The sequence below is a fragment of the Salmo trutta genome, chromosome 5 (genome assembly GCF_901001165.1).
Source record: "Salmo trutta chromosome 5, fSalTru1.1, whole genome shotgun sequence".
NCBI lineage: Eukaryota > Metazoa > Chordata > Actinopteri > Salmoniformes > Salmonidae > Salmo > Salmo trutta.
Window position 1 is genome coordinate 55,916,170 of NC_042961.1, and position 288,358 is coordinate 56,204,527.

The 288,358-nt window shown below is 43.3% G+C and overlaps 11 protein-coding genes, 2 long non-coding RNA genes, 3 other non-coding genes and 2 pseudogenes across 36 annotated transcripts in view; 12 read left to right on the forward strand and 6 right to left on the reverse strand.

The window, feature by feature from the left end:
• LOC115194613 (putative ferric-chelate reductase 1) overlaps positions 1 to 192 on the forward strand; it is a 2,503-nt gene extending 2,311 nt beyond the window's left edge. Inside the window, exon 5 of one of the 2 annotated variants that reach the window (XM_029754461.1) lies at positions 1 to 192. This exon is cut by the window's left edge and continues 79 nt beyond it. Coding sequence is in view for 1 of the 2 variants with exons in the window: in XM_029754462.1 (XP_029610322.1) it covers positions 66 to 113 (48 nt within the window). In the remaining variant the exon portion in view is untranslated. The other variant, XM_029754462.1, reaches the window with a different exon arrangement.
• Positions 193 to 16,154: 15,962 nt separating this feature from the next.
• Positions 16,155 to 48,381, reverse strand: LOC115194589 (dynactin subunit 1). 11 transcript variants are annotated; one of them, XM_029754418.1, is made up of 34 exons: positions 48,230 to 48,348; positions 45,322 to 45,371; positions 44,975 to 45,229; positions 44,756 to 44,834; positions 43,653 to 43,684; positions 43,489 to 43,506; positions 42,454 to 42,477; positions 41,891 to 41,962; positions 40,940 to 41,095; positions 40,093 to 40,116; positions 39,539 to 39,619; positions 39,230 to 39,346; positions 38,672 to 38,876; positions 37,863 to 37,941; positions 37,342 to 37,501; positions 35,176 to 35,280; positions 34,390 to 34,581; positions 33,630 to 33,746; positions 33,285 to 33,437; positions 33,004 to 33,170; positions 32,588 to 32,756; positions 32,286 to 32,354; positions 31,840 to 31,961; positions 28,856 to 28,946; positions 28,291 to 28,452; positions 24,168 to 24,299; positions 22,702 to 22,827; positions 22,409 to 22,551; positions 21,934 to 22,100; positions 21,605 to 21,735; positions 21,166 to 21,370; positions 17,762 to 17,835; positions 17,551 to 17,640; positions 16,155 to 17,400 (listed from the first exon to the last, which is right to left on the reverse strand). In XM_029754418.1, exons 3-34 carry the CDS (start codon positions 45,200 to 45,202, stop codon positions 17,263 to 17,265), a joined length of 3,828 nt encoding a protein of 1,275 aa, XP_029610278.1. In that variant the 5' UTR covers positions 45,203 to 45,229; positions 45,322 to 45,371; positions 48,230 to 48,348; the 3' UTR covers positions 16,155 to 17,262. The 11 variants fall into 11 exon arrangements, with proteins under 11 accessions (XP_029610278.1, XP_029610277.1, XP_029610272.1 ...); XM_029754417.1 differs by lacking the exon at positions 45,322 to 45,371 and having other exon boundaries at positions 48,230 to 48,381; XM_029754412.1 differs by lacking the exon at positions 48,230 to 48,348 and having other exon boundaries at positions 41,891 to 41,944; positions 45,322 to 45,393.
• LOC115194619 (uncharacterized) lies at positions 36,221 to 37,307 on the reverse strand. Its single transcript, XR_003878417.1, has 2 exons — positions 36,904 to 37,307; positions 36,221 to 36,333 (listed from the first exon to the last, which is right to left on the reverse strand). It is a non-coding gene; the product is annotated as an uncharacterized LOC115194619 (long non-coding RNA).
• Positions 46,508 to 86,788, forward strand: LOC115194590 (tudor domain-containing protein 7B). 4 transcript variants are annotated; one of them, XM_029754423.1, is made up of 19 exons: positions 46,510 to 46,959; positions 58,446 to 58,658; positions 59,365 to 59,509; positions 66,226 to 66,451; positions 69,458 to 69,537; positions 70,046 to 70,296; positions 71,207 to 71,835; positions 72,075 to 72,291; positions 72,497 to 72,608; positions 72,777 to 72,979; positions 73,156 to 73,290; positions 73,958 to 74,041; positions 75,323 to 75,457; positions 75,610 to 75,723; positions 77,909 to 78,045; positions 78,211 to 78,437; positions 83,065 to 83,248; positions 83,492 to 83,652; positions 85,979 to 86,788. In XM_029754423.1, the coding sequence occupies exons 1-19, from the start codon at positions 46,885 to 46,887 to the stop codon at positions 86,197 to 86,199; spliced, it is 3,549 nt and encodes a 1,182-aa protein (XP_029610283.1). In that variant the 5' UTR covers positions 46,510 to 46,884; the 3' UTR covers positions 86,200 to 86,788. The 4 variants fall into 4 exon arrangements, with proteins under 4 accessions (XP_029610285.1, XP_029610286.1, XP_029610283.1 ...); XM_029754424.1 differs by lacking the exon at positions 46,510 to 46,959 and adding an exon at positions 51,810 to 52,050; XM_029754425.1 differs by lacking the exons at positions 83,065 to 83,248; positions 83,492 to 83,652; positions 85,979 to 86,788 and adding an exon at positions 82,885 to 83,049 and having other exon boundaries at positions 46,508 to 46,959.
• On the forward strand, positions 48,933 to 49,380 carry LOC115194617 (uncharacterized). Its single transcript, XR_003878415.1, has 2 exons — positions 48,933 to 49,098; positions 49,237 to 49,380. It is a non-coding gene; the product is annotated as an uncharacterized LOC115194617 (long non-coding RNA).
• A 5,325-nt stretch (positions 86,789 to 92,113) lies between the features above and the next one.
• Positions 92,114 to 101,673, reverse strand: LOC115194606 (calcium-binding protein 2). 3 transcript variants are annotated; one of them, XM_029754447.1, is made up of 9 exons: positions 101,590 to 101,673; positions 99,818 to 100,313; positions 98,322 to 98,420; positions 97,465 to 97,594; positions 96,425 to 96,455; positions 95,922 to 96,065; positions 94,530 to 94,639; positions 94,039 to 94,186; positions 92,116 to 92,339 (listed from the first exon to the last, which is right to left on the reverse strand). In XM_029754447.1, exons 2-9 carry the CDS (start codon positions 100,018 to 100,020, stop codon positions 92,311 to 92,313), a joined length of 894 nt encoding a protein of 297 aa, XP_029610307.1. In that variant the 5' UTR covers positions 100,021 to 100,313; positions 101,590 to 101,673; the 3' UTR covers positions 92,116 to 92,310. The 3 variants fall into 3 exon arrangements, with proteins under 3 accessions (XP_029610309.1, XP_029610307.1, XP_029610308.1); XM_029754449.1 differs by lacking the exon at positions 101,590 to 101,673 and having other exon boundaries at positions 92,114 to 92,339; positions 99,818 to 100,237; XM_029754448.1 differs by lacking the exons at positions 99,818 to 100,313; positions 101,590 to 101,673 and adding an exon at positions 98,625 to 98,698 and having other exon boundaries at positions 92,117 to 92,339.
• Positions 101,674 to 101,870: 197 nt separating this feature from the next.
• Positions 101,871 to 121,493, forward strand: LOC115194588 (SH3 domain and tetratricopeptide repeat-containing protein 1). Of its 2 annotated transcripts, none has more exons than XM_029754409.1 (20): positions 101,871 to 101,950; positions 103,669 to 103,719; positions 105,083 to 105,213; positions 105,843 to 105,948; positions 113,317 to 113,460; positions 113,721 to 113,919; positions 114,047 to 114,123; positions 114,293 to 114,488; positions 115,064 to 115,194; positions 115,357 to 115,398; positions 115,549 to 116,934; positions 117,137 to 117,306; positions 117,660 to 117,728; positions 117,944 to 118,067; positions 118,597 to 118,777; positions 118,882 to 119,032; positions 119,120 to 119,242; positions 119,330 to 119,480; positions 119,813 to 120,009; positions 120,341 to 121,493. In XM_029754409.1, the coding sequence occupies exons 3-20, from the start codon at positions 105,091 to 105,093 to the stop codon at positions 120,617 to 120,619; spliced, it is 3,849 nt and encodes a 1,282-aa protein (XP_029610269.1). In that variant the 5' UTR covers positions 101,871 to 101,950; positions 103,669 to 103,719; positions 105,083 to 105,090; the 3' UTR covers positions 120,620 to 121,493. The 2 variants fall into 2 exon arrangements, with proteins under 2 accessions (XP_029610269.1, XP_029610268.1); XM_029754408.1 differs by lacking the exon at positions 101,871 to 101,950 and adding an exon at positions 101,976 to 102,146.
• Positions 121,494 to 125,112: 3,619 nt separating this feature from the next.
• On the forward strand, positions 125,113 to 135,036 carry LOC115194596 (serine protease HTRA3). Of its 2 annotated transcripts, none has more exons than XM_029754435.1 (9): positions 125,113 to 125,943; positions 129,471 to 129,570; positions 130,162 to 130,384; positions 131,906 to 132,100; positions 132,289 to 132,321; positions 132,623 to 132,737; positions 133,199 to 133,256; positions 133,399 to 133,494; positions 133,688 to 135,036. In XM_029754435.1, the coding sequence occupies exons 1-9, from the start codon at positions 125,523 to 125,525 to the stop codon at positions 133,854 to 133,856; spliced, it is 1,410 nt and encodes a 469-aa protein (XP_029610295.1). In that variant the 5' UTR covers positions 125,113 to 125,522; the 3' UTR covers positions 133,857 to 135,036. The 2 variants fall into 2 exon arrangements, with proteins under 2 accessions (XP_029610295.1, XP_029610296.1); XM_029754436.1 differs by having other exon boundaries at positions 125,798 to 125,943; positions 129,466 to 129,570.
• A 38,713-nt stretch (positions 135,037 to 173,749) lies between these two features.
• On the reverse strand, positions 173,750 to 177,282 carry LOC115194986 (peroxisomal acyl-coenzyme A oxidase 3-like; annotated as a pseudogene).
• Positions 177,283 to 177,998: 716 nt separating this feature from the next.
• On the forward strand, positions 177,999 to 202,997 carry senp3b (SUMO specific peptidase 3b). 2 transcript variants are annotated; one of them, XR_003878406.1, is made up of 12 exons: positions 177,999 to 178,320; positions 179,173 to 179,961; positions 180,377 to 180,517; positions 182,250 to 182,361; positions 185,979 to 186,126; positions 195,215 to 195,262; positions 198,984 to 199,061; positions 200,866 to 201,003; positions 201,254 to 201,337; positions 201,436 to 201,486; positions 202,134 to 202,297; positions 202,776 to 202,997. XR_003878406.1 is itself a non-coding variant. In XM_029754429.1 (11 exons), the coding sequence occupies exons 2-11, from the start codon at positions 179,211 to 179,213 to the stop codon at positions 202,242 to 202,244; spliced, it is 1,662 nt and encodes a 553-aa protein (XP_029610289.1). In that variant the 5' UTR covers positions 178,000 to 178,320; positions 179,173 to 179,210; the 3' UTR covers positions 202,245 to 202,997. The 2 variants fall into 2 exon arrangements, 1 of the variants encoding a protein (XP_029610289.1); XM_029754429.1 differs by having other exon boundaries at positions 178,000 to 178,320; positions 202,134 to 202,997.
• Positions 200,305 to 200,439, forward strand: LOC115195065 (uncharacterized; annotated as a pseudogene).
• A 5,502-nt stretch (positions 202,998 to 208,499) lies between the features above and the next one.
• On the forward strand, positions 208,500 to 219,166 carry LOC115194598 (eukaryotic initiation factor 4A-I). Its single transcript, XM_029754440.1, has 11 exons — positions 208,500 to 208,559; positions 209,904 to 209,955; positions 210,292 to 210,424; positions 211,029 to 211,168; positions 211,847 to 212,015; positions 212,587 to 212,696; positions 213,637 to 213,780; positions 214,641 to 214,778; positions 215,864 to 215,953; positions 216,238 to 216,317; positions 217,261 to 219,166. Exons 1-11 carry the CDS (start codon positions 208,537 to 208,539, stop codon positions 217,403 to 217,405), a joined length of 1,224 nt encoding a protein of 407 aa, XP_029610300.1. The 5' UTR covers positions 208,500 to 208,536; the 3' UTR covers positions 217,406 to 219,166.
• On the forward strand, positions 212,254 to 212,397 carry LOC115195064 (small nucleolar RNA SNORD10). Its single transcript, XR_003878602.1, has one exon. It is a non-coding gene; the product is annotated as a small nucleolar RNA SNORD10 (small nucleolar RNA).
• On the forward strand, positions 214,214 to 214,341 carry LOC115195067 (small nucleolar RNA SNORD10). The gene has a single exon (XR_003878604.1). It is a non-coding gene; the product is annotated as a small nucleolar RNA SNORD10 (small nucleolar RNA).
• Positions 216,857 to 216,999, forward strand: LOC115195066 (small nucleolar RNA SNORD10). Its single transcript, XR_003878603.1, has one exon. It is a non-coding gene; the product is annotated as a small nucleolar RNA SNORD10 (small nucleolar RNA).
• Positions 219,167 to 246,096: 26,930 nt separating the features above from the next.
• Positions 246,097 to 251,764, forward strand: LOC115194604 (transcription factor Sox-19b). Its single transcript, XM_029754446.1, has 2 exons — positions 246,097 to 247,132; positions 249,306 to 251,764. The coding sequence occupies exons 1-2, from the start codon at positions 246,474 to 246,476 to the stop codon at positions 249,550 to 249,552; spliced, it is 906 nt and encodes a 301-aa protein (XP_029610306.1). The 5' UTR covers positions 246,097 to 246,473; the 3' UTR covers positions 249,553 to 251,764.
• A 17,693-nt stretch (positions 251,765 to 269,457) lies between these two features.
• On the reverse strand, positions 269,458 to 276,858 carry LOC115194609 (mannose-P-dolichol utilization defect 1 protein-like). The gene is made up of 7 exons (XM_029754454.1): positions 276,631 to 276,858; positions 276,117 to 276,182; positions 275,040 to 275,172; positions 274,816 to 274,901; positions 274,536 to 274,654; positions 271,245 to 271,355; positions 269,458 to 270,718 (listed from the first exon to the last, which is right to left on the reverse strand). The coding sequence occupies exons 1-7, from the start codon at positions 276,758 to 276,760 to the stop codon at positions 270,596 to 270,598; spliced, it is 768 nt and encodes a 255-aa protein (XP_029610314.1). The 5' UTR covers positions 276,761 to 276,858; the 3' UTR covers positions 269,458 to 270,595.
• Positions 276,859 to 276,944: 86 nt separating this feature from the next.
• On the reverse strand, positions 276,945 to 285,835 carry LOC115194597 (E3 ubiquitin-protein ligase TRIM7). 2 transcript variants are annotated; one of them, XM_029754437.1, is made up of 12 exons: positions 285,710 to 285,834; positions 284,870 to 284,914; positions 284,540 to 284,611; positions 284,252 to 284,323; positions 281,211 to 281,294; positions 280,611 to 280,715; positions 279,933 to 280,088; positions 279,604 to 279,732; positions 278,736 to 278,787; positions 278,511 to 278,564; positions 277,875 to 278,020; positions 276,945 to 277,570 (listed from the first exon to the last, which is right to left on the reverse strand). In XM_029754437.1, exons 2-12 carry the CDS (start codon positions 284,906 to 284,908, stop codon positions 277,160 to 277,162), a joined length of 1,320 nt encoding a protein of 439 aa, XP_029610297.1. In that variant the 5' UTR covers positions 284,909 to 284,914; positions 285,710 to 285,834; the 3' UTR covers positions 276,945 to 277,159. The 2 variants fall into 2 exon arrangements, with proteins under 2 accessions (XP_029610297.1, XP_029610298.1); XM_029754438.1 differs by lacking the exon at positions 278,511 to 278,564 and having other exon boundaries at positions 285,710 to 285,835.
• Positions 285,836 to 288,358: the final 2,523 nt, after the last annotated feature.

Genomic DNA, 288,358 nt, shown 5'->3' on the forward strand with positions numbered 1-288,358 from the left:
CAACCATATGTGTAGGATACTTGTGCAGTCTAATATTGGTACTATTATCTGTCTTCCTCTTCAAGGACACCATTTATGCAGACTTCCAGTGTATTTTGGATTGCAGTGCCTAGCATGACAATAAACCGACTGTCCTCAGTTGGCAACACTACAAGTGCTCCAACTACAGCTCCTACCACCACAGATTCTAATACAACAACCACAACTACAGCTTCTACTCCAATAACCACAGGTCCTGCTATGACACCCACTACAGCTTCTACTCCAACAACCACAGCTTCAAATACAACAACCACATCTACAGCTTCTACTCCAACAACCACAGCTTCAAATACAACAACCACAACTACAGCTTCTACTCCAACAACCACAGCTTCAAATACAACAACCACAGCTTCTACTACGACAACCACAACTACAGCTTCTACTCCAACAACCACAGCTTCTACTACGACAACCACAACTACAGCTTCTACTCCAACAACCACAGCTTCAAATACAACAACCACAGCTTCTACTACGACAACCACAACTACAGCTTCTACTCCAACAACTACAGCTTCTACTCCAACAACTACAGCTTCTACTACAACAACAACAACTACAGCTTCTACTCCAACAACCACAGCTTCAAATACAACAACCACAGCTTCTACTACGACAACCACAACTACAGCTTCTACTCCAACAACTACAGCTTCTACTACAACAACAACTACAGCTTCTACTCCAACAACTACAGCTTCTACTCCAACAACCACAGCTTCTACTACGACAACCACAACTACAGCTTCTACTCCAACAACCACAGCTTCAAATACAACAACCACAACTACAGCTTCTACTCCAACAACTACAGCTTCTACTCCGACAACCACAGCTTCTACTCCAACAACCACAGCTTCTACTACGACAACCACAGCTACAGCTTCTACTCCAACAACTACAGCTTCAAATACAACAACCACAACTACAGCTTCTACTCCAACAACCACAGCTTCTACTACGACAACCACAACTACAGCTTCTACTCCAACAACCACAGCTTCAAATACAACAACCACAACTACAGCTTCTACTCCAACAACTACAGCTTCTACTACGACAACCACAGCTTCTACTCCAACAACTACAACTTCTACTACAACAACCACAACTACAGCTTCTACTCCAACAACCACAGCTTCTACTACGACAACCACAACTACAGCTTCTACTCCAACAACCACAGCTTCAAATACAACAACCACAACTACAGCTTCTACTCCAACAACTACAGCTTCTACTACGACAACCACAGCTTCTACTCCAACAACTACAACTTCTACTACAACAACCACAACTACAGCTTCTACTCCAACAACCACAGCTTCCACTACGACAACCACAACCACAGCTTCTACTCCAACAACCACAGCTTCTACTACGACAACCACAACTACAGCTTCTACTACAACAACCAAAGCCTCTAATCTGACATCAACTACACAACTAATCACTCAACAGATGAGCACTACACCTCAAAAATAAAAAATGTACTAAATTATGTAACCCCTGTGTTTATTCCAGCTTCGTGAGGAACCGATCAGACGAGGGCTGCCAGGGGACTTTACAGTGCGATTGAGAATCATTCAGAGCTATTTGACAGGGTGAAGAGGAGGAGGACACTGGAGAGCAAACAGACAGAACAGAATGCAAACCTGATCACAAAGATATCTTACACAAATAATTTACAATAGATTATCTTCCAGATTACACTCTTACCCCATGACCTGCTGTAACTATGAAGAATTAAATATCGATCTACTTTTAGTTGTTGGAAAATGCAATAACCATAATAAATGTTCTGTAATAACTTTGAAATGAAGCCATATAGGTTTATGACTATATTTTACCTAGAATTGTGTGTTTATTATAGATAGGAATTATATTTTGACAAATCATGGAAAATGATGTTGCATCTTTTGAAAAGAAAAGGTTTTGTTCTTCTGAATGTCTGTGTGTCAGACCTTTCTGGCGTGGTTAGGGTTAAAAGATGGGGAGGCAGACAATATCATACATACAGCACTGTAGAAAGGGGAGGGCTGAACTTTACCTCAGCATTTGATTGACACACAGAGGATCCTGAGTAACTCTACTCTGCCACCTGAGAGGTCAACATCCTTTCAGCCAAGGTAAGTGACATCACATAGGGATGCAGGAGATATAATTTCTGCTATGCAGTTATGTGTTATCATCTTTAATCTAAAACATTGGGTTGTCTGTCACTGGACGCTGGTTTCCCGAAGTTCAGAGTATGATTCATGATGACTCTTTAGACTTTGACTGATTATTTCACACGCATAAGACACTATGGCTGTATTCACTAGGAAGCAAACAGAAGAAAACAGGGATGGACTAAGGTGAACTTGTCCAATAAGAAACGTTAGTTTTCTTGCAAAAAGTTTTGCTAGTATGTGCACTAATGACTAGAACTTTAAAGGTCATGGTTTTTCGTAAAAGTAGCCACATGCATGTGAGCTATGAATGAGTTCGAGTTAACTCTTTGATTTTCTTTCTCTGCTTTATTTAGGATAAGAAGTTTTAGATTTTTTTTCTCCATAGTGTTTAATGTAGGAGTAGAAGACATTTTTGATATTTGTCCATATTGTTTTATATAGAATTATAAGACGCTTTACATATTTGTCCATAGTGTTTTATTAAGCAATAAGGTCTGAGGTGGTGTGGGAAATGGCCAATATTCCATAGCCAAGGGCTGTTCTTAGGCACCCTGCAACACGCAGTGCCTGGATACAGCCCTTAGCCGTGGTATACTGGATATATACCACAAACCCTGAGGTGCTTTATTGCTATTATAAACTGGTTACCAACGTAATTAGAGCAGTAAAAATAAAGCTTTTGTCATACCCGTGGTATACGGTGGCATTCAGGGCTCGAACCACACAGTTTATAAATAGGATTAGAAGACATTTCAGATATTTGTCCATAATGTTTTATGTGGGATTAGAATACATTTTAGATATTTGTCCGTATTGTTTTTTATAGGATTATAAGACCTTTTTCTATATTTGTCCATAGCGTTTTATAACAGATTAGAAGACATTTTACATATTTGTCCGTAGTGTTTTATTAAGCAATAAGGCCCGAGGGGGTATGGTATATGGCCAATATACCACGGCTAAGGGCTGTTCTTAGGCACCCTGCAATATTAGTCATATACCACAAACCCCCGAGTTGCCTTATTGCTATTATAAACTGGTTACCAATGTAATTAGAGCAGTAAAATAAAGGTTTTGTCATACCCGTGGTATACGGTGGCATTCAGGGCTCGAACCACCTAGTTTATAAAGAATTAGAAGACGTTTTATATATTTATCCAATTACATTGGAAATGAAAAGACTGAACATATTTAATCTAGTGTCAAATCTGGAGGTGTGCCCTAGGACGTCTGCATGGGGAAGAAGCTCAAGGCCCTGAAGTCCTGCCTGGTGTGTCTGACATCTTCCTGTCAGATTCACCTGGAGCCTCATCAGAGAGTGGTGAATCTGAAGAGACACAAGCTGATCGACCCTGTGAAGAACTTGGAGGACAGGATGTGTAAGAAGCACAAGAGACTCCTGGAGCTGTTCTGTTGGAGCGACCAGGCGTGTGTGTGCTATGGATGGACACAGTGTCAGGGTTGGCTCAAGGAAGCAGGAGATGCAGAGTCAAGCGCAGGAGACAGGTGCGTGCCTAACCTAGACCTAACCAACAGAAAGTGAAACAGAGGATCGGTGGCAGCTAGTAGGCCGGCGACGACGACCGCCGACCGCCGAGCGCCGCCCCGGGGAGGAGGGGCGCCACCTTCCGTCACTGTTGTGACAGTACCCCCCCGAAGCGCGGCTCCCGCTGACGCGCCGGCCTCAAGGACGCCCCGGAGGGCGAGGCACAGGGCGATCCGGATGGAGGCTGTGGAACTCCCGGATTAGCGCTGGGCCAATATGTCCTCCACCGATATCCAGCACCTCTCCTCTGGGCCGTACCCCTCCCAGTCCACGAGGTACTGCAGGCCCCTCACCCAGCGCCTGGAGTCCAAGATGGACCAGACTGTGTACGCCGGGGCCCCCCCGATGTCCAGGGGACCTCCTGAACCTCATTGTCCTGCAGCGGACCAGCTACCACCGGCCTGAGGAGAGACACATGAAACAAGGGGTAAATACGATAATAAGAAGGAAGTTGTAACCTGTAACACACCTCGTTTATTCTCCTCAGGACTTTAAATGGCCCCACAAACCGTGGACCCAGTTTCCGGCAGGGCAGGCGGAGGGGCAGGTTCCGGGTCGAGAGCCAGACTCTCTCCCCTGGGGTAAACACGGGGGCCTCACTGTGGCGACGGTCAGCGCTCTCTTTTTGTCGTCCCCTGGCCCGTTCCAGGGATTCCTGGATGGCGTTCCAGGTCTCCCTAGAGCGCTGGACCCATTCCTCTACCGCAGGGGCCTCTGTCTGGCTCTGATGCCATGGCCCCAGGACCGGCTGATAACCCAACACACATTGAAAAGGCAACAGGTTGGTAGAGAAGTGGCGAAGAGAGTTCTGAGCCATCTCGGCCCATGGCACAAACCTCGCCCACTCCCCTGGCCGGTCCCGGCAGTAGGACCACAGAAACCTGCCCACATCCTGATTTATCCTCTCTACCTGCCCACCTGAGGTCAAACTGACCGAAACCCCCAGTCGCTCCATAAACGCCCGGTGAGGAAATCCACCACCAGGTGGGACCATGGTCGTTGTGGAACCGGGAGGGGTTGTAATTTCCCTCTAGGCAGGTGCCTGGGAGCCTTACTCTGGGCGCACACCGAACAGGAGGAGACATAGCGCCTCACGTCCCTCACCAAGGTGGGCCACCAGTATTTCCCACTAAGACCACACACCGTCCGATCAATCCCTGGGTGACCTGAGAAGGACAGCGTGTGCGCCCAACAGATCAACCGATCGCGGACACCGAGCGGGACGTACTTACAACCCACGGGACACTGAGGAGTAGTAGGTTCCGCCCGTAACGCCCGCTCGATATCCGCATCCACCTCCCAGACCACCGGTGCCATCAGGCAGCAGGCTGGAAGTATGGGAGTGGGATCGGTGGACCGATCCTCGGTGTCATGGAGACTCTGTGAAGACACTGTGAAGAAACAGATACACTGTTACCTACCATTCTGACACTGTGAAGAAACAGATACACTGTTACCTACCATTCTGACACTGTGAAGAAACAGATACACTCCTAGCTACCATACTGACACTGTGAATAAACAGGTACACTGTTACCTACCATTCTGACACTGTGAAGAAACAGATACACTCCTAGCTGCCATACTGACACTGTGAATAAACAGGTACACTGTTACCTACCATACTGACACTGTGAAAAAACAGGTACACTGCTACGTACCATGCTGACACTGTGAAGAAACAGATACACTGCTAGCAAGCATACCGACACTGTGAAGAAACAGATACACTGCTAGCTACCATACTGACACTGTGAAGAAACAGGTACACTGTTACCTACCATGCTGACACTGTCAAGAAACAGGTACACTGCTACGTACCATGCTGACACTGGGAAGAAACAGGTACACTGCTACCTACCATTCTGACACTGTGAAGAAACAGGTACACTGCTACCTACCATGCTGACACTGTCAAGAAACAGGTACACTGCTAGCTACCATATTGACACTGTGCTGTGATTGATGATCTGTGGCAATTGAATTCAACATAATGTCCAGGCCTGAAATGTCAGTGTAGCAGCGGTAATATGCTCTTCTAGCTGTGTCAGGTGGAGATTATAAGACTACATGGCCATTAAGGCCAGATCGTTCTTCAAGATGTTCAAACGTTCATAGATGACCAGCAGGGTCAAATAATGTTGAGTAGAGAAGCAAGTGTCTAACATTCATTAATCCAGCGTTCTTCTCTCCCTCCCACCCCTCCTCTACAACCACAAAATAGACATGTGCTCTTCAGGCCTGTTAGTGTAAAAGCAGACGACTACGTCCCAATATCTACAGCAGCATACCACATAGAATTCATGCTCAATAAATAGCTTAATTCTAATGCTGATTCATGTCAAATTCAAAGTGGCATTATTATAGCCTGGTCCCAGATCTGTTTGTGGTATACATTGTTTCATTCTAATGCTGATTCATGCTAAATTCTAAGTGATATTGTTATAGCCTGGTCTCAGATGTGTTTGTGCTTTTTCCTACTCCATTGTTAAGCTAAGCATTTGTAACATGTTTGGTTGGCTTGACAATTCCATAAGGAGTTGGCAAGAGAGCAGAAACAATGGCAACCAGGTTAGTCTTTTTATGAAACCATCTCAATCTCCTAACAGTATGCTAACAAAGCCATGGGTACCTACTTGGCACAGATGTCAATTCAACGTCTATTCTACATTGTTTCAATGTAATTATGTTGAAATGATGTGGAAACAACGTTGATTCAACCAGTGTGTGCCCAATGGGTAAGGATGTTTTGCTGTGTGGCCTGTATGATCTTACCTTACCCGAATCCTAACTACTGCTTCCTCCATTATTTCTCTGTCTTCTTTCCTCTTGGATACAGCAGGTCCAGTGTGATAGACATCGAGCAGGTGAGAGTGATAGAGTTGGAGCTGCCCAGTCCCTGAGGGGGAAGGAGAAGGTCAAGGAGAGGGTGAAGGAGGGGAAGAAGAGGGGGAAGGAGAGGTGGAAGGAGAGGGGGAAGAAGAGGGAGAAGGAGATGCAGAAGGAGAGGGGGAAGGAGAGGAGGAAGGAGAGGAGGAAGTTGAGGGGGAAGGAGAGGGGGAAGTAAAGGGTGAAGGAGAGGAGGAGGAGAAGAGGAAGGAGATGAGGAAGGAGAAGAGGAGAAGGGGGAAGGAGACGGGGAAGGAGAGGAGGAAGGAGAAAGGGAAGGAGAAGAGGAGAAAGGAGAGGAAAAAGGAGAGGAGGACAGAGAGGGGGAACGAGAGGGGGAGGAAAGGGGGAAGGAGGGGAGGAAGGAGAGGAGGAAGAGAGGAGGAAGGAGAGGGGGAAGGAGAGGAGGAAAGCCGAAGTACACCATCCCAAAAGTGAAGCACGGGGGTGGCAGCATCATGTTGTGGGGTGTGCTTTGCTGCAGGAGGGACTGGTGCACTTCACAAAATAGATGGCATCATGAGGCAGGAAAATTATGTGGATATATTGAAGCAACATCTCAAGACATCAGTCAGGAAGTTAAAGCTTGGTCGCAAATGGGTCTTCCAAATGGAGAATGACCCCAAGCATACTTCCAAAGTTGTGGCAAAATGTCTTAAGGACAACAAAGTCAAGGTATTGGAGTGGCCATCACAAAGCCCTGACCTCAATCCTATAGAACATTTGTGGGCAGAACTGAAAAAGTGTGTGCGAGCAAGGAGGCCTACAAACCTGACTCAGTTACACCAGCTCTGTCAGGAGGAATGGGCCAAAATTCACCCAACTTATTGTGGGAAGCTTGTGGAAGGCTACCCAAAACAATTGACCCAAATTAAACAATTTAACGGCAATGCTACCAAATACTAATTGAGTGTATGTAAACTTCTGACCCACTGGGAATGTGATGAAAGAAATAAAAGCTGAAATAAATCATTCTCTCTACTATTATTCTGACACTTCACATTCTTAAAATGAAGTGGTGATCCTAACTGAACTAAGACAGGGAATTTTTACTAGGATTAATTAAATGTCAGGAGTTATGAAAAACTGAGTTTAAATGTATTTGGCTAAGGTGTATGTAAACTTCCGACTTCAACTGTTTATACTGTACATAAATACATTTATTTAGTAATTTTTCATTTTTACTTCAGTTTATTTAGTTTAAAAAAAATCTTAAAACAGCATTTTTGGTTAAGGGCTTGTAAGTAAGCTTTTCACAACCTGTTGTATTCGGCGCATGTGACAAATAACATTTGATTTGATTTGAGAAGGTGGTCTGAGCGAGGGAGCTGGAAAAACAGAGGGAGAGAAAGAGGAGAACTGGAGGATGGATATTCAACAACTTGAGGAGATGCTGCGAGTGCAGAGTGAGGAGAGAGGGAGGCTGGAGGAGGAGAGAGGGAGGCTGGAGGAGAAGAGAGGGAGCCTGGAGGAGGAGAGAGGAAGGCTGGAGGAGGGGAGAGGGAGGCTGGAGGAGGAGAGAGGGAGGCTGGAGGAGTAGAGATGGAGGCTGGAGGAGGAGAGAGGAAGGTTGGAGGAGAGAGGGAGGCTGGAGGAGGAGAGAGGGAGCCTGGAGGAGGTGACAGAAAGGTTATGACAGGACAAAGAGCAGATAGAGCAGGGATGGGCAACTGGTGGTCCGCAAGAATGTCATGACAAAATGTGTAGAATTGCAGGAAATTAACTCTAAAACTCTAAGCAAATGTTTCTCTCTTCTGTCAAAAGAGGGGCCGATACAATGATTTGCTCACAAGGTGGGGGGAAGGCCCCAAAACAAAACTTTGCTTACGACCACCAAAAGGTTAAGGCCGGCTCTTACTGCATTTGTGGGTGTGGATGTGGGTGGGCAGACCACTCATGATGAGTTCAGATTTTTTGTGGCTCCCACCCCCATTAAAGTTGCCCATCCCTGGGATTGAGGAACAACAGGAGAGAGAGGGGTAAGAATCTAACCTCTTGAGTATCTAAATATGTCGTATCATATTCATGATCAAATTTCCCCATTACAAATGCAATAAAAACTTCTTATTGTCAGTCTGTCGTATTCTATTCACTTTGGCAGAATCTGTTGAGTCGATAAGAGGTAAGCATGATTGCATGGAGCAGGAAGAGTTACAGTACAGACAGGAAGTGACATCACTGCAAGAGGGACTCAGTCACAAAGGTCAGAGGTCATGACTGTCACAAACATTAATATGAACAATAAATACAAATAATAATAAATTATAATAATTATTACATTAATTAGAATCACATTGTTCTCAGTTTCTGATGTCTTTCTGCCCTTCTTTTGCTCACTTTCTCAGGAGCTTGACATGAGTGTTGAGGACCTCTGTGAAGCCATCACACAAAGGTTGGTTCCTTCTCAGATCATTTAAATAACAACATTATAACAACAGAAGAGTTCCTGTTAACATGATTCACTTTCTCTCTTGTTATGCATCTCGTAATCCCTCTCGTAGGCCTTCAGGCTACAGCAGGAGGGCCGTGAGGGCCTGCTCTTCCTCGGGGTTGACAGGAAGCTGGAGAAGTCTTCCAGAGAGCTGAGGGACCTCAAGGCATCCCAGGCAGAGACTGTGTTAGAACTACAGAAGACTAGAGACATACTGTTACTGCAGCACCGCATAAATAATTACCTGCAGGTAGGCCTAAACACACACACACACACAGAGACACAGGCGTGCACGCACGCATCACAGGAGGTTGGTGGCACCTTAATTGGGGAGGACAGGCTTGTGGTAATGACTGGAGCGGAAAGAGAGGAATGGTATCCAATACATCACACGCATGGGTTCCATGGGTTCCATGTCTTTGATGCAATTCCATTAGCTCCTTTCCAGACATTATTATGAGCTGTCCTCCCCTCAGCAGTCCCCAAAAGTTTGGACACATCTACTCTTCTATATTTTTACAATTTTCTAAATTGTAGAATAATAGTGAAGACATCAAAACGATGGAATAACACAAATGGAATCATGTAGTAACCAGTGTTAAACAAATCAATAATCTGAAATATTACATATATTTTGAAAGTAGCCACCCTTTGCCTTGATGACCGCTTTGAACACTCTTGGCATTCTGGCAACCAGCTTCACATAGAATGCTTTTCCAACAGTCTTGAAGGAGTTCACACATATGCTGAGCACTTGTTAGTTGCTTTTCCTTCACTCTGCAGTCCAATTCATCCCAAATAGACCCTCTCTTGGCCAAATTCACAATCACATAGCAAATCCCAATCTCATGCGGTGAATGGTTTGCGAAAGGAAATCATCCGACTCAAACATTAGCCACATGTTGGTGCCTTTGTAACAGGGTTGGTTATGTTTCCACTTGCCTCTAAAGAAAGGTGTATTTAATGTTCAAGCATTCTTATTGGTTGGTTCAACTCTGATGACAATAAGGCGTGTTGTGATTGGCCCTGCTTGCAGATGGGGGAGATCGCTCTTCCCAGTATGAAAATGTGATGCAAGGGGTTTTGCCATCAATATCGTTAAGCCTTGCACAACTAACGTGCTGTTTCCTATTTAACAACAGCAACAGAAATAAATGATGCTCAACTGGGACCACTGGCTGATGTGATTTATTTGGACAATTTACATCTGATACACTGGTTTAACGATTGGTTTAACGATTTACATCTGTTACACTGGTGCCGTGACTCGTCTTCTTGTCTTCGCCGGACGTCACGTGGAGGGATCCGAGACCCGGCTTCAAGAAGTACTGTGGTTGCTGATGCACGCCAGAGCCCTAGGTTTCGCTTTCTGCACAAGTGGAATTCTCAGGGAGCTCCTGGTAGCATGAGTGAGTGGGGGAAATATAATATACTGTTTATTACTTGTATGTGGTGATGCTATGATTATTTAATGATGTAATTGTGCTGTTACGCTACTAACTTTCCGAAGCCAATTAACGTGAGGGCGACGCCATTTACTACCACACGGTGGCGACAACTATTTATGAAGGCGTTTCTTGTTACTTTTCTGTGTTGATTCTTGGTCTTGTGAGACAACTACTACTGAACTTTTATTTTGAGTGCATTATGTTCAAGCTGATTTTATAGACGTGTTCATATTGATTGTGATATTTTTTTGGGACTTAATATTTACATTTAAAAATATATATATATATTTTTGGGAGAGGTAGGGGAGTTCTAATGTTTAACCCTTCACCGCCAGTAGGTAGGGGGGTAGCTATTTCTCCAGTTACTTCCACACCTCTGGACAGGCCAACTGCACAGGCAAGTGTACGCTTTCCACATGATTTAGAGGTTCCTCAACTCAGTGCATTCGAGCCAGTTTCACCTAGTCCTAGGAAGGAGGATGTGTCTATGGATTTCCTGGCGGACATTGTTAAGCAGATAGGTTACTCCATAGGTGAAAATATTGCCTCTTGTTTGGAATCAAAGGCTATGGGAGATGGGGTGGGACAGAAGGTTGATTATGTTGGTGGTACCAAGGCTGGGGCCAGCTCTAGTCTAAATGTAGTGGTGAAAAATGATGTCAGGGAATCAGTGTGTTTCAGGGGGGATGGTTCAGAGGAATGCACAGTGCATGAGTGGGAGGAGACCATGTTAGTGTACATGCAGAAGAAGGGCTATGGTGGGCAGGAGAGGTCAGATGAAGTTTTGGTTAAGCTGTCAGGGTGGGCACGTGACGTGGTAAGAGTTAGCCTACTCAGTAACCCAGTTGACTTAAGCCAGGGCCCGAGACCGGTTATTGACATTCTGAAGCATTACTTTAGCAACACAATCAACTCCGACATGCCCCTAGCTGATGTTTATTCTACGTTGCCAATGGAAGGGGAGACTCCATTTGATTACTGGATAAGACTGAACAGGGCCATAGAGGTGGCAGAGGACTGTTTGAAGAGGCAGAACAAGGAGCTAAACAATCCATCACGTGTTTTGACTGTCATGTTCATCAAGCACTGTCCGAACCCAGAGCTGTCATTGATATTCATGTACAAACCATTGCATGAGTGAATGGCTGCAGAGGTCCATGGCAGGCTGGAGGAGTACCAGAGGAAGGGCAAGGCCCCACGTCCCTTGCGGCTGGCCCCACTGGTCACCACACTGACGTAGGAAGTAAGTAGGCCAGTGTCGGCTGTTGCAAACTGCCCAGACCCCTTGCAGCAGCCCACAAATGGCTCATCCAAGGCATTGGATCGTGTGATTGCCATGCTTGAACGGGTCTTGGAGCAGAGGCTACAGCAACCTGTAGGCAGCTATGATAACCGTTTCCAGAGGAGGCCCAGGAGAAGGGAGAACCCGTCTTTGCAATGCAAAGTGTGGGGATGCGAATCACAGCACAATGGATCATTGTTATTCACACCACCTCTGCTTCCTCTGTTATGTAGCTGGGCACACACGTCAAGAATGTCCTCACACTTCATCGGTAACTCCTGTAGCTCCATCAAAGAGCAACACAACACAGCGGCAGGAAAACTAGCTGGCCCGCACGGGGTGGGGGGAAGTGCTGGGCCTTGTGAGGTGCCCCAGTCAGATAGTGGTGTAGATTTAGAGTCAATATATTCAAGTGTTTGTGATGAAGTCAAGTCGAACGAAAAAGTCATTATGCAAAATACACAGAGAGTGCTCCACAACGATGAACTCTTCTATACTAGTGTGTTACTGGCGGATGTTATAGAGGTGAGTGCAGCAGGTGTGCTCAAGAGTGGCTCCCTCAGTCCGACTGAAGTGGTGTTGGTTGACTGCGGGGGGTTGAGGACCAAGCCTGTAGGTGTGTGTGAATTGAATCTGTCTGTGTATGGCAGCAGCCTCTCTGTCCCTGTTCTAGTAGTGGATGGCCAACGTGATGAGCTCATTCTAGGCAGCAACATGATAAAACACCTCATCGGGAAGCTGAAGACGACCGGTGAATTCTGGGAGAAGATGTCATCATCTGAACACAATGGAGATGACAAACTGTTCCGTCTGCTGGCAAATGTAGAGAGATGGAAAGGGACCGAAGTGCCAGAAGGAGTGGGCACAGTAAGGCTGAAAGCGGGCGGTCACATTGGAGCCTATGCAGGGAACATTTAGTCTGGGGCCGGCTGTGTATGCCTCAAAATGTATCCGCGGGCAGTGATGTCGTTATTGAGCCTACGAGGGCACGCTCAAGACCGAAAAACTAGTGCTAGTGGGGAGAACAGTAGCGACATTGTGGAGTGATGGCTGGGTCCCTGTCAAAGTGATCAATCCCTCACCAAAGCCAGTAACAGTGAGACGCAATGCCAAGATAGCGGACATTTTTCCTTGCATGGCATTAGAGAACTTTGACACGGACTATATAGATGGGCCCACTGTCGAACCGGTCCCCCTGGTGCAGCAGGTACACAAAATGGATGACAATCCAGACTTTGACAATGGTAGTGGAGATGGCTTGACCGTTGACAGTGCCGTCAAACCACACATAGTGACAAGTGAGGTGTTGCACGAGTTAGGGCTAGGTGACATTGACATTGAGTCCACTCAGTTGTCGCAACAGTGTAAGGCCAGGGTAGTTCGGCTTATAGCCCGCTACGAGTCTATCTTCTCCCGGCACAAACTAGATTGCGGGAAGGCTACTGGATATGTCCATCGCATCAGACTCAGTGACACTAAGCCTTTTAGGCTACCTTACCGTAGGCTCTCCCCTAACCATTATGACAAGCTCAGGCAGGCCTTGGATGAGATGGAAGAGCGAGAGATAATCAGGAAATCCAGCAGTGAGTATGCCTCGAGGCTCTGCGGATTCTGAAGACCTGGGAGAAGCTCACTCTGAAAATGGGTGTACTATATCGCGTTACCAAAAGTTTGCTGTCAAAGAAGAAGACGTACCAGTATGTAGTACCCACCTCAATGAGGGCGACAGTTTTGAAGGGTGTCCACGATGAAGCCGGTCATCAGGGGCAACAGCGGACGTTGTACTTTACGAGACAGAGGTTCTTCTGGCATGGTCTGGAGTCTGATATGAGAGAGTATGTCAAGACCTGCAAGAGGTGTGTGTTCAGGACGGTCCAAAGCCAGAGGCCAGAGCTCCATTGGAGAACATCATCACGACTGAGCTCCTCGAGTTGGTGTGTGTGGACTTCTGGTCTGTTGAAGACTCCAACAACAAGTCCGTGGATGTTCTGGTCATCACTGATCATTTTACTAAGATGGCCCATGCCTTCTTGTGTCCGAACCAATCAGCTAAAGCAGTGGCCCTTCAGCTGTGGAACAACATCTTCTGTGTGTATGGTTTTCCAACTTTAAAAGTAAATTGATTGCTGAGTTGTTGAGTGCTGCAGGAGTCCAGAGGTTGCACACAACTTCCTACCATCTGATGGGGAACGGGGGAGTCAAAAGGTTCAATAGAACGCTGGGAAACATGATCAGGGCTTTACCTACGAGAGCGAAGCACAGGTGGCCCCAGAAGCTGAAGTCATTGACCTTCGCCTACAACTGTACAGTCCATGAAACCACGGGCTACGCCCCTTTCCAGTTGATGTTTGGGAGAACCCCACGTCTGTCTGTCAACATGATGTTTGGTACTGTGCTGCAAGACTCAGAGGTTGTAGACTATGACAAGTACATCAAGTCCCTGACGAGAGACCTGAGGGAGGCCATGGAGACGGTACAGGTGTCGGCAACCAAACAGCTGAAGAGGCATGCGGGCCTCTACAACAGGAAGATCAGAGGAGCTCCAGTGGAGGTCGGTGATCGGGTGCTGCTGGCGAATAAGGGTGAACGTGGAAAGCGGAAGCTGGCTGATCGTTGGGAGAACAACCTCTATATTGTTACGGAGAAGACATCCACATCTTCAAGATACAGAACATGTCGACTGGCCAGGAGAAAACGGTCCACCGTAATCTGATAATGCCTGTAAACTTCTTGCCTCTCCCTGACACTGCCTTGGAGACACCTAATACGGGAGACCGTGAGTATCCGAGTGAGGAGATGGAGGACTCATCCATGAATGATATACCAGAAATGGACATTAGTGAGAGGACTAGTGTGTGGGTATCAGAACAGACCTCGGAGGAAACAGTCAGAGCCCTCTGAAAAAGAGACCCCAAATGTGCTGGAAGATGGGCCACTGGCGAGGGACCCTCAGAACTCACCACATTCTGAGGGTGCCACTAGTGGCACAAGCATGTCAGAGCTAACCTTTGGAGAAGAAATGTCCGAACCCTCTGAGGAAGAAATGCATTTTTAAGATGCCGCTGGTGGAACAAGCTCCAGCAAGTCATAGAACCCTTGACCTTGACTACCCACTGACTGTGGACAGTGACCCACCAATGGTGGTTGTAGTTGAACAGGTTAAACATAATGATAACTCTGTTAGGCCTGTCAAGTCAGGGGCTCATAGAGACTATGCAGACACAGAGGGTTTTTCATACAGAATTCATTAGAATACCTGTGTGGGTGTAGGATTAGAATCCAAGTCTGTAGCCCTTTTTTGTCTTTCTTTTTTTACTTTCAAGAGACCCCACGGAGGTAATAGGTCAGAGGTCAAGTAGACCAAGGTTTTTCTGTCTGAGGTTCTTATTGTCACTGAGTGTACTGAACATGTAACAGGCATGTTTTCCTATGGGGTCTTTGAATTCCCCTAATTCTCTTTAGAGAATAGTCTTTGCACTGGAATATTTGGTGTCATATGTATTGCAAGGTAATGCATACCTCATTTTGTTTCTTTATAGTATGCAAGTGTAATTCAGCAGGGGAGAATGTAACAGGGTTGGTTACGTTTCCACTTGCCTCTAAAGAAAGGTGTATTTAATGTTCAAGCATTCTTATTGGTTGGTTCAACTCTGATGACAATAAGGCGTGTTGTGATTGGCCCCGCTTGCAGATAGGGGGAGATCGCAAACGTCAGGTCTTCCCAGTATGAAAATGTGATGCAAGGGATTTTGCCATCGACAGACATCAATATCGTTAAGCCTTGCACAACTAACGTGCTGTTTCCTATTTAACAACAGCAACAGAAATAAATTATGCTCAACTGGGACCACTGGCTGATGTGATTTATTTGGACAAAACACAACGCAAGGAGAATACGATTTACGTCTGTTACACCTTTTCAACCTAAAAATTCTCCGTATTTGATCGAACTATAGAGAATCCATTTTTCTAACGTTAGAATCTAATGCAAGTTGAAAATACTTCGATGTTGATAGGTTTTTCTAAATGCAGGTGGAATCGAATTCCCTCTCTTGCTCGCTAGCTAGCCTAGCTAAACTAACGTTACCGGCTTGCAATACAGGTGCACATTGATTTTGCAATTAATTAGCATGCGAATGACTAGTCATATTTTCTATAAAATCAAAGACTAGGATTGTTGTGGCAGAGTAAGATTAATCGCATCCAAAATTGCGTAGCTATCTATCCCAACCACTCTGGAAAATCAATTTGTCAGCATTTTAAAACATTTTTGCTCTTTTACTCTTGAAAACGTAATACATGAATATATTGTGAATATCATTTAATCTGACAAAATGGATGACTTTAAGATCTTTATTGTTCTGTTTTGGACACATTAGTCGTTAGGTAGTATATAGTTGTTTGCATCCATGGACAGGTTCCAGTCCGCTGTATGGTCTTAACATTTGCATTGGTAAATGTTCTGCAATCTCACTGAACACCCGGTCTGACAGAAACTTGTAGTTAAAGTATCACGGCTTCAGAGACCATCTGCATATAACCTTAACCACTAGCCAAAAACCTTTAAATGATATCTTTACTTCCACCCAGATATAGTTGCATGCATTCTTCATCAGTTACCATGAATAGTGACTAATGTGAAAGGTCTTGACAGAGGTACATATGATGGATAGACCTTCATAGTGTAATGACTAACTGAAAATGAGAGAGACAACACAGTGAAACAATTCAAATACTCTGAGTAACAAGTTCCCTTACGGCTAGCTCTCTTAAATCTAGAAAGGTCCTAGTAGTGGACTGACACAAAAAACATTAAATTAGCTTCCTATCTTAATGAAATGACATGCAAATAGATATAAACATAAGTTAACAGTGAGAAAAGTTAAGTGTGTGAACTGGCTATGGGACTTCATTCCACCCTCTTCTTATTGACTATATAGGGAATAGGGTGTAATTTCAGACACAGCCTAGGTTTGAAATAGCCTGTCATGACTGAATAACAATAGTCAATTGAACAAAATCCCCAAACAGGGTAATCACACATTAAGATGCTGCTGACTGCTGGTATACGCAGGTTGGCGAATAATAAATCACCACAGTAGAACAAAAGGAGATGAAAAAAAATAATTTAGGACTTGAAGAAGTGCAATAGAAAATCAGTAGTACAGTATTATTAGGTACTCGATGAGAACACTTGTGTGTCTCTTTGGCATAGAAAAAAATATAGAAATAGACATCCTAGAAGGGGCATAAAGCCTCTGATGGCAATTTAAATGCTATTTCTAGGTGGTGTAGTGTGACAAAGCGTATCCTGAGAGATTCTGTGGAACAACAGGAAATGGACTGGAACTTTAGGTGAGAGACAAAAAAATAATAATTTGTGTCTGCTGGGCTCCGATTGGTGAAGCCTGCTGTCACTTGTGGACGCAGGCCAATGGGGTGTCGTCTTAGGCTATGAGGAGGCGGTGCACTTGCTGCAGGTGTTGTTGTGATAGGACAAGACGGTGCACCTGCTCCTGGCCCTTGGCACACGGGATGGCCACGCGGCCTACAAACACCGTGCCTCCCTGCTTCTCCTCCTTCGCCTGAGAAGACAGGAGGACGAGTAAAGAGGATGTCAAAGAACAACAAATACAGGTTGATGCATCCACCAGATATCTGTTGCATTGAGATATATTCCTAGTATTTGTTTGAGTGCCAACTAAGACAGTCTGTGATGTCCATGTGCGTATTACCTTGACGAAAGAGGAAATGGGAAAGGTGGCAAAGTCAGAGGAGACCTTTGCCCCAGGCTGCTGAGAAACCACATGCTCTGCCACTTCACCCTGAGAGAGAGACTTGATGTTATGTCCATTTCCATGAAAAACTGAGATTAGTGGACAAAATCTGAGGTGAAGATAAATACTATGACTATTACTAGGGGTTGATAATATAAATTCAAGCCACCTTCAGTTTGTCCAGGGCGTCACTCAGGCTCTGCAGCCGAGCTGTCTGGTCCAAGAGCTGAGCACTAGCACTCACTGTAGAAGAGAAAGACATTAGTTCTTTATCTATGTACCAACTCAAATAGACACATAGTGCCTTTAAGTAAGTATTCACACCCATTGACTCCTTCCACATTTAGTTTTTACAGCCTGAATTTAAAATGGATTACATTTGAGTTGTTGTGTCACTGGCCTATGCACAATACCCCATTAATGTCAAAGTGGAATTAATTATTATTTACACTTTGGATGGTGTATCAATACACCCAGTCACTACAAAGATACAGGCGTCCTTCCTAACTCAGTTGCCAGAGAGGAAGGAAACAGCTAAGGGATTTCACCATGAGGCCAATGGTGACTTTAAAACAGTTACATAGTTTAATGGTTGTGATAGAAGAAAACTGAGGATGGATCAACAACATTGTAGTTACTCCACAATACTAACCTAAATGACAGAGTGAAAAGGAAGCATGTACAGAATAAAAATATTCCAAAACATGCATCCTGTTTGCAATAAAGCACTAAAGTAATACTGCAAAGTAATTCACTTCATGTCCTGAATAATCGCTGCCAAAGGAGATTTAAATGTATTGACTCAGGGCGGCTAAACTTATCTGATTGAGAGTTTATTATTTTTCATAAATGTTTAACAAAATGATAGGATTCTTCTTCCAGTTTGACCAAGTATTCTCTGTAGATCGTTGATAAGAAATGACAATGAAATGCATTTTAATCCCACTTTGTAACAACCAAATGTGAAAAAAGTTGAGGGATGTGAATACTTTACCTAAACACACATAATATAAACTATGCTACACACTCACAAAACCCTTCACACACACACACACACACACACACACACACACACACACACACACACCAGGGCACGGTTTCCCAATAGCGACAGAATTTAGGCTTACGAGTGTTTTAACGATGCATCTTTCCTACAACGGCCAAAGATGTAACATGTTTCCCAGAACACCACGGCAGAGAGAACGTTCGCTAAGCGCATCATTGAGGCATAGTGTCGATACTGATAGGATCGAAAGAAATGCAGTACTGCTGTCAGATCAGCCATCTCCATTCAAATCTTACCTTAACATTAGAATTATTTCACAATACTGACGACGGATCAGCTCCTAGAAAGAAATGATCACCTACGGCTGCAAATATTGAGGCAGCTGATTCTAATGCTTAACCTCTAGGGGCTAGGGGGCAGTATTTTCACAGCCGGATAAAAAACGTACCCAATTTAAAACAGGTTACTACTCTGGCCCAGAAAATAGAATATGCATATTAGTAGATTTGGATAGAAAACACTCTGAAGTTTCTAAAACTGTTTAAATGGTGTCTCTAAGTATAACAGAACTCATATGGCAGGCAAAAACCTGAGAAAAAATACAAGCAGGAAATTAAAATCTTGTGGCTGTACTATTTTCGAGTCATTGCCAATAAAACACACAGTGACAAAGGATTCATTTTGCACTTCCTATGGCTTCCACTAGATGTCAACAGTCTTTATAAAGTTGTTTGAAGCGTCTATGATGAACAGAGACCGGATGAGAAGGAAGGGAAGTTGATGTCAATGGGATGTCGTCACTTCATTATTGCGCGTTCATGTGAGATGAGACCTTGTATTCCAAACGTTTTTCAAGACACAGGAAAGGTCCGGTTCAAATATTACTGATGTTTCACGTTAAAAATGGCCCTAAAGATTGATGCTAAACAATGTTTGACATGTTTGAACGAACGCAAATAGATTTTTTGGGGACTTTTCGTCGTGACTTTTCCCTCCCGCGCCCTACATTTTGAGTAGCCTACTGAACGCGCTAACAACACGGAACAACATGGAGTTATTTGGACATAAATTATGAACTTCATCGAAAAAAAACAACATTTGTTGTGGACCTGGGATTCCTGGAAGTGCCTTCTGATGAAGATTATTAAAGGTAAGGGACTATTTCTAATTATTGATATTTTTGTGAGCAGAGTACTCAGATTATTGCAAAGTGTGCTTTCCAAGTAAATTTATTTTGAAATCTGTCAATGCGGTTGCATTCAGGAGGTGTTAATCTATAATTCTTTGAATAACAGTTTAATACTTTAACCACGTTTTATAATGAGTATTTTTTGTAAATTCACTGGCAGTTTTGGGGGAGACATTTTCTCAACGACACGCGCCGATGTAAAATGCTGTTTTTGGATATAAATATGAACTTGATAGAACACAAAATGCATGTATTGTCTAACATAATGTCCTAGGAGTGTCATCTGATGAAGATTGTCAAAGGTTAGTGCATAATTTTTGTTGGTTTTCTGCTTTTGGTGACACCTGTCCTTGAATTGAAAATGGCTGTGTGTACTTTTTTGGCTATGTACTCTCCTAACATAATCTAACTTTATGCTTTCGCCGTAAAGCCTCTTTGAAATCGGACAATGTGGTTCAATTAAGGAGATGTTTATCTTTCAAATGGTGTAAAATAGTTGATTGTTTGAGAAATTGAAATTATTCGATTTTTGCTGTTTTTAAATTTCGCGCCATCCTAGCAATCCCGTCAGTGTGATTCTATCCCCAATGACCTAAATCAAGATTTGCACATTGTTAAACATCATGGAATATATTGAGGCAAAAAGTACAGACAACCTTTTTATTTTACTTGTTTGTAACAATTGCAAAGACATTGTCAACTTTGTACTTGTAGTCAACTTGGTTCTGAAGTTATCAGCGGTCACAGAGAGATGGATAATCCTCATGATTCTGTGTTCAGCAGAGATCTTCTGCCTCACAAGGGCAAAAAAGGCATCTAACGACATACTGAGCTGTTCTGCGAGTGGTCTGAGGCAGTCGTTAAATAACAAGCTTTTTCAAGTGCAACTTTAGTAACAATGGTTTTGAGAAACAGCTCTGAGATTTAACGATGCTCCTACGGAGGTTCTAACCATGAACATAGCCTTAAGATGCTTTTGGGAAACTGGGCCCTGGTGTAGTCCGGTCACACACAAACACACATCCCTCCCAGTCACCTGGTGTCTTCCTGTCACACAAACACACATCCCTCCCAGTCACCTGGTGTCTTCCTGTCACACAAACACACATCCCTCCCAGTCACCTGGTGTCTTCCTGTCACACAAACACACATCCCTCCCAGTCACCTGGTGTCTTCCTGTCACACAAACACACATCCCTCCCAGTCACCTGGTGTCTTCCTGTCACACAAACACACATCCCTCCCAGTCACCTGGTGTCTTCCTGTCACACAAACACACATCCCTCTCAGTCACCTGGTGTCTTCCTGTCACACAAACACACATCCCTTCCAGTCACCTAGTGTCTTCCTGTCACACAAACACACATCCCTCCGTCACCTGGTGTCTTCCCGGTGATGTCGACCACTTTAACTGTGGCGGTCATCTTGAGCAGGGTCCCCAGGAGCTGCTCCGTCTTCCTGTAGAGAGCCCCTTGGAGAGGCCCCTCAGCAGGGGGAGAGGAGGAAGAGGTGGCCTCTCTCAGGTGTAACTTGGGGACGTGGAGGGGAGGGAGAGAGGCTAACTGGGCTCTCATCTTCTCTGCCTGTAGGAGAGACAAGATACACAGAGAGTTATCAATAGAGACAGGTACACAGTCGGTTAACTACAGCAAGAAATATACAAATATCAACTACTAATGATAATGTATCCCATGACAACTGGACTATTTAACGAACCACATACAACACAGACGGACAGTGATCTGGAATCAAGAAAGAATTGATCCATATTTTCATTAGGACTGAATAGAGAGACGATGAGACTTAAAGTAACAGACCTTGAGTCTGTTGTTCTCGTTCTTCAGGTGTTTGATACCCAGTCTCTGAGCCTCCACCTGCTGACGGAGGAGAGGGGAGTCCACCACCTGCATGGTCCCAGACAGACCCCCTGCTCCTGGGGCAAGAGCGGCTGGAGAGAGGGATGGGGAGGGGGAATAGAGGGGGAAAGAAGGAATTGAGAAAGAAAATGAAACCTTGTGAGATAAAAAAGGTAAAAGAACAACAAAACACTATAAAAATATTAGGAATATGTATAGTATGAATGACGTGCGAGGTATAAGAGGTGGCGTGTACTAAGGTGAGGGATCAGACGACTCAGGAGCCTCACCTCCGGCGGATCCCGTGACGATGGAGGCGATGCCCGATGCAGGCGGGGCCCTGAGGCCCTCAATGGTGCTCTTTGATTGGCTGGAGAGACGCTGCTTCAGCTCCGCCTTCTCTGCCTCCAGCTGGTCGATGTCTGCCTGCAGGGCGTCCATGGTCTCCTCAAACTCCCTGTGTGTGTGTGTGTGTGTGTGGGGAGGGGGGGTTAAACAAAAACAACCCTTAGTCTCACTGGAGATCTGAGGGTTTGACAGGTCTAACAATATGGTGATCGCACCACCCAGCCCTCTGATAGGCTAGAGGAAATCTCACACCTGTCCAATCCTCTTCCGTCTACTCTTTACAGACAGTCCAGAACGCTATAGACTCTGTATTGAATACCTAAGAGACAGTGTTGGACATATGCACATCTTTACTGCACATTCTATAACAATAACGTCCTACTTTCCAAACAGTTCAACAACCCCTTCCCGTCTTACTTCTCTTTCTTCTTGAGCAGGGCCAAGGTCTCATCCAGTTTGGTCTGGATCTTCTCCACACGTTCGTCTGCGTCTTTAGTCGACGTGTCCAGCTTCTTCTCCAGGAGACTGAGTCGGACGTGGGCCTCACTCATTTCCTCTCCCTGGGTAGAGAGGAGGGAGGGAGACAGGAGGGAGGTGAGTTGAGTGCATGTGGAGAAAAATGTGTGAATGTGTATAAGAATAAGAGGGATGATAATGACTATGGTGTGGTATATGTGTGTAAGAACAAAGAGAGAGAGACATGTCCCTACCTTGATCTTAAGTGACTTCTTGAGCTCCTTGATGACAGTGTCTCTGTCTTCCAGTTTGACTCCCAGGCCCTCTGCATCAGTGATCTCTGCCCTGAGGGCTGCTGCACGAGCCTCTACTGGGGGAGCCTGGAGGAGGGAGGGAGGGTGGAGAGAGGTATGGAGGAGAGAGGTATGGAGGAGAGAAGTATGGAGGAGAGAAGTATGGAGGAGAGAGGTGGAGGGAGGGATAGAGGTGGAGGGAGGGATGGAGGTGGAGGAGAGAGGTAGAGGGAGTGTGATGGGAGAAACAGGTAAGAGGGGAGAGTGAGAGAATGTCAATGTCATGAAATATACCGTAATTTCCAGACTATAAGCCGCTACTTTTTTCCCAGGCTTTGAACCTCGCGGCTTAAACAATAACGCGACTAATATATGGATTTTTCCCGCTTTCAATTTTATTTTCTACAAAAAAACACATTCTGTGACGTGCTCAGTTTTTTGGCGGCATGAAGCTTTCATTAGACCAATGAAATTGCCGAATGGGTTAAGGTCAAACAACTATTTTTGTTTACTGTTTAGATTAAATCGAGCGCTCTCAAACTTCCCATCATTCTGATTACGGTAGTCATTTTGTCATCCTGATTCCTGGGGGTACAACAAAGTATTTGCAGCCACTCGACATCAGTGTAAATCGTGCATTTAAGGTGGCGCTCCGTGTTCAGCGGGAGGCTTGGATGACAAGTGGGGAGAAATCCTTCACTAAAACGGGCCGCATGCGAAGAGCAACTTATGGTCAAGTCTGCCAGTGGGTCCAGACAGCGTGGAGCATTGTCAAAATCCACTATCATCAACGGGTTTCGAAACGCTGGACTGCTGCGTGTTGAAGAGGGCTCAGCGGGGGATTTGCCTCCGGATGAAAGTGACGAGAGCGACAATGAAAACGATCCAATATCGGATGAAGCAATTCTGAGGCTATTCAACTCCGACACCGAAGGAGATGGTTTCAGTGCACAGGAGGAGGAAGATGGTGGCCAATGACTTTCTTGGTAGGCTACTGTTTACTGCTAATTTTGTATTTTTTGTTACAAGCCGTGTTTCGTTAAAGCCTATTTATTTTTGTTACAAGCCGTGTTTCGTTAAAGCCTGTGTAAAGTTCATTTGTTTCAATGTACCGGTAGGCACCTGCGGCTTATAGACATGTGCGGCTTATTTATGTTCAAAATAATATATTTTTTTTAATTCAGTGGGTGCGGCTTATATTCAGGTGCGCTTAATAGTCAGGAAATTACGGTACTAGGGTTTATTTCATGACATGTTCCAGATGTAATAGATAGTTTTGAACGGCTGGTAAAGGAGGAATTCCGTCTCCAGCCATAGCCCCCCCAGTCTCATACCCCCCAGGGAGAAGGTCCTTTTGTAGTATCTAACTCCAAACTGATACGATGCCTCATCTAATAGAGCTGCTATATGGAGATCTCTATCTGTACCTTTCCCTGTGGTCTCTCAGCATCATACTCTCCCTCCTGCATGGCAGTGGCCATCTTGTTCATGGTGGAGATGACAGCGCTGCAGGACTGACGCAGACACTCATGGGGGTTTAGACCTTGGGACCCATACACCTGGAGAAGGAGGGTTACCAGAGAGATGGAGTGAAGAGAGAGAAAGAGGGAGAAAGAATATTAACAGAGAGGACCAACTCTTCATCAATATACCTAACATATAAGGACATTTGTCATTAATACACTATAGATACAAAAGTATGTGGACACCCCTTCAAATGAGTGGATTTCGCTATTTCAGCCACACCCCTTGCTGACAGGTGTATAAAATCGAGCGCACCGCCATGCAATCTCCATAGACAAACAAACTTTGGCAGTAGAACGGCCTTACTGAAGAGCTCAATGACTTTCAGTGTGGTACTATCATAGGATGCCACATTTCAAACAAGTCAGTTCATCAACCTGCTAGAGCTGACCTTGTCAACTCTAGGTGCTGTTATTGTGAAGTGGGAACATCTAGGAGCAACAATGACTCAGCTGTGATGTGGTAGGCCACACAAGCTCACAGAACAGGACCACCGAGTGCTGAAGCAAGTAGCACATAACAATTGTCTGTCTTTGGTTGCAACACTCACTATCGAGTTCCAATCTGCCTCTGGAAGCAACTTCAGCACAATAACTGTTTGTCGGGAGCTTCATGAAATGGGTTTCCATGGCCGAGCAGCCACACAAAGCCTAAGATTTCTTGGCATTGCACATGGTGTTGGCTGGAGTGGTGTAAAGCTCACAGCCATTGGACTCTGGAGCAGTGGAAACGCGTTCTCTGGAGTGATGAATCACGCTTCACCATCTGGCAGTCCAACGGACAAACCTAAGTTTGGCGGATGCCAGGAGAACGCTACCTGCCCCAATGCATAGTGCCAATTAGGCTTGAATGTCGGGAACCCGGTTACTGAGATTTACCGGCCAAAACTACTCCCTTTTCCTGGGATAAATAACTGGGAGAAACGAGTAAATTATAATAAATAATTTATATGAACAGCATGATGTGAAATGGAACTGTTAAAACCTCTACACTACAGGATCGGTGTCCCCCCCACAGGACGATTGAGCTAACGGGCGCTAATGTGATTAGCGTGACATTGTAAGTAACAAGAACATTTCCCAGTACATAGACATGTCTTATATGGGCAGAAAGCTTTAATTCTTGTTAATCTAACTGCACTGTCCAATTTACAGCAGATATTACAGTGAAAAAAATACCATGCTATTGTTTGAGGAGAGTGCACAGTTATAAACTGGAAGATGTATCAATAAACCAATTAGGCACATTTGGGCAGACTTGATACAACATTTTGAACATTAATGCAATGGTTTATTGGATCAGTGTAAAACTTTGCACATACACTGCTGCCATCTAGTGGCCAAAATTGCACCTAAACTGCAATAATACATTCTGGCCTTTCTCTTGAATTTAAAAGATGCATTTTTTTTCGTGTTTTCTTCTTTGTATTATCTTTTACCAGATCTAATGTGTTATATTCTCCTACATTACTCTCAAATTTCCACAAACTTCAGTGTTTCCTTTCAAATGGTATCAAGAATATGCATATCCTTGCTTCAGGGCCTGAGCTACAGGCAGTTCGATTTGGGTATGTCATTTTAGGCGAAAAGAAAAGAAAGAGTCAGATCCTTACCTACGACCTCTGCATGACGAATCAACGCTCAGGGTGGGGACAGACCATCTCAGTACGGCGCGCAGTACACAATGCATGCAGACCTACAGTATCATCTCATCATGTAACTTACTTTCTTGTGACAGGTAGGCCTACATTTGCTGCAGCATAGCCTATGCTACAATAACAAAGACCGAATAGCGTCTATCTCCATCTGGCTTTTGGGGGTCACCTTGTTTTTTCAAATTACAGCACTCAAATATCTTTTCTTTAAAATCAGTGCACACGCGAGCACTCTCTCGCAGTCTCTCTCTCTCTCTCTCTCGCTCCATCAACTCCATTTAAATTACATCCAAAATAGAGAATCCTGTTCTAGATTGACATATAGCCCTATATATAGATGCCCTAGTCTACCTCTTTCAGGTAATAAATTCAAGGCAGCATTAGCCTTATATTTAGCTAATTAATCTTGGGTTATGCATAATAAGCTTCTTTTAAAAAACTAATTGTGCAGGCTACTTTTATGTCCGTTTTAGATTATGGTGATATTATCTATATGCATGCATCGGCAAACACATTAAAACCACTGGATGCTATTTACCATTGTGCACTCAGGTTTATCACGGGTGATAGTTACAAAACTCATCACTGTATCCTTTATCAACATGTGGGTTGGGCCTCTCTATCTGTGAGGCGAGAGCAACATGCTCTCTTGTTTATTTATAAAGTGCTTCTTTTAAAACTACCTCCATATATATCATCATTAATTTCCACTAGATATACAAATTTTAAAACCAGATCACAGATGTGGATTACATTAGAGACTCCTGCGGTCTCCACAGAGTTGGGTAGGACTGCCTTTAGTTCCTTTGCGCCTTATTTATGGAACAAACTGCAGATCCAACTTAAGTTAGACACTTTGGTGTCCCTTGCCCATTTTAAAAATGTTATGGAGGATCAATATGATGTTATCTGTGATTGTTTCTGTTGAATTGTGTCTTTGTTTTGTATGTTTGAAATGTTCTTGTCTGTATGCCTAAAACTGTATATGTCAACATGTTTACACAGGGCACAGCCGTAAAAGAGATCCAGGTCTCAGTCTGTTTTCCCTGTTAAAATAAAGATTAAAAAAATAAATAATAAAAAAAACTTATAGCCTCGATTTCTTGCGCAATACACACGCACCTGTGCTAAAAAACCCTCCTTAGCTCTTGGAGTCCCATGCGGGAAAAGCTAGACTAGAACAGCTTGTTGGATATAATTTATTTAGCATTTCTTATACCAATAAGCCTATTTTGTTAGTAGATCTCAAGCCTATTGAATAAGGTGAAATTACACTGCTTTTATTGATATAAAACATTTGTTACATTGGATATTATTATTTATCTTTTGTAGCTCTTTTTTGCTAAATGTTAATTACAACAGCCAATAGAAAAATCAGTGTGTGTTTAGTTTGAAAGAAGAACGAACACGTGATGGCAGTAGGCTAGAGCAGTTATTTACTCAGACCCAGAACCATTCAAATCTTCGTGAAGAAAAGTGAAAGCCTTCTGCATCTAATTTTAGTCCTATATTATTCAAGGACGTCATTAGAATGATGAAGGACAACAAAACATATTTCATTTAACTGTTGAAAGCGAGGAAGGAATGAAGCAACAAGAGAGAGAAAGAGGAGGTAGGCTTATAACATTGAGGGGAAATATTATGGTATATACATACACACACGTCAGCCTACGAATTACATTTACATTTACATTTAAGTCATTTAGCAGACGCTCTTATCCAGAGCGACTTACAAATTATCGAATAGGCACAATTATATTTCAAAATTAAAATCAAATTCACTAGCCTGTACTTGTAACTTTGTAGGCCGCATGCGTGGGACCAGAATCGCATGTTCTCTTCTGATTTATCATAGTTTGAATGAAGTCCATAATTCCAGTCCATATAATACATTACAGTAATACAGTCCACCGTCAAAAAGATTAGCTTCCTGGAGCTAGTTTCATTTATTTACTCAAGAGAGCATATAGCTAGGTATATCTATGGGCTTTTCTGTTTTTCTGTCGCGTGTAATGTGCAGTGGCCTATACCCCCCCAACCCCTCTTTTTACGCTGCTGCTACTCTCTGTTTATCATATATGCATGGTCACTTTAACTATACATTCATGTACGCCCCGCAACAAATGTTCCAATATCTAGTGGAAAGCCTTCCCAGAAGAGTGGAGGCTGTTATAGCAGCAAAGGGGGGGACCAACTCTATATTAACGCCCGTGATTTTGGAATGAGATGTTAGATGAGCAGGTGTCCACATACTTTTGGTCATGTAGTGTACATGTAGCCTATGGTTACTGTATTGTGTGACAGACAGGTCGTCCACATTGATCAAGAAGAATTAGCTCCGGGAGCTAACAAGTGTGTGCCGTATATAGTACCTGTTCAACAGCCTTGAAGGCCACGTCATCCAGTTTTAGAGCGTTGAGACCCTCCTGCTCCCCGAGAGGGGCGACCATCTGCGCCCCCGCCGCAGCCACCTCCTGTAGCACGGCAACCACCCGCGTCAGCTGACGCCTGCAGTCCGTCAGCGTCTCCGACACCTGCCATTGGTCCACAGAGCTGTCAGTCACACATTCTCAGAGTATTTCCACCTCCACAAAGATGACAGTTGCATTACTGTAGTTTATGAGATAAGTGTAAACACTAGGCTCTGCGCTCCAAATCCCAGCCAATAGTCAAGGCCAGCTGGTGTTGTTAGCATAGGGCTAAGTGTGCCAGGTTACTTGATGGTCACAGCTAACATGTAGCGCTCTATCACATGCAACTACGTCAATGACTTGAAATTGGCTAATGTTCGCATGTATGGACCCACTGGGTTTGTGTTAGGCACAAGACCTACAAAATGTTGTTCATGCTGGGGCTCCAAAGATACTGTGAAACACTTAACAAGGCCAAGACTCTCCAACCTAAACATAAGGCCTAAGCATAGCGCTAGTCACATACCGGAGCTCCAAAAGACAGAGCAGCTGGCACCCCTGGTACATCGGTCCCTGGCATCCTGCGTCTGATCTTCTTACAGAACTGTTTGATGTCACTGCAGAAGGTAAATAACAGAGTTGGAAAATATATACACACACACAGTACCAGTCAACAGTTTGGACACACCTACTCATTGAAGGATTTTTCTTTATTTGTACTATTTTCTACATGGTAGAATGATAGTGAAGACATCAACATTTTTTATTTTATTTATTTCACCTTTATTTAACCAGGTAGGCAAGTTGAGAACAAGTTCTCATTTACAATTGCGACCTGGCGAATGATTAAAATGATTAAACACATATGGAATCATTTAGCAACCAAAAAAAAGTGTTACAAAAAAATCTCTCTATATTTTATATTTGAGATTCTTCAAAGTAGTCACCCTGATGACAGCTAGCCCTACTCTCCACAAATTTCTAGTTAACAAACTATAGTTTTGGCAAGTCGGTAAGAAACATCTACTTTGTGCATGACAAGTCATTTTTCCAACAATTGTTTACAGACAGATTATTTGACTTATAACTCACTGTATCACAATACCAGTGGTCAGAAATTTACATACACTAAGTTGACTGTACCTTTAAACAGATTGGAACATTTCAGAAAATGATGCCATGGCTTTAGAAGCTTCTGATAGGCTAATTGACATCATTTGAGTCAACTGGAGGTGTACCTGTGGATGTATTTCAAGGCCTACCTTCAAACTCAGTGCCTCTTTGCTTGACATAATGAGAAAAATCTAAAGAAATAAGCCAAGACATCAGAAAAACAATTGTAGACCTCCACAAGTCTGGTTCATCCTTGGGAGCAATTTCCAAACACCTTGAAGGTATCACATTCATCTGCACAAACAATAGTATGCAAGTATAAACACCATGGGACCACGCAGCCGTCATACCGCTCAGGAAGGAGACGCGTTCTGTCTCCTAGAGATGAATGTACTTTGGTGAGAAAAGTGCAGATCAATCCCAGAACAGTAGCAAAGGACCTTGTGAAGATGCTGGAGGAAATGGGTACAAAAGTGTCTATATCCATAGTAAAACGAGTCCTATATCAACATAACCTGAAAGGCCGCTCAGCAAGGAAGAAGCCACTACTCCAAAACCGCCATAAAAAAGCCAGACTACGGTTTGCAACTGCACATGGGGACAAAGATTGTACTTTGGAGAAATGTCCACTGGTCTGATGAAACAAAAATAGAACTGTTTGGCCATAACAACCATCGTTATGTTTGTAGGAAAAAGGGGTAGGCTTGCAAGCCGAAGAACACCATCCCAACCGTGAAGCACGGGGTGGCAGCATCATGTTGTGGGGGTGCTTTGCTGCATGAGGAACTGGTGCACTTCACAAAATAGATGGCATCATGAGGGAGGAAAATGATATGGATATATTGAAGCAACATCTCAAGACATCAGTCAGGAAGTTAAAGCTTGGTCGCAATTGGGTCTTCCAAATGGACAACAACCCCAAGCATACTTCCAAAGTTGTGGCAAAATGTCTTAAGGACAACAAAGGCAATGTATTGGAGTGGCCATCACAAAGCCCTGACCTCAATCCTATAGAAAATGTGTGGGCAGAACTGAAAAAGTGTGTGCGAGCAAGGAGGCCTACAAACCTGACTCAGTTACATCAACTCTGTCAGGAGGAATGGGCCAACACTCACCCAACTTATTGTGGGAAGCTTGTGGAAGTCTACCCGAAATGTTTGACCCAAGTTAAACAATTTAAAGGCAATGCTACCAAATAATAATTGAGTGTATGTAAACGTCTGACCCACTGGGAATGTGATGAAAGTAATAAAAGCTGAAATAAATCATTCTCTCTACTATTATTCTAAATAAATCATTCTCTCTACTAGACATTTCACATTCTTTAAATAAAGTGTTTATCCTAACTGACCTAAAACAGGGATTTTTTTTACTCAGATTAAATGTCAGAAATTGTGAGAAACTGAGTTTAAATGTATTTGTCTAAGGTATGTAAACTTCCAACTTCAACTGTATATGCCACCCCATCTGGTTTGTGCTTAGTGGGGCTATCATTTGTTTCCAGGTGAAGTTGGTTGAGAGAATGGCAAGAGTGTGCAAAGCTGTCATCAAGGCAAAGGGTGGCTACTTTGAAGAATCTCAAATATACAAATCAAAATATATTTTAACACCTTTTTTGGTTACTACATGATTCCATATGTGTTCTTTCATAGTTTGTCTTCACTATTATTCTACAATGTAGAAAATAGTAAAATTAAAGAAAACCCTGGAATGAGTATGCGTGTCTAAACTGGTGACTAGTACTGTATATTTTTGTATCATTTATTTCCTTGAGTTCCTTTGACCTTTGAAAATATTTACATGGCCTTGGTTGTTAAATAAACACACAGTGAAAATATTTACATGGCCTTGGTTGTTAAATAAACACACAGTGAAAATATTTACATGGCCTTGGTTGTTAAATAAACACACAGTGAAAATATTTACATGGCCTTGGTTGTTAAATAAACACACAGTGAAAATATTTACATGGCCTTGGTTGTTAAATAAACACACAGTGAAAATATTTACATGGCCTTGGTTGTTAAATAAACACAGTGAAAATATTTACATGGCCTTGGTTGTTAAATAAACACACAGTGAAAATATTTACATAGCCTTGGTTGTTAAATAAACGCACAGTAATTTATTCGACATACAGTAATGATTTTCAAATACAATGTTAATTGTTTTGTATGTTACTTTTTACAAACACATACGTCGCAAAGGTCTTAAAAGTCTGATTTATAGAATAGAAGAATACACATACAGCCATGTGACCTGTGGAGCGGTTGCCTCTTAAACATAAGCAGTAACACAAGCATGGTAAACTTCCTAGGTTGGAAGAAACAGCTATATCAGGGTATTCAACCAGTACCGTACATGGAAATAATAATATTAAATATAGTTATATCAGACCTGCACGTGGTGTCCAGGTCCTTCAGAAGGATGTTCAGAGCCAGCCCCTCCTGTCCCGGCTGCAGGAAAGCCCTGAGACGCACCACCTCAGCACTGATACAGTCCAACGCACTCTGGATGAACTACACACGGACAAATACAAAGAGACACAGAGAGAGAGAGAGAGAGCGAGAACGAGAGAGCGACAAACAGAGAACGAGAGCGACAGAGAGACAGTCAGTAGTGTAGGAAGGCCCTCAGCCCCCATACAATCCAACACCCTCTGAATGACCTAGAGGTCAGAGATCAAAAGGTCAAATTGAGTTTAGTTAGACAATGTTTGTTACTGAACTGAGAAAAGACTAGGGGCCTGTTAGAAATCTTGATTACCTCAAGGAAGGGAGATAAGGAAAAGACCTTAACAGGGCCTAGAGAGGTTTACTTTCTTCAGTAAAAAAGAGTTTTACCTTGATGTGATCAGCCAGCTGCACGGTGCAGTCTTCAGTCTGCTCAGCTAGGTGGATGCTGTACAGTTGCTGCAACATAAAACAGATTGGTACGTCAATCAAGGCCTCACACAATCTGGAGTTTTACTTATTCTTAACAAAATTGATGAGGCTTGTGTTTCATGTGTTTCATCAGTGTTGAGTTGACAGAGTCGGCACTGTCGAGAGTATAGCGTGTGGTCAAGTGTTTTCGTCTCTCCGTCAGGTGTGCCATCGAGTGCATATGAAGAGTGTGTGTGTGTGACCCCGTGCGTGGTACTAACCTGGTAGTACTTGATGGCCTTGGTGAGAGGCTCCACGTGTACGGTCTCATCCAGCTGGTCTTTGTGCAGCAGGTCAATGAAGAAGTCTAGGGAACGCTCATGGACACTCATCTCTGAGTAGAGAGTCCCCATCTGCGTATACACCTGCACACTGCAGCAGTTCAGAGCTCTAGGGGGAGAGCATATTTGATGGATGAAGTAAATGACACTACTCTGACAACAGCCACAGGCGAGCGAAAGCAGACTGTTGAATGAGCTGGTACTATCTTTTGAAAGTAACATAGGGTATGTCAGATATACAGTACACTTCCTCTTCCTAATTAAGGCAAAGTTATTCAGAATCTATAAGATAACTCCTTCATGGTTTTCCTTACTATTTAGTAGTGGCAGAGAGAGACGGACACACTTGGCCTTACTGTTGGTATTTGTGCAGCGTGGCCTGTAGCAGGGTGAGAGAGTAGACCAGTCCTGAGGCGAAGCTGAGCTGTTCTCCAGGTGGTCCTCTCATCTTCACCCCAGTCCTCTCCACGGGGTTACCGTTCAGATCAAACTTCTCCTGGGCCTGCTTACTGATCAACTCAGCCTAGAGGGAGGGGGGGGGGACATACATTTGGCATCTTGAAAACAGACAAATAAACAAGCAGACACACTCCTTGTTAAATGTTGAACCTGTTACTGTTCCATTCTCTCCCTGTACCTTGCAGATGAGTCTTGGTATGAGCAGCAGCACCAGGATACAGTCGTGGTCTCCTCCGTGACGCAGGAAAGAGTCGGGCATGAAGGATGTGAGGAGAGACACCTGTCTGTTGGCCTGGCCCACCTCCATCTTCCTCAGCTCCATCTCTATGGCCTGGAGACACACACACACATAATTTATCTGCAATAACAGCACACCTGTACATTTAACACTAAAATGCAATGCATGTTTCTCTGGGAACAAAAAGTACATCCGCAGACTGGTATGATGCGCCCAAAGTGTTGAATGGGACAGTTGGACCCCAAGCTGGGTCTTCACCAGAACCTGCTGCTCTGTGTTCCTTACCTTGGCGTAGGCCTTGGTCTCAGCGAACTTGATCTTGAAGTCAAACAGCTCAGCTGGTGGCTGCTGGACCTGCTCTGCGTTGGCATTCTGAGCACTGGTCAGTTCCTTGTTGGCATCCTAGACACACACACACACACACACACACACTTTAGATACAAACAACCAAAAGTAACCACTGTCACCTAACACCTTCCCCATTTTGCTTAAAAGGAATGTGTTCAGGAAGTTATTAAAACCCCAAAGTGTGACAAACAAGTTCACCTTTTCATTGTTTTAACTACTAAACATGCTTGTTAGTGTTTTTCAGTGTCATTTTTTGATTGCATGTTCTTTGACACTCCTCTGAAGTTGTGATTTCCAACCATACCTGCAGGCTGGCTGTGAGCTGGCGGTACCCAACTGCAGGCTGGCAGTGAGCTGGCGGTACCTACCTGCAGGCTGGCGGTACCTACCTGCAGGCTGGCGGTACCTACCTGCAGGCTGGCAGTGAGCTGGCGGTACCTACCTGCAGGCTAGCGGTACCTACCTGCAGGCTGGCGGTACATACCTGCAGGCTGGCAGTGAGCTGGCGGTACCTACCTGTAGGCTGGCAGTGAGCTGGCGGTACCTACCTGCAGGCTGGCAGTGAGCTGGCGGTACATACCTGCAGGCTGGCAGTGAGCTGGCGGTACATACCTGCAGGCTGGCAGTGAGCTGGCGGTACATACCTGCAGGCTGGCAGTGAGCTGGGGGTACATACCTGCAGGCTGGCGGTACATACCTGCAGGCTGGCAGTGAGCTGGCGGTACTTGTTGATGGTCTGCTGGTAGTCCGCTACAGTCTCCTGAGCAGCCTCCACTCTCTTCTGGGCCTCTCGCACCCTGGCCCCGTTCAGGTCCAACTGCTCCCTCAGCTCCATCTCTGTCTCTCGGCTGTTCTCCTGAAGCTCGTCATTCATCTCGTTGATCGCTTCCTGGAGGGGAGAAGTCAGGGTTGACGGGTTAAGGGTCAGAGCAGCTATAGTTGTGTAGTGACGAGTGGACAGGGGTTTAGATATAAAGTCATGCATAGACAGGGTTCAAACACAAAGGGTGTCTCTCCGTCTCTAAAACAGTCTCCTTGCCAATGCCGTGGACCCACATGAAGGGCAAACTGTTGACACAGAGTTGGTTATTCAAAACATACTAACAGAGTTGACTCAACAAATCGCTGACTACTCAAAGCATACAAAGTAACGGAGTTGACACGGATATCAAAGTTTACATTAAGGTAACAGGGTTGACATTAAGGTAACAGCGTTGACATTAAGGTAACAGCATTGACATTAAGGTAACAGCATTGACATTAAGGTAACAGCATTGACATTAAGGTAACAGCGTTGACATTAAGGTAACAGCGTTGACATTAAGGTAACAGCGTTGACATTAAGGTAACAGCATTGACATTAAGGTAACAGCATTGACATTAAGGTAACAGCATTGACATTAAGGTAACAGCATTGACATTAAGGTAACAGCATTGACATTAAGGTAACAGCATTGACAGGGGTATTGTTGATTGAACTCACCAGGTCAGTGACCGTCTCTCTCAGCTCTCTGACTTTCTCCTCTAGGTCCAGATTCCTCTCAGTTAGAGTCTCTACCATCTCCTCTGCCCCAAGAGCAGCATCCACCTAGGACACATAACACAGTTTAACCCTAACACCGAGGGCACCATCCACCTAGGACACATAACACAGTTTAACCCTAACACCGAGGGCACCATCCACCTAGGACACATAACACAGTTTAACCCTAACAGCATCCACCTATGACACATAACACAGTTTAACCTTAACACCATCCACCTAGGACATGCAGTACCAGTCAAAAGTTTGGACACACCTACTCATTCAAGGGTTTTTCTTTATTTTCCACATTGTAGAATAATAGTGAAGACATCAAAACTATGAAATAACACATATGGAATAATGTAGAAAACAAAAAAAAAGTGTTAAATCAAAATATATTTTAGATTCAAAGTAGCCACCCTTTGCCTTGATGACAGCTTTGAACACTCTTGGCATTCGCTCAACCAGCTTCATGAGGAATGCTTTTGCAACAGTTTTGAAGGAGTTCCCACATATGCTGAGCACTTGTTGGCTGCCTTTCCTGGCCTCTGCGGTCCAACTCATCCCAAACCATCTCAATTGGGTTGAGGTCAGGTGATTGTGGAGGCCAGGTCATCTGATGCAGCACTCCATCACTATCCTTCTTGGTCAGCTAAACAGTTGCTCTTAGCAAAAATGTGTTTGGAGCTACCTTTCTAGCTAATAGGCTATGTTAACAGTTTACACTTCCTTGTCCAATTAGATCCCGTGTGGCTCAGTTGGTAGAGCATGGCGCTTGCAACGCCAGGCATGTGGGTTCGATTCCCACGGGGAAACAATATAAAAATGTATGCACTCCCTACTGTAAGTCCCTCTGGATATGAGCGTCCGCTAAATGACTAAAATGTAAATAATAATGTGGGCAGGTCAAAATAATGAAAAACGATCTACCAAAACTATTCATTTAAAAATGTTGATTACTTCTCCTTGCCCTTATCATTCACCTGATAAGACATGAAATGTATTTTTTTTTGCTAAAGTATGATGAGGGTTCCTGGGTCGCCGGTATGCCTCGGTGGGGTTCCCTGAGCAAAAAAAAAGTTGAAGACCCCTGCTCTATATGAGCAACTGGCTAACCTGTTCACTGAGCTCATCCATGGTGGGCTGACTGACTGGCTAACCTGTTCACTGAGCTCATCCATGGTGGGCTGACTGACTGGCTAACCTGTTCACTGAGCTCATCCATGGTGGGCTGACTGACTGGCAAACCTGTTCACTGAGCTCATCCATGGTGGGCTGACTGACTGGCAAACATGTTCACTGAGCTCATCCATGGTGGGCTGACTGACTGGCAAACCTGTTCACTGAGCTCATCCATGGTGGGCTGACTGACTGGCAAACCTGTTCACTGAGCTCATCCATGGTGGGCTGACTGACTGGCAAACCTGTTCACTGAGCTCATCCATGGTGGGCTGACTGGCAAGTTAACCTGTTCACTGAGCTCATCCATGGTGGGCTGACTGACTGGCAAACCTGTTCAGAGCTCATCCATGGTGGGCTGACTGACTAGTTAACCTGTTCACTGAGCTCATCCATGGTGGGCTGACTGACTGGCTAACCTGTTCACTGAGCTCATCCATGGTGGGCTGACTGACTAGTTAACCTGTTCACTGAGCTCATCCATGGTGGGCTGACTGACTGGCTAACCTGTTCACTGAGCTCATCCATGGTGGGCTGACTGACTGGCTGAACGACCAACTGACATGTTCTTTGAGGTCACTGACTGACTCACGAACCGACTGTCTGGCTGGCTGACCTGTTCTTTGAGCTCGTTGATGGTGGCCTGGCTGACTGGTTGTCTAACTGACTGGCTGATGGACGGACTGGCTGACTGACACTATGGTTGACTGACATGTTCACTGACTGGCTGAATGACTGACTGACCTGATCTTTGAGCTTGTTGATGATGACCTTGCTGACTGACTGACCTGTTCTTTGAGCTCAATGATGGTGGCCTGTCAGACTGGCTGGCCTGTTCTTTGAGCTTGTTGATGGTAACCTAGCACCCCCCCCTGCTAACTGACTAACTGACAAACTGGTTGACTGACCTCCTTCAGCTCATCGATGGTGGCCTGGCTGACTGACCTGCTCCTTCAACTCATCGATGGTGGCCTCAGCCTGCTTCATCTCCTCCTGTAGTTTCTCCTTCTGGGTCCTCAGAGTCTCCAGCTCTCCATTCTTCTTCTCCATCTGCTTCTGCAGCTTCACGTGCTCCTGCTTCTCAGACGACGACAGGTCACGCATCCTGAGGGAGGGGAACAAATAGTTCTGTTAGAGATCAAACTAAAGGGAAACGTTTAAGGCTGGTTTCCAGACCCAGATCAAGTGCAGTCTTGCACTAGAAACCACTTCTAATGGAGATTCTCCACTGAGCAGGCTTTTTAGTCCAGGACTAGGCTTAATTTGTATCCAGGAAACTGCCCCAAGAAGTGACAGACAAATCATTTTGAGCAAATCCTGAAGGGAAAAGAAACCCCAGTGTACCCATACGGGGCACTAGATCTCAATGAAACATCATGTAACGGATGAGACAGTTTGTTCAAAATGTTTACTTTTCAAGAAATAAAACCATAACCCATTTTATTTTTAGTTTGAAGTACACGCACCTGACCAGAGCATCTTTCAACCTGCTGTTCTGCTCCTCCAGCTGCTTGACGTGGTAACTAGAGGCAGCTCCGTCGGAACCTGGAGAAGCAATAGAGTTAGGTTAGGTTTCAACTTTGCCAAGCAATACTGGATAAGTCCTTGTCAAATATATGATTGCTATATTTTATATATATATATATATATATATATAAAGACAGTGGGATCCGAAATTATTGACACCCTTGATAAAAATGAACAATAATGACTGTATAAAATAAATAATTTAAATACTGCGCTATAGTGTATGTAAAAAGTTATTGTTGAACAATATATATTTTTCTCAATAAAAAGGTAGGGACCAAAATTATTGACACCCCTAAAGATTATAAATAAAGTAGTCAAAAGTGTAGTATTTGGTCCCATATTCCTAGCACGGAATGACTACATCAAGCTTGTGACTCTACAAACTCGTTGGATGCATTTACATGTCGTTATGGTTGCATTTCAATTTATTTTGAGTCCAATAGAAATGAATGGTAAATAATGTATTGTGTCATTGGAGTCAGTTTTATCATAAGAATGTTTCTGAACACTGCTACATTAATGTGGATGCTACCATTACAGATAATCCTGAATGAATCGTGAAAAATTATGAGTGAGAAAGTTAGAGGGTTAAAGATCATACCCCCAAGACATGCTAACCTCTCACCATTACAATAACAGGGGAGGTTAGCATGTTTTGGGGGTATGATCTTTGACCCTCTGTATGGGATGAGATACCATAAAAAGAGCAGCCTTCTATAGCAACTCACTACTAGTGACCTCTAACCTTTTTCCTCAACCTCGTGTTTAATGATCTCCAGGTCCATGGTGAGTTCCTCCACCTTCTCCTTCAGCGACTCCACCTCCACCTGCAGGCTTTCTGACCGCTCCTCGGCCATCTCCTTGTCCAGGGTGGCCATCTCGATGGCGTCCGCCGTGTCTGACATCTCCTCCATATAGCGGTCCTTGGCCTCCAATGCCTCCCGGGCGTCCTGAGAGAGGAACATTAGTGTAAATCTCACATTTGTGTGAACAGAGTCAGACGAAATACGCAAAAAATCCAGAATGACAAGAGTGGACGTCATTAGCAATGTCAATCTAACCAAAGCTAAAACTAGGTACCCGACAACAGACTTCCATACCTGGTACAACATTACATAAGCGATTACCTTTTAATTATCCTAGGTTAATGACTACCGGTTTGTTACTTGAAGTCTTGCCAAGTACTCTGATTTAATAAGAGAAGTGGACAGAAACCCCAAAAGAAGCGTGAAGGTTCTGTACTCATTTCAAAAAGGTGACTACCATAGAGGTTAATCATTCATGTTTCTGGTGTGTACTGTACCTTCTTGGCCTCTTTGAGTTGTTTCTGCAGGTCAGTCTGCTGCTCCTGCATCTTGGTCTTCCACTCCTGGAGCTGCTCCAGCTGAATCTTGTGTTTCTCCAGCTCCTTCAGCTTGACCTGAATAATCATTGTAAATATGAATAAATAATAATACAAGTTATGACATATTTATTACGAGTGAGAAAGTTATCAAAAATGATCAATTTTAGATGTCTTTATATTTGTATAGCACAACTCATACAGAGACAGCCAGTCAATGTGCTGAATATAATAACAAGATAATAAATAGATGATTAAAGAGACAAAGACCTTGTCCTCCGCCCGCTTCATCTTTAGGGTCTCCAGCTTCTCCTCTAGGTCCTTCACCTGGCCACGCAGAGACTCCTCCTCCTGGGAAGACAGAGAGGTTAAGGTGAGAAGGTGAACACATCAGGGAAGACAGAGAGAGAAAGGGGGGAAGAACGAATAGGAAGGGATGGGGGGGGGGGGGGGGGGGGGCATTGAGAGAGGGGATAGTGGACATCTCAAAGCAACCAGAGACGTTAGAACCCACATTCCAAAAAAAACCTCAAAGCTCCAATACATGCTCCCACCACCAAGAACCTTGTCTGGAGTGAACTCCTTTACTCAGTAATATTAAACCAAAGAAACTCTGCCCTCTGTTGGCATGCAGGGGAAGTGCAGTGGTAGTGAGGCTGAGGAGTAACACCCTATGATCTCTGGATACGTCCCAAATGGCACCCTATTCCCTATTAAGCAGTGCACTATATAGGGAATAGGATGCCATTTGGGGCAATTTCAGTTTGTTAGTCAAACAACATGCCCAGACCAGATAAGCATGCGTTCAGATACTGTTACCCTACCTGCTTTGATGCAGGAGGCTCAGCCTGTTTACAACGACAACATGGATGGAACACAACAGTCAACAGACAACAAATGAGGAAACACAATGGATGGAGGTGATATCATGGTGGAGCTGGGCGATGCGGACAAAAAGACACAATCACGATAAACTGACTGAATCAATACAACAAATAAAATGATAGGTTTAGAATAATGTGCACCAGCTTCTGTTGTTACCCTTCAAACTACTACTGCTAATTTCAATGTTGTAGCCATCAACGGCCGACGGTCCATAAAGATGGAGGAATTCAGATTTGACATCATTGTTTTTAGCACCACCCACAGAGTTCTTAAACTACGGCGCGCGACATGGCTCAATGTGCCAGTAAATATATACATTTATTTTATTGCTGGCGTCTTAAAGCTTTGGGATCATGTACACGGTGCCAATGACCATACAAATAAATAGTAACGGAGAGCGATGAACAACACTGCAAACTTAGCAAAACAAGGAATGTGTGGTAAGTACATGGGGGCCGCCATCTTCATGCACTGTCGCCATTATCCCAACAATCACCCCATATTAGCAAACTTCACTTTTCTGTAGAATAGGCTAATTATTGTAATGAACGATGTCATCAAAACATCCTCAATAAGTGGTCTGTTTCGATAATTTTTTCGGTTTATCGTCTCAGATCTATATAAATGACATATCAGGCTGCAGGCTTTTGTTCCAGCCCAGTAGTAAACACATCCAACAACGTATCAATGTTATGATAATGGAGTGTTTTCTTTCTGTGCTAGACCAAAAAGCTCCCCAGAACCTAAGGTAATGATCTGATTGGCCACGGGGGGTTGTGGACTGACCTTGCTAGGGGTGGCGGGGGGTGGAGCTCCGGACGTGGCGGGGGTGCCGCTGGGCAGGGGGACGACAGGAGCCCCCAGCGCACCCTTGGAAGACAGGCTGCCCTCGCTGACATCCTCCCTGGACCGAGAGCTGGACAGCCCGATGGCCCGGGGAGCCTGGAGAGGTGGGAGGTAGAGAGAGGTGGGGGAGAGGGTGGCGGTAGAGAGAGGGTGGAGGTAGAGAGAGGTGGGGGGTGGAGGTAGAGAGAGGTGGGGGAGGTGGGAGAGGGTGGAGGCGGTAGAGAGGTGGGGGAGGGGGCAGAGGGTGGAGGTAAAGAGAGGTGGGGGAGGGGGGGAGGGTGGAGGTAGAGAGAGGCGGGGGAGGGGGGAGAGGGTGGAGGTAGAGAGAGGCGAAGAAAAGATAGAAAGAGAAAGGGGAGCGAGAGAGGAGAACAGGAAGAGGGAGAAATACAAGTTAAAACCATGTAAAAGAGAACTACATCTGTGAGACCGTACCATTACCTGTTAATCCCAATGACCATAAAAACCAGACTGCTCCCGGAACTGAACACAGAAACTTTCCACCCAGAGCCCAGGTGAACTCCGGTAAACCCGTATTTAAGTGAAACCTTCAGTGGTGAGCAAATACCACACCCAGTGCCATATAAGTCACCCTTTACTGTGCTGATCTGGCCTACTCTAAAAAGTAGCAACAGTGCACAAGGAACTGGCCAGGTGAACTGAACTGTCTGGAAAAGGGTGAACTCTGGTTTTAGAGGCACTACTACAGTAGTAAGTTACTGCTTCACATTTTGTGGGGACTTTGGTTTAAAATTACTAAAACTAACTACGCTGTCGTTTTTCCAGTTATTGCAGTGAATTTGACCTTTGACCAATAACCAGAGTTCACCCCTCCAGGACCAGAGTTGATCTCTCCCAGGGGAGTCAGGTGGTATGAGGCCTGGAACGTACCATGAGGAGGGAGGGGAGGGAGCTGGAGGAGGAGAGACGACCTGGAGTATTCCACTGTTGTATGAGAGTAGACTGTTAGGGGTTGAAGAGCTGTCTACTGCTGTTCTCTCTTCCTGAGGGAATCTTCTAGAACAACTTTATACACTCTGCTGTGTTAGGGGTTGAAAAGCCATCTACTGCTGTTCTCTCTTCCTGAGGGAATCTTCTAGAACAACTTTATACACTCTACTACTCTCACATTCTATAGTTAGGCCTAAACAGATACACACACCATGTACTGACGTGTGACATACTGACTGTTGACTTCTATCTCAGTCTATGACGTTAAACTGAAGCAGGAGATCTCCCACTCTAAAACATCATTCCTTTTCCAGACTGGGGTGAGCTACTTTCCTACATCTTCCATATTCATGAGCTTATCAACATTCCATTGCTCTAATCTACCTCAGGACGTACTGCTGTGACATCACAAGGACGACACGATCTACAGTAGGAATGGACAGGTGGGCTCTTCTTTAACGCAACCCTGTTACCACACCGTCTGCTGTTCATAACAAGCTCACCTTGGTGCTACGGCGGGTGACGGACTGGAGGAGGAGGAGGAAGAGGAGGAAGAGGAGGAGGGTATAGTAGCGGCGGAGGATAGAGAACACACACACACACAGGCCCAGCAGAGACGGCGAAGGGCAGTAGTTAGCAGGGCAGAGAGGCAGAAACACACAGGGTTAATATTAGTCAAAACACACTGATATATCCCTCTCCGGCTGGACTGCTGTCTGTTACTGAATTCCCGGTAATCACTTAAAGGAAAACTCCACCCAAAAACTCTTAGTATTTGCTTCATTACTTCATTGTTGACATACAGAAATACAGCCGGTTTGACGCATTGTGCATCATATGATGCAACTTACCGGCTGTATTTCTGTATTTTGAAAGTTACATATCTTGAAAACGTAATTGCTGTCCTGCAAAACATTTTTGAACTATATCAACTAATCAAACAAACACCAAAAGAGAGTTTTTGGGTGGAATTTTTCTTTAAGTCTTTATGCAAGTATGAAGTTTGTGCTGATAACCACAACTTTTAAAAACTGAGGTGACGTACTGTAGTTAATATATAAGTGGGTGAAGTTGATGTTAAAAAGAATATAACATGACTTAAAATAAGTCAACAACAACAAAAAAAACCAGGTGAAGTCGAGGCAAAAACAAGACGCATCACAATGCAGGCAAGAATACACTTGAGTCTGAAAAAAATATATACACATTTAGGAGCATGATGTTCCATGTTCTGGCTATTAGGTTCATTTTATATTTATTTATTTATATATATATATAAATAAAATGAACCTAACAGCCAGAACATGGAACATCATGCTCCTAAATGTGTCATGGAACCAAAGTGAAAATGCAACAAAAATGTACGGTGACATGAAACACCCATGTGATCCATTAGCAGTACACAGTCCAAAAGACGAACTACAGAAAAGCTATGACAGGCCAAAAATATTACCCTGAAGAGCCTAATTCAAAAGAAAACGTGACAAGCAAACAACCACCGTGGCAAAGTAGGTGAGCATAGTTTTAAATATCTATACCTTCTTGGAAATGGGCGTCTGTAATGGTATTTGGGGGAAAAGGAGAGAGGGATAGAGAGAAGTAGATAAGAGGGAAGAGGTCAGGTAGGTCACTTGGAGCGAGAGAAAAGGAGAGGAGAGGGATGGAAATCGCTCGGAAACAAAGGTCTGTATTTTTACTGTACCTGTTTGACTGATTTTGGAATCTCAGGCATGTCTGAAGATAAAAACAGAAAGAACAGATATGTTATTATAAACACACACATAAACCATTTATAAAATACTTCGAAACCCTTTAGAATTACTTTAAGTGGACCGTAATATAAAGTGTTACAGTAGCTAGGTTTCCATCCGATTGGCAACAGATTATCATGCAAATATTCTATATCTGCTTATCAACAATACGCGCATTTCCCAACCAAAGACGAGTTTCCATCAAATGGACTTGTTGGGGATTAAAAGGCTGTGGGTGATGACATAGTGCACATAACATTTACTTCTGCGCTTTAATTCCCGTGTAGTGAATAAAAAAGTTAAATGGTTTTCCATCGCATTTTCAACTCTACTGATGGTTCTCTCATTCAAAACAAAAAAAGGCATTATATAGTGAGTGTGCCCAGTCTAGTATTGACACGTGCTCCTTAGCCAATGATGAGATTATTATGGATATGGAATGGAAAGATGCATCACAAGGTCACCACCTTGCCCTTTCACCACCCTGTGAAGTTCATCACTTATTTCATCTGTAGTCTAATGAACTGCATGGTTTCCCAGCGAGTCGTAGTGGGAGGACCACACAACATGTCATCGCGTGACTCCAAGTTCACTTCCATATGATGGTTATTATATCAATATTTGTGCATCTTAAGCGTTTCTGCAGACAATTCTCTCAATGATTTTTACCGACACAAAAAGATCCCACCTTGTCTAGCGTATTTAGTTTTGTGGACATTTGGAAAGTGAACTGACACATTTTCTGTTTCCATCAGGCCTGTCATGACATTTTTTATCCAACATGTACTTTACTCGCATAAAAAGGTTGGATGGAAACCTGGTTAGTGTTGTCTTTATGATTGCAGCCTAAAGATCAGTGCCATGTTATCCAGGGTTGGGGAGAATTTCAATTCAGGAAGTAAACAGAAATTTCTAAAAATTCTCCTCATAGAGAAGCATTGAGGACAATTAGAATTTCAGTTTACTTACTGAATTGACTGAATTGAAATGAAATTAACCCCAATGCTATCTGAGGCCATGTAAATGAAGGCTACAGCTTTGTTATTCTGCTCACCTTTCTGCTTGGACAGGAACTTGGCAGTGGACGACTCTGGGATGTCTGGAGAGGTGACACCATCTTCCACTAGCTGGATCTGATAAGGAGAGAGGGAGACAAGTTCAATACACCAGTCTATTACTCTTCCACAATGTGTGTGTCACAGTTAGAGAGAGTGTATGTGTGTGTGTCACAGTTAGAGAGAGTGTCTATGGTATGGCGTATTAGCTTAGTTACCTGGGACTGGCGCACAAAGATGCCGCAGTTCTCGTCACATTGGAAGTATCTCTTCCCCTGGACCGTGCCATCATTCTTGCCCTTGGGCTCGTCCAGGATCACACCCACCCACTTGCCTGTGGCAAAGAGTGTGGCGCCCACATACGCCACCGTGCCACGCTGGCCCTTACCGATCACCTCCACCACCGAGCCCACCTTGGCAGGCTTGCCTCCCCCATCCGCACTCATCTTGCTCAGGAGGGGGCTGCCGGAGATCTGGGGTGTGGGGGTGGAGAGAGAGAACATAGTTTAGGACAGAGGACCTTGTGACTGCTGTTGACACTGCCGGTGTTAGTCTACAGCCTCACCTCGGTTTGATTTTGTTGTGATCTTTGCACTTCTCTGTGTGCCTGGAAATCTTTCATTTATCCACAGACAAGAAACAATGACAACTGAGTTCTTGGTGAGATCTAAGATAAAACATTTGAACATCGGATATTCCACAACAACAAAGTGAAGCATGCAAACATGTTTTTATTGATGACAACATTCCATGCCATCAACTCGGCCATCAGACTCGCCACCAATGCTCCTTATAGGACACATCACTGACCTCTATACTCCTCTGTAAACTGGTCATCTCTGTAAACTGGTCGCAAGACCACTGGTTGATGGTTATTTATAAAACCCTCTTAGGCCTCACTCCCCCTATCTGAGATATCTACTGTAGCCCTCCTCCTCCACATACAACACCCATTCTGCCAGTCACATTTTGTTAAAGGTTCCCAAAGCACACACATCCCTGGGTCGCTCCTCTTTTCAGTTAGCAACTGGAACGAGCTGCAACAAACACTCAAACTGGACAGTTTTGTCTCCATCTCTTCATTCAAAGACTTACTCATGGACACTCTTATTGACAGTTGTGGCTGCTTTGCGTGATGCATTGTTGTCTCTACCTTCTTGCCCTTGGTGCTGTTGTCTGTGCCCAATAATGTTTGTATCATGTTTTGTGCTGCTACCATGTTGTGTTGCTACCATGTTGTTGTCATATGGTGTTGCTGCCATGCTGTGTTGTCATGTGTTGCTGCCATGCTGTGTTGTTGCCATGCTGTGTTGTTGTCTTAGGTCTCTCTTTATGTACTGTTGTGCGTTTTGTCATATATTTGTATTTTTAATCCCAGCCCCAGTCCCCGCGGGAGGCATTTTGCCTTTTGGTAGGCCGACATTGTAAATAAGAATTTGTTCTTAACTGACTTGCCTAGTTAAATAACTAGGACTAATTGGCCATTAAGGCAATTAGGACTAGTTCACAGACTGACAGAAAAAAGCTGAGAGGGAAAAGGGCTGATATAGGCCTATTCCACAACAAGTACTAGAAACAAACAACATATTGATGATATATCAATTAGGTCTAGTTCCCTCTTCTGGATGTCAACTAGCTGACTCTTCACTGGCTAGGCCATATAGACACACAGCCAGCTGACTCATGCTAGCTAGGCCACAGACAGCCTGAGGACAGAGCAGTCACACACCCAGTCATATGGTTACAGCAGACTGTAACCATTACTGCCGGTAGACACACAGACAGTACCGCTCACAGTCTACCCACACTGAGGAAATCTTTGAGAAATGGTCAAAAATGGGCCATGGAGGAACATGGCAAACATTATATGTGGGTCTTCAGGGAGGCAATGCCATGTGAGAGGAGACCAGATTAGCTGTAGCTAGCCTAATAGATATAGTCCGAAAGGCAGACAACTGGGAGGAGTAGCCGGGATCATGGCAGGAATGGTGTTAGTCAGAAACTAGAAACAAAAGAAGTAGAAACTGAGCTCTTATGTCATAACACCGGAACATCCAGGAAATGCCATTGGAATAGTCTACCCTTCCTTCCTAACCGTGACTTCTTCAGCTGAAGCGGTGAACAGATCATGGAGCCACAACATGTTATTTCATCATCATCACCGAAATCATCATCTTCAGCACCGTGCTGCATGGCCTGCATTGTGAGTATACACATATTTATCTTAATTTCTTTGCCAGCAGAATCAACAAGAAAACTGCTCTTGATACAGTTCTGTTTTCCAATGTGGCACCACTAAAAATGGTTGACGCAAGTATAAAATCAAAAGTAGCCTATAGACAATCACTAGCCTTGGGTAAAATAACTGACTGTTGCTGTTTGTCCGTTCAATCAAATCAACTCATATGTAGGAACTCGTTTAGTCTTAGACAGAATATCAGATAGGACTCACCAAGCTACCCCGGCCCATTGCCAGGACGGCCACGGAATGCCGCCTGCGCATTCCAGCCATATTGACTTGTTGCCTTATTTATCCGCAAAATAACAACAGTATCAAACAGTGTAAGCTTTTCCATCTATCCTCCTAGCTTCTCTCACTATCCTTCTGAGAGGAAGTGTTTGTGACAGAGACAAGAGAGGAGTGAGGAGAGGAGGGTCTCTGGCAGGGGAAGCTATTAGTGATGCTTCACCTTCAGCAACCATCACAACTCTAAGTGAGCTTGCGTACTTCTCCCGAATCCCAGCAAGTACGCAATAACATTGTAGTCTCCAGCTGTAGCAGCTAGATTATGGGAAAACAGAAAATAATCTTGCCATAACAATACCTGACAAGACACTAGTAGGGCCTGATATGGACTTGTACTGAAAGAAGAACATCACTCAGTGAGAAAGGGTGTGTTTCTGATTATGCTCATATCAGCACTTGACTGTCACCAATAGAAATGATCATCCTCCTTTTCAGGACTATCTACTTCAGAGGTTGTCAGTGTCATCTTGCCCTGTAAGATCAGGTGAAAGTGTCATCCAGCACAAACATTATGACAGTTGGCAAGCTAAAATAGCTAGCTAGCCAACCAGGTTAGGTGGTTAACGTTTGCCAACTAACTTAGTTAGCTAACGCTAGTTGGTTACTAAACTAGCTAACTGTGGTGTGTTCCGCGTCAGTCAAAAAATCTGATTGTAATGTTAGCTAACGTTAGGTAGCTCGAGCAAACAAATTAGCTAGCTAACTACTCTGAAAAATTTATATTCATACAGTTTTCCCATAGAAAGAAGCAGTGACGGTGGCGAGTTAACGTTAACTAAAATACTTTGCTAGCTAACGTTAAATCAACAATACATTTCATTGTAGCTAGTAACGCTAGCTAGCGAACGTTAGATTTCTAGCTAACGTTATACTAGATGCGAAGTGTTAGCCTAACAGTCAATAATCTTGAGAAGCTAGATAACGTTAGCAAACTTCTTCCACCTACCTGCAAATTGACAAAGTTAGGTTTGGTATGATGTTCCAAAATAACTTGTTGGTTAAACAGAAGAAAAATATACAAGTAAAGGTCAGTTAGCAAAATGCCCTATAATAAGCTATTATAAGAACCGTCCACCCACACCAACTTCCGGTGCTTTTTTTCTCATTATAAATCGTCCACTTCCGATTCTTCTGACAAAAGTGAAATTTGTATTAATTGGAATTACGTTACAGAAGTTCCAATAACAATGGCCAATACATAATACATTTCAAACATCAGTACACGATATCACATAAACAAACGAATATATTCCAAGCGCCCACACCTGTTGGATTGATGGATAACTATGTGTACTGACAATCCAAGGTGGTGAGTAGAACTACACAGGTCAGCTATAGAATATAAAGTAACTCAACTTCTAAATAAATGTTGTTAAACTTCCTTTTCGCGTTTTATATACAAATGTGAGGCATGTCTAGAAGTAAAAATAAGTGTCTGAAATCGCTAGCAACGTGAACAAACATCAAAAACATTTGCAATCAGTGTTTGGCGCGAGATATGGTGAGTGACGGTTGTTACTAGTTATAGACAGCCACAAAGTCTAAATTTGGTATATCGTATAAATTAATGGAAAAAAATATTTGCGTTTTAGTCTTAATTTAAGGTTAGCAGTGTGGTTATGGTTAGGTTTAAAATAACATTTTAAGAAGATACCTTATATAAATCGGTGGGGTTTCTTATTTTGTGGCTGTGGTAACTAGTGACGACCTAGAGTGACGCGCTCAACTAGCAATGCGCAAAACGTTTATATAGAAACAAAACTGATTCAAATATTTGTACTGTTTTTCCACTCACATAAGCTCAGTAGACAAAAGGTTCCGAAATGGTTATTCAACTGTTCCCATAGGAGAAGCATTTTTGGTTCCTGGCAGAACCCTTTTGTGTTCCATGAACAACCATCTGTAGAAAGGCCTCTATATGGAACCCAAAAGGGTTCAACCTGGAACCAAAAGGTTTTTCAAATGGTTCTCCCATGGGTACATTATTTGAGATTTTGGTTTACAGGTATCAAAAATCGAATACACATTTTTTTGGCACATTCTTGTAAACAACAGGTGTAGACTAAAAGCTTACGGCCCTTCCCAACAATGCAGAAAGAAAAGATAGAGAAATAACAACACAAGGAGTAAATACACAACGAGTAACTATAATTTCGCTATATCCACAGGGTAAGTACCGAGTCGATGTGCAGGGGTAGGAGGTAATTCAGCAACAGGATAGATATTAAACATTAGTAGCAGAGTATGTGATGAGTCAAAAGAGTTAGTGCAAAAAGGGTCAATGCAGATAGCTATTTGGGTAACTAATTAACTATCTGGACTAACTATTAAATAGTTACCCAAATAGCAGTCTTATGGCTTGGGGGTAAAAGCTGTTCAGGGTCCTGTTGGTTCCAGACTTGGTGCATCAGTACTGATTGCTGTGCAGTAACAGAGAGAACAGTCTATGACTTGGGTGGTATAGAGGTCCTGGATGGCAGGGAGCTCGGCCCCAGTTATCTACTGGGCCGTACGCACTACCCTCTGTAGCGCCTGGTCAGAAGCCGAGCAGTTGCCAGTTGCCAAGATGCTCTCAATGGTGCAGCTGTAGAACCTTTTGAGGATCTGATGGCCAATGACTAATCTTTTCAGCCTCCTGAGGGGGAAGAGGCGTTCTCAGTCGTGGGTGAAGAGGGAGTACAGGAGGGGAATACGCACGCATCTCTGAGGGCCCCTGTATTGAGGGTCAGCGTGGTGAATGTGTTGTTTCAGGTGGTGGCTGCCCGTCAGGAAGTCCAGGACCCAGGTGCAGAGGGAGGTGTTCCCAGGTCCTGAACTTAGTGATGAGCTTGGAGGGCACTATGGTGTTGAACACTGAGCTATAGTCAATTAACAGCATTCTCACATAGGTGTTCCTTTTGTCCAGGTGGGAAAGGGCAGTGTTGAGTGTAATAGAGATTGCATCATCTGTGGATCTGTTTGGAGCGGTATGCGAATTGGAGTGGGTCTAGGGTTTCTGGGATAATGGTGTTGATATAAGCCATGACCAGCCTTTCAAAGCATTTCATGGTTACATATGTGAGTGCTATGGGGTGATAGTAATTTAGACAGGTTAACTTGGCGTCCTGTTCAGGGGGTTTACTTGTACATCAAGCTGTCTCACGCTACAGAAAAAGGAGATGGGCTCCTGCTCCTATGAGACGTTCCGGCTCGCACACGTTAAGGCTTGTGCAAGGCTGCTTACTTACCTTCACTTTCTTGGGCACAGGGACTATGTTGGTCTGCTTGAAACATGTAGGTATTACAGACTGGGTCAGGGAGAGGTTGAAAATGTCAGCGAAGACACTTGCCAGCTGGTTAGCGCATGCTCTGAGTACACGTCCTGGTAATCTGTCTGGCTCTGTGGCCTTGTGAATGTTAACTTGTTTTAAAGGTCTTTCTCATATCGGCTACGGAGAGCGAGATCACACAGTCGTCCAGAACAGCTGGCGCTCTCATGCATGGTTCAGTGTTGCTTGCCTCGACGCATAGTTGTGGTAGTCAACATAGATTACTCAGATGGAAAAGATATTCAGAGCCTTTTTATTCAATGGTTTGGTAGGCTATCTTAGATGGTTGGCTGTTAAAAGGCTCTCTATGATGAAAAGAGAACTATGAATGTTAGAGCTTGCCTGCACAAATAAAAATACCCCTTATGGAACAGCGGGGACTGTGAAGAGATACACAGGAACAGACACACGCATACGCACACACACGCAAGCACACGCACTCCACACACACGAACGTTGTAACATTGTTGTATGGTGGTATTATACATTTTGTATTGTAGTGGTGTAATAATGTTATATGATGTATTGTTTTTATCTTTTATTTTATGTGTGACGTAAGTGCCTTAATGTGTTTGGACCCCAGGAAGAGTAGCTGTTGCCTTGGCCTAACCCTAGTACTTGGCAGCTAATGGGGATCCCTAATAAATACATCAAATTAAAATACAAAAATAAATACTTTGTAAAGGGCTGACAAAATACTTTTTATAGGTGGCTTATGTTTAGAGCTTCAACCTCAGGATAAGACTAAAATCATAAAATAAAAATGTGTACTTATCCCATCCCAAAACCTACATAGCATGATGGTTTTAACATGCCTTTCAGTCCAACAATTATATAACCATCTGGCTGTGGAGACTGTAGTCAGGAAGGAGGGAAGGCAGCAGCCCAGATCTATGTGAGAAATGTGAGGGAGAAAAAAAGAGACTGTCTGGGTGTCTGTAGCTCAGCTGTAGTGCAAATTCACTTTATGCAACAGTGTAACCAACCTTCCATCTGAAGTACCATCTGAAGCATTCCACCGCATAAACAAAACGTTGAGCTCTCAGCTCTCTGAGAACTAGCGAGAGACAGACTGAGAAAAGCGGCTTACTTTGTGGCACACAGTGGCAGTGAATATTGTTTTGCCTACTGTTTTTTCTCACTCTAAGACGATAGCATACCCGATGACGAAAACCAAATAGACCTATAAACAGAATAAGTGTAATTTATAATAAATCATTGTAGTTTGGACAACAGTTTCCTGTGTGCGCCTGCGCTTTGATGGAATTAGCGTGGGGCTGTGCGGAGATGGCCAATCACATCACAGACGAGGTTGGCTACCGTAACCCACCAACCGGGCCTGCTGGGAGGCGCTTGGCTAGAGCGCAGCTTTGGGTGAGCTGGGACAGACCGACAATCAGAGAGTGTGACGAGCAGTAAGTTAACCGTGTCACCGTCGTCGCTGTTCCTTCCCAGCAAGGTAAGAGTTATATTGACTGGCATTACTTGAATGAATTATCTTATTACTGAGATTAAATAGTTGATGTGATACTATTTGGTGAATGCTTAAAATCCCTCTGAGTTACATGAAGTGGCAAGAGTACGGAGCTCGATAGAGCGACATAACGTCGCTTGACAGGACACTTGTATGGGATCAATATCAAATGTATTGTGAACACACAGCATGCATTTTGTATTCGTGTATCATGATCTGTACAAATAAGTACCAATCCACAAATGTAAATCACTTTCCACAAACAAACACCTTTTGATTTGTGTTAGTAAATCGATATATTGTATTCGAATGTTTTTATAACTGCAGATATGCATGTCATTTCCAAGGGCCATAAGTAAAATGACTGCCATAAATATTTGCACATAGGAGAGAGATGCGCAAACATGACAGATATGGCCAACCTGCAACTCCATGTTTGGAAACGCTTAGGTCACCTGACCATGGAAAAAATATTCTCACGCGTAGAAAGCGATTTGAATTCGTAGAAAAAGTTTTGTACCCGTAAAAAGCGATTTCTATAAATCGCTGACAGCTTCTCGTTCAGCCGTGTTGATCCCTGCAGAAATTATAATATGGTAACCATGATATGTGTAACCATAGTATGTCCAACATAAATAATCGAAACACTAGCCCACTCTATATTTGCAACACTATTGCGGCGTACACCCGTTCATCGCCCAAATAGTTCATTTAGCTGGCCAGTGTGATAGCGCCACTAAATGTGAAGGATATGTCATACATTGTAAGTGATAATATTATAATCCATCCGCTGTCTCATGTTGCACAGACGATGAGAAATAAGTGTTCCTGAGGCATCTAACCGTTTCCCCAGGAGAGGCATGCAAAAGTTAGGTTATGGGATCAGACAATCAACACAGCTGCCAACACTCCCCAGTCCCAGCTGTGGCATTCTATTACCCTTATGTGAGAACTTTTTTCAACGACCTCAAATCGCTTTCTACGCGAAATAACTTTTGGCCTTTTTCTTGTCGTCAAATCCCTGCCAAAAATCAGGTGACCTAGGCGCTTCCAAACATGGAGTTGTAGGTTTGCCATATCTGTCACGTTTGCGCATATCTCTCCAATGTGCAAACCTTTATGGCAGTCATTTTACTTAAGGCCCTTGGATATGACCTGCATATCTGCAATTATGAAAACATTCAAATGCAATATGTCGATTTACAAATACAAATCAAAAGGTGTTTGTTTGTGGATAGTGAATTGCATTTGTGGATAGTGATTTACATTTGTGGGTTGGTACTTATTTGTACCGATCATGATACACGAATACAAAATGGATGCTGTGTGTGTTCGCAATACATTTAGCATGATATTGATCCCATACACTTGGGGCTTGTTGGTGACAGTTGCAAATGCACGTTTACATTTTATTTTATAGCCTAATTGAACAAAATAGTTTAGTTGCCTTTTTCGGCTTTAACTGCCGCGCAAAGACTACAACTTTATCCAATGCTCCGTTGGATTTATTGCAGAAAAAACAGCATACATACAAGAGGTATACAAACAGACAATGATAACATATGCTAGGGGTTACAACAAATGACAGATTATACAAATACCTTAAAATACACACGTATTGATTTCTTATTAGAATAATGTACTGCTCAAATGTCTTAAATGTACTGCTCAAAATCCTCATAGAAAACATGGAAGAGTGTTTTTTTTATTAGTCAATTTACATTCATGAATATTACATTTTTCTATTAGCACAATTAGATTTGAGGTGAAATTGTTTTTCTTCATCATTATTATAGTTAAGGAAACCGAGCAGCACATTCTCCCATAGAAAAACAAAAGTCATCAAGAATAATACCATTTATAAAACTATGAATATCTTGCCATCATTTCTTTACAAGTAGACAATGCCAAAATAAATGCAAAACTGTTTCTGGATCCTCAACACAACTACAGTTAATGTATTTTTTCATTTTATTCAGGTAATTATTCACAGGGTAATACTTATGGATCATTCTGAAAGAGACCTCTTTGATCTTGTTAACAAGCAGGTATTTGTGTGGTAATAACCAGACTTTTTCCAAATAGATATTATTGACAAATGTATTCCAGTAAATTGTGACATTTAAAAATATATATTTTACCTTTTATTTAACTAGGCAAGTCAGTTAAGAACAAATTCTTATTTTCAATGACGGCCTAGGAACAGTGGGTTAACTGCCTTGTTCAGGGGCAGAACGACAGATTTGTACCTTGTCAGCTCGGGGATTCGAACTTGCAACCTTTCGGTTACTAGCCCAACACTCTAACCACCAGACTAACCTCTAGGCTACCCAGCCCCCCCATAATGAATCCCTTTGAAATAAAGCATGTATAGATGTGTTGTTCTGAGGGAGCAAGGAGAAACATATATTTTTCCTATTGGAGAGTCAACTGGATTAAGCGAGGGTAGGTCAAGAAGGTGAGGTCTGGTTACACCTCTGGAACGAGAGTTCCAGATGGAATAGCATCAAAGACTATGGCGAACTCTCTAGGTGTAACGGGGATATTGTAACGAGGTAAAAAAAAAATCCTCATATTGAGTAACAATCCTTCTGCATTAAAAAGTTGACTCACCAGCAGGATATGATTATTAAACCAGTTCTTAAAAACTAAAGACTTGTTTCTATACAAAATATCCGTATAGTTCCAAATGAAATACCTATGCGGGGAAAATTATGTTTATATAATTAACGACCACGCTAAGAATACTTGTCTATGAAAAGCAGATCATTTTGTAGGAATCTTATCAATATTATAGTTACAAAGAAACGTAAATTTAAGCCACTAAAACAGGAGAAGATGTAAGGAGGGATGCAATTCCAAATTGAAGTAGGATTCTGAAATGTTTAGCCCAATTTATCATAAAAGTATTTTTCAAAGTAGGAAAATCAAAAGAAATTGAGACCACAATATTCATATGTGTTCATAACGACAGATTTCCTAGTATAATGTGTGCGGTTTTTCCAGATGAAGTTGAAAAGCATCTGGTCAACTGCTTTACCTATTTTGTTGTCAAGATGTAGAGACTGGGCTGCATAAGTAAGTCTGGAGATATCTTCAGCTTTAGAAAGCAATACCCGACCTTTCAAGGATAAATCCCTCTGCAACCAATGGTTCAACTTCTTTTAGTTTTTTTCAATAATAGGTATGAAATTGAATGACTATCTTATCTTTCCTGTTGACCCTTACATATGGTAATCCCAAGGTATGTTACCTTTTCCTTGACTGGAATATTGCATATAGAGGGTATCACACAGTCTTTAACAGCATACAATTTACACTTATTAACGTGTGGGCAAAGACCAGATGCTTTGGGAAAAATATGTATTACATCGACTGCTCTAGGAATCTGGTCAGCATCTTTCAAAAAGATGGTGGTGTCATCTACAAGCTGACTTATGATAATATCTCTGTCAGCAATAGAGATCCCTTTTATATTGCTGGATTTAACAGAACATTTAAGAAGTTGGGTTGCAAGCAGGAAGAGGTAAGGCGAAATTGGGCAACCTTGCCTAATTCCTCTTTTCAAATCAAATCTAGGAGAAGTGCCATGCTTTCATTTAATGGAACTGTTCCCATTTATTATAAAGAGTTTCAATAGTACTACAAAATAATTCCCCAAAACCAAATTTCTCAAGGGAGAGAAATAGAAACTCATGTTCCACTGTATTGAAGGATTCATAAAAGTCTAAGAAGACAATCAAACTATCTTGGAAGATTAGATCAGAATAGTCAATAAGGTTTAACAGCAGTTGGATATTATTAGATATATGTCTATTCCTCATGAAGCCAGATTGAGTCTCTTCTATTATTGAGTCCAAAACTGCCTTCATTCTTTTATAGATGCTATAGATGCTAATATGTTGTAGTCGTTATTGAGAGGACAGATTGGACGGCAATTATCGAGGAGAAGCAAGTCTTTCTTGGACTTAGGTATTAATGTAATCAGACCTTGAGTCAAACTGGGAGGGAGAGCATTATTTGCAATGCTTTCAGAAAATACCTCCAACAGAAATGTGGCTAACTGTTGAGAAAAAGTTTTGTAAAACTCAGCAGATATACCACCAGTCCCAGGAGACTTATTATTTTTAAGGTGTTCAATAGAATAAATGATCTCTTCAACTATAATAGGGTCATCATAGTGTTTCCTCTCGGCCTCCCAAATTGATTTCACATCCCTTAGAGAGTAAAACAAAAAACGGAGTTGAGGACACCACAATACTTATAACTATGTAAAATCCTGTAGAAGTTGCAACTTAAGATCGAGATTAATTTGGGATCCTCTGTGATGAGAACATTAATATGTATTTGTTGAATTGTATTATTTTTAGAGTGGTGTTCTTCTAACCTGAGAAAATAAGATCCATTTCGTTCACCCTCCTCTCGCCACTTCTTCCTAGATCTGACAAAGGCTCCCTCTGCTTTCAGTTTATACATATCATCCAGCTTGTGTTGTAGCTCAAACAGAACAGATTAGTCCTCCTCTGAGAGACTTTCAACAGGCTTTTGAACAAGAGAGGTGATCTTTGTAATTACACTTTCTTCTTCAACTCTCCTTGTCTTGGCAAGAATACTCCCATATTTTCCAACCTCACAATTAAAAGCTCCCAGTTGTTACTGTATGAATTGTCATTTATAGCTTTGTTCCAGAAGTGTGTAATTAAATAGTTTATCTCCATCTTTACAAACTCATGTTTTAGTATAGAGCTCCTAAGCTTCCTGTAGGATGATCTCTCAAGGCCATTATCAGAGAGAATTTGTTTAATGTCAATTTAAATAGCTCTACCAATGCTCTGTTGACATATTACGTCACCACTTGTTCTCTATTGTCCGTGGAGAGGAATTCCTGTGGAGAGAGAGTTCACTGACCTAATATAAACAATTTATCATGTTGACATATTTGGTATTCATCTTACTTTTATTTAGTTTTTAGACTAATTTAGACCACTTTTTTGGGCCTATTTATTTAGTAGGCTTACAGTTTTTTATAAGAAGTTGAGAGAGTGTTAGGCCTATGTGTAAAAAAAATATATATATATTTTTTTTTTACTGGAGACAGTTGAGGGCATGCCTTTGGGGCAAATTCGAGAACTGTCTGTAGTTGATATGAAGTAGAATAAATTTATAATTTGCCTAGTTTTTATTTATTTTACCCTTATTTAACTAGGCAAGTCAGTTAAGAACAAATTCTTATTTTCAATGGCGGCCTAGGAACAGTGGGTTAACTGCCTTGTTCAGGGGCAGAACGACAGATGTTTATCTTGTCAGCTCGGGGATTCGATCTTGCAACCTTGCGGTTAAAAGTCCAACGCTCTAACCACTAGGCTACCTGACTTGCCTAGTTAAATAAAGGTTCAATTTAAAATGAAAATAAAAATTAAATACAAAAATAAACAACTCTATTAGAGTGAAATGTAATTTGCTCATCATGAGACACAGTCATCATGTTGACTGCAGTAAATAGTCTGAAAGCCCCCCAATTAAACTCCCTTCAATATTTACAATCTTTACAATCATAAAACTAAAATCACTGTATTTTCAAAGATAATTTTTAAGATAATTGTGACATCAACACCATTTTAACATTTGTCAGTGTCGTTGATTCAACCTTTCTGGTGAGATTAATATTGAGGTAGATCTTCACTGAACTAAACTGGGGGGCCCTAGTCTGGGTGCCAGTCTGTTTCTGCTACCTTCCCAAATCCATGTCATTCATAGTTTCATAAGGAGTTGGCAAGAAATAGAATGGCACCCAGGCTAGGAGGGCCCCTTACACCAGATCCTGCCCCTGACAATCTGTTCTTAGATCAGTGATAGGAAGCCTGTCTGACAAGGTACCCCTGTTCAAAATATATCTGATCATGTCCTCAAGGGGCTGTGCCTTGTACCAATACCTTTTTAATACAACACATCTGTATTGTGCCCAAAGACAGGGGAATTAGTTTCCATTAATTACAGAACAAGCACAGTAACATACTTTTTTCTTTGGCCTATAACTTGCTACCATGCTATTACCATGTTGGTCCCACTTTCGGTGCTATAATGTAAAGTGCTACGACAGTGCCAGTTCTTTGCCCTCTTGGCCAGGTGTCCCGGATTTACGTTTACTATGTTACGTCTAGTCTATGAGACCAGGCGTTTTGGCCAGGGTTCCCTTGGAAAAATAGGTATTTTGACCTCACCTTTATCAGGACAACCTGGTCAAATAAAATAATAATAGTTATGTAAGTCACCCTTTATTTGAATAGGTCAATAGATCAAACTATGATATAAAACAGCTGTCTTTATCCTAATGAAACTGTTATCAAGAATTTCTACTTTCTGGTTTTATGTCCATATAGATGACAGATGTGGAGCTGATGAAGAGGATGTTACGGGCGGTGCTGGCGGCCAATAAGAGCGGGCCCGGGGTGTCTTTGTCTCGCCTCCAGTCTGAATACAAGGCTCTGACTGGTGAACAGATCCCTCATAAACAGATGGGTCATGCCAGTCTGGACGCCCTGCTGCACAGCATGCCCAGCGTGGTTTGCATGGAGCGCAACCGCGCTGGGGAGGTGAGGAGAGAGTGTACACACACACACACACACACATACAAACTCATGGATGGATGGATGGACGGACGGACCGGGAGACAAACAGCATGAGGAGAAAACACACAGACGGACGGACAGATGCACACACACACACACACCAACACGCACACATACAAACACATGCACACACACACACACCAACACACACAAACACTCACACGTACACACACACAGTCTTGTACAGCTAACCTTGTGGGGACTCAGAATTCAGTCCCATTCAAAATCCTATTTTCCCTAAACTTAACCCTAAACCCAACGCTAACCCCTACTCTTACCCTAACCTAACCCTAGCATCTAACCCTAAAACTAACCCTAGCTTCTGACCCTAACTCTAAATGTAATTCTAACACTAATTCTAACCTTATCTCTGAACCCCCTAGAAATAGCATTTGACCTCATCAGGACTAACAAAATGTCCTCAGTTGGTAAAATTTTTGTTTGTTTACTATTCTTGTGGGGACTTCTTGTTCGCTTTTGGGGACTTCACAATTCGCTTACTGCACACATACACTCCAGTGGCTGGCTAAAGATAATGAAAGTATCAAAAGATGTCTCTATGAGACGCCAAAGTAATTAAAGCAATGATGCTGAGCGATTAGCATCCTGCTGGTGTGAGATAATGAGTGTGCCCTGTGGTGTGCCTGTGTCTCCTCTCGATCCTCTCCAGATGGTGTGTTTCGCTTCAGTCTCCGGCGAGACGGCCCACGTTGCCAAACTGGTGGCTCGACAGCGTACCTCCAAGAAGACTGGACAACCCCAAATGGTCAACTGTCAGATGAGGGTCAAACCGGCCGCCCCTCTCATCCTAAATGGTAGGGTGTGTGTGTGTGTTTGTGTTTGTCTGTGTGGGGGAGGTCTTTGTCTGACTGCGTAATCCACATTATTTTTCAATATCGAGTGGCTTCGGAGCCGACTTTTCTTGACCCCCCTGTAGCCTACAACGCTGTAGGCTACCTCGACGCAACGCTGTAGGCTACCTCGACGCAACGCTGTAGGCTACCTCGACGCACCGCTGTAGGCACCGCTGTAGGCAACGCTGTAGGCTACCTCGCCGCAACGCTGTAGGCTACCTCGCCGCAACGCTGTAGGCTACCTCGCCGCAACGCTGTAGGCTACCTCGCCGCAACGCTGTAGGCTACCTCGATGCAACGCTGTAAAACTCAAGAAGCTCTAAATGCATATCCCCATGAAACTGACTGATGTTAAATGTTTGGTATGCAGATGCTACATGGACATATCATTCACTATTGACTGGAAGAAATGTGAAGGGAAGGAGACCACAAAAATGTGTGTGTAAAGAAACATGCAGAACATGATTCAGGATGCGGTGGGAGGGGCCGGTTACCTACGGGGATCCGTAGCCTCAGCCTTTTCCATAGCCACCAAACCTACAGTATAGAAAGGCATATTGGGTCTTATCTGAGCAGGGCAGCCTTGTGTGACTGTCTCTGTATATACCTGCTATTGTATTAGCAGAGATCCAAACCTTTTGAAACTGAGATTTCACCTCATACTGATTCCATTGAATGTCCCCTTTTGGAATGAAACTGGTGAACATGCAATTAACTTTTATCAAATTACACGGTCACTTGAGCTTGATTGTAGAATAAGTCTGAACTCGATTACCTACACACGTTTGGAATGGGACCGCACAGGGCACACGCTGGTTGAATCAATGTTTCCACATGGAACCAACGTGGATTAAACGTTGAATTGACGTCTGTGCCCAGTGGGACAGCGATGTAGGACAATGTACAGTGAGGGGAAAAAGTATTTGATCCCCTGCTGATTTTGTACGTTTGCCCACTGACAAAGAAATGATCAGTCTATAATTTTAATGGTAGGTTTATTTGAACAGTGAGAGACAGAATAACAACAAAAAAATCCAGAAAAACACGTCAAAAATGTTCTAAATTGATTTGCATTTTAATGAGGGAAATAAGTATTTGACCCCTCTGCAAAACATGACTTAGTACTTGGTGGCAAAATCCTTGTTGGCAATCACAGAGGTCAGATGTTTCTTGTAGTTGGCCACCAGGTTTGCACACATCTCAGGAGGGATTTTGTCCCCCTCCTCTTTGCAGATCTTCTCCAAGTCATTACGGTTTCGAGGCTGACGTTTGGCAACTCGAACCTTCAGCTCCCTCCACAGATTTTCTATGGGATTAAGGTCTGGAGACTGGCTAGGCCACTCCAGGACCAACCTCTTGACGGTCGCCTAGGATGGGGGGCGCTACAGCGATTTTTGAAAAAAATTTGTGCCCATTTTAAATGGCCTCCTACTCAAACTCAGAAGTTAGGATATGCATATAATTAATACTTGTGGAAAGAAAGCACCCTAAAGTTTCTAAAATTGTTTGAATGGTGTCTGAGTATAACATAACTCATATGGGAGTCAAAACCCCGAGACAGATCGTAACAGGATGTGGAATTCTGATTTGCGGACTCAACTTCATCACTTTGCATATAAATCACACCGTGAGCTATGGTTCATTGAGCCCTTCCTATTGATTTCACTAGATGTCCCCAGTCTTTACAAAGTGGTTTGAGCCTTCTACTGTGAAAACTGACAGAATGAGAGTCTGTGGAACGTGGTCACATGAGGAGGGCCATCACCATTATGACGCCGGCGCCCCTGGCTACCCTCCCCATTAGAAACGTTTTGAAAGACAATGCAATCGTCCCCCTTGAATGTTATTGGAGCTCTGGTTGAAAAAGGCCCTAAAGATTTATGTTATACAACGTTTGACATGTTTGAACGAACTTAAATTTTAAAAAAAAAGCATTTTGTTGAGAGAGAAGTCCCGCGGCCGACGGTACTTTTGGAGCAGCCTTCAGAACGCGCTAACAACAACAAGCTATTGGGACATAAAGGATTAACTTTTTCGAACGGAAATACATTTGTTGTGGACCTGGGATTCCTGGAAGTGCCTTCTGATGAAGATAATCAAAGGTAAGGGATTATTGACAATAGTATACAAGACTAGATTTGATATGCGATTGTTCCAAGATGGCGCTGACCTGTATTGCATCCCCTTTTATCGCAAAGTGTGATTACCCAGTAAAGTTATTTTTAAATCTGGCATTGCAGGTGCTTTCAAGAGATGCTAATCTATAAATCTTAGAATGACAATATTACATTTTAAAAATGTTTTCGAATAGTAATTTAGTAAATTGTAGCGCTGTTTCACCGGACGCATTTGAGGGAAAATAGTTCGTCAACGTCACGCGCCGATGTAAAATGCTGTTTTTATATATAAATATGAAATTTATCGAACAAAAGAATGCATGTATTGTGTAACATGATGTCCTAGGAGTGTCATCTGATGAAGATTGTCAAAGGTTAGTGCTGCATTTAGCTGTTTTTTGGTCGGGAAAATGGCTATGTGGCTACTTTTACGATATACTCCTCTAACATAATCTAATGTTTTGCTTTTGCTGTAAAGCATTTTTGAAATCGGACAACGTGGTTCGATTCAGGAGAGGTGTATCTATCTATAAAATAGTCCTATATTTGAAAAAAAAAATATATAAAATGTTGTTATGCAAATAGCGATAGGATTTTTCGCTGGATGGGATGGAGCCCGTCCAGAGTTAATGTGCTTCTTCTTGAGCCACTCCTTTGTTGCCTTGGCCGTATGTTTTGGGTCATTGTCATGCTGGAATACCCATCCCCGACCCATTTTCAATGCCCTGGCTGAGGGAAGGAGGTTCTCACCCAAGATTTGACGGTCCATTGTCCCTTTAATGCGGTGAAGTTGTCCTGTCCCCTTAGCAGAAAAACACCCCCAAAGCATAATGTTTCCACCTCCATGTTTGACAGTGGGGATGGTGTTCTTGGGGTCATGGGCAGCATTCCTCCTCCTCCAAACACGGCGAGTTGAGTTGATGAGTTGAGTCTCATCTGACCACAACACTTTCACCCAGTTGTCCTCTGAATCATCCAGATGGCAAACTTCAGATGGGCATGTATATGTGCTTTCTTGATCAGGGGGACCTTGCGGGCACAGCAGGATTTCAGTCCTTCACGGCGTAGTGTGTTACCAATTGTTTTCTTGGTGACTATGGTCCCAGCTGCCTTGAGATCATTGACAAGATCCTCCCGTGTAGTTCTGGGCTAATTCCTCACCGTTCTCATGATCATTGCGACTCCACGAGGTGAGATCTTGCATGGAGCCCCAGGCCGAGGGAGATTGACAGTTCTTTTGTGTTTCTTCCATTTGCGAATAATCGCACCAACTGTTGTCACCTTCTCACAAAGCTGCTTGGCGATGGTCTTGTAGCCCAATCCAGCCTTATGTAGGTCTACAATCTTGTCCCTGACATCCTTGGAGAGCTCTTTGGTCTTGGCTATGGTGGAGAGTTTGGAATCTGATTGATTGATTGCTTCTGTGGACAGGTGTCTTTTATACAGGTAACGAGCTGAGATTAGGAGCACTCCCTTTAAGAGTGTGCTCCTAATCTCAGCTCGTTACCTGTACAAAAGACACCTGGGAGCCAAAAATCTTTCTGATTGAGAGGGGGTCAAATACTTACTTCCCTCATTAAAATGCAAATGAATTTATAACATTTTTGACATGCGTTTTTCTGGATTCTTTTGTTATTCTGTCTCTCACTGTTCAAATAAACCTACTATTAAAATTATAGACTGATCATTTCTTTGACAGTGGACAAACGTACAAAATCAGCAGGGGATCAAATACTTTGATGAAGCAAAGAGAGGGGGAGGGAGGGAGAGAGAGATGAAGTAGAGTGAGGGGGAGAGATGATGCAGAGAGGGGGGGATGAAGTAGGGAGGGAAGGAGGGAGAGAGAGAGAGCGCAAAGAAACTAATCGCAGCTGTAGAGTGGTGTGAACAGAGCATTTGGAAGCACTGAGGTAAGGTGCTGATTCACATGCCAATGCAGCAGCCTCTGTCTCTTCCTGCCTCCTCTCTGTCGGTCTGTCTCTCTCTTTATTTCTCTCTTCCTCTCCATGTCTCTATCTTCCTCCCTCTCTCCCTTCACATCTCCTGAATGGAGGCTGATTACAGCTAGAAATATTGTTCCTTTCTGAAATCCAAAACCAGGAAACTCTGGGATGCTACTTCTGCTGCATCTGTCTCTGTCTCGCCACCTCCGGTGTCGCCTCGCCTAACCTCAGATGGAGCATCACTAGACACTGTGTCACTGAGTTGCATTGTGAGACAGACTGCCGCATTCGGCAATTAGCTGTAGCTAAAGTATCTGTACAAGCAGTGGAATAAGGAGGCTACCTGGCTGCGGTGGAAGACTTGGTGAGTATTAGGTTCTGCAGAGGTGTGGAAGGGAGGATGAGAGGAGGAGGAGACCGTCAGGCTTAGTGGTGCGGTGTGGAGTAGAGTGTGATGTCATGACAGCTGGGATGGGCTGACATGAATGATGTAACATATCAGACAGGTCAGAGTTGCGTTGTGAGGCAGACTGCCACATTGGTGAATATTAGGTTCTGCAGAGGTGTGGAAGGGAGGATGAGGGAAGCAGGGAGGAGGAGACCGTCAGGCTTAGAGGTGTGGTGTGAGGTAGACTGATGTGAATTAGTGTGTGTAGAGCGGTGTGGATTGGTGTGGCGTGGTGTAGTGTATTGTGAGGTGCTGTGGAGCGGTATGGAGTGGTGTGGAGTAGATTGGTGTGGAGCGGAGTGGTGTAGTGTGGAGCGGAGTAGTGTGGTGTCGAGTGGTGTGGATTGATGTGGGGTAATGTGGGGTGGTGTGGAGTGGAGTGGATTAGTGTATTGTGAGGTGGTGTGGAATAGAATGGTGTGGAGTAGTGTTGTGGAGTAGAATAGTGTAGTGTGTTGTGGAGTAGAATAGTGTGGTGTGGAGTAGAATTGTGTGGAATAGTGGGGTGTGGAGAAGAATAGTGTGGAGTAGTGTGTGGTGTGGAATGGTGTTGTAGTATGGAGTGAGTTGGTGTGGTGTGTGACGTCATGACAGCTGGGATTGGCTGACATGGGTAATGTAACATGTCAGACAGAATCTGGCGTGGGTTGATGATGTAATGTAAAGCGTATGATGTAATGTTAGTCTTGCACTGAATTGGACAGGGTGGTGTCATGTCGGAACTAGGTTAATGAACCGGATACAGGTATAGAGCGTTATGGGTACTGTGGTACGTCATGCTACAGGTACACTGTATATACAAAAGTATGTGGACACCCCTTCAAATGAGTGAATTTGGCTATTTCAGCCACACCCGTTGCTGACAGGTGTATAAAATCGAGCACACAGCCATGCAATCTGGAAATGTGTAGGAGCAACAAGGGCTCAGCCATGAAGTGGTAGGCCGCACAAGCTCACAGAATGGGACCGCCAAGTGCTGAAGCAAGTGCGCATTCAAATCGTCTGTCCTCAGTTGTAACACTCAATACTGAGTTCCAATCTGCCTCTGGAAGCAACGTCAGCACAATAACTTTTCGTCTGGAGCTTCATGAAATGGGTTTCCATGGCCGAGCAGCCACACACAAGCCTAAGTTCACCATGTGCAATTTCAAGTGTCGGCTGGAGTGGTGTAAAGCTCGCCGCCATTGGACTCTGGAGTAGTGGAATCACACTTCACCATCTGGCAGTCCAGCAGACAAATCTAGGTTTGACGGATGCCAGGAGAACGCTATCTGCCCGAATGCATAGTGCCAACTGTAAAGTTTGGCGAAGGAGGAATAATGGCCTGGGGCTGTTTTTCAAGGGTCGGGCTAGGCCCCTTAGTTTCAGTGTAGGGCAATCTTAACGCTACAGCATACAATGGCATTCAAGACGATTCTGTGCTTCCAACTTTGTGGCAAAATTTTGGGGAAGGCCCTTTCCTGTTTCAGCATGACAATGCCCCATGCACAAAGCGAGGTCCATACAGAAACGGTTTGTCAAGATCGGTGTGCAAGAACTTGACTGGCCTGCACAGAGCCCTGACCTCATACCAACTCCATATTAATGCCCATGATTTTGGAATTAGATTTTTGACAAGTAGGTGTCCACATACTTTTGGTCATGTAGTGTACGATGTTAAGTGCTGCAGAGAAATTGTAGAATATCTGACCTCCAATCGAGGCTTCGGAAAAAAGAGTATGATAATTTGACGATCGAGCATATTAAAAAGCTATGTTGTCATCCATTTGATCCCACTGGTGATAATGACTTGTCGGCCCGGCTTTTCGGGATGATCGATGTCATTACAGGAATGTACTGAAAGGTATGATGTCATCTCAAAACGGAGCAGCACAGCAAAGCATAACGATGACGTAATCTACAGTGACAGTTATAGTGACTGTTTTTTCTAATTGACTAAAGCACAGGAAGCCGTACGTCAGCGTCTTGTCTGTGTTATTTTCTCCCCTTGCCAACTGACCTTTTGTAGATGATGGAGGTGAAGGGCGTGCGTTCCTGAGTGTGACATGGCATGACGTGGAGTGCTTTGCCTATTTGTGTGTGTTAGTTCTGTACATGTTTCTATGTGTGTGTGTATACAGCTGTGTATTTCTTATCATCCTGCCACTACCATCTTTGTCTCCTCCCCAGCCAAGCCCAGAACCTCTCTGAGACAGCCTGACCACAGGGGTCGCGGTGTGGGGCGAGGAGGAGGATGGGGCGGCCGAGGATTGGGAGGCCAGCATGGAAACTTCAGACAGGAGAGGGACATGAGGGACACCCAATCAGAGGGAAGGAGCAATCAGAGCTCCAACCAGAACAAACCAATCAATCAGAACACCCCTGCGACCAGGAAGTCCTATGTGCCCTCTGAGAGGTGAGTGGTGATTAGTGTAAACATAAACTAGACTGGCTAGACTGCACTAATCATTCCCTTATGACTGAAAGGAGTTAAATGGAAAAGAAATGAAGGAAGAACTTGTCAAAAAGAGAGACAGACTGACGTTTTCTCACTCTGCTGACCTAGTACTGTGAATAGCTATCCTCTGTTGGGGCTGTTTGAAATTCTGTCCTTGTAGAACGACTCTCTAGAAATTCAATAGTTAGAGTTTCTTACTCTGTTAAAGGTGGAATCTGCAATAGGGGGAAATAGTGCCACTGGCCGCTCCACCACGATTGTTTCTGTTGCGGAGCTGAGGAGCGTTGTGCAGATTAGTGAAAAACATTGGAGTACATATTGTGCTCATCTACCGTGCGTGCGATGATGTCAGAGGGGGGAAAAACGGTTTGTTTTCAGTATCTTCTTTGTTGTTGTAATAACGCAAATGGATGTGGCTGTTTCACCATTAAGGATTCCAGCTTTAAGGAAATATCACTTTGAGTGCAAGCATTGCCATCGCTGTGAGTGGGGGGATTCTGTTCCATGCACTCTAAAACAAACTAGGAATCAAAATCATGAACTACTAGGAATCAGAATCAGGAACTACTAGGAATCAGAATCAGGAACTACTAGGAATCAGAATCAGGAACTACTAGGAATCAGAATCAGGAACTACTAGGAATCAGAATCAGGAACTACTAGGAATCAGAATCAGGAACTACTAGGAATCAGAATCAGGAACTACTAGGAATCAGAATCAGGAACTACTAGGAATCAGAATCAGGAACTACTAGGAATCAGAATCAGGAACTACTAGGAATCAGAATCAGGAACTACTAGGAATCAGAATCAGGAACTACTAGGAATCAGGAACTACTAGGAATCAGAATCAAGAACTACGAATCAGGAAATTAAAGGATGAAAATAATGAAGACAAGGATTCTTTCTCTCAGTCAGTCAGTCACTCTCCACTGTGTTTCTTTCTCTTTCTTTCCTCTGTCCTCTTCGGTCTGTCCTCTTCGGTCTCTTCCTTAGTGAATGACTTGAATGAGAATAGCATCGTGAATCAATGGCGCTGGAACACACTGGTTGGATTGGTGGTGCCAGCCATCCCTCTCCTCTCTTCCTCCCGCCCTCTCCCTTTCCTCCCTCAGTGCTTATTCAGGAGTAGCACCAGAGCTGCAACAGCCTCTCTCTTTCTCTCCCTCTCTCTCCCCCTATCCTGTTTTTTCCAGCACAATCTGGGCCCTGGCAGCTAGCTAATGAAAACAACTGACCTCAACCGATTCACTCTTCTGTTTTGTGTATCAGTGACACTCTCATCAGACAATGGACCACAGCAGAGACCTGGGTGGCATGACTGAAACCATAGGGACAAGGCAGACTAATCCCTGTCCTATTCTGCTACAGATTAGCAGCCCAATGAATCAGCATGTCTGTAGTCTGTAGTAGGACGGTCACTTTCATCTGACGCCTCCAATCAAATGCAAAGAGACACGCAGGCAGGCAGCACGGACGCACGCACGCACGCACACGCACACACACGCGCGCGCACACACACACAGATATACACGGACACACACACAGATATACACACACACAGATACACACATGCCCACACACACACACACATTTGATTGTATGTGAGGTCACTCACATTACAGCCACGGTTGGAGAGCAACTGATTACATGTAATCTGATTATATATTTTAAAAAACTACCTGTAATCAGTTATATTACCAGCTAAAATATTGTAATTAGATTACAGATATATTTTTTTCAACTAGGATGTTTGCGAAAAAAAATACATTGACATCTTTCTGTTTTCTCAATGACATTCAATTCAGCATGGAAAAAAGGTGCAAGTTTAAATTTGTTCCACCTGAGCAAGTCTGACCACAAGTCAGAGACCACTATGATGTCAGAGACCACTATGATGTCAGAGACCACTATGATGTCAGAGACCACTATGATGTCAGAGACCACTATGATGTCAGAGACCACTATGATGTCAGAGACCACTATGATGTCAGAGACCACTACGATGACACACCGAATGCGTTTTATGAATCCTTTTTTTATTCTTCTAATGCCTCTTAAGGGGAAAGTAATTCAACATTAACTGAAAGTAATTAGATTACTGAATTTGGTTATACAAAAGTAATGTTACTTAATTAGGGGTGTTTCGAAATGCAAACAGCGAAGGTCGTGCACGATCACTGAAGCTAATAACAATTGGTGTTTATCAATGGTTATCTACTACCGGTGTAGTATGATGCTCGTAGAATTGTTTGATAAATCACACTTTTATTATGCGTACGAACATTCTAAGTTCCGTTCGTAAGTAGTATTTTAGAATCATTTCTATGCAATAATGATAAATGAGGTCCCGGGCCCACAATGATCTATGTCTGGGGATTTCAGGCAATGATTGGCCTGTTTCGGGTGCTGTTCTGCCCAGCGACACAGTTGTATAAGCGTGATCTATTCAGAATGTTATGCTCCTATTGTCTAAGGTAATTCTGGGATGGAGAAGCTCCCTTCAGAGAGAATTATGGGTAGTAGGGTGTAATCAGTGTAGTAGAAGGGGAGAAGGCTCACTCAGCCATTGAATTGAATGGGGATGATTGTTCGAGGAATTATTCAATTTCTATAAGGATATCTCAGGCCTCTACACTCTAGCACAGGCCTAATGTTTATGGAGTGTGAACAGGGTACAGCAGAGTACAGCAGTCTCGTCTAACACTGACTGGGTTGACTGACAGTGCTGGCTTCTGACAGTGCTGGCTTCTTCCACCTGAGTTTCTTGGTTGAGAAATGGGGACACAAACTGCCATTATGTATCCAACCAGGAAACGAAACAAAAAGGAAATGAATGCAAGTCCTTTTGTTATTCCTCCATGGCCCGCCATTGGTTCAGAAGTGTCTGTTTAGACTGTCATTTGAAGGATACAGTAGAAAGGGTTCTAAGTCAACACTCGCTCTCTCTTCTTGTGTGTTTAGGTCAGACAAAAGGATGACCCTGCCGTCACTGTTCCAGAAGGAAGTGCACACTCATTTCTCCAGGAACACCCAGAGCAACCGTACGTGGGACACTGACACACACACACACACACACACACACACACACACACACACACACACACACACACACACACACACACACACACACACACACACACACACACAAATGCCCAGCAGAGCAACAGTATCACATTACAGGCTAGAGATTAGCATTAGGCTGCTAACTCATGACTTTGAATACAGCACGTCTCAAAGCAAAAATCACATTACAGGCTAGAGATTAGCGTTAGGCTGCTAACTCATGACTTTCTTCTCGGTAATAAGAGACAGGTCTAGGAAAGCAGACCGATTTTAGTGTTACCCCGAGGCACCAAAAGTCTCTTGCAATGTAACACAGAGTTTTTCTCTGGGCCCTAGACTATAGCTGCCTGGTCAGGACAGACTCCTGCACTTATATATTCCATATGATCCCAAAAACTGTGCAATAACAAGTCTAGACCTGTATTATTTCATACAAATCATGCCTAACCAATTTCACCTAAAATGTCCTCCTCTTTCCTCCTCCAGCTCCCACAAACTTCAAGGAAAATGCTGTCTCGGGGAAGCCCAAGCCACATCACTACCCCAAGGACTACAACCCCTCACCCGGTGGGAACTACAACCCCCAGAAGGTGCAAGGGCGTATCAGAGAGATGCTGAACAAGTACAGTAATGGTTTCTGGGTGTCCAAGCTGCCTCAGCTCTACAAAGACCTGTACAAACAGGACCTGCCTAGTGAAGCAATCAAAGACTTGGAGCACTGGACACACATCTGCACCGTGCGTACCGTACTTCTATTGTATTTATACTGCTGTACAGTATTAAATTACACTGTTGAAATATCACTATCTTGGTAAGACCTGGAGCACTGGACACACATCTGCACAGAATGTACAGATGTAGGAACTTCATTTGACCACCCTATTGCATTAGAACTTTCCTGCAATGTAGGACATTAAAACTTGTAGTGTATTTGAGGTTTAAAAAGGCTTCTGAAGTTTGTAATTTCCACTTTGAAATTTCAGACTTGATATATCTTTACGAAAAAATGTACCAACCCCTACAAAAATGTCCATTAATTATAATCCACATAATAATTAACCTTTCCTGTTGCTGCAGGATTATTTTGATGTAGCAAACTAGCTCAAATTATATATGAAATACTTTATTTCAGTTTATTTTTAAAAGCTGTATGAATAATGTGTAGCTTATAAACAGAACATGGTTTGAGTGTAATACTGATATTGTACATAGCGTTTTATTTTCTAGCCAAACATTTTCTATGTTTACATGGAGTTCAGTAATACCGTCATAAGCATCCCTCATCTGGTTCGCAAGAGCAAAAATATTTGCACCCTATACTCGTTGTAACAGTTGATACTCTCGAAGTCAAATAGCCTGTAAGTCCCCACAACTGCATAGCGTATGGTGTGAAGTATTTTAATATTATGTGATTTATAATGGCAGTATTATCCTTTTGTGTGTTTTAGATCTGGGCATATATGTATCTCATGTCTCGTGCTGATTTAGGATCTGTTTTGACTATTACATCACAATGAATAAGGTTACATGAACAGGAAAGACCTGATCCTAGATCAGTACTCCTATTCTGAGATGCTTGATACATACTGTATGGCCATTGGTTGTTCTAGACTCTGTTTATCTGAAGAATATGTCCTCCTGTTCCAGGTAGAGAAACCATGCAGCAGCAACCCCAATGAGTTACTCCTCTACCCGGCTAAGAAACCAACACAAACACAGAACCCATCCCCTGTCCCTACCAGAGTCCAATGCCCCACCTCCACCGCCTTAACCCCATCCATGGACATCAAGCCCCAGTCAAAGCCCCTTACCACCCCCTCTACCACTACCATGAGCCCCCGCCCACTCACCACCCCCTCCTCCTCCCCTAGTCCTCCGGCCTCCCCCTCCACCCTCTCGCCCGACCTCAGACAAAAACTGGGAGAGCTTCTAGTCAAATACAGCAATGGTCTATGGGCCCACGCCTTACCCAAACTCTACTTGGACACGTACAAAACCAAACTCCCCAAACACATCCTGGAGAATCTCTCGCTGCTCTCCGACTTCTGCACCATCGAATACCCCATGCTGGACAACCCCAAACGGGCCATTCTGTACAAGAGGACCAGGGAGGAGGAGAACCGCAACAGGAGGGAGTCAGTGGAGGAGCGCAGGGCCAGAGAGGAGGCGGGGAGGAGGCTCAGTACCCAGACTGTACCTCCTCTTCTCATCCCCCGAGAGGAGTACCCCTCTGTGTTGGTGGGGGAGGCTGCTAATACCAACGGGGTCATACTCCGGTAAGAACCAGTGGGATGGGCATGGGAGTCCTTTGGTTGTGGTGCAGTAAGAATATGCCCTCAGTGCTGTTTAACTAAGCCTTACCTGGATGAATAGAAAGAAATGAAAGATTCCTCTCTCGCTCTCTTCTTACCCCCCTCAAATTATATTTGTCACATGCGCCAAATACAACAGGTGTAGACCTTCCCGTGAAATGCTTCCTTACCCTCCCCTCTCTCCCTGTGTATCTTCCATCCAGGTACATAGGAGAGGGTTACTCCCAGGCCCAGGAGGCTCTGGAGGACAAGATGAGAGAATTCTACTGTTGCCAGGACAACAACACTCATACTGGTGACAAGAAAAGTGGTACACCCCTGGCCTCCCTAACCTCGGGTCAGCTGGCTGCCGTCAGGACGGAGGAGGATGAGGAGATACTACGAGCACAAGTCACAGAGGTCATGGACGACAAGGTCAAGGTGAGTTCAAAGGTCAATTGGTTGAAACTTCGAAATGAATAAACATACAATGATTTCTATATCGTAGGGTATATGTTATATTATGGATCTATGGTGCCATGTTAATGGTTTAAGGATAGGAGGAGAGTTTAGGGTTTGACATTGTAGAAAATAAATCACTTCTCTCCACTTATTATTTTTCACTGTGTTTTTTGCGACTCTGTAGGTTTACTATGTGGATCACGGGTTTTCGGAAGTCATCAGCAAGGCCAAAGTGTTTGAGCTGCATGAGAAGTTTTTCAACCTGCCTTTCCAGGCCACCAAGTGTCAATTGGCTGGTGAGTTTTGATCAAAATCTTAGACAGTGAATTACATATATTTATTTAAATCACCAAGTTACAGAAGGCTTGTTGATTTTATACAATATGTTGCAGTCAGATGTTTGGATTCAGTTTCTTCTTCTTAATGAAGTGTCTGTCTGTTCGTCCGTCTGTTTATCTATCTAGGTCTGGAGCCTTTCTGCCAGGAGCCTGCTGTCCTGAAGAAGTTTGAGTCCATGGCCAGTGGCAAGATCCTGTTGGCTGAGATCCTAGAGAGAGGGCAGACCCCATTGGTGGTCCTGTACGACACGTCGCAGGATGATGATGTCAACGTCAACGCTGCATGTATCAAAGCCCTGCAGGACAAGACTCTGGCCAGCCCCCTACAGGTGGGTTACTGTCATAGGAGGGGAGAGTGCCTGTACCACTGCCAGTGGGTCGAAGACGTTCTTGAGCATCTTTCATCAGTACTGTATTAATCCCTGTTTTTCAGTCCATATTATTTGAATCTGAGTGGAATGGGATCATGTCTAACCCAGCCATGGTTCTCTCTCTCCCCCTGTAGGTGAACAGTGCCTATATGAACGTGGCTGTGAGAAGTGTGTGTTCAGACGGGACCATCTACTGCCAGCTCCCGTCTCGAGGTCTGGCCAAACTCACTGAGATCCTGGAGAAGGCTGAGGCATACTTCCACTCACAGGTACCCGTGTGTCTGTGTGTGTGACTGACTGTGTGTCTGTCTGTGTGTGTGTGTGTGTGACTGACTGTGTGTCTGTGTGCGTGCGCAAGCGCTTGTGTGTGAGAGCTTCTGTCTGTTGTCCTCTGAGGAGGCTGCTGAGCCAGACACAGTTGAGATTAAGGAACATAATCTGGGGTTAAGACACAGGCTACTTAGTTCATCTCATCACATGACACTGGAACTGACTCATTGACCCAGTGGCAACATAGTACCTACCGTAGTCCCCAGTTATCATTCACCAAGACGGTGTTCAGGTTTGTTCAGATGCACAAAATACAGACTCATATATACATACATGCATGCATGCATACATGCATACATGCATACATGCATACATGCATGCATGCATGCATACACCAGGCTACATAATACTGCATATACAGTGTATTCAGAGGGTATTCAGACCCCTTGACTTTTTTCCACATGTTGTTACGTTACAGCCTTATTCTAAAATTGGTTAAAAAAAAATAAAAAATCCACATACAATATATTAACCTTGACCTGAGATGTTCTGCTTCAACAGTCTGAGTCAACGTAGATCTCATGTTTGTTTTTTCGCCTGTGTCTGTCTCACGTTGATGACATAATCCTGTCCTATACTGATAACATAATCTCTTGTGTGTGGCAGGTGACGTCAGAGTTCCTGGTGTCCAGACCGTTCTGTGGGAAAGGCTGTCTGGCGCGCTACAAAGGCAAATGGTCTCGCGTGGAGGTGAGATGGATACTGTTGCCTATACAGTCAATAGTTTGTGGCAGTGATAGATACTGCATGTCTCAGCTACAGTTCTGCCTAAAGGCCATACCATCTAGCTTCAGTTTGACCCACAATGAAGATTGTGGAGCAGAAGGTGATTTACCTGGATGGAAGTTAACTACCGTAATTTCCGGACTATTAAGCACACCTGAATATAAACCGCACCCACTGAATAAAAAAATATATATATTATTTTGAACATAAATAAGCCGCACATGTCTATAAGCCGCAGGTGCCTACCGGTACATTGAAACAAATTAACTTCACACAGGCTTTAACGAAACACGGCTTGTAACAAAAATAAATAGGCTTTAACGAAACACGGCTTGTAACAAAAAAATAATAATTAGCAGTAAGCTTTAGTTGTCTTTTTGCACTGAGTCAATTCCTCACGCTGCTGTTTCCAACGTCTTATCATCGACTCATTAAGACCAAGCTCCCGTGCAGCAGCTCTATTTCCTTTTCCAACAGCCAGATCAATCGCCTTCAACTTGAAAGCTGCATCATATGCATTTCTCCGTGTCTTTGCCATGATGAGGGTGACAAAATGACTACTGTAATCAGAATGATGGGAAGTTTGAGAGCGCTCGATTTAATCTAAACAGTAAACAAAAAAGTTGTTTGACCTTAACCCGTTCGGCAATTTCATTGGTCTAATGAAAACTTCATGCCGCCAAAAAACTGAGCAAGTCACAGAATGTGTTTTTTTGGAGAAAAAAAAATTGAAAGCGGGAAAAATCCATATATTAACCGCGTCATTGTTTAAGCCGCGAGGTTCAAAGCGTGGGAAAAAAGTTGCGGCTTATAGTCCGGAAATTACGGTAGCTCAATTCTACATCAAATATTGTACAAAATGTATACAGATGGAGGATCTTAATTTGACCAGTATTGTCACGGCAAAATAATCCTGGAGTGACAGGATTTGAACGTTTAGTCCATAATGTTGCTTGGTCTGTGGTTAGGTTATTAGCTGGCCAAAATTAAGCTACATGAAAAGTGCAATACTTTTAATATAACTGTGTATTAGTGTGGGTTTTCAGTGAATTTATGTAAATCATCAAGCTCCTGCGGTGCAGAAGAATTCTCAGCAACATAAGAGTGATCAAATTAAGATCCCACATCTGTAGCACACAATGCTAGCACATCCTAGACAACCAGGTCATATGTTACGTTCTCACACTTTCTCCACGCTCTCCCTGTATTCTTTCACCCTCCCTCATTCCCCTTTTTCTCCTATAGATCACTAATCTCCATGGTAGTCGTGTGTTGGACATCCTCTTCATAGACCTGGGGGTGCAGGCCTCAGTGGAGGTGATTGAGCTGAGGGAAGTCCCACCTCCTTTCCTACGGGACCTGATTGCCATCCCACCACAGGTCAGAACATGGATGTTGTGTGTGTGGGGGGGGGGGGGTCTGTGTATAGGTAATGTAGTCTGACCTGCTAGGCGGTGAAGTGTTGAGGTGAGATGGATTACCCAGACTGCAGCCTGGGTAATTTAGTCTGATGTGCAGTAGTCTCTCTCTAGGTGGTGAAGTGTTGTCTGGCTGACGTGACTGTGAGTGGTGTGGGCTCCTGGACTCCAGACGCTGTTCAGTGGGTCCGAGACGCCGTGCTCAACTCCACAGACTGCAGCGTGAAGGTAATGTATTACACCTCTTTATCCTCAGTGTGATTGACTAGGCTTTGACTGTCTGATTGGCTAGGCTTTGACTGTCTGATTGGCTAGGCTTTGCATAGAACACATCTTTTTTTGTGAGTGTGTGACAACTTCCAATATCCATTCTGAGAATGTATCAACACACACACGTAGTGTATACTCACACTGAGATACACAGGAGTATGTGTATGCATTTGTATGTGACCATCGTAAACTTAAAGCAGAATTCTTCTTAACACTGAGATTTTATATTACTGTTTTATAACTTTACTGTTTTACAGTGCATTCGCACAGTATTCAGACCTTTTGACTTTTTCCACATTTTGTTACATTGCAGCCTTATTCTAAAGTTGATGAAATAGTTGTTTTTCCTCATCAATCTACTCACAATACCCCATAATGACAAAGCAAAAACAAGTTTAGACATTTTTGCACATTGATGAAACATAAAAAAAATGAAATCATATTTACATAAGCATTCAGACCCTTTACTTAGTACATTGTTGAAGAACCTTTGGCAGTGTCTTAGCCTCGAGTCTTCTTGGGTATGACGCTACAAGATTGGCACACCTGTATTTGGGGAGTTTCTTCCATTCTTCTTTGCAGATCCTCTCAAGCTCTACCAGGTTGGATGGGGAGCATTGCTGCACAGCTATTTTCAGGTCTCTCCAGAGATGTTCGATCGGGTTCAAGTCCGGGCTCTGGCTGGGCCACTCAAGGACATTCGGAGACTTCTCTCAAACCCACTTCTGTGTTGTCTTGGCTGTGTGCTTAGGGTCGTTGTCCTGTTGGAAGGTGAACCTTCGCCCTAGTCTGAGGTCCTGAGCACTCTGAAGCAGGTTTTGATCAAGGATCTCTCTGTGCCAAGATTCCTCCAGATGTGACTCTTGGCATTCAGGCTAAAGTATTCAATCTTGGTTTCATCAGACCAGAGAATCTTGTTTCTCATGGTCAGAGTCCTTTAGGTGCCTTTTGGCAAACTCCAAGCGGGCTGTCATGTGCCTTTTTACTGAGCAGTGGCTTCCAACTGGCCACTACCATAAAGGCCTGATTGGTGAAGTGCTGCAGAGATGGTTGTCCTTCTGGAAGGTTCTCCCATCACCACAGAGGAACTCTATAGCTCTGTCAGAGTGACCATTGGGTTCTCAGTTTTGGCCGGGCGGCCAGCTCTAGGAAGAGTCTTGGTGGTTACAAACTTCTTCCATTTTAATGATAAGGAGGCCACTGTGTTCTTGGGGACCTTCAATGCTGCAGACATTTTTGGCACCCTTCCCCAGATCTGTGCCTCGACACAATCCTGTCTCGGAGCTCTACAGACAATTCCTTCAACCTCATGGCTTGGTTTTTGTTTGCTCTGACATTCACTGTCAACTGTGGGACCTTATATAGACAGGTGTGTGCCTTTCCAAATATTGTCCAATTAATTTAATTTACCACAGGTGGACTCCAATCAAGTTGTTGAAACATCTCAAGGATAATCAATGGAAACAGGATGCACCTGATCTCAATTTCAAGTCTCATAGCAAAGGGTCTGAATTCTTATTTAAATAAGGTATTTCTGTTTTTTGTCATTGTGCAGTATTGTGTGTAGATTGCTGAATAAAAAATATATATATTTAATCCATTTTAGAATAAGGCTGTAACGTAACAAAATTTGGGAAGAAATCAAGGGGTCTGAATATTTTACGAAGGCTCTGTATATTACTGTTTTATATCTTTAGTGTTTTATATCTTTACATCTTTAGTGTTTTATATCTTTGTTTTTTGTCATTATATCCTCTTAGTATGAATATACAGTTTTTATATCTTTCGAGATTGAAAGTAGTGTTAGCTTTAAGCTCTTTGTGTATGAGAAGTGTCATTATTTAGTGGTAGACTGTAGGAATGTGTTCCCAATAGGTGTTGTCTGATAAGAAGTACAGAAGAGCATAGATAAATCCTGGATGATGGAAAAGTACTGAAGTACATCTTAGTGGAACGGAGGGGGTGATGGCTCAGGGTAGAAATGGATACTGCACTGTATTGAATGTGTGTATTCAGCTGGTACGTCTTTGCTGAGTAAACATTGGAAACGTCACTCTGAGATTGGGCTGTTTTGTATGATAAATATGTTTATTGTGTATTGAAATATTGGGCTTCTTATCCACTCCCCGACCTCTCTCCACAGATCGCCAAGCTGGATGAGACCAAGCTCAGTGTAGCCCATGTCTACCTGTTCCCCGACAAGAACTTCCAGGACCCCGCGAGGAGTCTCAACCGCCAAATGGCTGCCTCGGATCTCTTCAAACACAGAGGGGACCACTGGTAGGGCTGGGAGTCCATTTCAACAAGTCAGTTCCTGAATCCTACACAGTGTGGAATCCCCTACCGTTGTGCGAGCTCCGCTTTCTTTTGGGGTTGGGGTTAGGAAAAATACACTTTTGAGTGCCTCTTTGACAATAGTATATATGTCATCTTCTCTTATCACAGCCCTTCCAAGACCTCCACCTGTACCTCCACTGCCACCCTCACCTCTACCCCCAAGACCTCCACAACCACCCCCACACCGAGCTCCAACGGGACCAAGCCCCAGCTGAGACGTGCCCGCTCGGATCCAAGGCTGACGGGGGGTACAAGCACCCCTCCGGGGACTCCCCCACCTCCCTCATCCCCCACAACTATCAAGCTACCCCTGCTGCTGGAACTACCACCTGCAGGTCAGTACCATACAGTGCACTCGGAAAGTATTCAGACCCCTTGACTTTTTCCACATTTTGTTACGTTACAACCTTACTTTAAAAGATTTTTTTTTTTTTATCATCAAATTACACACAATACCCCATAATGATAAAGCGAAAACAGTTTTTTGGAAGAAAAAAAAGAAAAAAAGAAGATTCCTTGTTTACATAGCAAAGGGTCTGAATACCTATGAGTATTGAAACTGAGCTCTGTGGCCTCCATCATTCTTAAATGGAAGAAGTTTGGAACCACCAAGACTCTTCCAAGAGGTGGCCTCATGGCCAAACTGAGCAGTCGGGGGAGAAGGGCCTTGGTCAGGAACCCGATGATCACTCTGATAGAGCTCCAGAGTTCCTCTGTGGATATGGTAGAATCTTCCAGAAGGACAACCATCTCTGCAGCACTCCACCAATCAGGCCTTTATAGTAGAGTGGCCAGACGAAGCCACTCTTCAGTAAAAGGCAGCCCGCTTGGAGTTTGCCAAAAGGCACCTAAAGACTCTCAGGCCATGAGAAACAAGATTCTCTGGTCTGATGAAACCAAGATTGAAGTATTTTTGGCCTGAATGCCAAGGCTCACGTCTGGAGGAAACCTGGCACCATCCCTACGGTGAAGCATGGTGGTGGCAACATCATGCTGTGGGGATGTTTTTCAGCGGCAGGGACTGTAAGACTAGTCAGGATCGAGGAAAAGATGAATGGAGCAAAGTACAGCGAGATCCTTGACAAAAACCTGCTCTAGAGTGCTCACCTTCCATCAGGGTTCACCTTCCAACAGGACAACGACCCTAAACACACAGCCAAGACAACACAGGAGTAGCTTCAAGACAAGTCTCGGAATGTCCTTGAGTGGCCCAGCCAGAGCCCGGACTTGAACCCGATCGAACATCTCTAGAGAGACCTTAAAATAGCTGTGCAACGACGTTCCCCATCTAACCTGACAGAGCTTGAGAGGATCTGCAGAGAAGAATGGGAGAAAAAACCAAAATACAGGTGTGCCAAGCTTGTAGCATCATACCCAAGAAGACTCGAGGCTGTAATTGTTTCCAAAGGTGCTTCAACAAAGTACTGAGTAAATCAAGTCAAATTAAATTTGTCACATGGCCGAATACAACAGGTGTAGACCTTACCGTGAAATGCTTACTACAAGCCCTTAACCAACAATGCAGTTCAAGAAATAGAGTTAAGAAAATATTTACCAAATAAACTAAAGTATAAAATAAAAAGTAACACAATAAAATGACATAACAATGACGAGGTTATTTTCAGGTGGTACCGGTACAGAGTAAATGTGCGGGGGTACAGGTTCGTCAAGGTGACTATGCATAGATAATAAACAGCGAGTAGCAGCAGTGTAAAAACGGGGGGGGGTCAATGTAAATAGTCTGGGTGGCCATTTTATTAATTGTTCAGCAGTCTTATGGCTTGGGGGTAGAAGCTGTTAAGGAGCCTTTTGGATCTAGACTTGGTGTTCTGGTACCACTTGCCGTGCGGTTGCAGAGAGAACAGTCTATGACTTGGGTGACTGGAGTCTTTGACAATTTTTTGGGGCTTTCCTTTGACACCGCCTAGTATATAGGTCCTGGATGGCAGGACGCTTGGCCCCAGTGATGTACTGGGCCGTACGCATTACCCTCTGTGGCTCCTTACGGTTGGATGCTGAGCAGTTTCCATACCAGGCGGTGATGCAACTGGTCAGGATGCTCTTGATGGTGCAGTTGTAGAACTTTTTGAGGATCTGAGGACCCATGCCAAATCTTTTCAGTCTCCTAAGGGGGAATAGGCATTGTCGTGCCCTTTTTACGACTGTCTTGGTGTGTTTGGACCATGATAGTTTGTTGCTGATGTGGACACCAAGGAACTTGAAGCTCTCAACCTGCTCCACTACAGCCTCGTAGATGAGAATGGGGTCCTGTTTGGCTCGCCTTTTCCCGTAGTCCACTATCAGCTCCTTTGTCTTGCTCACATTGAGGGAGAGTTTGTTGACCTGGCACCACACTGCCATGTCTCTGACCTCCTCCCTATAGGCTGTCTCATTGTTGTCGGTGATCAGGCCTAACACTGTTGTGTTGTCAGCAAACTTAATGATTGTGTTGGAGTCGTACTTGACCATACAGTCATGAGTGAACAGGGAGTACAGGAGAGGACTGTGCATGCACCCCTGAGGGGCCCCGGTGTTAAATATCAGTGTGGCAGATGTGTTGTTGCCTATCCTTAACACCTGGGGGTAGCCCATCAGGAAGTCCAGGATCCAGTTGCAGAGGGAGGTGTTTAGTCCCAGGGTCCCAGAGTGATGAGCTTTGTGGGCACTATGGTGTTGAACGATTGCATCACCTGTGGATCTGTTGGGGCGGTATGCAAATTGGAGTGGGTCTAGGGTTTCCGGGATGATGGTGTTGATGTGAGCCATGACCAGCCTTTCAAAGCACTTCATAGCTACTGACGTGAGTGCTACAGGTGTTGGTGATTTAGGCAGGTTACTTTCGGATTCTGGGGCACAGGGACTATGGTGGTCTGCTTGAAATATGTGGGTATTACAGACTTGGTCAGGGAGAGGTAGAAAATGTCAGTGAAGACACTTGCCAGATGGTCCGCGCATGCTCTGAGTACATGCCCTGGTAATCCGTCTGGCTATGCCTGTTTGATGGTTCGTCTGAGGGAATTGCGGGACTTCTTATAAGCATCCGGATTAGTGTCACGCTCCTTGAAAGTGGCAGGATCTAGCCTTTATCTCGGTGCTGATGTTGCCTGTAATCCATTGCTTCTGGTTGGGATATGTACGTACTGTCACTGTAGGGACGAAATTGTCAATGCACTTATTGATGAAGCCGGTGACTGAGGTGGTGTACTCCTCAATGCCATTGGATGAATCACGGGAACATATTCCAGTCTGTGCTAGCAAAACTGTCCTGTAGCGTAGCATCCGCGTCATCTTACCACTTCCGTATTGAGTGAGTCACTGGTACTTCCTGCTTTAGTTTTTGCTTGTAAGCAGGAATCAGCAGGATAGAATTCTGGTCAGATTTGCCAAATGGATGGTGAGGGAGAGCTTTGTAAGTGTCTCTGCGTGTGGAGTAAAGGGGGTCTAGAATTTTTTTTTCCTCTGGTTGCACATGTGACATGCTGGTAGAAATGACGTAAAATAGATTTAAGTTTGTCTGCATTGAAGTCCCCGGCCGCTAGGAGCGCCACTTCTGGGTGAGCATTTTCTTGTTTGCTTATGGCCTGATAGAGTTGGTTGAGTGCGGTCTTAGTGCCAGCATCGGTCTGTGGTGGTAAATAGACGGCTACGAATAATATCGATAGTGTGTTCTACAGCTTATCATGAGGTACTCTACCTCAGCCGAGCAATACCTCGAGACATCTTTAATATTATACATTGTGCACCAGCAGTTATTGTCAAATAGACACACACCCCGCCCCTCGTCTTACCAGACGTAGCTGCTCTGTCCTGCCGATGCACGGAAAACCCAGCCAGCTCTATATTATCCGTGTCGTCGTTCAGCCACGACTCGGTGACACACAAAATATTACAGTTTTTAATGTCCCGTTGGTCGGATAGTCTCGACCGTAGATCTTTGAGTTTGTTTTCCAGTGATTGCATGTTGGCCAATAGAATCGATGGTAATGGTGATTTACTCACTCGCCTACAAATCCTAACAAGGCGTCCCGACCTTCTCCCTCTGTATCTCCGCCTTTTCTTCACGCGGCCTGTTTTCCGGAAAGCAGTATATCCATCCCATCGGATTCATTAAAGAAAAAATCTTTGTCCAGTTCGAGGTGAGTTATCACTGTTCTGATATCCAGAAGCTATTTTCGGTCATAAGAGACGGTAGCAGCAACTTAATGTACAATATAATCAAATCAAATGTTATTTGTCACATACACATGGTTAGCAGATGTTAATGCGAGTGTAGTGAAATGCTTGTGCTTCTAGTTCCGACCACGCAGTAATATTTAACAAGTAATCTAACCTAACAATAAGTTACAAACAATGCGAGGGGGGAAAAAAGAAAATAGCGCAGTTGGTTAGGAGCCCATAAAACGGCAGCCACCCCTCCGGTGCCATTATTATTATTATTATTATTATTATTATTATTATTACTACATAGTTCACAATGTAGGGAATATTTTAGAACAGACACCATGTCAGCACCTTTGAGAATTCCCTACTGTCCATATATACAGTGAGTTCCCAAATTATTGGCACCCTTGATAAAGATGGGCAGCAAAAAAAAAAGGTTTCCAATAATTTGGGATCTGACTGTATCTACAAATGCATTGTTTTATACAATATTTTAACATTTGATCAGTTACCTGACCAAGTTTTCCTGACCAAGATGGCCAATATTGAATCATGTTGCTTGGATGCCAAAGTCAATTCTAGTGTTCTATATGTAATTATATGGTCCAAACTCTGCTGCAGGTCATAACATGGATATCTATGTGTTCTATATGTAATTATATGGTCCAAACTCTGCTGCAGGTCATAACATGGATATCTATGTGTTCTATATGTAATTATATGGTCCAAACTCTGCTGCAGGTCATAACATGGATATCTATGTGTTCTATATGTAATTATATGGTCCAAACTCTGCTGCAGGTCATAACATGGATATCTATGTGTCGGTGGCGTGTCATCCGGGCCACTTCGTAGTGCAACCTTGGAGAGATATGTACAAGCTGGTGGTTCTGATGGAAGAGATGATCCTGTACTATAATAAAACAGAGGAGAAGCCTCTCAAAGGGGAGAAGAACCAGATATATGCTGCCAAAGTAGAGAACAAGTAAGTATGTTGGTAGTTGATGGGAGTGGGTGGCATTTGGGGGGTTAATGTGTCTTGGGAGTGTGTTGGGGCACTGTAGCCCAGGAGTGTGTATGAGGGATTTGGGTAGGTCTTCTAGTAAGATAGTCTGACTGCATTCATTAACAGTGTACTAAATTGGGCACCCAGGCTAAGGATGAACTTGAATTAACAAACCTCTTGATTGAATTAACTTGATTAATTGACCTCTCTGTGCCCTCCCAGTTGGCACCGTGTGCTGGTGAAGGGGGTGTTGACCAATGGTCTGGTGTCGGTCTATGAACTGGACTATGGTAAACATGAGCTGGTCAGCGGCACACAGCTCCGCCCCCTCATACAGGAGTTCCGACAGCTACCATTCCAGGGCATCACCGCACAACTCGCAGGTAACTAAGGAGAGTTGCCCCAGGTAACCATATAGCGTAGACTTCAGAATGCACCCAGACTGCAAAAGAATCAGCAACAAGTGGTTCTTCTGATCTGCACATTTTGGAAAAAGAGTTATGTCTCTTATATGGCTGTGTTGTTGTGAACAAGTACCTCTGGAAGCATCTCTACATGTGTCACATGATCCTTGAGCTTGTTAACCTGTTATGGTATAGGGGGCAGTATTTTCACGGCTGGATAAAAAAATGTACCCGATTTAATCTGGTTACTAATCCTACCCAGTAACTAGAATATGCATATACTTATTATATATGGATAGAAAACACCCTAAAGTTTCTAAAACTGTTTGAATGGTGTCTGTGAGTATAACAGAACTCATTTGGCAGGCAAAACCCTGAGACAGATTCTGACAGGAAGTGGATACCTGATGTGTTGAATTGACTTTAAGCCTATGCCATTGAAAAACAAAGGGGCTGAGGAATGTTTTGGCACTTCCTATTGCTTCCACTAGATGTCACCAGCCTTTACAAAGTGTTTTGAGTCTTATACTGTGAGATCTGACCGAACAAGAGCCTTGGAACGGTGATGGCCCATTAGACACCTGGCGTGCGAGTTGATGTTGGGTACTCTCGTTCCAATACGTTTTAAAAGAGAACCCAATCGTCCGCCTTGAATTTTATTCATGTTCTGGTTAAAAAAGGCACTAATGATTTATGCGATACAACGTTTGACATGTTTGAACGAACGTAAATATATTTTTTACGTTCGTGAAGTGAAGTGAAGTCCGGCTGGCTTAGATCATGTGCTAACAACACGGAGCTTTTTGGACATAAATGATGAGCTTTTTTGAACAAAACTACATTCGTTATGGACCTGGGATTCCTGGAAGTGACATCTGATGAAGACAATCAAAAGGTAATGGATTATTTACATAGTATTTTCGATTTTAGATCTCTCCAACATGGCGGTTAGTCTGTATCGCAAAGCGTATTTTTCTGGGCGCAGTGCTCAGATTATTGCAAAGTGTGATTTCCCAGTAAGGTTATTTTTAAATCTGGCAAGTCGATTGCGTTCAAGAGATGTAAATCTATAATTCTTTGAATGACAATATAATATTTTACCAATGTTTTCTAATATTAATTAATTATTTTGTTGCGATGACTTGACTGCCGGTTATTGGAGGGAAACGATTTCCTGAACATCAACGCCATAGTAAAACGCTGTTTTTGGATATAAATATGAACTTGATAGAACTAAAAATGCATGCATTGTCTAACATAATGTCCTAGGAGTGTCATCTGATGGAGATTGTAAAAGGTTAGTGCATAATTTTAGCTGATTTTATGGTTTTGGTGACGCCTGTCTTTGAATTGACAATACATTACACACAGCTATTGTCAATGTACTCTCCTAACATAACCTAACTTTATGCTTTCTTCGTAAAACCTTTTTGAAATCGGACAACGTGGTTAGATTAAGGAGATGTTTATCTTTCAAAGGGTGTAAGATAGTTGTATGTTTGAGAAATTTGAATTTTGACATTTATTTGGTTTCAAATTTGCCGCTCTTGAAATGCACCTGCTGTTGATAGGGTGCGCCACGGGTGGCACGCTAGCGTCCCACATAGCCCCAAGAAGTTAATGTCTAGATAAGTCCATTAATTATGAACATACGGAATGTTTGAGTAGGGAGTCCTCTGGTGGCCAGGATAGCAACTGAACTGAGAAATTACTTCAGTGTTTGTCATGAGTTTAGAGCAGGAGTGTCACACAAACGGGCTAGATCCGGCCCAAGAGGGGGAACTGTTTTGTTGTTATTGTGGACAGAGGAACTATTTTAAATTGATTGAAACCACATTTAAACTGTGTAGAAAGGATAATGGACTTACATTTAATCGTTTTTATACCTCCCTAATTATCACCGAAATGAAACCTAGACTGTCAGGGAGCATAGAAAATTCCCAAAATGATTGATAGAGGACTATCTTTTTTGCTAATTTTGACCACGAGGAAATTTTCCGGACCTTGTTGAAGATCGAATTCTGCCCCTGGGACAAAATTAGTTTGACACCCCTGGTTTAAAAGATATGTGATATAAATGTTTTATTTAACCTTTTTTTTTCTCCATTTCATGAAATATATTTTTTTACTTGCCTATTTCTCATACATAATTCCGAGGATAGCTTTTTTTCATATGAAGCTTGTTGATTGGCTAACATTTCTTCTCCACCAATAGGAGTGAAGCTGAGGCAGTGGTTGGAGGAGGCTTCCATTGTGTTCTGTTTTTGTTGTTGTTGACTAACATTACTTTCCCCTCCACCAATAGGAGTGAAACCGAGGCAGTGGTCGGAGGAGGCTTCCATCTTGTTCCGGAACCATGTGGAGAAGAAGCCGCTGGTGGCCCAGCTGGAGGCCGTACAGGAAGCGCATCACCCCTGGGAAAGGAAGTTGACCGTCTTCCTGGTTGACACCTCGCAGGAGGAGAGGGACATCTGGGTTCACGACATCATGGCCGAGTTCGCTGACGAACTCACCAAAGAAGTGTAGTTAGATCAACCCTGTGCACAACAGTGCATCTATAGTGCTGGTTATGGCAGGAACAACTAGGTAGGTCTATTCAAAACAAATGTAAAAAGAAAATGTATAAACATTTGTTTTGGATACCTAAGTGTAGTTGGATGCTGGACATTTCTACGGATGTTGCTATGAGAAACCAGAACGCTTGTTGCCGTTACAATGGGAGACAGTTGGAAGGAGAGGAGACTTGTGACTTGGACTTGTTGTGCTTGAGAGTGAGGTGACACAGTGACAGTGAAGCACACTCACTCACAGTATGGGATGGCGTTCTGATCAAAAGCTCAATAATTTCACCATCGTGCTGACTTCCCTAAAAGCTTTGCCACACAGAGGAGTTGTCATAATGTGTTGAATGTCTAGTCGTGATATGGGATGGGTTTCCTGACGCCTTCGATCATATGGTACTTTTGTTTTCTTGACTCAAGCCCCTCCGTAGAACAGCAAAGTCCTACATTTGACAAATGTCGCTCCTTGACTGGATTGTGGAGAGATAATGTAGCTACGAAGGCTTTGGGAAACACATTAGTGTTCACATATTGCATCGCCATTCCTATAGTTAGAAACAAATTATGGAAATCAATATGTATGTGATACATAAGCTGCATTATCAATCAATGCACAAAAAGTATTTACAGTGCATTCGAAAAGTATTCAGACCCCTTGACCTTTTCCACATTTTGTTACGTTACAGCCTTATTCTAAAATGTATTAAATATATATTATTCTCATCAATTTTCACACAATACCCGATAATTACAAAGTGAAAACAGCTTTTTATAAATGTTTGCTAATTTATTAAAATTAAAAAACCAAAATGCCTTATTTCAATAGTATTCAGACCCTTTGCTATGAAACGTGAAATTGAGCTCAGGTGCATCCTGTTTCCATTTATCATCCTTAACATGTTTCTACAACTTGATTGGAGTCCTGTGGTCAACTAAATAGTTTGGACATGTTTGGAAAGGCACACACCTGTCTATATAACGTCTCACAGTTGACAGTGCTTGTCAGAGCAAAAACCAAGCCAAAGGGTTGAAGGTATTGTCCGTAGAGCTCCGAGACATTGTGTCGAGGCACAGATCTGGGGAAGGGTACTGAAACATTTCTGCAGCATTGAAGGTCCCCAAGAACACAGTGCCCTCCATCATTCTTAAATGGAAGAAGCTTGGAACCACCAAGAGCAATCTGGAAGAAGGGCCTTGGTCAGGGAGGTGATCAAGAACCCGATGATCACGCCGACAGCTACAGAGTTCCTCTGTGGAGATGGAACCTTCCAGAAGGACAGCCATCTCTGCAGCACTCAACCAATCAGGCCTTTATGGTAGAGTGGCCAGACAGAAGGCACTCCTCAGTAAAAGGCACATGACAGCCCTCTTGGAGTTTGCCAAAAGGCACCTAAAGGACTCTCTCACTATGAGAAACAAGATTCTCTAGTCTGCTGAAACCAATATTGAACTCTTTGGCCTGAATGGCAAGCATCACGTCTGGAGGAAACCTGGCACCATCCCTACGGTGAAGCATGGTGGTGGCAGCATCATGCTGTGGGGATGTTTTTCAGCAGCAGGGACTGAGAAACTAGTCAGGCTCACTAGCGGTTCTGGGGGGGGGACAGGGGGGACCAGTGTCCCTGTGGCAACAATTTTGGACCCCCTTGTGGCGTATGAAATAATTTTTACATAACTAATTTTTGCTATCGTTCTTTTTTTACATCCGTTATTAGACAGTGGCGATGATGATGATTATGAACATGGTATTTTGCCTGCTAATGCCTGCAATGCAGTGAAAAAAACAATATGACAACAATAACGTCTAATGTAACTGGCCCCTCTAACAGTACAACTGGCCCCAGCTTGGCCCCCCCAGTTGAAATGGTCTAGAACCGCCAGTGGTCAGGCTTGACGGAAAGATGAACAGAGCAAAGAACAGAGATATCCTTGATGAAAACCTGCTCCAGAGCGCTCAGGACCTCAGACTGGGGCGACGGTTCACCTTCCAATAGGACAATGACCCTAAGCACACAACCAAGACAATGCAGGAGTGGCTTTGGGACAAGTCTCTGAATGTCCTTGAGTGGCCCAGCCAGAGCCCGGACTTGAACCCGATCGAACATCTTTGGAGAGACCTGAAAATAGCTGTGCAGCGATGCTCCCCATCCAACCTGACAGAGCTTGAGAGGAATGGGAAAAACTCCCCATACAGGTGTGCCAAGCTTGTACCGCAAGAAGACTTGAGGCTGTAATCACTGCCGACGGTGCTTCAACAAAGTACTGAGTAAAGGGTCTGAATACTTATGTAAATGTAAAAATATGATGTAAATATTTCAGTTTTTAATTTTTTATAGATGTGCAAACATTTCTAATCCTGTTTTTGCTTTACACACTATAATATAATGACAGACTGATAAGGGGAAAAAAACAAAGGCTGTAACGTAACAAAATGTGGAAAAAGTCAAGGTGTCCGATTTTACTTTCCGAATAAACTCAACTTATCAAAGACTATTGTTAATTAAGACAGTTACAGTATGAAGGCCTTTACCCAGACCTGTACACTTCAGTCTGATGTCATGAAGGTTTACAAAACGTAGGTAAAGGGATAGTTCAGCAATTCTTTTGGTCCATAGTCTGCTTTGAAGGTAAAATAGCTGAACTGTCTCTTTAGAAATATATTGCCTCTAGTCAGTTGATGATGCAAAGAAGCCATTGTTATTTCTATTTCCCGCTCATGTGACTTAGATCGGTTGGGGAAAAAAATAAAAGTGTGTTTTCATTTATTTATTTTTCAAATGTTGAATGTGTGTCGGACAACAAGACTTTCTGCAGATATCCTTAGGGGCCAGGTGTTTTTTCTGGCCATGTGAACTGTGAGAAAAACTCCAGTTTGTTACAGTATTAGGCTAGTACTGCATTATAGGGCCCAAAGCCTTCCATGATCAGGAAAAACTTCTGACTCTAGATACGCTGCACGATATGTTGGAAATTTTGCTGAATTGTTGAATGAGTGTTGGTTTGGCTGGAGTTTAGCTGAGAACAGAATATCTACTTGGTGTTAAGGGGTAATTCAGCAATTTTTACGTATTTAGATTATTTTTTTTTTTCCTAACTTTGAAATCAGCCTACAGACCAGTAATGACTAATCCACACTTTGGTTTTGTTAAAATAGACTACTTTCATGGGGAGGAAACAAAAATATGTAAAATCGCTAAACTATCCCTTTAAAACCTCTTGCGTATATCCTACCACTGGGGGCGCCACAGCGCATTTTGGAAAAAATTCGTTCCCATTTTCAACGGCCTACTAATCAAACTCAGAAGCTAGGACATGCATATACTTATTGTATATGGATAGAAAACACCCTAAAGTTTCTGAAACTGTTTGAATGGTGTCTGTGAGTATAACAGAACTCGTATGGCAGTCAAAACCCCGAGACCGATTGAACCAGGAAGTGGGATTCTGAATTGTGGACTCGACTTCACAGCCTTCCCTGTAATTCACAACGTGAAAAAATGATAATTGATGTCCCCAGTCTTTACAAAGTGTTTTGAAGCTTCTGCTGTCGAAACTCAGTGCAGGAGACGATGTGGCAATTGGTCACAGTAGGAGGGCCATCAGCATTGTGACGTCGGCGGCCGTGTCTGCCCCCACCTTTGGAAACGTTTTGAAACACAATAAAATCGTCCCACTCGAATCTGATTGGCTCTCTTGTTGAAACAGGCCCTGAAGATTAATGTTATACAACGTTTGACATGTTTGAACGAACCTAACGAAGGGAAAATAGTCATTTTTCGTTAGCCAAGTGCCGCGCACGGATCAACATTTGGTTACAGCCTTAGGACGCGCTAACAACAGCAAGCTAATGGAACATAAAGGATGGACTTTTTCGACCGAAAATACATTTGTCGTGGACCTGGGATTCCTGGAAGTGCTTTCTGATGAAGACAACTAAAGGTGAGGGATTATTGGCAATATTATACAAGATCAGATGTGATGTGCGATTGTTCCAAGATGGCGACGAGCTAGGCTTTCTAGCTCATTTTCTGAGTATCGCATCCCCTTTTATCTCAAAGTGTGATTACCCTGTAAAGTTAATTTAAAATCTGTTATGACGGGTGTTTTCAAGAGATATTCATCTATAAATCTTAGATTGACAATATAAAAAAAAAAATCGTTTTCCAATAGTAATTTATAAAATTGTAGCACTGTTTCCCGGGACGCATTTTATGAAAAAATAGTTAGTCAACGTCAGGTGCCGATGTAAAATGCTGTTTTTATATAGAAATATGACCTTTATTGAACAAAAGATTGCATGCTGTGTGTAACATGATGTCCTAGGTGTGTCATCTGATGAAGTTTGTAAAAGGTTAGTGCTGCATTTAGCTGTTTTTTGGTTATATGTGATGCATGTGCCTGGTTGGAAAATTCATATGATGCTACTTTTACCATGTACTCCTCTAACATAATCTAATATTGTGCTTTTCCTGTAAAACCTTTTTGAAATCGGACAACGAGGGTCGATTCAAGAGAGGTGTATCTATAAAACGATATGAGACAGTCCTATATTTGAAAAAAAAAATATTGAATTTCGTTATGCTAATGTCGCTAGGAGTTTTTCGCTGGAAAATGATCACGCTAACGGGATGAGAGTCTCAAGAGGTTATTGGTTTTCATTTCGTTGTGTTGACATTTAGACTTGAGGTTGACTGCATACAGTATGTAAATCGTTTTAGAAATAAAGTTAAAGGGTCAACTTTGCCAAGTTGTTTGCAGAAGTAAAGTTAATACTGAGACAGAAAGCAAACGTAACTCTTTTTTTTGTCTGTAGTTGTCACTCACTCATAATGGAATTCAGATTCTTTATTAAAATGGCAATATGGTAACTTATCTACATGTCATATCACATCAGTGTCAATAAATTGATGAATAACCCAAATACATTAAAGTTCATACTCTTTCCCAATGTGCACACCTTCATGTCTTTTCTCAGTGACCGGGTATAGAGGAGAGAACAGGAGAGGTTGGGAGGAACTGAGAGGATGGGGAGCAGGAGTGGTGAGAAGAGGATTTGGAGAAGAAAGGAGGAGTACATCTCATCCTAAGATCTGATGATATACACGTTACATAATTAGGCATGGATATGATCTTGTAGCATACATACTGACACAAACTCGTGTAGCTTATTATTTTAAAAGGCCAATCGATCATTAGAAAAGCCTTTTGCAATTATGTTAGCACAGTTAAACTGTTGTTCTCATTAAAGAAGCAATAAAAACTGGCCTTCTTTAAACTAGTTGAGTATCTGGAGCATCAGCACTTGTGGGTTTGAATACAGGCTCAAAATGGCCAGAAACAAACTAGACACTAATGTACTTGTCCTCTTGCTCAGTTGTGCACCGGGGCCTCCCACTCCTCTTTCTATTCTGGTTAGAGACAGTTTGCGCTGTTCTGTGAAGGGACTAGTACACAGCGTTGTACAAGATCTTCAGTTTCTTGGAAATTTCTTGCATGGAATGGCGTTCATATCTCAGAACAAGAATAGACTGACGAGTTTCAAAAGAAAGTTATTTTTCTAGCCATTCTGAGCCTGTAATTATACCCACAAATGCTGACGCTCCAGATACTCAACTAGTCTAAAGAAGGCCAGTTGTATTGCTTCTTTAATCAGCCCAACTGTTTTCAGCTGTGCTAACATAATTACAAAAGGGTTTTCTAATGATCAATTAGCTTTTTAAAATTTTAAACTTGGATTAGCTAACACAATGTGCCATTGGAACACAGGAGTGATGGTTGCTGATAGTGGGCCTTTGTACACCTATGTAGATATTCCATTAAAAATCAGCCGTTTCCAGCTACAATAGTCATTTACAACATCAACAATGTCTACACTCTATTTCTGATCAATTTCATGTTATTTTAATGGGCAAAAAAAATTGCTTTTCTTTCAAAAACAAGGACATTTCTAAGTGACCCCAAACTTTTAAACGGTAGTACATTTGTAGTAGTACACACAGATGTACACACAATGTTATCTCGTCTTAGTCTAACAAGATTCATTAAAACGATAGCGTCCTCTCAGGTCTTCCAGCGCTTATCGAATGGACAGAATCATGACGAACTCTGGGAGGCAAGAGAGGGAAATTAGAAAGGCCACAACATGTTTGGCCACCACTGCGTTAGAGAATTTTGTGTGTGTGTACCAGTCAAAGGTTTGGACACACCTACTCATTCCAGGGGTTTTCTTTCTTTTTACTATTTTATACATTGTAGAATAATAGTGAAGACATCAAAACTAGGAAATAACACATATGGAATCATGTAGTTACCAAAAAAAGTATTAAACAAATCAACATATATTTGAGATTCTTAAAAGTAGCCACCCTGCGCCTTGACGACAGCTTTGCACACTCTGGGCATTCTCTCAACCAGCTTCATGGGGTAGTCACCTGGAATGCACTTCAATTAACAGGTGTGCCTTCTTAAAAGTTAATTTGTGGAATTTCTTTCCTTCGTCATGTGTTTGAGCCAATCAGTTGTATTGTGACAAGGTAGGGGGGTATACAGAAGATAGCCCTATTTGGTAAAAGTCCATATTAGGGCAAGAACAGCTCAAATAAGCAAAGAGAAATGACAGTCCATCATTACTTTAAGACATGAAGGTCAGTCAATCCGGACAACTTCAAGAATTTTGAAAGTTTCTTCCAAGTGCAGTCGTAAAAAACCATCAAGCGCTATGATAAAACTGGCTCTCATGAGGAACGCCACAGAGAAGGAAGACCCAGACTTACCTCTGCTGCAGAGGATAAGTTCATTAGAGTTACTAGCCCCAGAAATTGCAGCCCAAATAAATGCTTCACAGAGTTCAAGTAACAGACACATTTTAACAACAACTGTTCAGAGGAGACTGTGTGAATCAGGCCTTCATAGTCAAATTGCTGCAAAGAAACCACTACTAAAGGACACAAATAAGAAGAAGACTTCTTCTTATTTGAAGAGCAATAGACATTAGACAGGTGGAAATCTGGTCTGATGAGTCCAAATTTGAGATTTTTGGTTCCAACCGTCGTGTCTTTGTGAGACGCAGAGTAGGTGAACGGATATTCTCCGCATGTGTGGTTCCCACCATGAAGCAAGGTGGAGGAGGTCTGATGGTGTGAGGGTGCTTTGCTGGTGACACTGTGATTTATTTAGATTTCAAGGCACACTTAACCAACATGGCTACCGCAGCATTCTGCAGCGATACACCATCCCATTCGGTTTGCGTTTGTGGGACTATCATTTGTTTTACAACAGGACAATGACGCAACAAACCACGCTATGTAAGGGCTATTTGACCAAGAAGGAGAGTGATGGAGTGCTGCATCAGATGACCTGGCCTCCACAATCACTCGGCCTCAACCCAAATGAGATGGTTTGGGATGAGTTGGACCGCAGAGTGAAGGAAAAGCAGCCAACAAGTGCTCAGCAGACTGTTGGAAAAGCATTCCAGGTGAAGCTGGTTGAGAGAATGCCAAGAGTGTGAAAAGCTGTCATCAAGGCAAAGGGTGGCTACTTTGAAGAATCTAAAATATAAAATATATTTGGATTTATTTAATACTTTTTTGGTTACTACATGATTCCATATTTGTTATTTCATAGTTTTGATGTCTTCACTATTATTCTACAATGTAGAAAATAGTAAAAATAAAGAAAAACCCTTGAATGAATAAGTGTATCCAAACTTTTGACTGGAACTGTAAGTGATCGTACTTTTGTGTGTGTATCCTGAATGTTTTTGAGTATTTCCTCCACGTGTGTGTGTGCACAATTATCTCCTCACCGTCAAAGTCGACGCTTCCATCTCCGTTGATGTCAATCTCCTTGAGGATATCTTCCAGCTCTCCTTTCTTCAGTTTCTCCCCCAGAAAACACTTCACCGCTTCCTTCATCTCATCCTGACTGATTTTCCCATCACAGTCTTGGTCAAACTGAGAAGAGAGGGGAGAGGTGAGGAGGGGAGAGGAGAGGGGTGAGACGAGGAGGGGAGAGGAGAGGGGTGAGACGAGGTGAGACGAGGTGAGGAGGGGTGAGGAGAGGTGAGGAGGAATGAGGAGAGTGAGGGGAGAGGTGAGGAGAGGATGTTGAGGACGAGAGGATGGGGGTGATTAAGTAAACAGGTGAGTTAATATTGGTTGAGGGCTGAATCTGAATTTGAGGAAGAGTAGGTCAGCTCAATCATGCAAGGATGTAAATGCTAGAAGATGAAAGTTTGAGTTATAATGCCTGTGTTTTTATTTGTAGTTTCCTTTGGTTCCAATCTCAGTCTCTTACCTGAGAGAAGGCTGATCTGAGCTCCTTCAGCCCCAGCATGTCAACAGTCTCCCCCATTATCCTGGGACCCATTAGCTCACAGAAGTCATCAAAGTCCATCAGACCGCCCACTGCAGAGAAACATACCAATCAACAATCAGGACACAGATAGGGACTGGACCAACACACCAATCAACAGTCAGGACAGGAGGGTTTAGTGGGGTCAATAACCTCAGTCAATGAGATAGAGAAACAGTTTCTGTCAGTTGTAATGTCACTACATTGACATGAGTCTGTATCTGTTCTCCTCTCCCTCTTTCTCCCTCTTCAGCAGTCATATTATCACACAATCCTCATCTTGATCTCCAGCAGAACTATAACAGGTTAGAACAGGGTATAAAAGGGCTATAACAGGCTATAACAGGTCTGTAACAGGTCTATAACAGGTCTGTAACAGGTCTATAACAGGTTATAACAGGTCTGTAACAGGTTAGAACAAGTCTAACAGGTCTATAACGGTCTAACGGGTCTGTAACAGATAGCAGGTCTATAACAGGTTATGACATGTCTGTAACATGTTATAACAGGTCTATAACAGGTCTGTAACAGGTTATAGCATGTCTGTAACAGGTCTATAACAGGTCTATAACTGGTCTGTAACAGGTTATAACAGGTCTGTAACAGGTTATAACAGGCTGTAACAGGTCTATAACAGGTCTGTAACAGGTTACAACAGATCTGTAACAGGTCTGTAACAGGTCTGTAACAGGTCTGTAACAGGTTAAAACAGGTCTGTAATAGGTCTGTAACGGGTATGTAACAGGTCTGTAACAGGTCTAACAGGTTAAAACAGGTCTGTAACAGGTCTGTAATGGGTCTATAACAGGTCTTTAACAGGTCTGTAACAGGTTACAACAGATCTGTAACAGGTCTGTAACAGATCTGTAACAGGTTATAACAGGTCTATAACAGGTCTGTAACAGGTTATAGCAGGTCTGTAACAGGTTAAAACAGGTCTGTAACAGGTCTGTAACGGGTAGGTAACAGGTCTAACAGGTTAAAACAGGTCTGTAAAAGGTCTATAACAGGTCTGTAACAGGTCTGTAATGGGTCTATAACAGGTCTGTAACAGCTCTGTAACAGGTTACAACAGATCTGTAACAGGTCTGTAACAGATCTGTAACAGGTCTGTAACAGGTTATAACAGGTCTATAACAGGTTATAACAGGTCTATAACAGGTCTGTAACAGGTTATAGCAGGTCTGTAACAGGTTATAACAGGTTTGTAACAGGCTATAGCAGGGCTGTAACAGGTTATAGCAGGTCTGTAACAGATTTGTAACAGGTTATAACAGGTCTGTAACAGGTTATAACAGGTCAATAACAGCTATATAATAGGTATAAGACACTCACTCCTCATCTTAATCTGTTGTACTATTTCCAGAAGCTCCATCTCAGTGGGCATGTAGCCCATGGTCCTCATGCACTCTGCCACGTCCTTGTAGTTCAGGTAGCCGTCGCAGTCGTAGTCAAACTCCTTGAAGGCAAAGTCCAGCTCTGCCCCAAACGTCAAATGTTAGAGGTAAGAAGGTGATGATGACACCATGGAAGTCGATTACTTGAAAGAACATTCCCATTTAAGTCAACATTCTGTGATGGCTGGGCTGACGGCCATATTGAGTCTACCCCTGACAGTAGTACTGTCAAAGTTCCGTGGTCTGAGGAGCGTTTTGTCCATTCTAGTCATGCTATTTCTATGGATGACTCAAAGCTACCCCCCTTTTACAAATATAATGTCTGGCTGAATCCTAACTTGAGTAATACGAGCTCAATGTAATGAGTGGTGCTACTGGTCAACCGACTTGAAATAAAGCATTCTACTGTATATGCAACATCACTGTGCTAAGAAGACTCACCATCCAACTCAGCTTGAGCCAACTCTCTCTCCTAAAGGGGGAGAGGTGTTTTAGTGAGGGAGAGACAACACTGTCTGACAATACTTAAACCCGGCTTACATTTTGTGTAATATTATAGCGCATGACTTGCAGAAGATCCCCATGTACTATAATGCGGATAGGGGCAACCTTGAAGACGTTGGGACAAAAACAGATGCTTATGGCTGGAAGTTCAGGACAGGAAATTTCAGATTTAGACTGTTGTGTAAGAGGAGGTCATTCTGGTACTGTAGTGAGGTAAATTAGTGAGGGATTGGGGACAGGTACAGTTAAGGATGTTTCCTTCTCATGGTGGATTAAATCATTAAGAGTTCCATCCTGTTTCTCTGGGAAAACATTCAACCTCGTTCACACGTGTGTGACGTGTTGTGTTGATACGCACAGCCTACATGCTCACACTGCATGCTCGATACCATCTAGTTTAAGTTCTGATTTGAATTATTCTTTCCTTAATCGATGTCCCGGGTTAAGTTTCACAATGTCAAGAAACATTTCAAAGTAAGACAACAGCAATTGTTCATAAAACAGCAAACATGCACACATCAATTGGTCTAAACATTATTTTAACAACCGTATAACTTTCCCCTTTTGTTCGATGCTCTTCCAGCATCTTCTAGCCTTAATCCTAATGAATGGTGAGAGGATAACTACTCTGTGTGTGTAACTTAAAGGATCATTACTACCCCCTCCCCACACACACACACACACACACACACACACACACACACACACACACACACACACACACACACACACACACACACAGTCGTACACGCAGGCAGGCACGGATGTAGCATGCTGGCAGATAAGCAGGCACGCACTCACACACATCGGCATGCAAAGATCAGAAGCTCAGCTAAAATAGCAGCTTCCCTGACTTTTCACTCCCCACCAAACACCAGACTGCTGTTAGCCCAGCATGTCGCTCACTAATAGGTCAGGATTATGGGTTAGGGGTCAAAGGGTAAAGTAGCTGTTATGGTGTGTGTGTGTGTGTATACCGCTCCAAACACGCTGCAGAGCAGGGTGGTGTGTATCTTCTCCATGTCCTGTCTCTTCTGCTCTTTCTTAGACACCTTCTTGGGAGCCGACTCCGAACCCGAGGACTTCTGGGAGGATTTACCACCTTTGCTAGGAGTTAAGAGACAACAGGGGTTCATATTAGAGACATTGACAAGCGCTATCTTACCGACTCAGTGGCCTTGTGGTTAGAGTGTCCGACCCTGAGATTGGAAGGTTGGGAGTAACACTAAAAGACTGTAAAAATGGGAGCCAATGCATCTCTGCTTGGCACTCAGCATTAAGCAGCTAGATTGGGGGTAATGCTCTGCAATAGACTAGAGTCATGTCCACTCCAGGTGGTGTACTTGTTCATCAAGCTGCCTCACATTACAGAAACAGGAGATGGCCGTTCTATGCGCCATTCTTGCTCACACATGCCGACGCTGGTGCAAGGACACTTACTTCCCATCTTGCCACCTAGACTTAACATAATCCCCATTGGGTGAATGTATAGAAATAAGGTCATCACTCAATGGCCCCGCGTACACATTCAAGTTTTACAACTGACGTAAAACGCATTTGGCACAACAGTTGTGATAAAAACAGAGATATTTTCTGCAACAACAAAACCCCAAAAAACGATCCAAGTATCGTGGTGAAGCCACCACTTGATATTGTTGTTTAATTTGGGGCATCACCAAAAACATCAGGTGTATCACAACCGCTGTGTCAACCTCAGGTAACATATCAGTGTGTACGGGGCCAATGTCTCTCAATAACTTTATTGTTGCACAACATTGCCACTGTCTTTCCCTGCTGTGAATTCTCCTGTCTCAGATGTAGACATTGATCTTACCTGTCTGTAGAGGCTGCAGACGTTGCCGAGGTTACAGAGGCTGCAGACGTTGCCGAGGTTACAGAGGCTGCAGACGTGGTGGATGGGGTCTTAGACATCCTGGAGAACAATGTGGAAAGTTACTCAGTTGTCACACACTCACAAAAAAACATGATTTCTATGCAAATCCCAGCCAATCACACTGAGGAAAAAGAGGTGTCACCTACTTTAAGGATACACAGTAAAGGCATAGGTCATCAACCAATCTCACCTTCTATTTTGTGCAAAGAATACAAACAGATAATTGATCTGCGTTGTCCTTACCTTTAGCTGGCCGGTACAAAACCAAAAACTAACGAAAAAATGAGGAGATAGAGAGCTGCAGTCTTTCTCCTTCAGTAATGTGAATGACAGGATTGGGTCCTCTTGCTCTCCTCTCCTTCATCCCTCCCTCCCTCCCTCCGTCCATCCGTCAGAGAGTATTACCATGTGATTACCTGGCTAAATGTGTCTAGGTCAGATAACCAAACAACACGCGTGACAGAGTGTGATTGACTGTGGCTCTGTCATACACACACGCACGCATCGTCAGTCACAACGTGTGTGTGTGTGTGTGTGTGTGTGTGTGTGTGTGTGTATTTCAATTCATCAAATGCAGAGCAAATGAATTTATGAATAAAAACGTAAGATAGGATTCACATGAATAGGCTGTGTGGTAACCTTTTATTTGACAGTCCTCTTTCAGTTGGTATTTACTTAGTGTAGATGCAAGGTTGGGGTCAATTCTTTTTTAATTCAGTCAATACAGGAAATAAACTGAAATTCCGACATCAATTCCAATTTACCTCCTATGAGAAAAAAAATTGGAAACAGAATTGGAATTTTAGTTTGCTTCCTGAATTGACTGAATTGAAATGGAATTGACCCCAACCCTGCATAGACAATATTTATGCTTAAGTATTTACCAAGTCAAAAGCGAACTGCAAAACACACCAGAACCAAAAAAGGGCAGCTGACACAGGGCACACTGGTAGCCCTGAGCCCTCAGAGCCCTGGTAGCCCTTAGAGCCCTGGTAACCCTCAGAGCCCTGGTAGCCCTGAGAGACCTGGTAGCCCTGAGAGCCCTGGTAGCCCTCAGAGCCCTGGTAGCCCTTAGAGCCCTGGTAACCCTCAGAGCCCTGGTAGCCCTGAGAGACCTGGTAGCCCTGAGAGCCCTGGTAGCCCTCAGAGCCCTGGTAGCCCTGAGCCCTTAGAGCTCTGGTAGCCCTTAGAGCACTGGTAACCCTCAGAGCCCTGGTAGCCCTCAGAGCCCTCAGAGCCCTGGTAGCCCTCAGAGCCCTGGTAGCCCTCAGAGCCCTGGTAGCCCTGGTAGCCCTCAGAACCCTGGTAGCCCTGGTAGCCCTCAGGGCCCTGGTAGCCCTCATTGGAGACCTTCAATACAATACAACTTTATTGTCCATATGTTATAGTAAAGAACAGAAATTTGTCATGTGCTTATTTTCACAAAACACACAGACCTGGCAGACGAAGTGGGCCTGGAGGTGGTCAGTGTACCCGCCTCGCCTCGATCCCAGTTTGGCCTCAAGGTCGTCAGGGACAGGATTGAGACGACGGGCCCTATCAGCCTCCTGGTCCCACTGGTCATTGTGGACTGGGCTGAGGATGGTGATGGCTCCTCAGATACCAATGGAGGAGGAGGAGACAGATTCAGTCTGATCATGTCACTGTAGAGGCGGTTGCAGCCTGTGCTGTACGTCCAGCTGACCAGGAGGTGGGCTTGGTGGGCAGCAAGGCTGGGGAGGGGCAGCCAACACAAGCCACACTGGTAAGCCTGGGAGCCCTGGTCGTCTGGTGCCTCAGTGAGGTCCTGCAGGATGGACACGTGATGAGGAAGAGCATGGAGGTGGTCGGGACTCTGGAGGTGCCGCCCAGGTTCGCCTCAGGGTCGTTGGGTACGGAGTAGAGGCATTGGGCCCCGTCGGACTCCTGGTCATGCTCCTGGATACTAAATACCTGTGGAGGGAAGACAGGCAGAAGTAAATGTGTGTCCCAAATGGCACCCTATTCTCTACATAGTGCTCTACTTTAGATTAGAGAAATGGCACCCTATTCCCTATATAGTGCACTACTTTTGATCAGGGTCCATAGAGAATTGGGACCTATGCAAAATTAGGCTTGTAAATTAGAGAAAAAGTAACATTTAAACAAATAAACCTTTATAAAAAAAATCGTTATGGCAATAAATTCCCCAAAATAATTATAATGGAAACGTTTGGATGTCATTGTAACTCAGACACGTCTTCTTATTAAAATAAATGTTTCAGTTCTGAAATGATTGCATTGTCTTTGGGTGATAAATGCATTCCAGTGTAATATTTGGTTCTGTTTCCAGGGAAATAACGTGAAATTCGGACACTTAATAGAATGCCATTATCAAGGAACCCTAACGTCATAATTGATGTGTATCATGTATTCGATTTTGACAGTCGCTTATTTCCCGGGAAAAGAGAACCTAATGTTCGACTTTTTCACCAAATAAACGTGCTTACGAATGTCATTTTAAAAACGTATGTTTACGTGCTTTTTATTTATAGTGTGTGACTAAATAAATATTATTTAATAGCCATTATTCTGTGCTTTTATGTTTGCTTATTGTCTAATCTGGGTTCAAACACATTTTAGGTGTTTCATAGTGCGAAAAGGGTTTGGAACCAGGTTTATTAGTTTATTCTAACAGATTCGAATGGAAATAGTGAGTCATTCTTTCCATTCAGTTGGACATGATAGACAGGGCTCTGGTCTCCGAGACTAAGTGTTAACTCCAGGCCAGGCTGATAGAGAGGAGGAAAGGGAAGCGCTGACTCTCTTCCTAGGATGTGACTGAGGTTAGCTTGGGCAAAGGACACTTATTTTAGTGTACGCAGCAGCTGACTGTGGAAATGGTCAAATGATGCAATAGACGACATTAATCAACAGGCCTATGCAATTGTGCGTGCACGTACGTACACGTAGGTTACGTGCGTGCTTGCGCGTAGCATTTTCAATTTCTCAATAGGAAACAGCAAGGAATTATGAATGCCACGATGAGGTCAAAGAAGTGGAAACGTTTTATTTTCGACACTTAGCACTCAAACTTCTGGAAAAATGTATCTGAGGATTGAGAAAACAGCTCAACTCTCCCACATTCAATGGCCTATATTTACAACAGCGAACTCCTTCTGTTGACAGAACAGCGCGGTGGATTTAAGAAAATAAAGAAACTTTATTTGTTCAGTCAGCGATTATTAACCTGTTCCCTGCAGTCAGCTGCACTTTCTTCGCACCGATGGCACACTGGAGTGGCTCGTGTGCCAAACTTCACAGGACAGGACAATTCTGATGGAGTTGGGAAATCCTCTGTAAGCAAAACAACGGATGACAATCACCGATTTTTCACCAAAGATCTGACTTTGGAATAAGTAACGCTTCTATGGACCATTAAGTGATAACACCATATTGATATTCTTCTACGACAAGGCATCTCCAAGTTAGCGGTTTTAACGTCTCACGCCCTCTTCGACAGTGATAGTAAACGTTTGTGACGTCCTCCATGGATAGTGTGCGCACGGCGCGAGGAGGGTGCAGATGCGCATGATATCCAGCTTCGCACGGTGAGTTTAAAGTAGGGTTACAACATGAAAAAGTAGGAAATACTTCGATTTATGATGTCAACCGCGGAACAAGAGGTGGAACCGGTGGCGGTGGTTAACAGTATGGACACTAGCACTCGCCGTTACCGGAGAGAGCTCTCAGCAGAAGACCACAACCATGATCCAGTAAAAAAGGGGACCAGAAGTAGAAAAATGGGTGAGTCACTGACCCATAAATGACATTAAAATGACACACAGATCTACAACCCGCCTCTGCAGTAGTAGCGTACAGTGATATTGTTTTTAGGACTACCAGTCAAGTTTTAGAACACCTCTTTCAAGGGGTTTTCTTTATTTTTACCATTTTCTACATTGTAGAATAATAGTGAAGACATCAAAACTATGAAATAACACATATGGAATCATGTAGTAATCAAAAAAGTGTTAAACAAATCAAAATATATTTTATATTTGAGATTCTTCAGATAGCCACCCTTTGCCTTGATGACAGCTTTGCACGCTCTTGGCATTCTCTCAACCAGCTTCATGAGGTAGTCACCTGGAATGCATTTCAATTAACAGGTGTGCCTTCTTAAGTTCATTTGTGGAATTTCTTTCCTTATTAATGTGTTTGACCAATCAGTTGTGATGTGACAAGGTGGGGGGGTATACAGAAGATGGTCTTTTACTAAAAGGGCTAAGTCCATATTATGTCAAGAACAGCTCAAATAAACAAAGAGAAATGACAGTCCATCATTACTTTAAGACATGAAGGTCAGTCAATACGGAACATTTCTAGAACTTTGAATGTTTCTTCAAGTGCGGTCACAAAAACCATCAAGCACTATGATGAAACTGTCTCTCGTGAGGACCGCCACAGGAAAGGAAGACCCAGAGTTACCTCTGCTGCAGAGGAAAAGTTCATTAGAGTTACCAGCCTCGGAAATTGCAGCCCAAATAAATGCTTCACAGAGTTCAAGTAACAGACACATTTCAACATCCACTGTTCAGAAGAGACTGTGTGAATCAGGCCTTCATAGTTGAATTGCTGCAAAGAAACCACTACTAAACGACACCAATAAAAAGAAGAGACTTGTTTGGGCCAAGAAACACGAGCAATGGACATTAGACCGGTGGAAATGTGTCCTTTGGTCTGGAGTCCAAATTTGAGATTTTTGGTTGCAACCGCCGTGTCTTTGTGAGACGCGGTGTGGGTGAACGGATTATCTCTGCATGTGTATTTCCCACCGTAAAGCATGGAGGAGGAGGTGTTATTGTGTAGGGGTGCTTTGCTGGTGACACTGTCTGTGCTAGTCATACAAGCTCAGTTTAAATGAGGGTTATTTGACAACTTGATCATTGTTTCAGTTTTATCTATGGTAGTCTGTTTTGTGACCCTGCCCCCTTTCTCTCAATTCTTCCTTCTTGTTTAGTTGGGGATACTGTTATGAAATCAGAACTTGACAGATTCCTCCTTTTTCTCTCTGTGTGTGTGTGTGTGTGTGTGTGTGTGTGTGTGAGAGAGAGAGAAAGCGATAGCACACACAGGAAACATGGATAGAGGACTAGGGATCATATGTTTTCCTGCTCTTGTCATAATAAACACATAAAAGACATGTCAACCGCTGGCCAAAAGGCCCATAAAGAACTTTTGGGCATTGTTTACCTACTTCTTACAATCGATCAAAGTAGCATACATACTGTGTTCAGTATTAAAGGAACATGTCTGTATATTGCAGAGCGCTCCAGCTCCAGAGGAGCAGGCACATCCGAAGACGGCTTCCCAGCAGGTGACTAACTAATAACTGTGTCTCTACTCTACAGGGCTGATCTAGACTCTTATTCATTATGATCAACAAGGCTTAACTGATCCTAGATCATACCCTGAGACACTATTAAAACAGACCCAGAAATATGACACCTTTCAGTGAAAGGGGATTTCCATTTTCAATCGTCCAATGCATGTACTATATCAGACACTTCATTCTCATTGTGGAAACTCAGAATTTAACAGAATGGAATTTCATGAAGGTTCCAACCACAGTATTTCCAAAAGAAGGGGAGAGAGTTTGGGGTTTGGCTGTGGTAGTTGGAGTAAAGTTATGGTTTATGGTTTTAACTCTCTCTCTTGCCATTATGAGCTCTAAGATGCAACTGTGGGTTTTGAATGACTCATTCTGGTATGAACCATCATGCTATTTCATACAGCCTCGTGCTTCCAGTATCAACATAGGGGTCGAGAGTAGCCTGAGTGCCAGCCTGTTTGTGCTATCATGCCAACTCCCTATCACTCAATGTCATTGGTTTTACAATGACAACAATGGAGACAGATCTGGGACCAGGCTAGGTTGAGAGCAACACACTGAGCGCTGCTGTAGTGGTTTGACCCACGCTATGACTGCAGACTCAAAGTCAACCATTAAAAAGGCGAGGTGACATTGTGTCATATTACAATCATATAAGTTACGAGTTTCATGTTTGTTCAGTAGGAAACAGTTTTTATATTTTGTATATTCCTACTATGGTTTTTAGTGTACCCATAAACAACTTACTGCAGTTATAGTGTGTTCTGCACTCTTTCTTCTCTTGTCTCACAAAAGCAGTAGCCTGTAAGCTATTAAACTAGATTTCACTAGCCTGGTCCCAGATCAATTTGTGCTGTCTTGCTAACTCCTATGGTTATTGTTACATTTGGTGTGACAGTGACCATAGGAGATGGCAAGACGGCACAAACAGATCTGGGACCAGGCTGGAAATTCACTTCTCATTATAGAAAAATCATGTATTTGACAGTGAATTTGAACTATGATTCTTGTACCTTGTACCTGAGAGAGCCTGAGAAAGCCACTTTGAAGTCATTGATTAATCTCTGTGGGTCATTCACTGTCAATCACAGTGTCACCAGACCAGTCCCTTACTGAAAAACAACATGAATTTCATGTGGACACACATTAAGTGTTCCAAAAATACACATTTTCATGTGATCACGTGATCGTATGTGAAGTTAATATGAACTACATATGTGAAAACGTGATCAAGTGTTCCAAAAACACATGGTTTCACATTCAATTTCACATGTGAAATCGTGTGATTTCGTACTCAGCTTGTCATAGACTGTAATGCTGATTTTAATGTGTCCTTGCGTGTTTGCAGCGCTGCCCATGCTGTTGGCCATGGTGGAGGGGCCGGACAAGCTTCCTGCAGACGAGGGGTCACAGGAAGTGCTGCGGGGGAAACTCCGCCTCCTGGAGGCCGACAGCATAGAGGTCAACGCTCTCTTCATGGTATAACACTCTATTAACCTTTATGTATCCAGGTTAGTCTTGTCGCAGGTTGGCATGTATTGTCAGGAATCTTGACCTGGAGGCATCGCTGCAGAGTGGTCAGTAGCTAGCACAGCCACAAAGTCATAAAATCTGATATTAACCCTAACCTTAAATTAAGACCAAAAATATCATTTTTGTTTTCATGAACTACGATATAGACAATTTTGACTTTGCCGTTGGCCCATTTAGTGGAAATCACTCAGTTCTGCCTCCAGGGAAAGATTCAGGACAATAAACGTTAACCTATGTAATTTTCATGTAATCTTTATGTACAGCTGTAATCTATATGTACTCCTGTAATCTATATATGCTGCTAAAATGCATTTGCTATGATACTGTGCTCAGCACAGTCACACCCCATTTTGTCAATGCTGTGTCACAGCTTTTGTGGAATTATCGCAAGTGTGTAAAGTTGTAGTGAATAGAAGGAATGCATTATGTATGGTCATATCACAAATGGTTGTCTTATTAGGTTGTATTTGTTCTTATTGAGTTAGTACCTTATTAACAGATTACATTGCTTTATACAGTAGTTTGTGAGAAATCATGTACATTTAGAACTCTTCTCTGTTCTCCTGTACTTTTAGGAACTATCAGCTCGGCTTGTTTCCATCAACTGTGAAGAAAATGCCATATTTGTCACATTCAAAACATTTGAAGAGATATGGAGGTTCACCACGTATTACACAATGGGTAATGTCGTCTAGTATAAGAAGTTCTAGATATACTATGGGGTTTTTATTTACATGAATGACACGCAAGTTCTGAATCCTAACTTAACATACATGGTTATAGAATATATAGGAAAGATAGAAATGCATATGGAGGTGTTGCCATGTACAGTGCATTTAGAAAGTGTTCAGACCCCTTGACTTTTTCCACATTTTGTTACATTACAGCCTTATTCTAAAATTGATAAAATTGTTTTTTTCCTCATCAATCTACACACAATACCCCACAATGACAAAGCAAAAACAGGTTTTTAGAAAGTTTTGCAAATGTATTAAAAAAAAGAACTGAAATATTACATTTACTTAAGTATTCAGACCCTTTGCTATGAGACTCAATTGAGCTCATGTGCATCCTGTTTGCATTGATCATCCTTGAGATGTTTCTACAACTTGATTGGAGTCCACCTGTGGTAAATTCAAGTGATTGGGCATGATTTGGAAAGGCACACACCTGTCTATATAAGGTCCCACAGTTGACAGTGCATGTCAGAGCAAAAACCAAGCCATGAGCTCCAAGACAGGATTGTGTCATTATCTGGGGAAGAGTACAAAAAAGTTCTGCAGCATTGAAGGTCCCCAAGAACACAGTGGCCTCATCATTCTTAAATAGAAGAAGTTTGGAACCACCAAGATTCTTCCTAGAGCTGGCCGCCCAGCCAAACTGAGCAATCGTGGAGAAGGGCCTTGGTCAGGGAGGTGACCAAGAACCCTATGGTCACTCTGACAGAGCCCCATAGCTCCTCTTTGGAGATGGGAGAACTTTCCAGAAGGACAACCATCCCCGCAGCACTCCACAAATCAGGCCTTTATGGTAAAGTGGCCAGACGGAAGCCACTCCTCAGTAAAATGCACATGACAACCCGCTTGGAAAAGGCACCTAAAGACACTCAGACCATGAGAAACAAGATTATTTGGTCTGATGAAACCAAGATTGAACACTTTGGCCTGAATGCCAAGCGTCACGTCTGGAGGAAACCTGGCACCCTCCCTACGGTGAAGCATTGTGGTGGCAGCATCATGCTGTGGGGATGTTTTTTCAGCGGCAGGGACTGGGAGACTAGTCAGGATCGAGGGAAAGATGAACGGAGCAAAGTACAGAAAGATCCTTGATGAAAACCTGCTCCAGAGCGCTCAGGACCTCCGACTGGGGTGAAGGTTCACCTTCCAACAGGACAACGACCCTAAGCACACAGCCAAGACACCACAGGAGTGGCTTTGGGACAAGTCTCTGAATGTCCTTGAGTGGCCAAGCCAGAGCCCGGACTTGAACCAAATCGAACATCTCTGGAGAGACCTGAAAATAGCTGTGCAGCGATGCTCCCCATCCAACCTGATAGAGCTTGAGAGGATCTGCAAAGAAGAATGGAAGAAACTCCCCAAAAACAGGTGTGCTAAGCTTGTAGCATCATACCCAAGAAGACTCGAGGCTGTAATCGCTGTCAAAGTTGCTTTAACAAAGTACTGAGTAAAGGGTCTGAATACTTTTGTAAATGTAATATTTCAACAACAAAAAATGTATACATTTGCAAAAATGTCTAAACCTGGTTTTGCTTTGTCATCAGGTATTGTGTGTAGATTGATGAGGGGGGGGGAACTATTAAATCAATTGCAAAATAAGGCTGTAATGTAACAAAATTAGTAAAAAGTCAAGGGGTCTGAATACTTTCCGAAGGCACTGTATATCCAGTGTCATATTCCTGTAAGGCTGAGAGAGGATCTCATGTCAGGTGATGTTGAAGTAATATGGCTACAGGTTCATCTGCCTCACCTAAAGCCTATCCTTGTAGGAAGTTGCTATAGACCACCAAGTGTTAAAAGTCAGTATTTGGACTATGTGTGAAATGTTGGATAATTTATGTGATATCAACAGAAAGGTATATTTTCTGGGTGACCTAAATATTGACTGGTTGTCATCAAGCTGCCCACTCAAAAATAAGCTCCAAAATGTAACCAGTGCCTGCAATCTGGTTCAAGTCATTAGTCAACCTACCAGGGTATTTACTAACAGAACAGGAACTTAATCATGCATGTGTATTGATCACATCTTTACTAATGTTGCATAAATCTGCTCTAAAGCAGTATCCACACCCATCAGATGTAGTGATCATAATATACTGCTCAAAAAAATAAAGGGAACACTTAAACAACACATCCTAGATCTGAATGAAATAAATAATCTTATTAAATACTTTTTTCTTTACATAGTTGAATGTGCTGACAACAAAATCACACAAAAATAATCAATGGAAATCCAATTTATCAACCCATGGAGGTCTGGATTTGGAGTCACACTCAAAAATAAAGTGGAAAACCACACTACAGGCTGATCCAACTTTGATGTAATGTCCTTAAAACAAGTCAAAATGAGGCTCAGTAGTGTGTGTGGCCTCCACGTGCCTGTATGACCTCCCTACAACGCCTGGGCATGCTCCTGATGAGGTGGCGGATGGTCTCCTGAGGGATCTCCTCCCAGAGCTGGACTAAAGCATCCGCCAACTCCTGGACAGTCTGTGGTGCAACGTGGCGTTGGTGGATGGAGCGAGACATGATGTCCCAGATGTGCTCAATTGGATTCAGGTCTGGGGAATGGGCGGGCCAGTCCATAGCATCAATGCCTTCCTCTTGCAGGAACTGCTGACACACTCCAGCCACATGAGGTCTAGCATTGTCTTGCATTAGGAGGAACCCAGGGCCAACCGCACCAGCATATGGTCTCACAAGGGGTCTGAGGATCTCATCTCGGTACCTAATGGCAGTCAGGCTACCTCTGGCGAGCACATGGAGGGCTGTGCGGCCCCCCAAAGAAATGCCACCCCACACCATGACTGACCCACCGCCAAACCGGTCATGCTGGAGGATGTTGCAGGCAGAAGAACGTTCTCCACGGCGTCTCTAGACTGTCACGTCTGTCACGTGCTCAGTGTGAACCTGCTTTCATCTGTGAAGAGCACAGGGCGCCAGTGGCAAATTTGCCAATCTTTGTGTTCTCTGGCAAATGCCAAACGTCCTGCACGGTGTTGGGCTGTAAGCACAACCCCCACCTGTGGATGTCGGGCCCTCATACCACCCTCATGGAGTCTGTTTCTGACCGTTTGAGCAGACGCATGCACATTTGTGGCCTGCTGGAATCACAGAAGTGTGATTGACTTGGAGTTACATTGTGTTGTTTAAGTGTTCCCTTTTGTTTTTTTGAGCAGTGTATAATAGCCATATCTAGAATAATTATTTGTTGGTCAGATGTGTGTAATGAGGAACATCTGGATGCAGCACTTGAAGCATTTATGAAACTGCTTCTTCCGGTTACTGATAGGCATGCGCCCATCAACAAACTGACTGTTAGATCTGTCAAATCCCCATGGATAGATTATGAATTGAGAAACTGTATGGCAGAGAGGGATGAGGCAAAGGTAATAGCAAATCAATTTGACAACACAGCAGACTGGCAAACATACAGTATATTGACAAGTCACGTAACTAAACTAAACAAAAAGAAGAAGAAACTATACTATGGAAGAAAGATGAATGATAATTAAAAGCCTTGGAGTACATTAAATACAATTATAGGCAAGAACGTAAACTCGGCTCCATCTTTCATTGAGGCAGATGGCTTGTTCATAACAAAACCCTTTGATATTGCCAACCACTTTAATAACTTTGTTTTTGACAAGATTAGCAAACTTAGGTATGACATGCAAACAATAAATGCTGTGTTTTCATATTCATGCTTAATGGACCAAATAATGAAAGACAAGCACTGTAGTTTCGAGTTCCACAAAGCGGTTGTGGAAGAGGTGAAAATTTTTTTGCTCTATAGATCAGGACAAATCACCTGGTACCGACAACCTGGATGGTCAATTGTTGCGGTTCGTAGCGGAATACATTGTGACTCCTGTTTGCCACATCTTCCATTTAAGCCTAGAAGATGCTGTATGCCCTCAGACATGGAGGGGTCAGGTCAATTCTACCCAAATATAGCAGAGCACCCTTTAATGGCCTCCCGAGTGGCGCAGCGGTCTAAGGCACTGCATCTCAGTGCAAGAGGCGTCACTATAGTCACTGGTTCGAATCCAGGCTATATCACATCCGGATGTAATTGGGAGTCCCATAGGGCGGCGCACAATTGGCCCAGCATCGTCCGGCTTTGGCCGGGGTAGGCCGTCTTTGTAAATAAGAATTAGTTCTTAACTGACTAGTTAAATGAATAAAATAATATGTTTAAATGGTTCAAATCAGTGAACAATCAGCCTGTAACAAGTGCTTAGCAAACTTCTGGGAAAAAGTTGTTTGATCAAGTTATTTTACAGAAAACAAAGGGCACTCAACATGCTTGGCACTGACACATGACTGATGATTGGCTGAAAGAAATTGATAGTAAGAAGATTGTGAGAGTTGTTTTGTTAGACTTCAGTGGATTTGCATCCTCTGCCTTTATTATGGATTGAGTTACCTATCTAATAGAACACAGAACTCATGCAAATTCAGTGTGGCGTACCGCAGGGCAGCCGGCTAGGGCCATTATTGTTTTCTGTTTTTGCAAATGACCTTCCACTGACCTTGAATAAAGCCTGTGTGTCTACGTACGCTGACGACTCAACAGTATACATGTTGCCTGCAACAGTAAAATAAATAACTGAGACACTTAACATAGAGCTCCAGTCAGTTATAGAATGGGTAACTAGCAATAGGCTGGTGCAAAATATCTCTAACTAAAAGCATAGTTTTTGGGACAAATCACTCGCTCAACACTAAACCTCATCTGGATCTATTATTGAATAATGTGGCTATTGAGCAACTTGGGGAAACTAAACTGCTGGGTCTAACCCTAGATAGCAAGCTATGATGGTCAAAAGATATGGACTTAATGGTTGCTAAAATGGGAAGAGGTCTGTCCATGATAGGGCGTTGCTCTGCCTTCTTGACATCTCAGTCGACCAGACAGGTCCTACAGGCCCTAGTTTTGTCGCACCTGGACTACTGCTCAGCTGTGTGGTCATGTGTGGCAAAGAACGAGTGTCAGTAACATGCATGTCAGTCTCTCCTGGCTCAAAGTTGACTGCATCACTATTGGTCTTTGTGTGAGGGATTGAAGGTACCGAACTGTCTGTTCAAGCAGTTGGCATACAGTTCGGACTCTCATCGGTACAACAGAAAACAAGCAACCAGAAGTATCTTCACAGTCCCCAGATCCAGAACAGAGGCTGGGAAACGCACAGTATTAAATAGAGGCTTGACTACATGGAACTCTCTGCCACCCCAGGTAACTCAAACTAGCAATAAAAACAGATAAAAAAACAGATAAAAGAACACCTTACTGCACAAAGGGGACTGTGAAGAGACAGACATTTTTATATAGTGTATTGTAATTTGCACTGTACTGTGCATTAGACCTAGATATTGTGTGCATGTACTGATATGTAGGTGTCGTGACTTGACTTTTAACATTAATCTGAAGACTGTTGTATATCTAATCAACTAACTATGTTGTTACCCGATCAAATGAATCATGTAACAATTAACTCATTAGGATCTGGGGAACCACGAGAGCAGTTATTTAAAGAGTTACCATCTCCCGAATTAAACTCTAAAGGTCTTTACCTATCACATCTATAAACAGTCAACTTATTAATCATAACCTTGTATCATATGATCATTCTGAACAGTCGTAACCTCTTTGCATCTGCAAAAACCCGAGCCTAACTCGGTAAGATTCAGTACTACACAAATTGGTTTAATTATTTATTTACTAGCTAACTAAATGGTAACACAGGATAAACATACACACTTAATACATTAAAAACAGGTCCCTGGTGGACTGACAACAATAGGGCTACTTGTTACAAAAGACATAGAGAGAGAGGGGGGGACCGAGACACTTAATGTTGGTACATTTAGAAACTACTCTCACTTGATTTCTTACTCCAAGCGGGTGGCGGCACAGGAACCGACACCCGCTTGGAGTAAGAAATCATGTATGTATTTACATGAACATGCCTTGGTTCGCCATGTATCTCTCTGAACTGGGTCGGCAGTTTTCGCGACGCGCTTGTAAGGCTCTGATTGTCCAAAATGGGTTTCTCTGTTGCTTTCCACTGCAGTCATCCGGTATCCGGTGACTTGTCGTGTAGTCCTGAACAGAACTATAGAGTTTATTCTACTTCCATTCACTCTGGAAGATGCTTCTTTGAAACCGCGTCGATAGTTCCCAGTGAGATGGTATGGGCAGAGTAATAGAATGGTCCCACTTAAATGAGCTTTTCTAGAAACTTTACTTCGGACAGCTAATCAGCCGTACCAGTGATTTTCCGGGAGGTGACTTTATTGTCTCTACCTTGTGTTGAGATTCAGAGTTCAAACCACTTTTAAACCTAAGCTGCAGATCTACATCTCTCTGGTCTAATATGTTAATTCTTAACCCGTCATTTTATACAGTTTGTTGAAAAGGGACAGTTCTGTCAGGCTGACACACTCTCTGGCCTCAATCAAGGGGACGGTGACTACTTACTGTGCACAGTTATAGAAACAATTTCCTCTTAGTTTCTAAAATCACATCCCTCTCTTAACAAAAACAATCAGCATTTTTCATATAGCATGCACAACGCAGAGGATGGAAACTTTGTACATGTCATATTTATAATTTCCAAGTTACAGTATTTCCGTTATAATATTTTTAATGACATCACAAAATAACAACCAAACAAACATTAGTGTTCTTTTAGGTCGCCTCTGACAATTCCCCACCTTCTATATTAGAAATATTGTTCTAGTAGTTGCTTTTGAACGTGTTACACTTTTGGCACAAAAAGTCTTCTTAAAACAAAGTACATTCCTTGAGGGAATTTAGAGAGGGATGTCTGAATGTTTTGTCCTTGATTTACAACAGGGTGAGAGGTGTTAACCCCCGCCAGTCTCCCTCCTCCCCCCTCTACGGGTGAGAGGGGGTCTGGTTGAAGTTATTTATTGCAAAGCTGATCTGACCTATTTGGATCCTCACAGGACAGTCATGACATAGGCTATGTGTCACGTTTTAAATATATGTATTTCAGTCCTTGACTAATAATGTTCTGTATTATGTCATGTTTCATGTGGACCCCAGGAAGAGTAGTTAATGCTTTTGCAGCAGCTAATGGGGATCCTAATAAATAGCAAACAAAGTAGAGGTCTTCACGGGTTCGGGTGGACCCGATATACCCGAGACCCGACCCGGGTCTGAAATAACAAAGTAACTGATTTTATATCTCCGAGTGAAATCAATACATAAACTACTTCTAGACCAGGACTTCTGACTGACCTCTGACATATTGACATCAGACCTTTGACCTCTGTTCCCCAGGCTTTCTGGGTCAGTGCATGGAGAACCTGCTGTTGGACCAGGACTTCTGGTTGAGTTCTCTGGACCAGGAGTACTTTGCCATAGAGATCTCTATCCAAGAGGAGACTCTCAACCTCATGTACAAAGGCATCCTCATGCAAGAGGGTAACTCGCCCAGTGACTCACAGATTAAAATATCTGACTTCGACAGCGTTTGGTAGCCATATTCACTGTTTGATGTATTCAGAATATACAGAAGCACTTAATTTGATAAGTCAGCATATACAGATCAAATGAACATTGAGTATCCATGTTATGCTGTTATGAGATGTTATACATGTTCTACTCTTAGTTACAATGCTACAAATGATTAGTTATTTAGTTATACCCACAAATAAAGTATGACAAATCTCCCCCTCTGTCAGGTTCCTTGTTCGCCAGCTGCAGCTCCACCCAGATGTTCGACAGCTCCACCTCTGGTAGAGACCTCTACCTGGAGCAGGGGGACATTGCCCTGTTTGAGCCCCCGTTCCTGGGCTCGGGGTGGACTGTACTCTCCCTGGGGGATGGAGCCCGGGGGACCAAACCCAAACCAGCCCTGGAGCCCGTCATCCCCTTCCACCAGTCAGTACTTTGCCTAGTGTATACTTAGCTATTTCATTCTTAGTCAATACAGAAGAAGAAGCATACTGCTAATTTTCTAAGTTTCACCTTTTTATTCACATATTTCGTTCCTGTTTCCGCCCTATAGATGGTTCCTTAAATCATGTGCGGAGAACATCTTAGTTGGCAGTGGCAAGCCAGCATGTGATTTCCCCTGCCAGTTTGGTAAGAAGAACCTTGTTTGAATTCCACTTGACAATCCTAATTCTAAGGGCTTCACTGTTCCTTTTTCTCATAGAATTAGAGTTATGTGGAGGAATTCTAGAGTCTAAACTGACTTTAAAATTTTAATGAATCTCTCCTGTCCACCTCTCTCTCTCTCTCCCCATCCTAGCCACTGGCTCCTGCGTGGCCACTGTTGAGTATGACGCCGGTGGGCCAGACGAGCTGAGCCTGGAGCAGGGTGATCGCATCATCATTGTGGGCCTGTTGGTGTCGTGCTTCGAGTGGTTCACTGGCAGACTGGAGAGGACAGGACAAGTGGGATTGGTGATGACAACACTGGTCAGACCGGCCGATAGCCTTTGTGAGTAAGTGTGTCCTTCTGCTGAGTTATATATTGATTAACTGCGTCTGGTTAACTGCATCAGATTAACTGCGTCATCATGTATACAGTAGTGATATATTCATAGAATGAAATAGAACACTTACATGGTGATTGGTATGCCAGCAACGATGCAGCTCGATGGTATCAGCTACTCAAGCGTAGTTTTCCACACTCAACAGTTTCCTGTGTGTATCAAGAATGGTCCACCACCCAAAGGACATCCAGCCAACTTGACACAACTGTGGGAAGCATTGGAGTCAACATGGGCCAGCATCACTGTGGAGTGCTTTCGACACCTTGTGGAATCCATTCCCCGACGAATTGAGGCTGTTCTGAGAGGAAGGGAGGGGGGCACAACTCAATAATAGTACACTTGGTTTATCTCTATGGGTGTATTACAGTAAATGTACAAAGGCACACTGTGGAGAATGCTTTCAGAGCCATGTTGAATTATATGTTCAAACCCACATAGTAGCTCCTCACGTTCCTTTTAGAAAGTGTTATCATTTTACCTTGTCTGAAATTAGTAGACATTTTGATTAATTAACTCCATTCTAGGGCGTCTGACATTTTCCTAGAGAAAGAAGAGAGGATGTTTTTCAACCTGAAAGAAGATCAGATTAAAGAGGAGACAATCGCCTTGCTGAAAAAAATCAACCAGAATGATGTTGGACACGTCTACAAACTTGGTGAGACAGAAATTGAGAAATGCTCAGAGGCATTTTCTTGGTGATGAACAGCTGCCAGCAAGTACAGCTTGTTTTTATTTTTGCATTGCTCTCTTAGACTTGCTTACTGTGTAAAGACGGTCTGTTTTGATATTGATTCATTAATTATTCCTTTCATTCCAGATCTGATTGCTCAACCGGATTCTCCAAATGAACCAACTCAAAGTAGGGGTATTTATTGTTTGCTTTGTACTTATGGACTATTGGGTTTGAGTATTTTATCTCAACTTGGAAAACCATTCAAATAATTCCCTTTTTCTGATTTTTCCCACATGTCAACAAAATCATAAATAATGATCTTCATCTGTCTTACAGATGGTTCCCAAGGCAACATGGACGCTCACCAACAAGCAGAACTGAGGAGGAAGATTGAAGAGATTCTGCTAAAAGGGAAGATGAAATCGAAGGTGCCTCATGCAACTGTGACGACAAACGGAACTCTTGAGGACCACAGTGAGACCTCTAAGACTACATTACCCAGCGGGCCTCACTTCACCATCCAACCAGTTGAGGAAGGCACCACCACCAACCAGGAGAAATTCCTTCCTCTTCTATCCTTCCTGAGTGGCAGCAACTACAAGCCAGAATTTGGCGCCCTCTATGGCCAAACTCCGGAACGGCTCCTCGCCACTTTCACTGGCCACTCGGACGACGTTGACAAATTGGTGGCGTATCTAGGTGTTGCCAGGGAAACTGCCAGGAAGAAGCGTCTCCATTGGTCCCAGAGCCGCCTCTGTTTCCTTTTGGGGAAACTCTGTGCAGGACGATCAAAATTTTCCCAGGCTCGAGTCTACTTCGAGGAGGCCCTTAGCGTCCCTCGAGACGGCTTCACGGACATGCTAATGCTAGCTAGCATCTACACTAACCTAGCGGTGATCTATCTCATGCAGAAAAATACAGAAAAATACTTGGCTCTGTCGGAGCGGATCGCTGCTCTGCTAATGGGCATCCCTTACTGCGTCTCGACAGTGGAGAAAGACTCAGAAGTTCTGAAGTTTATCCTGAAGAAGGCGGTGCTTAGTCACAACAAGATGGCAGAAGCCAGAGCATGCTTCCTCTTGGCCAAGCTCCACTGGAGGCGAGGTGAGGCAGCGGACACCGTTCCCTTCTTGGAGAGGCTTCTGGTTCTCTTGGCGGAGCCCCCTGGGGTCCGGAGCGTCGCGCCCAGCCATGGCTACCTCAGCCTGGGGAGGCTGTACAGCCAGCTCTCCCTCCCCCACCTCTGTGTCAGCTCGGCCAGGAGAGCCACGATGCATCCATCTGCTAGACTAGCTGATTGTCTGAATGGAATGGGGCTGGTTCTGGAGAACACAGCCAGACTCTATGGGATCCGGAAGCAGGACGTCGCCATTCCGGCTCAAGTGGCTCCATATCTCAGCCGGTCGCTCTCCTTCACTGGGCGATTAGATGGAGTCGGTGGCACTGGTGACCACACTCTAAGCCAGGCTCTAACACTCTGCCTATCCCAGCTGTTTCAGGAACATGGGATGCTAGGTCACGCCGTACGCTCCATGCACACTCTCATAGACCATCATCGTGCGCCGTCATCATCATCGGGCACCACTAGCATTCCTGAACGAAACATCGCCCTTGTGTGGCTAGCATGGCTCCACATCTGTAACAGCCAACCAGAGGTATCTCTAGACATCCTCGACTCAATGCTGGCCTCCATGCCAGAACATTGCACTACCCCACAGGAAGGTACACTTAAGTTGTTATTTTGCACATACTATACTGTTGAACTTACCTCTTCATATGTATATTTTTTTTGTAGATATCTTGTAATGCTTGTTTGTGTTGTTATAAAAAATATGTGATTATTTGTATAGTTTATTTACTACCGCTTTAAGTATGACAAACTAATTTCCCCTTAGTGATTAATGAAGTACAATCTGATCTCAAGGACTGGTCCACAACATGAGGGGTGTAGCCTTGCGAAGCACAGGGGACCTGAGGAGGGCAGCAGAGAGCTACCAGACGGCCATTGATGTGTGTGAGGAGTTTGAGGACAGGGCTAACTGGGCAGTAGCAGAAGCTAACCTGGGGTTATTGTGTCTGAAGGCTGGGGCTAAGGTATATGATCAGAAATATATTGTTATTTTATTGTGTTACTATTTCCTTTTTTATTTAGCAATTTTTTTTAACGTTTTAACTCTGCATTGTTTGGAATGGGCTCGTAAGTAAGCATTTCATGGTTTAGTCTACACCTGTTGTATTTGGCGCATGTGACAAATAACATTTGATTTGATATATGAATTATGATTAGAAAATTCCCAGGTTTTCCAGAAATCCTGTTTGGAAAGAATCTGTGAATATTCCAACAGGGATTTCCCGTAAAACCAGTTAATTTTGGGGAAAGTTAGTGAAATGTTGCTACTTTAATTAGGATTCCAGATAGATTAGCAGTCATTTCTCTTCATCCTCAGAGGTTAGCGGAGCAGCATCTAACAGAAGCTGTTGAGATGTTGTCAGCGCTGGAGGGACAAGAACATGAGGTTAACTTTATTCATTTATTTATTTTAATTTACACATCCCTATTAGGAGGACAACTGTTATTATTATGTATTTTTATGTAAAAAATGTATGTAATATTTGTTATCGTTACAATTTACTGTAGGTGTCATTATAAATGCTTTCATAAAGCCTTTATAACAGCTATATAATACACATTATAACATTTGTCATTAGTCGTTATCTTTTGTTATTCAAGGTGAACTTTACCACAGTGCTGTTGGAGCTGGGACAGTACTATGTGAACCAGAGACACCTGGACAGAGGAAAGATCTACTATGAATGGGCTCTACTCATGGCTATCAAGTCAAACCACTCAGACAGTACGTTCATTTGTTTTTTTTGTTGAAACCATCATGTCTTAGTGTCACCACAATGCTACAGAACACATGGCTCACATACAGGTTCAAACACTATTCTCGCCACTGCCCATCAGCTGAATCAACGTTCGGAGGTATGGGGACCCTCTGAGAACGTTGGTATTGGATCCAAGGGAAGGAAATACTCTCAAGCCTGTGGTTAGTTTTTGTTGGAGAAACCGAGATGCAGAATCTTTCATACGTGTATATTTCCCTGCTAAAATGACATGGAAAGAATATGCACAGGATGGAATGTCGGTTATACATTCTACAGTTCTATAATGTATTTATTTAAGATTAGATTTTTTAAATACCCAGTTACTACATACTGAACATATGGAATGAATTTCATTTGCGGTATACCCGATTCATCACTTCTGCCCCAAATATGTTTATCAAGTAGCTCCTCTGGCTAATGTCAAGGCTTTAGCTCAGTAGGCTAACAATAAGATGCTGTTAATCCGACTCTCCATGGTGTATTCCCCTCTCCCAGGTCAGTTGAGCGTGACGCGACGCTTGTGCCACCTTTACAGAGCAGTGTGTCCGGATGAGGCCCAGTGCATCATCTACAACGAACATCAGCTGGCCCTGCTGGTGACCCGGGGAGACAGGAGACAGGAGGGGGAAGTGTTGGAGACCATCAGCCAGCTATACCTTAGTCTGGGGACAGAGAGGTCTGTCAGTCTGTCAGTCTGTCTGTCTGTCTGTCTGTCTGTCTGTCTGTCTGTCGTTGGTAGCAAAGGATAGCATTTCTCATGCTTTCCATCTCTGTGTCCAGGGCTAGGCGGTCTGCTCTGGACTACACCAAGCGTAGCCTGGGTATCTTCATAGACCTGGGCCGTAGAGAGAAGGAGGCTTACGCCTGGTTACAGGCTGGGAAGATATACCACCTGCTGGGCCAGACTGAACTGGTGGACCTTTATTTACAGGTCAGAACCTATTCTATTCTATAGCACAGTGCAGACAGCATTCACTCAGAGTTACATTGACACGTTACCTCTTGTATTTCCTCCCAGGTGGCCCAAGATGTGGGTGTGAGTACGGGAGACACACACTTCATCCTACAGCTGCTGGAGGCTGCAGGGGACATCTTCTTCAACAGCTCAACGGAGAGAGAGAAGGCTGTCTGCTTCTATGGGGTAGGACACAGACGCACATACTGCTTCTATGGGGTAGGACAGAGGTTGTGTATGTGTGTGACCCACGTGTGTGTGTGTGTGTGTTAGGACCGTGCCCTGCCCATCGCGGTGAGAACCAGCAGTACAGAGGTCAGACTGAGACTGTCTAACAAGCTGGTGGAGCTGCTGCTGCAGATGAAGCTGTATGGAGAGGCTGTTGAGTACGCCCAGACCGCCCTGGACATCAGTGTTAAACTGGGTAGGACACACAACAGAGCCTGGGTGTTCTAGCTATGGCCACTAGAGGTCAGACCTCGCTTAGCACAGACCGTCCTTACTTGTATTTTCCAATAGAAATATGTATTTATGTATAGCAGATGCTCTTATCCAGAGTGAATTACAGTCAGTGCATTCCAGGAAGGTTTGGCAGGAAAAAAACAACCACATCACAGTTATTATTACAACAACAACAACAACAAAAAGCCGCCATCAGCAGAATCCGTGCCAGGAAGTAAAAACAAGTGCACCCTGACTATAGCTCTTTCTGTGAAGAAACACTAACTAATGAAACCATGGTTGTACTTCATATAGGAAACCGTCTGAACGAGCGCGTGGCGTTCCACCGCCTGGCTACTCTGTACCACTGTCTGGGTCAATTTGAGCTGGCTGAACACTACTACCTGAAGGCCCTTTCCCTCTGCCCCACGCCCCTGGAGTTTGATGAGGAAACCCTGTACTATGTCAGGGTGTATCGGACGCTGGGGGACATTATATTCTATGACCTGAAGGTAATCAAATCAATCAGTCAATCAATCAATCAATGGAATTCATGACTGGGCAGTTTGTTGTATTTTCAGGTTTTAAATACATATCTATAAGAAATTGAAATTTGATCCCAAAAGTTAAACTTTGAATTGCACTCCTTTGGAGAAATTCCGTGTCAAGAAGGAGTTGATGCCAACCCTCAAACATACAGGAAACATATGCATGAATTTCCATTTCATTATGGCTATATAACGCTTGATTTACATGGACCAAACCAAAACGCCTTCAACGATTCCTCCACTGACCCGAACCAACCTTACCTCTAACCCCTAACTTATCACCTTTGACCCTTAGGACCCGTACGACGCCGCAGGGTACTACCACCTAGGACTTGCTGCAGCCATGGACATCGGCAACAAGAAGTCCCAGCTCCAGCTCTGCACCCGATTGGCTACCATCTACCACAACTTCCTGGTCGATCGGGAGCTGTCCCTCTTCTTCTACCAGAAAGCACGAGCGTTCGCCTCCGACCTCAATGTACGACGCATCAACCTCTCGCCAGACCAGATCTTCAGCAGTATGTCACAGTACAAGACGAACAGGGTGAACATCCAGGAACCAAGAAATAAGTAACCGCCAAACGGCCATCTTGGTTTGAAGTTAGTGAGAAGAGGGGAGAGGTTATAGCCTGGACCCAGATCTGTTTGTGCTCTTACCAACTCCATGCTCATTGTCAAGCAAAACATAACAATGAGTGACAAGGAGTTGCTATGATAGCACAAACAGACTGGCACTCAGGCTAGAGAGGTTTTGGGTGTTGGAGGACATTGTGCCAAGTGGGCGTTGTAGGCCTTCGTTCGGTTTAAATATGTAATTCTGACATTTTGAACTGCTGTGATGTGTTAATGTGATTTTGCCAATCAGTGTTCTGTGCCTTACTGAACAATATCACAGAATAGAATCATACAGCAATGACTGAATATCTATAATTGTCTTCAGTTGATGACCTGAAATGAGTTAAGTCATGGTGAAAGTAATGAATCATGAAAGATATCTCTAATAAAAAGTCAGAGAACATAATGGAGAAGGTCCAGCTGTTGCAGGTTATTGTGGAGTCTGGAGTGAATTGCTCTGTGAGAGTGAAGACCACTTGGACTGCGCGCCTGGGCCCATATCCACAAAGCGTCTCACCGTAGGAGTGCTGATCTAGGATCTGTCCATACAGTCGTATTTATTCTGATCCAAAAGGCAAAACTGATCCTAAGTCAGCACTCTGATGAGCCGTCAATGCCTTTTTTGTATTATTAGCTAGTTTTCCATCCAATCGGTGACAGATTTTCGTACGAATATTCAACAATCCGCATAAAGAAAATATGCGCATTTTCCCATCAGTGGTGTTTCCACCCAACGAACGTGTTGTAGATAAAAAATCAATGCGTGATGACGTAGTGCACACAAAATGTACTTTTTTGTTTTCATGTAACGAATAAAAATCTAAAGAGTCAAATGTGTTTCCATGGCATGTTTCTTTTGTTTACTCTACTGATAGTTTTGTCACAGAAACTGTTGAGTTGAATAGAAAATGTGCCTCATCTGGGCACGTGCACTCTAGCCTACAGGTGGCAGATGCTGTGCAGGTAGGCTGTGCAGGTAGGCTGTGCAGGTAGGCTGTGCTGGTCGTCTACATCATGAGATTGTTATGGATAAGAGCGAGAATATTTTTATTTGTCAAACGGCAGTCAAGCGCCGATCATCAAGTCACCAGAATAAGACCCTTGATATTTATTGGAAAGGAGCATCAAGCTCATCACCATCCACTTTCCCCACTCTGTAAGTTCATAACTTATTTCATCTGTAGCCTAATAAACTGCACGGTTTCCTGAGTCATAGTGGGAGGACCACACAACATATCATCTCGTGACTCCAAGTTTACTTCAATATGATGGTTATAATATACATTATTATATTGTATGTTGTGTGTAGTAAGCTGTTAGTAGCCCATGTGCCTCACCCTAATAATTTGGTCTATTTCCCCCTCTTAATTTCACATACTGTTCTGACTTGGTGGTGACCATCAGATTCTTGGTCACCTCCCTGACCAAGGCCCTTCTCCCTCGATTGCTCAGTTTAGCCGGGCGGCCAGCTCTAGGAAGTCTTGGTGGTTCCAAATTTCTTCTGAGTCAATCTGAGTTCCTCTGTGGAGATGGGAGAACTTTCCAGAAGGACAACCATCTCTGCAGTACTCCACCAATCAGGCCTTTATGGTACAGTGGCCAGACGGAAGGCACTCCTCAGTAAATGGCACATGACAGCCCGCTTGGAGTTTGCCAAAAGGCACCTAAAGTCTCTCAAACCATGAGAAACAAGATTCTCTAGTCTGATGAAACCAAGATTGAACTATTTGGCCTGAATGGCAAGTGTCATGTCTGGAGGAAACCTGGCACCATCCCTACAGTGAAGCATGGTGGTGGCAGAATCATGCTGTGGGGATGTTTTTCAGCAGCGGGGACTGGAAGACTAGTCAGGCTTGAGAGAAAGATGAACAGAATGAAGTACAGAGAGATGAAAACCTGCTCCAGTGAGCTCAGGAACTCAGACTGGGGTGAAGGTTCACCTTCCAACAGGACAACAACCCTAAGCACACAGCCAAGACAACGCAGGAGTGGCTTCGGGACAAGTCTCTGAATGTTTTTGAGTGGCCCAGCCAGAGCTCGGACTTGAACCCGATCAAACATCTCTGGAGATACCTGAAAATAGCTATGCAGCAACGCTCCCCATCCAACTTGACAGAGCTTGAGAGGATCTGCAGAGAAGAATGGGAGAAACTCTCCAAGTACAGGTGTGTCAAGCTTGTAGTGTCATACCCAAAAAGACTCAAGGCTGTAATTGCTGCCAATAGTGCTTCAACAAAGTACTGAGTAAAGGGTCTGAATACTTAAATTCTAAACTTGGTTTTGCTTTGTCATTATGGGGTGTTGTGATGTCATTATGGGGTGTTGTGATGTCATTATGGGGTGTTGTGATGTCATTATGGGGTGTTGTCATTATGGGGTGTTGTGATGTCATTATGGGGTATTGTGATGTCATTATGGGGTGTTGTGATGTCATTATGGGGTATTGTGATGTCATTATGGGGTGTTGTGATGTCATTATGGGGTATTGTGATGTCATTATGGGGTGTTGTGATGTCATTATGGGGTATTGTGATGTCATTATGGGGTGTTGTGATGTCATTATGGGGTGTTGTGATGTCATTATGGGGTGTTGTGATGTCATTATGGGGTGTTGTGTGTAGATTGATGAGGAAAAACCACAATTGAATCCATTTTAGAATAAGGCTGTAATGTAACAAAATGAGGAAAAAGTAAAGGGGTCTGAATACTTTCCGAATGCTCCGTTTATGTGCATTAATAAAGTAGTCAAATCTGTAGTATTTGATCCCATATTCCTAGCAACCAATGATTATATCAAGCCTGTGACTTTAACTTGTTTGATGCATTTGCTGTTTGTTTTGGTTGTGTTTCAGATTATTTTTTGCCCAATAGAAATGAATGGTAAATAATGTATTGTGTCAATTTGGAGTCACTTTTATTGTAAATAAGAATATCATATGTTTTATTTAAAAGGCATAAATATCATACACCCCCCTCCTCCCCCCAATACAATAAAAGTGACTCCAAAATGACACAATACATTATTTACCATTCATTTTTATCATCTGAAACACAACCAAAACAAACAGCAAATGCATCCAACAAGTTTGTAGAGTCACAAACCTGATGTAATCCAATGTGCTGGAGTACAGAGCCAAAACAACAACAAAAAGTGTCACTGTCCCAATACTTTTGCAGCTCACTGTATGCACCAAACACTTTCCAAATGAATAACATGCTACGCTGGAGTTCTGTACATAAAGCATGCCTGGAAAGCATTGACTATTGACAAAGTTACGGAGAAAGAGCAATGCTGAGTCTTACTGTTCTGTAGTAAGTGGTAATATCACAACTTCAGCAACAATTCCATATTTTAATCCCAAGAATAACACATATAAAGTACTGCTTCCTCCATTAACGGTCAGCTCAGTTGGTGACTGGGACAAGGGGTCCAGTGTTTCCGAAAAGTACCAGGAGTGACTGACGTTGAGCTTTCAAATAAACATACCCGCGGCTGGTGAAATACATCTGTCCCAAATGGAACGCTATTCCCTACAGGCCCTGGTCAAACCTAGTGCACTATATAGGGAATAGTGTGCCATTTCCTCTCTTCGCCACCTAAACAAACATGTATTAGGCTCTAGCCTGATGCCCATTCCTCTTGGATAGAGAGTGTGTGCGAAAAACAGCCACCATTATGCTGCTACCGGCTGGTCATCTTAAATTGTCCTTAAAAGGGGTGCTTATAAAAACATGTATTTACGTCCCAAATGCCAACCTATTAGTGCACCCGATTCCGTTTATAGTGCACTAGTGCATTGTGTAGGGAATAGGGTGCCATTTAGGACGCGCAGTGCACTTGCTCACGTCCAGACGAATGGATGACTTAATATTTTGAAAAGGAAAAACCAAATTGCCACGCGACAGCTCAGTTACTGAGTGCATCCACACCCATGTTTACTGACAGAGACCCAATTATTTACGTCAATATTTTGACACGTTTATTGTCATGAATCTTGACCTGGAGGCAGAACTGAGCGGGTTCCGCTAGATGGGCCAGCTGCAAAGTAAAAATTGGCTATAGTGTAAAAAAAGAAAATGTATGAAAACAAAAATGTGCTTTTTGGTTTTATCCGAGTTTCTGATTTAGTGTCTGTGCCAGCTAGCGACCACTCTGCAGAGCTGCCTTCAGAACAACATTCATAATATTGCCCAGTGAGCATTGTGATTAATTATGCTTTGGCCTACAGTGGCAAGGTACAGACAAAGTTCATTTTCAAGTTATTCATCACAAGGTATGATGACTACTTTCATGCTCGATATGATGAAAACTCAATGGTTATGAGGTGTGTGTCAATGGGGTCAGTTACTCTCCGCCTCATGGGGGCGCGTTTAAAAAAAAAAATCAAAGACCTCTTTTGCTCAGCTATGCGCTTCGGAGGGGCAGAGCCAGACCAGATGCGAACGAATGATATGGGATCTTCCAAACACCTGAGAAAAGAAAAGCCACTGCACTGCTGCACTGACACTCATTTCAATGGAGACTCGGCGTCACCAGGATCATTACAAATAACTTACAGCTGTAAACAGGGCATCGATTACTCGCACAATTACGCGCATCTTTGGGATAAAGTTACCCATTTAATCTGAATCAGGACATGCATATGAGTGGAGAACTTTTCAGTCGTAAGAAGACACCAATGTCTGTCCTGCAAGCGTAAATTTGTCTCAACAGTCCCGTGAAAGTGATGCATAAAGACGTTGCGCGTCGTTCAATCTTCCCAAATGACCAGTAACCGTTTTGTGACGAACATGACCTTAATGTAAATACTTTACATTATTTTTATTTTATTGGTTTAATTTTCTCCACCAGATCGCCAACAATGCAGGTCCTTCTGTTTGCCACCGTTCTCTTCTGCCTCGAGGACTTCGTCCGTACTGAGCCCAAACCAAAGTGCACGGAGCGCTGCGACGTGAGCACTTGCCCCAGCCCCAGCTGCCCGATGGGGTACGTTCCAGACCGATGCAACTGCTGCCTGGTATGCGCACAGGGCGAAGGCGACCCATGCGGGCGCAAAGACGACCTACCCTGCGGTGATGGACTCGACTGCAAGCACCCGGCCGGCAAGCGTCTCGCCAAGGGGTTCTGCCAGTGCAAATTGGGGCATAAAGTCTGCGGCAGTGATGGCAATACCTATGGAAACGTGTGTCAGCTTAAGGCGCAGAGTAGGAAGGCTCTGCAACAGGGGCTGCCAGCCATCAACTCGGTCCAGAAGGGACCATGCAAAATCAACCAAAACAAAGGTAAGTCATTTGTGTCTAAAAATAAACAAAATCAACAACAACATACAAAACATACAATTCAATATTAGCAGAAACTCGCTGTTTATTATCTATACATGGTCACTTTACCCCTAACTACATGTACAAATTACCTCGACTAACCTGTACCCCCCGCACATTGACTCGGTACCGGTACCCCCTGTATATAGCCTGTATATAGCCTGTTACTTAATGTTTTACCGTTTAATTTATTTAGTAAATATTTTCTTAACTCTATTTCTTGAACTACAATGTTGGTTAAGGGCTTGTAAATAAGCAATTCACGGTAAAAGTCTATCACTGTTGTATTCCTGCGCATGCGACAAATCAGATTTGATTTGCACTCACAGTTACTTTGATGCACTTTATGCAGTGTGGATGATGGATTGGTATGGGTGATGTTTGCATAGTGCAGTTACAGGGTTCATCCCAAATTACATCCTCTTCCATATAGTGCACCTTTTTTTTTACATACTCAATGCTGAGATTTGGTTAGGGCTCTGCTCAAAAGTAGTGCACCATATAGGTTTACTGTAAGTAGGCTAGTGGAAGAGCCCCTCCTTTGTCAGAACGGGCAGCCAGCAGACTGTCTGGGTGACTGGATCGTTAAAGTTAACCCCTAAAGTCAACCCCTACAAGTCCTTTATGTCCCTCATTGCAAAAGGACAAATGTTTCCCCTAGACACTGATCTGAGGCCAGTTTTGTGGTTTTCCTTCCTAATGGTTTAGGTTAGGATTGGGGGGGAGAGAACTGATCTGTGCCTAGGGGAATATCCATCATTACACCCAGACAGACTTCCTATAGATTAGTCTCACATGATTAAAACTAATGACCAGCCACTGAATGAATGACTTCACTTGTCAGAGTTTAATGTTTGTTTTCCTGTCTAGCTTTTATTTGCATTTCCTGTGTCCATTTATAGGCATTTTCCTGCCCAGGGGTGGCAGTTACCTTGGTTCCCATTCCATTCTGAATGGATTTCTTTTTATAAAAAAGAATGTAGCACATTACAAATAATTTCTGAGAGACATTCTAGAATCAAAACATGACCTCATACCATCTCCGACCTAAACAGTTCCTTGTGGATGGTGTGTAACACGCTTTACATGCAGGCTACATCAACAAAGTTGTACTGTGTAATATAGACAACAGAGCCCATGCAAACTGAGGGGGCTCCATTGTAATATGGTAGAGATATCCTGCATGTCTTTTACACAGAATGAATCAAACCGTATTGAATTTGGCCATCAATTCCCTTTTCAAAACAACTAAGTGTATGACGTCTCTGGTTGACCTGACCCGAATAATACAGTACGTTCTCACTAATGAGGGAAACAGTTGGGTTGTGTACCTTCAGAGACATTACAGGAAGCAGGAAGTCCCATGCAGACACAAAGTTATGGCATATCCGATTTGTCTCGACTTTGATCAGAGGTCATTATTCTGTGTCAGGGGCTTAAAAGCATGTGACTGACTGCCATTGAATTGTTCTAATCTCCATACATGGGTTCAACGACTATTTGAAATAATTTCAACTATGTAAGCTGGGCTTGATTGATCTTGCCTGGCGCAATGGAACCAATAGAATATTCCCAAAACTGCAAACCTTGCCCATCGGGCACTCCAGGGAGAGCAGAGGAAACGTTTAAGATATTGGAAAGATGTCAAATAGTATTTGAACCCATAATTATATGGAGTTTAATAAGAGGGATACGGATGACTGATGATGAGATTTGTATTCTAATCTGCTCATTGGTCCATGAGCCAATTAGAATCAAGGCTTTGTAGAGACCTCACACAGACAGATTATTATGGATGGTGGCGTTTTTTCTTAATCTCCTGACAAATTGGCCAATTACTCAAGGTTTCCCTAACTAAACTGATCATTCCCTGTTGAGTTAGGAATAGAATGTTATCACTGTTTACATTTTAGTTTCTATTCTCAGATCTCCATTGCCTCTCATTTCTCAGTCTACAGCATATCCCACTCAGTCTAATATTATATCAGCATGTGAACCCATTCAATTTACACCGTGTGTGTGTTTGCCCTCAAGTCATCCTTGAGTTATTTCAGATGGACCAGCTACCACAGCGGCCTAAAGCTAAATGATCTCCCCATTATCATTAGGATGGGCTGGCCTTCAGTCTAAGTACATGTTTAGTATCTTCAAACTGTTCTTCATTCCAAACCCACATTTTCCAGACTTCTCAAACCCTTACCTTGGCATTGCATCTACAGTATGCACACATGCATGCGTGCACATAAACACTGAAATTACAATATATTCTTCTATCCCACAGAAAAGCATGAGGTACAGTATCATTATTGGCCACCACACAGGATAATAGCAGCCTGGTCCCAGATTTGTTTTACTGTCTTGCCAACTCATATGGTTATTGACAAGACGGCACAAACAAATCTGGGAAACCAGGCTAGACTAATAGCAGAGTTGGTTTTTCCACAGTTACTGCCAAGATTGTGCCATCCACTGGTTTGGTTTTTCTAATGCTTGGTTAGCCAACCGTAGAGGACCAATTTGTAGCCTAGTGCTGAAATATTTTCTTCTAAGATTCCACTCTGCTTGGATGTTTAATTCTAGACTCCCTTAGCCAACGGTTTACCAGTGATTACGAGAATGACCATAGCCAAAAATTGGATTTGCAAATGGTTAGAATGAGAATAGTTCTAAAATCTAGAGTCAGATGTTTTTCCCTGACCATGTGACCTGACTAGGAACTCTGGTCCCTGGTTAGTGATAGTGTTTTTCATGATGACGATCCCCCAGTCAGGAAAAACTCCTGGCCCTAGTATAACTGCATGATATGAATAAGAGTAACTGGAAAATCTGGGAGTTGATATTGAGGTCACTATTATGCCACAGGCTAGTTTCAGGACAGAGTGTATGTTTGCTGACTGTTTGTACTCTAAACTCAGCTGTGTAGCCTGATTGTGTATACATGTACAAGCCAAGGCGGTCACACACCGACACACACACAGGAAACCGCAGTCAGCTGAGGAGAACAAAAACGCCAGCCGGTGGCGCGGCTGCCATGTACTGGAAATAACTCGCTGTAATTAACGTTTGTTAACTGCTGCACGCACCCCACACACGCCACCAAGGCTCTTTCGTGGCCCTGAAAGAGTGCAGCCCGGCAAAACCTCCCAGCTGTTTTTAGACCAAAGTACTGAGGTTTCATTTAGGACTGGGTGGAGGGAAGAATAAAGTAGTGTAGGGCATCACAAAGGAAGTTTTAGAGGAACCTGCACTTGTTGACCTCATATGTTTTGATACTGTTGATGTTGTTGTCCAGGGCGTTTTCCTGATCACATGACCTAACTAGGGACCACTTTGGGCCCTTACTGTTACCACTTTGAAGCCTACTGTTTTTTGCACGTTAGGTTGCAGCTAACAGATAACAGCTAGAAAATATGACGTTTGAGTGGTGATGGTGTGGAGGAGTGACTGGATTCTATTATTAACATGAGTAATTCTTCCCGCTAGTATAGGTACTTCACACCCCACCAGTCCCAGGTATAAGTTTAACTTCATAGCTGACGTGGTGGAGAAGATCGCTCCGGCTGTGGTCCACATCGAACTCTTCCTCAGGTACGCCGAGTGTGTTTGTGTGGGCAGACATGTGTGTTTGTACTGCATTATACAACGGGTGTGTCTAATCCTGCATGCTGATTGGTTAAAAGCGCATTCCAGCCGGTGTCTATTCCACAAGTTACCACCGGCTAAATCTGACGTTAAAATGGCTATTTACTCTGTTCCATCTGACTGGGCAATCCACTGTCTCATCAGCCCAGCCAGGCTATTTATAAACTTGGATCTCCACTATAAAAAGCATCTAGACATTCTTACATTTCTTTTTAGAATAACATTTAGTTTTCAACAGTGGAGATTTCTAAAAAGTCTGTCCAACATTTGCAACGTTGTTTCAATATTCAAATTGGATTTCCAACTACAGTGGGTGTTGTGTCAGTATGTGTCTTACTCATGTTGAAGAGGGCGCATGATGGTTGAACCAAAATGATCACGTACAACGTAGTAACTTAGGAGTAACCTCATCACAACAGTGTAGATCATATGTCATCTCTCATCATAGGCTATAGCACTTCACATGACACAGTAAACTCTCGTCTTGTCATTAGAAAGTCTATATTTCTAGCTCTATGTGTACCTCTTGACCCCCAGACACCCTCTGTTCGGCCGGAACGTCCCCCTGTCTAGCGGCTCAGGCTTTGTGATGTCAGAAACGGGCCTGATAGTGACCAATGCCCACGTCGTTTCCAGCACCACGCCTATGTCAGGTCATCAGCAGCTCAAGGTCCAGATGCACAGTGGTGACATCTACGAGGCGACCATCAAGGACATTGACAAGAAGTCCGACATCGCCACCATAAAAGTCAACTCACTGGTGAGAGAAGTGGAATATATATTAGTTATACCACTGTATTGTTGAATGCTCGATTTATATAAAAATCTTACCCCATGGAGGTCCGGACTACTGCTGGTTGTCTGTTCTACCTGATAATTCTTTGTGAACAATATGTTTGTGGTAAGACTCCAATATTTGTGGTTAGAGGAAGACTAACAATGTATCCTAAAGACTTTTGGACTTTTTACAATGGACCAGTCCAAATACTATGGTGGTTATATATTCAGGTTCATGTTTTTCAGGATAAAAAAATCTATTGGAGCTAAGCACAGGCAAAGTCCTAAAGAAAACCTGGTTCAGTCTGCTTTCCACCAGACACTGGGAGATGAATTCACCTTTTAGCAGGACAATAACCTAAAACACAAGGCCAAATCTACACTGGAGTTGCTTAATGTAGATGATAGTGGTGGCTGCATGATGTGCTTGAAAATATGCAGAGTGGTTCTCAGTAATATGTTTGGGGCAAATCCAATACAACACTTTGTATTCAGGACAAAAAGTGAATTGCTTTGCCACATGTTTTACAGTATTACTTTAGTGACTTGTTGCAAACAGGATGCATGTTTTGGAATATTTCTATTCTGTTCAGGCTTCCTTCTTTTCACTCTGTCATTTAGGTTAGAATAGTGGAGTAACTACAATGTTGTTGATCCATCCTCAGTTTTCTCCTGTCACCATTGGCTTCATGGTGAAATCCCTGAGCAGTTTCCTTCCTCTCCGGCAAGAGATCGGGTGTATTGATGCACCATCCAAAGTGTAGTTAATAACTTCACCATGCTCAACGGGTTATTCAATGTCCGCTTTTTTATTTTTAACTATCTACCAATAGGTGCCCTTCTTTGCGAGACATTGGAAAACCTCCCTGGTCTTTGTGGTTGAATCTGTATTTGAAAATTCACTGCTCGACTGAGGGACCTTACAGATAATTATATGTGTGAGGTACAGAGATGAGGTAGTCATTCAACAATTGTGTAAGTCCATGCAACTTATTATGGGATTTGTTAAGCAAATTCTTACTCCTGAACTTACTTAGGCTTGCCATAAAAATTAACAATTAATTTGTACAAATCTCTAAAAATATAATTCCACTTTGACATCATGGGGTATTGTGTGTAGGCGGGTGACACAATCTCAATTTAATCCATTTTAAATTCAGTCTGTAATACAGCAAAATGTGGAAAAGGTCAAGGGGTGTGGTGTGAATACTTCCTGAAGGCACTGTATCATATCTTTTTTACATATGCTGATGTTGGGGTGGTGCTGGACATGATGAATATGAAGTTGAAAAATGTTGAAGTTTCCCTTTAAAGAATTCCTACACAAGTCCCTCTCTCTTTCGCTCTGCTACACCATCCGTCTCGTGAGCATATGTTTTTACTTAACTCTTCTCTCCGTCTCTCTCCTCCTTTCCTTTTCCATCTTCCCCCTTTCTGTCTCCTCCTCTCCCTCCCTCCCACCCTATCTCTCTATCGCCCCATCCTCTCTCTTTACTCCCTTTAGAAAAAGCTCTCGGTGCTGTTGCTCGGCCACTCGGCCGACCTTCGACCCGGTGAGTTTGTGGTTGCGATCGGCAGCCCCTTTGCGCTCCAGAACACGGTTACCACGGGGATCGTGAGCACGGCCCAGAGGGACGGCAAAGAGCTGGGCATCAGAGACTCTGACATGGGCTATGTACAGACGGACGCCATCATTAACGTGAGACATTCAATTAAACTTGATCTAAACTTTATTTAAAGGGCAAGTATATATAGCACACTCCACTTATAACCAACTCATAGGCTGTCTAGCTGTCTGTGACATTTTAAAGAGGACATCCATGATCATACACACAGAGACACATCCCATTGGTTGTTTGAATAATCATTGTTTCCATCTCTTCTCAGTATGGAAATTCAGGTGGACCTCTCGTTAACTTGGTAAGCGTTACATCAGCATACATAACATTAGTCACAATCTTCCCTGTGATAATCTTGAGAATAAGCCGTTGCCATAGAAGAATAATACGCTAGTAACAAAACGTTCACTGATCTTGTGAGTCACGTTGCCAGGATTCCAATGCCCATTCTGATATTCTATGTAATTAAATGAAGCCAGCCCAGTGCTGACCCCTAATAACCCTGTATAGGATGCCACCACGATGGTGAGGTGGTCAGTAACCGTAGCAATCCAGTTTCTATTCATAACACAATGTTACATTATCTGTCTGACTGCCACCAGGATGGAGAGGTGATCGGCATCAACACTCTCAAGGTGGCTGCTGGGATTTCCTTCGCCATCCCCTCTGATAGGATCACACGCTTCCTCAACGAATCAATGGACAAGCAGAGCAAAGGTAGGCCCACCCCTCCCCTTCCTTAACAAATCATTGGACAAGTAGAGCAAGGCCCGTCACCACACATACAAAGGTTGGACCCAGGTGCAGAGAAGAGACAATACGAGGAATCAGTGGTTAAGGATAAACATAATACTTCACTGAGAAACGGTAGCCGCAGGATCACAGTACACTTGAATAAAACAACAAACACTACCTCTCAAACTCACTCAGGACACAACCACACACAGTAAACAATTCAAGTTTCTGCAAAGGACAACAGAAAACACACCTCTTTTAACAGGGACATCATAATGAATAAATTGGACCCACCTGAGTGTCGTTAATGTCTCTAGGACGGTCTCTGCCGCCCTCTGTCGACAGGTAGAACCATGACAGCGTGATCACATTTTAACAGAAAAAGGAAGAAGAATAGAACAGATGAGTATAAATAACTTTTTTCATTTTTTTTTTTTTTACAGAAGTGAGATCACTGAAGAAACGGTTTATTGGAATAAGGATGCTTACCATCACCTCAGCGTAAGTCTTTGTAACACGTAATCATAATACTAAAATGTGTGTTAAACTATATATTACATCTCTATAGCTTACAATAAATACAAACATTTTTACTTTTTCCAAAACTAACTTTACTGTGTGTCTGCCTGTCTGTCCTGTCTAGCCTGGTTGAGGAGCTGAAGCAGCAGAACCCAGACTTCCCAGAGGTCACTAGTGGGATCTACGTTCATGAAGTGGTTCCTCACTCTCCTGCACAGAAGTAGGTGGTCTACACTGCTATAACATGACCATTGATTGGCTTAAAAGATTTAGTTACATTTTATAATAACGTTCATGAATAAGCCACGATAAATGAGCATCGTTATTTATATTTAAAAACAAAATGCTTTGCAATACCCACAGACCATTTCAAAATATATATATATATTTTGAAATCCCTTTTCTCCACACAGAGGTGGAATCAGAGACGGCGACATCATCGTGAAGCTGAACGGCCGTCCGCTGCTGACCACTGCTGACCTACAGGGGGCGCTCACAGAGGAGACGACTCTGCTGCTGGAGGTCAGGAGGGGCAACGACGACCTGCTCTTCAACATCCAGCCTGATGTCATTATGCAGTAGTCATGACGACAATGACCACGAGTGTATTCAAGATGAAAAATAAAATAAAAAATCGGAACGTTCTGTAACGTTAGTGTCACTCATGAACAAGCCCCTTGCTGTTCAACGCCGAGCCCGACGACGTCATCGCGCAGTAACCACGGCAACCGTGGTGTGGAATCCGGGAGACTGATTGATTAAAAGTATATGGACCACCAAACAAACACTCTGGTTGAGAGACCTAGACACTGATAGTTGCCCCTAAACATTGATCTAGGGTCAGTTGTTTGTTTCTCCCCCTAATGGTTCATGATAGGATTTGGGAGGGTAAAATAGGATCCTAGATCTATGCCTAAAGGGTGACTTTTTAACCATTCATATCTAAGGAGAAGACGATCAACAAACAGAAAAACTGTGTTTGTTTGTTGGAACCTTGATGGGGAAACGATAGACTGACTGAACCTTGTTTGGGAAATCTCCACAGAACTCTGGAGTCCAAATGCATTTAGGACTGAAAGTCCCAGTGAAATGAAACACTTGATTTTTATTGTTATATATGTGTTTTGTATCATCTAAATGTCCTTGTCAAAGCATACGAGCTGTTTTTTGAGAGTCACTTACTCCGAATGCAAGCGATCATTGGTAAGACAAGTTTTAGCATAATAGATTTTTAAATTGTTACATTGCTTTTATGGCCTTTTAAATCTCTTAGAATAGAAATAATTTCTGTATATACAAGTAGCTGTGTCCAATGCTGTCGGTTTGGAACTATTCCATAAGCAACTGTGAATGTTATTTGGTCAGTTATAGGTTGAAAGAAAGATCACATTTTGGTCAGAAATGGTCAGTTGAAAGAAATACATGATTTTTCAGCCTCCAAAATGTAAGCAGATGTCTGATTGAATCTGTTGCTGTATTCCTGCGGTCTTCTACTATAACCGACATGTTGGTAACACTTTACAGTAATGTCCCCTTTATAAAGGTGTTATGAGTTGTTCATAAGTAGTTTACAATACCAACTTGTGCTTATTGTATGAGTAAATAAACTTACTTTACAGGCAGTGAGTTATATATTAATCATCATAACTTAAGATTGAATGTTTACATATCCGGATTTCTTACCAACAGGCTATGTGAATGGGAGCGATTGTTTTTTTCCAAATAAATGTTTTATAAAAATAAATGAACATCTTTAATGGAATCTAGGTCATAGGACGTTCTTGCATTGACCCAGTGAGGAGTGTGTGTCCGTGTGTGTGTGTGTGTGATTCCCTTGACAACGTTCTGCTGCACTTGGAGATGGCTGATGAGGAAGCCAGGAATGTTTACTGCTGCAGGCCTTGTTTAGTACAAGCGGGGTATTGTGGATGCCTGCTACACACACACACACACACACACACACACTCAAATGTCTTGAGTCAATAAGTATTCAACCCCTTTTGTTACGACAACCTAGCAATGATCACCAACCAATTTGACAGGGCTTGAAGAATTTTTTTAAGAATAATGGGCAAATGTTGCAGTCCAGGTGTGGGAAACTCTTAGAGGTTTACCCAGAAACACTCACTGTTGTAATCGCTGCCAAATATGCTTCTACAAAGTATTTAAGAAGCACCTTTGTGAAAACTTATGTAATTTAGATATTTCTGTATCTCGTTTTCAATCAATTTGAAAACATTTCTAAAAAAATTATTTTTCACTTATCTCATTATGGGGTATTGTGTATAGATGGCTCAGATTCTTTTTTAAACGTAATCCATTTTGAATTCAGGCTGTAACACATTTTTATTTTGAATAAGTCAAGGGGTATGAATACTTTCTGAAGGCACTGTATGTATGTTAAGTTAGGGGTCACTGAAGAAATTCTTACAGTTTTACTTGTCTTGCCACAGGTCATACATGTATGTCTAATGTCCTAAAGGAGGACGTCTGGAAAGGAAACTGTACAGGAGAGAGACGATAAGGAGAGTCTGGAAGAGTTTTAGATGTGATTTACTGCCATGGAAGAGTTAACCCATATTCTGGTCCGCCAGAGAATCTGTGAATTGTTGGTTAATATCCTTGATGCAGCATATTCTGGTCCGCCAGAGAATCTGTGAATTGTTGGTTAATATCCTTGATGCAGCTACTACTGCTAAGTGAGCTTAGTATAGAAACTTGGCATATTGCTATGAGAGAAAGAACATTTAAACAAGTTTCAATTGCAACTTATATCTAAGTTGGGTGCTCGTGATGGACATATTCTATTAGGTGCTCGTGATGGATATATCCTATTAGGTGCTCGTGATGGATATATCCTATTAGGTGCTCGTGATGGATATATATTAGGTGCTCGTGATGGATATATCCTATTAGGTGCTCGTGATGGATATATCCTATTAGGTGCTCGTGATGGATATATCCTATAAGGTGCTCGTGATGGATATATATTAGGTGCTCGGGATGGATATATCCAAGTGGGTGCTCATGATGGCCCTTCTAAGTGTGAAATCGCTCTTGAATCTCATAAAACAATGAATTGATTTTGACCTGGGTTTAGTTTTCATCTGTCAATATTGACTATAAGATACTTAGGTAATGGTTTATCCATCTTGCTCAGGCACAACTCTGTTGAAACCCTTTATACATATTATCATCATAACAATAGGATGTTGCATCCTAACACACTGTCACGACTTCCGCCGAAGTCGGTCCCTCTCCTTGTTCAGGCGGCGTTCGGCGGTCGACGTCGCCGGCCTTCTAGCCATCGCCGATCCACTTTTCATTTTCCATTTGTTTTGTCTTTGTCTTACACACCTGGTTTCAATTCCCCAATTACTTGTTCATTATTTAACCCTCTGTTCCCCCATGTTTGTTTGTGAGTAATTGTTTGAATGTAAGACAGTCCGCTATGTGGGCTCGCCTTTTTGTATTATATTTGTTATGTTTATTTACTCATATCTGCTGTCCTGCGCCTGACTCCTCTACATAAGCTACACACAGACCACATTACAGAATTACTCACCCTGAATGGAGTCAGCAGGAGCAGACGCCCTCCCGGTGGCAATAGAGAAGCGCGTCCAGCAGCACGCGACCATATTGCAACATCTGGGCACCGCCATGGATCACGTGCTGCAGACGATGGATCGTTGGGAGAGACGAGGAGGTCGTCCAGTGCCTCCACCAGCCCCACTACAGCAGGCCCCACTGTCCACCCCTTCTTCACCCGGTCCCAGCGGAATTCGGCTCGCGCTCCTGAGGGAGTATGATGGGACGGATGCCAGGGGTTCCTCCTCCAGCTTGAGCTCTACCTGGCGACCGTCCACCCGGCTCCTTCAGGATGTGAGAGCGTGTCCGCCCTCGTCTCCTGCCTCTCAGGCAAAGCCCTGGAGTGGACCAACGCCGTATGGAGTGAAGGAGACGCGGCGTTGGACCATTACGCAGTTTTCGACTACCCGCCTGAGGGTCGGGCAGCGGGTGAACGTCTGTTCCACCTGAGGCAGGGGACGAGGAGCGAGCAGGATTTCGCTTTGGACTTCCGGACCCTGGCTGCCAGCGCGGGATGGAACGACAGGGCCCTGATCGATCACTACCAGTGCGAGGACGTCCGTCTGGACGAGGACGTCCGTCTGGAGTTGGCCTACCGAGACTCCACTCTCACATTCGACCAGCTGGCGGACCTGTCCATCCGGCTGGATACCCTGCTGGCTACCCGCGGATGTCCAGATCGGGGCCTGTCAGTTCCATCCCCCAGCACCTCCGCTCCGACACCCATGGAGCTGGGAGGTGCTGCGCTTAGGGTGACCGGAGGAGGGGCCATTCCCTGCACCATCTGTGGCTGCAGAGGGCACACTGCTGGTCGGTGCTGGGGGGGTTCCTCAGGGAGTCGAGGCAGCAGGCAGGGCACTATCGTGTCACCCCAGGTGAGTCGGCACCAGGCTCACCCAGAGCCCCCTGTTGCTCACATGTATGTGTTAATTACATTTCCTGAGTTTTCCCCGCATTCCCAGCATAAGGCACACGTAGATTCAGGCGCAGCTGGGAATTTTATTGACCGTTCATTTGCTCATAGTTTAGGGATCCCCCTTGTTCCTGTAGATATGCCCTTCCCTGTGCATGCCCTAGATAGTCAACCATTAGGGTCAGGGCTAGTCAGGGAGGCCACCGCTCCACTAAGCATGGTTACGCAGGAGGTTCACAAGGAGAGAATCAGTCTCTTCCTCATTGATTCTCCTGTGTTTCCCGTGGTGCTGGGCCTACCCTGGTTGGCCTGTCATGACCCCACTATTTCGTGGCAACAGAGGGCTCTTAAGGGGTGGTCACAAGAGTGCTCAGGGAGGTGTGTGGGAGTTTCCATCGGTGCAACTATGGTGGAAAGTCCAGACCAGGTCTCCACCGTGTGCATCCCCTCAGAATATGCCAATTTGGCTCTCGCCTTCTGTAAGAAGAAGGCGACTCAATTACCACCCCATCGACGGGGGGATTGTGCGATAAATCTCCTGGTAGACGCAGTACTTCCCAGGAGTCACGTGCATCCTCTGTCACAGGAGGAGACGGTGGCTATGGAAACATATGTCTCCGAATCCCTGGGGCAGGGATACATTCGGCCCTCCACTTCACCTGCCTCCTCGAGTTTCTTTTTTGTGAAGAAGAAGGATGGAGGTCTGCGCCCGTGTATTGACTATCGGGGTATCAATCAGATCACAGTGAGGTACAGCTACCTGCTGCCTCTCATTGCCAGTGCGATCGAGTCAATGCACGGGGCGCGCTTCTTCACAAAATTGGATCTCAGGAGCGCTTACAACCTGGTGCGTATCCGGGAGGGGGACGAGTGGAAGATGGCATTTAGTACCTCCTCAGGGCACTATGAGTACCTCGTCATGTCGTACGGGTTGATGAATGCGCCATCAGTCTTCCAGGCCTTTGTTGACAATATTTTCCGGGACCTGCATGAGCAGGGTGTAGTGCTGTATATCGATGACATTCTGATGTACTCCGCTACATGCGCCGAGCATGTGTCCCTGGTGAGCAGGGTGCTTGGTCGACTGTTGGAGCATGACCTGTACTTCAAGGCTGAGAAATGTCTGTTCTTCCAACAGTCCGTCTCCTTCCTAGGGTACCGCATTTCCACTTCAGGGGTGGAGATGGAGAGGGACCGCATTTCAACCGTGCGTAATTGGCCGACTCCCACCATGGTAAAGGATGTGCAGCGGTTTCTAGGGTTTGCCAACTACTACCGGAGGTTTATCCGGGATTTTGGTCAGGTAGCGGCTCCCATTACCTCACTGCTGAAGGGGGGACCGGTGCGACTGCAGTGGTCGGCTGAGGCGGACAGGGCTTTTGGTCACCTGAAGGCTCTGTTTACCTCGGCTCCCGTGCTGGCTCATCTGGATCCCGCTTTGGCGTTCATAGTGGACGCGTCCGAGGCTGGGAAAGGAGCCGTGCTCTCTCAGCGCTCGGGCACGCCACCAAAGCTCCGCCCCTGTGCTTTCTTTTCGAAGAAGCTCAGCCCTGCGGAGCGAAACTATGATGTGGGGGACCGGGAGCTGTTGGCTGTTGTCAAGGCTCTGAAGGCGTGGAGACATTGGCTTGAGGGGGCTAAACACCCTTTTCTCATCTGGACTGACCACCGCAATCAGGAGTACATCCGGGCGGTGAGGAGACTGAACCCTCGCCAGGCAAGGTGGGTCATGTTCTTTACCCGTTTTGTTTTCACTCTGTCCTGCAGACCAGGTTCCCAGAATGCTAAGGCAGATGCACTTTCCCGGATGTATGACACAGAGGAGCGGTCCATGGATCACACTCCCATACTTCTGGCCTCTTGCCTGGTGGCACCGGTGGTGTGGGAGCTGGGCGGGTTTATGTTTCCTCCTGCTCGGTGTGGGCCCAGTGCAAGGCTCCTAGGCACCTGCCCAGAGGGAAGTTACAACCCCTACCCGTTCCACAACGGCCGTGGTCGCACCTGTCGGTGGACTTCCTGACGCATCTTCCTCCCTCATAGGGCAACACCACGATCCTGGTCGTTGTGGATCGGTTTTCTAAGTCCTGCCGTCTCGTCCCTTTGCCCGGTCTCCCTACGGCCCTACAGACTGCGGAGGCCCTGTTCACTCATGTCTTCCGGCACTACGGGGTGCCTGAGGACCTCGTCTCTGATCGGGGTCCCCAGTTCACGTCCAGGGTCTGGAGAGCGTTCATGGAACGTCTGGGGGTCTCGGTCAGCCTCACCTCAGGTTTTCACCCCGAGAGTAATGTTCGGGCGGCGTCGGTCGACGTCGACCTTCTAGCCATCGCCGATCCACTTTCCATTTTCCATTTGTTTTGTCTTTGGCTTACACACCTGGTTTCAATTCCCCAATTACTTGTTCATTATTTAACCCTCTGTTCCCCCATGTTTGTTTGTGAGTAATTGTTTGTATGTAAGACGGTCCGTTATGTGGGCTCGCCTTTTTGTATTATATTTGTCTATTTTTGAGTAAATTACGTTTATTTACTCATATCTGCTGTCCTGTGCCTGACTCCTCTACACAAGCTACACACAGACCACATTACACACATGAAAACCTAGCACAACTAGGAACAGAGCCCCCCCCCCAAGGAGAAAGTAATCTTACAGCCAAGGAACAAGTTTGGTTTTCAGCTTTGTGATTCCAGAAAATGATTTCTAGGTAAAAGGTATTAAAAATAAACTCAATCTATTCTCCATCCTGCTTTAGTTTGAAAGACTCAATCAAAGAGGAGGAACCTGTGATTTCTTCAGAAGGTTGGAACCATAGAAATAGAATCGCTATAGAAATCATTCTAGTTCTGACGTTGGAACACTACAAAAACGTTCAGATAGAAATACATAATGTAGAACAGATAATATTCATTATCTAATGTCTACTATAAATTATATGTCTCTTTCCAACACTCTAATGTTTTAGCCTTATGAACACACCCTTTAAGTTTTGCTGAGTTAGTTCATTGGAAGATTTACTCAGTGGTTATGACAACGACATAAGATATTGGCCATAGTAATACTAGCCTTTCAGGCCAGTTCCTGTAGCTCTTGGCAGACAGCGAGGCCACCGGGCTCCAGTTTCCCAGCCCAAACCTCAAACCTCAGTCTGTGTGGGTAACTGATCAATCCAACATGGCTGTTGGAGCCATGTGATTTAGTGTATCACTCGGTCATGGATATATAATAAAGCATTACAGAAGCATTCCTAAACCCAAGATATTAGATTCCAAGACAGTGTCGAAGGAAAGCTGGTTTTCATATTACTCTGACGGTTGGATCGTGGTTTTTGCAACATCGACTTTGAAGGTTTGAGTCTCGTACCCTTTAATGAATTTGAACTTAGTTAAAACTTAGTTAGACTTATTGGCAATGGCCAGATAGGCAGGATGGTGTTTTAGCATCAACGATAATAGGCTACTTAAACTATAACTTGAATATAGTCTGGGTCAAGTTAAGGTTGACAGCTGTTTCTCTCCTCCATTTTGTTTCACCCCATCCTGTTTAAATACTATATTAAATGCTATATTAAATGCTAAATTAAAATCTGCATGAAATGCTATATTAAATGCTATATTAAATACTATAATAAATACTACATTAGATAGGTAGCCTAGTGGTTAGAGCATTGGACTAGTAACCGAAAGGTTGCAAGATCAAATCCCCGAGCTGACAAGGTAAAAATCTGTTGTTCTACCCCTGAACAAGTCAGTTAACCCGCTGTTCATAGGCCGTCATTGAAAATAAGAATTTGTTCTTAACTGACTTGCCTAGTTAAATAAAGGTAAAATGAAATGCTATATTTGTGTCCCTAATGGCACCCTATACCCTACATAGTTTACTACTTTTGACCAGGGCCCATATGGTGCACTATGTATGGAATAGGGTGCCATTAGGGGATGTACACTATGACAGAAACATTTTATAATCGGATAAGAACCATAATGTTGACTTTGGCTCGCTAAACCACACATGTCTAATAAACAAAATCACTTCACTTCTCATTTCATAATCTGCCCAACAAATGATAATCCTCTGAACTCTCATACTGTCATCTTTTATGATGCTGATGGAAAAGTTGGCAGAAAACATCATTTGAAATGTTACGTTAAAATGAAAAGCTTGCTAATATGGGATTGATTTTGCTTGGCTTTTGAAAATCAGTCAAGTCAATGGACATTATCCAAATGGGATTGGAGAGAATGTATTTTGGAGAGGAGAGATGTGAGGCCAAAGCTCCTTCCCACAGTAGAAGTGTTGCATCTCCTGTTCAATTGGTGTGTGTGTGTGTGTGTGTGTGTGTGTGTGTGTGTGTGTGTGTGTGTGTGTGTGTGTGTGTGTGTGTGTGTGCACGCGTGTTTAGGTCTATGTAGCCTCAATCCAACCATAACAAAGCGAACGTGAGATTTTGTTTTTTGCCAATACAATATGAAGTTTTATGTCATTTAATGCATACTAATGTTTCATCAAAGTTCAATAAGATCTCTTATGGCATACATATGGATCATTTGGACATCAGAAATAATGCATGTTATGGGTATTGTCTGGTTCTCTGAAATAGGTCCACAGTTGAATGTGGATCCTAAGCATTGAGTAACTGCAACTGAAGAGGTTACTATATTCTTCCTCTTTTCCAGTCTCACTCTCTCTTTCTCTCTCTCTCTCTCTAGATACAGCTGGTGCCTCCATTCCTTCTCTGTTTCAGACCACATGTGTTTTAAAGGAGTATCCTAAACACAAACCACCGGTGCAATCTCAAACCAATATAGAAATTCACCTTTGCTCCCATTCTGACTGCAATTCGCCTTAATCCTCCGCAGCTATGAGCTTTAAACCCTGTAAAACAGACCATCCATTTAGCTATGAACCATCCATTTAGCTATAAACCATCCATTTAGTTATAAACCATCCATTTAGTTATAAACCATCCATTTAGTTATAAACCATCCATTTAGTTATAAACCATCCACTTAGCTATAAACCATCCACTTAGCTATAAACCATCCATTTAGCTCTAAACCATCCATTTAGTTATAAACCATCCATTTAGTTATAAACCATCCATTTAGTTATAAACCATCCATTTAGTTATAAACCATCCATTTAGTTATAAACCATCCATTTAGCTATAAAATAAGACATTGGTGTCTTGGCTGATATATGCTCAGCATGCTTTAAGTTAACACCATTATTGTCTTATAGTTAAGCGTCTGTATACATTGCTGACAGTACAGTAATAGACACAGGGACACTTTAAATGACCTGGCAGTTTGGATTGAGTTATGATGTTTGGTTCATAATTCATTGGGATGAACTTGTGTCTCCTGAAAACAAAGAGCTAGAATTTGGCCTCCTAGATTCTCCTGGGGTTCTAGAATGAATGTCTGGAATGTAACGCATAGAGACGCAGCAAGTGAACCTAGAGAAAGGGTGAGACATCGAAGGAAAGGGGGGAAGGAAAGGGGGAAAGAGAGATGGAACAGATATAGAGGGAGGAAAAGAAGGAGATGAAGAAGAAAGGAGAGAAAGAGTGACAGAAAGAAGAGAGGGAGACAGAAAGAGTGACAGCCATAAAACAGAAGACAGCGAGGGAAGGAGAAAACTGAAATAAGAGATTGACGGCACAGACATACAAGAGAGGGAGAACGGCCAGAGGGAGGGAAGGAGAGAATGAGTGATGGTACAGACATAGAAATAAAGCAGAGAGACATAAAGGAGAAAACACAGCTGGCCCAGACAAGACAACCACAGCTACATACAGTACCAGTCAACAGTCTGGACACACCTACTCATTCCAGGGTTTTTCTTAATTTTTTTGCTATGTTCTACATTGTTGATGCTACATGAGGAGTGGAATACTACTGTTAACATGACCTTGTGTTAGTAAGCTTTTTCTTTGAATTTATGTAAATCATCAAGCTCATCGGCATTAACTGCGCTGCAGGAAAATTCTCAGCAACAAAATAGTGATCAAATTAAGATCCTACATCTGTAGGCTGAAGTTGGTCAAACTTAAAGAAATATAGCAAAAATAATCTGACCAAACACACACATTCAGGTGCAAATGGTCATCTACAATAGAGACATGTGTCTAGACTGTTTGCACTGCCAAGCACTTCTAATTCATAGGTCCTGTCCATGTCCCTCCCAAGGAGGAAATTATGAATTTCAACAAGTCTGCCATCTTGGATTCACCAGTAGGTCAGAAGTGGTTTGATTGGTCTCCAAGAAATGAATTACTGAAGTCTACATGCAATTTATGAGGTTGAAATATCGTGGTGACTTCCAACATAAACATCCCTCAAACCCTTATCTGAAACGGTAACATAAACATTTTGGAGCAATTATTTCTGAGATTAAGTTAAAGTTACAACACACTGACGCACGCACACGCACACACACACACACACACACACACACACACACACACACACACACACACACACACACACACACACACACACACACACACACACACACACACACACACACACACACACACAGTCTTGTACAGCTAACCTTGTGGGGACACACAATTCTGTCCCATTCAAAATCCTATTTTCCCTAACCCCTACACTTACCCTAACCCTAACCTTAACCTTAATCCAAAAACCTAAACCTAACCCTAGCTCCTAACCCTAAAACTAACCCTAGCTTCTGACCCTTACTCTAAATGTAATTCTAACCCTAACACTAATTCTAACCTTAACCCTAAACCCCCTAGAAATAGCCTTTGACCTCGTCGGAACTAACAAAATGTCCCCAGTTGGTCAAATGTTTGTTTGTTTACTATTTGTGAGGGGATTTCTGGTCCCAAGAATAGTTAAACCGTCCACACACACTGTAAAATCTGAGACAACATATGTCCTAAGCTTCATTTTAAGGACCGGATGTTGGGAGGACAAGGATTATGGTGTTGAGTAATGAATATTTCCTTCCCAGGTGACGGGTGAGTGTGCATGTGTGTGTGTGTGTTGTGTGTGTGCGCGTGTGTTGCCAGGCAAATACAAACACAAAAATGTGTTACATTGTTACATGTGCTCCCTCTTCCGCCTCTAGGTCACCAGGCTGCTCGTTATGGCGCACACCTGTCAACATCGTTACGCGCACCTGCGCGTCATCAGACTCACCTGGACTATATCACTTCCTTGATTACCTGCCCTGTATATGTCACTGCCTTTGGTTCCTTCCCCAGGCGTTATTGTTTCTGTTCCTGTGTCATGTCTGTGCGTTGTTCGTGTTTCTTATTTTGTATTATGTTTTGTTTATTTATTAAAACACTCACTCCCTGAACTTGCTTCCCGACTCTCAGCACACATCGTTACACACACACCAGAATCTTTGGGGTTTTCAAACTTTGTTCAGATCCAGAGAATCCGATCCAGGGATGAACTAAACCTATTTTCCCCCTCTTATAAGTATCTTCTTATAGAGCGACTATCCAAATAACATGTGACCTCTTTTTTTGCCAAGATGGTGTGTTTAGAAGAATGGATCTTTGGGGTTTGAAAAATTCTGACACATAGATGGATTCCACCCTTTCTTAAAGGGGATACCTCACAATGAGGCATTTTATCTACTTCCCCAGACTCAGACGAACCCGTGGATATCATTTTTCTGTCTCTGTATGCAGTTTGAAGAAAATTGCTAACTAGCGCTAGTGCAAAGACTGGAAGTCTATGAGTCTATGGGTAGCCACAGACCAAATCCTGAAGTATCCCTTTAAGAAGAGATGGATCATTTTAGAACTTTAGAAGTTATTTTTTTTACTAGAGCCCCTGCTTAAGAAAACAATATCAGGACATTTTGGGAGTTTAGTGTGTTCATAAGGATTTAATCAGATTTTAATTGGAATGGATGCTGATTGCCAAAAATGAAGCTCAACTGATAGGAATGAGAAAACAAGAGTATATAAAAGGACTAACATTATTAAAATGTTATATGATCGTAATAACTGCTAATGTGATCATCTAGACTTCAAATCCGGGTCTCCAGTGAACCACAACAGTGTCAGCCAGCTGAGCTAAAACCTCGACATTAGCTTGGGGAGCTAACGCAAGTCTTCAGGTCTCAGGCAAGGGTACTACTCAATCAATCAAGCATGGTTACTTAAGATGCGAATATAAAATTAACAAAGTATGTGCTTCACTGAAATTATAATCCATCAATGCAATCCATGTATTTGTATTAGTAAAAATCTTTATTTCATGTTTATTTTACAAACCCTTTATTCAGTCAGTATTTTACAAAATGTGCAAAGGATATATACAGCATTACGTGTGATATATAGTACAACTATATACACATTAGACAACCATAGAATCATTTGGCAATCAAAATAAAGTCAAATATCTTTCTGTACAGCACTTTGTGACATCTGCTGAGGTAAAAAGGGCTTTATAAATACATGTGATTGAAATCTTAATTCATGTAGTTATGTATAATCTAATTTATGTGGGGTTAGCTGGCATCATATCATGGTAAATCAGTTCCAATTATGAAATAAAATATAATGAATATCATCTCTTTCGGACTTCCCTTCATAGGCAGTTTCCCACAATTACCCCACTTTTACCATAGTAAATAAATCCTTTATTTCATTTATTTTATATTTTTGGGGGGGTTGAAATTGAGGGCCATACAGATGTAGGATCTTAATTTGAGCCAGTTTGCTACAGCAGGAAAAGAATTCTGCAGCAACAGGAAATGTGAATTATTATGTGGATTATAATGAACTTGTAGTGACTCTGAGGTGTGAATACTTATGTACATTAGACATATCTGTATTTCATTTTAAATATATTTGCATTTTCAATAAAGTAACTAAAATGTATACTTTAAGTAAACTGTTTTTGTATTTTTAATTTAACATGTTTATGTTTCTCACATAACATCATTTGAAAGTTATTTTTAAAGCATTAAGGTGGCTGTAGCTTCGTCGCGAACCAGGAGGCGTGACGGCTACTTCATTTTGGAGGTATGGCAACGCCAGACTAAGGTGTCTGTAGCCTCGCCGCGAACCAGGATGCGTGACAACGACTTTATTTCTATAGCTTCCAAAATGGAGGTACCATGGCTTCAACTCTGCCCACCAGGATGGATGCTCTAGAACCTTGTTCCCCTCCATCACCGTAGACCACAGCTTCTTACACATCTAGAACACAGGAGAGAGACAGAGAGAGATGTTGGAATTAATAGGAAATGTGAGAGAGAGAGAGACAGGGTGAGAGAGGGAGAGAGACAGGGACAGAGATGATGGAATGAATAGGAAATGTGAGAGAGAGACAAAGCGAGAGAGAGACAGACAGACAGACAGACAGACAGACAGACAGACAGACAGACAGACAGACAGACAGACAGACAGACAGACAGACAGACAGACAGAGCGAGACAGAGACAGAGACAGACAGAGAAACAGAGCGAGAGAGACAGAGACAGGGAGAGAGAGAGAGACAGACACAGAGACAGGGAGAGAGAGAGAGACAGACACAGAGACAGGGAGAGAGAGAGAAAGACAGAGATGTTATATAATATCATAGTAGTCCAGCTGTTAAATCTTATCTAGCTGTACACTCACCTATGACTAATCACCACTAGTTTACATTAAAAACATGTGCAAACGTAGTGTGTGTGTGTGTGTGTGTGTGTGTGTGTGTGTGTGTGTGTGTGTGTGTGTGTGTGTGTGTGTGTGTGTGAATATACTTTGTGTCAAAAACATAAACCTCTGTGTTTTTATAAATACTGTATCTAGTCAGCAGCATTACTCAACCAGCTCTTCTCAGAAACTCCTCCGTTCATAACAATATAACAGTCTCTTTCCAGAAACTGTATTAACCCAGCTTAACACAGCTATAAACGTAATGCTTTGCTTGTAATGTTTGTGGTTGTTGTGACTTATTAAGCCTGTCTGGTTTGTTAGTGATTCATACTGAAGAGACGGAAAGTGACTAGGAGTAGATTATGGCAGAAGTCAGACATTCTCTGTTACTGCCCTCCAACAGTTTGACTACACTCAGGGGGTTATGATAACAGTGACTAAACTCAGGGGGTTATGATAACAGTTTGACTACACTCAGGGGGTTATGATAACAGTGACTAAACTCAGGGGGTTATGATAACAGTTTGACTACACTCAGGGGGTTATGATAACAGTGACTAAACTCAGGGGGTTATGATAACAGTTTGACTACACTCAGGGGGTTATGATAACAGTGACTAAACTCAGGGGGTTATGATAACAGTGACTACACTCAGGGGGTTATGATAACAGTTTGACTACACTCAGGGGGTTATGATAACAGTGACTAAACTCAGGGGGTTATGATAACAGTGACTACACTCAGGGGGTTATGATAACAGTTTGACTACACTCAGGGGGTTATGATAACAGTGACTAAACTCAGGGGGTTATGATAACAGTGACTACACTCAGGGGGTTATGATAACAGTTTGACTACACTCAGGGGGTTATGATAACAGTGACTAAACTCAGGGGGTTATGATAACAGTGACTACACTCAGGGGGTTATGATAACAGTTTGACTACCCTCCAGGGGGGTTATGATAACAGATTGACTACATTTCAGGGGGTTATAATAACAGTTTGACTACATTTCAGGGGGGTTATGATAACAATTTGACTACATTTCAGGAGGTTATGATAACAGTTTGACTACCCTCCAGGGGTTATGATAACAGTTTGACTACCCTCCAGGGGGGTTATGATAACAGTTTGACTACACTCAGGGGGTTATGATAACAGTTTGACTACCCTCCAGGGGTTATGATAACAGTTTGACTACCCTCCAGGGGGGTTATGATAACAGTTTGACTACCCTCCAGGGGGGTTATGATAACAGTTTGACTACCCTCCAGGGGTTATGATAACAGTTTGACTACACTCCAGGGGGGTTATGATAACAGTTTGACTACCCTCCAGGGGTTATGATAACAGTTTGACTACCCTCCAGGGGGGTTATGATAACAGTTTGACTACACTCAGGGGGGTTATGATAACAGTTTGACTACCCTCCAGGGGGGTTATGATAACAGTTTGACTACACTCAGGGGGTTATGATAACAGTTTGACTACCCTCCAGGGGGTTATGATAACAGTTTGACTAGAGGTTGCCATTCTTTGGTCTATAGAGTGAGCAATGCATGATGAATAAGATGTATGATCTGTATGATTTTGACCTTTATAATAAGAACAATTAAACATCTAGACTTTATTGTCACATACACCGGATAGATGCATTGAAATGTGTTGTTTTACAGGGTCAGTCAACCATTGTAGTACGGTGCCCCTGGACCAAATTAGGGTTAGGTGCCTTGCTCAAGGGCACATAGACATTTTTCACCTTGTCGGCTAGGGTATTTGAACCAGTGATCTTTCGGTAACTGGCACAACACCCCGTAACCACTACCCATCAAATCAAAATGTATTTGTCACACACACCGAATAGAACAGGTGAAATGCTTACAAGCTGTTAACAATGCAGTTTTAAGAAAAATATGTTTTTAAGAAAATAATAGAAAATAAAAAGTAACAAATAATTAAACAGCAGCAGTAAAATAACAATAGCGAGGCTATATACAGGGTCAATGTGCGGGGGTACCGGTTAGTTGAGGTAATTGAGTTAATATGTACATGTAGGTATAGTTAAAGTGACTATGCATAGATAATAAATAGAGAGTAGCAGCAGCGTAAAAGAGGGGTCTGGGCAGCCATTTGATTAGCTGTTCAGGAGTCTCATGGCTTGGGGTTAGAAGCTGTTAAGAAACCTTTTGGACCTAGACTTGGCGCTCCGGTACCGCTTGCCGTGCGGTTGCAGAGAGAACAGTCTATGAACAGGGTGACTGGAGACTTTGACCTTTGACCAGTTGGAAGGCATAGTGGGATTTCTTATAAGCTTCCGAGTTCGAGTCCCACTCCTTGAAAGCGGCAACTCTACCCTTTAGCTCAGCACCCTTTGTCATACAACATGTTTTCTTCTCCATTCTAACCTGAATTGCACTATGAGAAAGCTATGCATGTATCAAACCATGCTTATAAGGGTGTTATAAGGCCTGCGTGTCAAATCCAACTGCCCTATTATTAACTATATCACTAGTCATCAATGGATTATTTCCTCTTCGTTGTGGATGAGTTTGACCCCTATTCAGAGTGTATATTCACCGCTTCCCTCCCCATTCCATAAGAACTTCTGGGAAGTTCTGGAATTCCCCTGTGCGTCTGGGTTCAATCACCAGCGCTGTGTTGCTTTGGCAACACCTCAGGCAGGGCGTTGATTGGATGCAGCATGTCTTGTTATTGTCATGGTAACAGTCACTCACACCATGCCTGTCTCCCAAATAACACTCCATTTCCTACATACTTCACTACTTTTGATCAGAGCCCTATGGGCACTAGTCAAACGCAGTGCACTACATGGGGAATAGGGTGCCATTTGGGACAGATCCACCATCTCACTGACATCACTACTACAGCATTAGTTAGTATGGGTTTGGGTAGCTGTTGCCATGGTGATCTACATCGCTGGACATTTGTTATGCCTCTCTGGATCGTGTTAACGCAATTAAAAAAGAAATGGGTTTCTAATCTACGGACACAAATTTGGAAATGAAATGGCGGCGCTATGGGTTCACTTGGAGGAACGAAACGTTATGCCCACGAACACACAGTCTGCATAGGGAGCAGAGGCGGTTCGACTCACACATGCGTGAGGTTGGAGAGAAATTCCATTACGTCAACGACATAAAGCAACACTACTGTAGTTAAACGTCTGCTGTGAAACTACGACATCATAAAAGTTCATTAAGTTAACAACAGCATCGTGTTAACACCTGCTCCTGCTAATACTATTCCTACTGACTATGACCAGGGACAAGAGTTTTTCCTGGTCAAGTTATGAGGTCAGGAAAACTCCTATCCCTAACTACAGAATGCAACAGCTCATACTATTGTGACTGTTCTGTTGTACTGCTATAAGGTCACGATGATGATAAAAACATTGATTAATTATCAACTTGACTTCGATTTGCTTCAAATTGTTCTGAATGATTCTACTACTCAGCCCAGCCTGGACGGCATATTCATCCCACTGTGTCCAGAACTGCTTTATTATCATACATCTCCATGTGTTGTGGACTGTCTTTATCTCTGAATCTTCACAGAAGGAAAACAGAACATCCCTTTTCTGGGGCCAGAAAGATGAGGGGACTCCTAGCAAAACAGTGAATGTTACAGAGGTCTCTCTCTCTCTAAGTGTGTGCGTGTAATGCATTATCCTCGCTAACACACACACACACACACCTTTTTCCTCCTGATAATGCATTACTCACATTTAACCACCCGCACCCCTCCTGGCTGACACTGGGGTCAGTGTGTTACTGGAAGAAACTCTCTTCTCTGTGTCCCAGTGAAAAGCTTCCCCACCCCTCCTTTAACAGTGAAAAGCTTCAGATCAGTAAATGGATGCTGAATACATAGAAAGTGTGTTCAGGTATTGGCAGGTTAGTATCTTAGCTAGCCAAATGAGCAAGAACAGACAAATGTGTGTTGTGTAACACTTTGTTCCTCCATGTTCCTTTGTTCCTCCACACACACAGCCTTCTACCACACACCCCACACACAGCCTTCTACCACACCCCACATCCCCACACACACAGCCTTCTACCACACACCCCACACACAGCCTTCTACCACACACCCCACACACAGCCTTATACCACAGCCCACATCCCCACACACACAGCCTTCTACCACACCCCACATCCCCACACACACAACCTTCTACCACACACCCCACACACAGCCTTCTACCACACACCCCACACACAGCCTTATACCACACCCCACATCCCCACACACACAGCCTTCTACCACACCCTACATCCCCACACACACAGCCTTCTACCACACACCCCACACACAGCCTTATACCCCACCCCACATCCCCACACACACAGCCTTCTACCACACCCCACATCCCCACACACACAGCCTTCTACCACACACCCCACACACAGTCTTATACCACAGCCCACATCCACACACACATAGCCTTCTACTACATACCCCACATCCCCACACACACAGCCTTCTACCACACACCCCACACAGCCTTATACCACACCCCACATCCCCACACACACAGCCTTCTACCACACACCCCACACACAGCCTTATACCCCACCCCACATCCCCACACACACAGCCTTCTACCACACCCCACATCCCCACACATACAGCCTTCTACCACACACCCCACACACAGCCTTATACCACAGCCCACATCCGCACACACACAGCCTTCTACCACACACCCCACACACAGCCTTCTACCACACACCCCACCTTCTACCACACACCCCACACACAGCCTTCTACCACACACCCCACACACAGCCTTTTACCACACCCCCCCACACACAGCCTTTTACCACCCCCCCCCCCACACACAGCCTTCTACCACACCCCCCACACACATAGCCTTCTACCACACCCCCCACACACACAGCCTTCTACCACACACCCCACATCCCCACACACACAGCCTTCTACCACACACCCCACACACAGCCTTCTACCACAGACCACACACACACAGCCTTCTACCACACCCCACCTTCTACCACAGCCCCCCCACACACACAGCCTTCTACCACACCCTCCACACACACAGCCTTCTACCACACCCTCCACACACACAGCCTTCTACCACACCCCCGACACACACAGCCTTCTACCACACACCCCCCCACACACAGCCTTCTACCACCCCCCCCCCACACACAGCCTTCTACCACACATCCCCCCCCACACACAGCCCCCCCCCACACACAGCCTTCGACCACCCCCCCACACACAGCCTTCTACCACACCCCCCCCCACACACAGCCTTCTACCACACCCCACACACACAGCCTTCTACCACCCCCCCCCACACACAGCCTTCTACCACACACCCCACTTACAGCCTTCTACCACACCCTCCACACACACAGCCTTCTACCACCCCCCCCCCCCACACACAGCCTTCTACCCCCCCCCCCCCACACAGCCTTCTACCACCCCCCCCACACACACAGCCTTCTACCACACCCCACACACACAGCCTTCTACCACCCCCCCCCACACACAGCCTTCTACCACACCCCACACACACAGCCTTCTACCACCCCCCCCACACACACAGCCTTCTACCACCCCCCCACACACAGCCTTCTACCACACACCCCACATCCCCCCAGTTATCATAGCCCTGTTATTGTGTGCCTCTCTCCCTGTCTGGCCTTGACTGGGCAATGCCCATCCTTCCTGTGCCATGTTGGCAGACAGAACACAGGTCCTCTACCCCTCACCTGTCCCTCTACCTCACGGGTCCCTCACAGGTCCCTCTACCTCATCTATCGCTGTAGCAATCGGTGAAGTAATGGAAGATCAACATACATGTTTTGTATTTATTTATTTTTTGTTAAAGGGGACACTGCAGTGAAGCTTTTGAGTCCAACATCTAAATTAGGCTACCATGTAGGGAAAGTGAAATCTTACCAATTTGTCTTATATTCTTACGGGAGCTAATAAAAAGTGAAATAAGTCAAAACACATTTTAGATTGATTTGATTTAGTAGTCATAAACACACATTTTATTGGTCTCTGAGTTAACACATGACGGCAACACCACACCACACATTATGAGCCAACTGGCTTTCTGAGGGCTGCCAAATCAAACGCTTGCTCGTTACACACACACACACACACACGTTTTACCATCCTTATGGGGACCATTAATTGATTCTCATTCAAAATCCTATTTTTCTTAACCCCTAACTCTAAAATAGATTTTTTCCTTTTCCCCACTTGTCAGAATTTTCCTTGTTTTACCAGAAGGTCCTCACAAGGATAGTAAAACCAAACACAAACTAGGGAAAGGCATTTGAAATGATTTCACGACTTGAATAATATCTTATTTTTTTTCAGATATCCGGATAATCAAAATACATGTATTTTGAAATAATATGTATTTTTAAACTTCAATGGAGACTTGCTCATACGACTTGAGAGCCAATGCTTGTTTCAACAGAGGGGTGGGGGAGGGGCAAGTGTGGAGCAGGGGCCAGTGTGTGTGACAGTCTATGTGACACATGGAGAAAGAGAGAGAACATAGCCAAACCGACTCGCGCTAATTAGACAAACTTGTTACTGCCACAGTTTATCGATCATACCATCTGGTAATGCCTGTCTTGACTGCAATCGTTTTAAAGAAGCTAGCTAGCTAGAGTAGCCAGCTACGTTAGAGGAGGCCTTGTCTACAACAACAACTCCATTCATATGAAACAACAGCCTACAAGACAGGAATGTCCTCCCTCCCCCTCCTGTTTGCATTGGCAATTGAACCGATTGCAGGAAGACTTAGACAGGACCCAAACATGTCTAAGCTACCATGTCTTTCTTTAAATAGTATTTTATTATAAACATTCGGTCTGGCTGAATGTATTTTTTTTATTCTCAAAAATGAATACTCCCCCAAGTAATTGAATACTAACGTCCTGTGGCAAAGAAGGGGGTTGAGTGATAAATGTCAGATATGTGAGAGCAGAACTAATAAACGGGCACTGGCCGATCACTAAAATGGCCACCCCGATCAGAACTACAGATCACAAAATGGACGACTGCCAAAACTACAATTCCCAGAAGCAAGGGGAACCCTCAGAAGGTGGAGCCGACCCACAGATAAAGGGTCAAGACAAACCAGGAAGGGAGAGAGAGGGCTGGAAGGATCTATGAACCATAGAGAAAGAGACAATCTATATTGGCTGGATTTACCATGTATGAGCTGGACTGTTTTGGACTTACCTGTTGGCGTTTAGACCTGGACCTACCGAGAACCAGATTTGTGTACCGAACCCTGCTATCCTTGACCTTGCCTGCGGCCTGGGTGGACCAGGACGGAGGAACAAACACACAGAATACTCAGGGATCGTTGACACTCGGATCCTCAACATTGAAAGGGATGGAGGAGTCCTCTACTCCTGGAAAGGGGCAACAGGGACCACCAGGATCGGGAAATACGACCCCAATACCAGACAGAATAAGCTCCTCTACACATTTGACAAGCACAAGAGCACCAGCGGCACACTTATAACCGGCAGGCTACCCTGAGGGAATTTCAACCGGGAGGTAAGGTGTTAGTGCTGATCCCCACAGTAGAGTGCAAACTACTAGCCACATGGAAAGGACCATATGAAGTACTGGAGAGAATAGGAGAAGTTAATTATCGGATCCGACAGCCAGGTCGACGGCCCCAGGAACAGATTTATCACATAAACCTGTTAAAAGCATGGAGAGAGAGAAACACTAATGGTCACGTAACCCACACACACTCAGGAGACAGCCGAAGTAAATATTTCACCTACTCTGTCCCCAGCACAAGTACAGGAAGTAAAGACCCTGATCCAGAAAAACAGATGTGTTTTCAAAGGTACCCGGCCGAACTGAGGTTACGGCTCATGATATCGTTTCCCTACCAGGGAGAAAAGTGAACATGAGGCCATATCGGGTACCTGAGGCTCGACAGGCCGCGATTAGAGCAGAGACGGAGAAAATGTTGACACCTGGAGTGATCGAAGAGTCACATAGTGAGTGGTCTAGCCCAATTGTGATGGTCTCCAAGCCCGATGGGTCTTTGCGGTTCTGTAACGACTTTCGGAAGGTAAATGAAATCTCCAAGCTTGATGCCTACCCCATGCCCAGAGTAGACGAACTACTGGAGAAAATTGGTAAAGCTCGGTACATTACGACCCTGGACCTGACAAAAGGGTACTGGCAAATTCCTCTGACCCCCCAGGACCAAAGAAAAGACAGCCTTTGCAATCCCTGACGGTTTGTTTCAATACACTGTCATGCCATTTGGCTTACACGGGGCCCCAGCGACCTTTCAACTGCTCATGGACAAGGTCCTAAAACCGCACCAAGCATACGCCGCAGCTTATTTAGATGACGTGGGGATCTACAGCCCAGATTGGGAATCCCACTTACCCCGGGTACAGGCAGTGTTAGACGCCCTTAGAAAGGCAGGGCTCACGGTGAACCCTGCCAAGTGTTACGTGGGGTTAGAGGAAACAGAGTATCTGGGATACATAAGAAGGTGGAGGCAATTAGAGAATGGCCGAAACCCGTAAATAAGAAGCAGGTTCGAGCCTTCCTAGGGCTGACCAGTTACTATCGGAAGTTCATCCCAAGTTATGCGACAGTGGCCGCCCCACTCACCGACATGACTAGAGCCAGAGGGCCAAACATGGTCAAATGGGATGAAAGGGCCACCAAAGCATTTAGGACATTACAGGAGGCTCTCTGCTATAATCCAGTGCTGGTGGTATCAGACTTTGAGAGAGAGTTCGTGATTCAGGCGGATGCCTCAGAGGTCGGCTTGGGAGCAGTGCTATCCCAAGAGGTAGAAGGGGTGGAACACCCCATCCTGTTTTTAAGCAGGAAGCTGGAACCACGGGAAACCAACTACGCAGTCATTGAGAAAGAGGCGCTGGCAGTAAAGTGGGCTCTAGAAAGCCGGAAATACTACCTGCTGGGGCGCCACTTCACCCTCATCAGTGACCATGCACCACTCACCTGGATGCATAGGGCTAAAGAGAAGAACGCTCGGGTGATGCGGTGGTTTCTGAGTCTCCAACCGTTTCACTTTGACTTGAAACACCGAGCAGGGAAGGAAATGGGAAATGTAGATGCGTTATCCTGCATGCACGCATATTTTGCTGCGGTAGCCCGACCTAGGGGGTCGGATCTAGGGGGGGAGATGTGTGGCAAAGAAGGGGGTCGAGTGATAAATGGCAGATATGTGAGACCAGAACTAATCAACGGGCTCTGCCCAATCACTAAAATGGCCACCCCGATCAGAACTACAGATCACAAAATGGACGACTGCCAAAACTACAATTCCCAGAAGCAAGGGGAACCCTCAGAAGGTGGAGCCGACCCACAAATAAAGGATCAAGACAAACCAGGAAGGGAGAGAGAGGGCTGGAAGGATCTATGAACCATAGAGAAAGAGAATCTATATTGGCTGGATTTACCATGTATGAGCTGGACTGTTTTGGACTTACCTGTTGGCGTTTAGACCTGGACCTACCGAGAACCAGATTTGTGTACCGAACCCTGCTATCCTTGACCTTGCCTGCGGCCTGGGTGGACCAGGACGGAGAAACAAACACACAGGTACTGTCAAGTTCGAAATAACTTTCATTCTGGGCTGATTTTGGTGACAGTTTACCACTTAATTTGTGACAAACGCTCCTAACCTTGAAGAGGTTAAGATGTCCGTTAAGATGTTTGAATAACCGTGTCTATCTCCAACACAAACCTCCTAAACCCTCATTCTTCAGGAGGCAGAGAAGAGATATGAGAAAAGGAAGGTCTCTCTCTCTCTAAGTCCTGTCTTGAAGACATTTAAATACATTGGTGTTCATCCATATTTCTGTAGCTACAAGTCTCTCACCATTGACGCTTGTTATAGACCGCCCTCAGCCACCAGCTGTGCCTTGGACACCATATGTGAATTGATTGCCCCATCTATCTTCAGAGTTCGTCCTGTTAGGTGACCTAAAGTGGGATATGCTTAATACCCCGGCTGTCCTACAATCTAAGATAGATGCCCTCAATCTCACACAAATTATCAAGGAACCCACTGGGTACAACAATAAATCCCTAACCATGTGCACCCTCATAGATATCATCCTGACCAACTTGCCCTATAAATACCTCAGCTGTCTTCAATCAGGATCTCAGCGATCACTGCCTGCGTCCGTTATGGGTCTGCGGTCAAACAACCACCCCTCATCCCTGTCAAACACTACCTAAAACACTTCAGCGAGCAGGCCTTTCATATCGATCTGGCCCGGGTATCCTGGAAGGATATTGACCTCATCTCATCAGTAAAGGATGCCTGGTTGCTCTTTAAAAGTGCTTTCCTCAACATCTTAAATAAACATGCCAAATTAAAAAATGTTGAACTAAGAACAGATATAGCCCTTGGTTCACCACAGACTTGACTGCCATTGACCAGCACAAAGACATCCTGTGGTGTTCTGCATTAGCATCAAATAGCCCCCGCAATATGCAACTTTTCATGGAAGTCAGGAACCAATATACACAGTCAGTTAGGAAAGCTAAGACTAGCTTTTTCAAACAGAAACTTGCATCCTGTAGCACTAATTCCAAAAAGTTTTGGGACACTGAAAAGTCCATGGAGATTAAGACCACCTCCTCCCAGCAGCCCACTGCACTGAGGCTAGGAAACACTGTCACCATCGATAAATCTACGATAATTTCAATAAGCTTTTTTCTACGGCCAACAGCTCTGCACCCCCTGCAGCAACTTGCCCAAGCCCCCCTCCCGCTTCTCCTTCACCCAAATCCAGACAGCTGATGTAATGAAAGAGCTGCAAAACCTGGATCCCTACAAATCAGCTGGGCTAGACAATCTGGACCCTCTCTTTCTAAAATTATCCACCGAAATTGTTTCAACCCCTATTACTAGCTTGTTCAACCGCTCTTTCGTATCGTCTGAGATCCCCAAAGATTGGAAAGCTGCAGCAGTCATCCCTCTCTTCAAAGAGGGAGACACTCTAGACCCAAACTGTTACAGACCTATATCCATCCTGCCCTGCCTCTCTAAAATCTTCGAAAGCCAAGTCAACAAACAGATCACCGACCATTTTGAATCCCACCGTACCTTCTTCGCTATGCAATCTGGTTTCCGAGCTGGTCATGGGTGCACCTCAGCCACGCTCAAGGTCCTAAACGATATCATAACCGCCATCGATAAAAGACAGTACTGTGCAACCATCTTCATCGACCTGACCAAGGCTTTCGACTCTGTCAATCAGCGCATTCTTATCGGCAGACTCAATAGCCTTGGTTTCTCAAATGACTGCCTCGCCTGGTTCACCAACTACTTCTCAGATAGAGTTCAGTGTGTCAAATCGAAGGGCCTGTTGTCTGGACCTCTGGCAGTCTCTATGGGGGTGCCACAGGGTTCAGTTCTCGGGCTGACTCTTTTCTATGTATATATCAATGATGTCGCTCTTGCTGCTGGTGATTCTCTGATCCACCTCTACGCAGACGACACCATTCTGTATAAATCTGGCCCTTCTTTGGACATCGTGTTAACAAACCTCCAAAAGAGCTTGATAGAATAATTTATATGTTTTAAGATAATGACTAAAGTGTTCCACCCTGAAACTGTATAACTGTGAAATGTATTAGAATTATAAGACTATAATCCAATAATGTGTGTGTAAGACAAGTTAAGTCTAAAACAATGTGTTACTATTTAGCAATAAGAGAAATATATAGTTGAGACATCAAAGGACAACTGAACTGTCTACAGACGACCTTGTGATAACTTTGAAACCAATAACAGGAAAGAGGCCTCCCCAACCTAGGTAGGGGAGTAACTGTTAGAAATGGCTATGCTTGCAGAAGATAATGAGATGTGTTAGTCTGTATTTTTCCACTATACTATCTGAGCAGGGAGTAGCCTATGACAGGAACTTGTATGTGTGTGTATATAAGATGGGCTCTGAACTTGAGAGGGCAGAGCGCTCTCTGAAAAAAGTATTGATCTATTGCAGAATCTGAGACTTTGTCTAATTCTTTATTAACCGGAGACTTACGACCTCTGGGAAATAGACAAAGCTTGAGTGATAGTTGAGTTCAACCATTGAGATAGTAAAATTCTTGTGACAGAGCTTCAATGCCGTACAACACTCCTTCCGTGGCCTCCAACTGCTTTTAAATGCTAGTAAAACTAAATACATGCTCTTCAACCAATTGCTGCCGGCACCCGCTCGCCCAACTAGCATCACTACTCTGGATGGTTCTGACTTAGAATATGTGGACAACTACCTAGGTGTCTGGTTAGACTGTAAACTCTTCTTCCAGACTCACATTAAGCATCTCCAATTCAAAATTAAATCTAGAATCGGCTTCCTATTTTGCAACAAAGCCTCCTTCACTCATGCTGTCAAACATAGCCTCGTAAAACTGACTATCCTACCGATCCTTGACATCGGCGATGTCATTTACAAAATAGCGTCCAACACTCTACTCAGCAAACTGGATGTAGTCTATCATAGTGCCGTCCGTTTTGTCACCAAAGCCCCATATACTACCCACCACTGCGACCTGTATGCTCTCGTTGGCTGGCCCTCGCTACATATTCGTCGCCAAACCCACTGGCTCCAGGTCATCTATAAGTCTTTGCTATGTAAAGCCCCACCTTCTCTCAGCTCACTGGTCACCATAGCAACACCCACCCGTAGCACGCGCTCCAGCAGGTATATTTCACTGGTCATCCCCAAAGCCAACACCTCATTTGGCCGCCTTTCCTTACAGTTCTCTGCTGCCAATGACTGGAACGAATTGCAAAAATCACTGAAGCTGGAGAGTTATATCTCCCTCACTAACTTCAAGCATCAGCTGTCAGAGCAGCTTACTGATCACTGTACACAGCCCTTCTATAAATAGCCCACCTAACTACCTCATCCCCATATTGTTATTTATCTTTTTGCACCCCAGTATCTCTACTTGCACATCATCATCTGCACATCTATCACTCCAGTGTTAATGCTAAATTGTAATTATTTCACCTCTATGGCCTATTTATTGCTTTACCTCCCTAATCTTCTGCATTTGCACACACTGTAAATAGATTTTTCTATAGTGTTATTGACTGTACTTTTGTTCATCCCACGTGTAACTCTGTTTTTTTGTCACACTGCTTTGCTTTATCATGGCCAGGTCGCAGTTGTAAATGAGAACTTGTTCTCAACTGGCCTACCTGGTTAAATAAATAAATAAATAATAAATAAAAATTCTGTGGCTATATATTTAACAGAATGACTGTATTCTCTATGGTACATTGTAGAGCATCCTAATTCACACACACACAATCAAGACTTTCCAGCAGTTAAAAGGCCTGCATTCTGTATTATTTTTGGAATGATTCCTAAAATTAAAATCTGTGTCCAATTTCCTTGCCGATTTCCTTTTGACATGAGTGCGTGATTTCAAATAAAAGTCAGTTAGGCGCAGACATATCCGTCCGTTGACAACAGCACCAGCCTGGTTGACATTGAACAAGGCCCAACTAATGTTTTGTTGAACTAAAGGATGAAACAAGCACACACACCCAAAATGCTCTCTATTCCTAATGACAAGGGTGTGTTGATATTTAAATTCCTCCAGAAGTGATCACAGGCAGTGATTTTTAGTCTTCAAGTTTAGATAGAATAAGGCTCAGCTAGCTTTTGAAACACAAACACACGCACGCACACACACAAAATACCCTCTATACGTAATGACACGTGCTTGAGAAAGGTGTGTTTATATTTACATTCTTACACATTACCTTAGCAGTCTTAAGATCTATTTTGGGTTATTACGCCATAGAACCATTAGCTCATTCATAGTGCTGTGGTGATTAGGGCTGTTGTGATTAGGTCTGTTACGGTGACCGTATTACCGCCACACCGGCGGTCACGAGTCATGACCACAGTCAAATTCCACGTGACCATTTAGTTACGGTAATTATGCTTCTCCAAGCTCTGATGCTGCTGATGGTCATTAGTAGCCTACCAAACTTGCTAACTGTCTGGTACTCAGCACTCTATTGTCCATCTAATCACTCTGACAACAATGCAAATTTAATCGAAAATCTAATCAGATACTTCATGAGCCCATGTTGTGCAACATTTCTATAGGCTATGAAATTGCGTGAGAAACCAGAGTGATGGCCTCTATTAAAAAGAGGATCCCATCAGCTTTCTATAGGCTAACATACACATATATATATACATACACATATATATATATATATATATACACACACTGCTCAAAAAAATAAAGGGAACACTAAAATAACACATCCTAGATCTGAATGAATGAAATAATCTTATTAAATACTTTTTTCTTTACATAGTTGAATGTGCTGACAACAAAATCACACAAAAATAATCAATGGAAATCCAATTTATCAACCCATGGAGGTCTGGATTTGGAGTCACACTCAAAATTAGAGTGAAAACCACACTACAGGCTGATCCAACTTTGATGTAATGTCCTTAAAACAAGTCAAAATGAGGCTCAGTAGTGTGTGTGGCCTTCACGTGCCTGTATGACCTCCCTACAACGCCTGGGCATGCTCCTGATGAGGTGGCGGATGGTCTCCTGAGGGATCTCCTCCCAGAGCTGGACTAAAGCATCCGCCAACTCCTGGACAGTCTGTGGTGCAACGTGGCATTGGTGGATGGAGCGAGACATGATGTCCCAGATGTGCTCAATTGGATTCAGGTCTGGGGAACGGGCGGGCCAGTCCATAGCATCAATGCCTTCTTCTTGCAGGAACTGCTGACACACTCCAGCCACATGAGGTCTAGCATTGTCTTGCATTAGGAGGAACCCAGGGCCAACCGCACCAGCATATGGTCTCACAAGGGGTCTGAGGATCTCATCTCGGTACCTAATGGCAATCAGGCTACCTCTGGCGAGCACATGGAGGGCTGTGCGGCCCCCCCAAAGAAATGCTACCCCACACCATGACTGACCCACCGCCAAACCGGTCATGCTGGAGGATGTTGCAGGCAGCAGAACATTCTCCACGGCGTCTCCAGACTGTCACTTGTGCTCAGTGTGAACCTGTGAAGAGCACAGGGCGCCAGTGGCGAATTTGCCAATCTTGGTGTTCTCTGGCAAATGCCAAACGTCCTGCACGGTGTTGGGCTGTAAGCACAACCCCCACCTGTGGATGTCGGGCCCTCATACCACCCTCATGGAGTCTGTTTCTGACCGTTTGAGCAGACACATGCACATTTGTGGCCTGCTGGAGGTCATTTTGCAGGGCTCTGGCAGTGCTCCACCTGCTCCTCCTTGCACAAAGGCGGAGGTAGCGGTCCTGCTGCTGGGTTGTTGCCCTCCTACGGCCTCCTCCACGTCTCCTGATGTACTGGCCTGTCTCCTGGTAGCGCCTCCATGCTCTGGACACTATGCTGACAGACACAGCAAACCTTCTTGCCACAGCTCGCATTGATGTGCCATCCTGGATGAGCTGCACTACCTGAGCCACTTGTGTGGGTTGTAGACTCCGTCTCATGCTACCACTAGAGTGAAAGCACCGCCAGCATTCAAAAGTGACCAAAACATCAGCCAGGAAGCATAGGAACTGAGAACTGGTCTGTGGTTACCACCTGCAGAACCACTCCTGTATTGTGGGTGTCTTGCTAATTGCCTATAATTTCCACCTGTTGTCTATTCCATTTGCACAACAGCATGTGAGATTTATTGTCAATCAGTGTTGCTTCCTAAGTGGACAGTTTGATTTCACAGAAGTGTGATTGACTTGGAGTTACATTGTGTTTAAGTGTTCCCTTTATTTTTTTGGAGCAGTATGTATGTATGTATGTATGTATGTATGTAATATATTTCTTAATATTAAGCACATTGTTTATCTGTACAACAGGAGTATATTCTACCCGGCTGGCATGAAAATGAACCACGTGAAAAGCATTCTCCAGTCGCTATTTAAGTGCATAAATGACATGTATTTTTTACCACTGCCCCTGTTCTGAGAACGGTGCATGATAACGGTCCATTTGAATTCAAAACTAATTTCACACATATATTATAACCATTAACACAACATTTCATGACCGCTACAGCCCTAGTTGTGATGGTGTGTGTGTGTACTATTAACCTGCGAGCCTCGAAGTCAGCCTTGCCAGAAGCCTTCTCCTGAGCCAGCCTCCTCTGACTCTCTCTCGTAAGGAAACACACCAGCCATTTATACACTGCCAACAGCACTGAGGTGGGAATATAGAGAAGACAAAAAATGTAATCAGTGTTCTTAATGTTTTGTATACTCAGTGTACAGTATGAAGTAATGAAGGAAGTGAATTTGACCTTTCTGCTAAAAACAAATATTTCATCAGGGCTCTCGAGTGGCACAGCGGTCTAAGGCACTGCGTCTCAGTGCTAGAGGCGTCACTACAGACCCTGGTTCGATTCCAGGCCGTGATTGCACAATTGGCCCAGCATCGTCCAGGTTAGGGTTTGGCCGGGGTAGGCCGTCATTGTAAATAAGAATTTGTTCTTAACTGACTTGCCTAGTTAAATAAAGGTTAAATATATATATATTTTTTTTACATCAGGTTATATTTGCTATATGTACCTATTAAAAGGGGAAGTTAGTTTGGCTTTGGAGATTTCATAAGGTTTTAAACTCATCAAAAAAAGAAACGGCCCTTTTTCAGGACCCTGTCTTTCAAAGATAATTCGTAAAAATCCAAATACCTTCGCAGATCTTTATTGTAAAGGGTTTAAACACTGTTTCCCATGCTTGTTCAATGAACCATAAACAATTAATGAACATGCACCTGTGGAACGGTCGTTAAGACACTAACAGCTTACAGACGGTAGGCAATTAAGGTCACAGTTATGGAAACTTAGGGCACTAGAGGCCTTTCTACTGACTCTGAAAAACACCAAAAGACAGATGCCCAGGGTCCCTGCACCAGACATCACCGGCAGCAACGTCGCCTATGGGCACAAACCCACCGTCGCTGTACCAGACAGGACTGGCAAAAAGTGCTCTTCACTGACGAGTCGCGGTTTTGTCTCACCAGGGGTGATGATCGGATTCGCGTTTATCGTCAAAGGAATGAGCGTTACACCGAGGCCTATACTCTGAAGCGGGATCGATTTGGAGGTGGAGGGTCCGTCATGGTCTGGGGCGGTGTGTCACAGCATCATCGGACTGAGCTTGTCATTGCAAGCAATCTCAATGCTGTGCGTTACAGGGAAGACATCCTCCTCCCTCATGTGGTACCCTTCCTGCAGGCTTATCCTGACATGATGCTCCAGCATGACAATACCACCAGCCATATTGCTTTTTCCGGGCGTGATTTCCTGCAAGACAGGAATGTCAGTGTTCTACCATGGCCAGCGAAGAGCCCGGATCTCAATCCTATTGAGCACATCTGGGACCTGTTGGATCGGAGGGCTAGGGCCATTCCCCCCAGAAATGTCCAGGAACTTGCAGGTGCCTTGGTGGAAGAGTGGGGTAACATCTCACAGCAAGAACTGGCAAATCCGGGGCAGTCCATGAGGAGATGCACTGCAGTACATAATGCAGCTGGTGGCCACACCTGATACTGACTTACTTTTGACCCCCCTTCTTTTAGTCACGTGTGTGTGTGGAACTTGATCAGCTTATGTTTCAGTTGTTGAATCTTGTTATGTTCATACAAATATTTGCACATGTTAAGTTTGCTGAAAATAAAAGCAGTGAGAGGACGTTTCTTTTTTTGCTGAGTTTATAGACACCATATGTACCTATTAAAAGGGAAATTAATTTAGCTTCAGAGATTTATCAGGTTATATTTACAGTACAACGTTAGGGAAGAGAATCAAGGAATGGTTCCAATGCGTACAGTATCATTAAGACTTTATTAATCCAGTTCATATTCTAGCAAGTCACAGGAAAACGATGAAAGGGATACTTCGGGATTTTGGCAATGAGGCTCATTAGCGTGCTAGCAGAAACTAATGTTAGTAAGCATTGGCTTGTGAAACTACCTTTAACATCCTTCATACTGGACACAGAGACATAAAAATGGTATCCACAAGTTCATCTGACTCTGGGGAAGTATATACATATTGCCAAAATCCTGACATATCCCTTTAAAACATCCCTGTGGAAACCGTGCTCCAGTTTGTGAGGAACCAAAAGGTCACACAACATCAAGAAAATGTTTAAACAACATTCTCTTAGAAGCCTCCAGTGATAAAGAAAAAATTGTAAACTAGGTGGTTCGAGCCCTGAATGCTGATTGCGTGAACCCCCTTGGTGCCTTATTGCTTAAATACACTATCATTTTTGTGATGGTATTTGTAGTATATTTATAGCATCGAAGAGGTCTTTGACAACTCAGTCCCAGTCTGTCAAAGTCATACATCATCAAGCTCAAACACTCTGTCTGATAACAGTAAGAGAGAAGCCTTCAGTCAACCTGGAAACATGTGGAAATCGGGGGTTCTGTGGTGGAAATGCCTGGCTGGGCCAAAGCCTCCTTGCGGGACTTCAAACAGACAGGGAGGCTTTCACACAAAAGGAAGCCATAGAACGAATGCGCACACACACACACACACACACACACACACACACACACTTGGAGTATCAAAGATTTTCCAGGTTAAATGATTCCCTATCCAAAAGGCACACATATGTTAGAAGTAGTGAGTGACTGACCTGAATCCTTCGGACTATAATAACACTGGGTTGTATATGGATAGCTTCATGAGGAGTGGGGGTTGAGCGAGTGCAGATGTCTGTGTGTGCGCGTTTGTTTTCACAGCTTCTATGGCCAAGGCATGCAGAGTAGTGTATAACATGATGATGAGGACAAACATATGATCTGGATCGATTATCATGAGGATATGGTTGTAGGGTTTAGACACACACACACACACACCACAAACACTAACCAGAGACCATATGAACTTTGAAGGGTCAGATAAGGAAATAATTATAGCTTTAGAGTAGATTTTGTTTTTTGGACAATGTTAGTTACTAGGAAACCTTATAAACCACTTTAATAAAAATAAAGAGGAAAGAGAAATAACAAACAAAATCAAAGCATTGAGAGGGAGCATACCACGACATTCGGTAATACCGGCACTGAACACAAGGGGAGCTATTTTCAAACCCCACTAAGCCTCTGTAATCCGAAGGTTAGCAATTCTAATGAGTACACGTGAAATCCCATAGTGAATGCTAGCTAAATGCTAATGAGCGCATTGTGAAAATGTTTTAGTCTCTAAAAACTATTTGCAGGACAGACATCCATAAAGTTATACAGGTAACTAAAAAATGCTTCTTAGTTTGCTGCACACACAAAACAAATATTAGACAGCAAGGCTCTTGTTCCAGGAGGGGATTATCTGCGGTTACCAAGAGAAGTTTGATTTTGCAAGAAGCTAACCACTTAGCTAGATAACTAGCTTCAAAATTAGAAAACAAAATGCACAACTGCAGTGCATTTAGCACATTTTAGACATGTAACTTAATAGTTACAAGATATTTAGCTGGCAAACACTTAATTGTGAATTCCATACTGTAACTAGATCACCTGGCGCATGACTGGGGACTACCGGTAAGCTTCACAATGACAAACGATGTGCAAGGTGAAATGAAGAACGCCATCTGTTTACTACAGCTTTTACTTAAAGTTGCTACAAATATTCAAATGCGTTAATTAAAACACTTCCAAAAGGGTTATTTGGCTGTCCACATAGAATAACCCATGTTGGCTTCCATGTAAAATGCTCTGTGGAAAGGGTTATACATGGAACCCAATAGGATTCTACCTGGAACCAAAAAGGGTTAAATCAATTATCCAATTGGGAAAATCGAAGAACTCGTTTAGGTTCTAGATACAGTACCATCAAATTGTGCTATTGAAAAAAACATGTCGTGGCTATTTCCAAATGCGGAAACAGCCACTGTGTATACGCTGTACTGCCCAAGCCTAACACAAGCACACACACACTCTACTCCTCCACCTCCTGCTCCCTCTTATGACACAGACACACGTGCTTGGCCTTTACTGTGACAACATAAACATTACAATGGTGACAGGCTGTGACCGATCCGGTAGACAAAATGGGAGCTTTTATTTTTACCCTTTCTCTTTCCAATCCAGCCAATTAGATGCCAGAGCTGACCTGTGTAGCTAGGCGACCCGCAGGTTGAGTCACCCTCTGTGGTATGATGTCAATAAACCGACCAGATGTTTTGCAGATGGGGGAGAAAGGGCTTGGTGTGTGTGTGTGTGTGTGTGTGTGTGTGTGTGAGGAAAGAGAGACTCTAGCCAAGGCTCACATCATCTGTTCCCTCTCTGAGACATGGGCTGTCTGGATGGCTTTACCTTGGAAGGGCATTCATTCACTCACAGCTGCATGGGAAGGGAAAACACAGCCTGGAGCCGGTGTGTGTGTGTCTGTGTGTGTGTGTGTGTGTGTGTGTGTGTGTGTGTGTGTGTGTGTGTGTGTGTGTGTTTTCGATTCAACACATTCTATTTGCATTTGTTTAGTTGCTTTTTTATTTGACATTATTTTGTTCCTACAATTGAACAGGGTTCTGGGGCCTAGCCAGGGTCTGGGGTCATTCAGAGGGTCGGCGTGGCTTTGCTTACCCTCTACCAGGTGTGGCAGCTGGAGTGTGGCTGTTACATCTGGCATCATGACAATAGCTTTCCAGTAAAGAGCTTTCCACCAGAACCAGAACAGTGGGCAGCTTATAGAACTGACTGTTCATAGGCACAGAGCTAAGGGTGTCCCGCACAGGTTTGTGTCACCTTAATGGGGGAGGACGGGCTCGTTAATGACTGGAGCGGAATCAGTGGAACGGTATCAAATACATGAAACACATGGTTTCCATGTGTTCCATGCCATTCCATATGCTCCGTTCCTGCTATTATTATGGTGTCACGTGTGTGTATGTATGTGTGTGTGGAGACTGTGTGGAGACTCAATCCTCACTACATGGACAATGATCAGATACAGTTGAAGTCGGAAGTTTACATACACTTAGGTTGGAGTCATTAACTTTTTTCAACCGCTCCACAAATTTCTTGTTATCAAACTACAGTTTTGGCAAGTCGGTTAGGACATTTACTGTGTGCATGACACAATTTTTCCAACAATTGTTTACAGACAGATTATTTCACTGTATCACAATTCCAGTGGGTCAGAAGTTTACATAAACTAAGTTGACTGTGCCTTTAAACAGCTTGGAAAATTCCAGAAAATTATGTCATGGCTTTAGAAGCTTCTGATAGGCTAATTGACATCATTTGGAGGTGACGTCAATTGGAGGTGTACCTGTGGATGTATTTCAAGGCCTACTTTCAAACTCAGTGCCTCTTTGCTTGACATCATGGGAAAATCAAAAGAAATCAGCCAAGACCTCAGAAACAAATTGTAGACCACAAGTCTGGTTCATCCTTGGGAGAAATGTCATCTGTACAAACAATAGTACGCAAGTATAAACACCATAGGACCAAGCAGCCGTCAAACCGCTCAGGAAGGAGACTCGTTCTGTCTCCTAGAGATGAACGTACGTTGGTGCGAAAAGTGCAAATCAATCTCAGAACAACAGCAAAGGACCTTGTGAAGATGCTGGAGGAAACAGGTACAAAAGTATCTATATCCACAGTAAAACGAGTCCTATATCGACATAACCTGAAAGGCCGCTCAGCAAGGAAGAAGCCACTGCTCAAAAACCGCCATGAAAAAGCCAAACTACGGTTTGCAACTGCACATGGGGACAAAGATCGTACTTTTTGGAGAAATGTCCTCTGGTCTCATGAAACAAAAATAGAACTGTTTGGCCAAAATGACTATCGTTATGTTTGGAGGAAAAAGGGAGAGGCTTGCAAGCCGAAGAACACCATCCCAACCGTGAAGCACGGGGGTGGCAGCATCATGTTGTGGGGGTGCTTTGCTGCAGGAGAGACTGGTGCACTTCACAAAATAGATGGCATTATGAGGAAGGAAAATGATGTGGATATATTGAAGCAACATCTCAAGACATCAGTCAGGAAGTTAAAGCTTGGTCACAAATGAGTCTTCCAAATGGACAATGACCCCAAGCATACTTCCAAAGTTGTGGCATAATGGCTTAAGGGCAACAAAGTCAAGGTATCGGAGTGGCCATCACAAAGCCCTGACCTCAATCCTATAGAAAATTTGTGGGCAGAACTGAAAAAGCTTGTGCGAGCAAGGAGGCCTACAAACCTGACTCAGTTACACCAGCTCTGTCAGGAGGAATGGGCCAAAATTCACCCAACCTATTGTGGGAAGCTTGTGGAAGGCTACCCAAAATGTTTGACCCAAGTTAAACAATTTTAAGGCAATGTTAAATACTAATTGAGTGTATGTAAACTTCTGACCCAAAGGGAATGTGATGAAAGAAATAAAAGCTAAAATAAATTATTCTCTCTACTATTATTCTGACATTTCACATTCTTAAAATAAAGTGTTGATCCTAACTGACCTAAGACAGGGAATTTTTATTAGGATTAAATGTCAGGAATTGTGAAACTGAGTATAAATGTATTTGGCTAAGGTGTATGTAAACTTCCAACTTCAACTGTAAATCAAGGTTTATCATGTAGAATTTAAAAGCTGATCTGTATAGAAAATGTCCAAACCAGAACTGTGAACAGTGAGAGGCTACCAATACAATCAGACTTTGTGATAAACTAATGAGAAACAAAAATAGAATCCAACCAATATGCCATTTATAAGTTATTTAAATGCAGTTTTTCCCGCAAACAGACTACCGTGTAGTTTGGCGTGTAGTTGGCTGAGCAGATAATTGCTGGTCTGCTGTTGGAACATGCTGTGTCCCTCGTAGGTATAGTTAGGGTTGTTGTCATCCCTGATGGCCCCCAGGGGACTCACCAGAGGGAGACAACATCCAACATCATTATTAGGAGGCAGATTTGACACGAAGCAAGGGTTAGGGTTTGATTAGGGACCAGGACCCCCATCTGTCTGACTCACTGGCCAGGTGTCTGTGTCCTCCTCAGGCCTCCCTACACTCCTTGACTCTCTCTCTCTCACTCACTCACCTCACTCACTCACTCACCAGGTATGTGTCCTCCTCAGGCCTCTACACTCCTGGACACCCTCTGAGCCATCCAGGACCCTAGGGATTTACTGGAGCAGGAGATGGATCTCTGCCCAACTAGAACAAACAGATAGCCATAAGGCATATACTGCGCACACACACCTACACCTCAAATGCATGCTCCTCGCATCCTCTCCTCTTCCCCTTCTGAAAACCCATTGGACAAGAAAGCCAGAGGTCTCGCCCCTCTGACCTTCTCCTCCAATGGGTTTTTTTTCTCCTCCCTCTCTCTCTCAAGTATTGGGATCACTACCTAACCCTCTTTCCATTCCTCCCTTACCTTCCTTTCCTTTCTTCACTGTTGGTTGCTCTGTCCATCATCATACTGATCTGGAACTCCAAAAGGCCATGAAGATGGATTTACAGTGGTGCATTGCAAAGTAATTGGGGGGAAAAAAGTGTCTCTGGGAAAATATGAAATTGATTTGCATTGCTGGCTTTCCAAACCCGGCTATAACAACTAGTTTGTTATATATTGTTTATCATGTATTCTGATCCCTATTGGCTGACCCCTTAGAGACCACTAGTCCTTCTTGACTCCACAGAAGATGTATGTAACCTTCAGTGAAATGATAAAGGATTTATATCCCAAGGAATGTCTCCGGAAAAATTCCTGGCACTAGTTATGTCCACCAACAGTAACCAACTGGGATTTCCTGGTCGTCTTTGGGACCAAACTGACGACGGGTGGCGGAGACGTGAATAGCTACAGTCATGGCAAGCTTCAGGTTGACAACGGCCATTCTGGAGATGGAGACTCAGCCCCCGGACAGGGCACCCAGGGAAACGCTTGTTAGGGGGTCATACAGAGGAGGGAGAGAGGGTGGACAGGAGGGCGGGAGGGAGGGAGAGAGGGTGGACAGGAGGGCGGGAGGGAGGGAGAGAGGGTGGATGGGAGGAAGGGGGAGGGAGGGTGGATGGGAGGAAGGGGGAGGGAGGGTGGACGGGAGGAAGGGGGAGGGAGGGTGGACGAGAGGAAGGGTGGACGGGAGGAAGGGAGGGAGGCAGAGTGGAAGGGAGGGAGGCAGGGTGGACGGTTGGGAGGGAGAGTGGACGGACCAGTTTTCATATCTTTCCGAATGTATTTGTGCAGCCCTTGAATAATGCAAGAGGGTAAAACTCTTCACAAGAGTATCAGCATTCACTTGTTTAAAAAAAAAAACTGATTGTAGAAGGAAATCCTACTTAATTACTATAAACTGATTAAGACAGTTCAGTTCTCTAAGTTTATGTACAAGTTTAACATCAATGTGAATCAGTTTCTGTTGACTTTCACCAACATGAACAGTTTCAGGTTGTTTAGAGTAGTCATGTTAAGACTGACTCCTTTACATGTCTCAAGGGTACAGAGGAATTTTCCAAACATTTCCTCCTACTCTCCTCACCCCCTTTTTCCTCTAGGCTCCTTGTTACCCATTAAACTAGCAGTAAAAAAGTGCCAATTTTGACCAGGGTCGTATTCATTAGACACCCAACAGAAGAACACGGTCAGAAACAGGTAGGGGACACACTGAACTTGTCCAATAAAACAAAACACTCATTTTCATTTTCCGTTGCAAAACTTTTTACTGCATTTTTTTACGGTTTGCTGTAACGAATACAGGCCTTTCTGGGGATCCAATCCTAACCGCAGAGCGATTAAGGGCTCCCTCCTCCCCTAGTCATTAGGTGTTTTCTCAGAAGCCTCTTAAGGCCAAGTTCCCATCATTCAGGAAAACCCAGAGGCCCGCTCGTTTTCTCTTTACGTGTTTGAGCACATGCAGTGTCATCTCAGTGTGTGTGTCTGTCTGTGTGTGTGTGAGTGCACGTGTGCATGTCTGTGTGTGTTTGTGTGTGCAAACACAGACAGACATTTTTCTTTTCACGGGTCAAACCCATCCATGTTTGTTTGGAACAAAAACAGAGGAAAGATTCTTTCTGTGAGATCAGGCGTGGAGGCCTGAAGACTTCAAACCAGAATGTTTGTTTATATGTTTTCATTTGACATCCCACCACGAATGAGTAGAGCCCAGCCAAGTCCTACAGAAGGTTGGTGTTGGAATCCTGGCTAAAAAACTTTACAGTGACAAACCATTAGGTTCTGAGACACAATAGTAGATATTTGATCATAGTCGTGGACACGCAGTTAGTTGTAAAAAATGAACTTCTACTTCCTCATCCTTTCCTGTTTCTAGAGTGGAAAAGTATGTGTGAAAGGAGTGTGTGTGTGTGTGTGTGTGTGTGTGTGTGTGTGTGTGTGTGTGTGTGTGTGTGCATGCAGGTGGGTTTCCTCACCTTAAAAAGGTATGACGGAGTATCCCTCAAGGTGACATCACTGATCTTATTGAGCATATTTCCAGAGGGACTTGGCCATTGTGAAACACTGCAAACCCGATCGGTGAAAAAAATAATATCTTAGGTTGTTGCCAATAACCACAGAGCCAATTTTAGGAATACTCTTTCCATGACAGAGGGACCAGGTCAATCAAGGTGAAAACTATGATCCCTTATTGATGTCACTTGTTAAATACACTTCAAATCAGTGTAGATGAAGGGGAGGAGACAGGTTAAAGAAGGATTTTTAAGCCTCGAGACAATTGAGACATGGATTGTGTATGTGTGCCATTCAGAGGGTGAATTGGCGAGACAAAAGATTTAAGAGCCTTTGAACGGGGTACGGTAGTAGGTGTCAAGAACTGCAACCTACTGGGTTTTTCAAGCTCAACAGTTTCCTGTGTCTATCACCCAAAGTACATTCAACCACCTGGACACAACTGTGGGAAGCATTGGAGTCAACATGGGCCAGTATCCCTGTGGAACATGTTCGAGACCTCGTAGAGTCCATGCCCCGACAACAAGAGGTTGTTCTGAGGGCAAAGGGGGTGTGCAATTCAATATTAGGAAGGTGTTCCTAATGTTTTGTACACTGTATAGCTTATTTCTAAGCATTTGTACTGTATAAACTTTGCACACCCCGGGAGAGAATGTTATGCACACCCTGGGAGAACATTCTCATGGTTGAAAGTTCTTTTCCAAATAACATTGTGGCCGTTCTAAGTAATATAAAGTAGGCTTCTACTGCCCTCTGGTGGTCTTGAAGTGTCACCACCAAAGTTCACAATGAATATGACTCTAGTAATATAATAATAACACGAATGCTTCTCATTTTGATTGAATGCCAAAGAATAGGATGGTGTGATGAAAGGCATTTTATTTTCTATAAAAACAAATGGTATTGAACCTATCCATTGTCCAGTCCGTTCTGACCCAGTTTTTCCCCCATATCTCCTACCATCACTCCTGGCATCACCAGCAGTCTTGGGGTCTCTGACCTGTCAAAGACATAAGTCACAATCAATATAGGTTGGACAGATTTGATATATAACATCACAAGCTAACACTGAAAGAGAGTGGCCCACATTTTTTACAATGTTTTTATTGTAATTTTCAAAGATGTAGATGTTCATTTCAAATAATTCAACATGTTCTTTCCATATAGAGCAAAACGAGATACAATACATAAATAAAAATAAATATGTAAATAATATAGTTGGTTAGAGAATTGTAGTTAATGCCCTTCCTCCAAAACAGTACTAGTCGTCACAGGGTCAGTACCACACAAATGTACACTTGTAACATTTTGAAATAATTGTACCTTATGCAGGGTTGGGTAGGTTACTCCCCAGATGCAATCCGTTACAGCCACTAGTCAGCTGTCCAAAACAGCAATCAGCAACATAATATTTGGACTACCCAAACACTCAGCAACGCAACCCGACCACTCCCAACTACCTCTGGACTACCTTCCCCCCAAGAGGCCCCAGAAGACAAAAAGGATCCATCAAACAAACGTGGCGTGTCATCACAGTGGTCCCTTACCCGCGATTCGAAAGCTCAGGTGGAACAGACCCAAACTGGCACCGTTTTCAAAGCCAAACCGAATGCACCTTTTCTTTCCCGGAAACATCTCTTCCGAATTAAAAGGAATCGGAGAAGCAATTGTCTAGTTTTTTAAGAGTATCTGCAATCTGATCACAATAGCCCTGCTGGTTACGCAACCAATCCCATCCACAATCCTTTTTAAATCAGAGTGCAGACTGTGACAGGCTCCGTCGGGGGGGAGGGGGGGGTAGAGCTGGGAAGACACCCATCTACCCATCTTCCCCAGGTTCCCTTCCCAGAACTTAGCAGCCTCAAAATCAGGGGTGTTGATTATGAATTCATGGATAGGAGAGAGGTTTTATCACTATAGTATGGTCTATTCACAGTAAATACTAGTGAATTCTCATTGGCACTCAAGTCGTTTAACTCTATGAATCATGGCTGAGTTGCTGAAGAAAACAAAATCGTCCAAGGTTTGGTTTCCAATGTATTTACATTTTTATATAAGTCAGTATATTTATTTGTATTACAAATACGAAACAACCAGTGTATGTGTCCCACCCACCTGTGTACTTGGATCGTACTTGGCTGTGGTCCTCATAGCTCTGGTATTGGAGGGAAACAACAACAGGTGAAGCTTACAGGACTTCGGACACCAGAAGTTGTATTGAACTGGCGTGTCATTGTATTTCAACAGTTTTGTGTTACTGGGATATATGTTTATTGAAGTAGAGAAATAAATAGCCTGTAGTTAAATTGTCTCCATACCTGTTTATCTATGGGCGATGTGCAATCTGTTTCTCTGCTGTCTACCTTTTAGGGTTTTTAGTTTTTATGGAGAACATTTGGGTCAATGCCTAGTTGGTAGAGCATGGTGCTTGCAACGCCAGGGTTGTGGATTCGATTCCCACCGGGGGACCAGTTTGGAAAAATTATGAAAAATGTATGCACTCCCTACTGTAAGTCACTGGATAAGTATGTCTGCTTAAATGTAAAATTGTATGGTTGTGTGGTAACAACTAGAAGATGTCTTTTAGGTACAGCATTCTAGCATAGTTAGCAGCATCCAGGGCAAAGTGCATACATGCATAACACACTGAACGGCAATAACCTGCCACCATGAAATCACTGTTGAGACGTGTTTACATGGCTTCCAATACATTTCAAAGGGAGAAGGTAGATATGAATGAATGTGTATGCTGATTGTTTGTCTACTGTCATGTCCTCTGTATCCTGCACAAACTGGCTATGTCTCTGGGATCCGGAGTTGGCCACTGTCCCACCAAACATCTGAAACAGAACAAAGCCATGCTTACACTGTAATAATCTCTCATATCATGTCTCTTGAGAAGATAAAGACATGCATTACACCATATGATGCTTCTTCAAAATGATGTTATCATAGACTGTTCTCTCTGCTACCGCACAGCAAGCGGTACCAGAGTGCCAAGTCTAGGTCCAAGAGGCTTCTAAACAACTTCTACCCCCAAGCCATAAGATTCCTGAAAATCTAATCAAATGGCTTCCCAGACTATTTGCATTGCCCCCCCCCCCCCACCTATTTTACACCACTGCTACTCTCTTATTATTTATGCATAGTCAATTTAACAACTCTACCTACATGTACATATCACCTCGACTAACCAGTGCCCCTGCACATTGACTCTGTACTGGTACCCCCTGTATATAGCCTCGCTATTGTTATTTTACTGCTGCTCTTTATTACTTGTTCCTTTTTCTTCTTATTCTGATTTTTTTAAACTGCATTGTTGGTTAAGGGCTTGTAAGTAAGCATTTCACTGTAAGGTCTACAGCTGTTGTATTCGGTGCATGTGACTAATACAATTTCATTTGATGATGTCTAACCAAGTCTTTGAGACACTACTGTAACACTACTGTTTTGACTGGTCCCTGCAGATTAGATAAAGAAATCCATCCTCCTCCCTCCCTCCCTCCCATCCATCCATCCTCCGATCCATCCATCCATCCTCCGATCCATCCATCCAAACTCACCCATTTGTTGGGGAGGAACTTTGCCCCCAGTGACCAGCTGTACATGCCCAGACAATTTCTCTATCCCCATCTCTCTCTCTTTCAGTCCTCTTAGCCCATCGATCCATCTAAACTCACCCATTTGTTAAGGATTCAAATACTTGGCACCCAGGGGCCAGTCATACATGCCCAGACAGTCATTCAGCACCACTGTCCTCCACGGCTTCCCCATGATGTCATCGCGTGTCAGGAAGTCGTACCGGAACAGCTGTTTACAGCATCTGAACGTGACCTCACACATCTACTCCGTGGACAGGTCTTCGCCGGGCTGCCAAGCAAAGATACGCTCGTTCTTTAACGTCCGGAGCACGTGTTGTTCTGGAATTGTGGGCAAAAATATTGTCACGTGATTTGTGGTAGATACCTGAGATGGAAGAGGAAGCGAGATATTTTTCTGGTTCATATACAGTCAATGAACTAACTAGACCAGACCCAGCTGCTATTGCATTGGTGCGTATGGGAGAGCAACTCCTTAAGTAGACCGGAACTGTGACCAACCTTTTTTTAATGGTAAGCAGCCTTTATGGGATATCTTCATTTATCCACCATGGTAGATACTCCTCTAAGAATAAGTCTAACAGTCAGCCAGTCACCATTGTCAGTGTTTCTTTACATAACCTATTTACACATAGAAGGCTCTGATATAGGTTAGCCTTCCTTTACTGCTCAATTCTTATTGCATAGCGTACTTTCAATGCTAGCAGTCCTCTCCCTCAAGGAACATGACCATGTCTTTCCAGTTGAAGGACGCTTTCCTCCTGTGTACGTCCAGAGGAACTGCTCCATCTTGTCACTATGCTCATACTTTTCCTCTGTGTTGTTGGGGACACTCATTCTGTCTAAGGCACTTTATTCTTCCCTAGAAGAAAGAGTGGAAATAACAGGGGATGAGTGGAGAGTTGTATTGACGCAAGCGATCCCGGAGTCATCCAATCTCTTGATGTAGCCTACTAGAAAATATTTTAGATAACATTCTTGAGAATGTGCAGAGAGAAGTGGCAGCCAGGGTTTGTGCTGTTCAAACGTGTCTTTCAGAAAATCATCTATAGAGCAAGGGTCACATTTCAATATCGAGAAAACCATGCATAACATCAGGTAGACATTCTAAAACGATCAATTTGCTCTATCAACAAATAACTGACACCATCTTAACATTGAGTGTAACAAACCTAGACTAGATAAACGTGTCATTTTGTTGATACTGACAGGCAAATAAACAAACACTTTCAAAAACACAGAACACTTCAAAAGCGCTCACAGCTGAATATAATTACACTAAGTATAATGTATTATTTTCTGTTATGTCGCGCATTTACAGATTATATAAATTCGTTCCCATATTGATATAAAGCAAAATGGTCGAAAAGACAAAAAAATCTGTTTTTCTTACCTGTACACTGCCCTGCTCTGCTCGGATGTCACGTCAAGGCGCTAGGTCAAAAATGACGCATATGCAGCGCGACCACTTTTGTGTTGTCAATCGGCAGGGTTGTTATTATAAAATCGTCTTGCTAAACTGCTATTGCTTTTTAACCCATTTTAAAACGTCCAAAATGTAATTAAAGTTAAGTCCCTTATTATGCATAGTGCCGTATAACAGCAAATCATCTGTACTAAAAGTGATGTTATTTTCTTGAAACCGGAAGTCCGGAAAGGGATCAAAGTAACTGGGGGTGACTGACGATTGCTTCAACTACACCTGTCTGCTTCATTGAATGAGGTTTACTAGAACATTTGTGTCAGTTTTGATCCCAAATATAATTTAAAACACTGCGCAAACGCTTAACTGTATATAAGTCATACATTTGCACAAAACTGCAGTTTAACGGTGAGTACGGGTTAGCATTATCTCTAAACACATACGTTAGGCCGACCGGCTGTATTTTGTTTTTTTTATGTTGGCTAGTTAGCTTGCGTTAGCAGCGACATAACTAGCTAGTCTTGCTAACAGCACCGTTTTACACCTAATTTGTTATGTAGCTAACTTGCTATATCACGAATGCAGTTGCTTCTACATTGTGTATGCAACACACTAAGGTGTAACATATAAATATTTTGATAGTTAACGTAAAATTAGCTTAAGTAGGTCATGTCGAAACAACCTAAACATGTTTCCATCTTCTCATTAGCTAGCTAACGTTAGCTAGTTAGCTTAGCAGCTAATGGCTAACAAACTAGCTGCATACGCCAGCTGTAGCCACCTTGCCAGCTGATGTTTTACTACCTAATGAGCAGTCCTGTAATGCAAATTTGTAAAATATGTATTCTTTTGCGTCTTCAATAGGAGTATAAACCATCACTGCCTAGCTAGCGCAATAATTACACATTCTGTTTCCAGTTCACAGCAATAATGATTAGTTACAGTAATGTCACCTAACTGCACGTATGGCTTTTCACGGCCAATGATGTAAATTAGTCAATGCAAATTGTTGGAACTTATATTGAGCTGTTGACAACTACTTATGTGACATGGACAGCTTACCTATCCAACACACACATTTGGCCAAATAATTGCAGAAATAAAAATCGGGTGCAGATTATTAAGCATGCACACATGCGAGACACTTCATTTGATATAGATTTGCTTATTAGTACCAGAATACCTTTACCTACTGCAAAAAATCCCACTAACCAGTCATGTGCCATTCTTCCGTTGTCTCTCCCCTCACTCGTTCCACAGGCGACGAGCTGGCGCAGGTCGTGGGTTGCCCGTGGACCATGAGGGACAGTGGTAGCAGCCTAGCACAGAACCGCTGGCAGGGAGAGCTGGGCCTAGCTGTGGGCCAGGAAGACAGTGGAGGTGGTGGTGTAGGGATCTCTGGGGGTCACCTGGGGATGGACCCCACCTCCACCCATCAGATGCCCAGCCCCATGCACCTGAAACTGGACCAGAAAGAAAGGGAGGCCTGGGATGCTGAGTACATGGAGGAGTTGGAACGGGAGGAGATGGAGGAAGATGGGGATGAGGAAGAAGATGAGGAGGAAGTGGATTTCGAAGAAGGTGAAGGCTGGGATGAAGAGGAGCAGGAAGAAGAGGAGGAAGATGGAGAGGAGGCTGAGGTTGAATGGGAGGTCCCACACATGGTTCCCACCACATCCCTACAAGAGCAGAATCATCATCACCAGCTGCAAGCACCACTGGAGGATGATGACGACGACAATGACAACAACCAGGCCGAAAATAAAGCCAGGGACTTTCCCATCAACCCTATCCAGTCCAGGCTCAATGTGCTCCGGCAGCGCAGGCTAAGGCGCTGGCGGAAGCTTCGCTCCCATTCCGGCCTTCGGTCCCGCCTTACTCAGCATTGGAAGACCTGGCGTCAGCGGGCCCTGTGGGTAGGCACCCTGGGGCACAGGAGGGCGAGGAAGTGGCCCCAGTACAGTCAGTACGCCAACCGGCACAGGAGGGGAGCAGACCCAGGCCTCAGCCCGCTGTCAGACGACGAGAGGCTCAGTGGGTCTGAACGAGGTGAGCTCCCTAGATGGGGAAGTTGTTTTTGAGAAACTGAAGGGTCGACAGTTTCTTCGATAAACAACACACTTAGATGGAGCCATACATAAAACATTCCATCTATTTTATACACATTAATGGGTACCATTAACTTAGAGGAAAACAAGTGTATTGCTTAAAGCGTCTGACAATGAGTGCCTTGATTTTTACAAATCTTAAACGGTGCAATCTCCACGATAATTGCCGTAATGTTTTAATTATTCCTAAGCTCATACTAACCAGGATGTAAGATGACAATCATCATAATGTTAGCAATTCTCTCTGCGTTGTTGGGAAGGGCCCGTAACTAAGCATTTCACTGTTCATCTACACCGTTGTTTACCAAGCATGTGACGAATAACATTTGAATTGACTAAAGTTGTCATCCCTGCAGACGACCGGTTGAATGGTTACTCAGGAGACTACCAGTCCATCCAGATGGGAATTCTGGGGGAACCAGAGGCTTCCTACTCTATCGTCCGAGAGAAACCTGTGGAGGTCGCCCTCACTGAGGAACACATGAGCTGCGTGCATGGTAAACAAAAACATATAATTGTTCTTCTGGAAAATGACCTTTTCTAGTTAAATTGGTTATATTATAAAATTACTAAAACACTCTTACAAACATGTTATGCAGACATTTCTGGCAAATACACTTTACATTAATTCATGTCATATTTTGTTAGAGTTGGAGAAATGAAGCTTGTTGGATGACATGGGCTACGGTCCAAACACTTAAAAGACACACCCTATCCACTCAGCCCTCAAATTAAGTGGACTCTTTTGATGAAGTCTGACGAGTATACACTTGCAGGGTGAGGAAGGAAGGAATGATTTTTAAATGGACCACCCTTGGCCCAGAACTTCGTCATTCGTTCATCTCGCGATGATTGTGTTTTCAGCCACCGGTAGCTTGTGGGTGCTTTATATGTGCTACAGTCAATTATGAGTGCATGTCTACTTATATTAAATGTATAATTATTCATATACGCCTACTGTATGATAGCTAGCAAATTAATTAGCCAACTAACGTTAGCCTGCCTAGCTGGGACTTATGAAGGACATTTTTTTTATTTCTACAATTTCCAAATGATAACCAAACAAAAACATTTACTTTTTGTGAGACGTGTTTGTGCCATCATGTGCATTAGTAGCACAATTTCAAACTTATTTGTTTTTACTTACACTCTTATGTTGACTTCTCCATTGATGTTGTTTTTAAGTTTTCGCTGACTTAGCGGATGCACAATCGTAGTGAATTGAATTATGGGGAGTTTCAGGCCCCGGAGTGAACATAATTGCACACTCGCAAAGCCGACTAAAAACGAGGGCCGAGGGGCTTACGTTGCAAACTTCCCTTGCTTGGCTAATCATTTGGACCGCCCTCCAAGATGGCGATGGGGATTCCCGCAAGGGCACAAGGCGGGGGGTAAGTGGACGAGGGTGTGTCTTTTAAGTGTTTGGACCGCAGCCATGATTTTACATATCGTACCTATGATGAAAATGTAAAAGGAAGTTCCAAGTTTTACTAGTCGTATGTACAGTATACATCGTCCAATGACAAGCTTACTTGAAGGTACCTTCTCCACAATGCAACAACAATAAGAAATAATAAAATATAAGAATATGAACATAAAGTAAACGGTTCCGTAGAATAGAATAAACATGTTAGCTGAAGGATAATACAGTAAGGCTAAATTTATAGTCCAATATTTACACATGCTTTGGGGAAGGGGGAATTGGGGGCGAGTGTATTAAGGTAGGGAGAGTCAGTGCAGGTGGTCAGTTCACTTCAAGGAAGTGTTGCATCAACTCCGGTGAAATCTACATCAGGTGTCAATTGATGCTCAGTTAAAGTAAGACACATTAAGGTTCTTCTTTCCTATTGATATAGTTTCTTTGCACACCTGCTACCAGGATATGATTATAGGACTGAGACTGGCTGCTGAAGGTCATGTAGAATCCTCTACTGTCTGTGATTTTTTTTTTTCCCCCCTCCCCCATAGTAGAATCATCTTCTGTCTGTGTGATTTTCCCCCCCCCCCCCCCCCATAGTAGAATCCTCTACTGTCTGTGTCATTTCCCCCCATAGTAGAATCCTCTACTGTCTGTGTCATTTCCCCCCATAGTAGAATCCTCTACTGTCTGTGTCATTTCCCCCCATAGTAGAATCCTCTACTGTCTGTGTCATTTCCCCATAGTAGAGTCCTCTACTGTCTGTGTGATTTAACTATTACTCTCCCAACATTCTGTTTTCCCATTCTCAGGGATCCTGGACGAGTCTCTCCAGAAGTATGGCAGTCTGATCCCCATCCACGCTGACGACGTGGTGGAGAAACTACAGGACATCTTCAACGACAACTTCTCACAGCCTCACAGGTCCGTCTGACCCACACACATACATACATACACATGCAAACACACACAGACATGCAAAGCAATACACGCACACCTGCGCATGGACACGTTCACACATGGTACACACATACAAACCCCAATGAAACATAATTTCCTGTACTGTGCAGGGACACATTCACAGAGAGCGACACCAACCCAAAAAAGAAACACAATGTAGCCTAATATTTATACTAACTGATGTCTACTTGGGATCGGTAAGGAGCCTTTTAAATGTTGGCCTTAAAAAGCCTGGTTCTCTTGGCCGAGGCCAGGTGGAATGTAAATAAATCTATCCTTACAGAGAGCAGTCATGCATTCCTTCTACGCAGCACTCTTCATTTCAGACTTAGAATCTGAATGATTCTAATTCTATGATTTCAGACTCCCAAATATGGTATTTTTACCTCTTCTTATCTGTTAAGCTATTTTAACCAAAGGGAAAGGAAACCACCAACATGTTACCAGCATCACCCAAGTTCTGAGTATTTTGAATCAAGTTAGTCTTTGTGTTATGACAAGGCACAAATCTTATGAACTGAAGATGGTGACTGAAACCATCTGTAAGGCATTATAATGCTTTGTAGAGTGTTTAGTACAGGGTCCCACCCACTATTACTAACGTGTTCAACCTTTCTTTCGTATCGTCTGAGATTCCCAAAGATTGGAAAGCTGCTGCGGTCATCCCCCTTTTCAAAGGGGGTGACACTCTAGACCCAAACTGCTACAGACCTATATCTATCCTACCCTGCCTTTCTAAGGTCTTTGAAAGCCAAGTTAACAAAAAGATTACCGTCCATTTAGAATCCCAACGTACCTTCTCAGCTATGCAATCTGGTTTCAGAGCTGGTCATGGGTGCACCTCAGCCACCCTCAAGGTCCTAAACGACATCATAACCGCCATCGATAAGAGACATTACTGTGCAGCCGTATTCATCGACCTGGCCAAGGCTTTCGACTCTGTCAATCACCACATTCTTATTGGCAGACTCGACAGCCTTGGTTTCTCAAATGATTGCCTCACCTGGTTTACCAACTACTTCTCTGATAGAGTTCAGTGTGTCAAATCGGAAGGCCTGTTGTCCGGACCTCTGGCAGTCTCTATGGGGGTGCCACATGTATCAGGTTACCAAAGCCAATATCTCCTTTGGTCGCCTTTCCTTCGAGTTCTCTGCTGCCAATGACTGGAACGAACTGCAAAAATCTCTGAAGCTGGAGACTCATATCTCCCTCACTAGCTTTTAAGCACCAGCTGTCAGAGCAACTCACAGACCACTGCACCTGTACATAGCCAATCTGTAAACAGCCCATCTATCTATCTACCTCATTCCCATACTGTATTTATTTATTTATCTTGCTTCTTTGCACCCCAGTATCTATACTTGCACATTCATCTTCTGCACATCCACCATTCCAGTGTTTAATTGCTATATTGTAATTACTTCGCCACCATGGCCTATTTATTACCTTAACTCCCTTATCTTACCTAATTTGCACTCACTGTATATAGACTTTTTTTAATCTTTTTTTTCTTCTACTGTATTATTGACTATGTTTTGTTTATTCCATGTGTAACTCTGTGTTGTTGTATGTGTCAAATTGCTATGCTTTATCTTGGCCAGGTCGCAGTTGCAAATGAGAACTTGTTCTCAACTAGCCTACCAGGTTAAATAAAGGTGAACTAAAAAATAAAATGAACTTGGTCCTTGAGCCAGTTCTGTCCATTCATCACTAGGGTTTAGGCACCAAACAGAAGAAAACGGAATGAAACTGAGGGAATAGTTGTAGAAAAACGTCTTGATACAGTGTGCACTATTGAATACGACCCAAGTGTAAACTTTTAACACGTATGTATATATGTATGTGTGTTAAAAGTGTCATATTGAAGTTGAAGTCTGAAGTTTACATACTTAGGTTGGACTCATTAACTTGTTTTTCAACCACTCCACAAATTTCTTGTTAACAAACTATAGTTTTGGCAAATCGGTTAGGACATCTACTTTGTGCATGACACAAGTCATTTTCCAACAATTGTTTAGACAGGTTATTTTATTGATAATTCACTGTATCACAATTCCAGTGGGTCAGAAGTTTACATACACTAAGTTGACTGTGCCTTTAAACAGCTTGGAAAATTCCAGAAAGTGATGTCATGGCTTTAGAAGCTTCAGACAGGCTAATTCACATAATTTGAGTCAATTGGAGGTGTACCTGTGGATGTATTTCAAGGCCGACCTTCAAACTCAGTGCTTCTTTGCTTGACATCATGGGAAAATCAAAAGAAATCAGCCAAGACCTCAGAAAAAATTGTAGTCCTCCACAAGTCTAGTTCATCCTTTGGAGCAATTTCCAAACGCCTGAAGGTACCACGTTCATCTGTACAAACAATAGTACGCAAGTATAAACACCATGGGACCACGCAGCCGTTATACCGCTCAGGAAGGAGACGCGTTCTGTCTCCTAGAGATGAACGTACTTTGGTGTGAAAAGTGCAAATCAATCCCAGAACAACAGCAATAGACCTTGTGAAGATGCTGGAGGAAACAGAGACAGAAGTATCTATATCCACAGTAAAATGAGTCCTATATCATCATAACCTGAAAGGCTGCTCAGCAAGGAAGAAGCCACTGCTCCAAAACCGCCATGAAAAAGCCAGACTACGGTTTAAAACTGCACATGGGGACGAAGATTGTACTTTTTGGAGAAATGTCCTCTGGTCTGATGAAACAAAAATAGAACTGTTTGGCCATAATGACCATCATTATGTTTGGAGGAAAAAGGGGGAGGCTTGTAAGCCGAAGAACACCATCCCAACCCTCAAGCACGGAGGTGGCAGAATCATGTTGTGGGGGTGCTTTGCTGCAGGAGGGACTGGAGCCCTTCACAATTTAGATGGCATCATGAAGGAAAATTATGTGGACATCTCAAGACATCAGTCAGGAAGTTAAAGCTTGGTCGCAAATGGGTCTTCCAAATGGACAATGACCCCAAGCATACTTCCGAAGTTGTGGCAAAATGGCTTAAGGACAACAAAGTCAAGGTATTGGAGTGGCCATCACAAAGCCCAGACCTCAATCCTATAGAAATTTGTGGGCAGAACTGAAAAAGCTTGTGCGAGCAAGGAGGCCTACAAACCTGACTCAGTTACACCAGCTCTGTCAGGAGGAATGGTCCAAAATTCATCCAACCTATTGTGGGAAGCTTGTGGAAGGCTATCCGAATTGTTTGACCCAAGTTAAACAATTTAAAGGCAATGTTAAATACTAATTGAGTGTATGTAAACTTCTGACCCAATGGGAATGTGATGAAAGAAATAAAAGCTGAAATCATTCTCTCTACTATTATTCTGACATTTCACATTCTTAAAATAGTGTTGATACTAATTGACCAAAGACAGGGAATTTTCACTGAGTTTAAATGTATTTGGCTAAGGTGTATGTAAACGTCTGACTTCAACTGTGTGTGTATGTATATATTTTATGGTTCAAGTTGTCCTTCACTTCCATGTCATATTTCCAAAAAATACAAAAAGGCGGCCAGTATAATACAGAAAAGGTTTTGAACGTTTTATATTCCTCGTCTGATGTTTCCATGTCCAACAGGAAAGCGGTGGTGCAACACCTAATCCAGTCCTACCAGAGGTCGTCCGGCACAGCCATGGTGCGAGGGTTCCGCGTCAACTACAAGCGTCATGTCCTCACCATGGATGATCTCAGCACGCTGTACGGACAGAACTGGCTCAATGACCAGGTGGGTGGGACCCTGTACTAAACATTCTATAAGGCCTGTCGCATGCTTATAACAAGTAATAACACAACTGTATGCCCTAAGGTGGGACCCCTGACAAAATACAACAGACTGGATTCTAACTTAATATCTGCACCTGAATTTTTGCATACGTTTTGCATACTTTGCAATGACGTCATTGCATGACTTATGCTAAATTTCTATTTGTTTGCATGTCAAGTTAGGATTGTGCCTTGTTTGCAAAGAGCTGTTATTTTTCCAAGGTCCAATGCAACCATTTTTATCTCAATATCAAATAATTTCTTGGTAACAATTTAAGTACCTCAAATTGTATTTGTCACATGCGCCGAATACAACAGCTGTAGACCTTACAGTGAAATGCTTACTTACAAGCCCTTAACCAACAATGCAGTTTTAAGAAAAATACGTTTTAAGAAAAAAATAATTGACTAACAAATAATTAAAGAGCAGCAGTAAAATAACAGAAGCGAGGCTATATACGGGGTACCGGTACAGAGACAATGTGCAGGGGCAAAGGTTAGTCGAGGTAATATGTGCATGTAGGTAGAGTTAAAGTGACTATGCATAAATTAATAGTGTAGCAGCAAATTCGGGGGGGGGGGCAGGCAATGCAAATAGTCTGGGTAGCCATTTGATTAGCTGTTCAGGAGTCTTATGGCTTTGGGGTAGAAGCTGTTTAGAAGCCTTTTGGACTAAGACTTGGCGTTCCGGTACCACTTGCCGTGCGGTAGCAGAGAGAACAGTCTATGAATCAAATTTTATTTGTCACATACACATGGTTAACAGATGTTAATGCGAGTGTAGCGAAATGCTTGTGCTTCTAGTTCCGACCATGCAGTAATATCTAACAAGTAATCTAACAATTTCACAACTACCTTATACACACAAGTGTAAAGGAATGAATAAGAATATGTACATAAAAATATATGGATGAGTGATGGCCGAACGGCATAGGCAAGATGCAGTAGATGTTGGAGTACAGTATATACACATTTACATTTTCCGCCAAGATAGAACTGCCAAAGGGGGCCATGTTGTAATCTACTGCAGAGATAGCCTGCAGACTTCTGTCTTACTATCCAGGTCTGTACCAAAACAATTCGAGCTTCTACTTCTAAAAATTCACCTTTCCAGAAACAAGTCTCTCACCATTGCCGCTTGCTATAGACCACCCTCTGCCCCCAGCTGTGCCCTGGACACCATATGTGAATTGATTGCCCCCATCTATCTTCTGAGCTCGTGCTGCTAGGTGACCTAAACTGGGACATGCTTAACACCCCGGCCATCCTACAATCTAAGTTTGATGCCCTCAATCTCACACAAATTATCATTGAACCTACCAGGTACAACCCCAAATCCGTAAACACGGGCACCCTCATAGATATCATCCTAACTAACTCGCCCTCCAAATACACCGCTGCTGTTTTCAACCAAGATCTCAGCGATCACTGCCTCATTGCCTGCATCCGTAATGGGTCTATGGTCAAATGACCACCCCTCATCACTGTCAAACGCTCCGTGAAACACTTCTAATCGACCTGGCCGGGGTATCCTGGAATGACATTGACCTCATCCCGTTAGTAGAGGATGCCTGGTTATTCTTTAAAAGTGCCTTCCTCACCATCTTAAATAAGCATGCTCCATTCAAAGAATTTAGAACCAGGAACAGATATAGCCTTTGGTTCACTCCAGACCTGTCTGCACTTGACCAGCACAAAAACATCCTGTGGCGTTCTGTATTAGCATCGAATAGCCCCCGTGATATGCAGATTTTCAGGGAAGATAGGAACCAATATACACAGGCAGTTAGGAAAGCTAAGACTAGCTTTTTCAAACAGAATTTTGCATCCTGTAGTACAAACTCAAAAAAGTTCAGAGACACTGTAAAGTCCATGGAGAGTAAGGGCACCTCCTCCCAGCTGCCCACTCCACTGAGGATAGGAAACACTGTCACTACCGATAAATCCACAATAATTGAGAATTTCAATAAGCATTTTTCTACGGCTGGCCATGCTTTCCATCTGGCTACCCCAACAGCCCTGCGCTCCCCACAGCAACTCGCCCAAACCTCCCCCACTTCTCCTACACCCAAATCCAGATAGCTGATGTTCTGAAAGCAGCAAAATCTGGACCCCTACAAATCAGACGGGCTAGACAATCTGGACCCTCTCTTTCTAAAATTACCTGCCGAAATTATTGCAACCCCTATTACTAGCCTGTTCAACCTCTCTTTCGTGTTGTCTGAGATTCCCAAAGATTGGAAAGCTGCCGCGGTAATGCCCCTCTTCAAAGGGGGAGACACTCTAGACCCAAACTGCTACAGACCTATATCTATCCTACCCTGTCTTTCTAAGGTCTTCGAAAGCCAAGTTAACAAACAGATTACCGACCATTTAGAATCTCACCGTACCTTCTCCGCTATGCAATCTGGTTTCTGAGCTGGTCATGGGTGCACCTCAGCCACGCTCAAGATCCTAAACGATATCATAACCGCCATCGATAAGAGACATTACTGTGCAGCCGTATTCATCTACCAGGCTAAGACTTTTGACTCTGTCAATCACCGCATTCTTATTGGCAGACTCGACAGCCTTGGTTTCTCAAATGATTGCCTCGCTTGGTTCACCAACTACTTCTCCGATAGAGTTCAGTATGTGATATCGGAGGGCCTGTTGTCCGGACCTCTGGCAGTCTCTATGGGGGTCCCACAGGGTTCAATTCTCGGGCCGACACTCTACTCTGTATACATCAATGATGTCGCTCTCACTGCTGGTAATTCTTTGGTCCACCTCTACGCAGACGACACCATCCTGTATACCTCTGGCCTTTCATTGTAAACTGTGTTAACTAACCTCCAGATGAGCTTCAATGCCATACAACTCTCTTTCCGTGGCCTCCAACTGCTCTTAAATGCAAGTAAAACTAAATGCATGCTCTTCAACCGATCGCTGCCCGCCCGTCCAGCATCACTGCGGTTGTAACTTACAATATGTGTACAACTACAAATACCTAGGTGTCTGGTTAGACTGTAGACTCTCCTTCCAGGCTCACATTAGACATCTCCAATTCAAAATGAAATCTAGAATCGGCTTCCTATTTCGCAACAAAGCCTCCTTCACTCATGCTGTCAAACATACCCTCATAAAACTGACTATCCTACCGATCCTTGACTTCAGCCATGTCAATTACAAAATAGCCTCCAACGCTCTACTCAGCAAACTGGATGTAGTCTATCACAGTGCCATCCGTTTTGTCACCAATGCCCCATATACTACCCACCACTGCGACCTGTATGCTCTCGTTGGCTGGCCTTCGCTTCATATTTGTCGCCAAACCCACTGGCTCCAGGTCATCTGTAAGTCTTTGCTAGGTAAAGCCCTGCCTTCTCTCAGCTCACTGGTCACCATAGCAACACCCACCCGTAGAATGCGCTCCAGCAGGTATATTTCACTGGTCATCCCCAAAGCCAACACCTCATTTGGCCGCCTTTCCTTACAGTTCTCTGCTGCCAATGACTGGAACGAGATGCAAAAATCACTGAAGCTGGAGACTCATATCTCCCTCTCTAACTTTAAGCACCAGCTGTCAGAGCAGCTTACTGATCACTGTACCTGTACACAGCCCATCTGTAAATAGCCTACCCAACTACCTCATCCCTATATTGTTATTTATCTTTTTGCTCTTTTGCACCCCAGTATCTCTACTTGCACATCTATCACTCCAGTGTTAATGCTAAATTGTAATTATTTTGCCTCTATGGCCTATTTATTGCTTTACTTATCTTATCCTACTTCATTTGCACATGCTGTATATAGATTTTTCTACTGTATTGTTGATTGTATGTTGGTTTATTCCATGTGTAACTCTGTGTTGTTCTATGTGTCGAACTGCTTTGCTTTATCTTGGCCAGGTCGTTGTTGCAAATGAGAACTTGTTCTCAACTAGCCTACCTGGTTAAATAAAGGTAAAATGAGATGAGTAATGTAGGGTATGTAAACTTTATATAAAGTGGCATTGTTTTAAAGTGGGTAGTGATACATTTATTACATCCAATTTTTTATTATAAAAGTGGCTAGAGATGAGTCAGTGTGTTGGTAGCAGCCACTCAATGTTAGTGATGGCTGTTTAACAGTCTGATGGCCTTGAGATAGAAGCTGTTTTTCCAGTCTCTCGGTCCCAGCTTTGATGCACCTGTACTGACCTCGCCTTCTGAATGATAGCGGGGTGAACAGGCAGTGGCTCGGGTGGTTGTTGTCCTTGATGATCTGTTTGTCCTTCCTGTGACATCGGGTGGTATTGGTGTCCTGGAGGTCAGGTAGTTTGCCCCCGGTGATGCGTTGTGCAGACCTCACTACCCTCTGGAGAGCCTTATGGTTTTGGGCGGTGCTGTTGCCGTACCAGGCGGTGATACAGCCCGACAGGATGCTCTCGATTGTGCATCTGTAGAAGTTTGAGTGTTTTTGATGGAGGCTGAAGAGGCGCTGCTGCGCCTTCTTCACCGTGCTGTCTGTGTGGGTGGACCATTTCAGTTTGTCCGTGAACTTAAAACTTTCCACCTTCTCCACTACTGTCCCGTCGATGTGGATAGGGGGCTGCTGTTTCCTGAAGTCCACGATCATCTCCTTTGATTTGTTGATATTGCGTGTGAGGTTATTTTCCTGACACCACACTCCGAGGGCCCTCACCTCCTCCCTGTAGGCCATCTCATCGTTGTTGGTAATCAAGCGTACCACAGTGTTGAGGATCAGCGGGGTGGAGATGTTGTTACCTACCCTCACCACCTGGGGGCAGCGTGTCAGGAAGTCCAGGACCCAGTTGCACAGGGCGGGGTCGAGACCCAGGGTCTCGAGCTTAATGACGAGTTTGGAGGGTACTATGGTGTTGAATGCTGAGCTGTAGTCTATGAACAGCATTCTTATATAGGTATTCCTCTTGTCCAAATGGGTTAGGGCAGTGTGATTGCGTCGTGGACTTATTGGGGAGGTAAGCAAATTGGAGTGGGTCTAGGGTGTCAGGTAGGGTGAAGGTGATATGGTCCTTGACTAGTCTCTCAAAGCACTTCATGATGACGGAAGTGAGTGCTACGGGGCGATAGTCATTTAGCTCAGTTACTTTAGCTTTCTTTGGAACATGTGGGAATTGATTGATTGATTGATTGATTGAATATGTCCGTGTAAACACCAGCCAGCTGGTCTGCGCATGCTCTGAGGACGCGGCTAGGGATGCCGTCTGGGCCGGCAGCCTTGTGAGGGTTCACACGTTTAAATGTTTAAGTCATGTTGGCTGCAGTGAAGGAGAGCCTGCAGGTTTTGGTAGCGGGCCGTGTTGGTGGCACTATATTGTCCTCAAAGTGAGCAAAGAAGTTGTTTAGTTTGTCTGGGAGCAAGACATCGTGGTCTGCGACGGGTCTGGTTTTCTTTTTGTAGTCCATGATTGACTGTAGACCCTGCCACATACCTCTCTTGTCTGAGCCGTTGAATTGGGACTCTACTTTGTCTCTATACTGACGCTTAGCATGTTTGATTGCCTTGCAGAGGGAATAGCTACACTATTTGTATTGGGTCATGTTTCAGGTCGCCTTGCCCTGATTAAAAGCAGTGGTTCGCGCTTTCAGTTTTGCGCGAATGCTGCCATCAATCCACGGTTTCTGGTTGGGAAAGGTTTTATTAGTCGCTGTGGGTACAACATCACCGATGCACTTGCTAATAAACTCGCTCACCAAATCCTTTTTGTTAAACCAGCGTTGAACAGACCTGAGCATGGGCGTTTCATGTTTTAGTATGACTAGGGTGGCTGGAGGCTTTGACCATATTTAGGGCGCCTGGTAAAGAGGTCCTGGATGGCAGGAAGCTTGGCCACAGTGATGTACTGGTCCGTACGCACTACCCTCTGTAGTGCTTTGCGGTCGGAGGCCGAGCAGTTGAAATACCAGGCAGTGATGCAACCAGTCAGGATGCTCTCGGTGGTGCAGTTGTAGAACGTTTTTAGGAGCTGAGGACCCATGCCAAATCTTTTCAGTCTCCTGAGGGGGAAGAGGCTTTGTCGTGCCCTCTTCACAACTGTCTTAGTGTGTTTGGACCATGATAGTTTGTTGGTGATGTGGACACCAAGGAACTTGAAGCTCTCAACCTGCTCCACTACAGCCCCGTCGATGAGAATGGGGCCGTGCTCAATCCTCTTTTTCCTGTAGTCCACAATCATCTCCTTTGTCTTGGTTACGTTGAGGAAGAGGTTGTTGTCCTGTCACCACACGGCCCGGTTCTGTCCTCCTCCCTATAGGCTGTCATCTTTCTCGGTGATCAGGCCTACCTCTGTTGTCATCGGCAAACTTAATGATGGTGTTGGAGTTGTGCCTGGCCATGCAGTCATGAGTGAATATGGAATACATGCCCTAAGGGGCTCCCGTGTTGAGGATCAGCGTGTCGGATGTGTTGTTACCTGCCCTTACCACCTGGGGGCGGCCCGTCAGGAAGTCCAGGATCCAGTTACAGAGGGAGGTGCTTAGTCCCAGGGTCCTTAGCTTAGTGATGCGCTTTGAGGGCACTATGGTGTTGAACGCTGGGCTGTGGTCAATAAATAGCATTCTCACATAGGTGTTCCTTTTTTGTCCAGGTGGGAAAGGGCGGTGTGGAGTGCAATAGAGATTGCATCGTCTGTGGATCTGTTGGGGCGATATGCAAATTAGAGTAGGTCTAGGGTTTCTGGGATAATGGAATTGATGAGCCATGACCAGCCTTTCAAAGCACTTCATGGCTACAGACGTGAGTGCTACGGGTCGCTAGTCATTTAGGCAGGTTACCTCTGTGTTCTTGGGCACAGGGACTATGGTGGTCTGCTTGAAACATGTTGGTATTACAGACTCAGACAGGGAGAGGTTGAAAATGTCAGTGAAGACACTTGCCAGTTGGTCAGCGCATGCTTTGAGTACACATCCTGGTAATCCATCTGGCCTTGTGAATGTTGACCTGTTTAAAGGTCTTACTCACATCGGCTACGGAGAGTGTTATCACACAGTCGTCCGGAACAGTTGATGCTCTCATGCATGTTTCAGTGTTGCTTGCCTCGAAGCGAGCATAGAAGTAATTTAGTTTGTCTGGTAGTCTCGTGTAATTGGGCAGCTCGCGGCTGTGCTTCCCTTTGTAGTCTGTAATATTTTGCAGGCCCTGCCACATCTGACGAGCATTGGAGCCGGTGTAATACGATTCAATCTTAGTCCTGTATTGCCTGTTTGTTGGATGATGTAGTTTCCGGGTTATAGTCCCGCTCCTTGAAGCGGCAGCTCTACCCTTTAGCTCCATGCGGTTGTTGCCTGTTATCCATGGCTTCTGGTTGGTGTATGTATTTACTGGTTAGGTTTCCATCCAATTGGCGTCAGATTTTTATGCACATTTTTGAGTATTCGCATTAAGAAAATATGCAAATGTTCTTACCAGTGGTGTGTTTCCACCAAATGGACTTGTTGAAAATGTACTTTTTATCCCCCAAAAATTGTACCGAATAAAAATCGAAAGTTCGATGTGTTTCCATTGTATTTTCAACTCTACTTTTGTGTTAAATAGCAAATGTGCCTATTTTGGTCATGGCACATGCACTCTATAACTAACAGCTCAGAATGCTGTATGGGTAGACTTGTCTTCCCAAACTCGGTCCTGGGGACCCCCCTGGGTCCACATTTTCGTTTTTGCCCAAGCACTACACAAAATAACCAACTCATCAAGCTTTGATTCTTTTAATCAGCTGTGTAGTGCTAGGTCAAATCCAAAATGTGCACCCACGGGGGGCCCCAGGACCGAGTTTGGGAAAGCCCTGGTCTACATGATGAGATTATTATGGATAAGAGCAAGAATATTTTTTTGGTCAAATGGTAGCCAAGCTTTTATTTTATTTTTTAAGCGCATCATGCTCATCACCGCTGGCTATCACCACCCTGTGAAGTTCTTAATTTTATTTAATCTGTATCTTAACAAAATGCATGGTTTTTCTAGTCGTAGTGCAAGGAAGGTCGGTGCTATTCGGAATCCTTGGGACATCCTGACTCTAAACCCTAACCTTCATCTCCATCCTAACCTTAACCCTTACCTTAAAGGGATAGTTCATAATGTTGGTAATGAGGCCCTTTTTCTACTTCCCCAGAGTCTGATGATTGTATTTACGCTAACTAGCTCAATTGCTAAATAATGTTATCGCAATGACTGGAGGTCTATGGCATCTGCGTGCTAGCAGATAACCTAGACTGCCAGTGATTGCGCTAACGCTAGTTATCACTGGTTCATGAAACTACCTCTCACTTCCTTCATACTGGACACCAAGACATACAAATTGTATCCAAGAGTTCATCTGACTTTGGGGGAGTAGATAAAGGGCCTCATTGCCCAAATCCAGAAGTGTCCCTTTTACCATTTTTTTAAATTTATTTAAACTTCAATGGGATAGGGACATCCCAAGGATCCCGGATAACATGGACAGTGGGAGGACCACACATACCATATCATCGTGTGACTCCAAGTTTACTTCTATATGATGGTTATTATAATCTATATTTGCCCATAAAGCCCCGCCATTTCTTGCATAATTAATTTTACCGTCACAAAAAGATCCCACCATGTCGAACTAACAAATTATGTCTGCGTTTATAAAATTGTACCGAAACTACCTGTTTCCATCACAGCTGTTGTGATTTTTTAAAATATATATATATATATATATATATATATATATATATCTCACTTGCATTAGAACTGTGGATGGAAACATGGTTACTGTGATCGTTTTTCGATGAAAATAGTCAAAGAAACAAATAGCAATTTCTCAAGCAAGAATTTTGCTACGACTGTCGGAGTGGTCTGAGTGGGGAGGGGAAAACTGAAAACTAGCTGTTGGCAGAAATGTTTGGAACTCTCATATTGATCTATTAATGAATTTACTGCCTAGTAACATTTTCACAATTTTACAGAATTATTCCAAACTGTGTGTGTGTGTGTAGATAGAGCACAGGAACATCATGTTTGACAGCACTGGGCCTTTAAACAGTTTAAAAGCAAGACATTGTGGTGATAAAATGTTTCTTCAGGTCATGAACATGTATGGTGACCTTGTGATGGACTCGGTGCCTGAGAAGGTAGGAAAACATTTACAACATACTTCCACAAAATCCGTAATGTCCCCCCCCCCCCCCCCCCACAGAAAAACCATATACAGTGCCTTCAGTAAGTATTCATACCCCCTGACTTTTTCCACATTTTGTTGTTACAGCCTGAATTCAAAATTGTTTAACTAGATTTTTTTTTTTACCCATCTACACACAATACCGCATGATGACAGTGAAAACATGTTTTGATAGTGCTATACTTCATTTTCAATGAATTACCACATTTGCATAAGTATTCACTTTGTAGAAGCACCTTTGGTGGCGTTTACAACTTTGAGTCGTGTTGGATGTGTCTGTATCAGCTTTGCACATCTGGATGTGGGGATTTTCTCCCATTCTTCCTTGCAGATTTTCTCAAGCTTTAAGTTAGATGGGGAGCGGCGGTGAACAGCAATCTTCAAGTCTCCACAGATTTTCAACGGGATTTAAGTCTGGGTTTTGGCTGGGCCATTCAAGGACTTTCACATTCTTGTTCTGAAGCCATTCTAGTGTTGCTTTGGGTCAATGTCCTGTTGGAATGTAAATCTTCGCCCCCAGTCTGTCATTTACACTCTGAAGCAGGTTTTCCACATGGATTTGCCTGTATTTGACTCCATTCATTGTTCCCTCCATCCTTACCAGTCTCCCAGTCCCTGCCGCTCAAAAGCTTCCCCATAGCATGATGCTGCCACCAATGTTCCCTCAATTTTCTTCCAGCACTGAGCAAATTTCAGGTCTGCTGTGCGCAAAGTTCTGTGCAACTTCCAGCGCGTGTTTACTGTGAACACAGGCTTTACCCGCTTTAAGTTACAGTAGTCAAGTAGGCTACTTTGGCTATTTGATCATAATGTAGGCCTACCAGAGTGGCCTACCATCAAAAACAATGGAGAAAATGCATCCCAGAACAGATATTTCCATGTAAAAATGTTATATCATTCAGCCTACAGTAGCAGCCAATGTGTGGTGTTCAATGTAGACTTACATTCCATGAGACTTTTGAAAAAGTCATGCAGTGCTTGACATTAACCTGCTCATCCACTTGTCCTTCAGACAAGGTGACTGAAAATGGTGTTTGATGCAAGAAACCACTTTACAAAATAAAATACATTTATTATTCCCATACTGTTATAACAGGGAATCAGGCAGATTATGCTACCCTCTGCCTATTGGCTACTTAGCTTATTCAAGCCTGTCTCAAAATACAACACTGCCCCTTTAAGACAAAAAAAGCTCTTCACCTGACTAGCTTTTCAAAGATGTCTAGAAATGTTGCTGACTACAAATGATCTGACTGGGCTAATAACTCACTAACTAGCAAAGGATATGAACTGTGCACATGTGGCTAAATGCAGCTTTCGCTTTGATCTCAAAACAAGCGGGTCTACTCACCACCGCTCATGCTGTAAACACAGTCCAGTTCAAATAAATGGCACAGATCTATATATGGCAATGGTCTATTTGCATATAGGGATACTGCAGCTCTGAACGGTTATTCCGCAGCAGTCTGTGTAAAGTAGGCGCTTAGTTGGGCTGAGTCAATGCAATGGAATCCTACTTCGATGCATTCTGCCTATAACAAAATGTCTTGCATACTAAGTCTATTTCTTCTGTGGCAGCTTAGAGGGAACATTGGCCACCACCACGCTTCATGGGAGTTGGTGTTAGATGGGTGATGAGTTGTGGCGGGTTTTGCTCTGCATTCAGGCCAAAGAGTTTCACTTTTTTGTCTCTTCAGACCACACTCTTTTGTCTTTCACGTGCCTTTATGCAAACTCCAGGCTTGCTGTCATGTGGCTTTTTCTCAGGAGTGGCTTCAGTCTTGCCATTCTCCCATAAATCCCAGATTGGTGAAGTGCTGTAGAGATGGTTTTCCTACTGGAAGGTTCTCCCATCTGAGCCAAGGAACTCTAAAACTCTGTAGATCTACAATCAGTGGTAATTTAGTTCTTGGTTACCTCCCTGACCAAGGTCATTCTTGCACGTTTGGTCAGATGGCCATCTTTAGTCTGGCTAGGTCCATATTTTTTATTTTATTTTTACTTTCCCAGTGGAGACCACTGTGCTCTTGGAAACTTACAACACTCTAGAAATAGTTTTATACCCTTCCCCAGATGCCTCATCACAATTGTATCCCGAAGATCTATGGACAGTTTCTTGGACTTCATGGTATAGTTTCTGCTCTGACATGCACTGTCAACTGTGGGACCTTATATAGACAGGTGTGTTTCTTTCTAAATCATGTCCAAACAATTTGAATTGGCCACAGGTAGACTTTCAAGTTGTACTGACATTGCAAGGATGATCAAAGGGAATTGGATGCCCCTGAGCTCAATTTGGAGTGTCATAGCAAAGGGGTGTGAATACTTATAGTATCAGTCAAAAGTTTGGTCACACCTACTCGTTCCAAGGTTTTAATTTATTTTTTCGAATTTTCTACGTTGTAGAATAGTAGTGAAGACATCACAACCAGAAAAGTGTTAAGCATATTTAAAAAAATCAGGTTCTTCAAAGTAGCCACCCTTTGCCTTGATGACAGTTTTGCTCGCTTGCATTCTCTCAACCAGCTTCATGAGGTAGTCACCTGGAATGCATTTCAATTGACAGGTGTGCTTTGTTAATTGTGGAATTTCTTTCTTTCTTAATGCATTTGAGCCTATCAGTTGTGACAAAGTAGGGGTGGTATACAGAACATAGCCATATTTGGTAAAAGACCAAGTCCATATTATGGCAAGAACAGCTCAAATAAGCAAAGAAACGACAGTCCATCATTACTTTAGACATGGTCGGTCGGTCAATCCAGACATTTAAGAACTTTGAACGTTTCTTCAAGTGCAGTCGCAAAAACCATCTAGTGCGATAATGAAACTGGCTCTCATGAGGACCGCCACAGGAAAGGAAGACCCAGAGTTACCTCTGCTGCAGAGGATGAGTTTATTAGAATTAACTGCACCTCGGATTGCAGCCCAAATAAATGCTTCACGGAGTTCAAGTAACACATCTCAAGATCAACTGTTCAGATGAGACTGTGTGAATCAATCCTTCATGGTCGAATTGCTGCAAAGAAACCACTACTAAAGGACACCAATAAGAAGTGACTTGCTTGGGGCAAGAAACACAAGCAGTTGACATTACACTGGTGAAAATCTGTCCTTTTTGGTTTGAGTCCAAATTTGAGATTTTTGTTCCAATTGAGATGGTTTGAGATGAGTTGGACCGCAGAGCGAAGGAAAAGCAGCCACCAAGTGCTCAGCATATGTGGGAACTCCTTCAAAACTGTTGGAAAAGCATTCCAGGTGAAGCTGGTTGAGAGAATGCCAAGAGTGTGCAAAGCTGTCAAGGCAAAGGGTGGCTACTTTGAAGAATCTCAATTATAAAATATATTTTGATTTTAACACTTTGGTTACTACAAGATTCCATGTGTTATTTCCAAGTTTTGATGTCTTCACTATTCTACAATGTAGAAAATAGTAAAAATAAAGAAATCCTTGAATGAGTAGGTGTGTTCAAACTTTTGACTTGTACTGTATGTAAATGAGATTTTTGTATTTCATTTGCGAAGATTTCAAAAACACTTTCACTTTGTCATTATGGAGTATTGTGGTAGATGGGTGAGAAAATAAATACGTGGATTAAGTCGAGGGGTATTAATACTTTCTGAAGGCACTATATTCAGTGAATGAGAATACCTGTACCATCCGTCTTTCTCCCTCAGGTTCACTTCTTCAACAGTTTCTTTTACGACAAGTTGAGGACGAAAGGCTACGATGGAGTCAAACGATGGACAAAGAACGTAAGAAACCCTGTTCATCCCATAAATGTTTTCTTTTCCCCTTTACGCTGGCTTTTCATGATCCTTTGTCAATCCATTTTACATTGAAATTGTAGCATACCTCACTGAACAAAAATATACTGAACAAAATTATAAACGCGACATTAAAGTATTGGTCCCATGTTTCATGAGCTGAAATAAAGATCCCAGAAATGTTCAATACACACAAAAACCTTTTATCTTATTTTGTGCACAAATGTGTTTACATCCCTGTTAGTTAGTGTTTCTCCTTTGCCAAGTTAATCCATCCACCTGACAGGTGTGGTATATGAAGAAGCTGATTAAACCGCATGATCATTACACAGGTGCACCTTGTGCTGGGGACATTAAAAGGCCACTCTAAAATGTGCACTTTTGTCACACAATACAGTGCGACAGATGTCTCCAAGTTTTGAGGGAGGTGCAATTGGCATGCTGACTGTTGGAATGTCCACCAGAGCTGTTGCCAGAGAATTTAATGTTATTTTCTCTACCATAAGCCGCCTCCAATGTCGTTTTGGTGAATTTGGCAGTACGTCCAACCGGCCTCACAACTGAAGACCATGTGTGGGTGAGCAGTTTGCAACATAGTGAACAGAGTGCACCATAGTGGGGGTATGGGCGGGCATAAGCTACGGAGAACACAATTTGCATTTTATCGAAGGCAATTTGAATGCACAGACATACCGTGAGGAGATCTTGAGGCCCATTGTTGTGCCATTCATTCGCAGGCATCACCTCATGTTTCAGCATGATGATGCACGGCCCCATGTCGCAAGGATCTGTACACAATTCCCGGAAGCTGAAAAATGTCACAGTTCTTCCATGGCCTGCATACTCACCAGGCATGGCACCCATTAAGCATGTTTGGGATGCCCTGGGTTGACATGTACGACAGCGTGTTCCAGTTCCCGCCAATATCCAGAAACTTCACACAGTCATTGAAGAGTGGACAACATTCCACAGACCACAATCAACAGCCTGATCAACTCTAAGCGAAGGAGATGTGTTGCACTGCATGAGGGAAATGGTGGTCACTGGTTTTCTGATCCACGCCCCTACATTACTTTTTTATCTGTGACTAACCGATGCATATCTGTATTCCCAGTCATGTGAAATCCATAGATTAGTGCCTAATGAATTGATTTACATTGACTGATTTCCTTATGAACTGTAACTCACTAAAATCTTTGAAATATATGTATCTTGTGTTTTTTTTTTCAGTGTACTTACCTGGCAGGTTTACCCAGGCGCAGCCATTGCGCTCCAGTTTTTGTGTTCACCCCTGCGAATTCCCCAAATGTGAATCTCAACGGCATAATTTATGGTAGTGGGGGAACTGCGTTCACGCTTTCTCCTGATTTGGCTAGAAGGAATTCGGCTTTTGATGTCATTTCAGCTAACCCTAATGGTGCGTTTAGACGGTACAAGCTAGACAGTAAACCGGATTTCATTGTTTTCTATTAGAGCATGATGGTAAATACCGTCAGCCGCCACGGTAGATAGGACTTGCCGCCAGAGTTAAAATATTTAAACTTTTGCCATCTGCCGTAGCGTTGTTTCCTACCGCACGTTGATTTGCACTGATTGTACTAGTGTGTAGTCGTCTTTACAAATGTGTTTTGTTAAAACGCTGAACAGAAACCCAAGCCTTAACACCCCCCCCAAGAGCAAACCAAGACAGACAACACTTTCACTTCAACCCTTTCTCTCTTCCCCCCTCGGATGAAACTAGCACATATTACGTGTTATTATTCATCATAATGCTCTCACTCTACTCTATCAGGTGGACATATTCCAGAAGGACCTGCTGTTGATCCCCATCCACCTGGAGGTCCACTGGTCCTTGGTCAGCGTGGACATCCCTCGTAGGGCCATCACCTACTTCGATTCCCAACGCACACTTAACCGACGCTGCCCAAAGGTGAGTGCCTGACTACTACTCATGTCTTTCAGATTAGAACAAGTCCTAAAAATCATCTATATTGATTTAGTCTTTATCTGTGTTTCGAAGTGGGACTGAAATAGTTGACAGGACTCATTTTGGGCGTTAGGTATTATTTTATATTTAGGAGCCAGTATTAAAGCAGTCAAATGTGAAGTTGCGGACAGCATCAGCCGACTTCAGGAACTGGTCTCTATAAATGATCTGCTCTTTTCCACCACCTCCTCAGCATATTGCAAAGTACCTGCAAGCAGAGGCTGTCAAGAAAGACCAGAGAGATTTCCTCACAGGGTGGAAAGGCTATTTCAAAATGGTATGTCAAGATTTCTCAGGAATTAACAACCAGATGATTGTTTGACTGCATCGTGGAATATGTTGTGTTTTACCAAAACATTTCGATGTGCGTTTCAGAATGTTGGTCGCCAGAACAATGACAGTGACTGCGGAGCGTTCGTTCTTCAGGTGGGTCCTAATTATAATCCTAGATGTTCATACTTGGATCTAGAGCCATGGTTCATAGCTGTCCATGTACGTCACACTCTTGTGCTGAATTCCAAATCAAGCCCTAGCCCCAAGACCTAGACACTCCTTTAAATCAGGATTGTATTAAGATCACCATTAGCTTTTGCAAATGCAGCAGCCACTCTTCCTGGGGTCCACATGAAACATGCCATAATACAGAACACTAATAGACAAGAACAGCTTAAGGACAGAACTACATTTTTTAAATAAGAATATAGAAATAACAAAGATCCAAAACACTAGGATTTAATAGGTTTGATATGATAACTGCTTAACCTTGCCCTCTGATGGCTAGCTGGAACAATTTGGTGCCAGAAGGCCTGGACCCTGCTTTGGGGGCCTTTGTTCCCTACACTAGGGCAGGGTTTCCCAAACTCTGTCCTCAGGACACCCCTGGGTGCACTTTTTTTTTTTTTTGCCCCTAGCACTACACAGCTGATTCAAATAACCAACTCATCAAGCTTTGATTATTTCAGTCAGCTGTGTAGTGCTGGGGCAAAAACCAAAACCTTCACCCAGGCAGGGCCTGGGACAGAGTTTGGGAAACCCTGCACTATTTCTAACCTCTCTCTCTGTGTTCCTTCCAGTACTGCAAGACTCTGGCCCTGGGGCAGCCGTTCAGCTTCGGCCAGCAGGATATGCCCAAACTGAGAAGACTCATGTACAAAGAACTGTGTCACTGCAAGCTCTCGCTGTGACGCCACGCCCTCTGAGGATTCTTAGTGAAGAAGCAGCAGATTCTAACGAGGAAGTGAGGGATGGTTCTAACGAGCTATGGTTAACAAGCTAGTGACTGAAAGAAAGGAAAAAAGTGTTACATTTCAAAGGAACATTTTTTCCTCTTGACAACGACATCCAGAGACTTTACTACTATAAGTCAGGAGGGCATTTTTATATTTTCTCCCCATGTGTTTTCTGCCCTCTTTCTGTTTTTCTCCCTTGACCCCCTAGTTTTAATTTTCATGTTCATGGTTGTTTCCTTGTGGTTGACAGAGGCCAAGTCTAAGAGTGTGTCCTAAATGGCACACTGTTCCCTATGTAGTGTACTACTTTTGACCATAACCTTATGGGCTTTGATCAAATGCAGTACAAGGTATAGGTAATAGGGTTCCTTTTGGGATGTAAACCATGTCTGCTATTCTCTGACAGTGAAACTGTGTATTTTAAATTTTTAAAAAATACATTTTATTTGGACTTGGGAGACTCTCTCTCTCTGTTTCTCTCAACAGATTTATCACCTTATCGACGCAGGAGCCCCCCAAACAGACGATTGGAGTGGAAACAAGTGGTTATTCTAGCTTCTTTACTTAAGTTCTTGTTTTTTGTTCCTCTCTCTCGTCAGTAAAAAAAAAAATAAACATGTTGCTAATGCTTATTGTTCATGGTGTTTTGAGGGCAGTGATGATTATGTTTCATATTTTGATTCAAATAAAAACTATCTTACCAGTTCATGTTGACGTCATATGGGTTGGACCATGTCGGCTACAAACAACTTTGGATCCCAAATGGTAGCCTATGCCCCTTTATAGTGCATCACTTTTGACCGGGGAAGCACATATTCTTCAGTGGTACTACCTCATATTTCCCTCTTTCTTTTAGTAACTGACAGCACATTGTTGATAGGTATCATGTTTTTTTTTTTGTTTGTTTTTTTTTGTGTTTTGAGCAGAAGTCGGATGGAACATATTTGACTTTCTTTTAAAAAGCATTTATTGAATTTATTAGACAATTTTTTTTTAAATGCGTACATAAGGCTGCTCCAGCCGGTGACGCCTCCACATAGAATTTAAGAAAATCATCAAGGACAACACCAGTGGTAATTCAACAAGATTAGGTTGCAATAGTGGCAACCGACAATGATAGACAAAGTTGATAACAATAAACAAACACAGGGCAAGGAAGAGATGAATGAAAGTTGAATATTTCTGTCACGTACAGATTTAAATTGAGGAATAGGATGGTTGTTCATAAAAAAATTTAGGAAGAGGCAATATTTGGCAGTGGTGGAAAAGTACCCAATTATCATACTTTAGTAGAAGTAACGATACCTTAAGAAAATGACTCAAGTGAAAGTCACCCAGTAAAATACTACTTAAGTACACTTAAAAACATACTTTGAGTTTTACTTAAGTATCAAAAGTATACATTTCAAATTCCCTATAGTAAGCAAACCAGACAACATGGAATTTCTTGATCTAAAAAAATAATTATGGATAGCCAGGGGCACAGTTCAACGCTCCGACAGCATTTCCAAACTAAGCATTTGTGTTTAGTGAGTCTGCCAGATTAGAGGCAGTAGGGATGACTGGGTATTTTCTCTTGATAAGTGCGTGAATTATACAATTTTCTTGTCCTGCTAAGCATTCAAAATGTAACTAGTACTTTTGGGTGTCAGGGAAAATATAAGGAATAACGGTCGTTAAGACACTAACAGCTTACAGACAGTAGGCAATTAAGGTCACAGTTATGAAAACTTAGGACACTAAAGAGGTCTTTCTACTGAGACTGAAAAACACCAAAAGAAAGATACCCAGGGTCCCTGCTCATCTGCGCGAAGGTGCCTTAGGCATGCTGCAAGGAGGCATGAGGACTGCAGATGTGGCCAGGGCAATAAATTGCAATGTTTGTACTGTGAGATGCCTAAGACAGCGCTACTGGGAGACAGGATGGACAGCTGATCATCCTCGCAGTGACAAACCACGTGTAACAACACCTGCACAGGATCGGTACATTCGAACATCACACCTGCGGGACAGGTACAGGATGACAACAACTGCCTGAGTTACACCAGGAACGCACAATCCCTCCATCAGTGCTCAGACTGCTCAATAGGCTGAGAGAGGCTGGAGTGAGGGCTTGTAGGCCTGTTGTAAGGCAGGTCCTCACCAGACATCACCGGCAACAACGTCACCTATGGGCACAAACCCACCATCGCTAGACCAGACAGGACTGGCAAAAAGTGCTCTTCACTGACAAGTTGTGGTTTTGTATCACCAGGGGTGATGGTCGGATTCTCGTTTATCGCACAAGGAATGAGCGTTACACCGAGGCCTGTACTCTGGAGCGGGATCGATTTGGAGTTGGAGGGTCCATCATGGTCTGGGGCGGTGTGTAACAGCATCATCGGACTGAGCTTGTTGTCATAGCAGGCAATCTCAATGCTGTGCGTTACAGGGAAGACATCCTCCTCCCTCATGTGGTACCCTTCCTGCAGGCTCATCCTGACATGACCCTCCAACATGATAATGCCATCAACCATACTGCTCATTCTGTGTGTGATTTCCTGCAAGACAGGAATGTCAGTGTTCTGTCATGGCCAGCGCAGAGCCCGGATCTCAATCCCATTGAGCACGTCTGGGACCTGTTGGATCGGAGGGTGAGGGCTAGGGCCATTACCCCCAGAAATGTTCAGGAACTTGCAGGTGCCTTGGGGGAAGAGTGAGGTAACATCTCATAGCAAGAACTGGCAAATCTGGTGCAGTCCATGAGGAGGAGATGCATTGCAGTACTTAATGCAGCTAGTGGCCACACCAGATACTGACTGTTACTTTTGATTTTGACCCCCCCTTTTCAGGGACACATTATTCAATTTCTGTTAGTCACATGTCTGTGGAACTTGTTCAGTTTATGTCTCAGTTGTTAGATCTTATGTTCATACAAATATTTACACGTTAAGTTTGCTGAAAATAAACACAGTTGACAGTGAGAGGACATTTCTTTTTTGCTGAGTTGACATTATTTTCTTAAGGAATGTAGTGGAGTAAAAGTAAAAGTTGTCAAGAATATAAATAGTAATATACAAATACCCCAAAAAATGACTTAAGTAGTACTTGAAAGTATTTTTACTTAAGTACTTTACACCACTGTATTTGGGAAAAACAAAGCCATTAATGCATACCTTTTTATATGTATTCCAAAATTTTGCTGTAACAATGTCGGATGCCAAGCAGTTGCCGTACCAGGCGGTAATGCAATCAGTCAGGATGCTCTTTGGTGCAGATGTAGAACTTTGAGGATCTGAGGACCCATGCCAAATCTTTTCAGTCTCCTGAGGGGGAATAGGCTTTGTCGTGCCCTCTTCACGACTGTCTTGGTATGTTTGGACCATGATAGTTTGTTGGTGATGTCGACACCAACTAATATGGGTTGTATTTACAATGGTGTTTGTTTCGAAGTGGGACTGAAATAGTTGACAGGACTCATTTTGGGCGTTAGGTATTATTTTATATTTAGGAGCCAGTATTAAAGCAGTCAAATGTGAAGTTGCGGACAGCATCAGCCGACTTCAGGAACTGGTCTCTCAAAAAAACTAATATGGGTTGTATTTACAATGGTGTTTGTTCTTCACTGGTTGCCCTTTTCTTGTTGGTGATGTCGACACCAAAACTAATCTAATGATGACTAACGTCGTTTGCTTTGGTAATGTTCACCATAAAACAACAACTGAGAGATGTGATGGGCAATTTCTGCTCCACTCTAGGTTCGAATAGCACACCTTTGAGGTAGGTCTGTTATAAAAACACGTTACACGTTACTCTCAACCTGCTCCACTACAGCCCCGTCGATGAGAATGGGGCCGTGCTCGGTCCTCCTTTTCCTGTAGTCCACAATCATCTCCTTTGTCTTGATCACGTTGAAGGAGAGGTTGTTGGCTTGTCACCACACGGCCAGGTCTCTGACCTCCTCCCTATAGTCTGTCTCATCGTTGTCGGTGATCAGGCCGACCACTGTTGTGTCAACGGCAAACTTAATGATGGTGTTGAAGTCGTGCTTGGCCATGTATTCATGCGTGAACAGTGTTGAGGATCAGCGTGGCAGATGTGTTGTTACCTACCCTTACCACCTGGGTGCGGCCCATCAGGAAGTCAAGGGTCCAGTTGCAGAGGGAGGTGTTTAGTCCCAGGGTCCTTAGCTTACATTAAAAAATAAAATAAGAGTTTTAAATATATATGAAAGACAACAAAAATACTCTTTACACACTTTCATATTCTTATATGCGCTGTGATACAATATGTTTTTTGAAATGTTTTTTTAACGCTAAACTTTATTTTTTGCCTGACTAACCTCTGGTGGCAGAGCATTCCACAATAACATGGCTCAATACATAACTGAGCGACTCATTAATTCTGTTTTTGGTTTGGGTACCTTGAAGAAACCCATAGTGGTGTGTCTGGGGTATGTACAGTATGTCTGTTTGTAGTTTATGCAAATAGATTATACAAGTAGTTAGTCATTTTCAACAGACAAATGTTTCTTAAAAAGACTAGAGGAGAAGTATTGAATTTCTCCTCAACCATGAAAGACTATCATGCATGTTGATGTTAGTTCTGTATGTGCAGTTCAGGCGTGCTGCTTTGCTAGGTCTTCCTTTGCAAAACATGGGCTATATTACCAGACAGTCATGAAGATGGGACAATATCTATTCAATTCAATTCAATGTTAGGACTTTATTGGCATGGGAAACATATGTTAACATTGCCAAAGCAAGTGAAGTAGATAATAAACAAAAGTGAAATAAACAATAAAAATTAACAGTAAACACTCACAGAAGTTCCAAAAGAATAAAGACATTTCAAATGTCATATTATGTATATACAGAGTGCTGTAACGATGTGCAAATAGTCAAAGTACAAACGGGAAAATAAAAAAACTAATATGGGTTGTATTTACAATGGTGTTTGTTCTTCACTGGTTGCCCTTTTCTTGTGGCAACAGGTCACAAATCTTGCTGCTGTGATGGCACACTGTGGTATTTCACCCAGTATATATGGGAGTTTATCAAAATTGGGTTTGTTTTTTTGAATTCTTTGTGGATCTGTGTAACCTGAGGGAAGTATGTGTCTCTAATATGGTCATACATTGGGCAGGAGGTTAGGAAGTGCAGCTCAGCTTCTACCTCATTTTTTGGGCAGTGTGCACATAGCCTGTCTTCTCTTTAGAGAAGGCGGTCTTTCTCAGCAGTAAGGCTATATGCTCACTGTCTGTATATAGTCACAATATCAATATCACAGGCTGAACAACTAGTCAGTTGATCTTTGTGTCAAAAACGTGTAACGTGTTTTTATAACAGACCTATCTCTCCCCATCTTCACAGGAATTTTGTCAATATGACTTGACCATGATAACTGAACATACAATGTTACTCCTCAAAGGTGTGCTATTCGAACCTAGAGTGGAGCAGAAATTGCCCATCACATCTCTCAGTTGTTGTTTTATGGTGAACATTACCAAAGCAAACGACGTTAGTCATCATTAGATTAGTTTTATCTCCATGACTAAAAACAGAGGGTAGTCTCGGTAAGTGATGATGCTTTATTAACTGAATTATGTTATCCCACATAAACTGAAGCAGTATACGTTGCGAAAATAGGAGACGCCATCTAATGCCGCTTTCAAATATTTGTCGGAACTTGTAGGACATTTTCGACTTGTTGATTCGTTGAACGCGGCACATGTATAACTACAACCAGTTATCAAGTCGAACATTTCCAAATGTCCTAGATCCGACAAGCGCTTGAACGCGGCATAATTATTACTTCAATTTGCGAAAGGAAGATATAGTGACGTGCAGACTTGTGCGGGGCTCTGGTCATATGGTTTGTTTCACATGAACTAGCCCTGGATCGGTTTAAGAATTCTTATTCTTGAATGAGATTTTCTAACAGGACCAAAAACGCTGTTCTGAGATCAGTGTCCGAGCGCGCTCAATGTTGCAAAGGAAATACCCAATGAAAACCGACATTAAGACTGCTTTTGCCCAATAGCTACATGCAATGGGAGGGTTATGCACTATATCCCGCCTGCTTGTGTGCAAATAAACGCGATTATGCTGTCAATCGCTTACTTAATGACGTATGAATTAGCCAATGATATGTCATAGTGGGTGGAGTCACATTTGATTGACATGGTGCTGCTGCAATGAAATCGCTAGTTTGCTCATCACGTTGACGTATATATAAGGTTCCTACCACATTCTCATCCTTTGTGATAATGTCGGCTGAGTATGAAGATAGGTAAGGAATGAACGCATATAGTGTGCAATGTATTGCGTAATATTGTTTAAGTTGTGAATTTAAATAGAACAATATGTGTTTTCCTAACGCATGTGATCTGAAAATGTATGCAATGTTTGAAGAGAAATTGTTGCGCGTGTTTGTTTACAGTCGCTAGCATATTACGGGCTAGCCAGTTAATGTTAATTTAGTTAATGTTAGCTCGTTTAAAGGTCCATCGACCCGGCTTTTTGTGAACTTTATACTTATCTGTAACGTCGAAAGACAGCGTTTTGTTGTCAATGATATAAAAGCTGGTGATTTGGGAAACATGGGGTAGGTTTGATTTGAAAACCGCTGCCAGATCGTTAGCCCAATTTGCTAATTTTCAGTGCGAGATGCGGCGGTGCCGGTTTCTCCGCATACACTTGAGTGACGATTTTCAAGCCTGGTCTAGGCCTTCCCGGAATACCGCCCGATGTGTTAATCTAGTATTGATAAGCCCTACTTTTGAAAATACGACAACCTATTTATCTTGTTCAGGGCAACATGGTAGCAAATTACAGGTCAGCTGGATGGAGAGTGCAGGGGGAAATTTCACGCACATGGTCGTCGTAGTTAACGGTACTTCGAGAAAATGGCAGGCCTTATGATAAAGATGGCATGATTTACGTTTGCTATGTTTTTTCTGACCTACTTAGCACACCGGACACGACTAGTGTGTTCAAAAAATGGTCGCGATGTGATATAGATTAAGCTGCCAAATAAATCGAAAAGGGGCTCTACTTTGGGCCTAGTTGGCTGTCTAGCAAGCTAATCCTAGTTTGACACGTATATGTAAACCAGGTACCTACCAATCGTTTTCATGGTGCTTCATTTCAGTAGGAAAATACATTACTCTGCTGTTCAATAACAGACAATGTTATTCAGATTACTTTTTTACAACTAATTTTGTATATTCAAACGGTAACGCATGCTGTTATCCTGCCAGCTATCACCAGCATTCAGGCCGTGAAAAACGACCATCTTGAAATGGCGGCTTTGTAGACCATGGGACTTTCTCTAAGAAAATGCCGCGCCCCCCTCGACGTTATCTACAGAACTCTCTAGTGTGCAAATCTGCTGTTCGGCAATACTATTAACGCTTCTGAAAAGTTTAGCTGACTTATTCTAAAGCTTTTCTGGTAGATATTACTGTCATCACCAAAAACATATTATTACTGGGACGTGTAGGCTAACGATATTTCTCGACATCTTTTAAAGCTATAATATGCCAGCTTTAGATTGTAAAGCATAGGATTTCCCTGGTGTCATTATAGCTTGGATATTTGTTAATAATGACCATCTACTGCTGTTAAATTTCAGACCTCCCAGAGACAATGGCCCAGAGGGCATGGAGCCAGATGGGATCATTGAGGTGTGTATTGCTTCTCTGACAACTTCTACATTGGATGTGAAAGACTAGCTAGATACGCAATAGCTCCACTTATAACTCGATAATGTGAGCAATCTGACTAATTAAATGCAAACACTGTACATGCTTAGATGGTCAAGATACTGTGTAATGAGGCGTACCTTGCTAACTGGATTCCAGAAGCTCCAATGTATGAAGTTAGCTGTGTAGAGTTGCTGAAGGATGGCTGTCCTATTTAGTTTCAGGGGAACGTATTGGCTCACCAGTGGTTTTTACACTGGATAAGGTTGTCTGCTAACTTACCGTAATGTGGATGTCTATTCTTCCCTCATCCTACAGAGCAACTGGAATGAGATAGTGGACAGTTTTGATGAGATGAACCTTGGCGAGAAGCTGCTCAGGGGAATCTATGCCTATGGTTTTGAGAAACCCTCCGCTATCCAGCAGAGGGCCATCCTCCCTTGTATCAAGGGTGAGTACTCAACCACACCCACTTTTCAGGTGCTTAGGCATAATGGTAAAATACGGAATCTAAGCCTCATGGGATCATTCAAAACATCCGAACAGGGAACTTGCCATGTCAATACAGCATGGTCACTACAGTGACTGCAATTTTCTTAGCTCGTCAGCTTGTAAGACGGCTAACGGTCACTTAAACTGAAGGTACTAAAAGTGCCTTAGTCTTTACTTCTGCTTGTTGACTTCATGCCCCCTGTCAACTGGGCAAGGCAGTGTCCTCTAATGGCACTGAGTCTTATATCTGGCAGGGGAAGAGAATCAGTCCATGTTCATCCCAGCCAGCTCTGCTCAGTGAGGAATAGGCTGGTTCATGCTATGGGCACAGATGACATACACTAGTCACATTTAGTTCATTTTGGCATAAGTAGCTTATATTTACTGCCTTATTGAAACAACTCTGAAAGCAAACTGGTATTGGTTGGAGGAGTTGACATAACCAATGCTTTTTGCTAGAATGTTAACACTCAAAGAGTAACAGTTTAGTAAACCTACCACTAAATCAGCCTGTGTATGACCTTTATTTATATGTTGAGCTTGACATTCTTGTCTGTCTCCAGGTTATGATGTGATTGCACAGGCTCAGTCTGGTACTGGGAAGACTGCGACCTTTGCCATCTCCATCCTGCAGCAGATTGACATGGAGCTGAAGGGCACACAGGCCCTGGTCCTGGCTCCCACCAGAGAGTTGGCTCAGCAGGTGTGTTGACAAGGGAGGAGAGGGGATGAGCTGGACAATAAAAGGAATTAAAAACAAATGGGTAATGTTCACATCTCTAGCATGAAACTGTTGCATTTCTTGTCCTGTGGTCCTATATCCAAGAATTGCAATTGAAGTAACTTTGGTAGGTTTAGTTTCTGTCTTATCAGTGACTGCTTTTAAGACATGCCACAAAGCTAACTTTGGTTTGGCCTGGGTTTAAGTAGCTGCCACTGAAACCAGCAGGAGGTGTCTAGCTTTCAAATGTAAATGGCTGACATTTTGCTAACCCTAGGTCAACCCTAAGAAGTGTCACACAATTCTAAACTCGGGACTTCTTGTGTTTGTTGACCTCATTAACCCCCCCCTGTCAACTGGGCAAGGCAGTGTCCTCTAATGGCACTGAGTCTTATATCTGGCAGGGGAAGAGAATCAGTCCATGTTCATCCCAGCCAGCTCTGCTCAGTGAGGAATAGGCTGGTTCATGCTATGGGCACAGATGTATCATGTGCTTCCAACATAGCGTTGAGAGGTTTTGATGTGGAAAATAAGTGGCAGTCTAACAAAGTACAGTGTCTTGAGTAAAGAAAACAACCCCGCTATAGTGTGAAACCGTTCTATTTCTCCCCTGATTGTTCACTTGAACTTCACTATAATATCTCTTCCTCCCCTCAATAGATCCAGAAGGTCATCCTGGCCCTGGGTGACTACATGGGAGCCTCCTGCCATGCCTGTATTGGAGGGACCAACGTCCGTAACGAGGTCACCAAGCTGCAGGCTGAGGCCCCTCACATAGTGGTGGGGACCCCTGGTCGCGTGTTTGATATGTTGAACCGCAAATACCTGGGTAAGTAGGTGTTAAACCATTGTTTAATTGACCATCAATGGCTGAATTTCTGCTTGATGTGAGGCTTTTAAGAAGTACTTTAATACGTGTTATCCAACTCACCACATGTAGTAGTTGACCAATACCTAGTGTAGCGGGAACATCAATGGTTTGTTGCGCATTTTGTTCCTTAGTAGCACCCAGGTTTGCAGTTCATGATAAGACCTTTCTTTGCTTGACGGGGTAGTATTGTAGAGCTGTATAATGATGAAATCCATGCGTGTCAACTGACTCTAGAATCCCCCTGAGTGTTCTAGTTCTACCACTCAGCGTTCTGTTGGCTGGTGTGTTCTGGACCTCAGGGCTCTGGACCTCATGATCAGATTCCACACTGGCTGAATACAGTATTTTTCAATCACTCAGAACTTGGTTTGCACGTAGTAAAGGCATTGAGTCAGATGGTTCACTGGGCATTTGTCCTCATTTTATCCCTTCTGCTATGAATGTAGTAGTGATAATACCAGTGAAGAATGAAGTGACTACTTGTAGATGCATTTTTAATGTTGCGTTACTCCACCTTGCCTCCATGCAGCCTCCAAGAACATCAAGATGTTTGTGCTGGATGAGGCTGATGAGATGTTGAGTCGTGGTTTCAAGGACCAGATCTACGAGATCTTCCAGAAGCTCCCCACCAGCACGCAGGTATGTCGTTCTGACCTGTACTCACCCCAACCCACCAGCACTGTTACACCCATCTGTAGTAACTAGAGCTCAAATCTGATTGGAATTAACTTTAATTGACATTTGGATCTGGTTTTTCCTCTAGCTTGAAATATTTTCCATGGTGGTCATTTGTAAAGTGCACTGTCTTAAGGACATTTAGTTAGCTTGCATAAGTCACTTATTACACCTTTCAGCTAACTGATCTGTAGGACAGGCTTAACTGCATTGCTGTGTACTTTGCTTTTAGTTATGAACTTGCTTCAGTTTAACTGCTCTCCACAGTGAAGGGCCTCAGTCCCAACCCATAACTTATTAGCCGTTTACAACTTAGTCACCGGTTGCCCAACTTTCAGTTTACAACGGTTCGGCACACCAGTCACTCCTGTGGGTGTGGTTGGCATTGCCTCTTCCCTGAGGTTGAACTGTTGTAGACTTCAAGGAACTTTCCATTTGATGCCATTTCTCGTGTGAAAGTCCATTCTCTGCCCTTGCTCCTCCGAGACCCAGAAACGGTGGTAGTGTCTACTTGTTAGTAGGTGAATGGAAGAGTTCTCCCCTACAAGATAAGCATGACTAACCTTGTAAGGTGGCTATCGGTCCTTCGGAAGCGGTTTGATCAGCCACACCCCCTTGAATCAACTTTTGTTTTGTCTCTAAGTAGAATAGTTTATCTAAAATGCCTTGCTTGATTTGTTTAAAATCACTTTTGGGACCTACCATCTTGACAAAGGCGCCTAGTGATTTCACTCTCCCGCTCCTCGATTACCTTTGACCTTTTTCAAAGGGAGGCGGGAGGACTCGGGCGTTAAGCAAATACAATTGACAAAAGGCCATTGACTTAAACACATCTTACAACCCTTTATCGTTCCTGTTACATCAAGTAGTTAAACATGACCTTTAACCTCTGACACCCCTCTAGGTGGTTCTGCTGTCTGCCACCATGCCCCAGGATGTCCTGGAGGTCACCAAGAAGTTCATGCGTGAGCCAATCCGCATCCTGGTCAAGAAGGAGGAGCTCACCCTGGAGGGTATCCGCCAGTTCTACATCAATGTGGAGAAAGAGGTGTGCATTGCCCTTAGGCACAGATCTAAGATCAGTTGGGGAGCTTAGGTTTGGGTGGTCTGAGTACGTTTCCTTTAGGCACAGATCTAAGATCAGTTGGGGAGCTAAGGTTTGGGTGGTCTGAGTACGTTTCCTTTAGGCACAGATCTAAGATCAGTTGGGGAGCTTAGGTTTGGGTGGTCTGAGTACGTTTCCTTTAGGCACAGATCTAAGATGGGGTTGCATTTGGTCCAATATCTCGCTAGAATTCATTTAGCCTGTTTTCTTACGAGCTAGTTGAGTACATCCTATGGCTGCGCTGCCTTCAATCCCGAGGTGTTACATTTCAGTAATGTAGCAGAATCTTATCTGGAGTAACTTCAACCGAAGACTACTACATTACATGCATTAAATTACACTTTCAAAATGGCTGCAGTAATCCAATGGGGGGGTGGCTAATTTTGCTGAAACTCATGCATGTCAACTGATCCCAGAACCCCCTGAGCCTCCCGTTGGCGTTCTGTCAGCTGGTTGTTACCACAGGCTCTCTGGGTGTGATCTGACTGTAAAGCTGCGAATGGCACACCTTCATGATTTACTGTCCTGCCAAAGACTTTCCTCTTGTGAGATTTTGGCTCATAGATAAGTTGGACTAGGGTAGAGAAGTCTGAGTGGAAATATTGGGTGGTAAATCATCTGTTTTGAGATGTTCTATACTTCTCTTTGGCCATTTGTACCTAATCTTGCAAGACTAAATGATACTAAAGCTACTTCTGATCAGACGATATCCATATTGTGTAAGGTTATCCTTGTGAGTGACTAAACTCACATCCTTGACTGCATAGTCATCTAACCCATTCTCAATGTCTCCCCTCTACCAGGAGTGGAAGCTTGACACCCTGTGTGATCTCTATGAGACCCTGACAATCACCCAGGCTGTGATCTTCATCAATACTAGGAGGAAGGTGGACTGGCTCACTGAGAAGATGCATGCCAGGGATTTTACTGTGTCCGCTCTGGTAAGACGAGGACCCTTTTGACTAACCTGTAAGGTTGGATAGAGGGCACCACCATGCATCGCTGCTGTAATGTTGAGTGTGCCCTCTATTCAGTTCTATGGGCTGACCTGACTACTCTAGCTGTGGCTATGAAATCTCTAGCAAGAGTAAGGAACCCCCTTTGAACTTGAGATTTCTTAGGCTTCAGCCATAGCATGAATATAACTTGAACCTTATGCTACAGACTAAATGCTGGAGAATTTAAGCTGTAACGGTTTCATTTACGGTTATTTTAGATTAAGGCGCTGCGTGGTCAATTCAACATCTGCATTGGCCGTGCAGCATTTACGGTGATACAGCCTCTGCAGAAGTCAGGGCATTCCTGCTTCAGCTTCACGGAGCTGTTGTCAAGGGAGCTTGTTTATACAGGACCTCTTGCCCCCACCTACAGTCAACCAATCATGTCAATGCGGAATTATATGGAGTCCTTAGCCTTGTTACAATATTTGGGAGGCGCAATGCAGTACCGAGCTTAATTTGGTGTCTGTGTGCCTCCGGAGGCTCCACAATTACTTCACACCCTCCATACGGAGTCTCAAACATCTCAGATCAAGCTTAAATTGGCTCTAAGATCTGTGGCCCAGGCACAAGGCAATCAAAGTAATGTCCATAAGTGTAGTCTGATTTCCTTAATGTAACTATGTCAAGGTGGGGTTGTCCCATACAACTAGTGTGCACGTCAAGTCAATGGGGTCAGAATTCTATTTATACCATCTGACTTCATGCCCCCTGTCAACTGGGCAAGGCAGTGTCCTCTAATGGCACTGAGTCTTATATCTGGCAGGGGAAGAGAATCAGTCCATGTTCATCCCAGCCAGCTCTGCTCAGTGAGGAATAGGCTGGTTCATGCTATGGGCACAGATGACAAACTTATTATTATTTTCACATTGTGTATAGCATTTTGACAACCTAGTCAAGGCCATCGTGGCATTACCACACCAATGATAGTCTACAATATCCAAACTGGACCCAGAGTCTAAAGGAATCTCTCATACCCATGTCTTATGCATTCATATGATTTGTAGCTCATGTCTGATCTCTTCCAGCACGGAGACATGGACCAGAAGGAGAGGGACTTGATCATGAGGGAGTTCCGTTCAGGCTCCAGCAGGGTTCTCATCACCACTGACCTGCTGGTAAGTCCCTTCCTGTTAATGGTGTCCCCCACCCACTCCCTGTTAATTTGGGCCTAGATTTATCCTACCAGCTTGGTCTTTGGTAGTGAATCTAGTCTGCTCTCCAGTGACTGGCCTCAAAGTCCCAACTCATGACTTATTAGCGGTTTACAACCCTTCTCTAATGTAATGTCTGTTTCCTTGTTGACTGACTATGCAAAACATGTGCATCCTCTTACGCTTTGTCACCAGTCGAAGTACAGCGCTAATGAGTGATTATTCCCTCGGTCTCTGTCCTGCTCCAGGCCAGAGGTATTGATGTCCAGCAGGTGTCCCTGGTCATCAACTATGATCTGCCCACCAATAGGGAGAACTACATCCACAGGTGACTACAACTCCAATTCCCAGAAGGCAGAGTTAGATTTGGGAACATTATGATCCATGCAGAGCAATATATTAACACCAGGGTGGTGCATGTTTGATATGCGCCTACATATATCTGACTTTGTAGGTGGTACCTCTTGTTGCTTCATACCATTATGAACGTGCTCAAGCGACAGTGTGGTGTGCCCTAAAGTTCTGACACCCTCAGTCATTCTGGACAGAGGCCAACGACTGTAGCCTGAAGTACACTGCCATCGCTAAAGTAGTCAAATATTACTTATGAAACAACTTTGCCAGCATTGGCATCAGTTTTACTTTAGACTGGTGTCAATGTTGTGCTAGCAAATTGTCAAATGGATCACTAATGGTGTGCTCCACTCAAATATTATACACTAAAATGATCAGGTTTTCCTAACTTCTTTTCAATGTCATTGTATTTCCAAGCCACTGAAATGCACTTGATAATCATCAGCGCTCATTGATTAGAATGCTCAGTCGTGCATCTGCAACCATGAATAGTAAGTGTAGGTTTCTAGAGCTGTATAATGATGAAATCCATGCGTGTCAACTGACTCTAGAACCCCCTGAGTGTTCTAGTTCTACCACTCAGCGTTCTGTTGGTTGGTGTGTTCTGGACCTCAGTGCTCTGGACCTCATGATCAGATTCCACACTGGCTGAATACAGCGTATTTGATGGAAGTTGAGATTCCTTTCCATGTTCTCTAACAATGCATTTAGTGGAGTATACTGGGTAGAATTACAGAATTGGGAAAACGACTGGGTAAATGTGAACTGTCAATGGTTCCAGATAATGGGTTGAACTGATCTCTTGTCCAGTAGCACCAAGCAGCTCCTCTACATGCAGCAGGTCCATTTCAACTACATGTCAACCAAAAGAGATGAAACTAAATATCCAACCTAAACCCTCCATTCTATCTGGTCAGGATTGGTCGAGGGGGTCGTTTTGGCCGCAAGGGAGTTGCCATCAACATGGTTACTGAGGAGGACAAGCGCACGCTGAGGGACATCGAGACGTTCTACAACACCACTGTTGAGGAGATGCCCATGAACGTGGCTGACCTCATCTAGATTCTGGATGACTACCTTCTGTCCCCCCCTCTCTAATCCCCTTGGCTTCAACAAACCCAATATCCCCCTCCAATTGGTTAAAATAACGATCACTCAGATCCTGGAGCCCTCCCCCTCTTGACCTGAAATCCAATCCGATCCTATTTCACCTTTGATTCCCATCCTTGTGATTGAATACCGACTGGTGTTCAAACCCATTACAAATGATTTTGCTCTTACACTGGGGGTTCTGTCTTGTCCTCATAGCCCTTTACACTCTGTTAAGTCTAGTATAGCTTACTTAAGTTCTACCCCACCCACACCTCTTTCCAAAGTCAAAAATGCATTGTCGATGGGTTTGTTCCTCTGGTTTTTAAACCCCTGAGATGGTTCTAAATGATTGGCTGCCAAGAACTAAAGACTGAACTTTAGAACTGATACTAGGTGATAAGTTAACTCCCCATAGAGTTTGATAGAGGGCACATGCATCTTTGCCGTAATGGCTTTTGTGCATTTTAGTTATTTAGCAGATGCTCTTATCCAGAGCGTCTTACAGGAGCAATTTCTGTTAAGTGCCTTGCTCAAGGGCATGTCGGCATATTTTTTTTCAGTTGTGTTGGGCCAGTAATCTAAAGGTTGCTGGTAACGCTCTTAACCGCCTGCCGTCTGTGCCCTCTATTTAACTTCATGGACTGACCTGACCACCTTAGTTGTGGTTGTCTACTCTTTACCCCCAATTGATGCAACTGAATGGCATTTGTGTATAATGTTGGGAAGTGACTAGCTTTTAGTTAGGGTGACTCTCTGGCTGCATCTGACTCTGCACCATATTCCCTATATACTGCACTATGTAGGCTACAGGGTGCAATTTTGGACGCGGCCTCACTATTGTGATGTGCTTCATTGATCTTCAGTAAGTGTGCGACTATAAAATTACTATTGACCTTTTTTTTGGGGGGGGGGGGCTTGGAGAAGTTATTACTTACAGAATAGTACTTCCGAAAAGACTACAATGTATCCAACAAACTGAAATTGGTATCCAACTCGTCTTGGGAGGTGGGTTTTAAAGGGGTTCAAGGAGCATCATCTTCAACAAATAAAATGTAGAGAAGTGATCATGAATGAGTATGAAATGTTTCCTTGATCCTGATCTCTGCTGTGTGATTCTCTTGTTTATACTTTCTTTATCCTTTTGTATAGTCCCAAGTTGCGGTAGCATTATTTTAGTTTGAGGCCTGTCGTGTATTGATGGGGTGACTGCTGCTCAAGGCAGAAAATTGTGACATTCCAACTTTTCCCAAAAATTCCCAGATTTTCCAGCAATCGCGGTTGGAAGGGTTCTGCAGCCTTAGATCCAGCTATGCCTTGTTTCCAATGGTCACAAACCCGGTTGTGAGGATTTTACGCTTCACAGGCTATTTCCTTTAGTTTACGATTTTCTTTCCAGAAAGATTAGATTTGAAAGGGTGTCACTTTTGTAACCTACCTCACCAAACTGTTGGAGAGGTCTTTATACGAAGGGCCGACCTACAAATGATGGCGATTGTCTTTTTATTTTTTCGTTTTATAAAATTGCCTGTCACTGGGTGGGTGGGAAAAGGAATGTGCAGAGTTATTGCTTGGTCAGTGCTATTTTTTAACTGAATTTATTAAAGGAAATGTGATGTTAACATTTTTTTTTGAGACAGAAGCCGTGTACCAACTTTTCTACATTGGGTTCTGTATAGTATTTATTTTAATGGTCTTAAATAAAATAAAGGTATTTCTCCTTTTTAACAAGAACTATGGTTGAAGTTGCATTCGTGTCCATTTTCACACATTAGGTTGTCAAAATAGTCATTCGAATAATATTCCTGGTGTTAGTTTGTTCATCTGCTTTCACATATTTAGGTTAAGCCATAGACATTGGCTCTGTCCTGTTATGGTGAGCATGGGCAGCTCCATTGAGGCCAACTATCTTGAAGTACAGTTCCACTGAGTCGGTGAACTGAAAGGGTGCCTACTGCAAGTGTTTGAACAGGTATAAAGCCAAGGTTGGTGACTGACTGCCACCTGCAGTTATGGGATGTTTACGAGTATAAATCATTGGCTGATCCTAATGACCTGGATGGAGTTGTGATCCCTCCTTAATTCATAGGAAGTCCCACCCAGTTTAACTTCAACGGTGAAATAATTGTGGCGCTGCCTATGATGAAACAGGCTTTTGGGTACAAGTCTTAAGGTAAGCATATTTCACAAATCTTTAGATGTCCTTGGTTACAAACTGGTACTGTTCAAAATCAAGTAAATCATGCTTCAAGATGCATTCATATGTACTTAAACAACTTGTCACATGTTTTGTAGACAACAGGTGTAATATACAGTGATAAGCTTACATACTGGTCCTTTTCCAACAACGCAGTTAGATTTAATAATCACGTCACACATTTAGACAGCTCAAATTGTCCTAAAAAAACATCCTACCATTGAGATGATCGTGATAAATCTTAATTGATAGAGCTGACGGTGGATTACACAAACTGGTACTGTTTAACATGGCCACAAGGAGGCAACAAGTATAAACCCACTCAGGCTGCCCAACTTTGAAACGGCTATGTTATGTTCTGGTACAGCAATAGGCGGAAGTGACCTTTCCGAGCAGGTTAGGAAAGCATTTTATCTAACTTAGTTCTAACCTGCTACGTTAATTATCCTAACCTGCTGCGTTAGAATGCGTCAGGTTAGAACTATCTCCTACCGCATTAATTCTCCTAACCTGCCGTGTAAATTATCCCAACCCTTCACGTTCATTTTTCTAATCTACTGCATTCATTTTCCTAATCTACCACGTAAATTCTCCTAACCTGCTGTGTTAGTTGTCCTAACCTACCGTGTTAATTCTCCTAACCTGCTGTCTACTAACTAGTCGGAACTCCTGAAATTATGTTCCTGGTGTCTTGTGAATTGGCCGCTGCCATCACCCCCTGGTGCTGCTACTAGAACTGTGTTTAGACAAGCAGCCCAATTCTGATCTTTTTTCCAATAATTGGTCTTTTGATCAATCACATGAGTTACTTTTCAGAGCTGATCTGATTGGTCAAAATACCAATTTGTGGAAAACAATATGTCAGAATTGGGCTGCGTACCTGAACGCAGCTTACTTAAAGTACAGTTGGTCTGTTTCAACTTGCTCTAGTTCAAGGGTGTTCAAATCTTGCGCTACGAAGTCCGGACTACTGCTGGTTTTCTGCTCTACCTGGAGTGTCCCAGGTCTAAATCAGTCCCTGGTTAGAGGGGTAGAATGACCATTCATTCTCACTGCCCTCTCTCAGGGACACAAAGCAGGCTAGGCTATGGGTTGTAAACCGTCCCTTCACACCTCTGTCCCTAGCCAAACGATAGGTTGCTAGGAGTCATGGTTGTCAGGGGCCTTATCACACTTTTATTTAACTATGCATGTCATTTAAGAACAAATTCTTATTTACAATGATGGCCAAACCCGGACGACACTGGGCCAATTGTGCGCCACCCTGTGGGACTCCCAATCACAGCCAGTTGTGATACAGCCTAGATTCGAACCAGGGTGTCTGTAGTGACGCCTCTTGCACTGAGATGCAGTGCCTTAGACCGCTGCGCAACACAGTGTGGTTAGCCAATCAGACAGTCATCTTGGGTCCCAGATCCCCAATTTCTGTCTCCCTCAAGCAGCCACAGAGAAAGCAGCAAGCTCATCTCTGTCCTGCACAACAGCTGGACTCATCTCTGGACTTCCACTACCTTTCCATGTGTGTTTCATCTGTGTGTGTCAAAGTATCCTTGTGTGTAACTCTGAGGTTGCCTTATTCCCCATTAACCGGGGGAGGTGCTAGTGGGTCACAGATCAGCCCCAACGGAGAGTCGCTCTCTTTCAATTACACTTCATAACACATACACAGCATTAAAAGCGTCAATTTTACTACTAGCTAGTAGCTGCATTTCCCTGACGCCTGCGTGTCACTGGAACTTTGCCATGATTCCTTGGTACAACTAAAGCTATTATCTTGAAGCAACTGTATCTGTTTCAAGTGTGGCTTGTGGTTACATGTCTTTGTAACAGGAAAACATCTTATCAGGCATCTGATCCCCTGATACCTACATGCCACTGACACAGTTGGGTTGATTGGTTGACAGTGTGGCCAGTGACAATACATAGCAACAGATAGGCATCTTATTAGGCACTAGTAACTGTCTGGGCTACTATAGTTCCTTGATAACCACCAGTGGTGGAAAAAGTACTCAAGCCTCATACTTGAGTAAAAGTAAAAAATACCTTAATAGAAAATGACTCTAGTAAAAGTGAAAGTCACCCAGTAAAATACTACTTGAGTATTTGGTTTTAAATATACTTAAGTATCAAAAGTAAATGTAGTTTCTAAAATATACTTAAGTATCAAAAGTAAAACTATACATAATAAAAAAATATATATATATATATATTATTATTTTACTGATAGCCAGTGGTACACTCCAACACTCAGACTTCATTTACAAACAAAGCATTTGTGTTTAGTGAGTCAGCCAGATCAGAAGCAGTAGGGATGACCAGGAATGTTCTCTTGATAAGTGTGTGAATTGGACTATTTTCCTGTCCTGCTAAGCATTGAAAATGTAATGAGTACTTTCGGGTATGGAGTAAAAAGTTCATAATTTTTTCTTTGGGAATGTAGTGAAGTAAAATAAAAAGTTGTCCAAAATATAAATAGTAAAGTACAGATAGTACATTAAAGTATTTTTACTTCAGTACATTAGACCACTGATAACTACATGTCACAGCTGGCTTGAGCAGGGTGGGAAACAAGTGCAGTGTTATAAAATAGTATCAGAAATCAAAACAAGGACAAAGATGTTTTTTTTAAATTAGCAGATTAAACTATGAACCATCTATTTGTCTTGATACAGGCCTCGTCTCTTGTAACAGCAAATCGAATAGTTGAGATAGAATGATGATTGAAAATTCTGCAGATTTTATCACCTATCTTTGCTATGATACATTTCTTATGAAACAAAAGGAGATAGAAGATTATATTCATACATACCGTCACTGGAGTTGTTAGATGGTAGACATGATCAAGTAGTCATTTGATCAGATAGTGAGTGATACATTTTCCACCAAATTTCAGAGCTATTTCAATACTATATTGGAAATTATAATCCTGGAAAACTATCCTTTGAAGTCTGAGGATCTTAGAGATGAAGTTTTGCTTAATAACCACCAGATGTCGTTTCAGGAAAAGTTCATCCACTTTAACTACCCTGGTTTGCCCCAATAAGCCATATGTATTACTGCTGTGTCTGTTGGTGTTTCTATATTAGAGGGAAAGACCTGGATACATTCAGAGGCATTTTGTTACTAACCATTCGTCTTTTAATTCCCTCCTTGACATTTTGATTATTGCTACACTACATGACTAAAAGTATGTGGACACCTGCACGTCGAATATCTCATTTGAAAATCATGGGCATTAATATGGCATCGGTCCCCCCTTTGCTGCTATAAAAGCCTCCACTTTTCTGGGAAGGCTTTTAACTAGATGTTGGAACATTGCTGCTGGGACTTGCTTCCATTCAGCCACAAGAGCATTACAGAGGTCGGGCACTGATGTTGGGCAATTAGGCCTGGCTCGCAGTCGTCATTCCAATTCATCTCAAAGGTGTTCGATAGGGTTGAGGTCAGGGCTCTGTGCAGGCCAGTCATGTTCTTCCACACCGATCTCCGCAAACCATTTCTGTATGGACTTCGCTATTGTGCACGGGGGCATTGTCATGCTGAAACAGGAAAGGGCCTTCCCCAAGCTGTTGCCACAAATTTGGAAGCACAGAATCATCTAAAATGTCATTGTATTCTGTAGCGTTAAGACTTCCCTTCACTGGAACTAAGGGACTTAGCCCGAACCATGAAATAAGCCCCAGGCCATTATTCCTCCTCCACCAAACTTTACAGTTGGCACTATGCATTGGGGCAGGTAGCGTTCTCCTGGCATCTGCCAAACCCAGATTCCTCCGTCGGACTGCCAGATGGTAGATTGTGATTCAACACCCCAGAGAACAAGTTTCCACTGCTCCAGAGTCCAATGGCGGCAAACTTTACACCACTCCAGCTGACGCTTGGCATTGTTCATGGTGATCTTAGGCTTGTGTGTGGCTGCTCGGCCATGGAAACCCATTTAATGAAGCTCGCAACGAACAGTTATTTTGCTGACGTTGCTTCCAGAAGCAGTGTTACAACCGAGGACAGACAATTTTTACACTCTAAGCACTTCAGCACTCTGCGGTCCTGTTCTGTGAGCTTGTGTGACCTACCACTTCGCAGCTGAGCCGTTGTTGCTCCTAGACGTTCCCACTTCACAATAACAGCACTTACAGTTGACCGGGGCAGCTCTAGCAGGGCAGAAATTTGGCAAACTGACTTGTTGGAAAGGTGGCATCCTATGACGTGCCACGTCGAAAGTCACTGAGCTCTTCAGTAAGGCCATACTTCTGCCAATGATTGTCTATGGAGATTGCATGGCTGTGCGCTCAATTTTATATACCTGTCAGCAACGGGTGTGGCTGAACTAGCCAAGTCCACTAATTTGAAGTGGTGTCCACATACACTATACATAGTGTATTTTGTTTAGAGTAAGCCTGTTGGTTGGGTAATCTACTAGCATCTCTCTCACCGTATATAACCTCAATTATAGTAGCAGCTATTCAAGCCCAAAGGCATCTTTATTCAATATTCCTCAACACACATGCACCCATACACACCCATAAACCACACAAACCATTTTCATCCATCTGTCCCTCATACACTGTCCGCCAACTTCCCAGCACTCCCCTCACTCACTCCACCATAGACCATACCTCTCTGTTTGTCCCCTTCCCAAACAAACAGGTCTATCCCCTAGCCCATTCCAAACCCCCTGTGGCCGACACCTCATCACAACAAGTTATGTTTCTGTGTGTTATTATACGTGTTCACTCAGTCACAGTGTAGGTGGCCCACCGTCCAACCCCAACCACTTTCACTACCCTGGGTCTGTGCTGGCTATAACCCCAACCTCCACCTCCCTCTCCCCCCCGCTGGCTGCTCGATTGTGGGGCAGAGGATTATGCGAGGGGGAGGCTCGTAAAGGGCCTGCCAAGGTCTTTCTGGGCTGTGACGGATGGATGGGAGACTGAAGGCACCATTAGCATGAGAAGAGAGGAGGGAGAGAGGAGGGAGAGCGAGAATAGAGGTGCATTCAATGGGCCTGTCAGAGAAGACTGAGGAACAACCCCGCCCTCCTTTCCATTCCTCCACCTCCTTCGCCACCAAAACCCACCACCCTTCTCTTCTTTTCTTTAGCCAGACTTCTCTCTCTCCTCCAACTTTTCTATCTCCTTTTTCTTCCTTCACTTCTTCAACTTATTCCCTCCTTTCTTTCTGTCTGTCTTTCTTTCATTCTTTCTCTGCCCCTCTCTAATCTATCTGTCTTTCTCTGCCCCTCTCTAATCTATCTTTCCTTCTCTGCCCCTCTAATCTATTTTTCTTTCTCTGCCCCTCTCTAATCTATCTTTCTTTCCTTTTTTAACCCTCGTTTCTTAGTTGATTTCGTCTCACTTAATTTCTGTTCATTGTCATTTCCTTTCCATCAAGCTCAATGTTATCGGGGTGATTACCATAGCATTTGAATCCTCATTATATGGTCTGGTGCGAATGACTCTGACAATAAACTCTAAAGTAGGGTTTAGATACACACTGCCCTGAGTGGGACTCAGTGGCCATGATGTCATGCTAGGCTTCTCAAATGCACATTAAGTGACTGACACCCAATTCGGTAAAGGGTGTTAGGGACCTCCACTTCAGTGAAGGGTGATAGGGACCTCCACTTCAGTAAAGGGTGTTAGGGACCTCCACTTCAGTAAAGGGTGATAGGGACCTCCACTTCAGTAAAGGGTGATAGGGACCTCCACTTCAGTAAAGGGTGATAGGGACCTCCACTTCAGTAAAGGGTGATAGGGACCTCCACTTCAGTGAAGGGTGATAGGGACCTCCACTTCAGTAAAGGGTGATAGGGACCTCCACTTCAGTAAAGGGTGGCAGGGTGTTATGAATTAGATTCTAGCTTAATATGAATTAATCATTAACCTTTTTTCCAAGATGGCGTAGCAGTCGGACGTGTGTTTGTCTTTGTCTTATCCCGTGTCTTATCCTGAGTAAATAGTCGGGGGGGTTTTCGTATATATTTTAATCTCACTTTCTATCTACGAACTAAATATACATTCCTGCAACCCGCCTCACCCAATGTGGTACGGATCTGCTATTTGTATTCCTTATAACTGGAACCTCCATCAGGAGCTAGCCATCTAACTAGCTACTAGCTATCAGTCTTTGTTAGCCACGGCTAGCGGTCTTCACCTTTAGCTCGGACACCAGCGAGCCTTAACTCGGACAATACCTGCCAGTCTGCACAGCGCGATATCAACTCAGAGCATATCGGACTGCTTCTCTCTACCACATCACCGGATTCCTGCCGCAAGCTCTGGACCACTACACCGGATCATCACAGCTAGCTAGCGGCAATCAGCTAACGCCTCTGTCCCGAAGCAAGCACCAGTTAGCCTAGAGCTAGCCTCGACCTAGGCCCATATATCAGCTAACTTCTTGGGCTACAATACCTCTTTTGCCAATTGGCCTGGACCCTTTATTGTCAACACAGAGCCCCACCGATACATCACGACTGGTCTGCCGACGTAATCGTCCGATGTGGTTTCAACAGGCTTTTCCATTGCGATGTCGCCGAAGACCCATCCGCTAACTTTCTAAATGCCGTTGTCTCCCGCTCGCCTAGCGTAGTAGCGACTACCAAACGGCTCCCTGACTCACCTATTGCTGCTCATTGGACCCTATGATCACTCGGCTACACAACTGATGCCTGCTGGACTATTTACTAACGCGGTACCTCTTTTTGTTTATCTGTCAGCCCCAGTCTCGAACTCAGGTCCTGTGCGTACCTAACTGACCCTCTCTGCCCATTCATCGCCATTTACCCGTTGTTGTCTTAGCTCTCCCGATCAACACCCACACCCGTGATTGCTTTATGCCTCTCTCTAATGTCAATATGCCTTGTCTACTGCTGTCTCGGTTAGAACTTATTGTTTTATTTCACTGTAGAGCCACCAGTCCCGCCAAGCATGCCTCAGATAGCTCTTTTGTCCCACCCCCCACACATGCGGAGACCTCACCTGGCTTAACTGGTGCCTCCAGAGATGCAATCTCTCTCATCGTCACTCAACGCCTAGGTTTACCTCCACTGTACACACATCCTACCATACTTTTGTCTGTACATTAAGCCCTGAATCTATTCCACAACGCCCAGAAATCTGCTCCTTTTATTCTCTGTTCCCAGCGCACTAGATGACCAGTTCTTATAGCCTTTAACCGTTCCCTTATCCTGCTCCTCCTCTGGTGATGTAGTGGTTAGCCCAGGCCCTGTAGCCCCCAGTATCACACCTATTCCCTTGGCGCTCTCATTTGTTGACTTCTGTAACTGTAAAAGCCTTGGTTTCATGCATGTTAACATCAGAAGCCTCCTCCCTAAGTTTTGTGTTATTCACTGCTTTAGCACACTCCACTAACCCTAATGTCTTAGCCGTGTCTGAATCCTGGTTTAGGAAGGCCACCAAAAATTCTGAACTTTCCATCCCCAACTACAACATTTTACGTCAAGATAGAACTGCCAAAGGGGGCGGAGTTGCAATCTACTGCAGAGATAGTCTGCAGAGTTCTGTCATACTATCCAGGTCTGTGCCCAAACAGTTTGAACTTCTACTTTTAAAAATCCCACCTTTCCAGAAATAAGTCTCTCACTTGTCTCAATTTTCTAACATCTGTGGCATTGGCTCACAGACAAACAGGCAAGGGAATAAAACAAATATTGCTAGAACCTATTTCTTGAATTCTAAATATCAGACATTTGAAAGCTCTAGTTTTGACCTTCATAATACCTCTGATGGCAGTAACTTTACAAGCACTAATTATGGTCAATTTAGACTGAGAATAGTATCTAGTTATGGTAAGGGGTGAAATAAGTATAGCCAGTTATAATTGTATCGGTTTAGCAGATTATAAAAAAAGAAGATCAGTCTTTACATGGCTAAATGAAAAGGAATATAACATATACTGTTTACAGGAAACTCACTCTACATCCTTAGATGAAGTTGTGTGGAAAAAGGAATGGGGTGGGGAGATAATTTTCTGTCATGGACAAAGGAACTCAAAGGGTGTGATGATATTAATTAACAAAAGTTTCGATCTGAATGTGCAAATAGTCAGGAATGGTTCGCAAGAAAGGTGGATCCTTTTGAATATGAAAGTGGACAAAAAAGAGATGTGTCTCATTAATCTATATGGTCCAAATCAGGATGATCCACACTTCTTCGAAAACATTTATACCAATTTATTGAACATACAGGCTACAAATGATCTAATCATTATGGTAGGACACTATAACACAGTGTTAAGTACCTCAATGGACTGAAAAGGTAATCACTCTACAAACTATCATTGTTTGGGATACCTTTAAATGTTCCTTCAGGGGTCATTCAATTAAATATTCATCAATAATAATAAAAAAGCAGTTTCTGGCAAAAGAGACAAGACTAACAAGGGAAATCCATGAACTAATAGTACAGGTAGATAGCAATAAAAACGATACTACAGAGATACAAAATAAGTTAGAGGAAAAACAAAAAGAACTTGAGGAACTTATTCAAGAACGATCTAATGTAATCTATTACAAAAATAAAGCAAACTGGATGGAATATGAAGAAAAATGCACAAAATTCTTCCTGAATCTCCAATACAGGAACGCTAACAAAAATAATTTGCAGAAACTCGTTACTGAAGACGGAGTCATCTATGATTCTCCGAATTATATTTTAAAAGAGGAAGCTAATTGTTTTAGGCAGATGTTCTCTTTTCCATCTCATCCTTTCCCACTAAATGAAGATTATGGTAAGGAATTCTTTCCAAATAATATAAAAAATGGAAAATTAACAAATGTACAGAAAGATCAGTGCGAAGGCCAAATTACAGCGGAAGAACTTCTTGAGACTATTAAATTCTTTCAGTCTGAAAAAAACCCAGGGCTTGATGGCATACCGGTAGAGGTATATCAAGTATTTTTTGATAAGACCCAGATGGCAAACATAAAGACCCAGTCTATCTAAAAAACTGGAGGCCCCTTACACGTCAATGTTGTGATGCTAAAAATACTAGAAAAATGCATAGCACTCAGAATTAAAAGGGTTTTACCAGGTATTGTTCATCTTGATCAGTCAGGTTTTTTACATGGATGATACACTGGAGATCATATACGACAACTACTAGAAATAATAGAACATCATGAAACATATAAGAAGCCAGGAATGGTATTTACAGCGGATTTTGATAATGTAAGACTGGATTTTATTTATAAATGCCTGTATTTTTTCAATTTCGTTAATTCTGTTATAAAATGGATAAAGATAATGTATAGCAACCCCATGCGTAAAATAGTAAATAATGGCTACTTCTCAGAGAGTTTTGAATTGTCAAGAGGAGTTAAACAAGGATGTCCGCTGTCACCATATCTATTCGTTATGGCCATCGAAATGCTAGCTATTAAAATCAGATCCAATAACAACATTAGGAGATTAAAAATCCAAGGCTTAAAAACAAAGGTGTCCATGTATGCCGATAACTCAAGTTTTATATTAAGTCCGCAAGCTAGATCCCTGCAATGTCTCATTGAAGATCTAGATAACTTTTCTGTACTCTCTGGACTAAAACCTAATTATGATAAGTGTACAATATTACGTATTGGATCCTTAAAAAATACAACTTTTACATTACCCTGCAGTTTACCTATAAAATGGGCTGATGGTGAAGTAGACATACTCGGTATTCATTTCACAAAATATATAAATAAGCTCTCCACAATGAATTTCAATAGAAAACTTGTAAAAATAGACAAGATCCTGCAACCATGGAAAGGTAAATGACGTAAATGTAAATACATTTACATTTTACATTTTAGTCATTTACCAGACGTTCTTATCCAGAGCGACTTACAGTAGTGAATGCATACATTTCATGCATTTTTTTTTATTTTTTATTTTTGTACCTGTCTATTTATGGAAAAATTGCCCTGATTAACTCCTTAGCCATATCTCAGTTTACTCACTTACTTATGGCGCTGCCTACTCCTGATGATTCGTTTTTCAAATCATATGAGCAAAAAATATTTCGCTTTATCTGGGACGCTAAACCAGACAAAATAAAACGTGCCTATCTATATAATGAATATGAATTGGGTGGGTTGAGATTATTAAATATAAAAGCACTAAACCTCTCTCTAAAAGCTTCAGTCATTCAAAAGTTTTATTTTACCCCGAAATGGTTCTCAAGTAGTATACTAAGAAAAGCTCATCCATTGTTTAAAAATTGCCTTTTTGCCTTTGTGCAGATTGCCATGTCTCATTCTCGATTAATTGAAAATGATACTTCTTTTTCAAACAAGCATTACAGAGCTGGCTACAATTTCAATTTCATCCCCCTGAAAAGATAGAACAAATATTACAACAAATATTATGGCTGAACTCAAATGTGCTGGTTGATAAAATACCTGTATTTATGGGAAAGATGTTTGAAAATGGTATTTTGTTCTTAAATGATATTGAAAATTGGAATGGTAGAGTTATGTCCTTCGTGGAGGTATCAGAATTGTACGGAAAGGTCTGCTCAATCCAAGAGTACAACCAATTGATTACAGTATTAACCCAAAAATGGAGGAGGCAGGTGGCAGCGGGAGGAGGTAGGGAACTGGTCTGTCTGCCCAATATAAAGGATAAAAACTGGCGGAGGAATAAAAATAGCATAAATTGGAAAGTATACCAGTTTCATTTGAGGACCAGGATGTTGACAACTGTACCATACAGATTGCAAAATGGTTGGGAAGAGATTTTTGATCTACCGATTATGAGTTGATATATAAAACAACGCAAGATTCAAGACTTCGTGCTTTTCAGCTAAAATGATTATATAGAATTCTTGCCACCAACAAAATGTTGAATATTTGGGGCATAAAATCATCGAAGCTCTGCAGATTTTGTTGTGAGGATACAGAATCAATAGACCATTTATTTTGGTATTGCCCTCAGGTAGCCTGTTTCTGGTCTCAGGTTCAGGAATGGCTGAAATGCATAGCATTGATCTAAAATTGACCCTAGAAATAGTACTGTTAGGAGATCTGGAGAAATCGGGTCAGTCAATTACTAATATACTAATACTCTTAGTAAAAGTATTTGTCTTCAACTCACAATCTGTGGATTCTATTTGATTAGATAGATTGAAATGGTACGTTAAACATCACAGCATAGTTGAAAGATATGTGTTGCGTAGAAACCCGAAGTGGGTGGCCAGCAGAAATAGATGGGATGGGCTGAGGGAAGCTGAGGGTTGGGATGTGGAATTGGAGACAAGTGGGAGTGGAGTTGCTGTGTGGGAGATAGAATGATGGTCAAAGATAAAATAAAAAATAAAAAAGTAAAGTCAAAATTAAACATTATAAAAAGTACATTTGAATGACACTAAGTGGCAGTGTTTTTACATGGCTGATGCCATGCAGGTGTTTGTACACATGCATATACACACACTCTCATTCAAATAAACACATACAAGAACACACACATACATGTAATAGTGCCAGACACGCACACAAACAAATACAGTTGGCACTGCTGTTATGATTTTAGTTGTCCTTGATGTTCATGGTTTTAAATGTATTATTATTATATTTATTTATTTTTGCATTGTTGTTTGCTGTTTTCTTCGTCTTTTCCTTTTTTCTCTTTAGTTCATTCTCTTGGTTGTTGGTCCATTGGGAGGTTCTTGGGGGTGGGGAATGGAATTAATTGTATTTTTTATTTTTTCCTGGGCGGGGGGACTGTGGGAGGGGTCTCGAATGGTTGAGGGACAGCTATTGGGGATCTTGGAGGGTTCGGGTTCATGTTTTTTGGCCTGGTGGTAGATAGGTCAACATGCCCTTGATCAGGGCATTGACCCTGGATGCTTCTGTGTGTCGCTCTGAATGGGAATCTGTTGGATGACTGGTATGATGTAGTTGTTGAGCAACTAAAAATTAAAAATTAAATAATAAGTCCCTCACTGTTGCCGCATGTTATAGACACCCCTCAGCCCCCAGCTGTGCCCTGGACACCATATATGAATTGATTGCCCCAATTTATCTTCAGAGTTCGTACTGTTAGGTGACCTAAACTGGGATATGCTTAACACCGCGGAATTCCTACAATCTAAGCTAGATGCCCTCAATCTCACACAAATTATCAAGGAACCTACCAGGTACAACCCTAAATCCGTAAACACCGGTACCCTCAAAGATATCATCCTGACCAACCTGCCCTCTAAATACACCTCTGCTGTCTTCAACCAGGACCTCAGTGATCACTGCCTCATTGCCTGTGTCCGTAATGGGTCCGCGGTCAAACGACCACCCCTCATCACTGTCAAATGCTCAATAAAACACTTCAGCAAACAAACCTTTCTAATCAACCTGGCCCGGGTATCCTGGAAGGATATTGACCTCATCCCATCAGTAGAGGATGCCTGGTTATTCTTTAAAAGTGCTTTCCTCTCCATCTTAAATAAACATGCCCCATTCAAAAAATTTATAACTAAGAACAGATATAGCCCTGGGTTCACTCCAGACTTGACTGCCATTGACCAGCACAAAATCATCCTGTGGCGTACTGCATTAGCATCGAATAGCCCCCGCGATATGCAACTTCTCAGGGAAGTTAGGAACCAAAATATACAGTCAGTTAGGAAAGCAAAGGCTAGCTTTTTCAAGCAGAAATTTGCATCCTGTAGCACAAATTCCAAAATGTTTTGGGACACTGTAAAGTCCATGGAGAATAAGACGACCTCCTCCCAGCTGCCCACTGCACTGAGGCTAGGAAACACTGTCACCACCGATAAATCTACGATAATTGAGAATTTCAATAAGCATTTATCTACGACTGGCCATGCTTTCCACCTGGCTACCACTACCCTGGCCAACAGCTCTGAACCCCCCGCAGCAACTTGCCCAAGCCCCCCCACTTCTCCTTCACCCAAATCCAGATAGCTGATGTTCTGAAAGAGCTGCAAAATCTGGACCACTACAAATCAGCTGGGCTAGACGATCTGGACCCTCTCTTTCTAAAATTATCCGCCGCAATTGTTGCAAGCCCTATTTACTAGCCTGTTCAACCTCTCTTTCGTATCGTCTGAGATCACCAAAGATTGGAAAGCTGCCACGGTCATCCCCCTCTTCAAAGAGGGAGACACTCTATACCCAAACTGTTACAGACCCATATCTATCCTGCCCTGCCTTTCTAAAGTCTTCAAAAGCCAAGTTAACAAACAGATCACCGACCATTTCGAATCCCACCGTACCTTCTCCGCTATGCAATCTGGTTTCCGGGCTGGTCATGGGTGCACCTCAGCCACGCTCAAGGTCCTAAACGATATCATAACCGCCATCAATAAAAGACAGTACTGTGCAGCCATCTTCATCGACCTGGCCAAGGCTTTCGACTCTGTCAATCAGCGCATTCTTATCGGCAGACTCAATAGCCTTGGTTTCTCAAATGACTGTCTCGCCTGGTTCACCAACTACTTCTCAGATAGAGTTCAGTGTGTCAAATCGGAGGGCCTGTTGTCCGGAACTCTGACAGTCTCTATGGGGGTGCCATAGGGTTCAATTCTCGGGGGACTATTTTCTCTGTATATATCAATAGTGTTGCTCTTGCTGCTGGTGATTCTCTGATCCACATCTACGCAGGCAACACCATTCTGTATACTTCTGGCCCTTCTTTGGACACTGTGTTAACAAACCTCCAAACGAGCTTCAATGCCATACAACACTCCTTCTGTGGCCTCCAACTGCTCTTAAATGCTTGTAAAACTAAATGCATGCTCTTCAACCGATCGCTGCCCGCACCCGCCCGACTAGCATCACTGCTCTGAACGGTTCTGACTTAGAATATGTGGACAACTACAAATACCTAGGTGTCTGGTTAGACTGTAAACTCTCCTTCCAGACTCACATTAAGCTAAACATACCCTCGTAAAACTGACTATCCTACCAATCCTTGACTTCGGCGATGTAATTTACAAAATAGCCTCCAACACTCAACTCAGCAAATCTGATGTAGTCTATCACAGTGCCATCCGTTTTGTCACCAAAGCCCCATATACTACCTACCACTGCGACCTGTATGCTCTCGTTGGCTGGCCCTCACTTCATATTCGTCGCCAAACCCACTAGCTCCAGGTCATCTATAAGTCTTTGCTACGTAAAGCCCTGCTTTATCGCAGCTCACTGGTCACCATAGCAACACCCGCCTTATCTCAGCTCACTGGTCACCATAGCAACACCCACCCGTAGCATGCGCTCCAGCAGGTATATTTCACTGGTCATCCCCAAAGCCAACACCTGCTTTGGCTGCCTTTCCTTCCAGTTCTCTGCTGCCAATGACTGGAATGAATTGCAAAAATCACTGAAGCTGGAGACTTATATCTCCCTCACTAAATTTAAGCATCAGCTGTCAGAGCAGCTTACTGATAACTGCAACTGTACACAGCCCATCTGTAAATAACCCACCCAACTACCTCATCCCATTTTAGTCATTTAGCAGACACTCTTATCCAGAGCGACTTACAGTAGTGAATGCATACATTTTTTTTCTCCGTACTGGTCCCCGTGGGAAGCAAACCCACAACCCTGGCGTTGCAAACACCATGCTCTACCAACTGAGCCACACGGGATTTTGCACCCCAGTATCCCTTCTTGCACATCCTCATCTGCACATCTATCACTCCAGTGTTAATGCTAAATTGTAATTATTTATCCACTTATGGCCTATTTATTATTTTATTTTACCTTTATTTAACTTGGCAAGTCATGCTGACAACATGAGTGTAGTTTAAAACTTGTTTTTACCAAGACATTATTTCATTTTTTTCTACAAACTCCAAAAAAAGTGATGGCTGTTAACACCTGATTATCAGGCACTTATAGCAGTGTGGTAATTCCCATATTTATTTTATTCCCTAACAATTCAGCGAATTTCTCCTGATAGCCCTCTCATTATCCGAGGTGAAAATACTTCTCACCATCCCTCCCTCAGGGTGGACATATTAGTAATGACGTTCAAGATTCGAAACTCCACACTGGTTAAACGCGCTCTTTATTTTATTCGCCGTTAATATCATGTAGCGAGGCGCATTGTCGTGTATAAGGCTGCTGCGAATTTGTTTCCAATGCGGCAACCAGTATTCGGGCTGCACAGCGGCCACTGCTACCGTCTATTGTCATCCACAGTAGGCGACAGCCGACATTATCGGCAGGTATCGCCCATCAACACTTGCCTTCAGGACGGCTGATGCGTCTCTAAACGTCCGGGGTGACATTTGAGTGTAATGTTTACTGTTCATTTTTTATTGTTTTTTTCTCATTTTTATTTATTATCTATTTCACTTGCTTTGGCAATGTAAACATATGTTTCCCATGCCAATAAAGTCCTTCGAATTGAATTGAGCGAGCGAGAGAGATAAGCGGAGGCGTGAAGATAATTATAGGTAATGACCCCGAAACTGTCACATGGAGGAAAAAAAGAAGGAAGGCTTGATATTATAACAACAAACTAATCCTCGTACATTTGTCTATTGACATAACTAATACTATACATCCGCTTTGGTCTTGTTCTTTTTTTTCTTGTGTGTTGCTTTTGAAAGTTCCTGAATGAAAGTTCCTGAATGTAGGCTATTGCAAGTATCGACATGAGTTTCAAGAGTGTTTAAAATAATTAAAATAATTAAAGGAAAGGTTACTTTAGCCTTATATAAGCCTATATTGTAGCCAAAGTAACATCATAGGCTACAAACTAGAGGTCTTCACGGCTCCACCCGAACCCAAATACCGAGACCGGAACCAGGGCCAAAATTCAAACTTTCCCCTCTGGTCCGGGTTGGTTTGATTCTTTCGGTTCTCAGTCTAACTCCAGTTTATAGACCCAAATGGACCCGACCAAGGCTCTGCATAGCCCATAGCAGATATATATAGCACCAGTCAAAAGTTTGGAAACAACTACTTATTCAAAGTTTTTTCTTTATTTTTACTATTTTCTACATTGTAGAATAATAGTGAAGACATCTAAACTATAAAATAAAACATATGGAATAATTTAGTAACCAAAAAAGTGTTAAACAAAGTAGCCACCCTTTGCCTTGACAGCTTTGTACACTCTTGGTATTCTCTCAACAAGCTTCATGAAGTAGTCACCTGGAATGCATTTCAATTAACAGGTGTGCCTTGTTTAATAGCTCATTTGTGGAATGTCTTTCCTTCTTAATGCGTTTGAGCCAATCAGTTGTGTTGTGACTTCAAAGTAAGGGTGGTATACAGAAGATAGCCCTATTTGGTAAAAGTCCAAGTCCATATTATGTCAACAGCTCAAATAAGCAAAGGGAAACGACAGCCCATCATTATTTTAAGACATGAAGGTCAGTCAATGCAGAACATTTCAAGAACTTCGAACATTTGTTCAAGTGCAGTCGCAAAAACCATCAAGCGCTATGTTGAAACTGGCTCTCATGAGGACCGCCACAGGAAAGGAAGACCCAGAGTTACCTCTGCTGCAGAGGATAAGTTCATTAGAGTTAACTGCACCTCAGATTCCAGCCCAAATAAATGCTTCACAGATTTCAAGAAACAGACACATCTCAACATCAACTGTTCAGAGGAGACTGCGTGAATCAGGCCTTCATGGTTGAATTGCTGCAAAGACAAACCATCAAACAGGCAAAGCGTCAAAACAGGACTAAGATCGAGTCGTACTTCACCGGCTCTGACGCTCATTGGATGTGGCAGGGCCTGCAAACCATTACAGACTACAAAGGGAAGCACAGCCGAGAGCTGCCCAGTGACACGAGCCTACCGGACGAGCTACACTACTTCTATGCTCGCTTCGAGGCAAATAACACTAAAACATGCATGAGAGCACCAGCTATACCGGAAAACTGTGTGATCACGCTCTCCGCAACAAATGTTTTAATTTTTTTTATTTCACCTTTATTTAACCAGGTAGGCCAGTTGAGAACAAGTTCTCATTTACAACTGCGACCTGGCCAAGATAAAGCAAAGCAGTGCGACACAAACAACGCAGAGTTACACATGGGATAAACAACATACAGTCAATAACACGATAAAAATCTATATACAGTGTGTGCAAATGTAGTAAGATTAGAGAGGTAACGAAATAAATAGGCCATAGTGGCAAAATAATTACAATTTAGCATTAACACTGGAGTGATAGATGTGCAGAAGATGATCTGCAAGTAGAGATACTGGGGTGCAAAGGAGCAAAAAAATAAATAACAATATGGGGATGAGGTAGTTGGGGGGGGCTATTTATAGATGGGCTGTATACAGGTACAATGATCAGTAAGCTGCTCTGACAGCTGATGCTTAAATTTAGGGAGGGAGATATAAGTCTCCAGCTTCAGTGATTTTTGCAATTTGTTCCAGTCATTGGCAGCAGAGAACTGGAAGGAAAGGTGGCCAAAGCAGGAGTTGGCTTTGGGGATGACCAGTGAAATATACCTGCTGGAGCGCATGCTACGGGTGGGTGTTGCTATGGTGACCAGTGAGCTGAGATAAGGCGGGGCTTAACCTAGTAAAGACTTATAGATGACCTGGAGCCAGTGGGTTTGGCGACGAATATGAAGCGAGGGCCAGCCAACGAGAGCATATAGGTGGCAGTGGTGGGTAGTATATGGGGCTTTGGTGACAAAACGGATGGCACTGTGATAGACTACATCCAATTTGCTGAGTAGAGTGTTGGAGGCTATTTTGTAAATTACATCGCCGAAGTCAAGGATCGGTAGGATAGTCAGTTTTACGAGGGTATGTTTAGCAGCATAAATGAAGGAGGCTTTGTTGCGAAATAGGAAGCCGATTCTAGATTTCATTTTGGATTGGAGATGCTTAACCTGTTTAGGATAGGGGGCAGTATTTTCACGGCCGGATAAAAAAACGTGCCCGATTTAATCTGGTTATTACTCCTGCCCAGAAACTAGAATATGCATATAATTGTTTGATTTGGATAGAAAACACCCTAAAGTTTCTAAAACTGTTTGAATGGTGTCTGTGAGTATAACAGAACTCATATGGCAGGTCAAAACCTGAGAAGATTCCATACAGGAAGTGCCCTGTCTGACCATTTCTTGTCCTTCTATAGCCTCTTTATCGAAAATAGAGGATCTCTGCTGTAACGTGACATTTTCTAAGGCTCCCATAGGCTCTCAGAAGGCGCCAGAACGGGGAATGATGACTCTGCAGTCCCTGGGCGAAAAACAGTAGGGGTTTTGGAAAGTGGTCGTTCTGAGAACAATGACACGGCTGCTCGCGTGCATGTGAAGACTCCATTTTCTATTTTCAGTGTTTGAACGAAAACAAGGTCTCCCGGTCAGAATATTATCGCTATTTTACGAGAAAAATCGCATAAAAAATGATTTTAAACAGCGTTTGACATGCTTCGAAGTACGGTAATGGAACATTTTGAATTTTTTTGTCACGATACGTGCCGGCGCGTCACCCTTCGGATAGTGTCTTGAACGCAAGAACAAAACGCAGCTATTTGGATATAACTATGGATTATTTGGAACCAAAACAACATTGGGTGTTGAAGTAGAAGTCCTGGGAGTGCATTCTGACGAAGAACAGCAAAGGTAATCCAATTTTTCTTATAGTAAATCTGAGTTTGGTGAGTGCCAAACTTGGTGGGTGTCAAAATAGCTAGCCATGATGGCCGGGCTATCTACTCAGAATATTGCAAAATGTGCTTTCACCGAAAAGCTATTTTAAAATCGGACACCGCGATTGCATAAAGGAGTTCTGTATCTATAATTCTTAAAATAATTGTTTTGTTTTTTGTGAACGTTTATCGTGAGTAATTTTGTAAATTCACCGGAAGTTTCGCTGGGTATGCTAGTTCTGAACGTCACATGCTAATGTAAAAAGCTGGTTTTTGATATAAATATGAACTTGATTGAACAAAACATGCATGTACTGTATAACATAATGTCCTAGGAGTGTCATCTGATGAAGATCATCAAAGGTTAGTGCTGCATTTAGCTGTGGTTTTGGTTTTTGTGACATTATATGCTAGCTTGAAAAATGGGTGTGTGATTATTTCTGGCTGGGTACTCTCCTGACATAATCTAATGTTTTGCTTTCATTGTAAAGCCTTTTTGAAATCGGATGTGGTTAGATAAAGGAGAGTCTTGTCTTTAAAATGGTGTAAAATAGTCATATGTTAGAAAAATTGAAGTTTTTGGATTTTTGAGGTGTTTGTAATTCGTGCCACGCTCTATCATTGGATATTGGCGAGGCGTTCCGCTAGCGGAACATCTAGATGTAATGTGAGTCTGGAAGGAGAGTTTACAGTCTAACCAGACACCTAGGTATTTGTAGTTGTCCACATATTCTAAGTCAGAACCTTCCAGAGTAGTGATGCTGGACGGGCAGGCAGGTGCGGGCAGTGATCGGTTGAAGATCATGCATTTCGTTATACTTGCATTTAAGAGCAGTTGGAGGCCACTGAAGGAGTGTTCTACGGCATTGAAGCTCGTCTGGAGGTTTGTTAGCATAGTGTCCAAAGAAGGGCCACAAGTATACAGAATGGTGTTGTCTGCGTAGAGGTGGATCAGAGAATCACCAGCAGCAAGAGCGACATCATTGATATATACAGAGAAAAGAGTCTGCCCAATAATTTAACCTTGTGGCACCCCCATAGAGACTGCCAGAGGTCTGGACAACAGGCCCTCCGATTTGACACACTGAACTCTATCTGAGAAGTAGTTGGTGAACCAGGCGAGACAGTCATTTGAGAAACCAAGGCTATTGAGTCTGCCGATAAGAATGCGCTGATTGACAGAGTTGAAAGCCTTGGCCAGGTCGATGAAGATGGCTGCACAGTACTGTCTTTTATTGATGGCAGTTATGATATATTTTAGGACCTTGAGCGTGGCTAAGGTGTACCCATGACCAGCTCTGAAACCAGATTGCATAGCGGAGAAGGTACGGTGGGATTCGAAATGGTCGGTGATCTGTTTGTTAACTTGGCTTTCGAAGACTTTAGAAAGGCAGGGCAGGATAGATATGGGTCTGTAACAGTTTGGGTCTAGAGTGTCTCCCCCTTTGAATAGGGGGATGACCGCGGCAGCTTTCCAATCTTTAGCGATCTCAGGCGATACGAAAGAGAGGTTGAACAGGCTAGTAATAGTGCTTGCAACAATTGCGGTGGATAATTTTAGAAAGAGAGGGTCCAGATTGTCTAGCCCAGCTGATTTGTAGTGGTCCAGATTTTTCAGCTCTTTCAGAACATCAGCTATCTGGATTTGGGTGAAGGAGAAGTGGGGGGGCTTGGGCAAGTTGCTGCGGGGGGTGCAGAGCTGTTGGCCAGGGTAGGGGTAGCCAGGAGGAAAGCATGGCCAGCTGTAGAAAAATGCTTATTGAAATTCTCGATAATTGTAGATTTATCAGTGGTGACAGTGTTTCCTAGCCTCAGTGCAGTGGGCAGCTGGGAGGAGGCGCTCTTATTCTCCATGGACTTTACAGTGTCCCAGAACTTGTGAGTAAGACCTTTAGACAGGTCAACATTCACAAGGCCGCAGGGCCAGATGGATTACCAGGATGTGTACTGCGAGCAAGTGCGGACCAACTAGCAAGTGTCTTCACTGACATTTTCAACCTCTCCCTGGCCGAGTCTGTAATACCAACATGCTTTAAGCAGTCCACCATAGTGCTTTTGCCCAAGAACACTAAGGTAACCTGCCTAAATTACTACCGACCCGTAGCACTCACGTCTGTAGCCATGAAGTGCTTTGAAAGGCTGATCATGGCTCACATCAACACCATCATCCCAAAAACCCTACCTACCATTACCGCCCCAACAGATCCAAAGATGACGCAATCTCAATCGCACTCCACACTGCCCTTTCCCACCTGGACAAAAGGAACACCTATGTAAGAATGCTGTTCATTGACTACAGCTCAGCGTTCAACACCATTGTGCCCACGAAGCTCATCACTAAGCTAAGGACCCTGGGACTAAACACCTCCTTCTGCAACTGGATCCTGGACTTCCTGACGGGCCGCCCCCAGGTGGTAAGGGTAGGCAACAACTCGTCTGCCACGCTGATCCTCAACACTGGGGCCCCTCAGGGGTGTGTACTTAGTCCCCTCCTGTACTCCCTGTTCACCCATGACTACGTGTCCAAACACGACTCCAACACCATCATTAAGTTTGCTGGCGACACAACAGTGGTAGGCCTGATCACCGACAACGATGAGACAGCCTCTAGGGAGGAGTTTAGAGAACCTGCACATTGTGGTGCCAGGACAACAACCTCTCCCACAATGTGAGTAATCATGGACTACAGGAAAAGGCTGGCCGAACAGGCCCCCATTAACATCAACGGGGCTGTAGTGGAGCGGGTCGAGAGATTCAAGTTCATTGGTGTCCACATCACCAACGAACTATCATGGTCCAAACACACCAAGACAGTCGTGAAGAGGGCACGACAAAACCTTTTCCCCCTTTTCCCCCCCGGTAGCCATTTGATTTATTATTCAGCAGTCTTATGGCTTGGGGGTAGAAGCTGTTAAGGAGCATTTTGGTCTTAGACTTGGAGCTCCGGTTGCGCTTGCCATGCGGTAATAGAGAAAACAGTCTATGACTTGTGTGACTAGAGCCTCTGACAATTTTATGGGCTTTCCTCTGACACGCCTATTATATAGGTCCTGGATTGCAGGAAGCTTGGCCCCAGTGATGTACTGGGCCGTACGCACTACCCTCTGTAGCGCCTTACGGTCAGATGCCGAGCATTTGGCATACAAGGCGGTGATGCAACTGGTCAGGATGCTCTCGATGGTGCAGTTGTAGAACTTTTTGAGGATCTGGGGACCCATGCCAAATCTCCTGAGGGGGAAAGGTTTTGTCGTGCCCTCTTCACGACTGTCTTGGTGTGTTTGAACCATGATAGTTCGTTGGTGATGTGGACACCAATGAACTTGAATCTCTCGACCCGCTCCACTACAGCCCCGTTGATGTTAATGGGGGCCTGTTCGGCCAGCCTTTTCCTGTAGTCCATGATTACTCACATTGAGGGAGAGGTTGTTGTCCTGGCACCACAATGTGCAGGTTCTCTAAACTCCTCCCTAAAGGCTGTCTCATCGTTGTCGGTGATCAGGCCTACCACTGTTGTGCAATCCAGGACCTATATAATAGGCGTGTCAGAGGAAAGCCCATAAAATTGTCAGAGGCTCTAGTCACACAAGTCATAGACTGTTTTCTCTATTACCGCATGGCAAGCGCAACCGGAGTGCCAAGTCTAAGACCAAAATGCTCCTTAACAGCTTCTACCCCCAAGCCATAAGACTGCTGAATAATTAATCAAATGGCTACAGGACTGTTACATTGACCCCCCCATTTGTTTTGTACACTGCTGCTACTCACTGTTTATTATCTATTCATAGTCACTTCACCCCTACCTACATGTACAAATTACCTCAACTAACTTCTAGCCCCGCACACTGACTCGGTACCGGTACCCCCTGTATATAGCCTCATTATTGTTATGTTATTGTGTTACTATTTTGTACTTTAGTGTATTTGATAAATATTTTCTTAACTCTTCTTGAACTGCACTGTTGGTTAAGGGCTTGTAAGCAAGCATTTCAGGGTAAGGTCTACATTTTTTGTATTCGGTGCATGTGACAAATAAAGTTTGATGTGATTTGATTTGATCACCCGACCGCAACCCAATTGAGATGGTTTGGGATTGAGTTGGACCGCAGAGGGAAGGAAAAGCAGCCAACAAGTGTTCACCATATGTGGGAACTCCTTCAAGACTGTTGAAAAAGCATTCCAGGTGAAGCTAGTTGAGAGAATGCCAAGCGTGTGCAAAGCTGTCATCAAGGCAAAGGGTGGCTACTTTGAAAAAACTAAAATATAAAATATGTTTTCATTTGTTTAACGCTTGTTTTGGTTACTACATGATTCCATATGAGTTATTTCATAATTTTGATGTCTTCACTATTTTTCTACAATGTAGAAGATAGTAAAAATAAAGAAAAAGCCTTGAATGAGTAGGTGTGTCCAAACATTTTACTGGTACTGTATATATATTCATTTTACGCTAAAAGTGGATTGTATTGACTTATAGAAAGCCCAGCCAACATATAAGAGCCTATTTGTTAACCAGAAGAGCAACTTGGGTCCAATCGGGTCTGGTCTAGGGTATGAGTGGGGTCTAGGTCTGGTTGTTGCCGAGTCTATTCTGGTTCGGGTCTGATTACTCTCAGGTCCGTTCGGGTCCGGGTCCAACTTTTTGGACTCGAGAAGACCTCTACTACAAACCACTAAAATCATGACAGAAATCACTCAGAAATGTGATCCTATTTATTTCAGATTCGTCTTTGATTTCCCAACAACAACTGTCACAGACAGAATATAGGCCGTGTAGTCTATACTCATATCCCAAGGCACATGTGTAGAAATGTGAACGAACCCCACATTTAAGTGATTAGTAAGCTCTAATAGTGAACAGACAGTACAATAGCACAGGTGCTGCCGCATCAGTCCATTAGTATTTAAGGAAAGCCCCGGACAATGGTGTGAGTGGCTGGGCTTTTGTCAAGCAGTAGGAATGGAAAACCTTGTTGCAACTTGCTGCTGCGGATTTAAACTTTCAAGGACTTGAAAACAGGATTTTAACATTGACAAAGAGTGGCAAAGTGGTGGCTGGTATATATATGTGAATGTGTGTGTGTGTGTGTGTGTGTGTGTGTGTGTGTGTGTGTGTGTGTGTGTGTGTGTGTGTGTGTGTGTGTGTGTGTGTGTGTGTGTGTGTGTGTGTGTGTGTGTGTGCATGTGTGTGGTGTGTGTGTGTGTGTGAGAAAGAGAGAGAGAGAGAGAGAGAGAGAGAGAGAGAGAGAGACTGGGGCAGAGGTCCTGAGTAGGAGAGTTGTTTTTGTAGAAGAAAAAGGGAAAAAACAAGAAAAAAACAGACTGCAAAACTGAATGTAAAAAAAAGAGAGAGAGGGAGTGAAGGGAAGAGAGAGGAGAAAGGGAGGGAGTGTTGGAAAAGATTCCAAAGGGGGTTGTCTTGGAAACGGAAACGGCAGAGTGGAGCCCCACAATCCCTGGTTTGATTGGTGTCTGGGCGTTACTGTCAGTCACCAACAGAGACCAACACCTGGCCTCACCAGAAAACACACACACACTTTCTCTCACACACACGCAAACACATACACACATGCACACACTCTCTAAGGCTTTTCTCCCCCACTCAGCACACCTGCACTCTAGGGGCCTAAACAGAACATACACAAACACACACTCTTACATGACAAACACCTGCATCTAACACACTCTCTCCCTCTCACACACTTACACACACCTGCGATGCAAAACACCCTTCAACGCACCTGCTCCTCAAGCACACACTGGGACCCAAACACAGCGAGACAGAGGGAGAGAGAGATTTGAAATGTCTTTATTATTTTGGAACTTCTGTGAGTGTAATGTTTACTGTTAATTTTTGTTTATTTCACTTTTGTTTATTATCTACTTCACTTGCTTTGGCAATGTTGACATATGTTTCCCATGCCAATAAAGTCCTTAAATTGAAATTGAATTGAGAGACACAAGAAAAGGGCAACCAGTGAAGAACAAACACCATTGTAAATACAACCCATGTTTATGTTTATTTATTTTCTCTTTTGTACTTTAACTATTTGTACATAATATGACATTTGTAATGTCTTTAGTCTTTTGGAACTTTTGTGAGTGTAATGTTTATTGTTAACTTATCTAGTTCACTTGCTTTGGCAATGTTAACATATGTTTCCCATGTCAGTAAAGCCCTTAAACTGAAATTGAATTGACAGAGAGATTTATAATGTGTGTCAATCAGGTGTCAACCAGGTCACTCTAGCAGAATATGTTTTATCTTGTCAGATGTCTCTCTCAGAAACTGTCCCACTCAGCACACCTGCACTCTATACGCCTATACAGAACACACACACACAAACACACACTCTTACGTGACAAAGACCTGCATCTAACACACTCTCTCCCTCTCACACAAACTTACACACACCTGCTACCCAAAACACCCTTTAACACACCTGCCCCTCAAGCACACACTGAGACCCAAACACAGCGAAACAGAGCGAGAGAGGGAGAGATTTATAATGTCTGTCAGCCAGGTGTCAACCAGGTCACTCTCACAGAAACTGGCTCACCTATGGGGGGGGGGGGGGGTCTCTCACACACACACACACATACACACATATCTGTGTGTCACCTGCATGTTAGAAACCTCAGAGAGCAACTAAAGATCTGACTGTGACCTGACCACACCATTACCTGTTTCAAAGTAGCCAAATGAAAATCACTTTAAAAGTGCTTTGAACATATTAATAAAATGAAAGAACCAATTGATTATGTATACACTATCTGTCCATATTATACAAAGATTTCCACTTGTATGATATCAAGTAATTCCAACCAGCTGGACACACACTGTTTGAACGAACTTTGTTTACATGTTGAAATTAAGTTGAACTAAACTTGGAATATATGTTGAATTGACATCTGTGCCCAGTGGGAAATGATTTGTCCTTATCTGACCTTTTGATGGAGCTTGGAGAGGAGCAAAGCCCTATCTATCTGCTAGACATCACTTGAATGATGACTGGTCTTTTTCCTTTCAAAAAGAATAGTATGAAAGGAAGAATGAAGTTAGGTACTAGGTTGATAGAGAGCCAGAATGCCCCTGGTAGGTTTGGGAAATATTGACCTACCGGTATTCTATTGGAACTCCAGCATAAGAAAAGCGTCTATTTGGCTGAACCAACAGACCTCATTCTCACGGAACCCCACAGGAATTCTTTGCGCCATTGTAAACGTATCAATACCATGTATAGAAGTCGCAAACGTCTTTATAGGCTAACAATCGTTTGAACGAGGTCAGACGTCTAGAAAAGCAACAGACACACTATGACACAACACACTGTGTCGATTCGTTTGGTAAAATTAGCTTGCTGTTGTTGTGGACTTTGTTGTTGTGGTTACAAAGTGCAACAGAAGTAGCCTTCTATTCAATAGCCTTAAATTGTCTTGACATTATCATGAAATAAATACATCGATTAAATGTGTTAAAATATATTAATGTTTTATAATACGTTTACATGTTGTGTTTTACTCCTAATCATGGAAGCACAGCAAGTAGACCAATTTTATACACACCGATCCATGCGTACGCTGTGTGGCAAACTACCAATTCCATCGAATGATTTTTAAACGTTTCATTATAATAATTGGAGCTAAAAACACACTTTTAAATGGGTGTATCGGGATTATTACGTTTTCTCATTGAAAAGCACCCGGTCTCTCTCACACGCTTTCTTTTGCTCATCAACAAGTGCCCGCTCTTCCAGCACATGCAGCTCGCGCCGGACCCACCTATGGTGATGCAAATGAGCGCGCGCACGGGGAAGCCCATCGCGCTCGGGGATTGGTCCCGACTCTTGGAATACAATTATCTCGGAAAAACCAGACGAGTGAAAGGGAAGAACTTTTTGTCATCCCGCAGGTCTCTTCAGTTTGAGAGAATCTAAGCGCTACAAGTGGTTGTCTGCAACTGCGCCGAGAACCTACTGACAGAAGGAGTGTTTGTTTGTTTTAAAACAGCGTAAACGTTTCGAGTTTACTTTTCTCTCCCATGATTGAGGTAATGACCACTTTACACACCAACTCGTAATTTAATCCCAGTGGTTCGAAGCGGGTGTGTCTTCTGTGTTCTTATTAGTTAATTAGGAACACTTGGTGCGTTCGGCTTCGCCTGTAACAGGCGACAGAGGCTGTGACTTAGTTTACTTATCCATTTTTTAATTTATTTTGAACTTACACTTTTTTTTCAAAGTTCCAAACAATGTATAGCATGATGGAACACGAGCTGAAGCCTTCTGGGCAACAACAACAGCAGCAGCAACACCAACACCAAACGGCCCAGGGCATGTCCCCGGTCACTGGAAACATTGGCAACTCTCACATGGGGTCCAAATCCGTGTGCCCTCCAGGCGGGGACCCAATGGACAAGGTCAAAAGGCCCATGAATGCCTTCATGGTGTGGTCCAGGGGCCAGCGCCGCAAGATGGCCCAGGAGAACCCCAAGATGCACAATTCTGAGATCAGCAAGCGGCTGGGCGCGGAGTGGAAGCTGCTGACAGACGCCGAGAAGCGGCCGTTCATCGACGAAGCCAAGCGCCTCAGGGCAGTGCACATGAAGGATTATCCCGACTACAAGTACAAGCCACGGCGCAAGACCAAGCCCCTGCTCAAGAAGGACAACCAGATGGCGAAGTACCCTCTCTCCGCCGGGAACTTGCTGGCCGCAGCGGCCGCGCAGGGCCAAGGTGGGAGCACCAGAATGGAGAGCTACGGATGGGGCCCGGCGGGAGGTTACGCTGGGATGCAGAACGAGGCCCTCGGCTACACTCAGCAGCTGCACCGCTATGACCTGTCCGCGCTCCAGTATCCCCAGGCCATGACTGCAGCACAGACGTATATGAATGGAGCCAACACCTACAGGTAGGCTATGTTCTGTTCCATTCTTCCACATGCTCTTCTTGTAAATGACTCGAGGGACAACATGTAGCGTCACATGCGCTTAGACTACACGTAATTCCAGTTTGGGTATTTAAAAAAAACAACTTTTAAATTAAAAGGTTGATGCGTGTACTTGTTTTTCCATTATGCCCGTCAGCTCCACTAAATTGAGCATTTTTCATTCGATTATTTGGTCTGTTAAGTATTGTAAGTTTGTAAAGGTCACCCTCGTAAACCTTGGTCTACTTCAACACTTGCTTGAAAGTTTGTATTCTGCTTTAAATGGCCTCTATATAAAGTATCTGAATGGAAGATTTGATGTCAGTCATGATAACCAGGCACTCACTTTCTCGAAGTCAAACAGTGGAAGGCTATAGCTATTGAAGATGACGAATCAATGTTCCAATCATCAAAACAAATTGTTTAATCCAATTAAATTGTATCGGGTATAGGCTACTTTAGGCCTAATTACAATAATACGTTGTGGCTGATATTCTGAAAGCCAAGATCAATTATTAAAGCCTTTAACATTTGCTTTTTACTGCGTTGTCAATTGCACTAGGCCTATTTCAATATTTGTTGGCTTTACCTATCCTATTTCGTTATTGTTTTAAAATATCTATTTGACAATTAGAGTAATGATCTTTATTTGTTTATCCCATCTAATTAGTTGAGTTACTATAGTTTAGTCAATATTCTCATGGGCAAACACTTCAACAAACTGACACAAGTGGATCTGATCATCTGTTAGTTGCCAAACTGGATCTGCTGGCCTGTCAGAAATGAAGATTCATTATAACCTGTGTCATGACTCTCGACAACAGTCACCCACCCAGCACAGAGCCATAACTTTTTTTTCTTTTTGCAAATTATATATTTTTTCAGAAGATGGCTGTTTTTTTTTGGGATCAGAAATGATAAATCTACTGCACATATTATAATTTAGATTATTTTGCCAAAGGACCTGTGTAGGCCTAAAACCTGTAAGTTAGAACTGTAATTGTAATAATTCATTAAAATATGCTACCTTTTTGTCTTAAGAACTTTACTCAATATTAAAAAGGTTATTCGTTTGAGTTTAATGTTGTTTTCAGGCCTGTGGAATGAGCATGTGAAGAGGCCCACTATGGGAAAGCTTTGTGTGTGTGGTCCTTCACCCTCTAGTCTGCTTCAGTGCCTTCTCCCAGGCCTCTTCTAGAGAAAATATAACAAAAGTATACTTTTAAACAACTCCTTTTCAGTCTTACGATATTTAAAAATGTTCTCGCCTGAAGTTTAGTTGGTTTATGGTGAATTCCGATTAACTGTAGTGAACCTAAAGGAGAATATCTGTCGTTCACTTTACAATGCGCTAGTCATGTTGGTGGCCTAACCAGTCTGGGCCTGCCCTAGCTGTCCCCAGCCCCACGCCCAAGCCCCATGCCTTTTGTAAACAAGGTGAATTCCATCACATGTATAGGGCTCTACCTTCGGGTGACTGGCAGTTCTGTCATGTTGGTCACATCAATCAAGTCTGTTACGCATCATAATCATTGTTATTCAGATGGGTTGGTCTTTCAATCAATATACCTTTTTATTACAAAACAACTATTTAAAATGAAACCCACTGAACTGCAAATTACACCATATTGAGTTTGAGGCTATTTCAAGGAGGGTGCAATGCTACAGAACCTTCCAGCCGATGAATGCTTTCTAAATTGTTTTTTGTTGCTTGAAAGCCCTTTGAGATTCATTTATGTAATGAATAGTGCTACTGAAGTTGATATTATTAGGACATTTCAGATGCATAGAATAGTGTAATGGGTTGTTCAATATGCTACAATTCTACCTGAATTGGGTGAGTTACATTTACATTACATTTTAGTCATTTAGCAGACGCTCTTATCCAGAGCGACTTACAGTAGTGAATGCATACATTTCATACAATTTCATACTTTTTTTTTTCTGTGCTGGCCTCCCGTGGGAATCGAACCCACAACCCTGGTGTTGCAAACACCATGCTCTACCAACTGAGCTACAGGGAAGGCTAGTTCAGTTGCATGGCCCAAAAATGGCACACCGTAGCATTTTACACTGTAGCATGTCACACTTTGACATTGCATGGCATAACATTGATATTGTTCAGTCGCTAACTGTACCCGTCTCGCCTCCCCAGCCCCATGTCCTACAGCAGCAGCTCCCAGCAGCCCAGCCCGGTCATGTCCATGGTGAAGCCAGAGCCAGTATCACACTCCCCGACTGGTGGACCTAACCACCACCGCGGGCCTCTCCAAGGGGACCTGAGGGATATGATCAGTATGTACATCCCCGGGGGGGACGGCAATGACCCGGCCGCCCAGAGAGGAGGCTACAGCGTCCAGCAACACTATCTCAGTGGGACCGTTCCCCTCAGTCATATCTAGGGACCGTTGGGGGTAGTGACTGGGACTGATGTTGGGTGTGCCCGGACACAAGTTAAAACGCACCCCCGGAACTGAACGCCACAGCCTTAGACACGCTCATTATGGTTCCGTGTTGCATTAAAAACAGCAGTGACTTTATAGGAAAGGTTATTTTTCTACCTCTGCAATTTTAACTAGAATCCCTTCGTCCGTCCCAAGACTGGGTGGTTTGTTCAGTCTCCCATCCACTATTTGGATGGAGACCTGTCCCTTCTCTGTGAACTATGAAGGACTGCTGTATTGTACATACGATCTTTACTTCTCTCCATGATGACAACGTTTGTGTACATATATTTTTTTTCTCTTTGACAAAACTGACCTTGACATCCACAATCTTGGTTCAGAAACTCCCAGGCTCTATGTATGTTTCAAGACTCTATAATGTTCACAACGTTCCATTGTATTCTCCTACTGGCACGGTAGCGTCGGCCCCTTGGGTTGATGGGTAATCATCACGACCTGAACCGACCGGGATGGAGACACGACTTGTCTCTCAAATGGCACCCTATTACCCATCATGCACAAATTAGGATCTGAGCACTATGGGCCCTGGTCAGAAGTAGTGCACTATAAAGGGAATAGGATACCATTTGGGATGCAGGCACAAAACCCACAATGGAGGGGCCCCACCACAGGAACATAACACACTGGGAACTGGGTTAGCCAATCAAGGTCCTCCAAGGGCCAGTGACATACAAATCACATGACCTGCCACAAGGCTTGAAAAGATTCTGATTCCAGAACTGGGGGTGTGTGGCCTCTCTCAGAACAGATCATCTCAAATCAACTAGATGCCTGCTAGTGAAGTGAACTAGATGGAGAAATGCACATAACTTGAATGAAGTGACTTATTTTTTTTTTTATATGTATGTATGGCCTCTTTGTTATGTGCTCTTGTTTTTAAAGCCAATCCGATCCCATAGGATGACATGGTATAGTCTGTTGAGTTCACTGAATACAATGGAAAACAGTATGAAATTATTTTAACTCCTGTTTAGTAGCCGCAACTGTCCAAACAACATACCAATGCATTTTAATTTAGTTTGAGTATAAAATGTTTAACATAACAGCATGGTTTAAAGTTAACATTACGCCTTGTTCCTGCAATGAGTTTTAATGCACCATATTATTGTTTGTTAGTCAACTATTTTGACCCTTTTTTTGTAAATGTTTAGAGTTACGCTGCTGGCAAAGTCCCAAGTTGCTATACTGCTTACTGTTCAAATAGCCTCTGTATTCTGCAGGTTTTAACTTTGTTCATAGAACACTCTTAACTGTTATACAAATGCTGCATTCCATTTAATTGTTTACTTCAGCTCAAAGTTTTAGCTAGATATTTTTTTACCAAATACACTTTAATGTTCTCTAGTTTGGCAACTGTATGGATTTCTACTTTTTAGACATGTTCAACCAAGCACTGTTATGACACTCTGCCCGGGCAACTAACGGTGGAGAATAAAAATGATTTTATTTTACACTCAATTTCTCAGTTATCCAACTTGTCATGTTTGTATTTGAGCTGTCAGTTGTCTGCTTGAGGTATTTTCAGATACAGTGTAATATTTTCCTATTAATTATTCTACAAAAGGAGTTGCCATGTTTTCTCAAGTTGCTTGAACAAGACTTGGGGGGTGATGGTGAATGTGCCTTCATTTGACAGCCCCTGCTAACCAACATTTATGATAATTTAGTCTACCAGTGCTGCTTAAAGTTTTTATATATATATATAGTAAAAAATGTTTGTTTGCAAGTGGGTGACCTAGGCTATGAAAGTGGTAGAACCATTCTACCAGATGGATAGAATTGGTCATGTTTTGAGTCTCCTAGTATTGTGCAATCCAAACAGGAACTTGCTTGCATTGAAATGGAAATTAGTACCTAATAACTTTTAGGTCAAGGTAGGGTTAATTGTAATTTAAATGAATAACTAAACACGACTGTTTACATTGCAATCCAAGTGTGTTAAACTGAACTTTTACTGTTATTTTTTTTATTTAGGTCAATCCTGGTTGTGTGTGTGTGTATAGTGAGGGGGAAAAAGGCTTGCAACTTTTGATGTGCATAGTGTATAAATATTCTTAAGGCCCTGATACTAAGGTTTTTATTTTTAACTCATGTTCACATGTGGCAAGGATGACAAGTATTAATAAAAATTACAACTCTGGTCTACAAATATATTTCTTGGAACATTAAGCCATGACTTATTTTCTAAGCTATATAACATTGTGTTCACTGACCTTTGGAAATGCACTTTTGTAGGCCTATTCCTTTTTTTTTTTTTTGGTGCAATTTAGTGTTTTCACACAACGCACCATAGGCTATTCTATATGGGAAATGTCTGACACAGAATAGATTTACATTGTGCCAGTTAGCAGATTACCCACGTCAGATTGAGAGGTCGATTCAAAGAAGGTTTTGATGTGGGAATCATTTGGAGGTGGATTTATAATTCGATTGAGATGGCCTATTTGTCGGGCAAAGTTCAGAAATAAATGGCATAATACAGGCTTAAATAAATTCAAGTGCGGGATACTAATTTAAGCCAATAGACCTACGTTTTTATGCTTTTGTTATAAAGGTGACTAATGTTTTACAACACATTTTTCATTTGCTCCTATTCAGCTATGGCAGCTCAGCTGTTTGAGTTATACCTCATCTGTCCGCGGAAATCATTACACAAAATAACAATCGCAGGCCTGACATCACGCGCTCAATCAAAACGAGCTGGGTTTACTTTAAACAGTGGCACCACAGGTGGACACCGTTATGCTTAGGGATGCTTAAAATAAAACTTTCGAGGGAGTCAGACAAAAAGTTTTGGGAGATGGTAGAACAGAGGCGTCCGGGGTGCAGGAGAGGCGCGAGAAGAGGGGGGAGTGGTGCAGAGTGATTTAGGGTCGATCGTTTACTTCTTCTTTTAAAACCCCCTCCCTTCCCTCTCCTGAGATAAAGCGGGTGGCTGGCCCGCTCGTAATTGTCCGTTTCGGAGGCACATTGTCAGTAGCTTTTGAGCTCGCAGGTGCACATAGTAAAGCCGCGGAGTCTTCGCAGACTCCCCCAGAGAGCTTTGTTCCCTTTCTCTCGCTCCCCCGCGGAGCAGAAAATTAGCGTTGCATTCGGGGGGCTTCGTCGCCCCTTTTTCTCCGGCTCAGGCTTAACCCTTTCACCGCCTGTCGCAATTCTCATGGAAATTGAAGAGCCTGCGCAGGCTAATCGCAGAGTTGAGGGGAGGGGAGGATGGGAGAGTAGCTAGGGGAAGTGATGAGTGGAGTGCGTTGAAGGGGGGAGTAAGCCCTACACTACCCCCTCCCCTCTCTCTCGCTCGCTCTCAATTCAATATAAGGGGCTTTATTGGCATGGGAAACATTTGTTTACATGGCCAAAGCAAGTGAAATAGATACAATTTACAGTAAACATTACACTCACAAAAGTTCCAAAATAATAGGCATTTCAAATGTCATATGTCTATATACAGTGTTGTAATGATGTGCAAATAGTTAAAGTACAAAATGTGAAATAAATAAACATAAATATAGGTTGTATTTACAATGGTGTTTGTTCTTCACTGGTTGCCCTTTTCTTGTGGAAACAGATCCCAAATATTGCAGCTGTGATGGCACACTGTGGTATTTCACCCAGTATATATGGGAGTTTATTAAAATTGGATTTGTTTTCTAATTCTTTGTGGATCTGTGTAACCTGAGTGAAATATGTGTCTCTAATATGGTCATACATTTGGCAGGAGGTTAGGAATTGCAGCTCAGTTTCCACCTCGTTTTTTGGGCAGCGTGCACATAGCCTGTCTTCTCTTCAGAGCCAGGTCTGCCTTAGGTGGCCTTTCTCAATAGCAAGGATATGCTCATTGAGTCTGTACATAGTCAAAGATTTCCTTAATTTTGGGTCGGTCACAGCGGTCAGGTATTCTGCCACTGTGTACTCTCTGTTTAGGGCCAAATAGCATTTTAGTTTGCTCAGTTTTTTTTGTAAATTCTTTCCAATATGTCAAGTAATTATCTTTTTGTTTGGTTGGGTCTAATTGTGTTGCTGTCCTGGGGCTCTGTGGGGTTTGTTTGTGTTTGTGAACAGAGCCCCAGGACCAGCTTGCTTAGGGGGCTCTTCTCCAGGTTAATTTCTCTGTTGGTGATAGAAGGTTTGGGAATCGCTTCCTTTTAGGTGGTTGTAGAATTGAAGGGATCTTTTCTGGATTTTGGTAATTAGCGAGTTTTCATTATTTGGTGTTTTTACGTCTCTCTCTCTCTCTCTCTCACACTCACTCACTCACTCACACACAATCTGACATTCAGGAGCCAGCTCTACCAACATGGCCTGTCGTTTCCCTGGCAATTTAGGGCTGTGAAACTGGACAAGAAGCACGTAAATTGGCCGCCACAACACTAGCCCTGGCCCATAACCACATGCACACCTCGGAATATTAATTTGCTCCAAGCATTTGGATAGTTGAAAAACATGGTTTATTCCAAAATAAGAAAGATAAAGAGAAACGTTAATAAATTGTGTGTGGAGAGAACATTTTGTTGCTCCAATTCTTTGACATGAGTGGTAGAACTGTATAGCTATAGGACTTCTTAAATTGTCACATATGTGCCTATACGTTTGACATTACTTTAGTGATCTATAGCCTATAATTGGACAAAAGTCTTTTTAAAGTGCCCCTGTATGGCAGAAGTTTGTGCACCCTGTGCATTCAGATGGGGGTTGGTTTTGGTGAGGTTGTGGTAAGGGTCGTGTTGGGGTGGTGTGTATTTAGGAAGGAGGATTTCTGGTAGAATTCATCCAATCTCTTAGCAAAGGGCAGTGAGGCTTCAACAAGTGGTTGCCATGGATTTGGTGAGCCGGGGCTAAACAAGTGCATGGGAGATGCTGGTGGTGACTTTTAAAGAATTACGAGAAGTTGTAGTCATCAGAAGCAAACAACAGTCTCCTCTATGACTCAGGTGGTCGGGTACAAATACCCTCAGTTATTTTTTTATCTGCAAGTTGACATTTGCCTTAAGCAAGTTGTTGTCTGGTGCAGTCTGACACATTTCCTCCTCATATAATGATTTAGCCCCAAATAGATGGTTTGTAAGATGTTTAGTATTATGTAAGATGTTCAGTAGATGTTCATGTTCAGTAAACTGTCAACAACATTTCAACTAACTTTACTCTTATCCTAGGATCCTAACCCTAAACGCTTGCTGTTATGTCATTTATCCTTTTAGTTATCCTAATGAACGCGCAGCAACTGGCCTCACGGAGTCCCTCTAAATGTGTCAGTGAGCAGCACTCAAAAGTAGGAGATTGCGGGTTATCTAAAGAGAAAGAGAAACCCTATTTCTATTTCGTAAGCACTGCTATAGGAAGCCTCACCACATCAAACGTTGTCATGGAAACTTCTCGTGCGTATTATTTACCTGCATTCCTTGGGGAGCCAGAAACCACTCCTCTCTCGCACGCAGAGCAGGCCAGAGCGCACCCTTTCTGCAACCGCGCCCGCTCCGCGCGCACACACATAGTTTACCTAGGACTAGGCAAGGATTTGAGCGTCACAGAAAAGTAATGCTATAAATTAAAGTTACCACATCCAATAGTAATTGCACAACTTCTTACGTCTTGTTTTATGCGTCTTTTTATGTGGCCTTTAATTGACCAAAACCACTATTTGTGGTTTATGCAGAAGCTTATTTGGACAATAAAAGTGGCAATATGTTGGGCAACAGTATCCCAACTAGACACAACCCCTCACACATATTATGAACATAAAATGTGCCCATTTTAAATAAGATATATATTTTTAATAGATATGGGCCTAACAACTGCGGTATAGAGGCCTATCAATGGTCATGGAGAGGTTAACTACAGAAATACAGGTAAAAAAAAAACCTTAAGCCCACAGCCCATCAACGTCTGACTGTGTGACTACCAACCAACCACTCCCTTCTCCACAGGTCGTTGAAAGACCAGCTCGTTGCGTTGTTTGCTCGCAGGTGAGCATTGTGGGTGGGTGTCTGTTTCTGGCGCGGTCGGCTGCCATGAAGGAGAGAGCGAACAGCTGCAATGTCAGTGAACACCGAATCCGTCGTATTTTCACTCACCCTCACACGCTCGCAGCTGAACACCCCGAGTCACAGAGTAGCTCGGGGAGGGAGAGAGGAGGGAGGCAACCGGGAAACCCTGATCAGTGATTAATTCGTAATAATATGCAGTTTTGTGACGTACATCCGTATAATTTATATGGGTACTTGTCTGTCCTGTCAGGTCTATAATTAGTGGAGGAGATTTTGTAGCAATGACGACTTACATGATATCCAATAGATTTGACCATAGAAATGGGTGACATATTCCTCCAAAAGTCTTGTTTTGTCAGGGCATGGGGGTCATGTGCTCAAACAGAAAAAGGGCACACATTTTTTTTCTTCCGCCAACCGCTGTCACAGACTTGTTGAGCAATTACTACAAGAGGGGAAATCAGCACAATCCGATGAGTAAAGTATTTTGCTAAACTATTTTGAAGTGGAATAAATGCTGCACTTGTTAACAACGACCAACACAATTCCAGTCATAATAGAGGATTGTAAGAAATACTGTATCCTACCATGACTAACATCTAACCCAACTCCATTTGTTGCAACTATCATGTATCCCGGTGGTTGTCAAACCGTTTGACCTGGAAACCCCAAAAAGAAGCCGTAGGCCTATAAAACTCGCGACCACCCGCGCACACTCGAACGTGCGCTCACAATTGCTGTATTTAGTCTGACATTACAGCCATAAACGGTGACGCATTTTCAAAACGCAAGATAGGCTACAGAAATAAACTGCGTTCTACGCCAGCATTTGGAGCTGAAAGTAATCCACGTTAGCATCCGACATCAACTAGGGATATATGATGTCACTACTCTGGAGTCCAGAGCAAGCACGATCATTCTACCTACTTGTTGTAGTGGGGTTACAGGATCGGATGGAAACGCATGTTCTGTCTGCACCACGCCATCACTTTGGAGGGCAGTCCTACTCGCAGAGTGCTACTTGCCAGCCGGGAAGCCCTGTTCTTCCTCACAAATATCGTAATAAATTCGCCAGAATATGTTACTTCTCCATCCCATAATATTGAAGGCAGCGCGATGTTACAGCAGATTATCTTTAGACATCGCTAGTAGCCACCCAAACTAGGCCTATCTGAAATATGAAAATGATCAATCAAATCGCCAGGTAGCCATATTGTTCTGGCGAAGATGAATCAGTAGTAGATTTCTAAACTGTATTTTATATGGATAATACATTTAGGCCTACTCTGATTTTGCCCGGCAAAACTGGAAGAAATTAAACAAGTTATTTCTGGTCACTAATCTGGATATGACGAGTCAATCAAGACGAGACACTCTTTGGTTCTGAATCATAGATGATAATTTAACGACGACTTGCGGGCAGTGGGTTGAGAACAATTAAAAAACAACACTGGGGAATGATATCACCACCAAAAAGGGCACTTTGGAGACTGTAAGAGCAAAGGGGCACGTGCTCTGCACAGGTAGAGCCCTATCGGTGCACGTGCATGTCCTGGGGTTTGGGTAGAGCTATTCAGAGTCGGCAAGAAGATTAAGTGCATTTTGAGTCAAAGTTACACAGGTATCTTCACGTTTCCATGGTTACACAATACACACCATCTTGCAAAATGGAGTCTAAACAAAGGTCAGCCAATCATCAGTCATCAACATCATCATCATCAGTGGCTGTGAAAGTGAAATACAGGTCTGGATGAACCAGCCGAACAAGTTAATATGTTAACACAGTGACAGTTTTCTCTGTGGTAGGGAGGTATGTTTGTGTTCCCTTCCTCCCACATCTCTCAACAGTTGCTGTTGAAGACGCCACCCTTCCCTGCCAGCCAAAATCTCTGCTGATTTGTCATGTGTGTATGTGTGTATGTGTGTGTGTGTGGAGGAGGCCTACTTGCCTGGCTAGCATAGTAGTATTTAGTGCTGCTTGGTTTGCTGCATCTAGTTAATTCAAGGAACTCAGAAACGATAAGACAAGACCGTCTGTGAGTCTGGCTCCAGTCTGCAGTCAAACATCACATGTCATCATCCCTCCTTGTCTCAGGAGTTTCAAACAGCTTCACACTCACAGTCAAGATGAATGAGATGGATGATTTCGTTAAAGGTCATGAACTTTTGCTTCTACATTGATAAGTTTGCTCATAAAGTTACTGGTCCCCTCCCCCATGTCAAACACTTGGTATCAGGAGGCGGAATTATTAAGGGGATAAGGTGACATCACCCTAACTCTCAAATTATTATTATTATTTTTTTGTATTTTACCCCTTTTTCTCCCCAATTTTGATCTTGTCTCCCAGTCCCTGACGCTGAAAAACATCCCCACAGCATGATGCTGCCACCACCGTGCATCACCGTAGGGATGGTGCCAGGTTTCCTCCTGATGTGACACTTGGCATTCAAGCCAAAGAGTTTAATCTTGTTTTTTTCAGACCAGAGATTCTTGTTTCTCATGGCTGAAAGTCCTTTAGGTGCCTTTTGGCAAACTCCAAGCGGGCTGTCATATGCCTTTTACTGAGGAGTGGCTTCCGTCTGGCCACTCTACCATAAAGGCCTGATTGGTGGAGTGCTGCATAGATGGTTGTCCTTCTGGAAGGTTCTCCCATCTCCACAGAGGAACTCTGGAGCTCTGTCAGAGTGACCATCAGGTTCTTGGTTACCTCCCTGACCAAGGCCCTTCTCCCCCAAAAGCCAGCTAGGAAGAGTCTTGGTGGTTCCAAACTTCTTCCATTTAAGAATGATGGAGGCCACTGGGTTGTTGGGGACCTTCAATGGTGCTGAATTTTTTTGGTACCCTTCCCCAGATCTGTGCCTTGACACAATCCTGTCTCGGAGCTCTACAGACAATTCCTTCGACCTCATGGCTTGGTTTTTGCTCTGACATGCACTGTCAACTCCAACAGTTGACAGTGCATGTCAGAGCAAAAACCAAGCCTTTGAACCTCATTCAATCAATTGAATTTACCACATGTGGACTCCAATCAAGTTGTAGAAACATCTCAAGGATGATCAATGGAAACAGGATGCATCTGAGCTCAATTTAGAGTCTCATAGCAAAGGGTCTGAATACTTATGTAAATAAGGTATTTCTGGGGTTTTTTCTTCTTTTTATATACATTTGCAAAAAAATAGTTTTTTGAAAACCTGTTTTTGCTTTGTCATTATGGGGTATTGTGTGTAGATTGAGGATGGAAAAAATTATTTAATCAATTTTAGAATAAGACTGTAACGTAACAAAATATGGAAAAAGTCAAGTGGTCTGAATACTTTCCGAATGCACTGTATATTTGATGGGATGTATAGACTTTATGGACAGTATGTAGATATACTACATATTCTATCTGTAGAATACATGGATAGAATAGTATATGTACAGCAATAGTTGAATAGGATGGACTTGACTAGAATACAGTATATACATATGAAATGGGTAAAACAGTATGTAAACATTATTAAAGTGACCAGTGTTCCATTATTAAAGTGACCAGTGTTCCATTATTAAAGTGACCAGGGTTCCAAGCTGATGACACTGTCATGTACTCTATTGCTTCAACAGCTGACCAAGCATTATCACTATTGGAGACAGATTTTAAGATATTACAAGGGTCTTTTATACAGCTGAAACTTGTTTTAAATGCAAAGAAAACACATTTTATGATTTTTAATAGGTTCAAAAAGTTGGTTGAAAATACACTTGCACTTACGAGCTTAGATGGTTCTCGAATTAATCAGGTCTCTGCATATAAATACTTAGGGATATGGTTGGATGATAAACTGTCTTTTAAAATGCATATTGACGAACTTTGTAAACGGCTAAAAATCAAGCTAGGCTTCCTCTATGGAAACAGGACATGTTTGTCCTCTACAAATAGAAGACAAATTGTGCAAGCTACTTTTGTGTCTGTTATAGATTATGGGGATATTATTTACATGCATGCTACAGCATCAACACTTAAATCGCTGGATGCTACTTATCATTGCACACTTAGGTTTATTATGGGTGCTAGCTACAGAACTCACCACTGTGTTTTATATCAAAATGTGGGTTGGACTTCGCTGTCCGTGAGACCAGAACAACATGCTCTCGTGTTTGTCTATAAAGCACTTCTGAATAAACTACCTTCTTATTTATCATCACTCATCAATATTAGAATTAGAATTCCTAAAACCAGGTCTCAAGCATGGATTACACTTGAGGCCCATGTGATTTCCACAGAGTTGGGTATGGCTGCCTTTTCCTGTTACACTCCTTGCTTATGGAATAGCCTGCAGACTAAACTTAAACTTGAGACTCTTGTCCCCCTTGCCGATTTTAAATATTTATTGGAGGATTTTTATTTTTGTATTGCTTGTAACGGTTTCGGGTAATGCAAGTTTTTGTGCTGTTAGGGGAATAACCTATGTGTAAATGTAATCTGCTGCTGTTTTTTTTGTTGGTGTTATCTGTGATTGTTTTGTATGTCTTGTGTAGTGTCTTAATCATTGTACCTAAACTGTATGTGTAACATGTATATGCAGGGCCCAGCTGTAAAAGAGACCTTGGTCTCAGTCTGTGTTCCTTGTTGAATTAAAGGTAGAATAATAATAATAATTAAAAGTAACCAGTCAGAGACAGTTGTGAAGTCAACACATCAGTCAGTGCTGCTGTGAACCGCATCACAACAGACATGCCAAACGGAAGATGTATAAAACATTTTTGATACAATTTCAATGTTGTTTGAGTTGCTTTGTGTATCACCAAGTTTGCTTGAGATGATTTTACTGCAACACTGCTCACTGCATCCAAGTTGCTTGACATAGGCGTTTCAAAGAGCTGTCAGTCAAGGCGAGCTCATGAATATACCCTCCCCGTCCACTCAGCCTGTCTTTCAAACTTTTTCTCAAATTTTAAGCATTTCTATCCAAAACAAATATTATGGGTGATATTTTAGTCACTCAAAAGGCAATTTTACATAGAAATCAGAATGACGGTTCATGACCTATATGGATGGATATGTTGAAATATATAATCGTATGATTGTGATGAAATCTAGTAGCTGACCACTATGTAAAAAAATCACCTGTTGAGTGTGTGGTTTGAGATATTTGCTGACTTAAATACTAAATTAACTACTGGTATACCATCTGTGATTTAACAAGCGTCACTAATGTTATTTATTATTTGATAATAACCAACCAAAAACTACAAGTTGGCAAACATCATGATGTTGTGTCCTATTCTCAACTCTCTGTTAAGACCATGGGTGGTATGTATACACACAGTTTCCCAGGTAGTGTAGGTCTGAGTCACACACACACACACACACACACACACACACACACACACACACACACACACACACACACACACACACACACACACACACACACACACACACACACAGCAATGACAGATGGGACACATTAGACATGGGTATAATGCTGCTAATAGAGGAAATGTTTGTCAAGGGAGTGACAGGTAACCTTAAAGAGCTAGTAGAGACAAGCCCTAAGGTAGACAGGTCTGAGAGAGATAACCTTAAAGAGCTAGTAGAGACAAGCCCTGAGGTAGACAGGTCCGAGAGACAGGTAACCTTAAAGAGCTAGTAGAGACAAGCCCTGAGGTAGACAGGTCTGAGAGACAGGTAACCTTAAAGAGCTAGTAGAGACAAGCCCTGAGGTAGACAGGTCTGAGAGAGGTAGCCTTAAAGAGCTAGTAGAGACAAGCCCTGAGGTAGACAGGTCTGAGAGACAGGTAACCTTAAAGAGCTAGTAGAGACAAGCCCTGAGGTAGACAGGTCTGAGAGACAGGTAACCTTAAAGAGCTAGTAGAGACAAGCCCTGAGGTAGACAGGTCTGAGAGACAGGTAACCTTAAAGAGCTAGTAGAGACAAGCCCTGAGGTAGACAGGTCTGAGAGAGATAACCTTAAAGAGCTAGTAGAGACAAGCCCTAAGGTAGACAGGTCTGAGAGAGATAACCTTAAAGAGCTAGTAGAGACAAGCCCTGAGGTAGACAGGTCTGAGAGACAGGTAACCTTAAAGAGCTAGTAGAGACAAGCCCTGAGGTAGACAGGTCTGAGAGACAGGTAACCTTAAAGAGCTAGTAGAGACAAGCCCTGAGGTAGACAGGTCTGAGAGACAGGTAACCTTAAAGAGCTAGTAGAGACAAGCCCTAAGGTAGACAGGTCTGAGAGAGATAACCTTAAAGAGCTAGTAGAGACAAGCCCTAAGGTAGACAGGTCTGAGAGAGATAACCTTAAAGAGCTAGTAGAGACAAGCCCTGAGGTAGACAGGTCTGAGAGACAGGTAACCTTAAAGAGCTAGTAGAGACAAGCCCTGAGGTAGACAGGTCTGAGAGACAGGTAACCTTAAAGAGCTAGTAGAGACAAGCCCTGAGGTAGACAGGTCTGAGAGACAGGTAACCTTAAATAGCTAGTAGAGACAAGCCCTGAGGTAGACAGGTCTGAGAGACAGGTAACCTTAAAGAGCTAGTAGAGACAAGCCCTGAGGTAGACAGGTCTGAGAGACAGGTAGCCTTAAAGAGCTAGTAAATCAAGTCAAACCAAATAGTAGAGACAAGCCCTGAGGTAGACAGATCTGAGAGAGGTAGCCTTAAAGAGCTAGTAAATCAAGTCAAACCAAATAGTAGAGACAGGCCCTGAGGTAGACAGGTCTGAGAGAGAGCGAGAGAAAGAGGGAGAGACATAGAGAGAGAGTTAACCTTAATGAGGTAGTAGAGACATGCCGGTCTTGTTCTAAATTGGTTTAGGACCTATTTAACCGGTCAAGAGATTTTTGTCACTCTTGGTGAACATAACTCAGAGAAAATACATATCACATGTGGCATTCCACAGGATTACATTTTGGGTCCGGTACTGTTCAGTTTATATATGTTACCTGTTGGCAGTGTTATCAGAAAGGACAGCAATGATTTTCACTGCTATGCAGACGATACACAACTTTACATTTCTGTGTCACCAGAGGATTTTAGCTCAACTGGTAAATTATTAGACAGTATTAGTGATTCCTCCAGCTAAATCAAGACAAGACCGAGGTACTCTTTGTTGGAGCAAAGCACAGAGAGAGAATCTAGCCGCACCTTTTAATTCATGGGCAATAAAGATAAAACACCAGGTAAAAAAACCTAGATGTTATTTTAGATTCAGATCTACATTTTCAATCACATATTAGGAATGTGACCAAAATAGCTTTTTACCACCTGAGGAACATTGCCAAAGTGCGTCTGTTTCTCTCTCAGGCTGATACAGAGAGACTCATCCATGCTTTTATTACAAGCAGGTTTGACTAATGTAATGCTCTCTTGTCTGGTCTACCCAAAAAAGCCATTGGTCAACTGCATAACATACAGAATGCTGCAACACAGTTACTGACCAATACCACATGGAGAGCATTTTTCACATTTTTAGTCATTTAGGAGACGCTCTTATCCAGAGCGACTTACAGTAGTGAATGCATACATTTCATACATTTTTTTCTCCGTACTGGTCCCCCGTGGGAATCGAACCCACAACCCTGGCGTTGCAAACACCATGCTCTACCAACTGAGCCACACGGGACCATGAGCACACATTACACCGGTTTTAAGGTCTCTGCACTGGCTGCCTGGGAGTTTTAAAATTAATTTAAAGATTCTTCTATTGGTTTTTAAATCAATCCACGATTGTGCACCCCAATACATGTCAGACATGCTTTTAAGTTATGTACCCAGTAGGTCCCTCAGGTCCTCTGGCACTGGCCTCTTACCTATCCTAAAGCCTTGGACCAAGAGGCATGGAGAGGCAGCCTTTAGTTATTATGTCCCCAGCCTCTGGAATTGCCTGCTAGAGAATCTGAGGGGGGCTGAAGCTGTGGACATATTTAAAAGAGATCTTAAAACACATCATTTTATCTTTACTTTTCCTTAGGGTGCTTTTTAGTTGTTCAGTTTATGTCATTCTTTAGTTTTTAATCTTATATTTGTTGTGTAGTAAATAGTTCAGCTTTTATTTTCATTAATTGCTTCATGTAAAGCACACTGTTTTGCATTCCATGTCTGAAATGTGCTGCATAAGTAAAGCTTGATTTGATTTGATGCCCTGAGGTAGACCGGTCTGAGAGAGAGAGCGAGAGAGAGGGAGGGAGAGGTAACATTGATGAGCTAGTAGAGACACGTCCTGAGGTAGACAGGTCTGAGAGAGAGAGAGAGAGAGAGAAACCTACCAAAAGTAGTGTGGAAACTTACCAAAAAACAATTAGGCAACAACAAATTCAATCCCTTTTAGACAACTTCCTGGACAAAATGTTCCACTGTAATAGTGAAGGTGTAAACTTGGCAGTAGAAAACCTAAACACTATATTTGAACTTTCAGCTTCCCTATCAAATCTAAAAATGTCAAACAGAAAACCAAAGAAAATTAACAACAATGACAAATGGTTTGATGAAGAATGCAAAAATCTAAGAAAGAAATTGAGAAACCTATCTAATCAAAAACATAGAGACCCAGAAAACCTGAGCCTACACCTTCACTATGGTGAATCACTAAAGCAATATAGAAATACATTACGGAAAAAGAAGGAACAGCACATCAGAAGTCAGCTCAATGTAATTGAAAAATCCATAGAATCTAACCACTTCTGGGAAAATTGGAAAACTCTAAACAAACAACAACACGAAGAGTTATATATCCAAAATGGAGATGTATGGGTAAACCACTTCTCCAATCTTTTTGGCCCTATAACAAAGAACAAAGAACAAACAGCAAAAACATATACATGATCAAATACAAATCTTAGAATCAACTATTAAAGACTACCAGAACCCACTGGATTCTCCAATGACATTGAATGAACTACAGGACACAATACAAAGCCTCCAACCCAAAAAGGCCTGTGGTGTTGATGGTATCCTCAATGAAATGATAAAACATACAGACCACAAATTCCAATTGGCTATACTTAAACTCTTTAACATCATCCTTGGCCCTGGATTCTTGCCCAATATTTGGAACCAAGGACAAATTTGACCTCAATAACTACCGTGGGATACGTGTCAACAGCAACCTTGATAAAATCCTCTGCATTATCATTAATAGAAGATTCATACGTTTCCTCAGTGAAAACAATGTACTGAGCAAATGTCAAATTGTCTTTTTACCAAATTATCGTACGACAGACCACGTATTCACCCTGCACACCCTAATTGACAAAGAAACAGACCAAAACAAAGGCAGTCTTTTCATGCTTTGTTGATGTCAAAAAAGCTTGACTCAATTTGGCATGAGGGTCTGCTATACAAATTGATATAAAGTGGTGTCGGTTGAAAAACATATGACATTATATAATCCATGTACACAAACAAGTGTGCGGTTAAAATGGGCAAAAACACACATATTTCTTCCCACAGGGTCGCGGGGTGATACAGGGATGCAGCTTAAGCCCCACCCTCTTCAACATATATATATCAACGAATTGGCAAGGGCAATTGAACAGTCTGCAGTCCCCGGCCTCACCTTACTAGAATCTGGAGTCAAATGTCTACTGTTTGCTGATGATCTGGTGCTTCTGTCCCCAACCAAGGAGGGCGTATAGCAGCACCTAGATCTTCTGCACAGATTCTGTCAGACCTGGGCCCTGACGGTAAATCTCAGTAAGACAAAATAATGGTGTTCCAAAAAAGGTCCAGTTGCCAGGACCACAAACACAAATTCTATCTAGACACCGTTGCCTTAGAGCACACAAAAAACTATAGATACCTCGGCCTAAACATCAGCGCCACAGGTAACTTCCACAAAGCTGTGATCGAGCTGAGAGACAAGGCAAGAAGGCCTTCTATGCCATCAAAAGGAACATAAAATTCAACATACCAATTAGGATCTGGCAAAAAATACTTGAATCAGTTATAGAACCCATTGCTCTTTATGGTTGTGAGGTCTAGGGTCTGCTCACCAACCAAGAACTTACAAAATGGGACAAACACCAAATTGAGACTCTGCATGCAGAATTCTGCAAAAATATATTCCGTGTTGTCACGTATACTCCCGCTCCTCCCTGGCGCTCGTTGTTGCCAGTTTACTCATCATTACGCACACCTGCCACCATAGTTACGCGCGCCTGCGCTTCATGAGACTCACCTGGACTCCATCATCTTCCTGATTTCCTCCCCTATATCTGTCACTCCCTTTGATTCTTTCCCCAGGTGTTATTGATTCTGTTCACATTTACATTTACGTCATTTAGCAGACGCTCTTATCCACAGCTACTTACAAATTGGTGCATTCACCTTATGATATCCAGTGGAACAACCACTTTACAATAGTACATCTATATCTTATTTTTTTGGGGGGGGGGGGGGGGGTAGAAGGATTACTATATCCTATCCCAGGTATTCCTTAAAGAGGTGGGGTTTCAGGTGTCTATGGAAGGTGGTGATTGACTCCGCTGTCCTGGCGTCGTGAGGGAGCTTGTTCCACCATTGGGGTGCCAGAGCAGCGAACAGTTTTGACTGGGCTGAGCGGGAACTGTGCTTCCGCAGCGGTAGGGGGGCCAGTAGGCCAGAGGTGGATGAACGCAGTGCCCTTGTTTGGGTGTAGGGCCTGATCAGAGCCTGAAGGTACGGAGGTGCCGTTCCCCTCACAGCTCCGTAGGCAAGCACCAAGCACTGTTCCTGTGTTATATGTCTGTATGCTACTCGTGTTGCTTGTTTTGTTCCATTTATTATTAAATTCATTCCCTGTACTTGCGTTCTGACTTCTAGCGTACTTGTTACAGAATAATACCTCACCGAAGGAAGCAACAGGGATTTTTTTTTGCTTTTGACTGGTGACGTCAGGTCCAAGGGTGGCTGTCAAAGCAACCCGAGGTTGCCTCAGCTGGCTCATCAGGCTTCCATGCCTCAGCTGGCCCAACAGGTTCTCAAGCCTTGGTTGGCTCGTCAAGCTTTCATTCCTGAAGCCACCGGGGATGCCTCAGCTAGCTCGTCAGGCTCCCCTGCCTCAGCTGGCTCGAGAGGTTCTCGACAGGTTCTCAAGCCTCGGCCGGCTCGTCAGGCTCCCATGCCTCAGCCGGCTCGTCGGGCTCCATGCCTCAGCCGGCTCGTCGGGCTCCCATGCCTCAGCCGGCTCGTCGGGCTCCCATGCCTCAGCCGGCTCGTCGGGCTCCCATGCCTCAGCCGGCTCGTCGGGCTCCCATGCCTCAGCCGGCTCGTCGGGCTCCCATGCCTCAGCCGGCTCGTCGGGCTCCCATGCCTCAGCCGGCTCGTCGGGCTCCCATGCCTCAGCCGGCTCGTCGGGCTCCCATGCCTCAGCCGGCTCGTCGGGCTCCCATGCCTCAGCCGGCTCGTCGGGCTCCCATGCCTCAGCCGGCTCGTCGGGCTACCATGCCTCAGCCGGCTCGTCGGGCTACCATGCCTCAGCCGGCTCGTCGGGCTCCCATACCTCAGCTGGTTCGACAAGCTCCCACACCTCAGTTGGTTTCTACAGGTTCCCGCAGCTCAGCTGGCTTTACAGGTTCCCGCGCCTTAGCAGAAGTGATTGGTCTGGTCCTCGGGACCATCCCTCTGGTCGGCGTCCTGCAGCTGGAGCCGCACGTCAGGGAGGGGGTACTGTCACGTCTACTCCCGCTCCTCCTCTCTGGCGCTCGTTGTTGGCAGTTTAGTCATACCTGCCACCATCGTTACGTGCACCTGCGCTTCAGGAGACTCACCTGGACTCCATTACCTTTACTGTTTTATTTCTTTACCTACCTATTGTTTACCTAATACCTTTTTTGCACTATTGGTTAGAGCCTGTAAGTAAGCATTTCACTGTAAGGTCTACACCTGTTGTATTCGGCGCACGTTACAAATAAACTTTGATTTGATCACCTTCCTGATTTCCTCCTTGGAACTTCTGTGAGAGTAATGTTTACTGTTCATTTTTATTGTTTCACATTTGTTTATCCACTTGCTTTGGCAATGTTAACATATGTTTCCCATGCCAAGAAAGCCCTTGAATTGAATTGAGAGGGGGGGAGAAAGAGGAGAATGGTTGGTGGAGACAAGCTATTTTTTTGTTTTAGTGCATTCATATGTTTTTGTTTGCGTGTGTTCATACTGAAACACTGATGGTGCAAACCTACATTTTTATGATTATAGGATAAACAAGGGAGAGGAAAATTTTGCTACACTTGATCTTAATCCTGTGACTAAACCATTGGAAGAGATGAATGGGCTTTACTCTTATCAGCTAGCTAAGGCATTCACCAAAACACCCCCGCTGAGGTGGGGCAATGGTCTGTTCTGCCAGAGATAGGGTCATACACAGATGGCCAGATAGGGGGAGATGGGAAATGCAGGCCTAGCGATCAGCAGGTAGATAAAGATAGGCCGACACAGTGTGTGTATGTGAACCATAGACAAGTCTCAAGCACAGTGGAATGAAGCTGTCAGACCCCCCAAGATGAATCCATCTAACAGCTGGGACGGCCTAACGAAGTTGAAGCTCGGCATCTCCACCATTCAGCTGCACAATCACAATCAGATATGCCTGCCGTGGCCCTCTCTCTCTCTCTTTCAATGAAAAGTTCATTTTATTTTCAAATTTTCTCCAAACTCTTGTTCTTAAATGCCTCTGTCAATCTCCCTCCTGCTTCTGCTACTCTTTGGCATGCTACAGCCAGCGTTTCTCTCTTTCCAAGACACCCATTTCTCTACTCTATTTCCCCTCATGTGGCTTGGCTCCTCCTTTCTCTCTCTCTTTCATTCTGTAATAGAAAGACAGGAATAAAGTAGATAAGTGAGTCATACACAAAGCATGTGGGAAACTGATGAGAAAAGGGATGAAGAGAGAAAGAAGTACTTTGCTGAGAGCGCGAGGGAGAGAGAGGGGGGAGATAAGGAGAGAGAGGGAGGGAGAGTGTAAACATATGTTTCCCATGCCAATAAAGCCCTTCGAATTGAGAGAGATTCAGTATAAGTAATCACAACTGTTTTGGTGTGGAGTAGCTTACTGTAGAAATAGTGTATTTCGCAGATAATCCTCCTCAACAACCCCTCTGTCAAGTTGAATTCACTGTTGGAAAACGTCCATCTCAAAAAAGTGAGTTTTGGGTTGGTTTTTAAAAAACCTCTGTTGTCCTAAATTTGATCAGAATTGTGGGACTTTTTGGTTGCCGGGGTTCTTGATGATGTCAGTGTGATGGAGGACAGAGAGTCAGGGGGCTGTTGGAACCACACACAGACACAGGGGGTCAGTTGGAGGGTGGGTCATTTGCTGTCAGGGACTGGAAAAAAGAGAGGGAGGAAGAGAGAGAAGGGGGGAGGTCAATTCAATGGGAGGGTAAAGTGAAAAGAAGGCGATTGATGGACAGACAGATTAAAATGTTATGGTAAAGAGGGCATGAGAAAAAGAGGGTGGGTGACATCACAAGAGAAAGGGAGAAACATAATAATAAAGTTTGTGGGGGAAAAAATTGTAAGAGAGTATAAGTAGAGACAAATTCATCTATATAACATTTATTACTCACCGATTAAAAGCTAAAAAGTAGTGAGTCAACAGAGAACAAGATCTTCACGCCTCTACTTTGTGAGAACTAAGATTATGTATGTAATAATGGGTGAAAGTTTGTCTCCATCTACTGGTGACACTAGATCCTTTTTAAAATGTTTAACCTTTAACTAGGCAAGTCAGTTAATTAAGAACAAATTCTTATTTACAATGACGGCCAAACCCGGACGACGCTGGGCCAATTGTCTGCCGCCTTATGGGACTCCCAATCACGACCGGATGTGACGCAGCCTGGATTTGAGATAAATATCCTTCTAGATATAAGACCCACAACGACAGACACGCTGGAGCAGTCCCAACAAAAACAAAACATATTTTATTAAATGTTCACATTTAAAATCAACTTTCTTACCATCTTCAGAACCGTAGCACTGGCATGCAACCCGCAAGCAGCACCATAACATGATCAGAAGTTCAATCTCAACAGGTAAACTGAAACTATACAGAGAAGTTGGACTTCAACAACACTCCCACATTTCTGCTCCCAGTTTTAATCTGAATCAAATTTGAATTATTTAACTACTGATCCTACTGACAAAGAAACAAACAGAAAAAACGGAAAAGGTGCAACTGCATTTTGGACTAATAACCGTTTGGTTCAGTACAGTTCTTTTGATCGCTTGCTGACGTCCCCCCGAGGGAACTGGCCTAAGATAGGCGTCTAGGGACAACTTCAGCCAAGACCTCTTTGCTCGCACTCAAGCCACAAAGCGCAAACTACCTAACCTTTCTAAAGAAAATCTAACATTTTCCTCAAACATACTGACAGAATTTCACAGTGTACCTCTCTATTGCTTGACCCCTTGATTACAGCTATTGGCCAACTTCCTGGTTGTGTTCTAGAATGTTCTCGTTCTAGAGTCTGTTCCGAGAACAACCCATGTAATATAACTGGAACAGTGGAATGCATTGTTGGGGAGGTATAAAGACACAGATTGCATTGAGTGTGTCGGCACTTCCATCTAGTAGAATCCGTGTTTAAGATGGACTAACAAGAGGATCACGACTTCCTTCCCTGAGCTAAAACACTGATACAAAACCTAGGAGATTTCTCTGTGAACTATTCTAACTTCTAACTGGGCAAAAGCTTGGTTTGGGTAGTGGGAATAGAAGTTGATTTGGTCCACGGCTAGGCTATAGTAGGGGACTGCAGAGTCTTCGTATTGGGTAAATGACACCCCATATATAGTGCACTAGTAGAGTCCAAAGTAGTGCACTATATAGGGAATGGGGTGTTACTTTCGACAAGAGCCAATAGTCCTGTCAACAGTAGTGAACTACATAGGTATAGGGTGCCATTTTAGATCCATACACACTTGTCTATATAATCTCTCTGTCATTGTCTGCATCTTGAATGGCACCCTTGTCTTTATATAGTGCGCTACTTCAAAACTAGGTTCCCATTACAGACTGCCTTGGTGCCCAGTCTACTCCATCTTCTTCTTCAGTGTGGAGCTGCTGTTCCAGTAGTACAGGAGCTGGGCAGCAATGAGGCCGTTACAGGAAGAGGATATGACATAGGTCAGGGCCATCAGGGAGTCACCTGTTTCCTGTTTACAGAGAGAAACCAGGAAGAAGAGTTTATGTTGGATTAGGACAGGATCACACACAGACTTAGTCCCAAACTGCACCCTTTTCCCTTTAGAGTGCACTCCTTATGACCAGGGCCCATATACATATTTGGGATGCATTTACACACTCTGACATACAGTGGACACATTTTATAGAGGTTGTTTTACTTGGCCCCTCACCTTGATAGAACCCAGATTGGAAATAACCCAGGTCATTTGACCACCAATGTAAAGCCTACGGCCAGACACCTTGGTGTCTTCTTTGACCCTGACCTAAACCTCGAGCTGAGTGTAAAGAAGACTACTTTTCCCTTTAGTGTACACTCATTTTGACCAGGGACAATAGAGCTGTGGTCAAAAGGAGCACACTATAGGGAACAGGGTTCCATTTAGGACGCACACACGCACGCATGCACACACACACACACACACAAAGCTACTCAGGATAAGTGAATCTTCGAAATGACTCAAATGTAAATGTAACGTAAAACCTATTCACAAATACCTGTATTGAGGTGAATATACGAGCCAGGGAGCCAGCGAACAGCAGAAACACAGTGATGGCGGACAGCTGTCCTGTGTGTCCGTTCCCATAGTTAGTCACTACCTGGATCAGCTGTAATGACAGGGAGAAATACACATTATCACATAGTAACAATAACATTATATTAAATGGTGATAATACCTGAGAAACAGGTGTTTGGAGGATATATTGGCACGGTGCTCTTAGGCCCGAGACGAAGTCCAATAGATCCTCCAAACACAGACTTTTATACAACGGGTTACCAACATATTCACCGTTACCAACAGTTTTAACCAATCAGCATTCAGGATTAGACCCACCCGTTATATAAATTATGATAACATGTTGTTTTTTTATAGATTTATTTAGGCATAATTTTTACAGGTGAACAATTTAAAAGTGCAAAGAAACCCTAGTAGCCTGTTAACGTAAAACAGCAAACAACTGGTACCCAGGCTAGAAGAATGTTAGCTAAAGACTGGTACCCAGGCTAGAGGAATGTTAGCTGAACAGACTGGTACCCAGGCTAGAAGAATGTTAGCTAAAGACTGGTACCCAGGCTAGAAGAATGTTAGCTAAAGACTGGTACCCAGGCTAGAGGAATGTTAGCTAAAGACTGGTACCCAGGCTAGAGGAATGTTAGCTAAAGACTGGTACCCAGGCTAGAGGAATGTTAGCTAAAGACTGGTACCCAGGCTAGAGGAATGTTAGCTAAAGACTGGTACCCAGGCTAGAGGAATGTTAGCTAAAGACTGGTACCCAGGCTAGAGGAATGTTAGCTAAAGACTGGTACCCAGGCTAGAAGAATGTTAGCTAAAGACTGGTACCCAGGCTAGAAGAATGTTAGCTAAAGACTGGTACCCAGGCTAGAGGAATGTTAGCTGAACAGACTGGTACCCAGGCTAGAGGAATGTAAGCTGAACAGACTGGTACCCAGATTAGAGGAATGTTAGCTGAACAGACTGGTACCCAGGCTAGAGGAATGTTAGCTGAACAGACAGGTACCCAGGCTAGAGGAATGTTAGCTGAACAGACAGGTACCCAGGCTAGAGGAATGTTAGCTGAACAGACTGGTACCCAGGTTAGAGGAATGTTAGCTGAACAGACTGGTACCCAGGTTAGAGGAATGTTAGCTAAAGACTGGTACCCAGGCTAGAAGAATGTTAGCTAAAGACTGGTACCCAGGCTAGAGGAATGTTAGCTAAAGACTGGTACCCAGGCTAGAGGAATGTTAGCTAAAGACTGGTACCCAGGCTAGAGGAATGTTAGCTAAAGACTGGTACCCAGGCTAGAGGAATGTTAGCTGAACAGACTGGTACCCAGGCTAGAGGAATGTTAGCTAAAGACTGGTACCCAGGCTAGAGGAATGTTAGCTAAAGACTGGTACCCAGGCTAGAGGAATGTTAGCTAAAGACTGGTACCCAGGCTAGAGGAATGTTAGCTAAAGACTGGTACCCAGGCTAGAAGAATGTTAGCTAAAGACTGGTACCCAGGCTAGAAGAATGTTAGCTGAACAGACTGGTACCCAGGCTAGAGGAATGTTAGCTGAACAGACTGGTACCCAGGCTAGAGGAATGTTAGCTGAACAGACTGGTACCCAGGCTAGAGGAATGTTAGCTGAACAGACTGGTACCCAGGCTAGAGGAATGTTAGCTGAACAGACTGGTACCCAGGCTAGAGGAATGTTAGCTGAACAGACTGGTACCCAGGCTAGAGGAATGTTAGCTGAACAGACTGGTACCCAGGCTAGAGGAATGTTAGCTGAACAGACTGGCACCCAGGCTAGAGGAATGTTAGCTGAACAGACTGGCACCCAGGCTAGAGGAATGTTAGCTGAACAGACTGGCACCCAGGCTAGAGGAATGTTAGCTAAAGACTGGCACCCAGGCTAGAGGAATGTTAGCTGAACAGACTGGTACCCAGGCTAGAGGAATGTTAGCTGAACAGACTGGCACCCAGGCTAGAGGAATGTTAGCTGAACAGACTGGCACCCAGGCTAGAGGAATGTTAGCTGAACAGACTGTCGCCCAGGCTAGAGGAATGTTAGCTAAAGACTGGTACCCAGGCTAGAGGAATGTTAGCTGAACAGACTGGTATCCAGACTAGAGGAATGTTAGCTGAACAGACAGGTACCCAGGCTAGAGGAATGTTAGCTAAAGACTGGTACCCAGGCTAGAGGAATGTTAGCTGAACAGACTAGTACCCAGGCTAGAAGAATGTTAGCTAAAGACTGGTACCCAGGCTAGAAGAATGTTAGCTAAAGACTGGTACCCAGGCTAGAGGAATGTTAGCTGAACAGACTAGTACCCAGGCTAGAGGAATGTTAGCTAAAGACTGGTACCCAAGCTAGTGGAATGTTAGCTAAAGACTGGTACCCAGGCTAGAGGAATGTTAGCTAAAGACTGGTACCCAAGCTAGAGGAATGTTAGCTAAAGACTGGTACCCAGGCTAGAGGAATGTTAGCTAAAGACTGGTACCCAGGCTAGTGGAATGTTAGCTGAACAGACTGGTACCCAGGCTAGAGGAATGTTAGCTGAACAGACTGGTACCCAGGCTAGAGGAATGTTAGCTGAACAGACTGGTACCCAGATTAGAGGAATGTTAGCTGAACAGACAGGTACCCAGGCTAGAGGAATGTTAGCTGAACAGACTGGTACCCAGGTTAGAGGAATGTTAGCTGAACAGACTGGTACCCAGGCTAGAGGAATGTTAGCTAAAGACTGGTACCCAGGCTAGAGGAATGTTAGCTAAAGACTGGTACCCAGGCTAGAGGAATGTTAGCTAAAGACTGGTACCCAGGCTAGAGGAATGTTAGCTAAACAGACTGGTATCCAGACTAGAGGAATGTTAGCTGAACAGACAGGTACCCAGGCTAGAGGATTGTTAGCTGAACAGACTGGTGCCCAGGCTAGAGGAATGTTAGCTAAAGACTGGTACCCAGACTAGAGGAATGTTAGCTGAACAGACTGGTATCCAGACTAGAGGAATGTTAGCTGAACAGACAGGTATCCAGACTAGAGGAATGTTAGCTGAACAGACTGGTATCCAGACTAGAGGAATGTTAGCTAAAGACGGGTACCCAGGCTATTTAGAGAACACATGAAAATGTTAAATACAAGTATTATCCAATGTGGTCCTCGAACAGTGTTATAATGATGTTATTGTGTTTTAACCATGTTATTATGTTATAACACGTAAATGAGTTAAATATGTTATAAAGCCTAATACACCCCACCTCCTCAGGCCCTAAGGCTTAGTTAACGCTCCACGTACCCTGCCGATGATGATAGCTGGCATGTTGGAGGCCTGCATGGCCATGACCACAGACATGGGGGTGACGGGGGAGAGCAGCAGAGCCACCAGGCCAAAATACACCCCCAGGAACAGGACACCTAGGGGGGGGGGGGAGGACAACAATAACAACAACAACAACAACCACTGATTATGATGCCTGATAGTCTTATGCCAACTTCACGTCCTGCATCGTAAATCTCAAGAGGCAGTGTTACTAGTGAGAGTCAGTCCTCACGTCGGGTAGGTGTGTGTGTCTTACCTTTGACTGTGTTGCCTCCATAGTGCATGATGAGGAACCCGATGGCTACAGTCTGTAACATGAGGAAGAGGGCCTCACCCCAGGCACTGAAGGAGAAAACACTAAATATGGTAACTGGTACGCGTGGGTCTCTGTCTGTCTGTCTGTCTGTCTGTCTGTCCGTCTGTCCGTCTGTCCGTCTGTGTCCATGTCTCTTGTCTGCGTCTGTACAACTACCACAGTACCTGAAGGGGAAGCTGTTAGCGATGCAGTAGGTCATGGTTCCTGTGATAGCCAGCAGCTCTAGCAGGACAGAGTTGAAGCTCAGACCCTCGGCACTCTTAGCCCCCATCAGCTTCAGTATCTGGGGTAGCTTCACTGTAGGAGGGAGGGGAGGAGAGAAGGAGAAAGAGGGGGGGTGGAGGGAGATATGAGTTATATGTATTATCTATATTTGTCCTTAATGACTATTGTGAATATCTCTCCATCTATATGAGAGAGAGGCAGAGGGAGTTATGCTTTGCACAGGCAAAGATAGAGAGAGAGAGACTGACAGACAGCGATAACCATAGTGGGAGTGAGAGAGAGAAAAGGACAGCGAGAGACACAGAGAGAGAGAGAGAGAGAGAGACACACAGAGAGAGAGAGAGAGAGACACAGAGAGAGAGAGAGACACACAGAGAGAGAGAGAGAGAGAGAGAACAAGAGAGAGAGAGAGAGAGACACAGAGACACAGAGAGAGACAGACACAGAGAGAGAGAGAGAGAGACACATAGAGAGAGACAGACACAGAGAGAGAGAGAGACACAGAGAGAGAGACACACAGAGAGAGAGAGAGAGACAGAGAGAGAGAGACACAGAGAGAGACAGAGAGAGAGAGACACAGAGAGAGAGAGAGAGACAGAGACACACAGAGAGAGAGAGAGAGAGAGAGAGAGAGAGACAGAGAGAGACATAGAGAGAGACAGACACAGAGAGAGAGAGAGAGAGAGAGACACATAGAGAGAGACAGACACAGAGAGAGAGAGAGAGAGACACAGAGAGAGAGACACAGAGAGAGAGACACAGAGAGAGACACAGAGAGAGAGAGAGAGACAGAGACACACAGAGAGAGAGAGAGAGAGAGAGAGAGAGACAGAGAGAGACAGACACAGAGAGAGAGACACAGAGAGAGAGACACACAGAGAGAGAGAGAGAGAGAGAGAGAGAGAGAGAGAGAGAGACACACAGAGAGAGAGACACACAGAGAGAGAGAGAGACACACAGAGAGAGAGAGAGACACACAGAGAGAGAGAGAGACAGAGAGATAATCTTAGTCTTACCCATCACAGACCCCAGGATGATTCCGATGCCCAGACCTTTGCTCAGCACAATCTTCAGACATGGTACTACAGACAGAAAACAAAAATCATTAAACTGGTATTACAAGAGAGATATGACACTCATATCTATCGTTATGGAGAAACTGAGATGGATTGGGACAGTGGCGCTAACCAATGAGGAACTTGATACAACCAATCATGTGATGCCCTGTGGATAGCCCCACCTCTGAACGCTGTCACAACAAAACGAAATACCCACTAACTAGCCCCTGTTCTATCTTTAACTCTTTTAGCGGGTTAGATAGCTACCTATGTACATTCCATGCAATATCATTTCTTGATATACAGTACCTCTCATTGTAAAATACACTAGTTACACATTGTGAAGTATCGAGCAAAAACAAATGTATTTGCAAGTTAGGTAGTTAGCTCATCCATTGAACATTGAAGCCCTAGCTAGATAAATTAACTATTGCAATTAAACGTCAGCAAACTGTGCAAAACTGCTACTTACCATCCAGAAAGTTAAAATTGAGGAAAAACTCGTCGTAACACGATTCTGGCATGAAATAGGTGAGCAGGAGACCCTTCAGTGGGTCCAACACGGAAGACTTAGAAAGTTCTTCCATCATAGGGGTCGCCATTATGGAAATATGACGTGACGTAGCAGTGTGCGCATAATAACTGTTCCCCCCACGCTAGACGGAAACATTAACAGAGACTACGGTTCCGGATCTTCCGTATCAATGTATTGGCTTGCTGTCGCTGAAGTTTCAATAATTTACCTATTATCATGATGGTATCTAAAATGAACAAATAAACAGTCTGTCATAGTTTTCTGTTTATTGTGTTCAAACTGTAATATCAATTCAAAAAGGTGCAGTGAAAAAGGAAAAATGCTTGGTGTAATTCAATATAATCTCTCTCAAGAGAGAAACAGGGATTTTCCACAACAAAACAAGTCTGACATATTCTGGCTGGTGATGTAAAAAGAGTTAAAAAAAAACATTGCATAACAAATCCATCTAAAACACATTGCAGCTTTATCTAACACCAGATGCCGATGCAGATGGCATCTTTGGCCGTGGCACAATCCTGATCTTTGTACCCCCATCGAGACAGCCGAACACAGGAACCACCCTCTCCTTAAACGAATCGGTGAATGTATAGATATGAGACCTATTCTCTGCATCATAGAAGGAAACCTGTCCCTCCTCGAAGTCCAGGTAGACCCCTACTAGGCGAGGCATGGCTGAGACAGGTAGCTTGGTCGGGGGGTCATCACAACAGGCCCACAGAGTGTTCTGGGTGCTCCTCCACAGGGTCCAGTAGCCCTTCATTGGGGTCATGGGGAACCGACCTTTCCGGGGTGCAGTTACAGATGTCACTCCCAGTCTCCAGCTGCCTGTAGGGGATACCTCTACTCCCCAGTAGTGCCTTCCTGTGTTGATGGCCTTGATGTAGATGAGAGTAGTTCAATACAAGATTTTCACAATGGATTAGTTGATAGTTGCTAGGGCTGATCAAATGATTTATCAACACAAAAATATTACTAATAAATCTGCGTTTTGTCTACAAAATAAAGTATGATGTATGCGTGAAGACTACATAAGAAAAAACACACATATATGGAATCAAAATAGAATCTTCTTTAATTAAACTCATATCTCCGTCCAGCGATGACAAATGTCACTTAACTTGGCTCTTTTGTTTTCTAATTCCCTAATTTAATTGATTAATCAAACTCATTCCCCCTACCTGGCATCCCAGAACGCAGGACCAGATGTCGAAGCGGAGGGGATAGTTTATGGTGTCGCCCCTCTGGGCGGCCTCCCATACTTCAAGGTTGTCATCTGAGAAGGCCAGCCAGGGGTGGCTGGTGAGGGGTTCCAGACGCACTTGGGCTGCAGAGGTGGAGAAAGGTGGAGGTAGAGGGAAAGAGAAATGGAGGTGGAGGTGGAGAGAGATGGAGAGAGAAAGGGAGGTGGTGGTGGTGGAGAGAGATGGAGAGAAGGAAGGAGAGAGGTAGAGAGAGGGATGGAGAGATGTGGAGAGAGGGAAGAAGAGAGTTGGAGAGGGATGGAGAGAGGTGGAGAGAGAGATGGAGAGAGATGAGAAGAGGTGGAGAGAGGGATGGAGAGAGGTGGAGAGAGATGGAGAGAGGTGGAGAGAGGTGGAGAGAGATGAGAGAGAGATGGAGATCAAGGCAGGCATAAGAGGTTGTCATCGACATCAGCAACATTTTTTTCCTCTCAAAATCCTTCAACATGATACTCAATGTTTCATTGATTAAGTGATTCTTAATTTTTTATACATGAAAATCTTTATGTGAGCATGATTTCAATGTAATTTCATGTGTTATTGTGATAAATGTCAGTTATTCTTTCTTCCTACTTGAAGCACTGTGAATCCATTGCCATACAGAATTAGGGATGTACTTTTCGATTCCTATTTGCAATGAGAAGAAGAGATTAGTGCAATAATAACTGGGTGAGGGAGAGGGGGGGTGAGAGCGAGGGGGGTGAGAAAGAGAGAGAGAGCGGGGGTGAGAGAGAGAGAGGGAGGGTGAGAGAGAGAGAGAAAGAACACAGGATGGGGAATTCAAAATTGTGCTCTCACCAGTCCTCCATGCTCTCTGTTTGGTTGACAACCACAGCTTTGATACATCCTCCTGACATGACAAACAGGGAGATGAATTGCCGGAGTGTTTATATTTATATGGCAGCATGGCTACAGCAGCCCAGAAAATCTACTAGGGTAGAATTAGTCAAAACATCTCTCTCTCTCTCACTCGCACGCACGCACGCACGCATGCACGCACACACTCTGTTAGGGACACAATGAGGTCTGCACAACGCATCACCGGGGGCAAACTACCTGCCCTCCAGGACACCTACAGCACCCGATGTCACAGGAAGGCCAAAAAGATCATCAAGGACAACAACCACCCTAGCCACTTTCTGTTCACCCCGCTATCATCCAGAAGGCGAGGTCAGTACAGGTGCATCAAAGCGGGGACCGAGACACTGAAAAACAACTTCTATCTCAAGGCCATCAGACTGTTTAACAGCCATCACTAACATTGAGTGGCTGCTGCAAACATACTGACTCATCTCTAGCCACTTTAATAATGAAAAATGTATGTAATAAATGTATCACTAACCACTTTAAACAATGCCACTTTATATAATGTTTACATACCCTACATTACTCATCTCATATGTATATACTGTACTCTATACCATCTACTGCATCTTGCCATCACTCATTCATATATTTTTATGTAAATATTCTTATTCATTCCTTTACACTTGTGTGTATAAGGTAATTGTTGTGAAATTGTTAAGTTAGATTACTTGTTAGATATTACTGCATGGTCGAAACTAGAAGCACAAGCATTTCGCTACACTCGCATTAACATCTGCTAACCATGTGTATGTGACGAATAAAATTTGATATGACTTGATTTGACATACTTTTCTCTCACCTCAGTGTCATTTGACAGTAGAGACCAGGCGATGAACTCCAGCAATGGCAGAACGCCAGCTAGCCTAGACTCCTTGACCCCCCGCGGATCCAACAGACGCTTCAGGTCCTCGTCTGACAGCCCACACACCTGGGAACACATTTGGGACGCATTTACACACTCTCACATACAGTGAACACGCTTTATACACAGTAGCACATTTCTCTAACTGTCTCTCTCAAACACACACACACACACACACACACACACACACACACACACACACACACACACACACACACACACACACACACACACACACACACACACACACACACACACACACACACCTCTGAGACATTCTTCAGTTCTGTTGCCCATTCCAATATTCTCTGATTCTCTTTCTCCAAACTTCTGTCTTTCCCTCCGTCTTTCCCTCCTCCGCCTGGATCCCTCTTTCCTCTCGTCATCTGAACCTCTGTTGTTGGTGTGGATGTCTTCTGGAGCTGAAAGAACAAAGGAACACTTGTATAATTTATATAAGAAGGTGATTTTATCGTAAATTACCCTGAGAATGCAGCCAACATTTGTGTTCATATGAAATCTGTGAGGTCAGGAAATATAATGACAACCAAACACACTAAATCTATCACAGAAATTGATCACAGAAAACACACACAGTGCATTATGAAAGTATTCAAACCCCTTGACTTTTTCCATATTTTGTTACTTTACAGCCTTATTCTGAAATTGATTAAAATGTTTTTTTTTTCTCATCAATCTACACAAAATACCCCATAATGACAACGCAAATGAAATTTGTTCAAATGTATATAAAAAAGCTAACAGAAATATCACATTTTGGGGTATTGTGTGTTGATTGATGAGAAAAAATAATTATTTAATCCATTTTAGAATTATGCTGAAACATAACAGAATGTGGAAAAAGGGAAGGGGTCTGAATACTTTCCAAATGCACTGTATGACACTACTTCTATTGTATTTTGTTAGCCTGTTCACCGTGTTACCTGGTCAAGCTCCTTGGCCCACAATAGAATGAGACTCCGGCTGCTCTCCAAGCTAGGTGATGCTGTGGAACCTTCTCCTCCCGTCACCCCTCTTCTCCTGGCAAGCTGCAAGCAAGGAAGTGATGTCATATTCAAGGAAGTGATTTCATATTCAAGGAAGTGATGCAGACGTGAGGTCACATATTGATCACTGTATTGACATTTTAGGTTTGACAAACTGTGTGAGTGAATGTGAACTTTTCCATAGAACTATATGTTTGTGTCAATGTGAGATTTATGTGAAAGTTTGAGTTATGTGTACAGATAATTTAATTTAATTTAATTTGATCCCCCTTATACAGGAGAACCTTCCTGCAATGAAGGACATTTTAAAGTTGTACTGTATTTGAGGTTTAAAAAGGCTTCTGAAGTTTGTATATTCCACTGCCAAATATAATACTTGATTTTCCCTTACAAAAAATATATCAACCCCTCAAAAATGTCCATTAATAATAATTCACATAATAATTCACATTTTCGGTTGCTTCAGAATTATTTTCCTGCTGTAGCAAACTGGTTGAAATTAAGATCCTACATCTGTACAGATGGAGATTGTCGTACCTTACTGATGTCCTTCACCTCCTTGGCTAGCTCCTCAATGAGCTGTAGACACTCCTGGAACGTGTGAATATGTTCCAGGCCAGGCTGTGAGCAAAACACAAACAACCCAGGTAGGTTCATATAACACACCAGGTAGGTTCATATAACACACCAGGTAGCTTCATATAACACACCAGGTAGGTTCATATAACACACCAGGAAGGTTCATATAACACACCACCCAGGAAGGTTAATATAACACACCACCCAGGTAGGTTAATATAACACACCACCCAGGAAGGTTAATATAACACACCACCCAGGTAGGTTAATATAACACACCAGGTAGGTTAATATAACACACCAGGTAGGTTAATATAACACACCACCCAGGTAGGTTAATATAACACACCACCCAGGTAGGTTAATATAACACACCACCCAGGTAGGTTAATATAACACACCATGTAGGTTAATATAATACACCACCCAGGAAGGTTAACATAACACACCACCCAGGTAGGTTAATATAACACACCACCCAGGTAGGTTAATATAACACACCACCCAGGTAGGTTAATATAATACACCACCCAGGTAGATTAATATAACACACCACCCAGATAGGTTAATATGACACACCACCCAGGTAGATTAATATAACACACCACCCAGGTAGGTTAATATGACACACCACCCAGGTAGGTTAATATAACACACCATCCAGGTAGGTTAATATAACACACCACCCAGGTAGGTTAATATGACACACCACCCAGGTAGGTTAATATAACACACCACCCAGGTAGGTTAATATAACACACCACCCAGGAAGGTTAATATAACACACCACCCAGGAAGGTTAATATAGCTCACACAACCCCAGGTAGGTTAATATAACACACCACCCAGGTAGGTTAATATAACACACCACCCAGGAAGGTTAATATAACACACCACCCAGGTAGATTAATATAACACACCACCCAGGTAGGTTCATATAACACACCACCCAGGTAGGTTAATATAACACACCACCCAGGTAGGTTAATATAACACACCACCCAGGTAGGTTAATATAACACACCACCCAGGTAGGTTAATATAACACACCACCCAGGTAGGTTAATATAACACACCACCCAGGTAGGTTAATATAACACACCACCCAGGTAGGTTAATATAACACACCATGTAGGTTAATATAACACACCACCCATGTAGGTTAATATAACACACCACCCAGGAAGGTTAATATAACACACCACCCAGGTAGGTTAATATAACACACCACCCAGGTAGGTTAATATAACACACCACCCAGGTAGGTTAATATAACACACCACCCAGGTAGGTTAATATAACACACCACCCAGGTAGGTTAATATAACACACCACCCAGGTAGGTTAATATAACACACCATGTAGGTTAATATAACACACCACCCATGTAGGTTAATATAACACACCACCCAGGAAGGTTAATATAACACACCACCCAGGTAGGTTAATATAACACACCACCCAGGTAGGTTAATATAACACACCACCCAGGTAGGTTAATATAACACACCACCCAGGTAGGTTAATATAACACACCACCCAGGTAGGTTAATATAACACACCACCCAGGTAGGTTCATATAACACACCACCCAGGTAGGTTCATATACCACACCACCCAGGTAGGTTAATATGACACACCACCCAGGAAGGTTAATATAACACACCAGGTAGGTTAATATAACACACCACCTAGGAAGGTTAATATAACACACCACCCAGGTAGGTTAATATAACACACCAGGTAGGTTAATATAACACACCACCCAGGTAGGTTAATATAACACACCACCCAGGTAGGTTAATATAACACACCACCCAGGAAGGTTAATATAACACACCACCCAGGTAGGTTAATATAACACACCACCCAGGTGGGTTAATATAACTCACCACCCAGGTAGGTTAATATAACTAACCACCCAGGTAGGTTAATATAACACACCACCCAGGTAGGTTAATATAACACACCACCCAGGTAGGTTAATATAACACACCACCCAGGAAGGTTAATATAACACACCACCCAGGTAGGTTAATATAACACACCACCCAGGAAGGTTAATATAACACACCACCCAGGTAGGTTAATATAATACACCACCCAGGTAGGTTCATATAACACACCACCCAGGAAGGTTAATATAACACACCACCCAGGTAGGTTAATATAACACACCACCCAGGTAGGTTCATATAACACACCACCCAGGTAGGTTAATATAACACACCACCCAGGTAGGTTCATATAACACACCACCCAGGTAGGTTCATATACCACACCACCCAGGAAGGTTAATATAACACACCACCCAGGTAGGTTAATATAACACACCAGGTAGGTTAATATAACACATCACCCAGGAAGGTTAATATAACACACCACCCAGGTAGGTTAATATAACACACCAGGTAGGTTAATATAACACACCACCCAGGTAGGTTAATATAACACACCACCCAGGTAGGTTAATGTAACACACCACCCAGGTAGGTTAATATAACACACTACCCAGGTAGGTTAATATAACACACCACCCAGGTAGGTTAATATAACTCACCACCCAGGTAGGTTAATATAACTAACCACCCAGGTAGGTTAATATAACACACCACCCAGGTAGGTTAATATAACACACCACCCAGGTAGGTTAATATAACACACCACCCAGGAAGGTTAATATAACACACCACCCAGGTAGGTTAATATAACACACCACCCAGGAAGGTTAATATAACACACCACCCAGGTAGGTTAATATAATACACCACCCAGGTAGGTTCATATAACACACCACCCAGGAAGGTTAATATAACACACCACCCAGGTAGGTTAATATAACACACCACCCAGGTAGGTTAATATAACACACCACCCAGGTAGGTTAATATAACACACCACCCTGGTAGGTTAATATAACACACCACCCAGGTAGGCTAATAACACACAACACAGAATATCATCCTCTCACTGAAATGTTTTTTCTCCGTAGAACCCACTTTGGTGTTGTTGAGATGAGGCTTGGTCCATGGTTCTGAATGGTGGGCGTCCCATTTCTCAAAGTCCCTCCCCTGTAGAAGTGGTACAGGCAGGACCCAAATTATAGATGTATCCAAAATAGTGGAAAGTACCAAAAATAACATTTATGGGGGTGCCCAGCCCAGTCATAATCTATTTAATATGATGTCCCCTCATTTGCTATAGGATTGCCCAACATCCCAGATTCAAAACCTATATATAGAAAAGATGGTATGGCTAGTTGTTTACTGGTTGGAAACCGAACCCACCTTGCTGTTGCTGAGTTGTGGTTTATTCCAGGTTGCTGAGTGGGTAGCCTCCACAGTCTTCAGACTCTTGTCCTGTATCACCATCAGTGAGAATAAAGACAAGGTTAGAAAACACAGAATACATCCACACACTAGTATGTTGATTATACTGTCAAATCCTCGTGTTTACTACAAAGCCGGTCTTGTCACAATGTAGCTCTGGTTACAAGCAGTGCACTTAATGGAAAAGAGTGGGCTCCAGTCAAAAGTAGTGCACTATATAGAGAGTAGTGTGTCATGTGAGACAGCAATAGACAACATCATTATCTGGTGAGAGTCCTTCTCCTTCACCTTAGGAGACCGGCTGCTGTGGTTACTAGGCTGCTGCATTGTGGTCTATGGAGAGGAGGGAGGGAGAGAGAAAGAGAGAGAGACAGAGAAATAGAGACAGAGAGAGAGAGAGAGAGAGAGAGAGAGAGAGAAAGAGAGAGAGAGAGAGAGAGAGAGAGAGAGAGAGAGAGAGAGAAAGAGAGAGAGAGAGAGAGAGAGAGAGAGAGAGAGAGAGAAATTAGGTAGTAAGGGTGAGAGAGGGATAAAGACAAAGAGAGGGGGAGAGAGAGAGATGTACTATTTCACAAGAACAATAACAATTGAGCCATGCAGTCAAGTTGTCTGCCAGTGTTTATAGGATCAAGGGTCAGTTCCAAAGACTGCCTTACAATAATTACACGTTACTGGAATTCTCAAATTATTTCCTTGTTACTCATAAGAAATATATTGATCAACATCAACCTCATGCAATATGATCAATCATTTCACAGAACTCTTAGATTCAAAACCTTTTCAGGTATAATAGTGTAACTGTAGGTTCACATGCTTTGTTTTGAGTGAGGTGGGTTATAATGTTATAGTTTTCAGTGATTTTGATTCAATGTCTGAAATGTATGAAATAGTACTTAAACAATGTATATTCTGGAAGTTTGTGACAGTTATTTATAACACAATGAATTATTAACATTGAGTAGCTACAAATTTTGGTTTGAGGTTTGACTGAGGTTTGACAATTTTGTCAGCTTTCGTTTCGCTGTTTAAGACATCTATATTAGCATCTCATAATTTACAGCATCTATAATTATGAAATATCTGAAAATACCCAGAATTTACCTCCTAGACACAAAAAAAGTGACTTACCTGTTTATCGCTCACCTGCTTCCGTTGTGTTCATGGTACTACTGCTGGTCATACACACAGTAGATGCATTTGGTCTTGAAAGTGGACTTTGACCGAAGTAAACATATAATCATATAATTATGTCTATACACACCATCATATACAGTACCAGTCAACAGTTTGGACACACTTACTCATCCCGGTCTTTATTTGTACTATTTTCTACATTGTTGAATAATAGCAAAAACATCAAAACTAGGAAATAACACATATGGAATCATGTAGTAACCAAAAAAAGTGTTAAACAAATCAAAATATATTTTATATTTCAGATTCTCCAACGTAGCTACCCTTTGCCTTGATGACAGCTTTGCACACCCTTGGCATTCTCTCAACCAGCTTCATGAGTTAGTCACCTGGAATTCATTTCAATTAACAGGTGTGCCTTGTTAAAAGTGAATTTGTGGAATTTCTTTCCTTCTTAAAGAGTTTCAGCCAATCAGTTGTGTTGTGACAATGTAGGGGGGTATACAGAAGATAGCCCTATTTGGTAAAAGACCAAATCCATATTATGGCAAGAACAGCGCAAATAAGCAAAGAGAAACGACAGTCTATCATTACTTTAAGACATGAAGGTCAGTTAATCCGGACAATTTCAAGAACTTTGAAAGTTTCTTCAAGTGCAGTTGTAAAAACCATGAAGCGCTTTGATGAAACTGGCTCTCATGAGGACCGCCACAGGAAAGGAAGACCCAGAGTTACCTCTGCTGCAGAGGATAAGTTCAATAGAGTTACCAGCCTCAGAAATTGCAGCCCAAATAAATGCTTCACAGAGTTCAAGTAACAGACACATCTCAACATCAACTGTTCAGAGGAGCCTGTGTGAATCAGGCCTTCCAGGTCGAATTGCTGCAAAGAAACCACTACTAAGGACACCAATAACAAGAAGAGACTTGCTTGGGCCAAGAAACCCAAGCAATGGACATTAGACTGTTGGAAATCTGCCCTTCGGTCTGATGAGTCCAAATTTGCAATTTATGGTTCCAACCGCTGTGTCTTTGTGAGACACGGAGTAGGTGAACAGATGATCTGCGTATGTGTAGTTCCCACCATGAAGCATGGAAGAGGAGGTGTGATGGTGCTTTGCTTGGGACACTGTCTGTGATTTATTTAGAATTCAAGGCACACTTAACCAGCATGTCTACCACAGCATTCTGCGGCGATACGCCATCCCATCTGGTTGCACTTGGTGGGACTATCATTTGTTTTCCAACAGGACAATGACCCAACACACTCCAGGCTGTGTAAGGGCTATTTGACCAAGAAGGAGATTGATGGAGGGGTGCATCAGATGACCTGGCCTCCATGATCACCCGACCTCAACCCGATTGAGATGGTTTGGGATGAGTTGGACTGCAGAGTGAAGGAAAAGCAGCCAACTAGTGCTCAGCATATGTGGGAACTCCTTCAAAAGCATTCCAGGTGAAGCTGGTTGAGAGAATGCCAAGAGTGTGCAAAGATGTCATCAAGTGTGGCTACTTTGAAGAATCTCAAATATAAAATATATTTGGATTTGTTTAACACTTTTTTGGTTAGTACATGATTCCATATGTGTTATTTCATAGTTTTGATGTCTTCATTATTATTCTACAATGTAGAAAATAGTAAAAATAAAGAAAAACCCTTGAATGAGTAGGTGTGTCCAAACTTTTGACTGATACTGTACATATACACTATATATACATAAGTATGTGGACAACCCTTCAAATGAACAGATTTGGGGATTTCAGCCATACCCGTTGCTGACAGTATAAAAGGGAGCACACAGCCTTGCAATAGCCATAGACAAACGTTAGCAGTAGAAAGGCCCTTACTGAAGAGCTCAGCGACTTTCAACGTGGCACCGTCATAGGATGCCACCTTTCCAACAAGTCAGTTCGTAAAATGTCTGCCCCGATCAACGGCAAGTGCTGTTATTGTGAAGTGGAAACGTTTAGGAGCAAAAACGGCTCAACCGCGAAGTGGTAGTCCACACAAGGTCACAGAACGGGACCAACGAGTGCTGAAGTGCGTAAAAATCGTCTGTCCTCAGTTGCAACACTCATCACCGAGTTCCAAACTGGCTCTGGAAGCAACGTTAGCACAATATCTGTTAATCATAAAAGATAAGGATTACACATTGTGAAATATCGAGCAAAAACGAATGTGTTTGCAAGTTAGGTAAGGGAAAGGGAAATGGGGATACATAGTAAGTTGTCCAACTGAATGTATTCAACTGAAATGTGTCTTCCACGTTTAACCCGTAGCTAACATTAGCTAATATTGGCTCATCCATTGAACGTTGAAGCCCTGGCTAGCTAAGATAGCGCACAAAATCAAACGTCAGAAAACTGTGCAAAAACTTTAATTACCATCCAAAAAGTTACAATTTACAAAAAACTCGTTTTAACACGATTCTGTCATGAAATAGGTCAGCAGGAGACCCTTCAGTGGGTCAAACACAGAGATCTTGGGAAGTTCCATCATAGGGGTCGCCATTATGGAAATATGACGTGACGTAGCAGTGTGCGCATAATAACTGTTCCCCCCACGCTAGACGGAAACATTAACAGAGACTACGGTTCCGGATCTTCCGTATCAATGTATTGGCTTGCTGTCACAGAAGTTTCA

What these genes read in the sequence shown, in the direction of transcription:
- LOC115194598 (XM_029754440.1), top strand. Translation starts at nt 208,537, where the DNA reads ATGTCGGCTGAGTATGAAGATAG. An exon ending in GTTGAACCGCAAATACCTGG is followed by an intron (nt 212,016 to 212,586) that starts GTAAGTAGGTGT and finishes GCCTCCATGCAG; the next exon opens with CCTCCAAGAACATCAAGATG. An exon ending in AGCTCCCCACCAGCACGCAG is followed by an intron (nt 212,697 to 213,636) that starts GTATGTCGTTCT and finishes ACACCCCTCTAG; the next exon opens with GTGGTTCTGCTGTCTGCCAC.
- LOC115194604 (XM_029754446.1), top strand. Translation starts at nt 246,474, where the DNA reads ATGTATAGCATGATGGAACACGAGCTGAAGCCTTCTGGGCAACAACAA. An exon ending in AATGGAGCCAACACCTACAG is followed by an intron (nt 247,133 to 249,305) that starts GTAGGCTATGTT and finishes TCGCCTCCCCAG; the next exon opens with CCCCATGTCCTACAGCAGCA.
- LOC115194588 (XM_029754408.1), top strand. Translation starts at nt 102,002, where the DNA reads ATGATGTCAACCGCGGAACAAGAGGTGGAACCGGTGGCGGTGGTTAAC. An exon ending in CGAAGACGGCTTCCCAGCAG is followed by an intron (nt 103,720 to 105,082) that starts GTGACTAACTAA and finishes GCGTGTTTGCAG; the next exon opens with CGCTGCCCATGCTGTTGGCC. An exon ending in TGGTGGACCTTTATTTACAG is followed by an intron (nt 119,033 to 119,119) that starts GTCAGAACCTAT and finishes ATTTCCTCCCAG; the next exon opens with GTGGCCCAAGATGTGGGTGT.
- LOC115194597 (XM_029754437.1), bottom strand. Translation starts at nt 284,908, where the DNA reads ATGCAGCAGCCTAGTAACCACAGCAGCCGGTCTCCTAAG. An exon ending in AGGTGAAGGACATCAGTAAG is followed by an intron (nt 280,716 to 281,210) that starts GTACGACAATCT and finishes CCTTGCTTGCAG; the next exon opens with CTTGCCAGGAGAAGAGGGGT. An exon ending in GGGCCAAGGAGCTTGACCAG is followed by an intron (nt 280,089 to 280,610) that starts GTAACACGGTGA and finishes TTGTTCTTTCAG; the next exon opens with CTCCAGAAGACATCCACACC.
- LOC115194609 (XM_029754454.1), bottom strand. Translation starts at nt 276,760, where the DNA reads ATGGCGACCCCTATGATGGAAGAACTTTCTAAGTCTTCCGTGTTGGAC. An exon ending in CATCCTGGGGTCTGTGATGG is followed by an intron (nt 275,173 to 276,116) that starts GTAAGACTAAGA and finishes TCCCTCCTACAG; the next exon opens with TGAAGCTACCCCAGATACTG. An exon ending in GCTAACAGCTTCCCCTTCAG is followed by an intron (nt 274,902 to 275,039) that starts GTACTGTGGTAG and finishes TTTCTCCTTCAG; the next exon opens with TGCCTGGGGTGAGGCCCTCT.
- LOC115194596 (XM_029754435.1), top strand. Translation starts at nt 125,523, where the DNA reads ATGCAGGTCCTTCTGTTTGCCACCGTTCTCTTCTGCCTCGAGGACTTC. An exon ending in CCATAAAAGTCAACTCACTG is followed by an intron (nt 130,385 to 131,905) that starts GTGAGAGAAGTG and finishes TACTCCCTTTAG; the next exon opens with AAAAAGCTCTCGGTGCTGTT. An exon ending in AATGGACAAGCAGAGCAAAG is followed by an intron (nt 132,738 to 133,198) that starts GTAGGCCCACCC and finishes TTTTTTTTACAG; the next exon opens with AAGTGAGATCACTGAAGAAA.
- senp3b (XM_029754429.1), top strand. Translation starts at nt 179,211, where the DNA reads ATGAGGGACAGTGGTAGCAGCCTAGCACAGAACCGCTGGCAGGGAGAG. An exon ending in GCTCAGTGGGTCTGAACGAG is followed by an intron (nt 179,962 to 180,376) that starts GTGAGCTCCCTA and finishes TCATCCCTGCAG; the next exon opens with ACGACCGGTTGAATGGTTAC. An exon ending in TTAACCGACGCTGCCCAAAG is followed by an intron (nt 201,004 to 201,253) that starts GTGAGTGCCTGA and finishes CCACCTCCTCAG; the next exon opens with CATATTGCAAAGTACCTGCA.
- LOC115194590 (XM_029754423.1), top strand. Translation starts at nt 46,885, where the DNA reads ATGGAGCCACAACATGTTATTTCATCATCATCACCGAAATCATCATCT. An exon ending in CGTGCTGCATGGCCTGCATT is followed by an intron (nt 46,960 to 58,445) that starts GTGAGTATACAC and finishes ATGTCCATATAG; the next exon opens with ATGACAGATGTGGAGCTGAT. An exon ending in CGCCCCTCTCATCCTAAATG is followed by an intron (nt 59,510 to 66,225) that starts GTAGGGTGTGTG and finishes TCTCCTCCCCAG; the next exon opens with CCAAGCCCAGAACCTCTCTG.
- LOC115194606 (XM_029754449.1), bottom strand. Translation starts at nt 100,020, where the DNA reads ATGATCAGACTGAATCTGTCTCCTCCTCCTCCATTGGTATCTGAGGAG. An exon ending in AGGCCCACTTCGTCTGCCAG is followed by an intron (nt 98,421 to 99,817) that starts GTCTGTGTGTTT and finishes ATTGTTCTCCAG; the next exon opens with GATGTCTAAGACCCCATCCA. An exon ending in TCAGATCAGCCTTCTCTCAG is followed by an intron (nt 94,187 to 94,529) that starts GTAAGAGACTGA and finishes CTCTCTTCTCAG; the next exon opens with TTTGACCAAGACTGTGATGG.
- LOC115194589 (XM_029754410.1), bottom strand. Translation starts at nt 45,378, where the DNA reads ATGAAAGATTTCCAGGCACACAGAGAAGTGCAAAGATCACAACAAAAT. An exon ending in CCCTCCCCTCCCTCCTCATG is followed by an intron (nt 41,096 to 41,890) that starts GTACGTTCCAGG and finishes CCACCTCTCCAG; the next exon opens with GCTCCCCGGGCCATCGGGCT. An exon ending in AGCTCACTGCCAGCCTGCAG is followed by an intron (nt 33,747 to 34,389) that starts GTATGTACCGCC and finishes GTGTGTGTCTAG; the next exon opens with GATGCCAACAAGGAACTGAC.